Source organism: Cnephaeus nilssonii (genome assembly GCF_951640355.1).
Source record: "Cnephaeus nilssonii genome assembly, chromosome: X".
Lineage (NCBI taxonomy): Eukaryota > Metazoa > Chordata > Mammalia > Chiroptera > Vespertilionidae > Cnephaeus > Cnephaeus nilssonii.
In genome coordinates this window covers 39780477-40068834 of record NC_137071.1, presented here as the reverse complement: position 1 = coordinate 40068834, position 288358 = coordinate 39780477, and the positions used below count along the sequence as shown (strand labels likewise).

At 41.2% G+C, this 288358-nt stretch overlaps 1 protein-coding gene and 2 pseudogenes across 7 annotated transcripts; 1 reads left to right on the top strand and 2 right to left on the bottom strand.

Annotated features, from left to right (window-relative positions):
- Positions 1-54811: 54811 nt before the first annotated feature.
- LOC307096175 (small ribosomal subunit protein eS12-like) lies at positions 54812-55397 on the bottom strand (annotated as a pseudogene). The gene is made up of 2 exons: positions 55169-55397; positions 54812-54952 (listed from the first exon to the last, which is right to left on the bottom strand). The product of its transcript is annotated as a small ribosomal subunit protein eS12-like (transcript).
- A 7698-nt stretch (positions 55398-63095) lies between these two features.
- On the bottom strand, positions 63096-206005 carry HEPH (hephaestin). Of its 5 annotated transcripts, none has more exons than XM_079765744.1 (21): positions 205935-206005; positions 199294-199499; positions 197216-197460; positions 195726-195938; positions 194961-195143; positions 192633-192887; positions 190088-190256; positions 188776-188912; positions 158510-158641; positions 154297-154508; positions 153242-153392; positions 150484-150696; positions 139454-139664; positions 137772-137911; positions 136867-136998; positions 73772-73878; positions 72456-72681; positions 69864-70003; positions 68876-69038; positions 66267-66311; positions 63096-63992 (listed from the first exon to the last, which is right to left on the bottom strand). In XM_079765744.1, exons 2-21 carry the CDS (start codon positions 199467-199469, stop codon positions 63760-63762), a joined length of 3483 nt encoding a protein of 1160 aa, XP_079621870.1. In that variant the 5' UTR covers positions 199470-199499; positions 205935-206005; the 3' UTR covers positions 63096-63759. The 5 variants fall into 5 exon arrangements, with proteins under 5 accessions (XP_079621870.1, XP_079621871.1, XP_079621868.1 ...); XM_079765745.1 differs by having other exon boundaries at positions 199294-199496; positions 205935-205978; XM_079765742.1 differs by lacking the exon at positions 205935-206005 and adding an exon at positions 201194-201244 and having other exon boundaries at positions 63096-63989; positions 199294-199496.
- Positions 90705-91315, top strand: LOC307096189 (mitotic spindle assembly checkpoint protein MAD2A-like; annotated as a pseudogene). Its single transcript has one exon. The product of its transcript is annotated as a mitotic spindle assembly checkpoint protein MAD2A-like (transcript).
- Positions 206006-288358: the final 82353 nt, after the last annotated feature.

The window sequence follows — 288358 nt, the reverse complement described above, 5'->3', positions numbered from 1 at the left end:
TGGGTCCCGGGTCCGGGTAAGGCCGCACGCCCCTGGGTCCGGGTGAGGCTGGGTCCTGCGTCCAGGTGGGGCCGCCCCCTTGGGTCCGGGTGAGGCTATGTGCCCCTAGGTCCGGCTGAAGCTGGATCCCGGGTCCGGGTGAGGCCGTGTGCCCCTTGATCCAGGTGAGGCTGGGTTCCGGGTCCGGGTGAGGCTGTGTGTCCCTGGATCAGGGTGAGGCCACGCGACCCTGGGTCTGGGAGAGGCCACGTGCCCCTGGGTCCGGGTGAGGCCACGCGCCCCTGGGTCCAGGTGAAGCTAGATCCCGGGTCCGGGTGAGGCCATGTGCCCCTGGATCCGGGTGAGGCCATGCGACCCTGGGTCTAGGAGAGTCCACGCGCCCCTAGGTCTGGAAGAGGCCACGCGGCCCTGGGTCCGGGTGAGGCCATGCGCCACTGGGTCCCGGTGAGGCTGGGTCCCGGACCCGGGTGAGGCCACGCGCCCCTGGGTCTGGGAGAGGCCACACGCCCCTGGGTTTGGGTGAGGCCACACGCCCCTGGGTCCGTGGGAAGCTAGATCCCGGGTCCGGGTGAGGCCATGTGCCCCTGGATCCGGGTGAGGCTAGGTCCCGGGCCCGGGTGAGGCCACGCGCACTTGGGTCCGGGTGATGCTGGATCCCGGGTCCGGGTGAGGCCGTGTTCCCCTGGATTCAGGTGAGGCTGGGTCCCGGGCCCGGGAGAGGCCACGTGCCCCTGGGTCTGGGTGAGGCTATGCGCCCCTGGGTCTGGGTGAAGCTGAATCCTGGGTCTGGGCGAGGCTGTGTGGCCCTGGATCCGGGTGAGGCTGGGTCCTGGGTCCGGGTGAGGCCATGGGCCCCTGGATCTGGGTGAGGCCATGCGCCCCGGGGTCTGGGAGAGGCCACGCGCCCCTGGGTCTGGGAGAGGCCACGCGCCCCTGGGTCCGGGTGAAGCTAGATCCCGGGTCCAGGTGAGGCCGTGTGCCCCTGGATCCGGGTGAGGCTAGGTCCCGGACCCAGGTGAGGCAACACGCCCCTGGGTCTGGGTAAGGCCACGCGCCCCTGGGTCCGGGTGAAGCTGGATCCCGGGTCCGGGTGAGGCCGTGTGCCCTGGGATCCGGGTGAGGCAGGGTCCCGGGTCCGGGTGAGGCCGCGCACACCTAGGTCCGGGTGAGGCCACGCGCCCCTGGGTCTGGGAGAGGCCACGCGCCCCTGGGTCCGGGTGAGGCCACGCGCCCCTGCGTCCGGGTGAAGCTAGATCCCGGGTCCGGGTGAGGCCATGCGCCACTGGGTCCCGGAGAGGCTGGGTCCCGGACCCGGGTGAGGCCACGCGCCCCTGGGTCTGGGAGAGGTCACGCTCCCCTGGGTTCGGGTGAGGCCACGCGCCCCTGGGTCCGGGTGAGGCCGCGCGCCCCTGGGTCCGGGTGAGGCCACCTGCCCCTGAGTTCGGGTGAGGCCACGCGCCCCTGGGTCCGGGTGAGGCCGCGCGCCCCTGGGTCTGGGTGAGGCCACCTGCCCCTGGGTCCGTGGGAAGCTAGATCCCGGGTCCAGGTGAGGCCATGTGCCCCTGGATCCGGGTGAGGCTGGGTCCCGGTCCCGGGTGAGGCCACATGCCCCTGGGTCTGGGTAAGGCCACGCACCCCTGGGTCCGGGTGAGGCCGTGTGCCCCGGGATCCAGGTAAGGCAGGGTCCCGTTCTGGGTGAGGCCGCGCACCCTTAGGTCCAGGTGATGCCACGTGCCCCTGGTTCTGGGAGAGGCCACGCTCCCCTGGGTCTGGGTGAGGACACGTGCCCCTGGGTCCGGGTGAAGCTAGATCCCGGGTCCGGGTGAGGCCGTGTGCCCCTGGATCCGGGTGAGGCTGGGTCCCAGGCCCAGGTGAGGCCACACGCCCCTGGGTCTGGGAGAGGCCATGCACCCCTGGGTCCGGGTGAGGCTGTGTGCCCCGGGATCCAGGTGAGGCAGGGTCCCGTTCTGGGTGAGGCTGCGCACACCTAGGTCCAGGTGAGGCCACGCTCCCCTGGGTCTGGGAAAGGCCACGTTCCCCTGGGTCCGGGTGAGGCCACGCGCCCCTGGGTCCGGGTGAAGCTAGATCCCGGGTCTGGGTGAGGCCGTGTGCCCCTGGATCCAGGTGAGGCTGGGTCCCGGGCCCAGGTGAGGCCACACGCCCCTGGGTCTGGGTAAGGCCACGCGCCCCTGGGTCCGGGTGAAGCTGGATCCCGGGTCCGGGTGAGGCCGTGTGCCCCGGGATCCGGGTGAGGCAGGGTCCCGGGTCCGGGTGAGGCCGTGCACACCTAGGTCCGGGTGAGGCCATGCGCCCCTGGGTCTGGGAGAGGCCACGCACCCCTGGGTCCGGGTGAGGCCACGCGCCCCTGGGTCCGGGTGAAGCTAGATCCCGGGTCCGGGTGAGGCCATGCGCCACTGGGTCCGGGTGAGGACGCGCGCCCCTGGGTCCGGGTGAGGCCATGCGCCCCTGGGTCCCGGTGAGGCTGGGTCCCAGACCCGAGTGAGGCCACGTGCCCCTGGGTCTGGGAGAGGCCACGCGCCCCTGGGTTCGGGTGAGGCCACGCGCCGCTGGGTCTGGGTGAGGCCACACGCCCCTGGGTCTGGTTGAGGCCACCTGCCCCTGGGTCCGTGGGAAGCTAGATCCCGGGTCCAGGTGAGGCCATGTGCCCCTGGATCCGGGTGAGGCTGGGTCCCGGGCCCGGGTGAGGCCACGCGCTCCTGGGTCCGGGTGATGCTGGATCCCGGGTCTGGGTGAGGCCGTGTGCCCCTGGATCCGGGTGAGGCTGGGTCCCGCATCCGGGTGAGGCCGTGGGCCCCTGGATCTGGGTGAGGCCACGCGCCCCTGGGTCTGGGAGAGGCCACGCGCCCCTAGGTCCGGGTGAGGCCACGTGCCCCTGGGTCCGGGGGAATCTAGATCCCGGATCCGGGTGAGGCCGTCTGCCCCTGGGTCCGGGTGAGGCTGGGTCCCGGGCCCGGGCGAGGCCACGCGCCCCTGGGTCCGGGTAAGGCCACTCACCCCTGGGTCTGGGTGAAGCTGGATCCCGGGTCTGGGTGAGGCCGTGTGCCACTGGATCATGGTGAGGATGGGTCCCGGGTCTGGGTGAGGCCGCGCACACCTAGGTCCGGGTGAGGCCATGCGCCCCTGGGTCTTGGAGAGGCCACGCGCCCCTGGGTCCGGGTGAGGCCACACGCCCCTTGGTCCGGGTGAAGCTAGATCCCGGGTCCGGGTGAGGCCGTGTGCCCCTGGATCTGGGTGAGGCCACGCGCCCCTGGGTCTGGGAGAGGCCACGCGCCCCTGGGTCCGGATGAGGCCGCGCGCCCCTGGGTCCGGGTGAGGCCATGCGCCCCTCGGTCCCGGTGAGGCTGGGTCCCGGGCCTGGGTGCGGCCACGTGCCACTGTGTCTGGGAGAGGCCACGCACCCCTGGGTCCGGGTGAGGCCACGCGCCCCTGGGTCCGGGTTAGGCCACGCGCTCCTGGGTCCGGGGGAAGCTAGATCCCGGGTCCGGGTGAGGCCGTGTGCCCCTGGATCCGGGTGAGGCTGGGTCCCGGGTCCGGGTGAGGCCACGCGCCCCTGGGTGCGGGTGAAGCTGGATCCCGGGTCCGGCTGAGGCCGTGTGCCTCTGGATCCGGGTGAGGCTGGGTCCTGGGTCCGGGTGAAGCCGCGCGCACCTGGGTCCAGGTGAGGCCACGCACCCCCTGGGTCCGGGTGAGGCCACGTGCCCCTGGGTCTGGGTGAAGCCGTGCCCCTGGGTCCGGCCGAGACCAAATCAGAGGGAGTCGGACCTGCATTACCACCATTTGTCCACCATCCAGAGCTGAGGGGTCAGTCCCGACATGTACACATAAGGAACTGGTGGACATTGATATTGGGTCTCAAAAGAACTGTTGGTCCAGAAAGAAACTCACTACAGACTGATTCATTTGCCTGTCAGCATAACTATTATTGCTCGTCTCACATTCAGTTCTTATAAGTATATCTCTAGTGACACATGATCTCGCTCATCTAGGGGAAATGATGAACAACATAGACTGATGAACAAGAACAGAACCAGAAACAAGGAGGCATCGATCGGACTATCGGGCCTCAGAGGGAGGATAGGGGAGAGTTGGGGGAGGGGGGAGAGATCAACCAAAGGACTTGTGTGCATGCATATGAGCCTAACCAATGGTTAAGTTCAACAGGGGGTTGGGGCATCCGTGGGGAGGGGTGTGGAATGGGAATGGGGGGATGAGGACACATATGTGACACCTTAATCAATAAAGAAATTTTTTAAAAAAATAATAAAATAGAAAAAACTACAAAAAAAAAGTCTCTTCTTTATCCACCTACTGATGGACACTTGGGCTATTTCCAGATCTTAGCTATTATAAATAATGTTGCTATGAACATAGGGGCGCATACATTCTTTCTGATTGGTGTTTTGGGTTTCTTAGAATATATTCCTAGAAGTGGGATCACTGGGTCAAATGGAAGTTCCATTTCTAATTTTATGAGGAAACTCCACAATGTTTTCCATAGTGGCTGCACCAGTCTGCATTCACAGCAGCAGTGTACTAGGGTTTACTTTTCTCAACATCTTCACCAGCACTGTCGTCATTTGTTGATTTATTGATGTTAGCCATTCTGGCTGGTGTGAGGTGATACTTCATTGTTGTTTTAATTTGAATCTCTCTAATGATTAGTGACCTTCACCATTTTTTCATATGTCTCTTGGCCCTTGGTATGTACTCTTTGGAGAAGTGTCTATTTAGGTCATTTGCCCATTTTTAAAATTGGATTGCTTGTCTTCCTTTTGTTGTGTTGTATAAGTTTTTTATACATTTTGGAAATTAACCCCTTATTTGATGTATCACTGGAAAATATGTTCTCTCAGGCATTGAATTCCCATTTCATTTTGTTGATGGTTTCTTTTACTGTGCAAAAACTTTTAGTTTGATGTAGTCTTATTTGTTTATTTTTTCCTTTGTTTCTCTTGCCCAAGGTGATGTATCAGTAAAAATTCTGTTCCTTGAGATAACATAAATTTTGCTGGCTATGATTTCTTCTAGGATTTTTGTGGTTCCACGAATTACCTTTAAGTCTTTTATCCATTTTGAGTTCATTCTTATGTATGGTGTAAGTTGGTAGTCTAATTTCATTTTTTGTGTACCTGTCCAATTTTCCCAACACTGTTTTTTGAAGACACACTTTTAAAAAAAGTATATATATATATATATTGATTTAAGAAAGGAAGGGACAGGGAGAGAGAGCTAGAAACATCAATGATGAGAGAGAATCACTGATTGGCTGCCTCCTGCACGCTTCCCACTGAGGACTGACCCTGCAACCCAGGCATGTGCCCTTGGCAAACCCGGGACCCTTTAGTCCACAGGCTGAAGCTCTATCCACTGAGCAAAACCAGCTAGAGATGGAAGAGACTCCTTACTCCATTGTATGCTCTTGCTTCCTTTGTCAAATATTAATAGAGCACAATGGCTTGGGTCTATTTCTGGGCACTTTGTTCTATTGCATTGATCTATGTGCCTATTATAGTGACAAAACCAGGCTGTTTTGAATACAATGGTTTGTAATGTAGCTTGATAGCTAATATTGTGATCTGTTCAACTTTGTTCTTCTTTCTCAAGATTTCTGTGGCTATTTGGGGTGTTTTCTGGTTGCATATATATTTTGGGAATATTTGTTCTAGATATGTGAAACATATATTTGGTATTTTAATGGGATTGCATTGAATCTGTAGATTGCTTTGGGTAGTATGGGCATTTTAATGATGTTCATCTTCTAATCCGTGAATACAACATATGCTTCCACTTATTTGTATCTTCCTCTATTTCCTTTGTCAAAATCCTATAGTTTTCCAAGTACAGGTCTTTTACATCTTTGTTTAAGTTTATTCCCAGATATTTTTTTTGTTGTTGTGATGGTAAATGGGATTGTGTTTTTAGTTTCTCGGAGAGTTCTTTTTTTGTGTATAAAAATATCTTTGATTTCTAAATGTTAATTTTGTATCCTGCTACATTGCCAAATTCATTTCTTAAATCTAGCAGCTTCTTGGTGGAGTCTTTAGGGTTTCCTATGTACAAGATCATGTCATTTGTGAGCAAGGTCAGTTTTATGTCACTGCAGCATTACTTACAATAACTAATACATGGAAACAACCTAAGTGTTTATTGAGATGGAACAGTTCTTTATGGGAAGATGAAGCCTTTCCCTTCATTTACCTCTCTTCAAGAAGACTCAGATCCATATTTGCCTTTTTAATTTAATAGCATATTGGTCTAAAATCATTTTTATTTGTTTTTTTAATCTATTAGTTTATTCTGCCAAAAGTTATTGAGCAGCTGTGCTCATAGTTTCTTTCTTCTAAGGGTTCTCAGTCTTGTTAAGAAACCAGACAATCATATGAACATCCCAATTACCATGCTTCCAAGTAATTGTTATAATCAATACATAAGTGGAGCTTGAAGACAAACAATTTCAGCCTGGAAAGTTTCAGAAGATTTCATAGCGAAGAAATGATGGGGTTGAGTGTTGAGGAATGAATAGGAGTTTTTCATTATTAAATGGGATATAAGCATATTTCAGACAGAGGAAAAAAGCATGTGCAAAAGTATGGAGATAGAAAAGGAGTTCCTGTGAGATATCACAAAATGATGGGCTCTGGAATCTGACAAACCAAAATCTGGTTTATATATTCACTCTATTTCTCATCTATATAATCAAGGTTATAAATAGTACCTTCTTCATAAATTGTTCTGAAGGTTAAATAAAATAATGCAGGGCAAGTACTTAGCACAATATTGAGTGCATAGTGAATGCTCAGAATGTTAGCCTGTATTATAATAGTGTATCCATGGAACACCAAGAAGTTTTTTATGTAGAAGATCAAAGTCTCTGTGGGGAGAGAAGTAGAAGATGTAGATGTAGAAGCATGTTGGGACTTTCCTCTTGAGAGCATTCAAAAGCCCAGAACTAAGCATTCCCCTTTGTATTGAAGGGATTTTTACATTATGCACTGCCTGATGTCTTCAAACCTTTTGCTCAATGGAAATATCTGGCAAAGGAAGCTATAGGCCCCAGTTTGCTCTCAGAACAGCTTAATGAATTATGCAGATGATGGTTTGATTTTACATAAAACAAAATTAATTTATTCCATGAAAATAATTTTGTTTTCCTCTCATAGAGAGCCTCTGTCTATGCCATTATAGAACATCACTAAGGAAAACAGGAATGTAAATAATTTCTCAAGCTAGAAAGTGTCACTCAATACTGATGTTTCCTGAATTCAAAAAGAAAGTTTAAAGATTTGCCTCCAGGATAATTGGATATTTTATGAGTAACCTTTCATCTTTTAGGTGTGGAGGTGAGGATGGGATAAGATGGTTGTGGTATTATAGCTCCAAGATTGAGTTTGTACTAACTACTTTCTGCACAATACTAAGAACATGGCACTATTTTTATGGCAAGAAAGATCTGAGTTGCAGAGACTCTTTCTAATCTTATAGTTTATTTGAAAAGAATAGAGATCAAAAAAGCAGTAATACAGGCTTAGTCCTGGAAGCTAAAGGATGGAACGAAGAAGGAATAAAGGAAAGAAGGAAGGAAAGAAGGAAGGAAGGAAGGAAGGAAGGAAGGAAGGAAGATAAGAAGGACACATAAGAAAAGCTACCTAAGGAGGAAGACAAAATGGCGGCAGAATATATGGACGTGTCCCGAGCCTTATCCCAGAGCAGATAGAATGAGCAGCTCAAACGAAAAACACCCACCCCGAATTGGTGAAGGAGACTCAGCTGGGAAGGGCAGAGGACCCCTGGAGAAAGGTAAAATCAAGGATCTGGGCAGGAGAGTCTGCCAGACCTCTGAGCCCAGAGGGTCAGAGGGAAACCACATGGCACCAAGCTGCGTCCCTTGGGACAGGCACAGTGTCTGACTGTGGAAAGGAAGTCTGCAGGACTGCTGGTGGCAGGGGATTCTAGATCTGGGTCCACAGTCACGAAAGACTGAGCTTTCTTCACTGAGCTTAGTTCATAGGACCTTTCAGATACAGACACTCACCCATAGCTGAGGTGCAGGAGAAGGTGCAGACTTGTGGAGTTTGGGGAGAGGCTGGGGAGAGGAGATAATCCAGAAGTGGCAGCGAGTCTGGCTCTGAGTCATACTTGAGCCTGGGACCTGGGCAGCCATTTTCTCCTGAAGAGATAGCCCCTCCCTCCAGTCCAGGCAACCAATAGAGCCACACCCAGATTCCAACCTGAATGGTACAAAGGATTAAAAAAAATCTGAATAGTCCCTGATAGTTATCAGTGACTGGCCTAAAGAGAGGCCTTCAGTCCCAGCAACAGGAAACTGAGAAACAGTACAGTACAGAAGACTGGGATCTTAAGCCAGCCAAAGGAATGACACTTCACTTTTTCATTTTTATTTTTTTATTATTATTTTATTATCTCTTTCTTTTTTCCCTTTTTTCTTTTTTTTGTTTGTTGCTTTACTTTCTATTTCTTTTCACATTATTTCACCATCATTCTATTTTATTTTATTTTTATTTGCTATTTTTATACCATTTTAAAATCAATTTTTTGTAAATTTATTATTATTATTATTTTTCTCATTCTCTTTGTTCTTATCCACTCACCCCCTTTCTACTTCTTCTATACTGAATTGAGGTCCTCCCCGTTATTCATCCAATTCTTAACCTTATTTTCTGTATATAAGCTCAGCCTCTACAGATTCTGCCCCCACACTCTTTGCTGGGTGTTTGGTGTTTGTATTTTTTTGGTTTATCTGTTTGTTCCGTGGTGTTTCTCTCTCTCTCTCTCTCTCTCTCTCTCTCTCTCTATATATATATATATATATATATATATATATATATATTCTCCTTTTTCTTCATTTTTCTTTTCTCTCTTATCTTTTTTCTCTCTTCGTTATCATTTGTGCTCTCTTTTCTCTCCCTTAATTCTCTTTTTTCAGGTGGTCACTTATATTGGGGTTATCGGTGTTGTGAGTACATTCGTGTTTTGTTCCCTTTGTGTCATGTCTTGTCGAGGTGAATTTTATTCTGTCCCGCCAATGTGCTAGAGAGCGAGCCACATTACCAGACACCTGGAGAGAAAATTCCATCCATTATTGGGTCAATATCACCCCAGACCCAATGACAGAGGCAGGAAGAGGGATAGAGCATGAATGAGGGAGCAAAAGAGGAGTGTGTGGTTGTGTGGTGTGTGTGTGTGTGTGTGTGTGTGTGTGTGTGTGTGTGTGGCACAGTTAGATCCCACAGGACCTTCAGGGTTAGGCTAACCAGGCTCGCCTAACTAGGCAGCCTCTGCTACTGTTACAAACAGTACCGGGAGGCTGGCTCTTCCTCTGAGACCTCACATTTTTGAAGAGGAGAGCTGCTATAACTGGGAGCCCAACCTCACCTCCACCCAGGGTGCCCTCAGATAACACCTGAGACTCTACAGCCACCCCTGCCAGGGACCTTCTACTTCAGCTGTGGTCCCACAGTCAACGATTCTCCAGCCATCCTGGGCACAGGCTCTGGTGAGTTCCAAAGCACACTCTCCTCTGACTGGCCCAATGCTTTAGCCCAGGGCACTGTGACCAAGTGAGCAGCAGACACATGAGCAGCCCGCCCCTGTCCCCTGTCCAAAAAGCAGCAGCCCTGTGAGCAGCCCACCCCAGGCCTAAGAGCAGCAGCATCACGTGGCCTGCCCCTGTCCAAGGAGCAGCAGCTGAGTGAGTGGCCCACTCCCCCGTCCAAGGAGCAACAACCATGTGAACAGCTCACCCATGTCTGAGGAGCAACAGCCGCACAAACAGCCCTCCCACGGCTGAGGAGTGGAAGCCTTGCGCAGCCCACCCCTGTACAAGGAGCAGCAGCTGTGCACTGGCTGCACCCTGCACCTATTTGAAGAGCAGCAGTTGTGCGAGCAACCTGCCCTTATCTGAGGAGCAGCAGCTGCACAAGCAGATCCCCCATGTCTGAGGAGCAGCAACCACACGCAGCCCGCATCTGTCTGATGAGCAGCAGCTGGGTGAGCAACCTGCACTCATTCTAGGAGCAGCAGCTTTGCAAGCAGCCTGTCCCCCATCCGAGGAGCAGCAGCTGTGCGAGCAACCTGCCCCTGTCCAAGGAGCAGCAGCCTCACGAGAAGCCTGCCTCATCTGGGGAACAGCAGCAGCATGCAGCCAGGCCCCATCCAAGGAGCAGCAGCCACTTGAGCAGTCCGCCCCCATCCAAGGAGCAGCAGCCACGCGAGCAGCCTGCCCCCTGATCGAGGAGTAGCAGCCGCGCGCAGTCCTCCCCCATCCGAGGAGCACCACCCCTGACAGAGGAACAGCAGCTGTGTGAGCAGCCTACCCCCACCAGCCAGAGGAGCCACCGCTGCTGCAAACAGCACCCATCAGAGGAGCCGTTGCCATCTGAGGAGCAGCTGCTATGGCAACTGCCCGCAGAGCAACCACAGCTCGAGGAGCCACTGCTACCCAAGAAGCATTCCCTGCATGACTTGACATCTAGATAAGATGGTGAGATAAAAAATGATAGACAAAGAAACTCCCACAGGAAAGAAAAGGAGGAATTGGCAGAAAAGCAGCTGAGTGAAACAGATGCATGCAATATGTCAGAAAAAGAATTCAGAATAAGGGTCATACAGTTCATGAACCAGATGGATGAAAAAAATCAACACTTATGTAAGAATCAAGAAGAAATGAAGAATAATATAGCTGCAATAAAAGACACCATGGAAAGTTTCAACATTAGACTAGGAGAAGTGGAGGAACAAATTAGCGAATTAGAAGACAGGGAAGCAAACACACCCACACTGAACTGCAATTGGAGAGAAAAAAATTAAAAGACATGAGAACAGCCTAAGAAACCTATGGGTCAACATGAAAAAAAGCAACATAAAAATAATAGGGGTTCCAGAACAACAGGAAGAGGAACAAGGGTTAGAAAACCTATTTGAATAAATAATGTCAGAAACCTTCCCTGATGTGGGGAAGAAAAAGTCACATAAGCACAGAGAGTCCCAAACAAGATGAACCCGAAAAGACCCATACCAAGATACATAATAATTGCAATAGCAAATGTTGAGGACAAAGAGAGAATCTTAAAGGCTGCAAGAGAGAAATAGAAAGTTACATACAAGGGATCTCCCATTAGATTATCAAATGATTTCTCAACAGAAACACATCAGGCCAGAAAATAATGGAAGGAAATTTACAAAGTAATGTAAAGCCAAGGACTGAATCCAAGAATACTCTATTCAGCAAGGCTACCATTAAAAATTGAAGGGGAAATAAGGAGCTTCACAGACAAAAAAAAAAGAAAAAAAAGGCTAAGGGAGTTTATCACTACCAAGCCAGCAATGCAAGAACTGTTAAAGAGACTGGTGCAAAAGAAGAAATAGAAAGTTAAGAAGGAACACAGGCACAAAAAATAAAAATGGTTTCAAACAAGTACCTTTCAATAATAACATTAAGAATAAACAGACTAAATGCTCCAAGAAAAGACATTGAGTGAGTGAACGGCTAAAAATATATGACCCATATATATGCTGTCTATAAGAGACCCACCTCAGAACAAGGGACTCACACAGACTGAAAGTGAAGGGATGGAAAAAATATCTTTCAGCCAAATGGAAATGAAAAAAAAAAAAGCTGGGGTAGCAATACTTATATCTGACAAAAAAGAACTCAAAGTGAAGGCCATAACAAGAGATAAGGAAGGCCACTTCATAATACTAAAGGGATCGATACAACAAGAGGATATAACCTTGATAAACATATATGCACCCAATGAAGGAGCACCAAAATACATATATCAAGGGAGAGAGTGACAACAATAAAATCATAGTAGGGGACTTTAATACATCACTGACATCACTGGATAAATCCTCTAGACAAATATCAGTAAAGAAACAGAAATCCTAAATGACTCACTGGATCAGATGGACTTAATTGACATCTTCAGAACATTTCACCCCAAAGCCACAGAATATACAAAAGATCCCACAGAAATACAAAGGATTGTTAAAAAATCTATGAACAACTCCATTCCAACAAACTAAACAACCTGGAGAAAATGGACATATTCCTAGAAAAATAGAACATTCCATAACTCAATCAGGAACAATCTAAAATCTCAATAGGCTGATAACTATGGAAGAAATTGAAGCAGTCATAAAAAATCTTCCATCAAACAAAAGCCTGGGGCTAGATGGCTTCACAGGGGATTTTTACCAAACATTTAAGGAAGAACTAAAACCTAGCCTCCTCAGACTACTCCAAAAAAAAAAAAAAATCCAAGAGGAAGGAACACTTCCAAGCTCATTCTATGAAGCCAGCTTTACCTTAATACCAAAACCAGATAAAGACAACACAATGAAAGACAATTACAGGCAAATATCCCTCATGAACATAGATGACAAAACTCTCAACAAAATTTTAGCAAATCAGATCCAGCAGTTCATCAGAAAGATCATACACCATGACTAAGTAGGATTTATCCCGGGGATGCAAGGATGGTACAATATGCGCAAATCAATAAATGTGATACATCACATGAACAAATTGAGAGATAAAAACCACATAGTCATATCAATTGATGCAGAAATAGCATTTGACAAAATCCAACACCCATTTTTGATAAAAACTCTCAGCTAGGTGGGAATAGAAAGATCATACCTCAACATAATAAAAGCCATAAATGACAAACCCACAGCCAACATCATACTCAATGGGCAGAAACTAAAACCATTTCCCCTAAGAACAGGAACAAGACAGGGATGCCCGTTTTCACCACTCCTCTTCAACATAGTACTGGAATTGCTAGTCACAGTAATCAGACAAGAAGAAGAAATAAAGGACATCCAAATTGGAAAGGAAGAAGTAGAATTGTCATTACTCACAGAGGACATGATACCGTACATAGAAAACCCTAAAGACTCCATCAAAAAACTATTAGACTTAATAAAAGAATACGGCAATGTAGCAGGATACAAAATTAATGCCAAGAAATCTATGGCATTTCTATACACCAATAGTGAACTTACAGAAAGAGAGACTCAAAAAGCAATCCCATTTACCATCGCACCAAAAAAAAAAAGATACCTAGGAATAAGTTAAAAAACTTATATGAGGAAAACTATAGGACACTGAAAAAAAGAGATAGAGGAAGACATAAACAGATGGAAGAACATACCATGTTCATGGATTGGTAGAATCAACATCATTAAAATGTCCATTCTACCCAAAGCAATCTATAGATTCAATGCACTCCCCATTAAAATACCAATGGCATATTTCACAGACGTAGAAAAACTCTCCAAAAATTCATCTGGAATAAAAAAAGACCCCGAATAGCCACAGCAATCCTGAGAAAGAAGAACAAAGTAGGTGGGATCTCAATATCAGATTTCAAGCTGTATTAGAAAGCCACTGTTCTCAAAACAGCCTGGTACTGGCACAAGAACAGACATATAGACCAATGGAATAGAATAGAGAACCCAGATATCGACCCAAAACAATATGCTCAATTAATATTTGACAAAGGAGGCAAGAGCATACAATGGAGTCAAGACAGTCTCTTCAATAAGCAGTGTTGGGAAAATTGGACAGATACATGCAAAAAAATGAAACTAGACCACCAAATTACACCATACACTAAAATAAACTCAGAATGGATAAAGGACTTAAACGTAAGATGGGAAACCATAAAAATCCCACGAGACTCCATAGGCAGCAAAATAGCAGACATATGCCTAAGCAATGTCATCACTGATACAGCTCCTAGGGGAATGGAACCTAAAGAGAAAATAGACAAATGGGACTACATCAAAATAAAAAGCTTCTGCACAGCAAAAGCAACCAACAAAACAACAAGAAAGCCCACTGCATGGGGGAACATATTTGCCAATGTTATCTCTGATAAGGTTTTAACTCCAACAGTTATAGGGAATTCATACAACTTAACAAAAAGGAAATAAACAACCCAATAAAAAAAATGGGCAACAGACCTAAATATATACTTTTTGAAAGAGGACATAAGGAAGGCCAAGAGGCATATGAAAACATGCTCAAAGTCACTAATCACCAAGTGATGCAAATCAACATGACAATGAGGTACCATCTCACACCTGTCAGAATGGTTACCATGAACAAATCAACAAATGACAAGTGTTGGTGAGGATGCAGAGAAAAAGGTACCTTCGTGCACTGCTGGTGGGAATGCAGACTGGTGCAGCCACTGTATAGAACAGTATGGAATTTCCTCTAAAAACTAAAAATGGAACTACCATTTGATCTAGTGATCCCACTTCTAGGCTTATATCCCAAGAAACCAGAAACACCAATCAGAAAGGATATATGCACCCTTATGTTCATATCATCACAATTTACTATATCTAAGATTTGGAAACTGCCTAAGTGACTATAAGCAGATGAGTGGATTAAAAAACTGTGGTACATCTACACAATGGAATACTATGCTGCTGTAAATACAGAAAAACTTCCACTTTCCATCCTCTGTCATCAGGGTTCTCTCCAGCAAGTTTTCTGTTCACTATTCAGGAAGTTTTTCTGTATTTTAGTTGTAATTTCAGTTTTGTTCTGGGAGCATGTCTATGCAGCATCCACTTACCCTGCCACCATTTTTAATCTCCAGGGTCTGTGCTCTCTCCTAATTTTATTTATTTCAGCACTGCATCTACATATTTTGTCCCCACTTTTCTTGTGTTTTGTTTGTGCTTTTTTTTGTTGGTTTGTTTTCTTTTCCCCTAGTATTTTTCCTTTTTTTATTACTGTAGTTCTTGCTCTCTTTTCTATTTCCTCATTCACTCTTGTCTGGTGATTGCTTTTTTGTGTGTTGTATGGGTCTTCTGTAGATTTTTGTTTTGTTTCATTTGTTTCATGTTTTGTTTTGTTGTATTTTGTTCTGTTTGGTCAGCAGCTCTACAACAACTTACATGACATTGTTGGAGGTGAGCCACATAGTCAGCCAGCCTGAGAGGAGACTATCTATGAATAGGACAATAACATTAAAGAACCATCTACAACAGGAAAACCCAAATTACGCAAGTAAGGGGCTTTCCTAGAGCACCCACCCCAGGGTATATAAGAGACTGCACCACTGGGTGCCACAAAATACCTACTACATAAGACCACTAGGAGGAATAGCAGTTTAAAGTAATACATACACACAAATACAAAGGGACACAAAAAATGAGGAGACACAGAAAAAAAACCAAATGAAAGAAAATTAGGAATCTTCAGAAAAAGAACTAAATGAAATGGAGACAATCAATTTGCTAGGTAAAGATATCAGAGTAATAGTAATAAGGTTGCTCAAATAATTCAGCGAGAAATACAAGCAACTTAATGATATATCAAGGAAATTAATGAGAATGAGAATATTAAGGGACTTAATGAGAGCTACATCAATATGAAAAGAGAGCTTGAAACGATAAATAGGAATCAATTGGGAGGAACCAAGATGGTGGCATAGATAAATGCCTGTACTTGCTGCCTTCCACAACCACATAAAAATTACAACTAAAATACAGAACAACTGTCATCCAGAACTGCAGGAAAGCTGACTGAGTGGAAGTATTACAACTAGAGAGGTAAAAAAGAAAGCACATTGAGACTGGTAGGAGATGCAGAGGCACAGAACCAGCTGGTCTGGCACCTGAGTAGGCTGCTTTTTTCATCAGGAGGGAGATCGCCTCTGCAGAAGCTGCCTGGAGTAGTGAGGGGTCCCAGTCCCACACCAGACTCCCTTCCCAGGGTTCCAGAGCTGGGGAAACAAGTCCTTACGGGCTGTAAGAACTATAGACTGTAAAAAACAGTGCAGATTGGGGCTGAGTGACACATAGGCTGCTGGAAATCCAGCTGCTCCTCTTAAAAGCTGGCACTGCAAACTGAATTTACAAGCTCCTACTTCCTCTGAGCTCCAATGCTGGGCGAAGCTCTGGGGGACCCAGACACATATGGGGACAAACTGGATTGTCTGGCATCGGGGTAGGAACACAGGGGTGGCTTTATTCCAGACAAAGGTCCTCGCAGTGGTCATTGTTCCTCCACTGGAACCTCCCTGGTGCAGGGCTGACTGGAAGCCATTTTTGTTTGTTCCACCCTGGTGATTCCCTGAGACCCCACCCCACCCAATTTACAACTCCACTCATGCTGTGTACAGCAGTGTTTGCATATGAATGGTCTGTCTTTTCTCAGCCTAAAACCTGTCAAACAAGCTGAAGCTGGGTCACAGAACCCCAAAGCTATCAATATAAGGTCCAAGGCTGGCACCAGCACCAGCCTGTCTTGCTTCACAGCTGGGCCTTGCATGGACACCTCCAAACCTGATACAAAGAAGAGGAATCTGCAGATCTCTCTGTAGCTCCTGCTGGGTTGCCCCAGGCAGTGACTGACTTTGCACCTCCATGGAGACCCAAGAGCCAGTGTACCCAGTGGTCAGTGTGAGACCATACCAGATTACAACTCTACACATCCATAAGTGACACACTCAAGGGGCAGACTCAGTGAGCACCAAAGCGCCACTGAAGCAAGTCTTGCTCCATAAGAATGTCTCTTGCACAGCAGCTCTCACACTGTAGTCATAGCTGGTCCCCACAGCCAATTGGCCTGGAGGTCAATTCCTCCCAGTGACACCAACAGCAATTAAGGCTCAACTACAACAAGACTCTGCACACAGCCCACAAAGGGGTACACCAAGTGTGTCAACCTCAGATGATTGGGGAGGCTGAGCCACTGGGCCCTATAGGACACCTACTACACAAGACCACTCTATCAACTCAAGGAGACTTAGCAGCTACCCAATACATAGAAACAAACACAAGAAGCAGCCAAAATGTGGGGACAAGAAAACATGTCAGAAATGAAAGAAATGGAAGAAAGCAAAGAGAATACAGAGTTCAAAACCACAGTTATAAGGTTACTCAAGAATCTCCTAGAAACCTCCAAGGAACTTAGTAAGACCTTGAAGGATCTTATTGAGAATGCCAAAAAAGTGGAAAAGGACAAGTCAGAAATTAAGCATACACTGACTGAAATAAAGAATAATATACAGGGATTCAACAGTAGACTAGAGGATCCAAAGAATTAAGTCAAAGATTTGAAATATGAGGAAGCAAAAAACACCCAACCAGAAGAGCAAAAATAAAAAAAATAATCCAAAAATATGAAGATAGTGTAAGGAGCCTCTGGGACAACTTCAAGCATACCAACATCCAAATTAAGGGAGTGCCAGAAGAAGTGAGAGAGCAAGATATTGAAAATCTATTTGAAGAAATAATGACAGAAAACTTTCCCTACCTGGTGAAAGAAATAGACTTACAAGTCCAGGAAGCACAGAGATTCTCCAAATAAGAAGGAATCCAAAGAGGACCACACCAAAACTCATCATAATTAAAATGCCAAAGGCTACATAGTGAGCAGAAGAAAGGAAATAATAAAGATCAGAGTGGAAATAAATGACATAGAGACCAAAAGAAACAATACAAAACATCAATGAAACAAAGAGCTGGTTCTTTGAAAGGATAAACAAGATTGATAAACATCTAGCCAGGCTCACTAAGAAGCAGAGAGGACACAAATAAACAAAATCAGAAACAAAAGAGGTGAAATAACAACAGACCCCACAAAAATATGAAGAATAGTAAAAAAAAAAAAAATACTATGAGGAACTGTACTCCAACAAACTGGTCAACCTAGAAAAAATGGACATATTCCTAAAAAAAATATACAACTTCCAAAACTCAACCAGGAGGAATAAAAAAATCTGAATAGGCTGATAACTAAGGAGGAAATCGAAGGAGTAATCAAAACACTTCCAACAAACAAAAGCCCTGGACCAGACGGTTTCACAGGGGAGTTTTATAAAACATTCAAAGAAGAAATAAAACCTATCTTCCTCGACTCTTCAAAAAAAGTTCAAGAGGAAGGAGTACTTCCAAGTTCTTTCTATGAAGCCAGCATTACCCTAATCCAAAAACTAGATAAAGACAATAGAAAGAAAGAGACTTACAGGCCAATATCCCTCATGAACATAGATGCCAAAATCCCCACCAAAATTCTAGCAAATCGAATCCAGCATTACATTAGGAAGATCATACACCATAACCAAGTGAGATTTATTCTGGTGATGCAAGGATGGTACAATATCCACAAATCAATAAATGTGATACACCATATAAACAAACTATGAGATAAAAACCATATAATCATATCCATTGATGCAGAAAAAGCATTGGACAAAATCCATCACCCTTTCTTGATAAAAACCCTCAGCAAGGTGGGAATAGAAGGATCATACCTCAACATAATAAAAGCCATATATGACAAACCCACAGTCAACATTATACTCAACTAGAGGCCCAGTGCATGAAATTCGTGCATGGGGAGGGGATGTCCCTCAGCCCAGCCTGCACCCTCTCTATTCTGGGACCCCTCGAGGGATGTCCAACTGCCCATTTAGGCCTGATCCCAGTAGCAGGCCTAAACGGGCAGTCGGACATCTGTTTCACAATCCAGGACTGCTGGCTCCAAACTGCTCGCCTGTCTGCCTTCCTGATTTCCCCTAACTGCTTCTGCCTGCCAGCCTAATCACCTGCTAACCACTCCCCTGCCAGCCTGATTGATGCCTAACTGCTCCCCTATCAGTGTGTTTACCCCTAACTGCCTTCCCCTGCAGGCCTGATCCCCCCCAACTGCCCTTCCCTGAAGGCCCAGTCACCCCCAACTTCCCTCCTCTGCTGGCCTGGTCACCCCTAACTGCCCTCCCCTGCAGGCTTGATCACCTCCACACTGCCCTCCCTTGCAGGACTGGTCCCTCCCAACTGTCCTCCCCTGCTGCTCTGATTGCCCACAACTGCCTTCCCTTGCAGGCCTGGTCCCTCCCAACTGCCCTCCCCTACTGGCCATCTTGTGGTGGCCATCTTGTTTCCACATGGGGGCAAGATCTTTGACCACATAGGGGCAGCCATCTTGTGTGTTGGAGTATCAATCAATTTGCATACTACTCTTTTATTAGATAGGTTAGAGGCTTGGTGTATGGGTGGGGGCCAGCTGGTTTGCCCTAAAGGGTGCCCTGGATCAGGGTGGGGGTTCCCTTGGGGTGTGGGGTGGCCTGGGAGAGGGGCCTGTGTTGGTTTGCAAGCCGGCCATGCCCCCCAGAGACCCATGCAGCGGCCCTGGTATCTGGGGTTTATTTATCTTCTGAAATTGAAACTTTGTAGCCTTGAGCTGAGCCAAGCCTCCTGCTAGCTCCATGGCTGCCGTCATTTTTGTTAGGATTTATTTATCTTCTATAATTGAAACTTTGTAGCCTTGAGTGGAGGCCTGAGACTGCCAGGGTGTGTGGAAAGCTTGGCGTCCTCCATTGCCGGAGAAACCCAAGCCTCCTGCTCGCTCCGTGGCCACAGCCATCTTGGTTGGTGTTAATTTGCATACTCACTCCTGATTGGCCAGTGAGCGTGGCTTGTGGGTATAGCGGAGTGATGGTTAATTTGCATATTACTCTTTTATTAGATAGGATGAGCAAAAACTAAAACCATTTCCAATAAGAACAGGAAAAAAACAGGGATGCCCATTCTCACCACTCCTGTTCGACATATTACTAGAAGTACTAGCCATTGCAATCAGACAAGAAGAAGAAATAAAAGGCATCCAAATAGGAAAAGAAGAAGTAAAACTGTCACTATTTGCAGATGACATGATATTGTATGTAGAATACCCCAAAGAATGCATCAAAAAACTACTAGACTTAATAAATGAATTCGGCAATGTAGCAGGATACAAAATTAACACCCAAAAGTCTATGGCTTTTTCTATACACAAATAATGAACCCACAGAAAGAGAAATTAAAAAAGCAATCCCATTTACAATTGCAACAAAAAAATTAAGATACCTAGGAATAAACTTAACCAAGAAGATAAAGGACCTGTACTCATAAAATTTCTGAATGCTAAAAAAAGAGATAGAGAAAGACGTGAACAAATGGAAGAATATACCATGTTCATGGATTGGTAGAATCAACATTATTAAATGTCCATACTACACAAAGTAATCTATAAATTCAATGCAATCCCCATTAAAATAACAACAGCATACTTCAAAGACCTAGAACAAACTCTCCAAAAATTCATCTGGAATAAAAAAAGACCCGGAATAGTGGTAGACATCTTGAGAAAGAAGAACAATGTTGTAGGGATCACAATACCAGATAGTAATCTATACTACAAAGCAATTGTTCTCAAAACTGCCTTGTACTGACAAAAGAACAGACATGTAGACCAGTGGAACAGAACAGAGAACCCAGAAATCAACACAAGCCAGTATTCTCAATTAATATTTGACAAAGGAGGCAAGACCATACAATCGAGTCAAGACAGTCTCTTCAATAAATGGTGTTGGGAAAACTGGACAGATACTTGCAAAAAAAAAAATGAAACTAGACCACCAACTTACACCATACACAATAATAAACTTAAGAGTACAGAGACTGAGAGAAAGATGGCGACCGGCAGGTAGGTAGGGAGGGTGAGCGTGTGATCGAGTGAAGGAGTGACAGAGGTGTGTGTGGACCTGTGTGGGTGTGTGTGTGAATGAAATAGGGACAGTTAGACCCTGCAGTTCTTCCAGGGGGCATCCAATCCAGGCAGTCTTGGTTGGCAAAACCCCGCGGCCGTTGCAAACACTCCAGGGAGGACACCAGTGGCACAGAGACCCTGCCATCTTTAAGAATGGAACTGTTAGAGACTAGAATCCTAACCTTACCACCACCTAGTCTGGTCTCGGAAGCAAACCTGGTCACTACAGCCACTCTGGTAGAAGACCTGCCACCCCAGCTGCAGAAGCTCGAACCCTGAGACCTCCATCTCCAAAAGTGCGCCGCTGAAAGCAGTAAGTACAACCTCCCCCTCCCCAGCGCTGGAACTCAGGACTCGTGGCGTCCCCAGCCCATAGGCACCCGGGCACTCCACTACCCAGGCAGTGCTTGGGAACCACTGAGAGCCCCTGAGGGGGTTATTCTGCACAGTCAAGGGTGCACGGCCCTACAGTAGAATCTCTGAACTGCCTCTTCCTAAATAACTGCCCAGGGACACCCCTGCGGTGCAACTTCAGTGCCAGGGGGCTTCAGAGCTTTGCGCCGGCGGGCGCGCCACCATTTCGTGCACACTCAAGGGCTGGCAAACTCACGGCCACAGCAAGGGAAGGCACCCTGAGCCCATATATCCACAGGGTTCTCTGGAAAGCTGCACTGAGCCCCTGCTGGGTGTGATTCTGTACGGGCAAGGGCGCGCTGCCCCACAGCAGAAAATCTTAACTCCTTTCTCCCGAATACCTTCCCACATACACCCTAGCTGTTTAACTTCAGTGCCAGAGTCTCTCAAATTGCGTCAGAGGTGTGCGCCGGCGGGTGCGCCACCAGTTCGCGCACACTCCAGAGCTGGCAAACTCACAGCCACAGCAAGGGAAGGCGGCCCAAGCCCATATATCCACAGTGTTCTCTGGGGAGCTGCTGTGAGCCTCTGCTGGGAGTGATTCTGTACAGCCAAGGACTCGCTGCCCCACAGCAAAAACTCTGAACTCCTTTCTCCTGAATAACTTCCCACATACACCCTAGCTGTTTAACTTCAGTGCCAGAGTCTCTCAAATTGCCTCGGAGGTGTGCGCCGGCGGGTGCGCCACCAGTTCGCGCACACTCCAGAGCTGGAAAACTCACAGCCACAGCAAGGAAAGGTGGCCCAAGCCCTTACATCCACAGTGTTCTCTGGGGAGCTGCTGTGAGCCTCTGTTGGGAGTTATTCTGTACAGCCAAGGACTCGCTGCCCCACAGCAAAAACTCTGAACTCCTTTCTCCTGAATACCTTCCCACATACACCCTAGCTGTTTAATTTCAGTGCCAGAGTCTCTCAAATTGCGTCAGAGGTGTACGCCGGCGGGTGCGCCACCAGTTCGCGCACACTCCAGAGCTGGCAAACTCACAGCCACAGCAAGGGAAGGCGCCCTGAGCCCATATATCCACAGGATTCTCTGGGGAGCTGCTTTGAGCCCCTGCTGGAAGTGATTCTGTACAGCCAAGGACGTGCTACCCCACAGCAAAAACTCTGAACTCCTTTCTCCTGAATAACTTCCCACATACACCCTAGCTGTTTAACTTCAGTGCCAGAGTCCCTCAAAGTGCATCAGAGCTGTGCACCTGCAAACACACCTTCACAGAAGGGAATTTACAACAGGCAGGCACCCTGAGCCCATTTACACACAGGGTGCTAGTGGGAGCCACTGGGAGCTCTCCCAACAGACGGTTCCTGGGTGCCACTGTGAGTTCCCACTGGACACGCGCAATTTCAACTAAGGGTGCAAGACAGCAAAAACTGGGACACCCCACTCCATAGCTGCTGACTTTTAGACACCATAGTTGTGCCTCTCAAGCTTCCAGGCCTACATCAAGAGAACCCAAGTAGCTCAAGTAGGGAGCTACACTAGATTGACAAGCCCAGGAGAACTGAGAGATTATACCAGTAGCACCATCACCAAAAGATCCTGGGTAGCAAAGCAATTGGAACTACAATTAGAACATTACAGGAAAACATGGGAAGACAGAAAGGAAATTCTCAAAGGAAGGAACAGAAAGAATCACCAGAAAGGGAGTTAAATGAACTTGAGGCTAGCAGCTTAACAGAGAAAGAATTCAGAGTATTCGTTATAAGGATGTTCAAACGGATGGATGAGAAATACACACAACTCAATGAGAGCTATAAGGAGCTGAATGAAAATGTCACCAACATGAAAAGAAACCAAGAGGAGATGAAGAACGACATAGCTGAAATAAAGAACACAATGGAAGGCTTAAAGAGTAGAGTAGAAGAGGCTGAGGACCGCATCAGCGAATTAGAAGACAAGGTAGGAAAAAACATACAAACACAGCAGCAACTGGAAAGAAGACTTAAAAAGCAAGAGGAGAGCCTAAGGGAGCTTTGGGACAACGCAAAACGAAACAACCTTCGAATAATAGGGATAAAAGAAGGAGAGGAAGAGAAGCAAGGAATAGAAAACCTGTTAGAAGAAATAATGACAGAAAACTTCCCTGATATTGGCAAGAAAAAAACTATCCAAGTCCAAGAAGTACACAGAGTCCCAAACAAGTTGAACCCCAAAAGACCGACACCAAGACACATCATAATTAAACTGACGAACACCAACGACAAAGCAAGAATCTTAAAGGCTGCCATAGAGAAACAGAAAGTTACCTACAAGTGATCTCCTATCAGAATATCAACTGATTTCTCAACAGAAACACACCAGGCCAGAAGGGAATGGAATGAAATATACAAAGTGATGCAAAACAAGGGACTGAATCCAAGAATACTATACCCAGCAAGGCTATCATTCAAAATTGAAGGTGGAATCAGAAGCTTCACAGACCAAAAAGGGCTAAGAGAGTTCATCACTACCAAGCCAGCAATGCAAGAAATGCTAAAGGGGCTGCTGTAAAAAGAAGAAAGAGAAAGGCAAGAAGAAACACAAACACTAAGGAAAAATATGTCAACAAACAGATACTTATCAATAATAATAGTAAACGTAAATGGATTAAATGCACCAATCAAAAGACATAGGATAGCTGAATGGATAAGAAAAGATGACCCATATATTTGCTGTCTACAAGAGACCCACCTTAGAGCAAAAGACTCACACAGACTGAGAGTGAAGGGATGGAAAAACATTTTTCAGGCAAATGGAAATGAGAAAAAAGCTGGGGTTGCAATACTTATATCAGATAAAATAGACCTCAAAGTAAAGGCTTTAATAAGAGATAAGGAAGGCCACTACATAATACTAAAGGGAGCAATCCAGCAAGAAGATATAACTCTGGTAAACGTATATGCACCCAACGCAGGAGCGCCCAAATATATAAAAAATCTGCTGGAAGATATTAAGGGAGAGATCGACATCAATACAATCATAGTAGGGGACTTTAATACACCACTGACATCAATGGATAAATCCTCTGGACAAAAAATCAGCAAAGAAACAGCAATTCTAAATGACACACTAGATCAGATGGACCTAATTGACATCTTCAGAGTATTTCACCCCAAAGCCATGGAATATACTTTCTTCTCAAGTGCACATGGGACATTCTCAAAAATAGACCACGTATTGGGTAACAAGCAAAATCTCCCCAAATTCAAAAAGATTGAAATCATATCAAGCATTTTCTCAGACCACAATGGCATAATATTAGAAATAAACTACAATAAAAACATTCCAAAAAACTCAAACACTTGGAAACTGAATAGCATGCTACTAAACAATGATTGGGTTATCAATGAGATCAAAGAAGAAATTAAAAACATCCTGGAGACCAATGAAATAAAAACACAACATTTCAAATTCTATGGGACACAATGAAAGCAGTCCTGAGAGGCAAATGTATAGCTCTACAGGCCTACCTCAAAAAAACAAGAAAAAATGGTAATAGATCATCTATCTCAACAACTCAAAGAATTAGAAAGGGAGCAACAAGAAAAGCCCACAGTGAGCAGAAGAAAGGAAATAATAAAGATCAGAGCAGAAATAAATGACATAGAGACCACAAAAACAATACACAAGATCAACAAAACGAAGAGCTGGTTCTTTGAAAGGATAAACAAGATGGATGAACCTCTAGCCAGGCTCACCAAGAAACAAAGAGAGAGGACCCAAATAAACAAAATCAGATATGAAAGAGGTGAAATAACAACAGACCCCACAGAAATACAAAGGATTGTCAAAAAATACTATGCACAACTCTACTCCAACAAACTAGACAACCTGGAGGAAATGGACTCATTCCTAGAAAAACACAACCTTCCAAAACTTACTCAAAAGAGACTAAAAATCTCAATAGGCTGATAACTATGGAAGAAATTAAAGAAGTTATCAAAAAGCTTCCAGCAAACAAAAGCCCGGGGCCAGACGGCTTCACAGGGGAGTTTTATAAAACATTGAAGGAAGAGCTAAAACCTATCCTCCTCAGACTATTCCAGAAAATTAAAGAAGAAGGAACACTTCCAAGCTCCTTCTATGAAGCCAGCATCACCCTAATACCAAAAGAAGGTAAAGATAACACAATGAAGGAGAATTACAGGCCAATATCCCTCATGAACATAGATGTCAAAATCCTCAACAAAATTCTAGCAAATCGAATCCAGCAATACATTAGAAAGATCATACACCACGACCAAGTAGGATTTATCCCTGGGATGCAAGGATGGTACAATATTCGGAAATCAATAAACGTGATACATCACATAAACAAATTGAGAGGTAAAAACCATATAGTCATATCAATTGATGCAGAAAAAGCATTTGACAAAATCCAACACCCTTTCTTGATAAAAACTCTCAGCAAGCTGGGAATAGAAGGATCATACCTCAACATAATAAAAGCCATATATGACAAACCCACAGCCAACATCAAACTCAATGGGCAAATCTAAAACCATTTCCCCTAAGAACAGCAACAAGACAGGGATGCCCACTCTCACCACTCCTGTTCAATATAGTGTTGGAAATACTAGCCATTGAAATCAGACAAGAAGAAGAAATAAAAGGCATCCAAATTGGAAAAGAAGAAGTAAAACTGTCCTTATTTGCAGATGACATGATACTGTACATAGAAAACCGTAAAGACTCCATCAAAAAACTACTAGACTTAATAAATGAATTTGGCAGAGTAGCAGGATACAAAATAAATGCTAAGAAATCTATGGCATTTCTATACACCAATAATGAACTTACAGAAAGAGAGATTAAAAACCAATCCCATTTACCATCGCACCAAAAAAATTAAGATACCTAGGAATAAACTTAACTAAGGAGGTAAAAGACCTATATGCGGAAAACTACACAACACTGAAAAAAGAGATAGAGGAAGACATAAACAGATGGAAGAACATACCATGTTCATGGATTGGTAGAATCAACATAATCAAAATGTCCATCTTACCCAAAGCAATCTATAATTTCAATGCACTTCCCATTAAAATACCAACGGCATACTTCACAGACCTAGAACGAACTTTCCAAAAATTCATCTGGAATAAAAAAAGACCCCGAATAGCCACAGAAATCCTGAGAAAGAAGAACAAAGTAGGTGGGATCTCCATACCAGATTTCAAGCTGTATTACAAAGCCACTGTTCTCAAAACTGCCTGGTATTGGCACAAGAACAGACATATAGATCAATGGAATAGAATAGAGAACCCAGAAATCGATCCAAATCACTATGCTCAATTAATATTTGACAAAGGAGGCATGAACATACAATGGAGTCAAGACAGTCTCTTCAACAAATGGTGTTGGGAAAATTGGACAGATACATGCAAAAAAATGAAACTAGACCACCATCTTACACCATACACAAAAATAAACTCAAAATGGATCAAGGACTTAAACATAAGACAGGAAACCATAAAAATACTAGAGGAATCTACAGGCAAAAAAATCTCTGACATATGCCAAAAGAACTTCTTTGCTGATACTGCTCCTAGGGCAATGGAAGCTAAAGAGAAAATAAACAAATGGGACTACATCAAAATAAAAAGCTTTTGCACAGCAAAGGAAACCATCAATAAAACAACAAGAAAGCCCACTACATGGGAGAACATATTTGCCAATGATATCAACGATAAGGGTTTAATCTCCAACATTTACAGGGAACTCATGAAGCTTAACAAAAAGAAGATAAACAACCCAATCAAAAAATGGGCAATTGATCTAAATAGACACTTTTCGAAAGAAGACAGAAGGAAGGCCAAGAGACATATGAAAACCTGCTCTAAATCACTAATCATTAGAGAGATGCAAATCAAAACAACAATTGGGTACCATCTCACACCTGTCAGAATGGCCATTATCAACAAATCAACAAATGACAAGTGCTGGAGAGGATGTGGAGAAAAAAGAACCCTCGTGCAGTGCTGGTGGGAATGCAGACTGGTGATGCCACTGTGGAGAACAGTATGGAGTTTCCTTAAAAAACTAAAAATAGAACTCACATTTGACCCAGTGATCCCACTTCTAGGAATATATCCCAAGAAACTGGAAACATCAATCAGAAAGGATATATGCACCCCTATGTTCATAGCAGCACAATTCACCATAGCTAAGATTTGGAAACAGCCTAAGTGCCCAGCAGCGGATGAGTGGATTAAAAAACTGTGGTACATCTACACAATGGAATACTACGCTGCGGTAAAAAAGAAGGAGCTCTTACCATTTGCAACAATATGGATGGAGATGGAGAACATTATGCTTAGTGAAATAAGCCAGGCAGAGAAAGATAAATATCACATGATCTCACTCATTTGTGGAATATAATGAACAACATAAACTGATGGGGGGAAAAATAGATCCAGAAACAGAGAAACATCAATCAGAACGTCAAACCGCAGGGAAGAAATTGTGAGGTAACCAGAAACCCAAGAATGCCTGAGAATGCCTTTCTAGCCACGCTAGCAATCATCAGATGTAAGGTAATTTTACCGGGGACAAGAGGGTAAGTATTTTGATCTTATGCTCCTGACCCTTCATGGGTAAGACCCATTACGTGGGTTGATCCTCTGAATAATGTAGTTACCAATAATACCAAACACCCTGGACATCTAGGAGGTCCATTGGTGGGGCAAGAAAGTATAAATACATAGGGGTCTTCACCCAGCTTCCCTTTTGTATGATACGTAATCAAAACAATGCCTCTTTGTGTGTACAATTAAAGAGAGGTTTCTGGCTTGTGTGGACACCAAAGAAAGGGTGTCACTACTATCACTACGTGCCCCCAGTAGAGGTGTAGAAAATGTAACTAAGACCTTGTCTACATAAAAAGAAATGGACAGCCAGTCTGAAAGGGAATTCCCATGGACTAGAACAAAGAATATCCTTACATGATATTATCCTACACTGTCATTAAAAATTATTCCCAGATTTGGATCACCCCCAGTACTTATAATAGTTCATCGCACCCTTGGGGATAAAAAATAAATAAAATAAAAAAAGTCATCTGTTTGGTGCTTGGAGACAAACTTAACACATCTCTTGATACTTTAGAATTACTACAGCATAATATACAATTATCCCAAGGAAACATACAAACTAATTCTTTGAATGTATGGCAGCAATTTAAAAAGGACATGTAAGGATTTAACCCTTTTCATTGAGTAGAGGGCCTCCTGGGAGGGCACCTGAGCATTCTACATGGGTCCCTCTTACCCTTTAGGCCAAGAGAGACCCTCTTCTCACAATTCAATTGCTCACAGCTGTTGCATGAGCTCTCTGTTCATGTCGAGGTTGAAGTCTCGTGATGACTGGTGCCATGGATCTGTCTCTCACCCAGTAGGGCGAACTGAGCCCTCCCTGGAGAAGAAACCTGGGTTCCAAAGGATATGTGATCAGTGCTGGGGCCCCGCCAGCAGGCGAGGGGATCCCAAGGCAGGTGGTGGGCATGGAGGCCACGGGGGCATAGGCTACCAAGGAGACAAAACTGAACCTCACGTCACCCTGCTGGGCCCCGGAGGATGGCTGGTTAGCCAGAGATGGGTAAGATTCCTCAAGGAAGGAACAACCTAAGACAGGCACAGTCGCAGAGGGGCCATCAGGAGAGAATTTGGGGATCAACAGAGGTGGGGCACAGAACCTCACCCCCCCAACATTGCAGGGGCCTGAATCCTAGCCCCTTCTGAGTGAGGTCTCCTGCCACCATGGCTGCTTTGTGCTTCCCATGCTCAGCTCAGATCAGGACCCAGGTGTCTGACAGAGACTTGGCCGACAGCAGCTGCCCTCTCACTCCAACAAGAATTGTTTGAGTTGCCTTGTACCCATGGTGTGGGGAAGGGGGTTTACGATATCTAAATCCAGCCTACCACCAGGAATGCTCAGGACCTACTCAAGAAGGCAAATAATCCCTTCCACCAATATTTACAGGGTAAAACAAGATTATTGTTAGAGTAATAAATTTGACAGTAAAATAGTAGTCAAGTTTTCAGGCAAATTTAAATTGGCTAGTTGAAACAAGTGAATATTCTAGAAAAATTAATTGTACCAGACAAAAAGGTGTTCCTAAAGAGTCAACTAAAATTTTTATTGGTACTTCATCTCATGATAAAAGTGTGCACCATATAATGAACCTAAAACAGTAATATTATAGTGCAAAAAATTAAAATTTAAAAGCCATCAAGAATACATTATAAAATTTTCAAAAGCCTCCTAACATTTAAATCAAAAAAGGAGGGGATAGTAGAGGAATATCATGTAAGGAAAAATATCCTGAAAGTAAATTACATCTAGAAAATTAATACTTTAGAAAATTAATTGTAAGGCTAAAAGCAAGACACCCATGAAAAACACACAAGGTGACAAAACAAGCCAGAAGAAAATCATTTGGGCAAAAATTGAAAAAGGATCCCCAGTCAAATTTATAGAAAATATTCCTTTATTAACCTTTGGTCGAGAATAGGTTTGTATATTTTCAGAAAACAACTCCGAGACCATGTGGATTCCAGCAAGAGAGGAATCGACAGGACTACTACAGCCATGAAGACAGAAGAGAAGCTGTGCAGAGACGGAAGACGCTGATGTGGCCTTCCCATACTAGCAGTTAGCAGCTATGCATCACTGCAGATTGCCCAGGACCAAACCGGACAGAGTCGGACCTGCATTACCACCATTTGTCCACCATCCAGAACTGAAATGTCACTGCTGACATGTACACATAAGGAACTGTTGGACATTGAAATTGGGTCTCAAAAGAACTGTTGGCCCAGAAAGAAACTCACTACACACTGATTCATTTGCCTGTCACCATAACCATTATTGCTTGTCTCATTTTCGGTTCTTATAAGTGTATTTCTAATAGCACATGATCTCACTCATCTAGGGGAAATAATGAACAACATAGACTGATGAACAAGAACCGACCCAGAAACAAGGAGGCATGGATCAGACTGTCGGGCCTCAGGGGGAGGGTAGGGAAGGATGGGGGTAAAGGAAGAGATCAACCAAAGGACTTGCATGCAGGCATATGAGCCTAACCAGCGGTTAAGGACAACAGGGGGGTGGGGGCATGTGTGTGGAGGGGTGTGGGATGGGAATGGGGGGACGAGGACAAATATGTGATACCTTAAACAATAAAGAAATTTAAAAAAATAATAATAATTAACTTAAAATGGATAAAGGACTTAAACATAAGATGGGAAACAATAAAAATCTTAGAAGAAGTCATAGGCAGCAAATAGCAGACATTTGTCGTAGCTATATATTTAATAATACAGCTCCTAGGGCAATGGACAATAAGGAGAAAATAAACAAATGGGACTACATCAAAATACAAAGCTTCTGCACAACAAAAGAATCCATCAGCAAAACACTGCATGGGAGAATATATTTGCCAATGTTACCTCCTATAAGGGTTTAATCTCTAACATTTACAGGGAACTCATACAACTTAACAAAAAAAAGATAAACAATCCAATCAAAAAATGGTCGAAGGACCTAAATAGACACTTTTCTAAAGAGGACATACAGAATGCCAAGAGACATATGAAAACATGCTGAAAGTCACTAATTATCCAAGAGATGCAAATCAAAACAACAATGAGGTACCATCTCACACCTGTCAGAATGGCTATCATCAACAAATCAACAAACAACAAGTGCTGGAGAGGATGCGGAGAAAAAGGAACCCTTGTGCACTGCTGGTGGGAATGCAGACTGGTGCAGCCACTGTGGAAAACAGTATTGAGTGTCCTCAAAAAATTAAAAATGGAACTCCCATTTGACCCAGTAATACCACTTCTAGGAAGATATCCCAAGAAAACAGAAACACCAATAAGAGAGGATATATGCACCCTTATGTTCATAGCAGCACAATTGACAATAGCTAAGATTTGGAAATAGCCTAAGTGCCCATCAGCAGATGAGTGGATTAGAAAACTGTGGTACAGCTACACAATGGAATACTATGCTGCTATAAAAAAGCAGGAATTCTTACCATTTGCAACAGCATGGATGGAACTGGAGAGCATTATATTAAGTGAAACAACTCAGTGAAAGAAAAATATCACATGATATCACTCATTTATGGATAAGAAAAAACATTATAAACTGATGAACAAAAATAGTTACAGAGGCAGAAAAACATTGATCAGCAGCAAGGCTGGGGAAGGTTGGGGAGGCAGGTAAGCGATCAACCGAAAGACTTGTATGCATGCATATAAGCATAACCAATGGACGCAAGACACTGGGAGGGGGTGAGGGCATGTTCCAGGGGGTAGGGAAGGCTGGGTAAGGTCAATTGGAAAAAAAGGAGACATATGTACTACTATTTGTAATACTTTAAACAATAAAAAAAAATGCCAAGGGCTAAAGACAAAGAAAGAGTCTTAAAAGCAGCAAGAGAAAAACAGTTAGTTACCTACAATGGAATGCTCATATTACTGTCAGGTTTTTTCTCAACAGAAACTCTGCAGGCCAGAAGGGAATGACAAGAAATATTCAAAGTGATGAATAGCAAGAACCTACAACCAAGATTACTCTACCCAGCAAAGGTATAATTTAGAATTGAAGGTCAGATAAAGAGCTTCACAGACAAGAAAATGCTAAAGAAATTTATCACCACCAAACCAGTATTTTATGAAATGCTGAAGGGTATTCTTTAAGAAGAGGAGGAAGTAGAAAAAGGTAAAGATAAAAAAATTATGAACAACAAAGTGACAACAAATACATATCTATCAACAAGTGAATCTAAAAATCAAATGAATAAAAAATCTTATGAACTGTTGAATGGAATAGAATCAGGTGCATGGAAATGGAACTGACTGACAATTCTCAGAGGGAAGAGGGTGGGGATTGCAGAAAGAGATTAGACAAAGATCTTGTATACATGTATGCATTACCTATGGACACAGACAATAGGGTGGTGAGGGCCTGGGGTGGGGTTGGAACCAGGTGGAGGTGAGCTATGGAGGGAAAAAAGAGGGACATCAGTAATAATCTCAACAATAAAGATTAAAAAAAACAACCAAAAATTATTCAAGTTGAGCAAAGTAATAATAATAATAATAATAATAATAATAATAATAAATTGAAAATGAGAAACAGCATTGCTCAAATAAAGAACACCATGGAAGGATTCAGCACCAGACTAGAAGAACCTGAGGATCGAATCAGTGAATTAGATGACAAGGTAGAAAAGAAAAATCCATTCAGAGCCGAAAATTGAAAAATAAAAATTAAAAAGCAGGAGAAGTGTTGAAGGGATCTTTGGGACAACATGAAATATAACAACATTCACATCATAGAAATGCCAGAAGGAGAACAATCAAATCAAGGAAATGACAACCTAGTCTGGAGAAATAATGGCAGAAAATTTATCTAACTGGTGAAGGAAAAAGTCACTGAAGTTCAGGAAACATAAAGAGTCCCAGCTATGACAAACTACAAAAGAGCCACACCTAGACACATAATTACAATGGCAAATATTAAAAACAAAGAAAGAATCTTAAAGGCTGCAAAAGAGAGACAGAAATTTACCTACTAAGGAGCTCCCATTAGACTGTCATCTGATTTCTCAATAGAAACACTCTAGGCCAGAAGGAAATAGCATGAATTATACAAAGTAATAAAAACCAAGAGACTGATCCCAAGACTACTCTACCCAGCAAAGCTCCCATTCAAAATTAAAAGAGAAATAAAAAGCTTCAAAGACAAAAAAGGCTGAAAGAATTTATTATGAACAAACCACAACTTCAAGAAATGCTACAGGACTGTTGTAAGAAGAAGTGAAAGATCTATATGTCTGTTCTTGTGCCAGTACCAGGCTGTTTTGAGAACAGTGGCTTTGTAATACAGCTTGAAATCTGGTATTGAGATCCCTCCTACTTTATTCTTCTTTCTCAGGATTGCTGTGGCTATTCGGGGTCTTTTTTTACTCCAGATGAATTTTTGGAGAGTTCTTTCAGGTCTGTGAAATATGCCGTTGGTATTTTAATGGGGAGTGCATTGAATCTATAGATTGCTTTGGGTAGTATGGACATTTTAATGATGTTGATTCTCCCAATCCATGAACATGGTATGTTCTTCCATCTGTTTACGTCTTCCTCTATCTCTTTTTTCAGTGTCCTGTAGTTTTCCGTGTATAGGTCTTTTACCTCCTTAGTATAGATCAATGGAACAGAATAGAGAATCCAGATATTGACCCAAACCACTATGCTCAATTAATATTTGACAAAGGAGGCATGAACATACAATGGAATAAAGACAGTCTCTTCAATAAATGGTGTTGGGAAAATTGGACAGATACATCCAAAAAAATGAAGCTTGATCACCAACTTACGCCATACACAAAAATAAACTCAAAATGGATACAGGACTTAAACATAAGATGGGAAACCATAAAAATACTAGAGCAATCCACAGGCAGCAAAATCTCAGACATATGCCAAAAGAAATTCTTCACTGACACTGCTCCTAGGGCAGTGGAAGCTAAAGAGAAAATTAACAAATGGGAGTACATAAAAATAAAAAGCTTTTTCACAGCAAAAGAAACCATCAACAAAACAACAAGAAGGCCCACTGCATGGGAGAACATATTTGCAAATGGCATCACTGATAAAGGTTTAATCTCCAACATCTACAGGCAGCTTATGCAACTTAATAAAAGGAAGATAAATGATCCAATAAAAAAATGGGCAACAGACCTAAATAGAATCTTTTCAAAAGAAGACAGAAGGAAGGCCAAGAGACACATGAAAACATGCTCAACGTCACTAATTATCCGAGAGATGCAAATCAAAACAACAATGCGGTACCATCTTACACCTGTCAGAATGGCTATCATCAACAAATCAACAAACGACAAGTGTTGGCGAGGATGCGGAGAAAAAGGAACCCTCGTGCACTGCTGGTGGGAATGCAGATTGGTGCAGCCACTGTGGAGAACAGTATGGAGTTTCCTCAAAAAACTGAAAATGGAACTCCCATTTGACCCAGTAATCCCACTCCTGGGAATATATCCGAAGAAACTAGAAACACCAATCAGAAAGGATATATGCACCCCTATGTTCATAGCAGCACAATTCACCATAGCTAAGATTTGGAAACAGCCTAGGTGCCCGTCAGCAGATGACTGGATCAGAAAACTGTGGTACATCTACACAATGGAATACTATGCTGCCATAAAAAAGAAGGAATTCTCATCATTTGCAGCAACCTGGATGGAATTGGAGAACATTATGTTAAGTGAAATAAGTCAGTCAATGAAAGAAAAATACCACATGATCTCACTCATTTATGGATAATAAAGAACATTATAAAATTGAACAAAAAGATAGATACAGAGACAGTAAAGCATCAAACAGACTGTCAAATTACAGGGGGAAGGTTAGGGAGAGATGGGGGAGATAAGAGATCAATCAAAGGACTTGTATGCATGCATATAAGCATAACCAATGGACGCAAAACTCTGGGGTGTGAGGGCATATATGGGAGTGGGGTGGGGGGGCAATGGTAAGATATGTACACATATAATACCTTAATTAAAAAAATTGGAAAGAAAAAAAAATAAAAAATAAAAAGGGAAAAAAAAAGAAGTGAAAGAGAAAAAGAGAACACGTATAAAAAATAAGAAGGGCAATAAATAAGTACCTATCAATAATAACCTTAAACGTAAATGGCTTAAATGCTCCAATAGAAAGATATCGGTTAACATAATGGATAAGAAATCACACACACACACACATACACACACACATGTATGTGTGTGTGTATGTGTGTATGTGTGTGTGTGTGTATGTATGTGTGCTTTCTACAAGAGACCAACCTCAGAACAAAGGAATCACACACACTGAAAGTGAAGGGATGGGAAAAAAGTATTCCAGGCTAATGGACATGAAGAAAAAAATAAGCTAAGATAGCAATACTCATATCTGACAAAATAGACATCAAAATAAAGACCATAAAGATCACCCCAATAATATGAAAGGGGTTGATCTAACAAGATGATATAACCTCGGTAAACATATATGCAACCCATATAAGTGCACTTAAATATATATTAAAAAAATTGTAGAGGACTTTAAGGGAAAGATTGACTTCAATACATCCATAGTAAGGGATTTTTACACCCCACTGATTTCACTGGATAGATCTTCCGGAAAAAAAAATAAACAAGGAAACAGCAATTCTAAACAACACAGTAGATCAGATGGACTTAATTGACATTTTCAGAACACTTCACATCAATGCTATGGAATAGACATTCTTCTCAATTGCACATGGGACATTTTTATTTTTTTTATCTTTTTTATTTTTATTTTTTTATTGTTTAAAGTATTACATATATTAGTACATATATCTCCTTTTTTCCCCATTGACCTTCCCCCAGCCTCCCCTACCCCTGTCGTATGTCCTCATCCCCCCCGCCCCCCGCCAGTGTCTTGTGTCCATTGGTGTGCTTATATGCATGCATACAAGTCCTTTGGTTGATCTATTTCCCTCCCTCCCCAACACTCCCCAGCCTTCCCGCTGTAATTTGACAGTCTGTTAGGTGCTTTACTGTTTCTGTATCGATCTCTTTATTCATCAGGTTATAATGTTCTTTATTTTCCATGAAAGAGTGAGATCATGTGGTATTTTTCTTTCATTGCTTGGCTTATTTTACTTAACATAATGCTCTCCAGGTCCATCTATGCTGCTGAAAATGGTAAGAATTCCTTCTTTTTTACAGCAGCGTAGTATTCCATTGTGTAGATGTACCATAGTTTTCTAATCCAGTCATCTGCTGTTGGGCATTTAGGCTGTTTCCAAACTTTAGCTATGATGAATTGTGCTGCTATGAACATAGGGGTGCATATATCCTTTCTGATTGGTGTTTCTAGTTTCTTCGGATATATTCCTAGAAGTGGGATTACTGGGTCAAATGGGAGTTCCATTTTTAGTTTTTTGAGGAAACTCCATACTGTTCTCCACAGTGGCTGCACCAGTCTGCATTCCCACCAGCAGTGCACGAGGGTTTCTTTTTCTCCACATCCTGGCCAGCACTTGTCGTTTGTTGATGATAGCCATTCTGACAGGTGTGAGATGGCATCTCGTTGTTTTGATTTGCATCTCGTGGATGATTAGTGACTGCGCATGTTTTCATATGCCTTCTGTATGCCTCTTTTGAAAAAGAGTCTATTTAAGTCCTTTGCCCATTTTTTGATTGGATTGTTTACCTTCCTTTTGTTTAGTTGTATGAGTTCTCTGTAAATTTGGGAGATTAAACCCTTATCTGAAATAGCATTGGCAACAAATATGTTTTCCCATGCAGTGGGCTTTCTTCTTGTTTTGTTGATGGTTTCTTTTGCTGTGCAGAAGCTTTTTATTTTGATGTAGTCCCATTTGTTTATTTTCTCCTTAGTCTCCATTGCCCTGGGAGCTGTGTCGGTTAACATATTGCTACGACATATGTCTGATATTTTGCTGCCTATGGAGTCTTGTTGGATTTTTATGGGTTCCCATTTTACATTTAAGTCCATTTGCCATTTTGAGTTTATTTTTGTGTACAGTGTAAGTTGCTGATCTAGTTTCATTTTTTTGCATGTATATGACCAAATTTCCCAGCACCACTTATTGAAGAGACTGTCTTGACTCCATTGTATGCTCTTGCCTCCTTTGCCAAATATTAATTGAGCATAATGGTTTGGGTCAATTTCTGGGTTCTCCGTTCTGTTTCATTGGTCTATATGTCTGTTCTTGTGCCAATACCAGGTAGTTTTGATAACTGTGGCTTGGTTATATAGCTTGATATCTGGTATTGTGATTCCTCCAACTTTGTTCTTCTTTCTCAGGATTGCTGTGGCTACTCGGGGTCTTTTTTTTTTATTCCAGATGAATTTTTGTAGAGATTGTTCTAGATCTTTGAAATATGCCATTGGTATTTTAATGGGGATTGCATTGCATCTATAGATTGCTTTGGGTAGTATGGATATTTTAATGATGTTGATTCTACCAGTCCATGAACATGATATGTTCTTCCATTTGTTTATGTCTTTCTCTATCTCTTTATACAATTATCTGTAGTTTTCTGAGTACAGGTCTTTTATGTCCTTAGTTAAGTTTATTCCTAGGTATCTTAAATTTTTTTTGGTGTAATGGTAAATGGGATTGTTTTTTCAGTTTCACTTTCTGTGAATTCATTATTGGTGTATAAAAAGGCCATAGATTTCTGGGTGTTAATTTTGTATCCTGCTACATTACTGAATTCATTTTTTTTGATGGAGTCTTTGCGGTTTTTTATGCACAATATCATGTCATCTGCAAATAAGGTCAGTTGTACTTCTTTTCCAATTTGGATGCCAATTATTTCTTCTTTTTGTCTGATCACTATGGCTAGCACTTCCAGTACAATATGGAGCAGGAGTGGTGAAAGTGGTCATCCCTGCCTTGTTTCCATTCTTAGAGGAAATGAGTTTAGATTTTGCCCATTTCATATGACGTTGGCTGTAGGTTTGTCATATAAGGTTTTTATTATGTTGAGGTATGATCCCTCTATTTCCACTTTGCTGAAAGTTTTTATCAAGAAAGGGGGTTGGATTTTGCCAATTGCTTTTTCTGCATTGATTGATATTATTTTTGTCTCTCAATTTGTTTATGTGATGTATCACATTTATTGACTTGCAGATATTGGACAATCCTTGCATCCCCAGAATAAATCCCACTTGGTCATGGTGTATGATATTTCTAATGTAATGCTGGATCAGATTTGCAAGAATTTTAGCATCTACTAGTATGTTCATCAAGTATAATGGCATGCAGTTCTCTTTTTTTTGTGGTGTCTGTATCTGGTTTTGGAATTAGGGTAATGCTGGCTTCATAGAAAGAGCTTGTAAGTGTGCCTTCCTCTTGAATTTTTTGGAATAGTCTGAGGAGGATAGGTTTTAGCTCTTCTTTGAATTTTTGGTAGAACTCCCCTGTAAAGCCGTCTGGACCAGGGCTTTTGTTTGCTGGAAGATTTTTTTTTATGTTTGCATTTTCTTTTTTTCATTTCAATAAATCTTTATTGTTCAGATTATTACAATTGTTCCTCTTTTTCCCCCATAGCTCCCCTCCACCTGATTCCTACCCCTCCCTCTGCCCTTACCTCCCGGACTGTCTTCATCCATAGGTGTACAATTTTTGTCCAGTCATTCCTGCACCCTTCACACCCCTTTCCCCTTGAGAATTGTCAGTCCACTGTTTTTTTTTAAATTTCTTTATTGATTAAGGTATTACATATGTGTCCTCATCGCTCCATTACCCCCTAAACCCCCACTCATGCACTCTCCCCCACCCTGGTGTTCGTGTCCATTGGTTATTCATGCATACAAGTCCTTTGGTTGATCTCTCCTCCTTTCCCCCACCCTCCCCTATCTTCCCTCTGAGGTTTGGCAGTCTGATTGATGCTTCTCTGTCTCTGGATCTGTCCCTGTTGATCAGTTTATGTTGTTCATTATATACCACAAATGAGTGAGATCATGTGGTATTTATCTTTCTCTGACTGGCTTATTTTACTTAGCATAATGCTCTCCAGTTCCATCCATGCTGTTGCAAATGGTAAGAACTCCTTCTTTTTTACTGCATTGTGTATTCCATTGTATAGATGTACCATAGTTTTCTAATCCACTCATCAGCTGATGGGGACTTAGGCTGTTTCCAAATCTTAGCTATTGTAAATTGTGCTGCTATGAACATAGGGGTGCATATATCCTTTCTGATTGGTTTCTCTGGTTTCTTGGGATATATTCCTATAAGTGGGATCACTGGGTCAAATGGGAGTTCCAATTTAGTTTTTTGAGGAAACTCCATACTGTTCTCCACAGTGGCTGCACCAGTCTGCATTCCCACCAGCAGTGCAAAAGAGTTCGTTTTTCTCCGCATTCTCGTCAACACTTGTCGTTTGTTGATTTGTTGATGCTAGCCATTCTGACAGGTGTGAGATGATACCGCATTTTTGTCTTGATTTGCATCTTTCATATAATTAGTGACTTTGAGCATGTTTTCATCTGTCTCTTGGCCTTCCTTCTGTCCCCCTTCGAAAAGTGTCTATTTAGGTCCTTTTCCCATTTTTTGATTGGATTGTTTATCTTCCTTTTGTTAAGTTGTATGAGTTCCCTGTAAATGTTGGAGATTGAACCCTTATCTGAAATGACATTGGCAAATATGTTCTCCCATGCAGTGGACTTTCTTGTTTTGTTGATTATTTTTTCTGTGAAAAAGCTTTTTATTTTGATGTATTCCCATTTGTTTATTTTCTCTTTAGTTTCCATTGCTCTAGGAGCAGTATCGGTGAAGAAGTTCCTTTGGCATATGTCTGAGATTTTGCTGCCTGTGGATTTCTCTAGTATTTTTATGGTTTCCCGTCTTATGTTTAAGTCTTTTATCCATTTTGAATTTATTTTTGTGTATGGTGTAAGTTGGGGGTCTAGTTTCATTTTTTTTGCATGTATCTGTCCAATTTTCCCAACACCATTCATTGAAGAGACTGTCTTGACTCCATTGTATGTTCATGCCTCCTTTGTCAAGTATTAATTGGGCATAGTGATTTGGGTCAATTTCTGGGTTTTCTGTTCTATTCCATTGATCTGTATGTCTGTTCTTGTGCCAGTACCAGGCTGTTTTAAGAACAGTGGCTTTGTAATACAGCTTGATATCTGGTATTGAGATCCCACCTACTTTGTTCTTCTTTCTCAGGATTGCTGCAGCTATTCGGGTTCTTTTTTTATTCCAGACGAATTTTTGGAAAGTTCGTTGTAGGTTTGTGAAATATGCCATTGGTATTTTAATGGGGATGGCTTTGAATCTGTAGATTTCTTTGGGTAGTATGGATATTTTGATGATGTTGATTCTACCAATCCATGAACACCGTGTGCTCTTCCATCTGTTTATGTCTTCCTCTATCTCTTTTTTCAGTGTCCTATAGTTTTTCGCATATAGGTCTTTTACCTCCTTATATAAGTTTATTACTAGGTATCTAAATTTTTATGGTGTGATGGTAAGTGGATTGCTTTTTTACTCTCTCTTTCTATAAATTCACTATTGATGTAAAGAAATGCCATAGATTTCTTGGCATTAATTTTGTATCCTGTTACATTGCCAAATTCATTTATTAAGTCTAATAATTTTTTGATGGAGTCTTTAGGGTTTTCTAATTACAATAGCATGTCATCTGCAAATAAGGACAGTTTTATTTCTTTCTTCTTTTCCTATTTTGATGCTTTTTATTTCTTCTTCTTTTCTGATCGCAATGGCTAGTACTTCCAGTACTATGTTGAACAGGAGTGGTGAGAGTGGACATCCCTGTCTTGTTCCTGCTCTTAGGGGAAATGGTTTTCATTTTTGTCCATTGAGTATGATGTTGGCTGTGGGTTTGTCATATATGGCTTTTAATATGTTGAGGTATGATCTATCTAGTCCCACCTTGCTGAGAGTTTTTATCAAGAAGGGGTGTTGGATTTTGTCAAATGCTTTTTCTGTGTCAATTGAAATGATTATGTGATTTTTATCTCTCAATTTGTTTATGTAATGTATCACGTTTATTGATTTGCGGATATTGTACCATCCTTTCATCCCTGGGATAAATCCTAATTGGTCATGGTTTATGATCTTTCTGATGTATTGCTGGATCCAATTTGCTATAATTTTGTTGAGGATTTTGGCATCTATGTTCATGAGGGATATTGGTCTGTAATTCTCTTTCATTGTGTTGTCTTTATCTGGTTTTGGTATTAGGGTGATGCTGGCCTCATAGAATGAGCTTGGAAGTGTTCCTTCCTCTTGAATTTTTTGGAATAATCTCAGGAGGACAGGTTTTAATTCTTCCTTGAATGTTTGGTATAACTCCCCTGTGAAGCCATCTGGCCCAGGCTTTTGTTTGCTGGAAGCTTTTTGATGACTGCTTCAATTTTATCCATAGTTATTGGCCTATTGAGATTTTTAGAATCTTCCTGGTTGAGTTTTGGAAGGTTGTATTTTTCTAGGAATATGTCCATTTCCTCCAGGTTGTCTAGTTTGTTGGCGTAGGGTTGTTCATAGTATTTTTTGACAATCCTTTGTATTTCTGTGGGGTCTGTTGTTATTTCACCTCTTTCATTTCTGAGTTTGTTTATTTGGGTCCTCTCTCTTTGCTTCTTGGTGAGCCTGGCTAAAGGTTCATCAATCTTGTTTATCCTTTCAAAGGTCCAGCTCTTGGTTTCATTGATATTTTATATATTTTTTGATCTCTATGTCATTTATTTCTGCTCTGATCTTTATTATCTCCTTCCTTCTGCTCACCCTGGGCTTTTCTTGTTGCTCTCTTTCTAATTCTTTGAGTTGTAGAGTTAGATGATTTATTACCATTTTTTCTTGCTTTTTGAGGTAGGCCTGTAGAGCTATGAACTTCCCTCTCAGGACTGCTTTCATTGTGTCCCATAGATTTTGGATTGTTGTGTTTTTGTTGTCATTAGTTTCCAGGATGCTTTTAATTTCTTCTTTGATCTCATTGGTAACCCAGTCATTATTTAATAGCATGCTATTCAGCTTCCAAGTGTTTGAGATTTTTGGATTGTTTTTATTGTAGGTTATTTCTACTTTTATGGCATTGTGGTCTGAGAAGATGCTTGGTATGATTTCAATCTTCTTGAATTTGGGGAGACTTTGCTTGTGACCCAATATGTGGTCTATTTTTGAAAATGTCCCATTTGCATTTGAGAAGATCGTATATTCCGTGGCTCTGGGATGCAATGTGCTGAAGATGTCAGTTAAGTCCCTCTGATCTAGTGAGTCATTCAGGATTGCTGTGTCTTTGCTGATTTTTTGTATAGAGGATTTATCCAGTGATGTTAGTGGTGTATTAATGTCCCCTACTATGATTGTATTTTTGTCGATCTCTTCCATATATCTTCAAGGAGTTTTGTTATATATTTGGGTGCTCCTGCATTGGGTGCATATATGTTTATCAGGGTTATATCCTGTTGTTGTATCGATCCCTTTAGTATTATGAAGTGGCCTTTTTTATCACTTGTTATGGCCTTCACTTTGAGGTCTATTTTGTCAGATATATGTATTGCTACCCCAGTTTTTTTTTTTTCATTTCCATTTGCCTGAAAGATATTTTTCCATCCCTTCACTTTCAATCTATGTGAGTCCCTTGTTCTGAGGTGGGTCTCTTGTAGACAGCATATATATGGGTCGTGTTTTTTTTATCCATTCGGCCACTCGATGTCTTTTGATTGGAGCATTTATTCCATTTACATTTAAAGTTATTACTGAAACGTTCTTGCTTGTAGTCATATCTATTTTTGTGTCTGTGTTCCTTCTTATCTTTTTATTTCTTCTTTTTACAGTATTCCCTTTAGAATTGCTTGCATTGCTGGTTTGGTGGTGATAAACTCCCTGAGCCTTTTTTTTGTCTGTGAAGCTGCTGATTTCCCCTTCAATTTTGATTGATAGTCTTGATGGATAGAGTATTCTTGGATTCAGTCCTTTGCTTTGCAACACTTTGTATACCTCCTTCCATTCCCTACTAGCTTGATGTGTTTATGTTGAGAAATCATTTGGTAATCTGATGGGGGATCCTTTGTAGGTAACTTTCTGTCTCTCTCTTGCCGCCTTTATGATTCTTTCTTTGTCGCTAATATTTACCATTGAAATTATGACGTGTCTCGGTGTGGGTCTTTTGAGATTGATCCTGCTTGGGACTCTGTACTTGTGTAACTTTTTTCTTCCCCATATCCGGGAAGTTTTTTGTCCTTATTTCTTCAAATAGATTTTCTAATCCCTGCTGCTCTTCTTGTCCTTCTGGCAGCCCTATTATATGTATGTTACTTCATTTCATGTTGTCCCAAAGCTCCCTTAGGCTTTCCTCCTGCTTTTTAATTTTTTTCTCCAGTTGCTATTCAGATTGGGCTTGTTTCTGTACCTTATCTTCTAACTCACCAATTTGGTCCTCTGCTTCTTCTAGTCTACTGTTCATACTTTCCATGGTGTTTTGATTGTAGCTATATGACTTTTCATTTCTTCCTGATTCTTGCATAGGTTGTTGATTTTCTCATCTATCTGATGTATGAATTCCACGACCATTACTCTGAATTCTTTTTCTGTCATGTTGCATGCTTCAGTTTCACTAATTTCCTTTCTTGGCAACTCCTCATTTTCTTTCCTCTGGGTATTATGTCGTCTCCCCATTCTGACTATTATCAGAAGGTTCAAACTTCGAGTTGTGTGGACCTGGGCTGTGTGCCGTGGGAGCTTCTCACCCCCTGAGTGTCACTGAAGTGCTCCGACACTAGGACCTGTGGCTGCTGTGGGTTGGTAGGAACCAGGATTGGCCAGGGTCAGTGTTACCAGCGTTCAGTGTGGTCTCATGTGTGCACCTAGAATCATGGACCCTGCCTGCACTGCGCTGTTGGCGTGTGCTGAAAATGAGTCCCCAAGCACGTTCCAGGAGTCAGAGTTTTCCTGTGTCTGCACCAAGAATCGAGTATCAGATTCTCTGTTGCCTGGTGTGGCTTCTCGCTGAGAATCAGGGTCCCCGGGTGCACATGCACCAAGAATTGGAGTCACTGGCTCTTAGTGTGAATGCGCTGTGAGTCAGGGATCCCAAGTGCACACAGAAAGAAACAGAGTCAAGTCAGTGGTGCTCAGTGCTGCCTCTTTCCGGGAGAATCTGGGTCCTGATCACCATGGGGGACTGGGTTGCACAGTAGCACTGTGGCGTGCCTGCACTGTGGAAAACAGACTTCTGTGTGTGCTGCAGAAAATAGACTTCCGTGTGCGCTGTGGAAGACAGACTTCCATGTGCACTGTGGTAAACAGACTTCCATGTGTGCTTGAACAGAATCAAAGTTAGGTGGCACTGCTGCTGTGCGTGGGCTTCGGGTTTGGTTGACCGATTGCATTGCGGGGAGCAGATTCCAGTCTCTGTGCGTGCGCAGGCAAAAATTCCCATAGCAGTGCTGCGGTCTGTGCGCGTGCTCCCAAGCTCAAATTCCTGTAAGTGTGCTGCAGCCCGAGAGAGGGGCGGGTCCATCAGTTACTATGGTGCTATCCGCGATCCTGCGAGGAGGAGGATAGGCTCTTTGACTCACAGAAATCTGCGGCAGAGAAGTCTGGATTCTTGTTGTCTGTTGGTCTGAAGCTGTGGTCACAGTTCTCTGTCCACAGCGGCTGCAGGGTCCTGGTTTGCGTCTGAGATGTGGCTGGGTGGTGCTGAGGCCAGGATCCTAGTCTCAAGCAGTTCTGTTTCTCAAGATGGCATGGTCTCTGTGCCCACACTGGCCACCCAGAAGTGTCTGCTTTGTGCGCAGGGCTCTGCTGTCTAAGACTGCCTGGTTTGGCAGCCCCTTGCATGACGTGCAGAATCTAACTATCCCTAGCTCATACACACACACACCACACACGTCTACACTCTCCTCTATGGTTCCCTCACTCTCTCACACTCTCTCCCTCCCTACCTTCCTGCTGTCGCCATCTTCCCTTCCACTCTCTTTCTATGCCCCTGATTCTATTATATTCACCAGTTTATTCTGTTCACCAGATTTTTTATTCACTTGATTTTTAGATTCACTTGTTGATAGATATGTATTCGTTGTTCATAATTTTTATCTTTACCTTTTTCTTCTTCTTCCTCTTCTTAAAGAATACCTTTCAGCATTTCATATAATACTGGTTTGGCGGTGATGAACTCCTTTAGCTTTTTCTTATCTGTGAAGCTCTTTATCAGACCTTCAATTCTGAATGATAGCTTTGCTGGGTAGAGTAATCTTGGTTGTAGGTTCTTGCTATTCATCACTTTAAATATTTCTTGCCACTCTCGTCTGGCCTACATAGTTTCTGTTGAGAAATCAGCTTACAATTGTATGGGTGTTCCCTTGTAGGTAACTAACTGCTTTTCTCTTGCTGCTTTTAATATTGTCTCTTTGTCTTTTGCTCTTGGCATTTTAATTATGATGTGTATTGGTGTGGTCCTCTTTGGATTCCTTTTGTTTGGGGTTCTCTGTGCTTCCTGGTCTTGTCAGTCTATTTCTTTCACCAGGTGGGGGAATTTTTCTGTCATTATTTCTTCAAATAGGTTTTCAGTATCTTGCTCTATCTCTTCTTGTGGCACCCCCATAATTCAGATGTTTGTATGCTTGAAGTTGTCTCAGAGGCTCCTTACGCTATCTTCATATTTTTGGATGCTTTTTTCTTTATGCTTTTCCGGTTGGGTGTTTTTTGCTTCTTTGTATTTCAAATCTTTGACTTGTTTCTTGTGATCCTCTAGTCTGCTGTTGGATCTCTGTATATTATTTTTTTATTTCAGTCAGTGTATGCTTAATTTCTAGTTGGTCGTTTTTCACATCCTCGAGGGTCTTACTAAATTTATTGGCCTTTTCTAGGAAATTCTTGAAAAACCTTATAACCATGGTTTTGAACTCTATACCCAGTCATTTGCTTTCCTCCATTTCTTTCATTTGTGACCTGTTTCTTTGTCTCCACATTTTCACTGCTTCCCTGAGTTGGCAGAGTGGCTTTGTGTGCTAGGTGTCTTATAGGGCCCAGTGGCTCAGCCTCCAGAGTTACTTGTGGTGGACACCCTTGGTGCACCCCTTTGTGCTCTCTGTGCACAGTCTTGTTGTAGTTAAGTCTTGATTGTTGTTGGTATCACTGGGAGGAATTTACCTCCAGGCTGTGTCTATGATAGGAGAACTTCTGTCCTGGAGAAACCCTTATGAGGCAAGACTTGCTTCAGTGGGGCTTTGGTGCTCACTGAGTCTGCCCCCCGAGTGTGTCCCTTATGGATCGGAGGAGTTGTAATCTGGATGGTCCTCCTCTGACCCCTGGGTACACTGGCTCTTGGATCTCCAAAGAAGTGCTAATTTAGCCTCTGCCTGAGGTCACCCAGCAGGAGCTATGGAGAGATCTGCAGATTCCTCTTCTTTGTTTGGGTTTTGGTGGTGCCTATATGAGGCCCAGCTATGAAGCAATGCAAGCTGCTGCAGGGCCTTGGGCCTTCTTTTCGATGTTCTTGGTCTCACTCACTCAGCTGCAGTTTGTTAGGTAATTTTGTTTTCAAAGGACCAGGACATTCATATGCAAAAGCCTCTGCACACAGCTGGGGGTGGGGCAGAGTCTCAGGGTGGAGCAAACAGCTTCCTATCAGCCCTGCCCTAAGAGGCCCCCTGGGTCTCAGTGGCCTGCAGTAATCGCTTGCAAGCACCTCTGAGAGAAAGCCGCCCTCGAGTTCTGCCCGCTGCCAGACAGTCCAGTTTCTCCCCATATGAGACTGGGTCCCCAGAGTCTTGCCCAGAACTGGAGTTCAGAGCAGTCAGGAGCTTTTGTCCCCTCCCACTTGACAAAGCCAGTTGCGTACTCAGTTGCCAACCCTCTCCATGCACAAGCGTGCCTCTGTACCTCTGCTTTTACTTTCGCAGCTCCTCTGAGTCTCAATGTGCTTTTCTCTTTCCTTCTAGTTGTAGAATTTCCACTCAGCCAGCCTTCCTGTGGTTCTGGATGATGTCTGTTTTGTCTTTTAGTTGTAGTTTTGAAGTTGTGCAAGGCAGCAGTTCAGGTGTTTACCTATGCCGCCATCTTGGTTTCCTAGCTGCTGGAAGATTTTTGATCGCTGCTTCTATTTCTTCAGTAATTACGGCCTATTAATTTTTTTATTCTTCTTGATTGAGTTTTGGGAACTTGTATTTTTCTAAGAATATGTCCATTTCATCTAGATTGTCCATTTTGTTGGAACAGAGTTGTTCATAGTATTTTTTATAATCTTTTATATTTCTGTGGGATCAGTTGTTACTTCATCTCTTTCATTTCTGGTTTTGTTTATTTGGGTCCTCTCTCTTTGCTTCTTGGTGAGCCTACCTAGAGATTCATCAATCTTGTTTATCGTTTCAAAGAACCAGCTCTTGGTTTTGTTGAACCTTTGTATTGTTTTTTGTTTTGTTTTGTTTTTGGTCTCTATGTTGTTTATTTCTGCTCTGATTTTATTATTTCCTTCCTTCTGCTTATGCTGGGCTTATCTTGTTGGTCTCTTTTCAACTCTTTGAGTTGAAGGGTTTGATAATTTATTATAATTTTTTCTTGTTTTTTTGAGATAGGGATGTAGAGCTATGAACTTCCCTCACAAGACTGCTTTCACTGTGTCCCATAGATTTTGGATTGTTGTGTTTTCATTGTCATTTGTTGCCATGATGCTTTTTATTTCTTCTTTGATCTCTTTGGTAACCCAGTCATTGTTTAATATGATGCTATTTTAGCCTCCAGGTTTTTTATTTTTTTAAATTGTTTTTATTGTAATTGATTTCTAATTTTATGCCATTTTGATCTGTGAAGATGCTGGGTATGATTTCTATCTTCTTGAATTTGAAAAGACTTTGCCTGTGTTCCAATATGTTGTCTATCTTTGAAACTGACCCATGGGAACTTTAGAAGAATGTATATTCTGGGGTGAAATGTTTGAAATGTTACATTTGGGGTGAAATGTTCTGAAGATGTCAATTAATTCCATATGATCCAGTGCGTCATTTAGGATTGATATTCCTCCTGTTCTTTTCTTTATTTTTTTTCCAGGTGTTGCTCTGCTTGGGTATTTTTTTCTACCTTGACTTCTATCTCACTGATGAGGCCCTCCACCACTTCTAGTCTACTGTTGATGCTTTCTATTGTGTTATTTATTGCAGCAATGTCATTCTTCATTTCTTCTTGGTTCTTCTTCATTTTCTCTTGGTTCTTACACATATTGCTGAATTTGTCTTCCATCCTTTTCAGTGTCTTTATGAACATTGCTCTTAATTTTTTTCTCTGACAAATTGCTTGCCTCCATTCCATTTACTTCCTTTTCTGGTGATTCCTACTTTTCTCTCACATGGGGATTATTTCTTTGTCTCCCCATGTTTGCTCCTCTCAGGGTGTCTGGTTATATAGCTCTCTCTTTCCTGCGTTGACTTAAAGGTACAAAATACAGCATGAAAAAACACAATACACAAGGCACCAAACACAAATGTATTCACAATACCAATAACCCAAAATAAAAGTGACCACCAGAGAAAAGAGTATTAGGAGAGAGAAAAGAGTGCAAAAATGTTATTGAAAGAAGGAAAAAAATGCAAGAGAGAAAAGAAAAAGAAGGGGGGAAATATATGTATATGGGGTAAAAACTCCAAAAAAAACCAAAAATCAGATATGAATGCAAACCAAAAACAACTAATCCAAAAAATGCAAACAACAAACACCCAGATGAATCTGAGCTTATTTCCAGAAGGTAAGGTCAATGAATTGAATGAATGGGGAAATGGCTACAATTCAATATAGAGGAGGTAGAAAGAGAATGAGTGTATAAGAAGAAAACTAAAAACCAAAATAAAAAAGAGAAAAAAATATATATATATTATGAACAATTTATATAGAGTAGATAGGCCTGAGTTGGTGATTGAAACTGATAAAGATATTAGTAGAAGAAGAGAACAAGTGAAGAGAGGAAAAACAGAAGCAAAAAAAAATCAGAAAACAAACTAACAAACAATCAAATTAACAACTACAACAAGACAGAAAGAAAGAAAAAGGAAGGAAAAAATGAAAAGAAAAAAAATTGGCTAGTGAAGAAAGAGAAGAGAGAAGTTTACATGGACTTGGAGCAGGGAAGAGGAAATTTGATATATGAGTAAGATCAATTTTTAACAGGTAGTAAAAGGAAAGGATAGAGAAAAACTAAAGCAGGAACAGGGTAAGAGAAACAGGACAAAAATGGGGAAAAGTGAGGAAGAGAGTGTTGGCATGAAGGAAAAATTGAAATAGAGTAAAATAATGCTAAAAGAAAAAAGGAAATAGAATATAGAACACTAGTCCAAAAATAAAATAAAATAAAGAAAAAATAAAATAAAAAGTAAAATATTAGTAATAATAATTAAAAATAAAATATAATAATAAATAAAGTAAAATCAAGTGAGAAAACAATTAGTTTCTTAAGTAAATGATAAAAAATAAAAAAGTGAAGTAGTGAAGGTCGTTCACTACAGCGGAATTTCAATGATCTATGGGGCTGGTTTAAGACCCCTCTCTACTGTTCTGCCTGGCACATCTGTTTCCTGTCAGGTAGTCTGCACAGTGTTGAAGTTCCCTGCGATCTACCGCTCCTCTGTGTCATAAGCCACAACCTTGTTTACAAGCAGGTGGGATCTCTCTGCTCACTTTGTTTCTCTGCCTGCCTTCAGTTGTATTTACACAAGAGTCAATTTCTGACACAACCCCTGGGTGGCAGTGTTTTTGTATTAGTTTCTGGAATCAAATGGCCCCTCAACCCAGTGTTTAGATTCTTCTTTCCCTGCCGCACTTAATACTGGGTTGGAGGGATGGACTGACCCAGAGCTGGTTTCCTGATCATCTCTCCTTATTCTGTTCCCCAGTTTCCACAAAAAACAACTTTCTCCTGCAGTCTCCGTGAGTGTTTTTTAATTAAAAGATCCTATGCACTGGGTTTTGCAAGCAAAAGAAAGGAAGTTATAAAGACAATTCAACTGTTCCACCTTGCGACCTTTCTCTCCTCGCCCCCCCCCCCTCCGTCGCCCCCTGGCACTGCACAGCCGGCATAGAACTTAAGGCTGCCTTTATGGGCACAGTTTCCCATGGCAGTGGGCTTAGATATAGAGTCCCCCTCTGCCATCAGCCCTGTGAACTCCCTTCTGCACTCTAGGGCTACACTGACCCCAAGGGCTGTGGATTTGGTGGGGCACAGTCTCCCTCTGAGACTCTAGTCCCCACTGTAGATGTTTCTCCCTCCAGCCTGGATCCCTGTATCTTACCTCTCTCTAGGCCAATGATTCTCAACCTTTCTAATATTGTGTTTCCCGATGGTCTTAGGCTCAGAGAACCGCTGCTGTAGAGCCTAAGACCACCGGGAAACACAGGTATTTACATTACGATTCATTAACAGTAGCAAAATTATAGTTATGGAGAAGCAACGAAAATAATTTTGTGGTTGGGGGTCACCACAACATGAGGAACTGTATTAAAGGGTCACAGCATTGGAAAGGTTGAGAACATTGCTCTAGGCAATCTGTGATCTTTCCATCCACAGATTGCCTCACCAGCTATGTTTAATTTGCCAATTCTGGGTGGATGTTATTTGATTCAGATGTTCTTTCTATCTTCTCTGTGAGAAGGCTCAGGACCCTTCCATGTATTCGGCTACCACCTTTCCCCCCCTGGAAAAACTTTTTAGGTGCCCATGCTGGTGAGGCTAGAGTCTTAGTGTTCGTGAGTTTGCAGCTGAGGCAGCTGTTCCCTGGGCATTGTGGTTGTAGGGTCCCGGGAGGTATCCGAGGTCTCCCTGGTTGAAGGTAAGGCTGGGCTTCCAATCATAGCTGCTCTCCCCTTCAAGATGGTGCGGTCTCTGTGGCAGAGCTGGCTTCTCCAGGAGAGATTTCAGCAGTAGCAGAGGCTGCCCGGCCAGGGGGGCCTGTCCTCCAGTCCCCAACAGTCTTATGGGTGGAATTAAATAGCTCCATTCAGAAGTGTTGGTGTTCTGGAACTACACGCCAGGAATAAGGCACATGGAATTGAGCTAAATGAGCAGGACACATAATTATTTGAATTGGCAAAGAGAACAATGAAGGCATGCAAAGTATCTGCTCCATCTGATTCTTGAAATTTGCAGAATCTCCAGGATTATTTCTTTCATTATGTACTTTATATTTTATCAGCTTTATTTGAGCCATGCTGTATGGTTGGGACTGTGAGTAACAAATTCTCTTAGTTTACTTAGTCTGAGAATGTCTTTATTTTCCCTTCATTATTGAATAACAGCTTCACTGGATGTAGAATTTGAGATTGACAGTCCTTTTCTTTCAGATATTGAAAAATGTCATGCTACTATTTTCTAACCTCCAGAACTTTAGATAGAAACCTAGTCATTTACATTGATGTTTCCCTATAATAATAACATGTTGTTTATCTTTGGATGATTTTAATTCTTTTTGTCTTTAGTATTTAGAAGTTAAATATACTATGTCTTGGTAAAGTTGTTTGTTTGTTTTTCTTTTCTTTTCCTATTTTGGATTTAGCCATCATTTGCATCTGCAGACATCTTTTGCCAAATTTGGAAAGTTGTAAACAATTATTTCTTTGAATATTTTTCCACTCCCATGTTCTCTTCTATGAATCTTATGATATAAACTAGTGGCCCAGTGCACAAAATTTGTGCATGGAGGGGGAGGTTCCCTCAGCCCAGCCTGCACCCTCTCCAATTGGACATCCTTCTCGCAATCTGGGACCGCTGGCTCCTAACTACTCACCTGCCTGCCTGATTGCCCCTAACTGCCTCTGCCTGCCTGATCACCCATAACTGCCCTCCCTTGCCAGCCTGATCTCGCCCCCAACTGCCCTATCCTGCCAGCCTGGTTGCCCCCAACTGCCCTCTCCTGCCAGCCTGATCTTGCCCCCAACTGCCCTCCCCTGCCAGCCTGGTTGCCCCCAACTTTCCTCCCCTGCCAGCCTGATCTCGCCCCCAAAGGCCCTTCCCTGCTGGCCTGATCTTGCCCCCAAAGGCCCTCTCCTGTTGGTCTGATCTCGCCCCCAACTGCTCTTCCCTTGCAGACCTGGTTGCCCCCAACTGCCCTCCTCTGCTGGCCAATTTGGTTCTAATTGGTCAGTTTCTATGCCAGTCAGTGTCAAAAGCTCTGTCTCCTAGGCAGCCACTGTCTCCTCACAGTTGACCCAGATTTGGTTCTGATTGGCCAGTTTCTGTGCCAGTCAGCGTCTCTGGGCCTATCAACAGGGCCTGATCAGAAAGGCAGGGCTAATCAGCAGCCCCAGTGGAGGCTTGAAGAGAAATGGAGGCAGGGCTGCTGGCCAGGCTTGGAGTGAAAGAGAGAGGCAAGTGCTGGTAAAAAGCTGTCACAGATGCTACAGATCAGCCCCTGCTTCTCCTGATTCGCAGCCCCCTCAGCAGTCACTGCTGAGTCACCCCGCCTGCAGCCACATTAGTCAGCACTGGGTCCCCATGGCAACCCAGAGCTGCGTCTCTGGCCTATTTCTATGCCAGTCAGCATCTCTGGGTCCTGATCAGAAAGGCGGGGCTGATCAGCAGCCGGGTGGAGGACTGGAGAGAAATGTTGGCAGGGCTGCTGGCCAGGCTCAGAGGGAAAGAGAGAGGCAAGTTCTAGTCAAAAGCTGCCTCAGATGCTACAGATCAGATCAGCCCCTGCTTCTCTCTTCAGGTCTCTTTCCCGGCCTGATTGAAAGCCTCCCCAGAAGTCACTGCTGGGTCACCAGGCCTGCAGCCACAGTAGTCAGCGCTGGGTCGCCATGGCAACCCAGCGCTGACTTCCAGATGGTCAGCCTTTGTTCATGATCAGTCGTTACACCCTAAACTCCTGGTCCATTTTCTCTTTTTGCATTGAATAAATTATATATAATTATATCCTTTGCAACTCAACTGTTAAGCTCAACCACCGAGGTTTTTCTTATTCTCTTTTTCTATTCTACACTTTCAATTTATTTCCTTTTTATAACTTTTATTGCATTGGAAAAATTTCTATTTTTATTTGACTCAATAATGAAATCCTGGACCATATTCAAAAGTTGCCCAAGCAAAGTTTCTTTCCATCTACATTTCCCCCACTTTTGCCCACCTCCACCTAGCTGTTGCCTTGTTTGCTTTGTGCATGCATGTGTGTGTGTGTGTGTGTGTGTGTATGTGTGTGTGTGTGTGTGTGTGTGGTCTGGAAAGTATATCCATTGATGACAATGTGGTGTTAAAATCCACTTCTATGCTTGTTTAGCTGTTGATCCCTCCATTAATGTCTTCCAAAGTTTTTCTTTATATGTTTAGATGCTCTTAAGTATCTAAAGGCTGTCAGTTGGGTGCATATATGTTTACAAGGATTATATCCTTTTGTTGGATTTATCTCTTTATTATGTAGCAACTTTCCTTTTCTCTTGATATGGCTTTGTGTCATCTATTTTGTCATATGTAAGTATTGCTGCCGGAAACCAAACATTGAGACATTGGAAGTTAAATGTGAAAAGGGAATCCAGAATGCTTTGGTCAACCTTAATCGCTCTGAATGGTCAGAGCTAGTCACTCGTTGTTTATTTGAGACATTGGTAGTTAAAGCAACTCTCACCTGTTAGTCATATGTAAATTTTTGCTGATTGTCTATTATTGGAATTTCGTGCCTAAAGGATATGGGTGTATCTCAGAACCCCAATAAAAGGGATGGCAAAGGCCAGGCAGTGGCAGTCCTCCCCCTAGAGGTGGACTCCCGCCTGGCCCCCCATTTACCCAAATTAACTCTTTTCCAGTCTCTTTTCATTTTGATTGCTGCCTTCTCTAGAAACTGGACCTGAACGGGATCTCTGAAACATGTGGGACGTGACAAGGGATTCCACATATTGCTATCCCACTTTTTTATGCATTTCCATTTGCATAGAATATTTTCCTTTCTTTCACTTTCAGCCTGTGTATATCTTTTGTTCTGATGTGGCTCTGTCATAGACAGCATATATATGGGTCATGTTTTCTTATCCATTCATCTACCCTCATCAATGATTGGAACATTTAATTAATTTATATTTAAGGTTATTATTGATAGGTACTAATTTATTATATACTAGAGGCCCGGTGCACGAAATTCATGCACGGGAGTGTGTGTGTGTGTCCCTCAGCCCAGCCTGCATCCTCTCCAATCTGGGACCCCTTGAGAGATGTCTGACCACACACTGGGATCGGACCTAAATGGGCAGTTGGACATCCCTCTCACAATCCAGGACTGCTGGTTCACAACCACTTGCCTGCCTCTGCCTGATTGCCCCTAACCACTTCTGCCTGCCAGCCTGATCACCCCCTAACCATTCCCCTGCTAGCCTGATCAATGCCTAACTGCTCCCCGGCCAGCCCAATTGCCCCTAGCAGCCCTCCCCTGCCATCCTGGTCACCCCTAACTGCCCTCCCCTACCAGTCTGGTTGCCCCTAACTGTCCTCCCCTGCAGGCCTGGTCGCCCCCAACTCCCCTCCCCTGCTGGCCTGGTCACCCCTAACTGCCCTCCCTGTAGACCTGGCCACCCCCAACTGCCCTCCCCTGCTGGCCTGGTCACCCCTAACTGCCCTCCCTGCAGACCTGGCCACCCCCAACTGCGCTCCACTGCTGGCCTGGTCCTCCACAACTGCCCTCCCCTGCTGGCCTGGTCCCCCCCAACTGCCCTCCCCCGCAGGCCTGGTCCCCCCCAACTGCCCTCCCCTGCAAGCCTGGGTCCCCCCGCAACTGTCCTCCACTGCAGGCCTAGTCCCCCCCAACTGCCCTCCTCTGTCAGCCCGGTCACTCTTAACTGCCCTCCCTGCTTGCCTGATCGCCTACAACTGCCCTCCCCTGCAGGCCTGGGTCCCCCTCAACTACCCTCCTTTGCTGGCCTGGTCTCCCCCAACTTCCCTCCTCTGCTGGCCTGGTCACCCCCAACTGCCCCCCTCTGCTGGCCTGGTCACCCCTAACTGCTCACAACTGCCCTCCCCCGCAGGCCATCTTGTGGCGGCCATCTTGTGTCCACATGGGGGCAGCCATCTTTGACCACATGGGGGTGGCCATCTTGTGTCTTGGAGTGATGGTCAATTTGCATATTACTCTTTTATTAGATAGGATTTTTTATACCTGTGTCTTTCTCTTCTCTATCTATTTCTTCTTAAAGCAGTCCCTTTAACATTTCTTCTAATACTGGTTTGGGGATAATGAAATCCTTTAGCCTTTTTTTTTTTTTTTAAATAAACAAGAGCCAAGTTTATTTGTTTATTTCTTGCATCTGAAGTACTCCTCAGTGACATCCTTTGCCTAAGACTCTTTGCCATAGTCCTTTACCACACACAACTGCAACCAACCACTTTATGGGGTTTTCCCTCTCTGTCAATTTTACAGAGGTCTACCATTCCCCTAGTTCAGTGGTCAGCAAACCGTGGCTCGTGAGCCACACATGGCTCTTTGGCCCCTTGAGTGTGGCTCTTCCACAAAATACCACGTGTGGGCGCGCACGTACAGTGCTATTGAAGCTTTGTGGCCCATGCACAGAAGTCGGTTTTCGGCTCTCAAAAGAAATTTCAATTGTTGTACTGTTGATATTTGGCTCTGTTTACTAATGAGTTTGCCTACCACTGCCCTAGTTTCTTGTTGTCATCAACCTTAATTAGGTTGATTTGGTGTTCAGCACAAAGAGCCTACCCCAACTTGATGTAATAGGCGCATCACAGTTGGATGCAAGTACACAAAGGTGGGCTTGGCACTTGTCTAAGGCTTTGACAGCTTCACAAATTCCACCCACTAGGTCATCATGGATGAGGGAGGTCTTCAGCACCTCCTGTAAAGCAGTATTAACATTCATTACTCCTCTGACAGCAATGCATACCTTGACCATGGCAGTGGGTTATGGGTAGAGCCAAATCTTGAATGCACCCATGCCTCCCCCTCTGTGCAACTCCGTGGCAGCAGGGAACGAGCTGCCTTTTTTTTTTTTTGTCTGGGAAAGTCTTTATTTGACCTTCAATTTTAAATGATATCCTTGCTGGATAGAATGGTTTTGGTTGCAGGACCTTGCTCTTCATCACTTTGAATACTTCATGCCAATTTCTTCTGGCCTGAATTGTTTCTGTTGAGAACAAAGATGACAGCCTTATGGGAACTCTCTTTCAGGTAACTCTCTCTCTAGTTCACTGTCTTTAAGGTTCTCTCTTTGTCTTGCATCTTTGCAATTTTAACTATGATGTGTCTTTGTGTGGGTCTCTTTGGGTTCATCTTGATTGGGACTCTCTGTGCTTCCAAAACATGTGTGACTTTTTCCTTCACCCCTCTCAGGTTAGGGAAGTTTTCACCCATTATTTCTTCAAGCAGGTTCTCAATCCCTTGCTCACTCTCTTTTCCTTCTGGTAATTCTATGATGTTATGCTTGATGTTACCTCAGAGGTCCCTTAGACATTCCTCATTTTTAAAATTATCTTTTATTTTTCATGGTCTGCTTGGGTGCTTACTGTTATCTTGTCTTCTGAATTGTTGATTCAATTCTCTGAATCATCTAAGTTGCTGTTGATTCCTTCTAGTATATTTTTCATTTCAGGTATTGTATTTTTAAAAAAGTTTTCACTGGTTATTTTTCATATTTTCCATGAACTTTTTTATTGCTTACTATCTTTTTTTTTTAAATACTCACTGAGATCATCCATTTTTCTTCTATGTTCCTTGAGTATTATTGTAACCATTGTTTTAAACTTGATATCTGGTATTTTGGTTGCTTCCATTTCATTTAATTCTTTTACTGGGGTCTCTTGTTCTTTTATTTAGGGCATATTTCTTTGTCACCCCATTTTGCCTCTGTGTATAAGGTACATCTGCTATGACTCTGAAGTTTGTTACAATGGTTTTATGATGAAGGTGTCTTGTTGGGCTCAGTGGCACAAACTTCTAGATCACCTGAGCTCAGTGCTCCAGAAATATTTCTTGTGGGTTATGTATACACTTCTGTTGTAGTTGAGTCTTGAATGCTGCTGGCCCTTTTGTGGTTGGAGCTAACCATTTAGGTTGTCTGACTGACTATATGGGTAAACTTCAATGACCATATATGAGATGCTGTACATGGTCTGCCCTTGATTTGGAGTTTTTGCCAGTATGGTCTGGTGCCTGCCAGAATTTCTATTTTGGGTCTGCCTTATGTGTGGCTAGATACATTGAGCTCTAGTGTCATGTGAAGCCCACCACTGGTTTTGTTGGTTCTAGGTCCACTTAGGCCAGGTTCAGGTACAGATTGATTTCAGACATTGTGTGTTACCAGCTATGGGCTACCTCTCTGGAGCTATCATGCTGTTCACTGTTTGTGGCTGTACCTACTGTGCTTGGAAGTGCTTGGGAGTGGCCAATCTATGTATAAGGGTCAGCTTTCTTCAGCTTAGAGGGCATATCTATAAAAGGACTGAGGCTCCCTAAGGTCTGCCTCCACTTGTCAGCTACTCCTCTTCCCCATGAGGTTGCCTCGTCTTCTTCCAGACCTTTCCAACGAAAGACTGTAGAGGTCCCAGGTTGGCCACAAACCACAACCCCTTCCACAGGTTGTGAGCTCAGTATAGTAGAACAACTGAAATAAGGAGGACATGTCTTGTGGGTCCCCTATTTTGGGTCTACCTTGTTGGTCACTCAATGAGTGGAAAGTGGTCCCTACTCCAGAGCCAAACTACTCAGCCTATGCCAGTTTCCAGGTTCCTCTGGGAGCCTTGCTGCAGGTTCAGGTTCAAAAAGGCCATCAGTCACCTCTGCAGGAGAAAGCTCAATAGGGCAAAGCCACCAGAGTTCAGGAGGACAGATCAAAAGAGTCTTCCATTGGGGGTGATGTCAGTCTAGTCTGCAGGAGGGAAAAAGAACTTCATCCCAGTTCCAGACAATAGCCTCTGAGGGACTCAAACTTTTATTTTAATTTAATAAATCTTTATTGTTCAGATTATTACAATTGTTCCACTTTTTCCCCCCATAGCTCCCTTCCACCCGGTTCCCACCCCACCCTCTGCCCTTACCTCCCCACTGTCCTCATCCATAGGTGTACGATTTTTGTCCAGTCTCTTCCCACACCCCCACACCCTTTTCCCCCTGAGAATTTTCAGTCCACTCCCTTTCTATGCCCCTGATTCTATTATATTCACCAGCTTATTCTGTTTATCAGATTTTTAATTCACTTGATTTTTAGATTCACTTGTTGATAGCCATGTTTTTGTTGTTCATAATTTTTATCTTTACCTTTTTCTTCTTCTTCCTCTTCTTAAAGAATACCTTTCAGCATTTCATATAATACTGGTTTGGTGGTGATGATCTCCTTTAGCCTTTTCTTATCTGTGAAGCTTTTTATCTGACCTTCAATTCTGAATGAGGTAGAGTAATCTTGGTTGTAGGTTCTTGATTTGCTGGGTAGAGTAATCTTGGTTGTAGTTTCTTGCTATTCATCACTTTGAATATTTCTTGCCACTCCTGTATGGCCTGCATAGTTTCTGTTGAGAAATCAGCTGACAATCATATGGGTGCTCCTCTGTAGGTAATTAACTGTTTTTCTCTTGCTGCTTTTAATATTCTCTCTTTGTCTTTTGCTCTTGGCATTTTAATTATGAAGTGTCTTGGTGTGGTCCTCTTTGGATTCATCTTGTTTGGGGTTCTGTGCACTTCCTGGGCTTGTCAGTCTATTTCTTTCACCAGGTGGGGGAAGTTTTCAGTCATTATTTCTTCAAATAGGTTTTCAGTATCTTGCTCTCTCTCTTCTTCTGGTACCCCCATTATTCTGATGTTGGTACGCTTGAAGTTGTCCCAGAGGCTTCTTACACTATCTTCAAATTTTTTGGATTCTTTTTTCTTTTTGCTTTTATGGTTGAGTGTTTTTTGCTTCTTTGTATTTCAAATCTTTGACTTGATTCTTGCATTCCTCTAGTCTGCTGTTGGGTCTCTGTGTATTTTTTATTTCAGTCAGTGTATGTTTAATTTCTAGTTTGTCCTTTTTCACATCCTCGAGGGTCTTGCTAAATTTATCGCCCTTTTCTAGGAAATTTTTGAAAAACCTTATAACTGTGGTTTTGAACTCTATATCCACTTGTTTGTTTTCCTCCATTTCTTTCGTTTGTGATTTGTTTCTTTGTCTCCACATTTTCACTGCTTCCCTGAGTTGGTAGGGTAGCTTTGTGTGCTAGGTGTCCTATATGGCCCAGGGGCTCAGCCTCCCCAGTTACCTGAAGTGGACACTCTTGGTGCACCCCTTTGTGGCCTGTGTGTACAGCCTTGTTGTAGTTAAGTTTTTTATTGTTGTTGGTATCACTGGGAGGAATTTACCTCCAGGCCAATTGGCTGTGAGGATCAGCTGTGTCTACGCCAGGAGAACTTCTGTGCTGGAGACAGCCTTATGAAACAAGACTTGCAAAATTGCAAAAGCCTCTGTGCTCAGCTTGGATGGGGTGGAGTCTCAGGGCTGAGCAGTCTTGGCTTCCCATCAGCCCTGCCCTATGAGGCCCCTGGGTCTCAATGTCCCTCAGTAATTGCTGCAAGCACCTCTAAGAGTAAGCCGCCCTCTAGTTTCGCCCGCTGCCAGACAGTCCAGTTTCTCCCCCAATGAATCTGGGTTCCCAGATTCTCACCAGGAACTGGAGTTCAGCGCCGTGGGGAGCTTCCGTTTCCCTCCTGCTAGAGAAAGCCAGTGGCGCACTCAGCAGTCAGTCCTCTCTTTGCGCACTTGTGCGCACCTCCAGACCTCTGCCTTTCACAGCTCCCCTGAGTTTCCACCTGACAGTCCAGATTTCCCCCATATGAGCCTGGGTCCCCAGGGTCTCGCCCGGAACTGGGGTTCAGTGCAGTCGGAACTGGGGTTCAGAGCAGTTGGGAGCTTTTGTCTCCTTCCCACTAGAGAAAGCCAGCCAGGCACTCAGCCGCCCACACACGTGTTTCTGTACCTCAGCCTTTTGCAGCTCCTCTGATTCTCCGTGTGCTTTTCTCTTTCCTTCTAGTTGTAGAATTTCCACTCAGCCAGCTTTCCTGTGGTTTTGGATGATGTCCGTTTTGTCTTTTAGTTGTAGTTTTGAAATTGTTGTGCGAGGCAGCAGTTTAGGTGTTTACCTCTGCCGCCATCTTGGTTTCTCTCTCCCTTCATTCCCTGGGACTCACACTTTGAATGTTTCAGCTTTGACCCACTCTTGCTTTCCCTTGTGGAACTGAGCCCAGCTTAGTGGGTTATCTGAGACTTGGCAGGGCTGATCCAAAAAGTCTCCCATTTGGGGCAGTGTCTTCAAACCTGTAGGGAGGGGGACAGGAATTTCTACCGCTTCCCAGAGTAGTGAGGGATAAGCTCTCAGGGGTGCCACCGATCCCCTGCTGTATAGCCACACACTCCAGCACCTGCCTGTCTTATTCTTGGACAAAGGCTTACCCAAGAGACATGCTCTGAAAATCTCAGTTCTGCACAACACTCATCCCCCTTTGCAGCTTAATTCAGTAGGATGATGCCAGCCAAGTGATTCAGCAGGTGGGGGGATGGATAATCCCACAACCACTGGTGGGCTTCAGAGGACACCAGAGCTCAGATATGATGATTGAGGTTTACCTGTAAAATCAGTCAGACAGCCTAAAATGTTAACTCCAACCACAAAAGGTCCAGCAGCATTCAAGACTCAACTACAACAGTTGAGTGCTTAGCCCCCTCCTGTGTGCTTGATGTGAGGGAGACCAGCCCTCTTTCCAAAGACAAACAGTTTAGTCACTGTCTGAATCTCTGCTAAGAGCCTCTCCCAAAAAAAGAGGGCCCCAAAAGTCACTGCTGGGTGCAGCCTGAAGACCCCTTCACAGGACCCAAGTATGGCAGAGTGGTCTCACCAACAGGTGAGGATACAGCAGTGCAAACCCCAGTCTGGTGCTGTAACAATAATAGTGCATGTCCCTGGGAAAGGTGCATCTGGGTCTCCTAGGCAGTCTGAATCACTACTAATTTTCACCACCATATGCAATATGGGATCCTCTTCCCATCTCTCTTCGTCTGCATTGGGGATCCCTGTGTGGGGTTGAGACCCCATGCTCCTAGGGGGAGGGAATTTTGCAGCTGCCTTTGGCTTCTCAGCCACCACATCTAGGTTTGATGGCTAGCCCTTTCTGTATCTCTGCTCTTCTTACCACTCTCTATGTGGCTTCTTCTTTAAATCTTTGATTTCAGTTCAGCTAGCCTTAAGTTGGTTATTCAGGTTAATTGCTCTATAATTTAGTTGTATATCCAGTTTGGGATTGAGAGCAGGTGAATGTAGCTTCCAATTATTCTATAGCCATCTTGGAATCTCCAAAACAATCTATTTTAGGAGGAAGTCACCTTAAGTTTAGCACACAGATTTTGGCATAATTTTGCATGATAATGTAATTGTCAGTGATTTTATTGTACTTTTTTTGTTTTGCTTGGTATCTCTGGTGTCATTGGGACTCCTGTTGATCCCTGCCAGAGCCACTTATTTCTGGGTAGGAAAAATATATTATAGCTTGCAGGCCTGAAAAATGTGTTCTGGGTTGAGCAGCTTACTACGTTGAAATTTCCCCTGAGGTAGAGGAATCTGTAGCCTGTAGAGATAAAGAGCACCTTTTCTGGCCACTTGGTGTCAGAAGAGTTCCTCCTCAATCTCTGTTTCCATTGTCTCCAGACCACCCTGGGGTTATCTAGGACTTCTGTTTGACCTTTGGTTGCATTCTGCTTGGTTCATTGTTGGAAAGATACCCAATTGCTCTGTTTCTCCAGGATGCCTACCTCTTTTTATCTTTTTGAGTCCTTATGTTGTTTCCTCTTTCATTATTTCATTGTTTCATCTGGAGTGTCTTTATCTTCAGGGAGAGATGAGTCTATGGAATCTTATCTGAATTGGGAGCCTAATTTATATTTTAAAAACATCACTTGTCTTCATGGAGAATCCATGGTATGGGGCTAGAGTGAATGTGAGGAAAGTAAGCAGGAGGCTATAACACTACTCCAGGTAACAGATGGCTGTGTTTTAGACTGGGGTTGTAGCAATGAAGATAGAAACAAATGAATCAGTTAAATATATTTTTAGGTAAAACAAATAAGAATCACTAAAGTGTTGACTTTGCGGGTTTCTGGCTTTAGCAATTAAATGGATAGAAGTGTCACTTAATTGTCAAAAATGTCTCCTATATCCTCATTGGAAGCAAACCCTCCACACAAAAAAATACATCTCTTTCTGAAATGCATGCAGGGGCTTGAGCCTACATTCCCCAATCTGGAGCAGTATTACATACTCAGAAGAAGTGTATCCCTAGCCTACTTGCCTGTCCTTATCTCAGATTCATTATCAAGCTAACAACCTTCCAGATGAATGAAAATTATAATTATCATTGACTGGAATCCTCAGAGTGTACTGGATTTTCAAAAATATCCCTATTAATAGTGAGTCTAAAGAGTTCTGGTGTTAAGTGCATTGATTATGCAATGGCTTAAAAAGTTTAACAATTGATTTCATAATTAGCAATCCAACCCTTCCCTCACCTCCACTTCCTGCTATGTTCCTGATTTCCAAGAAAGCTCCCCAGGAAGCCACGGACCACTATAAATCAAGATAAGCTCTGTTCTGCATTTTTCTCTTAAAACTTCAACATTATATAGCAACTGAACACCAGCCTTGTGGGTTTCTACATTTGATATGCAAGGGGGTTGGCTCTGAATATAGGAAAATTGGAGTCAATGTGGGCACAAAGGATAAGATAGAAGAGGTTTTCATGATATGAGAGGATGGAACAGGTATTTGGAGTCCAATAGATGAAGGCTTGTATCCCTGCTCAACTTCTAGCTGAATGTCCTTAGGTAAAGTTACTTATTCTCTCTAATCCTTAGTTTACTCAAATGTAAAACATAACAGCACTCTTATAAAACTCAAGGAAGTCAAATGCAATCAGGTATTAGATGCTTTGTAAAGTATAAAGCACCGTGTATTTCATGTATCGTATTCACTGTCCCTGATGCCTCCTCTGTTCTCTACTTGCCATGTAAAATGTTAATATGGATAGTGTAGTGAGGGTGGGCCATCCTAAACCATCCCTACTCTCTTGTCTGTGGTCTCTTACCAAAGTTTTGAATAGGCTTGAACTTGCAGGTGACAAAAGAATATTGTTTTAAGGTGACAAAAGGAAGGACTTTGTGTTTCAAAGAGGCCCCCAGAATTTCAAGTAGACCTCCTATATCCTCAACTACCAAAAGAGCCCATGGGATCTATGTCCTCCTTTCCTTGCCAAGTGGACAGGTTTCATCCTGACTGCAGTGCTCTATTTTCCTTTGGAAACTTTTCTTGGCATTAAGATTACTTTTGGCACCTATAGGGAAAAAGATGTTAGCCACCATTCTGATTTTCAGGCTTCCTCTGGGACAGCGTTTTCATGTCCAAAAAACAAGCTTGCAGGCATTCTATACCCACTCCTCCCCACACCATAGAGTGTTTCAATCACAGTCACAGCTTTCCAGAGGCAAGAGGAAACATCAAAATCATCAAGTTCACTCTTACAGTGTTTTAACAAGTACTTTAATGTATAGGAATTTATGTCTAAAATATGGACAAGACACTTAACATTCCCTTCAGTATGATTGTACTAGTAAATTGGAGGACTGGCTTTCTGCGGAGCTTCTGGGTTCAGAAGTTAAAGGTACTCATGGCAACCACTATCTACCCACTTTTCCGAAATAGTTTCCTTCATATAATTAAAACACAATTTGGATCTCCAAATCTAACCCCACTAATCCCCCCATCATGCCTATTTGCTTAGTCCTTAGTTTAGATGTAGATTATATTCACAACTATTTTGTCTTGGTTGAAATTGAATTAGGCTAGGTCTTGGAAAAAAGTAAAAACCTATTCAATGTGTTTTATTCTTGGTACGTACTTTGTGAGAAGGATCAGGTTTTAGAAATTTCCAGATCTTCCAAGTGTCAGTGAGTGATAGAATCTAGCCATTGAAATTTGTGATATATAATTTTAGAGGACTCACCTAGCCCCATTCCCAAGTGGAGCAAAAAAACTTAAAGAAAAAAAAAAGGAATATAGCATTTCTATGTAAATAAATAAGTGGAAAAAACCCCAGATAAGTTTTATTCCCTCCTATGCCTGACTACCACCCATGCTCCTTTTACAGTGGGGTCATCTTCTAGTACATGGCCTGCTGAGGGAGCATTCCAGATGTGCAGTGCCAATATTCAGCTGTTAGTTCTTGAGGGACAGAAGCTTAAAATTATCATCTAGGATCGACCTCCTGTTGCGCCGTAATTTTTTTTGACGATGTTGGTGCCAGACCACACCACCAAGAGCCAGGGCAATGAGCAGAAGAGTGACACCCGTGGCAATTATGACAGAAACAAGCATCTCGATATCCTTTACAGGGATCTGCATGCCCAGCATCCTCACATTGTCTTCTCTAAAGTCTTTGGAGATTGCTGCTGAAATGGAACAAGAGGAAAATGGGAACCCTGGGCTGGAGCATACATTAAAGGTCACTTGCAATCTACCACTAAAAGAGAAAAAACAATTCTATCCAAATAAAACAGAGGAACTGTCCCCATCCCTAAAAATACCAGCTGGTGAAAACAGACTCAGAGGTTACAGTGACTTCTTATAACAACATGTTATAGCTAAGAAAGTCCTTAGGAATCATTGAGGCCCTAATCCGCCTATGGAAAGAGCTAAGACTCAAAGTAGGAAGAGCCTTGATAGAAATATATCAAGGCTTATGATGTAAAAACAATTGGATTTGGTTTGTATGGTTCTAAAAGGAAGAATTAAAAACAGTAAGTAGAAACTCTAGGGAAGAAGTTTGACTCAATGATCTAACTGATAAGACCATTGGACCTGCCACCGTGCTGTCACCTCTTTGAGTCATGATAACACTGATGTCACATTGATCTTTTTAGGTGAAATATTTGATTGTCTGAGTTCCTGGAATGCAAACTTTTAATGATCTCCAATTAACCTATGGAGTAAAGCTCATATTCAAGTCAGTCAGGTATTCACACTTTCACAATCAAACTCTAACCTACTTTCCTAGCCTTATCTACTACTCTTCAGCTACAGCAACTCAATTGTTCCCCAGAATAAGTGATCCTCTTTTAGACCTCCAAGACACTCTTATACTCCTCCTTTTGCTTGAACACCCTTTCTTCCTCCTCACCTTTCTATCCCCAATTTAAATGTTACAGGTCTTTGTAAAGCTTTAATTCAGCTGGACAGTTAAAGCTCCTTTTTTGTGTGTTTTCAAAGTATCTGTACTGTTTAAACTCTCACAATTTACTTGCTTGGGATAAGTTATCTAATCCTCCCTCATTTCTGCACTTCAGTCACCTATTTTTTTAGGGGATAACAACTGTACTTAACTCAGAGGTTTATTGTGAAGTTTAAGTGAGTTAGTATGCACAATAATTGATAGATGTTATTACTGTTTGCCTTTTTAAAACAACACATAGCATCTAACATTGCAATTATTATTTTTCTGTCTCATTCCATTTTTTAGACACCAACCTCTTGAAATATAGTATCTATGTTTTATTTGATGTCCCTGACACTCAGAATCTGTTCAATGAATATTTAACTGGATGAACGTATGTTCTTAAAGAAGTGAAACAAGATGAAATACATGCATATGTATGTATGGTGATCCACTCTGAACCTCATCTTGCCTCTTCACAACCCCTCCAGGATACATCCTAGTTCCATGGTTGCCAGTTTATAAGATACATAGGCAGATCATTAGAAAATTTCCAAACACAGCTGAAAAAATTTCCAACTAAACTGATAATCTCTAATATTCTTTCTATCTCTCATAACTTTTGTTTTTTTTGTTTTTTTTTCAATTTTTTTATTAAGGTATTATATGTGTACATATCTTACCATTGCCCCCCCACCCCACTCCCATATATGCCCTCACCCCCCAGAGTTTTGCGTCCATTGGTTATGCTTATATGCATGCATACAAGTCCTTTGATTGATCTCTTATCTCCCCCACCTCTCCCTAACCTTCCCCCTGTAATTTGACAGTCTGTTTGATGCTTTACTGTCTCTGTATCTATCTTTTTGTTCAATTTTATAATGTTCTCATCATTTGCAGCAACCTGGATGGAATTGGAGAACATTATGTTAAGTGAAATAAGTCAGTCAATGAAAGAAAAATACCACATGATCTCACTCATTTATGGATAATAAAGAACATCTCATAACTTTTGAATCTTTCTGAATCTTAGTTCAAGTACAAATGGGGTGGGAAATGAAATCACTATTTGCACCTATGCTAGATAGAACAAGAACCTGTATTTTCTTATAGGAAAGAAATGACTGGTTCTAAAGAGTAAACTGTTTGGTATTCCATAGATGCAAGAATAAAAATACCTGGTACAGACTCTATGGTATTTGTTCTAGTTTCACACTCTCTATGGACAATTCATGACTGTGCTACAGTATATTCATACCCAACCCAGTAAGACCTCAAACTTTCTTCAGCCTTCAACTCAGGAGGTTGGGGTAGAGGCCAGAGAGAATAAACCTACTGAGGGAAGCTGAAACTGAAATTCCTGGCTTCTGAAGTTTTGCAGAAATATTAGAATGCTTTCTCCTAGTACTTCTATCCATCTTTCAGTCATGTGAATCCCATATATTAGAGACACACACCTTTCCACAAATGTACATTGGATATAACTACCCAGTCTGTGAATCACTCTTCTTACCTTTTCCAATGTCATTAGTAATGGTGGTGATAATGCTTAAGTGTTCTAGAGAGAAAAAAAAAGACAAGAAGTTAGTCGTGTTATTCTTCCTATCAATCTATAGGATCACTGTGGGAGGTTGGCACTGGTTGGGGAAATCTCTGGGGTAAGATAACAAAAAATGAAGGTACCTGGGCTTACCTAACTTATGGTCAAAGTCAATATTGGTATGTAAATTTGATTTTGAGTAGTGACACAAAATTTGAGCAAGTGCATAAACTTAGGAGAAAGGTAAGCCATCCCTATGCATTATTTACATATTTATTGGCACTTCCTCTATTACCATTATTACTCTTTTTGTCACCCTTTCCACCCTCCCTTCAGGAATCCCCTACATATTCAACTTTTCATCCTCTTCTTGCTTTAATGAGGCTGAGTTCTTCTCTAAGGACTATGCTTCCTTTACATACTCTCAGTGCTTTGAGATTATTGCTCCTCTCCTTTTTGTAAAGACCTATCTCTTTTGAAGCTCATATTATTTAGCTAGAATAACCATACCACTTCTTGTCAATGTTCTTAGCAGTTCTTTTCATTCATGGAAATCTTTAATACCTGGCTCAGTCTTCCTCTCCTCAGTTCTCACTATGGGTATTGATCCATCATCCAACACTCAAGCCTCACCATTTCTGAACTTCTTAACCCCAATAACTTTTCCACAACTACTACCATGATCACATTGGACTTTTATGCAACACTGCTCCATATCAAAAATCTAGCAACAGCGTTCTATCCTTTTTGTACTCTAACACTATTTATTTCATTTCACCTGTTATTTCCCTCTCATGAAGACCTCTAGCTCCTGCACCCTTCACTTTTTTTCCTAACATGCCAGCTTTATCCTGTCTTTACTTTCCTTCTTGGTCAGGTTAGACTCCATGTTCTGTCAACTCAACTACAAACTTACAAGGAGTGTTATAATAATCTACAAAAAATGCAGTAATTATAATTTCCCTGTATTTTGTCTGGTATACTAAATGCTGGTGGAGAAAAATCACACAAGTACAATATAAAGATCATTATTCTTTGTGCCCAACTTTAAATAAGCCCTCAAAGCTTCCAGGCAATAATTTATTTCCCAGTACTAAGAGTAAACTTCCCAGAGTGCTTATTTCAAACATTTGGCCACTCTCCTCAAGCCCCTTACCTGATCACCTATCCTTCACTCTCAGCATTTTGATGACACATCAATTCATCACTTGACTTTGGTTCTAAGGGCTGACAGCACAACAAAGATTTGTGTGCTTATCTGGGTGGTAGGAAATAGTACTAGAGTAGTATGTGGAAGCCACATTCTAGCAGTATGGTTTACCAGAGGACAATACTTTTTAAACACACGGGAAATCATAGCGTACAACTATTTGTCTACCACCACAGGATAAACAGCAGAATTATAATCCCTACCCTGGTTTGCTAGTCTTTTTGAATGCCTGAAGGCTTTCTTCCACTTTCTATTTTTGACAGAGTGCCAATTGTTGGCAATCCTAGAATATCTACCTTAATACCACTATTTTTCAAAACCATATGGCACTTTAAAACAAAGCACAGGAGCCCTAACTGGTTTGGCTCAGTGGGTAGAGCGTTGGCCTGTGGACTGAAGGGTCCCAGGTTTGATTCCGGTCAAGGGCATGTACCTTCGTTGCGGGCACATCCACAGTGGGGGGTGTGCAGGAGGCAGCTGAATCGATGTTTCTCTCTCATCGATGTTTCTAACTTTCTATCCCTCTCCCTCTCCCTTCCTCTCTGTAAAAAAATCAATAAAATATATTTTAAAAATAAAACAAAGCACATGAGGAAAATTTTCCTGGATTCATGTGGGCCCCAGGAGATTTTATATGGCCTTTTGTAAGGGGCATAATGCTAAGAACTGAACTCAGGTAGAAAGGCTTAAGAAGTGAGAGACTTAACCCTTTAATGACCCAAAGGCATATAATCCAACACAGCCTACCCTTCTACATTCTTGGCGACTAACAAAGATTTATTGGTAAAGAAACTACCCCACTTATTCTCTTTCCATATTAAACAATCATAAGAAAAAATTTTTTTTCTCTTGGTAGCAATTCTGTCTGAGATAAGCTGTAATCAAAGGCTATTATTTCTTTCCAGCCTTAGACAGAGTTGTTCTAGGACAGAAAGAACTGCCTTTCATAATCTACACAAGAAAAATCAAGTAAAGAATGATTATTAGAATTATTTTTCTTATTTTTATAAACTGGATTCATTAACAAAATTTCTTGAAATAGTGACTTTAATTAATTCTAAGTAATAAATTTATATACAAAATAAATATATTTCAAAGTAAGAAAGTCTGCATTAAGCATAAATGACTAAAACCCAAGTAGTTTCAGGCAGTTTCAATTGATTTGAGCTCAATGGGTATAAAAGAAATTAGAAGGAGGCAAGAGCAAGGGGGTAATGGAGAATAAGAAATATTGGATGAGAGAACACCTATGCTGTCTTAAATTCTGGTTCTCCTGGGATTAGAAGAACAGGTGAGACTTTTTAGGATTATCTGTTTTCAACAGGCTAGACAAGTGCCAGAAGATGGCACAACTTGGGTAGTTAGTTCTTACCTCTTTGGGATAAAACAGTAAAGAGAGTTTCCATGCCAGCATGGACATGGTCAGTAACATGGCAGTGAATAAGCCATGTCCCAGGGTTGCTGGCCACCATCTCCACAACCTCAAAGGTCCCTGGGAATAAATCCACCACATCTGCCCTGTAGGTCTTTCCATTCTGCAAGAGATATTGGGGGTGAAGAGGAAGTGGATAGTATAGAGATCACCTCACAGTTTATAAAAATCAGTAGTCTTGGAAGTACATATTAGGTACATGGGACTCCAATTTATAGACCAGAGAGTAGCTTAAATAGTTCACCTTATTTATCTTCCCAATGAACCTGCCCACACAAACTAAATCAATAGAGGGTACTTTTTCTCCTCCTACTTATTCTTCAAGTATTCCAAAATAAAAGATAGTGAAGCTACCTCTAAGCAACTAAACTGGGAATTAAATCTGGGGAACTGGGCTTAAGCCTTGAACTCTGGGAAGGAGTCACATATTTTCTTTAGCGATGAAAATCAAAATAGTTTATTCTTCATATCACCACTTTTCTCAGCACTTCTAGATCTTTACATTTATATCAATGCCCCCAACTCTGTCCCTTTTCTTAAGACTAAATCTTCTTCAAAACCTACATGTTTTGTTATAAACTCCTCAATTGAAGTTCTTATTATAATATATGAAGTATTTTCAGATTCTGAGACAACACTGAAATTCATAGATCTTGCAATAACAGCTCATTGTGTCTCGAGTCCTTGACTGAGAACCAATTACATTTATTCCTTCAATACCCCTACTCCATAAATGAGCAACTTGTTTCAGATAGAAGTGATGCTGGGATATTCGAGTCAAAGTAGAATTTCCAGCCCAATGTTCCATGTACAAGACTTCTCCTCTTTTAACTAATTATTTTGTTCTTTGCTATTCCCTTCTTCCTCAGTGGCTCTTAAGGCACTCCACTAATCACCCTTGAGGGACTCAGCCCTCTTTCTAGCTCACCCGATAGAGGAAGCTCTCTGCATGGAAGTGGACAGTGTGCAGGTCAATATCTTGGCCCATGGCTAGCATGTACCAGGCCACTCGTTCTCCTTTGTACATGGTAAGACCCTTGAGGTTGGCATAGAGCTTTCCATTAATGGCTGTAAAAGAATACAAAGTCTTATATCTCTCATTTTGACTTTCCATTGCCACTGCCCTAGGGCTAGTCCCTATTATCTCTGATGATAGCATTAGCCTCCTAACTGCTCTCATCTTTATTCCATTTGTTCCCCTCTAGTTTATCTTCCACATTGGTGTTATAAGAGTGGGCTTCTAAATAACTAATATTACCATGCTATTCTGTTGTTTAAAATACTTTAATACCTCCCTCCTTCCCAAAAGATCAAGCCCATGACTTCTTAACTCAGCCAACATGGTCATTTAAAATATGGCCTCAAAACATTTTTCCAGACTCATCTCCCATTATCCAACAAACTTATTTCAAGTAGGGTAATTTATTCACCATCCCCCATATGTCTCAATATGCATATTCTTTGTGTCCCTTCTCATGTTTTGGAACTTCCCTCCCCAAAACTCTGCCTCCTTCTATCCATCTGTTCAAAGCCCAATCAAACATTCACCTTCTCCACAACACTTCTTTGATTAGCTCCTTTCGGTACCTCTCACTTTCTGCACCCCTTCAACCTCTGAACTTCTCCAGTACTGTCTGTTTTGCTTTTTGGAACTCACCAGAAATTGCATCTTATTTACTTATCTTTAATTTGTGGAAGATTGTATCCCCAACTAGACTCTAGGTTCCTAGTAAGCAGGAAATGATAATAACATAGTACTATTGTTCCTTTATACTCCCCAGAACACCCAGCAGACACATTAGCTTTCAATAAATATTTTAAAAAGATGTCACATTTTTTAAAATTAATAATGATATCAATGCATGGGCTTCATTATCTGCTTCTTCCTAAGCTACATCCTATACTCTAAAGACAATAAACTACTCATTGTCATGTTAATGAACATTGCCAAGATTAGGCCCAAGACATTCCTCAACTTCTCATGTTCTCAGAGAAGGAAGGTAATTTCCATTCTATACCTCAAGATGGAAAAGAATGAAAGGGATGTTTATAGCCACCTCTGGTTTTACCCCCACCAAACTGAATTTGAGAAAAAACAACACTAAACATACTCAATTAAGCCTTTTCTGAATCTTCTCTCTCTTGAATCTATCTGACCATACAAAGGGGTGCAAACAGATTTACTATTCCATTGTGGAAAAGATTCTGTCCTTGAAAAGAAAGATGGCTAATATTGGCCATATATGTTAATGACAGGATAGAAAACCTATATATTACAAAAGGAGTATTAGGAAGCCCACTTAATTGAATAACCAAATTCGGTTTTCCAATTAACCTTTTCAGTAAGTTCACATTTGACCACAAACATCTCTTTCTCTTTCTGAATTGGTTCATGAATCTGAAAGGGAAGGGAATAATATTATCTATTTCCCTTCAGACCTCTACATTATTTAACTTTATCTCCAATACCAGCACTCAAAAAGTTCTCAACCAATACCTGATGGACAGATAGGTAGATTGATTAATATATGAAGACTTTGGATGAATGAGCATTTAAACAAGCAGATGGAAATGGGCATTAGCCTAATTCCTGCACTAATATGATCTAACTGTTCTTACTCCCTTTTTGTCCTGGGCAATTTATTTCTTTGATTTGACAGGAGATAAAGTTCACTTTATAGTTTGTGAAAAATCTGTTCCAATGTGAATTGTTCATATATCCACAAAGGAGAAATAAGTAGAATTCATGTGATAATGAAATAATACTTTTGAATTTCATTAGAGTCACTAACAAAGCTAAACATTATGCTCAGGTCAAAGGAATATTACATTAGAAGGGATAGTGAGAAATAACTTAATACATTTCATTGCACTTAAATTCTCCCTCTTGTTTGAGATTTCCTATTGTTTTTGAAGAGATACACATATTTCTAGAACAATGGAAGGCTTGAATGCACAATGTCCCTAAAAATTCACTCAAGCATAAAAAACTCCCACCTCTTTCTTGTATATAATATAAACCAAGTATGTTACTATCTTAGGCTCTCTCCACCAATTCTTCAATCTGCAAATTGAAGTTTGTTTTTAAAAATAGACTAAAAGATAAGCTGTCCATCTGTGTATATTGTAAAAGCATATATCAGATCCAGAGTAGTAAAGAAATAAGATTATATTGAGAAACTAAATTCAGGATTTTGAAGTAGAGAAACCCTCAGCAGCCAGCTCACCAAATACATTGAAGGTCATAAATGTCCATTTTGCCTCTGTAATATGTTCAAATATGCTGATGTCACCACAGAAACATTAAAGAGTCAGCACTCCTGCTTTCTTGGCACCTGATCTAATATAGACTACATATCTGCTTTGTGTATATAAATAAAATAGTAGGAGACATTTCTTCCATTTGTCTCTATTACTTACACCTTCCTACCTTCCCATTTTTTTTTCAGGAATTATGCACCCTTGGATAGTAATGGGTCTATAAGATACTCCTATATAATCAGTGGGGGCTTCTACAAACCATGCATTTTATTACTCTCCAAGAAAATTTTATCTTGTAGGTTAATACGGTCTGGCTCCTGGGCCCCATGGGTTGCCACGTTCTCATCCAGATACCAAGACTGGTTCTCATCAAAAATCAAGAATAATAAGGCAAATTCTCGGTCCATGTCATTTCTTAATCCATGGGGTTCCAGGATGCCCTTTCTGCAGATGACCAAGGGCCCCACCAAGCCACTGTACATGTCCTGAAAATGGGAGGAAGAAAGAGTAGGAAATATGAGGTTGTTCCTGAGTGGCAGTGCTGTACAGAAAGCCAAGCTGACATTCAAGCCCACTCTTCCCTCAGAACTTCATCATAATGTCTTATATTTATAATCATCTTTAGTATGTTATCTGAATTTAGCCTCATAAATATCTTAGGACACAGGTAAGGTGTGCTACATAAGCTTTGTTTTAGCTAAGCTAGACTACTCAATGATCTGCAAACCCACCAGAACTTTCAAAACCCAGTGCTTTTTCTCATACTGTCTCTTCTTTCTGAAATGTCCTCACCTCTGCCATATCACTTATCATATGGCATATTATTATGTATCTTTCAAGACTCAAAGTACATGCAACTTCCATTAATTGTGAAGCCTTCTCCAGCTTTCCTCTCATTCATCCCCACCTCCAAGCAGAAGTAATCACTGTCTGGTGAACTCACATATAACTGTTATATGGTTTTAAAGAGCGGCTTATATGTATATATATATATATATATATATATATATATATATATATATATAGCTAGCATTATAGTTTATATTCATCCGTCTCCCAAAATAGATAATACTCTGAATATGGGAACTCTATCTTACATTTATATCATTTAAAGCACCAAGTAAAATGTTAAAAATGTAGTAGTCTCTCAATAAATAATTGCTGAGATCTGGTTGTAGATTGGTGGCTAGATTCATTAACCCATTTTCCAGATGAGGACACAAAAGCAGAATGACTTATCTAAAGTCACTCCAAAGGAAGGATTAAACAAAATTTGAGGCTATAGCCCCACTTTTTTTGACAAGCAATCCTAGGCTTTTTAAATGAGAGCTTATAAAACCCAAGAAAAAGAATCAAGAAAGAAAATGTTCACGGCAAACATGTGATATTATCTATTTCCTTAATTCCTTCCCCTGTCTATTAAAATAAGCCAAAGATTTAAGGAACTTTCCCCAAAACCCCAGACCTTAGTATTTCAGTGATGGGCTTTTTTATTATACCCATTAATAACTTCTTTTTGTCAGTCAGTTTGCTCATTTGTGAGACTCACCTTCAGGAAGCCAACATTGTATTTACCTTGATGGGATCTACTGCAGAATAATAAATCCAGGAAACACAAGCAGAATCATTGGGTCCTGGGCCTGATCTTTCTGGTATGTTCCATTTGTAAGTGAGAACCTCACCTAGGAAAGGTAATATGGACCTTTAGTTGGACCATGTCAGAAATTTCTCACAACTCCTTAGTCTTCCTAAGTGGCTAAGGTGGGTAAGTCCCAAAACCTTTAAGATTATTCTCTGTCATTTTTATACCAGCCTCCATTTTATTTTGTGTGACTTTGGTCTTCTCCTTCATGGAACAACCTCAGCATCTCTTCTACTAATCCTGTCCTTAAGGGCCTAGGTCCAATCATCTAGTAAAGCAGCTCTGCTACTGTTCTCTCTGCTTATAATGTCCTCCCTTCTTTGGCTCTGTTTTGTTCTTTTCTTGCTGCTGCCTCCTATAGGGAGCTGTCTACCCAAGGCTCTGTCTCCAGTCCTCTTCTACTTTTTCATAGTCTCTCCATGGAAATTCTTATCTGCCTTTCTGATGTCAATTATTATCTATGTATTCATAATTCTTAAATACTTAGACTTCTCTTGCCATTAAGCTTCAATCTGACATTTTCAATTAGATTCCTGGGCATCTTTTGAAGATTATCCTGACAGTACATGAAAAACTAAAATTGTTATGAACTCATCTCCTTCTTTTGAAAAAATGCTGTTAGTCATTCTGTGCTCCCAGTGTCTAGAAAAGATACCAAAACCATCCTAGCTACCCAGATTCAAAACTTCAGTCTTCTTTGTATCCCTATCTTCATGCACAAATCATCCAACCAAATGGTAAATCCTATCAATTGTACCTCTACAATATATTTTATAGCCATAACCTTCTCTTTCTAATTCTTAATATCCATACTCTAATGTAGGCCCTTGTTTTTCTCAACTGGACTATTAGAAAACCTCCCAATATGTTTCTCTGTGTCCAAGTCTTCCCCTCTGACTGATGGAATATTACTTTTTTAAAACAGATTTATCAAGATACTAGAGGCCTGGCGCACAAAATTTGTGAATGGGGTGTGTGTGGGGGGGGGGTCCCCTCAGCCCAGCCTGCACTCTCTTCAATCTGGGATCCCTCAGAGGATGTCTGACTGATGGTTTAGGCCCAATCCCCGATCCCAGGAAAAGGGTCTAAACCGACAGTCAGACATCCTTCTCACAATCCGGGACCACTGGCTCCTAACTGTTCACCTGCCTGCCTGCCTGATCGCCCCTAACTGCCCACCCCCTGCCAGCCTGATCACCCATAACCACCTCTGCCTGCCAGCCTGGTTGCCTCCAACTGCCCCTCCCGCTGGCCTGGTCACCCCTAACTGCCTCCCACCAGCCTGGTTGCCCCTAACTGCCCCCCACCAGCCTGGTCACCACTCAGTGTCCCCTCTGCTAGCCTGGTCACTCCCAACTGCCCCCCTGCTAGCCTGGTCACCCCCAACTGCCTCTCCTGACAGACTGGTTACCCCCAACTGCCCCCGTACCAGCCTGGTCCCCCCCACCTGCTCCCCATGCCGGTCTGGTCACCCCACACAGCCTGTTGTTCAGTCATTTGGTCATCCCTCACTAACCCCCCTGCCGGCCTGGTTGCCCCATGCAGCCTGCTGTTCAGTCGTTTGGTCGTCCCTCACTAACCCCCTGCTGACCTGGTCGCCCCACGCAGCCTGCTGTTCGGTTGTCCGTCTGGTTGTTTTGGTTATGATAGCCCCTGGCTTTTTATATATTAGGATAATTTGCATGCCATGAAATTCAACCATTAAAGTACACAATTCACTGGTCTTTATATTCACAGAATTTTGTAACCCTTGCCACAATAAATGTTAAAAAATTAATGGTCACAAAAAATAACCTAATATTCCTTAGCTATCATTCCTTAATCCACCTCCTCCCCAAATCCTGAGCAACTACTAATCTAACTTATGTTTCTATAGATTTTCCCATTCTGATATTTTGATACAAATGGAAAACTACTGGAGTGACATCAGCAAGATGGAAAACTATTAGGTTCTAATGCTCATCTCCCCTACTCCCAAATAGCAACAAAACAGGAAATAAACTATATACACACAAAAATAGCTCTGAGAGTGTTCTGGAATACAATAAAGAACTTGTAACAACTCAGTGAAGAAAAAATAAAAATTGACATAGAGTAAAATCTAGGAAGTATCCTATCTAATAAAGAGGGAATATGCTAATTGACCATCACTCTGTCACAAAGATGGCTGCACCCACAGCTGAAGCCAAGTTCCCATAAGGAGACTTAATGAGCAATCAGCAGGGACCAGAGGCTACGCCCTCCTCCACCCCTGTGGGGCTTGACAGGGGACCTCAGGCCACGCCCCCTGCCCTGGCATCACCCTGGGGGACCTCAGGCCACACCCCCACCCAGTGCCAGGCCAGGGGAACTGAAGCCATGCCCCCCACCTGGGCTTGACGGGGGACCTCAAGGTGTGCTTCCCGTCCTGGTGCTGGGCTAGGGGACCTCAGGCTGCTCCCCCCGCCCCAGCGCCAGGCCGGGGGACCTCAGGCCATGCCCCCCACCAGGTGGGGCTTGACAGGGAACTTCAGGCTGCACCCCCCCACCCCAGCACCAGGCCGGGGCACCTCAGACCGCACCCCCTGCCTGGTGGGGCTTCACAGGGGAACTCATGCCACACCGCCTGCCCAAGCACCGGGCCAGGGGACCTGAGGCTGCACCCCCCTGCCTGGCTGAGCTTGACAGGGTACCTCAGGCCATGCTCCCCACCCAGTGGGGCTTGACAGGGGATCTCAGACAGTGTCCCCCACCTGACAGGGCTTGATGGAGGACCTCAAGGCATGCCCCCTGCCCGGGTCTGGGCTGGGGATCCTCAGTCCATGCCCCCCGTCCTGGCACTGAGCCAGGGTACCTGAGGCTATGCCCTCTGCCCAGCAAGGGCTTGACAAAGGTGGGACTGGCTGGGTCTGGATATAGCCCAATGGGGGGGGGGGCAGTAGGGTCTGGGTCTCACACTATTTTGAGGTGCATGTGGGTGGGCAGGGACTTGATTCTGGGTCCCATGGTGTGCCCCAGACTCTGACAGGAAGAAGGTTTTCATATACATTTTACTAATTTTCTTTCATCTCTGACACTTCTATTATAGAGAAAGGGAAAATAGCAATATTAAATTATTTCCTCTAATTAATCCCCTTTTAATGTGCATGAATTTCGTGCACTGGGTCACTAGTATTATATATAACTCTACTCTGGCATAGCTAGGTACCAAATGGGAACCTATTGTGGCAAAGGACAGTAGGAAGACTCTAGCAGCCCTTACCATCAGGAAGTCTTTTTTTGATACTGACCCTAGCTGACTGAACTGCCAGGATTCTATTCCCCTCTGCCATCACTATAAGTAAAAGCCACCATCACTCTGCCCAACCCAAGAAAAAGTTGTTGTTGCTGTACCCTCCCCAAAAGGAGCCTCCATCACCTTGACCAACAAAAAGGATTCTCCTCTGCCCTGCCCCCCTCCAAGGAGCTACTGTCAATTCTCCTTCCACCCAAGGAGCCATAGGTGCTCTGCCTTCAAATCCATAAGGAGCCACTGATGTTATGTTCTTCAGAGAAGTTATCACTGTTCTAAAACCTCGGAGAGAACCGTCACCACTGAATCCCCCTGAGAAGGAGCCAGTTCCAGTCCTTGCCTCCCTTACCCAAAAATAATTGTTGCACTTCCACACCCTCCCCATAAAAAGGAGCCATCAATGCCAACTTTCCCAGGAGAAGGAACCACTGATAATCTGCCCTTCTCCAGAAGGAAGTGCTACTATTCCATGCATACCAAATAAGCTGGTTTCACTCCCCAACCAAAGAGCCACTGATACTCTGTTCCCCATAAAGCTGCCAAAATCTCAATTCCCCAAGAAGGAGCCACTGATGCCACCTCCATCCACAAGGAGTCACAACACTTGTGTTCTCCCAGAAAAGGAGCCACTGTTTTATTCCCCCCGCAACACACACACAAGAAGCTGGTGTTACTTAGCTGCCCAGAAGGAGCCATGTCTACTCTAACTAACCTGTACAGAAGGAGCAACTGCTGCTCCAGTCCCACCAGAATTAGCTGCAATTTGGCACTTCTTACCCAACAAGTATTGTCCCTCCCTCAAGACAACAGCACCACTGCAGCAGTGAAGAGGTCTACATCACAGAATTCTGGAACATACTACTTTATGTGCATCTCAGAGATAGCAGCCAGAGCTACTGTATGTGACATCCACATGTTAGACATGGTGCGAAATGGATGCCCTCAGCCATGACTCTGCCTCATGGGGGAAAATGTGAACAGGAGGATCCAAGTAGCCTTCATCATTGAGGACTCCAATACCCCTTTTTACCACTGGGGTTAACTTCCGACTTGGACATTAAGGAGTACTGCAGTATTCACTGACACCGACTTCAGCATATGGAGCTGCATAGAGACTATACTACTGTGCACTCCCCAGAGCCAGAACCAGTGCTAAACACCCACAAAGGCAAAGCGGCTGTAATGCCACTGACCTGGCACCCTTGCACTCAATCGTAAGTGAAGTAAAGGTGACGGATTCCTCAAAAGTGGAGATATCCATGCAAGGCTACAAGAAACATGAATAATTAAGGAAATAAGATATCACCAAGGGAACACAGTAATTTTTTAATACCAACTCCAAAGCAACAGAAATCTACAAACTGCTTGACATAGAATTCAAAATAGTTCTTTTAAAGGAGTTCATTGAGCTATACGAGAAAACAAACTCAATAAAAAATAGCCCTAACTGGGAGGGTGAGGGTAAGGGGGAGAGAACAACAAAAGGACTTGTATGCATGCATATAAGCATAACTAATGGACATAGACACCAGGAGGGTGAGGGCCTGAACGAGAGTGGGGTGGGGGGCAATGAGGGGATAAAGACACATATGTAATACCTTAATCAATAAAGAAAAATAAAATAAAATAAAAATAAAAATAGCCCTAACTTTGGCTCAGTGGATAGAGCGTCAGCCTGCAGACTGAAGGGTCCCAGGTTCGATTCCAGTCAAGGACACATGCCCGGGTTGTGGGCTTAATCCCCAGTGGGAGGCGTGCAGGAGCCAGCCAATCAATGATTCTCTCTCATCATTGATGTTTCTATCTCTCTCTCCCTCTCCCTTCCTCTTTGAAATCAATAAAAATATATAAAAATAAAAAATACATGATCAAAATGAAAAGTTCAACAAAAAGAAAGAGAGAACCAATAGAAAATCTGGAGCTAAAAATATGTAATGAATGAGGAGATCCAAGATGCCAGTGGAGTAGATGGAAGTTACACTCACCTCCTCCCAGGACCAAACTGGAATAAAAACTAAATTATAGAACAAATCAAACTGAATAACTAACTAAAGACTAGCTGAAGAGAAGTCTTATAACCACGGATTTACAGAAGAGGCCACATTGAGACTGGTAGAAAGGGCAGAGACATGAAAAAGGCTGGCCCTTTACCCACATGTGCCAGTTGAGAATCAGGAGGGATATCTTAGCTGCAGAAGTTCCCCTGAGGAGTGAGGAATCTCAACCCCACCATAGGTTCTCCAGCCCGGAGAACCAGAAACAGGAAGAAGAGCCCACATTATATCTCACTGTGAAAATCAGAGGAAATTCCATCTGTCAGGGGGAGACAAGAGTCTGCTAAGAACCCAGGCAAACTCATAAAGGGCCAGCACACAAAATTTCATTTGCAAGTCTGCACCTTGGACACCAAGGGGTGGTAGCTCAGAGTGGACTGGAGTCATACAGGGAGAGAATGTGTTGTGTGTCTTCAAGGAGAGGACTATGGGGACAGCCGTCATTGTCTTTGTGCTTACCTCTCCCACACCTCACACAGATGCTATCTGGGTTGAGCACTCCTCTCCATGCCATGACAGCCTAGGGTGAATGCACTAGCCCAGTGGTCGGCAAACTCATTAGTCAACAGAGCCAAATATCAACAGTACAATGATTGAAATTTTTTTTGAGAGCCAAATTCTTTAAACTTAAACTTCTTCTAATGCCACTTCTTCAAAATAGACTCGCCCAGGCCGTGATATTTTGTGGAAGAGCCACACACAAGGGGCCAAAGAGCCGCATGTGTCTCGCGAGCCGCAGTTTGCCGACCACGGCACTAGCTCCATCCTCCCAACTGCCTATTGCCCCACCTTGCCAAGTTCATGCCATGAGGAGTCTGCTGTCTATCACCAGCCAGGACCCATGGTTCAAACTTTCTTGGAAGTCTCTTCAGAATGTCTATTTTTCTCCCACATGCCCCAACCAGTGCCACTAATCCTATGCAGATTCATCCCTCCACAGGGCCAAATCTTAATCTGTTTTAGCCCAATGAAACTACTGACTTCACTCTGATGACTCCCTGAGATACTGCCATAAAATAAAGTTCCACAGACTACACAAGAGTGATGACTGACCTTGGTATACCCTGAGACATTTTCTGGGTGGCCTCAAACGCAGCATTGGTACCAAGTTTGAATATGTATTAATCTAGTAAATACCAGAGGATCTTTCAGTGACTGAGCCTAACAGCCAGCCAGCTAACAGAGATAAATCGCAGGGTGCCTTGGGCCTTTTGCTGACCTCCCCCGAAGCTTGGTGCTGGTGGAAGCAGGTTTTGGTACATAACACAGCTTTTCCCATGTGTACTCAGGCCCAGCAGAAAAAAACACCACACATTGTGGATCACTTTGTAGCTCTTAACATGGCTTGTCATAGGAGCAGTCTGATATTGAACTATACCAGAGTCACACCCAAAAGGCCCCAGAACCAAAATACCAAGTGGCCACATTGAGAACACATCAGAGAACGACTCAATTAGCTGCACAAGTGGAATACTTAAAGGAAGATCTCAACAGGGAACAAAAACTGCTATGGTTGGGGTTAATCCTTATAATCAACCAGCCTGAGGTTCAACCTGACCCATGGATGGGTCAAGAGCAATCAAGACTAAACTATAACAAGAGGTCTTACATGAATATCACAAGGGACTTTCCTGGAGCATCTAACTCAGATAATCAGGGAGACTGTGCCATTGAGCCAGCAGGACATCTACTATATCAGGCCACCCTACCAAGACCAGGAGATAGCAGATATACCCATTATACAGAAACAAATAGAGACACCAAAAATTGGGAGACAAAGAAACATGAGCAAAATGAAAGAATAATAGAAATCCCCAGAAAAATAAGTAAATAAAATAAAATGGGGGCAAACAATCTACCAAATACAGAGTTAAAAACAATGGTTATAAGAATGCTCCAAAAACTCAGGGAAAGAATGAACATAGTCCTCCCATTACCACCTCCCCCGCCCCGAGAAATTAAAAGAATGAACATAGTGATAAATAAGGTGATAGTAAGAATAAAAATGGAACAAGAAGACATAAAAAAGAACCATTCAGGTCCAGCTGGTATAGCTCAGTGGTTGAGCATTGACCCATGAACCAGGATGTCATGGTTTGATTTCCTGTCAAGGCATATGCCCGGTTTGCAGACTTGGTCCACAAGAGCTACAAAGTGATCCACAATATGTGGTGTTTTTTTCTTCTGGGCCTGAGTACACATGGGAAAGGCTGCTATGTACCAAAACCTGCTTCCACCAGCACCAAGCTTCGGGGGAGGTCAGCAAAAGGCCCAAGGCACCTTGCGATTTATCCTACTGGTGAATCACTGGGAAACTCATCCCTACTGGTGAATCACTGGGAAACTACCCCAGGTATCTCGAATACTGACAGTATCTCTCTTTCCCTTCCTTTCTCTGAAATCAATTTTATATATATATATATTAAAAAAGAACCAGTCAGAAATGAAGAATACAGGGAAAGAATCCAAGATGGCAATGGAGTAGGTGGATGTTACACTCCCCTTTTTCCAGGACCAAACTTAAATCACAAGTAAAATATAAAACAATGAACCTGAATAACCAACTGAAAACTAACTGAACAGAAGTCTTATAAGCAAGGATTTATAGAATAAGCCTCATAGAGACTGGTAAGAAGGATAGAGAAGCAAAAATGACTGGTGCTGTTGGCAGAGGTGGCAGCTTGGATTCCAGAGGGATATCTCAGCTGCAAAGGTTATCCCTGAGGAAAGTGAGGTCTCAGCCCCATGCCAGAATTTCCAGGAAAAAAAAGCTGGGAAGAGGCACCTCCATAACCTCTGGCTATAAAAATCAGCAGGGATTCTTTCCACCAAGGAGAGGTGGGAGTCTGCTAGAGACCCAGGAGCCCTCTTACAGGGAAGAATCAAGGAACGACACAAAATATCAATATCGTTCACACTCACCTAGGGTTCTGGAGGAGGGAGTGTGGAGCAGAATAGAGTTTTCTGAGGAGATACTGTGGTTTGAAGTTCCAGGAAGAGAGCTGAAGGGACAGCCATCAGGATCCCTGTGCTGAATATCTCTCCCACACTACAGATGCCATATTTCCTGAGTGGGGCACTCCCCTCCTTACTGTATCAACCTGGGGGAATGCAATAGCCCCACACTCCAGAATCCTCATCGCATCACCCTGCAGAGCTCATGACCTATGGAGGAATAAGCTACCTGGACCTGGTGTATAGAGGTCCATGCATACTCAGAGGTTCGTATAACTGAGTTGTGTGGCTCTGGAGTGGAGGTTATTTCCCCCACCATCCCATGAGCCTGAGTAGTGCCTGCCTCTCAGGGGAGATCCACTAGCCCCACCATCCCGATTCCTGCCAGCACTGAACTGCTGAGCTAGAGCTTTCTGGGAGGTACAGTTATAATCAGGGACAGACTAAGTTGTATGACTCAGGATGGGAGCCATATTTCCCTCACACACTGAACAGTCCAGTGCCTTCTCTTCACACAGCCAAATCTTGGCTGGTTTGGGCTAAAAAAAACTCTGCTGGACTCACCCTGATGACTCCCTGAAACCTAGCCCCACCACAAGATCTTCAGGCACCAAGAGGGTGGCAGATAACCTTGATTTATCCTGGGACTTTTGCTGAGTGACCTCAGACCCAGAACGGGCACTGAGTTTAAACCTGTATTAATCTGGTGAATACCACTCATCCCTACTGGTGAATCACTGGGAAACTACCCCAGGTATCTCGAATACTGACAGTGGCACTTTCAGTGACTGAGTATAATAGGCAGCCAATAGGTAGAGTTAGGCAAAACCAGATCTTGGGGTGCTTTTGGCCTTTTGCTAACCTGCCCCCTGGGCTTGATGCTGGTGTTTGCCAGTATTGGTGCAGAGCTTAATCCTTCCCATGCACACACAGGCCCAGCAGAGGAACTCACAAACTGTGGGTCATTTTGTAGCTCCAAACAAGATGCTCAGGACCAATCACAGACAGCTTTTGACATTGACCTGCACCAGAGTCCCTCCCAAAAAGCCCCAGAAACAACATACCCAGTGGTGAGCATCAGACAACATCAAACCAGGACCCAATTAGCTTCAAAAGTAGCATATGCAGAGAGATGTCAGCTGGCATCAGAAACTATTGAGGCAAATTACACTTTTTGTGGTCAGTACCTGCACAGCAGCATGTACACTGTGGTTGGAGTCTATCCTCACACTCAGGAAACCTGAGGGTTGATCCCACACTGAAACAAGCTAAAAAATAATCAAGACAATTACAAAAGAAGGGCTCACATAACCTGCATAAGGGAAATTCCTGGAGGACTAAGCTAAGATGATCAACTAGAGTACACCACTGGGTCCCATAAGACACCTACTATATAGGGCCACCTTACCAATGCTGGGAAACATAGCAGATATACCTAATACAAGCATATCAAACTCATGGCCGGCCGTGAGTTTGACATGCTTGACCTATATTTAGAAACAAATACAAAAAGAGAGCCAAAGGCTATAATAAGAAACAAAGAATGATATTACATAATGATAAGGGGATCAAGCCAACAACAGGATATAACTCTTGTAAATGTTTATGCTCACAACATGGGAGCAACTAAATATATGAAGCAAATATTGAAGGACAAAAGGAAGAGATCCAAAGTAGTACACTATTGGTTGGGGACTTTAACACCCCATTGACATAAATGGATAAATCTTCCAGTCAGAAAATCAACAAGGAACTAGCAGTCTTACACACTAGACCAGATATATTTATGTTTTCAGAGCAATTCACCCCAAAGCAGTAGATACATTCTTTTTAAATGCACATGGGGAACATTTTCTAGGACAGACCACATGTAAGGACACAAACAAATCTCAATAAATTTAAGAAGACTGAAATCATATCAAGCATCTTCTCTAACCACAATGGTATGAAATTAGACATAAAAAAAAAAACCCTGGGAAAAGATGGCGACCGGCAGGAAGGTAGGGAGAGAGAGAGTGTGAGTGAGGAACCCATAGAGGAGAGTGTAGATGTGTGTGGTGTGTGTGTGTGTATGAGATAGGGTCAGTTAGATTCTGCAGGTCTTCCAAGGGGCTCCCTAACAGGGCAGCCCTAGACGGCGGAGCCCCGCACACAAAGCGGACACTTCTCGCGGCTGGTGCAAACGCGGAGACCACGCCATCTTGAGAAACAGAGCTGCCTGAGACTCGGATCCTGGCTTCTGACACAAACCAGGACCCTGCAGCTACTGGGGACAGAGAACTGCTATCACAGCTTCAGACCAACAAACAACAAGAATCCAGACTTCCCCGCAGATTTCCTTGAGTCAAAGAGCCTATCCCCCTCCTCGCAGGTGCGCTGATAGAGCCATAGTAACTGATAGACCCGCCCCTCGCCCAAGCTGCCTAGCTTTGCGCCGGGACTCGCTCCCCCTTAGGGAATTTCGCGCGGGACAGAAGCAGCTCCCCATCGGGGAAATCTGTCAGTGCGCACAGAGGGCTCCCCTTCAGGGAATTTGGGGGAATTTGGCTCAAGGGTCACAGCTCCCCCTTCAGGGATTCTTAGAGCGTGCACAGAGGGGCTTCCCTTTGGGGAGTCTGGGAAAGTGCACTGAGCCAGCTCACCTTCAGGATTTTAAGATTGTGTGCTCTAGCCGGTTTGGCTCAGTAGAGAGAGCACACACAGGACGCAGCTCCACTTCAGGGAATTTGGCACGCCGGACACAGCTGCCTGGGATCCCTGACTCACAGCGCATTCACACTAAGAGCCAGCGACCCCAATTGTTGGTGCGTGCACACACAGGGACCCTGATTCTCAACGAGAAACCGCACAAGGCAACAGAGACTTTGACACTCGAGTCTTGGTGCAGACACAGGGAAACTCTGACTCCTGGCACATGCTAAGGATCTCATTTTCGGCACATACCAACAGTGTGGTGACGACAGGGCCCCTGATTCTAAATGTGCACAAGAGACACACGGAACACTGGGGACACTGATCCTGGGCAAGTCTGGTTCCCGCCAACCAAAGGCAGCCACACGTCCTAGTGTCAGAGCACTTCAGTGAAACTAGGGTGGAGCGAAGTCCCCACAGCACACGGCCCAGGACCACGCAAACGGAAGCTTGAGCTTTCTGGTAATAGCCAGAATGGGGAAACAAAATAACTCACAGAGGAAAGAAAATGTGGAGTCGCCAAGAAAGGAAATTAGTGAAACTGAAGCTTGCAACATGACCGAAAAGGAGTTCAGCGTAATGGTCATGGAATTTATACATCGGATGGATGAGAAAATCAACAACTTATGCAAGAATCAGGAAGAAATGAAAAGTGATATAGCTACAATCAAAAACACCATGGAAAGTTTCAACAGTAGACTACAAGAAACAGAGGACCAAATTAGTGAGTTAGAAGATCAGGTACAGAAACAAGCTCAATCTGAACAGCAATTGGAGAAAAAAATTAAAAAGCAGGAGGAAAGCCTAAGGGAGCTTCGGGCAACATGAAACGCAGTAACATGCATATAATAGGGCTGCCAGAAGGACAAGAAGAGCAGCAGGGATTAGAAAATCTATTCGAAGAAATAATGACAGTAAACTTCCCGGATATGGGAAAGATAAAAGTTACGCAAGTACAGAGAGTCCCAAGCAGGATCAACCCCAAAAGACCCACACCAAGACATGTCATAATTTCAATGGCAAATATAAATGATAAAGAGAGAATCCTAAAGGCGGCAAGAGAGAGACAGAGAGTTACCTACAAAGGAACACCCATCAGATTGTCAAATGATTACTCAACAGAAACACAACAAGCTAGAAGTGAATGGAAGGAGGTATACAAAGTGTTGCAAAGCAAAGGACTGATTCCAAGAATACTATATCCAGCAAGACTATCAATCAAAATTGAAGGGGAAATCAGGAGCTTTGCAGACAAAAAAAGCCTCAGGGAGTTCATCACCACCAAACCAGCAATGCAAGAATTGCTAAAGGGAATACTGTAAAAAGAAGAAATAAACAGGTAAGAAGGAATACAGACACAAAAATAGTTATGACTACAAACAAATACCTTTCAGTAATAACTTTAAATGTAAACGGACTAAATGCTCCAATCAAAAGACATCGAGTAGCTGAATGGATAAAAAAACACGACCCATATATATGCTGTCTACAAGAGACCCACCTCAGAACAAAAGACTCACACAGATTGAAAGTGAAGGGATGGAAAAATATCTTTCAGGCAAATGGAAATGAAAAAAAAAAAGCTGGGGTAGCAATACTTATATCTGACAAAATAGACCTCAAAGTAAATGCCATAACAAGAGATAAGGAAGGCCACTTCATAATACTAAAGGGAGAAATCCAACAAGAAGAAATAATTCTGGTAAACATATACGCTCCCAATATAGGAGCACCCAAATACATAAAAAAACTCCTGGAGGATATCAAGGGAGAGATTAATATCAATACAATCATAGTAGGAGACTTTAATACCCCACTATCACCACTGGACAAATCCTCTAAACAAAAAATCAGCAAAGAAACAGCAATCCTAAATGACTCACTAGACCAGATGGAATTAATTGACATCTTCAGAACATTTCACCCCAAAGCCACAGAATATACATTCTTCTCAAGTGCACATGGGTCATTTTCAAAGATAGACCATATGCTGGGTCACAGGCAAAGTCTCTTCAAATTCAAGAAGATAGAAATTATATCAAGCATCTTCTCAGATCACAGTGGCATAAAACTGGAAATCAACTACAATAAATACAATCCAAAGAAATCAAACACATGGAGACTAAACAGCATGCTATTAAACAAGGACTGGGTCAGCAGAGAGATCAAGGAAGTAATAAAAAAACATCATGGCAACAAATGACAATGAAAACACAACAATCCAAAATCTATGGGACACAGCGAAAGCAGTCTTGAGAGGGAAGTTCATAGCTCTACAAGCCTATTGCAAAAAACAAGAAACAATGGTTATAAATTACTTAACCCTACAACTCAAAGAGCTAGAAAAAGAGCAGCAAGAAAAGCCCAGTGTAACCAGAAGGAAGGAAATAACAAAGATCAGAGCGGAGATAAATGACATAGAGACCAAAGAAACAATACATAAGATCAACAAAACCAAGAGCTGGTTCTTTGAAAGGATAAACAAGATTGATGGACCTCTAGCCAGGCTCACCAAGAAGCAAAGAGAGAGGACCCAAATAAACAAAATCAGAAATGAAAGAGGTGAAATAACAACAGACCCCGCTGAGATACAAAGGATTGTTACAAAATACTACGAACAACTCTATTCCAAGAAACTGGACAACCTGGAGGAAATGGACCTATTCCTAGAAAAATATAACCTTCCAAAAATCAATCAAGAAGAATCTAAACAGCTCAATAGGCCAATAACTATGGACGAAATTGAAGCAGTCATCAAAAAGCTCCCGGCAAACAAAAGCCCGGGGCCTGATGGCTTCACAGGAGAGTTTTACCAAACATTCAAGGAAGAACTAAAACCTATCCTCCTCAGACTATTCCAAAAAATTCAAGTGGAAGGAACACTTCCAAGCTCCTTCTATGAAGCCAGCATCACCCTAACACCAAAACCAGATAAAGACAACACAATGAAAGAGAATTACAGACCAATATCCCTCATGAACATAGATGCCAAAATCCTCAACAAAATTCTAGCAAATCGGCTCCAGCAGTACATCAGAATGATCATACACCATGACCAAGTAGGATTTATCCCAGGAATGCAAGGATGGTACAATATCCGCAAATCAATAAACGTGATACATCACATAAACAAATTGAAAGATGAAAATCACATAGTCATATCAATTGATGCAGAAAAAGCATTAGACAAAATCCAACACCCTTTCTTGATAAAAACTCTCAACAAGGTGGGAATAGATGGCTCATACCTCAACATAATAAAAGCTATATATGATAAACCCACAGCAAACATCATACTCAATGGACAAAAAACTAAAAACATTTCCCCTAAGAAAAGGAACAAGACAGGGATGCCCACTCTCGCCACTCCTGTTTGACATAGTACTGGAAGTATTAGCCATTGCAATTAGACAAGAAGAAGAAATAAAAGGCATCCAAATTGGAAAAGAACAAGTAAAGCTGTCTTTATTTGCAGACGACATGATATTGTACATAAAAAATCCGAAAGTCTCCGTCAAAAAACTAATAGACTTAATAAATGAATTCGGCAATGTAGCAGGATACAAAATTAACGCCAAGAAATCTATGGCCTTTCTATACACCAATAGTGAACTTACAGACAGAGAGACTAAAAAGGCAATCCCATTTACCATCGCACCAAAAAAATTAAGATACCTAGGAATAAACTTAACTAAGGGGGTAAAAGACCTATACACGGAAAACTACAGGACACTGAAAAAAGAGATAGAGGAAGACGTAAACAGATGGAAGAACATACCATGTTCATGGATTGGTAGAATCAACATCATTAAAATGTCCATACTACCCAAAGCAATCTATAGATTCAATGCACTCCCCATTAAAATACCAACGGCATATTTCACAGACCTTGAAAGAACTCTCCAAAAATTCATCTGGAATAAAAAAAGACCCCGAATAGCCACAGCAATCCTGAGAAAGAAGAATAAAGTAGGAGGGATCTCAATACCAGATTTCAAGCTGTATTACAAAGCCACTGTTCTCAAAACAGCCTGGTACTGGCACAAGAACAGACATATAGATCAATGGAACAGAATAGAGAATCCAGATATTGTCCCAAACCACTATGCGCAATTAATATTTGACAAAGGAGGCATGAACATACAATGGAATAAAGACAGTATCTTCAATAAATGGTGTTGGGAAAATTGGGCAGATACATGCAAAAAAATGAAGCTTGATCACCAACTTATGCCATACACAAAAATAAACTCAAAATGGATACAGGACTTAAACATAAGACGGGAAACCATAAAAATACTAGAGCAATCCACAGGCAGCAAAATGTCAGACATATGCCAAAAGAAATTCTTCACTGACACTGCCCCTAGGGCAATGGAAGCTAAAGAGAAAATTAACAAATGAGACTACATAAAAATAAAAAGCTTTTTCACAGCAAAAGAAACCATCAACAAAACAACAAGAAGGCCCACTGCATGGGAGAACATATTTGCAAATGGCATCACTGATAAAGGTTTAATCTCCAACATCTACAGGCAGCTTATACAACTTAATAAAAGGAAGATAAATGATCCAATAAAAAAATGGGCAACAGACCTAAATAGAATCTTTTCAAAAGAAGACAGAAGGAAGGCCAAGAGACACATGAAAACATGCTCAACGTCACTAATTATCCGAGAGATGCAAATCAAAACAACAATGCGGTACCATCTCACACCTGTCAGAATGGCTATCATCAACAAATCAACAAACGACAAGTGTTGGTGAGGATGCGGAGAAAAAGGAACCCTCGTGCTCTGCTGGTGGGATTGCAGACTGGTGCAGCCACTGTGGAGAACAGTATGGAGTTTCCTCAAAAAACTGAAAATGGAACTCCCATTTGACCCAGTAATCCCACTCCTGGGAATATATCCGAAGAAACTAGAAACACCATTTAGAAAGGATATATGCACCCCTATGTTCATAGCAGCACAATTCACCATAGCTAAGATTTGGAAACAGCCTAGGTGCCCGTCAGCAGATGACTGGATCAGAAAACTGTGGTACATCTACACAATGGAATACTATGCTGCCATAAAAAAGAAGGAATTCTCATCATTTGCAGCAACCTGGGAGGAATTGGAGAACATTATGTTAAGTGAAATAAGTCAGTCAATGAAAGAAAAACACCACATGATCTCACTCATTTATGGATAATAAAGAACATTATAAACTTGAACAAAAAGATAGATACAGAGACAGTAAAGCATCAAACAGACTGTCAAATTACAAGGGGAAGGTTAGGGAGAGGTGGGGGAGATAAGAGATCAATCAAAGGACTTGTATGCATGCATATAAGCATAACCAATGGATGCAAAACTCTGGGGGGTGGGGGCATATATGGAAGTGGGGTGTGTGGGGGGGGCAATGGTAAGATATGTACACATATAATACATTAATAAAAAAATTTGAAAAAAATAATAATAAAATAAAAAAAAAACCCTGAAAACCACACAAACACATGGAGGCTAAATAACATGTTACATAACAATGAATGGGTTAACAATTAGATAAAGGAGGAAATCAACACATCTTGACACAAATTAAAGAGACAACAACCCAAAATCTATGGGACACAGAAAACAGTTCTAAAAGGGAAATTCACAGCAATACCTCAATAAACAAGAATAATCTCAAAAACAATCTAACCTTTCATACAAAGGAACTAGAAAAAGAATAACAAACAAAGCCCAGGTGACTAGAAGAAAGGGAATAATAAATATTAGAGCAATAATAAGTGAAATAGAGTATAAAAAGACAAAAGATCAGAACCGAGTGGCAGGAGACGGCTATGAGCCCGTGGGTGCCAGGTGTGGTCTCCCATGCAGTGGGTGCGTGCTAGCTGTGGGCCTGGCCATGGCACAGCAGTTGTCCAGGGAGCAGGCATCACCCTGCGCAGGAGCACAGACATCATGGCCAAATTCTTCTCATTTGGCATCAATAGCATATTGTATCAGCATGGCATTTATCCGTCTGAAAACCTTTACTTGAGTGTAGAAATATGGACATACATTGCTTGTAACCACTGATCACGAGATCATGAAATACTTAAACAATATGGTGGAACAACTGAAAGATTGGTTGTACAAGTGCTCAGTGCAGAAGCTGGTGGTGGTCATCTTGAATATTGAAAACGAGGAGGTCCTTGAAAGGTGGCAATTTGACACTGAGTGTGACAAGATGGCCAGAGATGACAGTGCACCCAGAGAAAAGTCTTAGAAAGCCATCCAAGACAAGATCCACTTGGCCATCAGACATCATAGCTATGGTGACATTCCTGCCCCTGCTGGAAGTTTTCTGTTCATTTGATCTGCTGATCTATACAAAAATTTGGTTGTACCTGAAAACTGGGAAGAGTCCATCCACAGTTCATTGCCAATTTTGAGCAAGTCTGCCTGCATTCCTTCATGACTACAATTCACAAAGTAAACAGCATGGTGGCCTACAAAATCCTTGTGAGTGACTGAAGTTGCTTCACAAATAATAATGGAATCCCACATGTGTGTTTCCTGAGACCAAGTCAACTGTAGTTCATATTTTGTTTCATTTATTAATTTTTCTGTGGGGAAAACGCAACATTGCACTTTACTGAACTGTGCATATTGTTCCATTTATTGGTGCCTGTTTGACTTTCCATAGGGTTGCCATAATTTTTTGCACACTGTTCAAAGGGAACCAGCAGATTATATCAGCACTGTAATGTGAACTCCTTTGAAGGTGGTAAATGGAGATGGAAACCTTTGCTATAAAGCTAAATGCTTTCCTAAATCAGAACTTTTGGTCAAGTAGCTTGACTCAGAGTATAGGTAAATATGAAACAGCAAAAGGAATCTGAATATTCAGCATCTTTGTTTAGTCCTAAAGTAACTGATAGCCCACAGTATTCCTGGAATGTCCTTTTGCCATTTATTTCATTGTATAATTTCCATATTGAAAAAAACACACTATTATTTGACTTTAATGTATATAATTTACACTTACAAAGCTGTCACTATTTCTCCTATTTAAATTCTGCTGATACAGAACTCTTAATGTCTTATTATGTTTTATAAAATCAAGCTTTAAATGACAATGATAAATAAAGTTAAATGTGTATGTTTTTTAAAAATAAATAAATAAAATAAAAAGACAAAACATCAATTAAACCAAGAGCTGGTCCTTTGACAAGATAAACAGGATTATTAAACCTTTAACAAGAATCACCAAGAATAAAAAAGATAGTACCCAAATGAATAAAATCAGAAATGAAAGAGAAGTAACAACTGAACCAAGAGAAATATAAAAAAAATATTAATAGTATTATGAACAACTATATGCCAACAAATAGGACATTCTGGAAGAAATTGATATAGTTCCAGAAACATACAAACTTCAAAATTAAATTAAATCATGTAGAGAGAGAAAATCTGAACAGTCCTTTAAAAATGAACAGAATTGAAGCAGAGATTAAACAAAAAACAATAAAAAAGTCCTGGACTGGATAGCTTCACAGATGAGTTTTATCAACAATCAAAGAAGAGCTAACACATATTTTTCTCAAACTACTCCAAAAAATTCAAGAGGAGTGGAGACGCCCAAGCTCCTTTTATGAGGCCAGTACTATCCTAATCCCAGAACCAGATAAAGACATTAGAAAGAGAGAAAAGTATTGGCCAATATCCCTGATGAACATAGATGCTAAAATCCTCAACAAAATATTAGCAAACTGGATCTAGCAATACATTAAAAAAATCATATGCCATGATCAAGTGGGTTTTATTTTGGGTATGCAATGTTTATTAAATATCTATAAATCAATTAACATGATAACCCAAATAAACAAAATAAAGGATTAAAGTCATATGATTATATCAATACATGCAGCAAAGTAGGAATAGAAGAAACATACCTCAACATAATCAAGGCCATATATGACAAACCCACAGCTAAATCAGACTCAACAGGGAAAAGCTAAAAGCATTTCCTTAAGGATCAGGAATTAGACAGAGATGTCCACTCTTACCACTCTTATTCAACGAAGTACAGGAAGTCCTAGCTATAGAAATCAGACAAGAAGAATCCTATATAATAAAAGCCTAGGTGGGATTGCATGACATCGTCACAAGATGGACACTCTGATGTTGTCACAAGATGGCTGCCATGAGATGGCTGCCCCCACATCATCCCAATATGGCTGCCACAAGATGGCCACCACAAGATGGCCACCACAAGATGGCCACCACAAGATGGTCACCACAAGTTGGCCAGCAGGGGAGGGCAGTTGGGGGTGATCACGCCTGCAAGGGGAGGGCATTTGGGGGCAACCAGGCCGGCAGGGGAGGGCAGTTAATGGCAACCAGGCCTGCAGGGCAGGGCAGTTGAGGCGATCAAGCCAGCAGGGAGGGCAGCTGGGGGCAATCAGGCTAGCAGGGGAGGGTAGTTGGGGATGACCATGCCTACAGGGGGAAGGCAGTTGCGGGGGGGGGGGGGACCAGGCCTGTCAGGGAGGGCAGTTGGGGGCAATTGGGTCAGCAGGGGAACAGTTAGGCATCAATCAGGCCAGCAGGGGAGTGGTTAGGGAGTGATCAGGCAGGCAGGCAGGTGAGCGGTTAGGAGCCAGCAGTCCCGGATTGTGAGAGGGAATGGGCCTAAACTGGCAGTCAGACATCCCCCAAAGGGTCCCAGATTGGAGAGGGTGCAGGCCATCCTGAGGGACACCCCCCCTCCCCATGCACAAATTTTATGCACTGGGCCTCTAGTAATAAATAAAAGGCATTGAAGTTAGAAACAAAGTAAAAACTCTCATTATTTGCAGATGACATGATAATGTACATAGAGAACCCTAAAGATTACACCAAACACCCACTAGAACTGATAAATGAATTCAGGAAAGTAGCAGGATACAAAATAAATATTCAAAAACTAGTTGAACTTTTATGCACCAATAATAAACTATCAGAAAGGGAAACTAAGAAAATAATCCCATTTACATTTATCTAAAAAAAAACACCTAGGGATAAATTTAACCAATGACATAAAAGATCTGTATTCAAGAAGTTATAAGATACTGAAGAAAGAAGTTCAGAAATATTCAATAAATGTAAGCTTTTACTGTACTCATGTAAAGAAGAATTACCATAATTAAAATGGTCATTGTAGGAAAAAACCAAGATGGCAGCATAAGGTAAACACCTAACTGTTGCCTACCACAACAATTTTGAAACTACAACTGGAAAACAGAGCGCACACCGTCCAGAACCACCGGAAATCTGGCAGAGTGGAAAACCTACAACTAGAGAAAAACAGAGAGGGGGACGCTGAGCCTCAGGAGCTGTGGAGGTGCGGAGATCCGTGAGCGTGGGAAGGGCGGGCAGCTGAATACGTGGCAGGCTTGCTCGCAGCGCGCGGAGAGGGAGGGCAGCAGACGCTGCGTGGCTAGCTTTCTCATTTGGGAGAAAAACAAAACCTCCCGACTGCACTGAAATCCAGCTGCGGTCGGGGAGAAACTGGTCTGTTTGGCAGCGGACGAGGCTCCAAAGCTGTCTTCTCTCAGAGGCGCGCAGCCATTGATTAGGGCACGGAGAAACCAGCCCTCTTAGGGCGGCGCAGACGGAAACCAAGTTTGTCTGCGCCATTCCGAGACTCCGCCCCATCCAAGCTGAGCACAGCCCTCCCAGTGACTGGATTTCTCGTTCGGGAGAAAAACAAAACCTCCGGTCTGCACTGAAATCCAGCCCCAGCTAGGGAGAAACTGGTCTGTTAGGCAGTGGGAGAGGCTCGAAAGCTGCCTTCTCTCAGAGGCACGCAGCCATTAATTTGGACACGGAGAACCCGCCCCTCTTAGGGTGGAGCAGACGGGAAACCAAAGCTTGTCTGCGCCACCCTGAGACTCCGCTCCATCCAAGCTGAGCACAGAAGCTCTCCCAGCGGAGACACTGCTGATCCTCACAGCCAACTGGCTTGGAGATCAATTCCCGCCAGTGATACCAACAATCCCAACCACTCTGAACTCCAGTTTCTGGGGACACGCGGGGGATCCAGACGCCTACGGGACTCTCGGCCATCGGTCGGAGAGTGAGAGTGACTTTTCTGTTGGTGTGAATGACACCAGATTTCAACCACTCTCATAAGGGACACATTCAAGAGGCAGACTCAGTGAGCACCAAAGCCCTACTGTGTCTCTAGCACAGCAATTCTTCCATTATAGACACAGCAGGCCCTCACAACCAATTGGACCGGAGGTCAATTCCTCCCAGTGTACCAATAGCAATCAGGGCTTTTAACTGCACCAAGACTTTCCACTCAGCCCACAAAGGGGAGTACCAAGAGCGACCACCTAGGGTGATTGAGGAAGCTGAGCTACCGGCCCCTATAGGTCACCGACCACACAAAGCCACTCCATCAACACAGGGAGGAAGCCAAAATGTGGAGACATCTAAGTATGTCACAAGTAGGAGAGATAGATGAAAGCAAACTAATGGATGACACAGTGTTCAGAACCATATTTATAAGGTTACTCAAGAATCTTCTAAAAACTGCTGAGAAACTTGAAGAGACCTTCAAGGACCTTAATGAGAATACCAAAAAAATGGAAAAGGACCAGTCAGAAATTATGCATACACTGTCTGAAATAAAGAATATACAGAGTAGACCACCGCACCCGAAGAGTCAAACCAAAGATCTGGAATATGAGGAAGAAAAAAACACCCAACCAGAGAGGCGGAAAGAAAGAAGAATCCAAAAGTGTGAGGATAGCATAAGAAGCCTCTGGGATGGCTTTAAGCGTATCAATATCCGAATTTTTGGGGTGCCAGAAGAGAGAGAGCAAGATACTGAAAACCTATTTGAAGAAATAATGACAGAAAACTTCCCCCACCTGGTGAAAGAAATAGACTTACAAGTTCAGGAAGCGCACAGAACCCCAAACAAGAGGAATCCAAAGAGGACCACACCAAGACACATCATAATTAAAATGCCAAGGGCAAAAGACAAAGAGAATCTTACAAGCAGCAAGAGAAAAACAGTTAGTTACCTACAAGGGAGCACCCATATGACTGTCAGCTGATTTCTCAATGGAAACTATGCAGGCCAGATGGGAATGGCAAGAAATATTCAAAGTGATGAATAGCAAGAACCTACAACCAAGACTACTCTACCCAGCAAAGTTATCATTCAGAATTGAAGGGCAGATAAAGAGCTTCACAGATAAGAAAAAGCTAAAGGAGTTCATCACCACCAAACCAGTATTATATGAAATGCTGAAAGGTATTCTTTAAAAAGAGGAAAAAGAAGAAAAAAGTAAAAATAAAAATTATGAACAAATATCTATCAACAAGTGATTCTAAAAATCAAGTGAATTCAAAATCTTAGGAACAGAATAAACTGGTGAACATAATAGAATCAGAGGCATAGAATGGGAGTGGATTGATAATTCTCAGGGGGAAAGGGGTGTCTGTGCGGGGGGTATGGGAAGAGACTGGACAAAAATCGTACACCTATGGATAAGGACAACGGGGGGGAGGGAACCAGGTGATGGGGAGATATGGGGGAAAAAAAGGAGAAACTATTGTAATAATCTGAACAATAAAGATTTATTTTAAAAAAATGGTCATTGTATCCAAAGCAAACTATTGATTCAATATAATATCTATAAAAATACCACTGGCATTTTTCACAAAACCAGAACAAGTGATCCAAAAATTTATATGGATCCACAAAAGACCTAGAGGAGGTAGAGCTATATTAAGAAAGAAAACAAAGTTGGAGGTATCACACTGCCTCATATCAAACTATACTACAAGGCAATGATAATCAGAACAGCATGGTACTGGCATAAAATAGACACATAGATCAAGGGAAGAAAATAAAGACCCCAGAAACAAACCCACACCTATATAGTCACTTAATATATAACAAAGAAAGGAAGAACAAATAATGGGGTAAAACAGTTTATTCAATAAAAGGTGTTGGCAAAATTGGACATATATGCAAAAATAAAACTAGATTGTCTTTTTACAGAGACCGTATACAAGAATAAAATTAAAAGAGATGCAAAACTTAAATGTAAGTCTTGACATAATAAAACTTCTAGAAGAAAATGTAAGAAATAAAAATCTGACATTATTCTTAGCAATGTTTTTTTCTGACATGTCTCCTAAGGCAAGAGAAACAAAAATACAAAATAAATGTATGGGAAGGAATACATAAAACTAAATGCCCCATGTGTGCTTGAGAAGAATGCATATTCTGTAGCTTTGGGGTGGCATGTTCTGAAGGTGTCAATTAAGTCCATCTGATCCAGTGAGTCATTTAGGATTTCTGTTTCTTTGCTGATTTTTTGTCTAGAGCCGTGGTCGGCAAACTGCGGCTCGCGAGCCACATGCAGCTCTTTGGCCCCTTGAGTGTGGCTCTTCCACAAAATACCACGGCCTGGGCGAGTCTATTTTGAAGAAGTGGTGTTAGAAGAAGTTTAAGTTTAAAAAATTTGGCTCTCAAAAAAAATTTCATTCGTACTGTTGATATTTGGCTCTGTTGACTAATGAATTTGCCAATCACTGGTCTAGAGGATTTACCTAGTGATCTTAATGGGGGTATTAACATCTTCTACTATTATTGTATTGCTGTAAATCTCTCCCCTGACATAATTTTTTTTTGTATTTGGGTGCTCCTGCATTGGGTTCATATATGTTCACTATAGTTATATCCTCTTGTTGTATTTATCCCTTTAGAATTATGAAGTGGTCTTTCTTATCTCTTGTTATGGCCTTCATTTTTAGGTCTGCTTTGTTGGATATAAGTATTGCTACCCCAGCTTTTTTTTCATTTCCATTTGCCTGAAAGATGTTTTTCCATCCTTTCACTTTCAGTCCGTGTGAGTCCCCTGATCTGAGGTGGGTCTCTTGTAGACAGCATATATATGGGTCATGTTTTCTTATCCACTCAGCCACTCTATGTCTTTTCATTGGAATATTTAATCCATTTACATTTAATGTTATTATTGATAGGTATTTGTTTGTAGCCATTTCTATTCTTTATGCCTGTGTTATTTCTTCCCTTCTTATTTCTTCTTTTTTTACAGCATTCCCTTTAGCATTTTTTGCATTGCTGGCTTGGTAGTGATAAACTCCCTTAGCCTTTTTTTTTTGTCTGCAAAGTTCCTGATTTCTCCTTCAATTTTGATTGATAACCTTGCTGGATAGGTTATTCTTAGATTCAGTCCTTTGCTTTGGATCACTTTGTATACTTCATTCCATTCCCTTCTGACTTGATGTGTTTCTGTTGAGAAATCATTTGATAATCTGATGGGGGATCCTTTGTAGTTAATTCTCTCTCTCTTGCAGCTTTTAAGATTCTCTCTTTGTCATTAACATTTGCCATTGTAATTATGATGTGTCTTGGTGTGGGTCTTTTGGGGTTCATCTTGCTTGGGACTCTCTATACTTGTGACTTTTTCTTCTCCACAACAGGGAAGATTTTTGTCATTATTTATTCAAATAAATTCTCTAAATCTTGATGTTCTTCTTATCCTTCTGGCACCCCTATTATATGTATATTACTTTATTTCATGTTGTCCCAAACTCCTTTAGGCTCTCCTGCTTTTTAATTTTTTCTTCAGTTGCTGTTCATATTGGGCTTATTTCTCTAACTTGTCTTCTAACTCACTAATTTAGTATTCTGCTTCTTCTAGTCTACTGTTGAAATCTTCCATCATGTTTTTGATTATAGCTATAACACTTTTTATTTCTTCCTGATTTTTGCATAGGTTGTTGATTTTATCGTCCATCCAGTTTATGAACTGTATAACCATTACTCTGAATTCTTTTTCTGTCATATTGCATGCCTCCATTTTACTTATTTCCTTTCTTGGTGATTCCTCTTTTTCTTTCCTTTGAGGATTGTTTTGTTGTCTCCCCATTCTAGCTATCACCAGAAGGTCCAAGCACCAAGTTGCGGGGGCCTGAGCCATGTGTGGCAGGAGCATCGTGCCACCTGAGTGTCACTGAAGAGCTCAGACACCAAGATGTGTGACTGCTGTGGTTGGTGAGAGCAACACGTGTCGACAATCAGAATCCCCGCGTGCCTTTGCCGAGAATTGGAGTCATTGGTGCTCGGTGTCTCTTCGCGTGAGCACCTAGAATCAGAGTCCCTGCACATGTGCACTGAGAAACAGAGTCCCTGCATGTGTGAGCTGAGAATCAGAGTCCCCAAGCGCACACCAGGAATGAAAGTCCCCATGTGCGTGCGCCTAGAATTGAGAATCAGAGTCTCAGGCTCTTGGCACAGCCCCAAGTATGCTCCAAGAATCAGGGTCCCCATGCACACACAATGAGAAACAGAGTCCTCATGTTTGCATGCCGAAAATCAAAGTCACTGGCACTCAGTGTGACCTTGCACGCACCCTGAAAATCAGCCCACATGCACCAATAGTCAGAATCCCTGTGTTGTGTGCATGTGTGCAGCAAGAAACAGAGTCCCTGTGTGTGCACACTGAGAATCAAAGTCAGTGGTGCTCAGTGTGGCCTCACACGGTGCCAAGAATCAGTCCATGCGTGCTGATAACCTGTGCACCCATGTGAGGAGAAACAGAGTCCTTGCTTGTACTTGCCAAGAAACAAAGTCACTGGTGCTCAGTGCAGTCTTCAGCGAGTGCACTGATAATCAAAGTCCCTGGCCTGCTAGGGGGGCAGGGTTGCCCAGTCGCCCAGTATAGGCAGGAGGTCCACTCCCATGCCACTGATCACGCAGGCCCTATGCTGCTGCTGTGGGCCAGCAGGGAGGGGGATGCACTGTGACTAACAGAAATCTGTAGCGAGGATATCTGGAGTCTTGGTGTTCCTGGGTCTGTAGCTGTGGTAGCAGGTAATTTTCCAGAGTGGCTCTAGGTTCCTGGTTTGCATCTGAGGCAAGTCTGGGTAGTGGTGAGGCTAGAATTCTAGTCACAGAAGCTCTGCCCTTCAAGATGACATGGTTTCTGTGCCAGCACTGCCTGTCTGGGAGTGTTTGCAGCAGCAGTGGGGTCTCACAGTCTAAGACTCCCTGGTCCACCAGCCCCTGAAAGTCTTGCAGGATCTAACTGTCCCTAGCTCACACACACACTCTCCAGACAACTCTACACACTCCCCATTTTCTCCCTCACTCTCTTACATTCTCTCCCTGCTGTCTTGTTGGTCACCATCTTCCTTTGGACAAGAGTATTTTTTTTAATAAACAACATTGACAAACCCTTAGTGAGACTAAATAAGAAAAAAGACATAAGAGTATTTTCTGAAATAAAATCTGAATGAAAAAGACATTTCAAAGAATGCCCTAGAAATGAAAAGGATCATAAGGAACTATTATGAACAATTATATGACAAACAACTGGATAGCCAAGAAAAATGGGTAAATTTCTACCCAAACTAAAGAAGAAATAGTAAACCTAAAAAGACAATATCAAATGATGAGATTGAATCAATAATACTGAATTAGTATTCTGAAATTTCCCAACATATAAAAACCCAGAGCCAGATGGCTTCATGGGTGAATTCCAGCAAATATTCAAAGAAGATTTAATACTACCACTTATTAAATTGTTTCAAAAAATAAAAGAAGGGGGAACAGATCTGACCAAGTAGCTTAATTGGTTCTCTCTCTCTCTCTCTCTCTCTCTCTCTCTCTCTCTCTCTCTCTCTGTCTAAAATCAATAAATTAAAAAGAGAGAGAGAGAGAGCACTTACTAACACATTAGCTTAATAAAACCCTTGGAAATGAAAGAATAAAAAACTATAGGCCAATACCCATGATGAACAGATACAAAATCTTCAATAAAATACTAGCAAACTAAATTAAATAGCATATTTAAAGGACCATACTCTATAATAATAGGCAAATCAATCAATGAGACACATCACATTTTAATGAGAAAAATCACATTATCATCTCATTGTGAACAGAAAACACTAAAACATAATATCCACTCATGAGCAAAAGTCTCAAAGAATAAGTATAGAAAAAATTTACCCGAAGACATTAACAGCCATATCTGAAGAGCCCAGGTATATTCAAAATCAATAGGGGAAAATTGAAAATATTCCTGTAAGATACAGTACAAGGCAAGGCTGTTCACGCTTGCCAATTCTATTCAACATAGTACTGGATGTCCTAGCTAGAGGCATTAGAAAAAAAAAAAACATTAAAAGCATCCAAATTAAGAGAGGAAGAAGTAAAATTATGTCTGTTTGCAAATGAAATGAAATAATCTTATATGTAGAAAACCCTAAAGATTCAACAAAAATTTATTATAATTAATAAACAAGTTCATTAAAGATGCCAGGGCAAAGTCAACATACAAAAATCGGTCCTGTTTCTATATACAAACAACAAACTGAACAAATAAATTAAACAATCCCATTCACAATAGCAACAAAAACATTTTTAGAAATAAACTTAACCAAAGAAATAGAACAATGTACACCAAAAAGTATAAAATTTTGATGAAGTAAACTGAAGAAGACATAAATAATTGAAAAGATGTCATGTGTTTATGGATTGGAAGAATTAATATAGTGAAAATGACCATATTACTTAAAGTTATCTACAAATTCAATGCAATACAATCCCTACCAAAATCACATGACATTTTTTACAGAAACAACAACAACAACAAAACCATTCTAAAATGCATATGGAACCACACAAAATACTGAATTAATAAAGCAATTTTGATTAAGAAGAATAAATGAATGGGACTATATAAAACTAAAAAGCTTCTGCAATGCAAAAGAGACTGACAATAAAACAAAGAGGCAGACAACCAGATAGGAGATGGTATTTGCAAACAGTAGCTCCAACAAAGTTTAGTTTCCAAAATATATAAAGAACTCATAAAAATCAACAACAAACTAACAACCCAATCAAAATATGGGCAAAGCACCGGAAAATACACCTCTCCCAAGAAGACATATGAATAGCCAATAAATATACGAAAAGATGTTCAACCTCACTGACAGTTAGGGAAATGCAAATCAAAACTTCAATAAGATCCTACCTCACACCTGTTAGAGTGGGAGCAGAGGTGGGAGCAGGGCTACCAGCAGACAGGAGACCTGGGGCCAAAGTTGGGAGGGATCAGGCGGGATTGTGGAAGATGAGCCAAGACCCGCCCCTGTGCCCACCACAGCCTCGAGGCCCACAGTTCTTTTCAAGGTGCACTGGGCCTCTGGTATACATATAAGCACTCTCATTTCCACTTGGGTGTCTTACAGGTACCTTATACTCAAGATGTTAAGAAATAACACAGGATGGAGAAACCAAGATGGCGGCATAGGTAAACACCTAAACTGCAGCCTCGCAAAACAATTTCAAAAATACAACTAAAAGTCAAAAAGGACATCATCCAGAACCACAGGAAAGCTGGCTGACTGAAACGCCCACAACTAGAAGGAAAGAGAAAACCACAAGGAAAATCAAAGGAGCCATAAAAGCCTGAGGTATGGAGACATGGGCAGAGAGACGGGCACACGCGCATGCAGGGAGGATGGAGCCAGAAAGGACCGGGCAGCTGAGTGCCTGGCCGGCGTTCTCTAGTGGGAAGGAGATAAAAGCTCCAGATTGCGCTGAACCCCAGCTCCACTGCACTGAACTCCAGTTCCGGGCGAGACCCTGGGGAGCTAGGCTCATACTGGGAGAATCTGGGCTGTAAGGTGGAAACTCAGGGGAGTGGTGAAAGGCAGAGCTCCGGAGGTGCGCACGTGAATGCACGCAGAGGACGGACTGTTGACTGTGCCGCTGAATTGCCCAAGTGGGAAGGAGACAAAAGCTCCGGACTGCGCTGAGCCCCAGTTCTGACTGCACTGAAACCCAGTTCCAGGTGAGAATCTGGGAATCCAGATTCATTGGGGGAGAGACTAGACTGTTTGGCAGCGGGCGAAACTCCAGGGTGCCTTTCTCTCAGATGTGCTTGCAGGGAGTACAGAGGGACACTGAGGGACACTGAGACCCAGGAACCTCATAGGGCGGGGCTGACAGGAAGCCAAAGCTGTAGGCTCCACCCTGAAACTCTGCCCCATCCAAGCTGAGCACAAAGGCTTTTACAATTTTGCAAGTCTAGTTGAATAAGGCTGTCTCCCGGCGTAGACACAGCTGATCCTCACAGCCAATTCGCCTGGAGGTCAAATCCTCCCAGTGTACCAACAGCAATCAAGGCTTAACAACACCAAGACTTTTCACTCAGCCTGCAAAGGGGGATACCAAGAGCGAATACCTAGGGAGATTGGGGAAGCTGAGCTACTGGCCCCTATAGGTCACTGACCACACAAAGCCACTCCATCAACACAGGGAGGCAGCCAAAATGTGGAGACACCGAAGCAGGTCACGAATAGAAGAGATGGAGGAAAGTAAACTAATGGATGACACAGTGTTCAGAACCACATTTATAAGGTTACTCAAGAATCTTCTAAAAACCGCTGAGAAACTTGAAGAGACCTTCAAGGACCTAAATGAGAATACCAAAAAAATGGAAAAGGATCAGTCAGAAATTATGCATACACTGTCTGAAATAAACAATATAAAGAAACTCAACTGTAGATCACCGTACCCCAAGAGTCAAACCAAGGATCTGGAACATGAGGAAGCAAAAAACACCCAACCAGAGAGGTGGAAAGTAAGAAGAATCCAAAAGTGTGAGGATAGTGTAAGGAGCCTCTGGGACGGCTTTAAGCATACCAATATCCGAATTTTTGGGGTGCCAGAAGAAGAGAGAGAGCAAGATACTGAAAACCTATTTGAAGAAATAATGACAGAAAACTTCCCCCACCTGGTGAAAGAAATAGACTTACAAGTCCAGGAAGAGCACGGAACCCCAAACAAGATGAATCCAAAGAGGACCACACCAAGACATATAATTAAAATGCCAAGGGCAAAAGACAAAGAGAGAATCTTGAAAGCAGCAAGAAAAAAACAGTTAGTTACCTACAAGGGAGTACCCATACGACTGTCAGCTAATTTCTCAACAGAAACTATGCAGGCCAGACGGGAGTGGCAAGAAATATTCAAAGTGATGAACAGCAAGAACCTACAAACAAGATTACTCTACCCAGCAAAGCTATCATTCAGAATTGAAGGTCAGACGAAGAGCTTCACAGACAAGAAAAAGCTAAAGGAGTTCATCACCACCAAACTAGGATTACATGAAATGCTGAAGGGTATTCTTTAAGAAGAGGAAGAAGAAAAAAAAAAAGGTAAAGGTAAAAATTATGAACAACAAAAAGACATCAAATACATACCTACCAAGAAGTAAATCTAAAAATCAAGTGAATAAAAAAATCTGAAGAACAGAATGGACTGATGAATATAATAGAATCAGGGACATAGAAAGGGAGGCGACAGACAATTCTCAGGGGGAAGGGTGTCTGAGGGGTGCAGGAAGAGATTGGACAAAAATCTTACACCTATGGATGAAGACAGTGGCGGGGGGTGAGGGTATGGAGTGGGGGGTGGGGAATCAGGTGGAGGGGAGCTATAAGGGGAGGGAAAAAAAGAGGAACACCTGTAATAATCTGAACAATAAATATTTATTATATAAAAAAAAGAAATAACACAGACACACTCTTAGGACCAAACTGGAATCACAACTAAAATACAAGAAAAAAAAAAATCATCCTGAATAATCAAGTGATGAATAGCTGGAGAGAACTCTGATAACTAAGGACACAAAATGGAGACTGCATAAAGACTGGTAGGAAGGGCAGAGGTACAAAAGGAGTGGCTGGGATCCCAAAGACAGCAGCTGAAGTTCCAGAGAGATATCTCAGCTGTGGGGGGTTGCCAATGAGAACTCTGGGGTCTAAACCACAAGCTGTACCCCCCAGCAGAGAACACTGGAATTGAGAAAGGTGCTCACATAACATCTGGCTGTGAAAAGCAGCAAGGTTGCTGTCTGCCATGGAGAGATGGCTGGAACCCTCTTAAAGGAATATGCACAAAATTTTGTGTGTAGCCACTCACCTTGTGCTCCAGCAGAGGGAGGGCAGTGTGGACTGGAGCTGTGTGAGCAGAAGTCAGGGTTGGAAGCTCTAGGGTTAGAGCTCAGAAGGCAGACATACCAGTTTCTTGTGCTGAGTCATTGCCTCACAATGCAGAGGACATCTTCCTTAGTCAGACCTTTGCTATACAGGCAGTTTTTGCTGGTGGGAGTACAGTGGCCCCACCCTAAAAACCAGTCGCCCTACCCAGTGGAGTTTCTCAGGTCCATTAAGAGTCTGAGAATAACAATCAGCCTGCAGGCAGAAGCAATTGCCCCACGCTGTTAGAAAACATCTTGCCCAATCTGTGGATGATTGCCTGAGGTTACTCAATACTGAATCCAATCAGTCTGCAGACCTCTGGAGCAGTGGTCACCAACTAGTGGTCCGTGGACCACTGGTGGTCTGTGGGTCTGAAAGGTTGGTGACCACTGATTTAAGGAAACCTTTGGAGCAGTGGTTGCCAAACAGTGGTCCACAGACCACTGGTGGTCCATGAGGTCTAAAAGATTGGTGACCACTGCTCTGGAGGCTTTGAGACTTGACCTGATCTAATTAGTCAGAAACAGTGTTTGTCATTGTCCTGCACTAGTGATTGGGAGGCAGAGCAGATCTACCTAATACATTGTTACAAACACAAGCAGGTAGCCAAAACGAGGGGAGAAAAAACAATCCCCAAATGAAGGAACAAGATAATTCTCCAGAATAAGATATAAATGAAATGGAGATAAGAAATTTACCAGACACAGAGTTCAGAATAATGATGGCAAAGATGCTCAACAGCATGAGAAAAGATATAATAACTATGAAAAAAATGACATAACATGAATAGAGTGGAAAGAATACACAGCAGATTAGGGGAAGCTGAGGATTGGATCAGTGAATTAGAATATAGGGTAGAAAAAAATCACTCCATCAGAGAACCAAAAAAAAAAAAATCAATTAAAAACAGGAAGGATTCAATATGGCAGCCGACAGGACAGCATGCTGCAAGATGGTGTGTGAGTGAGAGAGCGAAAGGAGAGTGTGTGGACATGCGGGTGTGTCTGTATTTGTGAGTGAGGGACAGCTATATTCCACAGGATTGTTGGGGGCTGGCAGACCAGGCTCCCCTGGCTGGGCAGCCTCTACTACTGCTGAAATTTCTCCTGGAGCAGCTGGCACTGCTGCAGAGACTGTGCCATCTTGAAAGGGAGAGCAGCTGTGATCAGAAGCCCAGACCTACCTTCACCTGGGGAATCTTCAGATACCTCCTAGGACCCTACAACCACAACACCCAGGGACCAGCTGCCTCAGCTGTGAACCTGCGAACACGGAGAATACAGCCTCCCCAGCCGTGGGTGCCTAAAAAGTTTGTCCAGAGGGAGACAAGGTGGAGCCAAATACGTGGATGGGTCCTGTGCCTTCTCACAGAACAGATAGAAGGAACAACTGAATTGAATAACATCCACCCGGAATTGGCAAATTAAACACAGCTGGTGAGGGAATCCATGGATATAAAGGTCAGAGATTGCCTAGAGAGAGGTGAGATCTGGGATACAGGCTTGAGGGAGAAATGTGTGTAGTGGGGACTAGAGTCTCAGAAGCAGACTGGACTTCAACAAACCCGCAGCCCTTGGGGTCAGTGTAGCCCTCAAAAGTGGAAGGAGGGTCCACAGGGCTGCTGGCAGAAAAAATCCCACAGCCATGGGAAACTGTGCCCAGAAAGGCAGCCTGAAGTTCTATACGGGCTGCACAAAGCCAGGGGGAAAAGACAAGAGTTGGCGTAGTTCCTTTGTCTTGTTTTTTTCCTCCTTGCTTTTGCTTGCTAAGTCCAATACATAGGATCTTCCAATTAAAAACACTCACTGAGACTACTGGAGAAAATTGTTTTTGTGGAAAGTGGGGAACAGAATAAGGAGAGACGAGCAAGAAACCAGCTCTGGGTCAGTCTATACCTCCAACCCAGTATTATGTGCAGCAGGGAAAGAAGAATCTAAACACTGGGTTGAGGGGCCATTAAGCACAAGAAATTAATACAGAAACACTGCTACCCAGGGGTTGTGTCAGAAATTGACTCTTGTGTAAATACAACCGAAGGCAGGCAGAGAAACAAAGTGAGCAGAGATATCCTGCCTGCTTGAAAACAACATTGTGGCTTATGACACAGAGGAGTGCTGGGTTGCAGGGAACTTGAACACTGTGCTGACTACCTGACAAGAAACAGATCTGCCAGGAAGAACAGTAGAGGAAGTGGGGCTCGGAAGATGGCAGCTGGCGGGACGGAGTGGAGAGAGAGGAAGTGAGTGAGGGTATAAAAGGAGAGTGTGTGGTTGTGCGTGGGGTGTGTGTGAGTGAGGGAAAGTTACATCTCGCAGGAGCAGTAGGGGCTGGCAGAAAGCCTATCCTTGACAAGGAGAGACTACCACTGCTGCGGGCACACCCAGGACGGCAGGACCCCAGCACAGAGGGAGCCCACGCCATCTTGAGTGGAGAACGGCCTTACGTAGAAACTCATCAACACCACCAACAAGACAGGCCTTGGAACTGCCCAACGACCCAGCACCCACTCCAGCCAATATCCTGCTACCCCATCTGCAGACTTGGGGAACCTGGGACCTCCACCTCCAAAGACACAGCTTTCCGCAGCTGTAAGTGCAACTCCCCCTCCCCGACAGCAGAACCCCTGGTTCCTGCCCGCGCGTGCACGAACATGCACCCGTGTGGTCTCATCCCCAGGACACTTCACTCTGGGTTTGCACCCGAGGGTGAGATTCTTTGCAGACGGGGCCCCCGGCCTCACAGTGGAAATTCCTTCTTCCTTCTTCCTGGAGGGTTGCTGACATTAACCCCAGCTGCGCACGCACTTGCGTGTTCTCAGCCCCAGGTCACTTTACTTCCGGTTTGCACCCGAGGGTGTGAGTCTGCGCAGACAGGGGCGCGCTCAGTGGAAATTCCAAACTCCCCGTCCCGGAGGGCTGCCCACATTAACCCCAGTTGCCCCCAGCTGCATACGCACTCAAGCGCTCTCATTCCCAGGACACTCCACTCCGGGTTTGCACCCCAGGGAGAGATTCTGTGCAGACAAGAGCCTGCAGCCCCGCAGTGGAAATTCCTTCTTCCTTCGTCCTGGAGGGTTGCCGACATTAACCCCAGCTGTGCACGCACTTGAGCGTTCTCAGCCCCAGGTCACTTTGCTCAGGGTTTGCACCCAAGGGTGTGCTTCTGCGCAGACGGGGCGCGCGGCCCCTTAGTGGAAATTCTGAATTCCCTCTTCCTGGAGGGTTGCCCACATTAACCCCAGCTACTCAACCGAAGTGCCAGGACCCCTCGGAGTGCATCAGAGATCTGCGCCCAGAAAGCGCACCTCCACAGATATTAACACACTGAGCCCAACCAACCACAGGGCGCTAATGGGAGCCATTGTGAGCACTCCTTGGGTGTGATTTTGGAAAAGCAGGGGGTGCATGCCCCTCCAGCAGTAGGAGCTTTGAATTCACTTACCGTGGATACCGGCCCACAGGCACACCAATTACCCGGCTACACTGCCAGGGCCCTTCAGAGCCCTTCAGTGTGCCTCACTGGCAAAAGTACCGAGGGTGCTCCTGTAAAACAACGCTGGGAGTAAGCACCTATCCACCACAGGTGCAACATAAAAAGCTGGGTCTGCTCAACCCATGACTGCAGATCTCAGGGCACTACAGACACGCCTTTCAAAGACCAGGTCCCCTGAGCCTCAACACCCCAAAAGACGGTACCTGGGGGCCACTGTGAGTCCCTACTGGGCATGTGTGATTACAATTAAGGGTGCAAGACAGCAAAAATTAAGACACTCCCACCCACAGCTGCTGACTTCTAGACGACGCATTTGTGCCTCTAAAGCTCGCAGGCCTACATCAAGAGAACACAAATAGCTCAAATGGGAGCTACACTAGATTAACAAACCCAGGAAAACTGAGATTAATTCAGTAGCACCATCCACAAAAGAACCTGGGCAGCAAAGCAACTGGATCTGCAATTAAAACATTACAGGAAAACATGGGGAGACAAAAAGGAAATCCCCAAAGGAAAGAAAAAGAGGAATCCCCAGAAAGGGAGTTAAATGAACTTGAGGCTAGCAGCCTAACAGAGAAAGAATTCAGAGTATTCTTTATAAGGATGTTTAAGCGGATGGATGACAAATACACACAACTCAATGAGAACTATAAGGAGCTGAATAAAAATGTCACCAAGATGAAAAGAAACCAAGAGGAGATGAAGAATGACATAGCATCAATAAAGAACACAATGGAAGGCCTAAAGAGTAGAGTAAAAGAGGCTGAGGACCACATCAGCAAATCAGAAGACAAGTTAGGAAAAAACACACAAACACAGCAGCAACGGGAAAGAAGACTTAAAAAGCAAGAGGAGAGCCTAAGGGAGCTATGTGACAACACAATATGAAACAACATTTGAATAATAGGGATAAAAGAAGGAGAGGAAGAGAAGCAAGGAATAGAAAACCTGTTAGAAGAAATAATGACAGAAAACTTCCCTGATATTGGCAAGAAAAAACTATCCAAGTCCAAGAAGTACACAGAGTCCCAAATAAGTTGAACCCCAAAAGAACGACACCAAGACACATCATAATTAAATTGAGGAATACAAACAACAAAGCAAGAATCTTAAAGGCTGCAAGAGAGAGACAGAAAGCTACATACAATGGATATCCTATTAGAATATAAACTGATTTCTCAACAGAAACACACCAGGCCAGAAGGGAATGGAATGAGAGAGTTCATCACTACCAAGCCAGCAATGCAAGCAATGCTAAAGGGACTTCTGTAAAAAGAAGAAAGAGAAAGGCAAGAAGAAAAACAAACACTAAGAAAAAATATGACAACAAACAGGTACTTATCAATAATAACATTAAACATAAATGGATTAAATGCACCAATCAAAAGACATAGGGTAGCTGAATGAATAAGAAAACATGACCCATATATTTGCTGTCTACAAAACACCCACCTTAGAGCAAAGGATTCACAAAGACATTGAGTGAAGGGATGGAAAAACATTTTTCAGGAAAATGGAAATGAGAAAAAAGCTGGGGTTGAGATACTTATATCAGATAAAATAGACCTCAAAGTAAAGGCCATAATAAGAGTTAAGAAAGGCCACTACATAATACTAAAGCGATCAATTCAACAAGAAGATATAACTCTGGTAAACATATATGCACGCAATGCAGGAGCGCCCAAATACGTAAAAAATCTCCTGGAAGATATCAAGGGAGAGATCGACATCAATACAATCATAGTAAGGGACTTTAATACACCACTGACATCAATGGATAAATCCTCTGGACAAAAAAATCAGCAAAGAAACAGCAATTCTAAATGACACACTAGGTCAGATGGACTTAATTGACATCTTCAGAGTATTTCACCCCAAAGCCAAGGAATATCCGTTCTTCTCAGGTGCACATGGGACATTCTTAAAAATAGACCAAATATTGGATAACAAGCAAAATCTCTCCAAATTCAAAATGATTGAAATCATATCAATCAGTTTCTCAGACCACAATGGCATAATACTAGAAATAAACTACAATAAAAGCATTCCAAAAAATTCAAACACTTGGAAGCTGAATAGCATGCTATTAAACAATGATTAGGTTAACAATGAGATCAAAGAAGAAATTAAAAACATCCTGGAGAATAATGACAATCAAAACAAAACAATGCAAAACCTATGGGACACAATGAAAGCAGTCATGAGAGGAAAATTTATAGCTTTACAGGCCTACCTCAAAAAACAAGAAAAAATGGTAATAAATCATCTAACTCAACAACTCAAAGAATTAGAAAGGGAGCAACAAGGAAAGCCCACAGTGAGCAGAAGGAAGGAAATAATAAAGATCAGAGCAGAAATAAATGACATAGAGACCAAAAAAAACAACACAAAAGATCAACAAAACCAAGAGCTGGTTCTTTGAAAGGATAAACAAGATTGATGAACCTCTATCCAGGCTCACCAAGAAGCAAAGAGAGAGGACCCAAATAAACAAAATCAGAAATGAAAGAGGTGAAATAACAACAGACCCCACAGTAATATTCACCATAGCTAAGATTTGGAAACAGCCTAAATACCCATCGGCAGATGAGTGGATTAAAAAACTGTGGTACATCTACACAATGGAATACTACGCTGTGGTAAAATAGAAGGTGTTCCTTCCATTTGCAACAATATGGATGGAGATGGAGAGCATTATGCTAAGTGAAATAAGCCAGGCAGAGAAAGATAAACACCACATGATCTCACTCATTTTTGGAATATAATGAACGGCATAGACTGATAAACAAGAACAGACCCAGAGACTGAGTAACATCAATCAGAACCTCAAACCTCAGGGAAGGAGGTGGTTGGTGTGTGTAAGGGGGAGAGATCAACCAAGGACTTGTGTGCATACATACGAGCCTAATGAACGGACACAGATAACAGGGGGCTGGGATATGGATGGAGGCTAGGGGGTAATGGGGGGATAAGGACACATATGTAAAATAATAATAATAATACTAATACTAATACTACTAATAATAAAATAAAATAATAAAATAAAATAAAAAGAAAGTGTGAGATAACCGGAACCACGAAAACACCTGAGAACGTATTTCCTGCCATGCTAGCCGTCATCAGCAAGATGGTAAGACTAACTGGGGCTAATGGGGAAGTATTTTGGACTTAATTTCCTAACCCTTTATGGGTGGGAACCCTTACGTGGGTTGATCCCCCCACCTAACGCAGTCACCGATGATACCAAACACCTTGGTCATCCAGGAGGACAATGGGTGGTGCAAGGAAGTATAATTACACAGAGGTCACCACCCAGCTTCCCTTCAGTATATCGCAAAATCAAACTACTACTCCTTTGTGTATAAAATTAATGACAGGTTTCTGGCTTGCGTGGACATCAAAGAAAGGAACTATCACTACTTGCTCCTGGGAGTGGTGCAGAAAATGTAACTAAGACCTTGTCTAGACAAAAAGAAATTGACAGCCAGTTTGAAATGGAATTGCCATGGCTTAGAGCAAAGAATATCCTTACATGATATTATTCTACAATGTCATTATAATTTTCCCAAGATTTGCGTTACCCCCATGATGTATAATAGTACCTCGCACCCCTGGGAATAAATAAAAAATCATCTCTTTGGTGCTTGGAGATAAAGGTAACACATCTCTTGATATTTTAGAATTACAACAGCATAATGTACAAATATCCCAAACAAACTTACAAACCAATTCTTTGAATGTCTGGTGGCAATTTAAAAACCACATGAAAGGATTGAATCCCTTCCACTGTGTAGAAGGCCCCCTGGGAAGGCACCTGAGCAGGCTACAATGTCCCCTCTGGCCCTTTTGTCCAAGAGGGACTCTATTCTCACGGTCCAGTTGCCCACAGCTGTTGCCTGAGTTTTCAGTTCATACTGAGGTTAAAGCATCATAGTTGTTGGTACCATAGATATATCACTCGCCCAGTAAGGTGAGCTGGGCCATCCCTGGAGAAGAAACCTGGGTTCCCTAAGATATGTGATCAGTGCCCGGGCCTCGCCAGCAGGCAAGAGGATCCCAAGGCAGGTCCTGGGCATGGAGGCCTCGGGGGCATAGACTATCAAGGAGACAGAACTGAACCTCACATCACCCTGCTTGGCCCCGGAGGATGGCTGGTTAGCCAGAGATGGGTAAGATTCCTCAGGGAAGGAACAACCTAAGACAGGCACAGTCACAGAGGTGCCATCAGGAGAAAACTCGGGGGTCAACAGAGGTGGGGCACAGACACTTACCCTCCCCAACTTTGCAGGGGCCTGAACCTTCACCCCTTCTGAGGGAGGTCTCCTGCCCCCATGGCTGCTTCGCTTTCCATGCACAGCTAAAATAGGGACCCAGGTAACAGACAGAGTCTTGGCCAACAGCAGCTGTCCTATCACTGCAACAAGACTTTTTGGAGATGCCTTGTACCCATAGTGAGGGGAAGTGGGTTTTTGATATACAAATCCAGCCTAGTACCAGGAATGCTCAGGGCCTACTCAAGATGGCAAACAATCCTTTCCACTAATATATACAGGGTACAATATGATTGTTGGTAGAGTGTTGAGTTTGACAGTAGAATAGTAGTCGAGTTTTCAGAGTAATTTAAATTGGCTAATTGAAATAAGCAAATATTCTAGAAAAATTGAATGCAATGTACAAAAAGCTGTTACTAAAATATTAACAAAAATCTTTATTGGCAGTTCATCTCATAGTAAAATTACATAACATGTAATGAACCTAAAGCAGTAATATTTTAGCACAAAAAATTAAAATGTAAAAGCTATCAAGACTACATTATAAATTTCCAAAAGCCTCCTAATATTTAAATAAAAAAAGGGTTGGGTGATAGTAGAAGAATATCGTGTAAGGAAAAATATCCTGTAAGTAAATTACATCTAGAAAATTTGTACTTTAGAAAATTAACTTTCATTTGTAATGCTAATAGCAATACACCCATGAAAAACACACATGGTGTCAAAACAAGCCAGAGGAAAATCATTTGGGCAAAAAATGAAAAAGGATCCCAAGTCAAGGTTATGGAAAATATTCCTTTATAAACTTGTGGTTGAGAATATGTTTGTATATTTTCAGAGACCAACTCCAGGACCATGTGGATTCCTGCAACAGAGAGGAATTGACAGGACTGCTCCAGCCATGAAGACAGAGGAGAGACAGTCCAGAGATGGAAGATGCTGATGACGCCTTGCCATGCTAGCAGACAGCAGCTGTGCATCGCTGAAGGATGCCCAGGACCAAACCAGAGATGGTCAGACCTGCATCACCACCATTTGTCCACCATCCAGAACTGAAATATCAATGCTGGCATCTACACATAAGGAACTGTTTGACACTGAAATAAGGACTCAAGGGAACTGTTGGCCCAGAGGGAAACTCACTACAGACTGATTCATTTCCTTCTCAGCATAACCATTATGGCTGGTCTCATTTTTGGTTCTTACAAGTGTATTTTTGTATCGCATGATCTCACGCATCTAGGGGAAATAATGAGCAATATAAACAGATGAACAATAACAGACCCGGAGACAGGGAAGAATCGATCAGACTCTTAAACCTCAGAGGGAAGGTAGGGGAGGGTGGGGGAAAGGGGGAGAGATCAACCCAAGGACTTGTATGCATGCATACGAGCCTAACCAGGGGTCACGGACACCAGGGGGGTGTGGGCATACATGGGGAGGGGTTTGGGGTGGGAATGGGGGATGAGGACAATTATGTGATACCATAATAAAAATAAAATAAAAATTATTAAAAAAAACAGTAGAGGAAGTGAATGACCTTTACTACTTCATTTTTAAAATTTTTTATCTTTTACTTAAGAAACTAAATTTTTTGCTTGATTTTACATTTTTATGATTATACTTTTCTTTTTAATTATTATTATTACTACTATTACTTTACCTTATTTTAAAAGTTTTATTTTATTTTATTTTTCTTTATTTTGGGATTAGTGTTCTATATTCTATTTTTCTTTTTCTTTTAGCATTATTTTACTCTATCTCAATTTTTCCTTTATACCAACACTCTCTTCCTCTCTTTTCCCATTTTTCAGCCTGTTTCTCTTACACTGTTCCTGCTTTTGTTTTTCTCTATCCTTTCTTTTTACTACCTGTTAAAAATTGATCTTACTCATATATCTAATTTTCTCTCCCCTGCTCCAAATCAATGCAGACTTCTCTCTTCTCTTTCTTCACTAGGCAATTTTTTTCCTTTTTATTTCTTTCTGTCTTGTTGATGTTGCTTGTTTGATTGTTTGTTAGGTTTCTTTTTTTTGCTGCTGTTTTCTTATCCTCTCTTGTTCTCTTCTTCTACTAATAGCTTAATTAATTCCAATCACCATCTCAGGCCTATCTACTCTCTATTCTTTTCCAATAATAGATGAATACATAGATAGATAGATGAAATTTTCATATATATAAATAAATAAGAGAAACAATAAATAAGAGAAACAAATATATATCTTACATATATATATATGTAAGATATATATATATATATATATATATATATATATATATATATACACTAGTGTTCCCGTTGCAGGAAAAATCCTGCAATAGGGTTTCCTGCTGCACTCTACCCTGCCCCGCCTCTGCTCCTCCCTTGTCCCCCAGCCCGCCTTCTCCGCCAGCCCGCCCCGCTCTCCTTCCTTCTCCCCCGGCCCTGCCTCCCCTCCTCCCTTCTCCTCCCCCCAGCTTGCTTGCTTCTCTGCAGCTTTGCTCCCTTCAGCATCTCTTGGCTTCTTTCTATGCTGTCTTGATATGCAAATTAGCCGCCATCTTTGTTGGGGTAATTTGCATACTCGTCCTGATTGGCTGGTGGGCGTGGCATGACTTGGGAGTAGTGAAGGTACGGTCAATTTGCATATTTGTCTATTATTAGGTAGGATATATATATATATATATATATATATATATATATATATCTTATCGTTTCTCTTTTTTATTTTTTTGTATTTTGCTTTTTACTTTTCTTCTTATACACTCATTCTGTTTCTACCTCATCTATACTGAATAGTGGCTATTTTACCATTCATTCAATTGCTTGACCTTACCTTCTGGAAATAAGCTCTGCCTACTCAGATTCATCTGGGTGTTTCATATATATATATATATATATATATATATATATATATATATATATATTGAATTCAGAGAGGAATGGACAGAGAGACAGAGATAGAAACATCATTGATAAGAGAGAATCATTGATCATCTGCCTTCTGTACGCCCCCTACTGAGGATCGATCCCGCAATCCAGGCATGTGCCCTTGGCCGAATAGAACCTGGGACACTTTAGTCCACAGGCCAAAGCTCTATGCACTGATCCAAACCAGCTAGGGCTTGTTTGTTTTTTTTGTTGTTTGCATTTTTTGGATTAGTTGTTGTTTGTTGTTTACATTCATCTCTGGTTGTTTGTTGTTTGCATTTTTTTGGATTAGTTGTTGTTGTTTACTTGTGTTTTCTCCCAATATACATATATTTCCTTCCCTTCTTCTTTCTTCTCTTTCTTTACTCTCTTACATTTTTTCCTTTTCTCAATATCATTTTTACACTCTTTTCTCTCCCCTAATTTTCTTTTCTCTAGTGGTCACCTTTATTTGGGATTATTAGTATCGTGAATACATTTGTGTTTGGTGCCCTATGCATTGTGTCTTGTCATGTTGTATTTTGTGCCTTTAAGTCAATGCAGGAGAGAGAGAGCTACATAACCAGACACCCTGAGAGGAGTGATCATGGGGAGACAAAGAAACAGACCCCATATGAAAGAAAAGGAGGAATCACTGGAAAAGAAATTAAACAAAATGGAGGCAAGCAATATGTCAGAGAAAGAATTCAGAGCAATGGTCATAGGGAAGCTGAAAAAGCTGGAAGACAAATTCAACAACATGTGCAAGAACTGAGAGGAAATGAAGAACCAAGAAGAAATGAAAAATGACATCACTGCAATGAAGAACAAAATGGAAAGCATCAACAGTAGACTAGAAGAACTGGAGGACTGCATCAGTGAGCTGGAAGACAAGGTAGAAAAAAATACCCAAGCAGAGCAGCAACTAGAAAAAGAAAAACTTATAAAACAGGAAGAGAGCCTAAGGGAACTTTGGGAAAACATGATAGGGGGTCACAGAGGGAGAGGAAACTGAGCAAGGAAGAGAAAACTTGGTTTGAAGAAATAATAGCAGAAAATTTCCCTGATATTTGGAAGAAGAAAATACATAAGTCCAAGAAGCTCACAGAGGCCCAAACAAGATGAACCCCAAAAGAACGATACCAGGACACATTATAATTAAATTGGGAAACACCATTGACAAAGTAAGACAGTTAAAGGCTGCCAGAGAGAGAAAGAAAGTTACTTACAAGGGATCTCCCATCAGCCCATTGACTGATTTCTCAACAGAAACACATCAGTCCAGAAGGGTTGGAATAAAATATACAAAGTAATGCAAATCAAGGGTCTGAATCCAAGAATACAATACTCAGCAAGGCTATCAATCAAAGTTGAGAATGAAATCAGGAGCTTCACAGACAAAAAAGGACTAAGGGAGTTTATTACCACCAAACAAGCAATGCAAGAAATGCTAAAGGATCTGCTGTAAGAAGAAAAAATAAGAAGGGAAGAAGGAAGACAAGCATAAAGAATATAAATGGCAACAAACAAGTACCTGTCAATAGTAACTTTAAATGTGAATGGATTAAATGCCCCAATCAAAAGAATGGATAAGAAACATGAGCCATATAGCTGCTTTCTACAGGAGACCTACCTCAGAAAAAAGGACTCACACAGACTGATGGTGAAGGGACAGAAAAAGCTTTTTCAGGCAAATGGAAATGAACAAAAACCTGGGGAAGCAATACTAAATTAGACTTCAAAGTAAAGACAATAACAAGAGATAAGGAAGGTGACTTCATAATACTAAAGGGAACAATTCAACAAGAAGGTATAAATCTGGTAAACATATATGCACCCAACACACGAGCACCAAAATACATTTAAAAAAACTTGTGGAAGATATCAAGGGAGATATTGACAGCAATAGAGTCATAGTAGGGGACTTCAATACCCTACTGACACCACTGGACAAATCCTTTAAACAAAAAATCAGCAAATAAACATCAATCCTAAATGGCTCACTAGATCAAAGGGAATTAATTGACATCTTCAGAACATTTCACACCAAAGCCACAGAATGTACATTCTTCTCTAGTGCACATGGGTCATTTTCAAAGATAGACCACATATTGGGACACAGGCAAATTCTCTTCCAATTCAAGAAGATAGAAATCATATCAAGCATCTTCTCAGATCACAATGGCATAAAATTAGATATCAACTACAATAAAAACAATGAAAAAAATCAAACAGCTGGAGGCTAAATAGCATGCTATTAAACAATGATTGAGCTACCAAGGAGATCAAAGAAGAAATAAAAAGAATCATGGCCAAAAAAAAAAAATGACAATGAAAACACAACAAACCAAAATCTATGGGACATAGTGAAAGTAATCGTGAGAGGGAAGTTCATAGCTCTACATGCCATCTCAAAAACACAAGAAAAATGGTAATAAATTATCTAACCATACAATTCAAAGAGTAGAAAGAGAGTAATAAGAAGAACCCAGCATAAGCAGAAGGAAGGAAATAATAAAAATCAGAGGGAAATAAATGACATAGACACCAAAAGAACAATACAAAAGATCAACAAAAGCAAGAGCTGGTTCTTTGAAAGCATAAACAAGATTGCTGAACCTCTAGCAAGGCTTAACGAGAAGCAAAGAGGGAGGACCCAAATAAACAAAATCAGAAATGAAAGAGGTGAAGTAACAATTGATCCCACAGAAATACAAAGGATTATGAAAAAATACTATGAACAACTCGATTCCAACAAAATCAACAACCTAGACAAAATGGACATATTCTTAGAAAAATACAAACTCACAAAACTCAATCAGGAAGAATTGAAAACCCTGAAAAGACCAATAACTAGTGAAGAAATTGAAGCAGTGTTCAAAAGCATTGCAGCAAACAAAAGCCCTGGTTCTGATGGCTTTACAGGGGAGTTCTGCCAAGTATTCCAAAAAGAACTAAAACCTATCCTCCTCAGACTATTCCATAAAATTCAAGAAGGCACACCTCCAAGTTCTTTCCATGTTGCCAGCATTACCTTAATTCCAAAACCAGATAAAGACACCACAAAAAAAGAGAGAACTACAGGCCAATATCCTTGATGAACATAGATGCTAAAATACTCAACAGAATTCTAGCAAATTGGATTCAGCTTTACATTAGAAAGTTCATACACCATGACCAAGAAAGATTTATTTCAGGGATGCAAGGATAGTACAATATCCACAAATCAATAAATGTGATACATCACAAAAACAAATAGAGAGACAAAAATCACACAATCATATCAATCAATTCAGAGAAAGCATTCAACAAAATCAAACACCCTTTCTTGATAAAAACTCTAAGCAAAGTGGGAATTGAGGGATCATACCTCAACATAATAAAAGCCATATATGACAAACCCACAGCCAACATCATACTCAATGGGCAAAAACTAAAAACATTTCCCCTAATAACAGGAACAAGACAAGGATGCCCACTCTCACCACTCCTGTTCAACATAGCACTGGAAGTGCTAGCCCTGGCAATCAGACAAGAATGAGAAATAAATGCATCCAAATTGGAAAAGAAGAAGTAAACTGTCTTTATTCACAGATAACATGATATTATACATAGAAAACCCTAAAGACTCCATCAAAAATCTACTAGACCTAATAAATGAATTTGGCAATATAGCAGGATACAAAATAAACACCCATAAATCTATGTCCTTTATATACACCAATAATGATCTCACAGAAAGAGAAACAACAAAAACAATCCCATTCACCATTGTACAAAAAAAAAAATTAAGATACCTAAGAATAAACTTAACTAAGGAGGTAAAAGACCTGTACTCAGAAAACTACAGGACATTGGAAAAAGAGATAGAGGAAGACATAAACAAATGAAAGAACATACCATGTTCATGGATTGGTAGAATCATCAGCATTAGAATGTCCATACTACCCAAAGCAATCTACAGATTCAACCCAATCTCCATTAAAATACCAATGGCATATTACAAAGATCTAGAACAAACTCTCCAAAAATTCATCAGGAATAAAAATAGACCTCGAATAACCACAGCAATCCTGAGAAAGAAGAACAAGTTAGATGGATCACAATACCAGATATCAAGTTATATTACCAAGACACGGTTCTCAAAACTGCCTGGTACTGGCACAAGAACAGACTTATAGACCAATGGAACAGAACAGAGAATCCAGATATCAACCCAAGTCATTGTGCTCAATTAATATTGACAAAGGAGGCAAGAGTATACAATGGAGTCAAGATAGTCTCTTCAATAAATGGTGCGGAAAAATTTGGTCAGAATCATGCAAAAATGTGAAATTAGATCACCAACTTACACAGTACACAAAAACAAACTCTAAATGGCTATAGGACTTGAATGTAAGATGGGAAACAATAAAAAAATCCTACAAGACTCCATAGGCAGCAAAATAGCAGACATGTGTCATAGAAATATCTTTACTGACACAGCTCGTAGGGCAATGGAGAGTAAGAAGAAAATAAACAAATGGGACTACATTAAAATAAAAAGCTTCTGCACAGCAAAAGAAACCATCAACAAAACAAGAAGAAAGCCCACTGCATGGGAGAACATATTTGACAATGATATTTCAGACTAGAGGACGGTGCATGAAATTCTATTAATCTATTACATCTATTAATCTGTCAACATACAGATTTATATTACTAGAGGCTCGGTGCATGAAATTCGTGCACGGGGGGGGGTGTGTCCCTCAGCCCAGCCTGCACCCTCTCCAATCTGGGACCCCTTGGTTTAGGCCCAACATCCCTCTCACAATCTGGGACTGGTAGCTCCCAACCACTCGCCTGCCTGCCTCCCTGATTGCCCCTAACTGCTTCTGCCTGCCAGCCTGATCACCCCCTAACCACTACACTGCCAGCCTGATCGATGCCCAATTGCCCCCCTGCCAGCCCGGTCTCCCCAACTGCCCACCCCTGCCAGCCTGTTTGCCCCTAACTGCCCTCCCCTCCAGGCCTGGTCAACCCCAACTGCCCTCCCCTGCTGGCCTGGTTGCCCCCATCAGACCTCCCTTGCTGGACCAGTTGCCCCTAATGGTCCTCCCCTGCTGGCCCAGTCACCCCCAACTGCTCTCTCTTGCTGGCCTAGTTGCCCCTAACTGCCTTCCCCTGCAGGCCTGGTCACCCCCAATGGCCCTCCCCTGCCTGCCCAGTTGCCCTTAACTGTCCTCCCCTGCTGGCCCGGTTGCCCTCAACTGCCCTTCCCCGCAGGCCTTGTCCCCCCAACTGCCCTCCCCTGAAGGCCTGGTCCCCCCAACTGCCCTCCCTTGCCAACCTTGTTGCCCCAACTGCCCTCTTCTGCAGGCACCATCCCCCCCAACTGCCCTTTCTCCCCTGTTGGCCTGGTCGCCCCCAACTGCTCTCCCCTGCTGGCCTGGTTGCCCCCAACTGCCCTCCTCTGCTAGCCTGGTCACCCACAACTGCCTTCCCTTGCTGGCTATCTTGTGTCAGCAATCTTGTGAACACATGGGGCGGCCATCTTGTGCGAGGGCATGGTGGTCAATTTGCATATTACCTCATTATTATATAGGACAAGGGTTTAATCTCCAAAATTTACAGAGAACTCATACAACTTAAGACAATGAAGATAAACGATCCAATCAAAAAATGGGCAAAGGACCTAAATAGACACTTTTCGAAAGAGGACATACAGAAGGCCGAGAGACATATGAAAACATGCTCAAAGTCACTAATCATGGGAGAGATGCAAATCAAAACAACAATGAGATACCATCTCACACCTGTCAAAATGGCTATCATCAACAAATCAACAAATGACAAGTGCTGGTGAGGATGTGGAGAAAAATGAACCCTCATGCACTGCTGGTGGGAATGCAGACTGGTGCAGCCACTGTGAAAGACAGTATGGAGTGTCCTCAAAAAGTAAAAAATGGAACTCCCATTTGACCCAGTAATCTCACTTCTAGGACTATATCCCAAGAAACCAGAAACACCATCAGAAAGAATATATGCACCCCTATGTTCATAGCAGCACAATTACAATAGCTAAGATTTGGAGACAACCTAAGTGCCCATCAGAAGATGAGTGGGTAAAAAAAACTGTGGTACATATGCACAATGGAATACTACTCCATTATAAAAAAAGAAGGAACTTTTACTATTTGCAACAGCATGGATGGAACTGGAGAGCATTATGGTAAGCGAAATAAGCCAGTTGGAGAAAGATAAATGTCACATGATCTCACTCCTATCTTATCTAATAAAAGGGTAATATGCAAATTAACCATCACTCTGTCACAAAGATGGTGGTGCCCATAGGCACAAGATGGCAGCACCCAGTCCTCTCAGAACCGCTATAGTCCCCTCGTCCCGGGGGGTGAGGGCGGCCACTGAGAGAGGGGAGTGTGATCGGCCTGGCGGAATGCTTGCTTCCTAAGCATTCTGCGCCCTGCCATACATGGGCCTCTGGCCAGGCCTGGGCATGGAACACTTGCGTCATTGCCCCAGCGACGAGGCAAGCGTTCCACGCCCAGCCACGGATGGGCCTCTGGGCCACAGAGAGCCTCTGGGCAGTGGGCACAGAGTGGCCTGCCCCTGCAGAAAGGTACTGGAGCACAGATTCATGCACAGGGCTACTAGTGTGGGATATAATGATGAACATGATTTCATGAACAAGAATAGATCCAGAGGATGAGGACAAATATGTGATACCTTAGTCAATAAAGAAATTAAAAAATAATAATAAAAAAATAGAAAAAAAGAATAGATCCAGAGACAAATGGCAGGGGAGGTGAGGGTGTTAGAGAGCAACCAAAGGACTTGTATGCATCCATATTAGCATAACCAATGGACACAGACACCACGGCAGTGGGCACTTGCTCGATGTGTAAATGTCTGGGTGGAGTCAATTGGGAAAAAAAGGAGACATGTGTAAAACTTTAGACAATATATAAATTAAAAAATAAGAACAGAAAGAAAGTTTAAGGGAGCTGTGTGAAAATATGAAACATAACAACATTTGCATCAAGGAATGCCAGAAGGAGAATGTGAGCAAGGTATAGAGAACATGTTTGAAGAAATAATGGCAGAAAACTTCTCTAACCTGCTGAAGGAAATGTCACATAAATGCAGGAGGCACAGAGAGTCCCAACCAACAAGAACCTAAACAGGCCCATGTTTAGACACATCATAATTAAAATGGCAAAAATTAAAGACAAAGAGAGAATCTTAAAGGAAGCAAGAGGAAAGCAATGTGTTGCCTACAAAGGCGTGCCCATAAAGCTGTCAGCTGATTTCTCATCAGAAACTCTACAGGCCAGAAGGGAATGGAATGAAATACTCAAGGTAATAAAAAGCAAGGATGTAAACCAAGATTACTATATCCAGCAAGGTTATCATTCAAAATAGATGGTGAAATAAAGAGCTTCACAGACAAAAACATGCTAAACAAAGTGATCACCACGGAACCAGTACTACAAGAAATGCTAAAGGGACTGCTGTAATGAAAAGATATAGAGAGAAACATTGGCATACAGAATTAAAATGGCAATAAAGAAATAGCTATTAATACTAACTTTAAATGTAACTGGATTAAATGCCTCAATAAAAAAGGCATAGAGTAGCTTAATGGCTACAAAAAACATGGCTCAACTATATGCCATCCACAAGAGACCTACCTCAGAACAAAAGACTCACAAAGGAAGAGAGTAAAGGGATGGAAAAAAATTTTCCCTGGAAATGGGGAAAAAAAGCTGGGGTAGCAATACCCATATCTGACAAAATAGAATTCAATATGATGGCCATCACAAGAGACAACAAAAGTCACTACATAATACTAAGGGGATCATTCCAACAAGAGGATATAACCTTCATAAACATGTCCTCAATAGAGGAGCACCTACACTTGTAAAAAACAAACAAACAAATAAACAGAAAAAATCAAAACTTCAAGAGGACGTTAAGGAAGAAATTGCCAAAATACAGTCATAGCAGGGGACTTTAACACCAGGCAACTTCACTGGATAAATCTTCTGGACAAAAAATTAACAATAGTGACTCTAAATGACACAGTAGATTAGATGGATTTAATTGACATTTATTGAATATTTCATCCAAAAGCTGCAGAATATATATTCTTCTCAAGTGCACATGGGACTCTCTGAAAGATAGACCACATGTTAGGATCTAAAAAAGTCTCTACAAGTTCAAGAAGACTGAAATCATATCAAGCATCTTCACAGACCACAATAGAATAAAATTAGAAATCAACCACTAAAAAAACTCAAAAACATTCAAACACATAGGGGCTAAATAGCATGAAATTACTAGTAAACAATGAATGGGTTATCAATGAGATCAAGAAAGAAATAAAAAAACTTCCTGGAAACAAATGTAAATAAACATACAACCACCCCAAGTCTCCAGGACACAGAAAAAGCAGTCCTGAGTGAGAAGTTTATAGCACTACAGGCCTACCTCATAAAACAAGAAAAATTAACAATAAACTATTTAACCCTACAATGTCAAGAATTAAAAAAACAAGAAAAGCCCAGAGTAAGTAGAAGGAATGAAATAACAAAGATTAGAGCAGAAATAAATGACATAGAGACAAAAAAAAAAACAACAAAACACAAAACAACAACAACAATAAAAAAATCAATCAAACCAAGAGCCAGTTCTTTGAAAAGATTAACAAGATTGATGAACCTTTAGCAAATTTCATCAAGAAACAATGAGTAAGGATACAAATAAATAAAATCAGAATCAAAATTGGTGAAGTAACAACTGACACAACAGTAGTACAAAGGATTTTAAGAAAATACTATGAATAGCTGTATGCCAACAAGTTGGAAAATGTGGGTGAAATGGACAAATTTCTAGAAGAATACAATGTTCCAAAACTGAATCAGGAAGAATAAGAAAACCTGAATAGACCAATAACAACTGATGAAATAGAAGTATTAATTAAAAAAAACACACACAAAAAAAACTCCCAACAAACAAAGCCTGGGTCCTGATGGCTTCACAAGGTAGTTTTACCAAACATTCAAAGAAGAACTAATACCTGTCCTTTTCAAACTATTCCAAAAAACCAAGAGAATGGTAGACTTCAAAGCTCTTTCTATGATGCCAGCATCATCCTAAATCCAAAACCAAATAAAGAAACTACAGAGAAAGAGAATTATAGGTCAATACCCTGATGAAGACCCATGCTCAAATCCTCAACAAAATATTAGCTAATCAAATGCAGCCATATAATTAAAAAAATCATACACCATGACCAAGTGGGATTTATTTAAGGGATGCAAGGCTGCTACCATATCTTCAAATCAATAGATCACATAAACAAATTGAAAGGCAAAAATCACATGATCATATGACTAGATGCAGAAAAAACATTTTCAACAAAATTCAACACCCATTTTGATAAAAACTCTCAGCAAAGTGGGAATTGAGGGAGCATATCTCAATATATTAAAGGCCATATATGACAAACCTACAGCAAATATCATACTCAATGGGCAAAAACTAAACCATTTCCCTTAAGAACAGGAATCAGACAGGGATATCCGCTTTCAACACTAGTGGCCTGGTGCATGAATTTGTGCACATTGAAAGGAAATTAATTAGAAGAAATGTTTTAATATCGCTATTTGCCCTTTCTCTATAATAGAAGTGTCAACCAAATTCATGATCGACAATGACAGATCGAAACACACACGTGTAATTGGCGCCAGTGAGAGCTTTATATGTATCATGCATGCACAAGTCAACTTAGCCTTTTATAGATATAGAAGGCTATATCTATATTTATTAAGATATAAACTTGCTTAATTAGATTTGTTTCTGATTTAGCTAAACCTTTTTCAGAACAATGAAACATCCCAACTTCTCTTTCAGGTAATTGTAAACAACACAGCAGTAAATATCAACAAGAAGCAGATTATTATTGTAGATCATGTGGAAAACAAAGGGTAAAATATTTAACTGTAGCAGTGTTTGACTATATTCTGTGCAGTGAGAAAACCTGAAGTCATTTTTCAAGGTCCACCATTTCTTACTTCTTTTCAGTCAGGTCAAGTTTCTAAGCTTTCTAAATCTCCATTTTCTGACTAATGAAAATGGGATCCCACCAAGTCTCCTATCTACCTACTCTAGGACTTCTGTGATGATCAAATGAGACGAGGCACGGGAAAACGCTTCACAGACATTTGTTTAAAGTGTAAATTGTTTGCACCTGGCTATAAAGCAAGTCGTGTTCCTGGGCTGAAGAAACTCCAAGGAGGCTAGTATCTAGGGAGAGGAAGCTGGGTGTTGCTATGTGACATCATTACCCAGAGCCCACAGCCACCATTTCTGGGCTTGGCTTGGCTGTGGGCCACATTTTGCACCATGGGGTCTCAGCAGCATCAGCTGTGATTTGGTGGGCTGTTGCTCTGGGGTGGTGGTGGGGCCTGTATCCCACATAGGGGAAACCAAGTGTTGCTTTGTGGGCACCAGGTCTGTGGTGCCGTTTCTCTGTAAATGGCCAGTGTGCATCAAAGCAGCCCCTGCGTTGAGTCTCTGAACCCTGTGGTCAGCACATGTCATAGCTACTGATCAGATGGACACTTCGCATATTAGCCTTTTATATATAGAGATAGTACTGGAAGTCCTGTCCACAGTGATCAGACAAGAAGAAAAAAATAAAAGGCATCTAAATTGGAAATGAGGAAGTAAAACTCTCATTATTCACAGATGACATTATACTGTACATAGAAAACCCTAAAGACTCCACCAAAAAAACTACTAGATTTAATAAATGAATTCAGCAATGTAGCAGAACCCAAAATCAACACTGGAAATATCAATGGCTTTTTTTATACACCAATAATGAACTCTCAGAAAGATAAACTAAACAATCAATCCCATTTACCATTGCAACAAAAAATTTAAGATACTTAGGAATAAGCTTAACCAAGGAGGTAAAAGACTTGTACTCAGAAAATTACAGGACATTGAAAAAAGAGATAGAGGAAGATATAAACAAGTAGAAGAATATTACCATGTTCATGGATTGGTATAATTAACATCATTAAAATGTCCATACTTCCCAAGGAAATCTACAGATTCAATGCAATCCCTATTAAAATACCAATGGCATATTTCACAGACCTAGAACAAACACTCCAAAAATGTATATGGAACTAAAAAAGATGGTGAATAGTTGCAGCAATCTTGAGAAAGAAGAACAAAGCTGGAGGAATTACAATACCAAATATCAAGTTATACTACAAAGCCATTGGAATAAAAACAAGAATAGGCATATAGATCAATGGAACAGAACAGAGAACCCAGAAATTGACCCATGCCATTATGCTCAATTAATATTTGACAAAGGAAGCAGGAACATACATTGGAGCAGAGAGAGTCTCTTTAATAAATGGTTTTGGGAAAATTGGATAGGTACACACACAAAAAAATACAACTACACCACCAACTTACACAATACACAAGAATAAATTAAAAATGAATAAAAATTTAAAGGTATGTTGGGAAATCATAAAATTCCTAGAGGAAACCATAGGCAGCAAAATCTCAGACATCTCTCATAGCAATATGTTTATGGATACATCTCCTAGGGCCGTGGTCAGAAAACTGTGGTTCGCGAGCCACATGCAGCTCTTTGGCCCCTTGAGTGTGGCTTTTCCACAAAATACCACAGCCGGGGTGAGTCTATTTTGAAGAAGTGGTGTTAGAAGAAGTTTAAGTTTAAAAAATTTGGCTCTCAAAAGAAATTTCAATCGTTGTACTGTTGATATTTGGCTCTGTTGACTAATGAGTTTGCCGACCACTGTCCTAGGGCAAAGGAAACTAAGGAGAAAATAAAGAAATGGGACTCCATCAAAATAAAACTCTTCTGCACAGCAAAAGAAACCATCAGCAAAACAAAAAGGGAGCCCACTATATGGGAGAACATATTTGGCAATGGTACATCTGATAAAGGGTTAACATCCAAAATATATTAGGATCTCAAACAACTTAACAAAAGGAAGACAAATGATCCAATTAAAAAATGGGCAAAGGACCTAAATAGACACTTCTCCAAAGCAGACATCCAGATGGCCAAGAAATATATGAAAAAAATGCTAAAATCTCTGATCATCATGCAAATTAAAGGAACAATGAGTTATCACCTTACACCTGTAAGAATGGTTACCATCAACAAATCAACAAATGACAAGTGCTGGTGAGGATGTGGAGAAAAGGGAGCCCTAGTACACTGCTGTTGGGAATACAGACTGGTACAGCCATTATGGAAAACAGTATGGAGTTTCCTCAAAAAATTAAATATGTAACTGCCATTTGACCCAGTGATCCCACTTGTAAGAATATATCCTAAGAAACCTGAAACACCAATCAGAAAGAATATATCCACCTCTATGTTTATAGCAGCACAATTTACAATAGCTAAGAACTTGAATTAGCCCAAGTACCCATCAGTAGATGTGTGGATAAAAAAGCTGTGGTACATTTAAAAATTACATATTTAATTTTTTGAGGAAACTCCATACTCTTTTCCATAATGGCTGTACCAGTCTGTATTCCCAACAGCAGTATACTAGGGCTCCCTTTTCTCCACATAAAAAAAGAAGGACCTCCACATAAACAAAAGAAGGACCTCTTACCCTTTGAGACAGAATGGAGGGACCTAAAGAGTATTATGGAAAGTAAAATAAGCCAGTCAGAGAAAGACAAGTATCACATGATCTCACTCATATGTCACATCTAATGAACAAAATAAAGTGATGAACAAAATAGATCCAGAGGCATAGAAGTATAGAACAGACTGTGGAATTTCAGAGGGAAGGAGAGGCAGGATGATTGGGTGGGAAGTGACCAACCAAAGAACGTGTAAGCATATATACATAACCCTTGGACACAGACAATAGGGTGGTGAAGGCCTGCGGCAGGTTGCAGGGGCAGGCCAAAAAGGGTCAATGGGGGTAAAAAGAATACTTTCAACAATAAAGATTAAATAAAGTTTTTTTTTAACAATAAGCAATATATTTCTCTTATAAACAAACACAAACATTCCCTGCTTCCTCCATTTCTTTTCTGCTTTGTTAGTGGTACCAGTATCTAGGAGCTTAATCCAAAAATTTATTATCCTTAACTCCACCATCTTCTTTATCCCCTAAACATTTGTTCAATTATTATATTCTATGGATTATCTCTTAATACCTCTTGGACATATCTAATTCTACCCATCCTCATGTCCTAGCACCTGTGTTAAAATTATTATCACCACTTGTATGGATTACTACAACCTTCCAACTGGTTTCCCTGCCTCCAAAATATCCTTTGTCTCCTTTTAGAAATTTATTTATATTTTAGTACCTGGATCACTATCTTCCTTTCCATTCCAATCTCCTTGTTTCTTCTGAGTAACTTCAAAGTTTATATGGATGATTCATCATCACTATACTTTAGCCTTTTGTCAATCTCCAGATCTTCTTATAACCTGAAATTGTTCTCTCCACATCTTAAAATTAAGCCATACTCACTGTTTCCACTCCCACATCTCCCAATTACTCTTTAAAATGTTACCTTTTTAAATTTTAAAAAATTACAGTTGATATTCAATATTATATTATATTAGTTTCAGGTGTACAGCATAGTGGTTAGACATTTATCTAATTTATGAAGTGATTAATCTAATACCCACCTGGCACCATATATAGCTATTACAATATTATTTACTATATTCTCTATGCTGTAGTTTACATTCCTGTGACTATTTTGTAACTACCAATTTTTAATTCTTAATTCCTTCACCTTTTTATCCTAGACCCCCCAACCACCCTCCAATCAGGCAACCATCAATTTGTTCTCTGTATCTATGAGTCTGTTTCTGATTTGTTTATTTTGTTCTTTAGATTCTACATGTAAGTGAAATTAGATGTCATTTGTCTTCCTCTGTCTAATTTATTTCACTTAGCACAATACACTCTAGGTCCATCCATGTTGTCACAAATGGTAAGGTTTCATTCTTCTGGGTATTTATTTGAAGAAACACACAACACTAATTTGAAAAGATATACACATCCGTATGTTCATTGCAACATTATTTACAGTGACCAAGAAATGGCAGCAACATAAGTGCCCATCCTATATAATAAAAGCCTAGGTGGCGTGACACCCTCATGTGACGCCCTCACGTCATCATAAGATGGCCACCCCCACATCATCACAAGATGGTTGCCACAAGATGGCCAGCAGGGGAGGGCAGTTAGGGACAATCAGGCCGGCAGGGGAGGGCAGTAGGGGGTGATTGGGCTGGCAGAGGAGCAGTTAGGCATCAATCAGGCCATCAGGGGAGTGGTCAGGGGGCGATCAGGCTGGCAGGCAGAAGCAGTTAGGGACAATCAGGCAGGCAGGTGAGTGGTTAGGAGCCAGCAGTCCCAGATTGTGAGAGAGATGTTGGGTCTAAACTGAGGGGTCCCAGATTGGAAAGGGTCCAGGCTGGGCTGAGGGACACCCCTCCAGTGCATGAATTTTATGCACTGGGCCTCTAGTCCTAATAATAAAAGGCCAAGAGGTGTCACGACCAAAACGACCAAACGACCGGTCACCAGGAGGTGCATGGAGCACCTCTCAGCCATAATAACCTAACAACTGGTTGCTGTGATGCCCACTGTGGCTGGCAAACTGGCCTGATCAGGGGTTGGGGCCGGCAGCCAACCTTGCAGCCCCTCCCCGCTGCTGGCCTGTACCTGATCAGACTCTCCCACCCTGATCAAGAGCCAGGCCTGGCGGCCAAATGCCCCCTCCCTTCTCCCCTTACTGCCCCTGCCAGCCATGCCCCCATCAGCCTGCCCCACCATGATAGGACTGCCCCTGATCGCACCCCCCAACCCCAATAGGGGGCGGGGCTGTGTGGTCAACCTCCTGCAGCCCCTCCCCCTGGCCAACCCTGCCCCTGATCGCCACCCCACCTCAATAGGGGTTGGAGCTGGCCAGCCAACCTCCTGCAGCCCATTCCCCAGGTTGGCCATGCCCCTGATGGTCCCCCACCACCATAATAGGCCCACAGCCCCTCCTGCTGGCCAGCCCCACCCCTGATGACCACCTTACCTCAATAGGGGGTGGGGCTGACCAACCAATCTCCTACACTTTCTCCCGCTGCCCAGCCCCACCCCAGATTGGCCCCCCACCCCGATCATGGGCGGGGAGAGCCGGCCAGCCACCCATGGCCCCTCCCTCAGGCCACTGGCCCCCAATTGGAACCCCCCACTCACCTCATTCGGGGGCGGGGCCAGCTGGCCCACCACCCACAGCCTCTCCCAATGGCTGGCCCTGCCCCAAATCAGCTGCCAACACCAATTGGGGGCAGGGCCTGCTGCCCAATCACCCACAGACCCTTCCCACAGCTGGCCTGGCCCTGATCAGGGGCCCTGATCAGGCCCTGATCCAGGCAGGCCGGCCAGCCAACCTCCTACCATCTCCTCCTCCTGACAGGCCCAGCCCCGATCTGCCCTGATTGGGGCCAGGCTGACTGGACCCCACCAGTGCATGAATTAGTGCACTTGGCCTCTAGTTAATAAATAATTGGAATATTACTCAGCCATAAAAAAGAATGAAATCTTACCCAATTACTCTTTAGTCCATCCTAATCTGGCTTCTATTCACTCCAATTTGTTAAAAACTTCTGCCACAACTCTGTTGCTACATCCAATGGAAAATTTCCATTCTGATCTTATTTAACTTCTCTTAAGCAGCTGAAACTATTGACCTATTCATTCTTAAAATGATCTGCTTATTAACATTTGGAAGAATCAACATAGTTAAAATGTCCATATTACCCAAAGAAATATACAGTTTAATGCAATTTCCATCAAAATCCCCATAATATCTTTAAAAAGAAATATTAAAAAATAATCAGTTTGGCCCTGGCTGGGTGGCTCAGTTGGAGTGTTGTCCTGTACACCAAAAAGTTGCAGGTTCAATTCCTGGTCAGGGAGCATATAGGAGGGAACCAATCAATCAATGTTTCTCTCTCAAATTGATGACTCTCTCTCTCTCTCCTGTCTTTCTTCCTCTCTCTAAAGTCAATAAAAATAACAACAACATATCCTTCGGTAAGGATTAAAAGAAATCACCAGTTTGTATGGAAGCACAAAAGACCTCAAATAGCCAAAGCAATCTTGAGAAAAAAGAACAAAGCCAGAGGTATCATGCTCCCTGACTTCAAATTATACTACAAAGTGACAATAATAAAAACAACATGATATTGGCAGAAAAAAAGACTTAAACACCAATGTAACAGAATTGAGAGCCCATGTATATGGGCAAATACTTTTCAACAAAAGAGTAAAAAAGTTACAAAGGAGAAAAAAAACACTCTTCAGTAAATGGTGTTGGGAAAATTGGAAAGCCACCTGAAAAGAATGAAACTAGACTACACTTTGTCCCCATATACAAAACTTAACTAAAATATGGACCAAATAAATAAATATAAGACCTGAAACAAAAAACTACATAGAAAAATACATAGGTACTAAATTTATGGACCTTGGTCTTATAGTGGATTTTATTAATTTGACCACAAAGGCAAGGGAAATAAATGCAGAAATAAATGAATGAGACTATATCAAACTATAAAGATTTTGAACAGCAAAGGAAACTGTCAACAAAACAAAAAGGCAACTAATCAAATGGGAGGAGATATATGCAAACAATAGCTCTCACAAGGAGTTTAAATCCAAAATATATAAAGAACACATACCACTCAACACCAAACAAACCAATAAACAACCCAATTAAAAACTGGGCAGAGTACCTGAAAAGTCACTTCTCCCAAGAAGACATACAAATGGCCAACAGATATATGAAATTATACTCAACTTCATTAGCTATTAGGAAAATGCAAATCAAAACTACAATGAGATACCACCTCACACCTGTTAGAATGGCTACTATCAACAAAACAATAACAAGTGTTGGAGAGGTTGTGGAATGAAAGGAACACTCATTTACTGCTGGTGGGAATGCAAACTGGTATAGCCACTATGGAAAACAGTATTTAGGTTCCCCAAAAAATTTAGAATAGAGGCACCACATGACAAAGCCACCCATCTTCTGGGTATCTACCTGAAAAATTTGAAAACATTTATTTGCAAAATATATGCACTCCTATGTTCATTGTAGCATTATTCACAGTGGCCAAAACATGGAAACGACTTAAGTATCCTTCCATAGATGATTGGATAAAGAAGATGTGGTAATTATATAAAATGGAATACAGCTCAGCCATAAGAAAAGTTTAAATATTGTCATTTGCAACAACATGGATGAATCTTGAAAATATTATACTAAGCAAAATAAGTCAGACAGAAAAAATTCAGAACCATGTGATTGTGCTCATATGTGAGATATAAAACTGAAAGCAACACATGAACAAACAAGAAAAAAAAAACTCGTACAGGTCTTTTACCTCCTTGGTTAAGTTTATTCCTAAGAATCTTAATTTTTTTGTTGCAATGGTAAATGGGATTTTGTTGTTGTTGTTTGGTTTGTTTTTTTTAGTTTCTCTTTTTGAAAGTTCATTATTGGTGTATAAAAATGCCATCGATTTCTGGGTGTTAATTTTGTATCTTGCTATGCTGCCGAATTCATTTATTAAATCTAGTAGTTTTTTTGGTGAACTCTTCAGGGTTTTCTATGTACAATACCATCTTATCTGTGAATAATTATGCCTTTTATGTTTTCTTTTTGTCTGATTGCTGTGGCTAGAACTTCCAGTACTATGTTGAATAAGAGTGGTGAAAGCAGACATTCTTGTCTTCTTCCTGTGCTTAGGAGAAAAGGTTTTACTTTTTGCCCATTTAGTATGATGTTGGCTATTGGTTTGTCATATTTGGCCTTTATTATGTTGATGTATGATTCTCTATTCCCACTTTTTTGAGAGCTTTTATCTAAAAAGAGTGTTGGATTTTATTGAATGCTTTTTTCTGTGTCAATTGATATGATCATGTGATTTTGTCTTCCAATTTGTTTACGTTATGTATCACATTTATTGATTTGTAAATATTGTACCAGCTTTGCATCCTTGGAATGAATCCCACTTGGTTGTGGTGTATGATCTTTTTAATATATTGCTGGATTCAACTTGCTAATATTTTGTTGAGGATTTTAGCATCTATCTTAATCAGGGACATTGGCTTGTAATTCTCTTTCTTTTTAGTGTCTTTACCCAGTTTTGGAATACCCATTTGACCCAGTGATCACACTTCTAGGAATAAATATTAAGAACATTGAAACACCAATAAAAAAGAATATATTCACCCCTATGTTCATAGAGTGCAATTTACAATAGCTAAGATTTGTAACCAGCCCAAGTTCCCATCAACAGATAAGTGAATAAAAAAGCTGTGGTATATTTACACAATGGAATACTATGTGGCTATAAAAAGAGGGAACTCTTACCATTTGCAGTAGCATGGATGGACCTGGAGAGCATTATGCTAAGTGAAATAATCCAGTCAGAGAAAGATAAGTATCACATGATCTCACTCATATGTGGAATCTAATGTACAAAAAAGCCTGGTGAACAAAATAGAGCCAGAGACATAGAAGCATGGAACAGACTGACAAATTTCAGAGGGAAGGCAAGGTTTAAGTGGGTGGGAAGAGATTAACCAGGGAACTTGTATGCATGTACTAGTATGCATAGCCCATGGCCACAGACAATAATAGTGTATAAAGGCCTGGAAGGGGGCGGATGCAAGGTGGAGGGGATAAATGAGGGGGGGGGGACAAAGGGGACATCTGTAATAATTTCAACAATAAATATAATTTAAAAAAACTCATAGACACAGACAACAGTATGGTGGTTACCCAGAGTTAAGGGGGAGTAAGAAAGTAGTAAAGGATATGAAATATATGGTGATGGAAAAAGACTTGACATTGGGTGATGGGTACACAATGCAATATATAGATGATGTATCATTGAATTGTACACCTGAAACCTATTAATTTATTAAACAATGTCAGTCCAATAAAGTTAATTCATAAGTAAATATATAAATACATAAATCATGATTTTCCTACTGAACTGAAATTTTCCTCTTTTATATAACAAGCAAACATTTACTTAAAAAATAAAACATTTTGATACCATATTCTCCTGTTTTTATTTTTAACATCTTGCTTACTTTCTCTCAGGCTTACGTTTTTGTTGTTGTTTTTAATCCTCACCTGAGGATATTTTTTCCATTTATTTTTAGAGAGAGTGGAAGAGGGGGAAGGGCAGAGAGAGAAACATCAATTGGTTGTCTTCCAGCAGGATTGAACCTGCAACCCAGATATGGGCCCTTGACCAGGAATTAAACTGAAACCCTTTGGTGCGTGGGCCAACTGAGCAACTGGTCAGGGCTCAGGCTTACCTATTTATTTATTTGCTTGTTTGTTTTAAATCTTTATTGTTGAAACCATTGCAAATGTCTCCCTTTCCCCTCCCCCTCATTAACCTCTTCTAGCCCACCCACTCACCCCCAGCCCAGGCCTTCACCACCCTATTGTTTGTGTCCAAGGGTTATGCATATATATGCATACAAGTTTTTTGATTGATCTCTTCCTATCCCTCACCCCACCCCAGGCCTTTCCTCTGAGATTCTGTTCCATGCTTCTATGTCTCTGGATCTATTTTCTTCATCAGTTTGTTTTGTTCATATTCCACATATGAGTGAGATCATGTATTCTTTTTTAAATGAGTACATTAAATATTAGTCTTCCTCAGCGTGTTACTCTAAGATTCTTAATATACTCTTCCAGGATGACTGTGTTCATTTCCTTGCCTTCGTTTACTACTTAAATATTGATGCCTGTCACCTCATCACTTCAGATCATACCTTTTTCTTGAGCTCCTGACCTTTATGTCTTTTAGATATCTATATCGGTTGCTTTGCAGACATCTCAAATTCAACAAATGCCAAAGTAAACTCATGATCATCCAATCTCCTCCATCTTCACTCATATTCTCTACCTACTCCCATGTACTCTATCTTGGTGAATGTTATCAATATTTACCTGGTTGCCAAGCCAAAAACCTGGGTACCACTTCAGAATTTTCCTCCAAAGCCATGGATTTTATTCAAGAATCCTCTTTCTCACCTTCAATATCCAATTAATCACCAAATCTTGCTTATTTTACATCATTGATCTTTTTAGAATCTATCCCCTTTCCTCAACTCAAACTTTCATCTTTGTTACTACTGGCTATTCCCTACATCTGAAACTTATTACAATTTTCCCTGCTTTTCTTCCACACTATTCCTTGAATTGTATGCTTCTTACTTAACTTTTCAATCAGTGGTTCTCAAAGTGTAAGTTCCTAATTCAGATACTTCAAAATCACTTTGAAATTTGAAATAGCAAATTCTTGAGCCCCATCCCACACCTATTGAATAAGAGCCTCTGGGGGTTGATCCCAGAAATCTATTGTTTAACAAGCCTTCCAGGTGATTCTGATGCATGGTAAAATTTGAGAACTAATAATTTAAATCTCAGCTGAGATATCACCTATTTGGGAAGCCATCTTTGACCATCCAAGCATTATATCAGGTCAACTATTTTACACTTCCCTACCACACTTATAAAAATCCTTACTTAACACTTAAAACACTGAATTATAATTGCTTTACTTACAAATTATAATAGTTTACTTACCTATCTGTGATAATAGCCCAAGTTTTTTAAGAGTAAGAACAAGTACTATTTCCCACTGCAGTCACCCCTTCTAGAATTCTTCCTGCGCCCAGTAGCCCAGTAGGCTTCCAATAAGTATTTATTCAATGAATGAATGAAAGGAAGAAAATGTGGTCAAGATTATGGTTTCCCTACATTTAATATCAGGAGATTAGTATGTGACTGGGGTTAAGATTCAGTCTTCATTAAGGGGACAAGAACTTTATCTTATGGCTTGGGTTAAGGATCAACTTGAGGTCTGAGACAGGTAACCCTCTACCCATGATTAGAAGCCCATACTATATCCAAGGTTAAGTTCAGATTCAGAGAGGATTAGAAGCTCCATCTGCATTCATAGTTAAGGCTAGTATAAAGTTCCATCTGTAACCAATGTTGAGGGTAACTTTGATGAGACAAAAAACCAAAGTAGCCTGTTCTAAGACTGAGAGAATGAGTATTTTAAAGAGACAACCTCAGGGTATGGTTTAGTCCTGGCTAATACTTCTGTTTCAGTTCTCTAGAAGCGTAATTTAAAGGAGCAAGACAGAGGGCTGAAGAAGTGCTGCACATTCTCTTTTCCTTCACTAAATGTTCCCACTCACCAGGCTCAGCAGCCAGGGGCCAGTCAGTACTAGATTCTAGCACTCCATGGGCATGTACAGAGTAGGGGCGGCTGGCATTATTCTTGAAAACCACAGTTAGGATATCACCAATCTCTCCTCTGAGAAGTGGACCTATTATATGTAAAAGAAGGAAGTCTCATTAGTGGAGTAGTGGAACAGGGACATTAAAGGCATTTAAAGAAAGGGACATATAGTAAATAGGAGCTCCCCAGAATTAAGGGTTTGCCCTAAAAAAGGGTCTTTCTGAGATTGAAAGTAATGAATAGCTTCATTTTTAAATTCAAAAGCCCTTAAACTGATACTGCTACCCATAGGATGAAAGTACTTCATCAACAGGGCTGTGCCTCCAATTACCCCCACTTTTCCCTTCCCAGCTCTCTCTAAATAATATTCCAAGTTTCTAGAGAATCAGGGCTCTGGATAATTGTTAATTAGGAGTGAGAGTTTGATGGGCTGTCTTAACGAGCCAGTGGATCCCTTCTGTGCAAGGACAAGAATGAGGAAACTCATTGGCCCCCACAAAAGTGAAGAAACTGTGGCAAAAATTAAACTGGGGAACAAGGCTAATACTGGTTTCCTGCACCATTTTTTCTACTATTTGATGTCCTACATTCCTCCTCCTTTAGCATGGAAAAAAATCTATCACTTTCAAAGATCTCTAGATTAGATATCTGAGAAAACCTGGTTCATGTTGCAGCAGAAATTCATGAATTCCCCCCTTTGATTGCCTATTTTCATGGTTGATTTATAAAATATGACTATAGTTCTAGAACATCATAAAGAAAAACTGATAATGGGGAATGGGAGTCCTTCCCAATGTGACTTAACCCCTCTAGGAATAGCACAGTATTGTAGACACTAGGAGGAAAGTGGAATTCCCTTACCTAAGATTCCCAGGTGCTCCTCCGGTCCAGTCCTTGGCCGAGGGATCCTGAATGTACCATCAGTATATTCCCTGAATACAGCTTTCTTGTATCTGGAACCCAGGAGCCCATCCTTATTGCTCAGAAAGATGTGACCATAACTAGAAGATTCCAAAGAATAGTATAAGCACCTGGTTCTCAGTCCCTCAAGACCATAGGGGAGTGAGGTCAGATCCAAGTTCATGTCACAGATAGTAGAAGGAGGGGGCCTATTTCTTCTAATATCAGATTCCCACCACATTGGCTGCATACATGCAATTATAGATGGTAGATTTCAATATATATTTATGTTCTCTTGTTTGCCATCATCCAGATATGAATATGTAGTAAAATGCATATGACAAGAACACTGGGATAACAATCAGAAGCCTTGGTCTCCAGCTCTAGCCTTGATGATGTCTGAGATGAAATTGATTTAACAAAAGGACAAGGTACATGGGGTAGGAAAGTACTAACTGCTTCTGCTGCTAGAGGGATAGGAAGAAGTAGGAATCTGACAGATTTCTCCTTATAGAATGCTTTCCTATTTACAAAGATATTTATTATTATTTTATCATTTGGCATTACCAATAGGCTGGTGAGGTAGGTATGTTCCAGAGGTGGATTCCGTGATCCAGAGGTGACAGAATGTATCTTAATTGATACTGTCAGCCAGAAAGGGAGCCAGAACTTGGATTCAAGTCTGCTGCTCCTTCCCTACCTCTTTCCAGTCAAGTTATTTCAAGTATACCACATCACTTTAAAGATAAGTAAACCAAGGCTCAGAAAATGAAGTCACTTTTTCTAGGCTGCAGAACAAGGTAGCAAATAAACTTCAACCTTTAATAATCAACATACAGAGCAAGACTTGACAAAGGGTAGTGAGAGTACCAAAAATAAACTGTATTGGAAATTGTTAAACTGTACCTCAGTTTCTATTCTCCACCTAGGTTTTAGCTGAGCACATGGCTGTCAAACCAGAGATCACATTTCCCCAACTTTCTTGCAGCTGGGTATGGCCATATAAATAAGTTTAGGATAATGGGGTATGAGAGAAAGTGATGTACACAACTTCCAGGTCATCACCTTACAGACAATACTGCTTTCCTTGGACTTCTATCCCCTTACTTGATATATGGGAATTATTATAATGGGAAGAGGCATCTTAATTCCAGAGATGAAAGCAAGTTTTATATGTGACTAATTCATCTATAGGCCCTGAACTGCTCATGATTATACTATTATGTGAGCAAGAAATAAAATTCTAACTTATTTAAGCCACTCTATTTTTTCCTGCTAGACAGCTGAGCCTGTACCATAATGACATTTTGTTAAGGAACAGCTGACCTTGAGGTATTCAGTTCCTTGAGTAAATTTTCTATAAAATTTAAGTCCCAGTAGGGGTGCTTCTGGCTAATAAGAGGAAAGGAGGCGAAGGTTAAGAACACGAGGCTGTGGGTAAGATTTTTTACTTCAGCCCTGAAGTATAGCGATATAGAAGAAGCAATGAGTTCTACTTTACCTGCATTTTAGTCCCTGCACCAGATTTGCTGGTATCTTATTAGGTGGCTTTAGGTAAGTTTCCTTCTTTCAGAATTTCAGTATCCTCCTTCTCTGTAAAATTGTCTAGAATCTCTAAAGTGACTTATTTTCTGAAGACTTACCTGTCCTTCTCAGTCTGGTTGTGCCATTCCAGTTCCCAGCTCCTGTCAGGGCAGTAGTCCCACTCCACCTCTTCTGCCATAATGTAGTAGATTCTTGCAGCTTCGTAGTGTTGGCGAGAGGTGGCTTGGCCAGGACACTGGGAGACATTATAGATTGCCCTCATCCCTGCTTCTCTATGGCTGCCTGCTTGGCAGTAAATCTCAAATATCCCTGAGAAAGGAAGAAAGAGCAAATCCTGAATCAGAATACCCTTGTGAAGGGCCGGGGATTTCCTGCCTCTCTCTAGGCATACTGCAGAGAATGAGTAGATTCAGATAAGATTAATCTATGCATTACATAAAAAAATATTACAAGTGTATTGAGAGCAATGAGCACAGAGATTAAGAGTTCTAGGTCCAAATCTACACTGTCTGGGTATAAAGCCCTGGTTGGTGTTACTCAGTGGTTAGAGTGTTGGCCTACACACTGGAGGGTTGTGGGTTTGATTCAGGTCAAGGGCACATACCTGGGTTGCAGGTTTGATCCCTGCACTCAGACTGGGTGAGTGTGGGAGGCAACCAATCATTGTGTCTCTTTCTGCCCTCTTTCTCTCCCTTCTCCCTTCTCCCCTCTCTCCCACTCTCTAAAAATCAATGGGAAAATATCCTCATTCCTCCGTTGAGGATAAAAACAGCAACAACAACAACAACAAAACTTAACTCTGCCACAAGGATAACCAGCTCCTCCCCATTTATTCAGGCTTTCTGAGTTTTAGCTCTAAAAGTCTCATATCCCTGGAAACTCCTCAGTTCTTAGCAAACTAGGATGTTTTGTCACTTTATCTGACACATTAACTATATAACCTTGAAGCAATTTTTAAGCTTCTGTAAGTATGTTTCAGTTCCCTTATGGTAAAATGGGTATAATTTTAGTGTCTTCATTGGGTTGTTATAGAATTAAACACAATAGTATGTATACATTGCTTAGCACAGTATATAGTAAACATTCAATAAGTGAAGCTGTAAATAAGTAAATAAAGCTGTAATAATTATTATTCCAAGGAAGGCATTGACCAACTACTTGTATACCTTTTCTACTAAGTAGCAAAGAAATAAAGATGGGCTTGAATAGATATATAAAAATGAATTTTTTGCTTAGTGAAATAAATCAGATGGAAGGGACAAGAACCATACAATTTTATTGTTATGTTAGATATAAAACAAAAAGCAACAAACAAACTCATAGGCACAGACAACATTATGGTGGTTATTAGAGGGGAAGGGAGATAGACAGAAGATGAAGAGGATAAAGGGGATCAAATATATGGTGACAGAGGGAGACTAGACTATGGGTGGTGAGCACACAATGGAGTATGCAGATGTATTATAAGGTAATACACCTGAAACTTATGTAATGTAATTAACCATGTTACTTACACCCATAAATATAATTAAAATAAAAGAAACTTCTTAATCACAAGGATATTTACACCAGAGATTTGAAATGGCCTTCCCTAGGTATTTACAATGAAATATTTGATGTAAGTCTTATGTGTCTAAGTTGTGGAGGTGCCTGAACCTGATTTCAAGTTCCAGGTTTCTATGTCAAAGACACTAAAGCTAACAGAATATTAAACAGAAGAAGCTAACTTTCTTAGAATGCTTTTCATTATTTCCTTGTTGCCTGTTGCCTAACTTATCACTACAAATTCTTCTTCCTGACTTATAAAGGCCTCTATGAGCTGGATTCAAGCTATAAACACAATCCCACTTCCCATTCTATTCCAAATTCAACCAGGGCTCCAACTAAATCTGCCCTGACTTCCCCTCTCACATATTTTGTTCCTTTGTTGGAATTTTCACTTATGTTGTTACTCCCTTTCTAGAATGTATCTACATAAACTACTAATAAATATCTCTGAGAGCTCACTCATTCTCTAAGACTAAATTCATCGTTCATCTCTTCCAAGGAAGCCCTCCATGGCTATTCTGGCCCACACTGACCTCTGTATCACTGGCCCACACTGACCTCTGTATCACTTTCTACTCCTGACATTTTTTCCATCTAAACCACGTGATTGAGCACTGAGTGTTCCTCTCTATTTTTTCTTTCAGTGTAGTTGATATATAATATATTAATTATATTAGTTTTAGGTGTACAACAGAGTGATTTGCCATTTTTTACCTTACAATTCTATTAATCTATTACATCTATTAATCTGTCACTATACAGATTTATAATATTACTAGAGGCTCGGTGCACAAAATTCATGCATGGGGGGGTGTCCCTCAGCCCAGCCTGCACCCTCTCCAATCTGGGATCCCTCTCACAATCCAGGAATGCTGGCTCCCAACTGCTTGCCTGCCTGCCTTCCTGATTGCCCCTAACCGATTCTTCCTGCCAGCCTGATCACCCCCTAACCACTCCCCTGCCAGCCTGATTGATGCCTAACTGCTCCCCTGCCAGCTTGCTCAACCCTAACTGCCCTCTCCTGCAGGCCTGGTCCCCCCCAACTGCTCTCTCCTGCAGGCCTGGGTTTCCCCCAACCGCCCTTCCCTGCAGGCCCAGTCGCCCCCAACTTCTCTCCTCTGTTGGCCTGGTCACCCCTAACTGTCCTCCCCTGCAGGCTTGATCGCCCCCAACTGCCCTCCCTTGCAGGCCTGGTCCTTCCCAACTGCCCTTCCCTGCTGGCCTGATCGCCCACAACTGCCTTCCCTTGCAGACCTGGTCCCTCCCAACTGCCCCCCACACTGCTGGCCATCTTGTGGCAGCCATCTTGTGTCCACATGGAGCCAGCCATCTTGTGTGTTGGAGGTATGGTCAATTTGCATATTACTCTTTTATTATATAGGATAGAGGCCTGGTGCATGGGTGGGGGCCAGCTGGTTTGCCCTGAAGGGTGTCCTGGATCAGGGTAGGGGTTCCCTTGGGGTGCTTGCTCAGTGGCCGCAGCCATTTTTGTTGGGATTTATTTATCTTCTACTAGAGGCCCAGTGCATGATTGAATCATGCACATGTAGGGTCCCCTACACACTTTTGCTTTCGATCACGGAGGCTTCCTGAAAGGCCTGGTGCCAGAGAAGACAGGCACCCAGCTCCCACGCTTTCACTTTTGATTGCGGGGGAGCTGGGTGCCTGTCCGCTGGTGCACCAGGCCTTTCGGAAGCCTCTGCACGGCGGAGGCTTCTGAAAGGCCTGGTGCCGGTGCAGACAAGCACCCAGCTCCCCTGCTTTTGATTGTCTGCAGCGGGACATGAGCTCGCTGCCCCAGAGGCCCCTTCTGTTCCACAGCACAGCCATGGTGCAGACACTGAGCTCGCGCTGCCGCTGGCAACGCGAGCTCAGCGTCCCGCTGGCCCAATCGGCTACCCCGGCCACCCCGAGTCCCACCCCTTGCGCCTCCCGCTGTCCCAATCGTGGGAGTAGCGGAGTGATGGTAATTTACATATTACCATTTTATTAGGTAGGATAATTGAAACATTGTAGCCTTGAGTGGAGTCCAGGGCTGGCCAGGGTGTGTGGGAAGCCTGACTTCTTTCATTGCTGGGGAAACCCAAGCCTCCTGCTCGCTCCATGGCCGTAGCAAGCTTGGTTGGGTTAATTTGAATACTCGCTCCTGATTGGCTGGTGGGCGTGGCTTGTGGGTGTAGCAGAGGTATGGTCAATTTGCATATTACTCTTTTATTAGATAGGACTAGAGGCCCAGTGCACAGATTCATGCACATTGAAAGGTAATTAATTAGAAGGTTGCAGGTGGGGCAGGACTGGAAGAGACGGGACGGACACACCCTGGAGCCAACCTCCCTGGCCAGCCACATCTGGGGTGGTGCTCAGGCTCAAAGGGTGTCTGTGTAGTGAACGGGGTCCCTCCGGCAGGTGGGGTCCCTCGGCCTGGCCTGCGGGGATCGGGCCAATGTCGGCAGTCCAACATCCCCCAAGGGATGTAGTAGTGCATGAAGCAGCAGGCAGCCGGGAAGGAGCCTGGGCCAGGCACTGCCCCTGCTCATTCTGGCCCTGCTGCGCCTGCCACCACCACCACTCGGTAGTGTGCTGCTGTGGAGGTGGGAGAGGTTCACTCTGCCGCAGCTGCTCTCGCCAGCATCTGGCGCCTATCAGTCAGTTGAGCAGTGATCCCACTGTGGGAATGCGCTGACCACCAGGGGGCAGCTCCTGTGTTGACCATCTGCCCCTTGGTGGTCAGTGCACGTCATAGCAATCGGTCAAACGATCATTCAGCCGGTCAGTCACTTAGGCTTTTATATATATAGAGACTAGAGTAGTGATGGGCAACCTTTTGAGCTTGGTGTGTCAAACTTCGCCAAAAAACTGAGCATAACTCGGGTAGTGTGTCACTTTGAGGAAAAAACTAACTCCAAGACTCTAGTCGCAAATGTTTCATCCTCAGGAGCAGAAATGTTTCATCCTCGGCATGTGGCCGACACGCGTGTCATAGGTTTGCCATCACTGGACTAGAGGCTCAATGCACGAAATTCATGCAAGGGGCTTGGCCCTCACAGCCCCAGCTGCCTCAGCGGGCCCTTGAAGTCCCTCACAGCCTCAGCCAGCCCTCACAACCACGGCTTCATCCAGAAGGTAGTCCAGAAGGTCGTTCGGCTGTTCAATCTAATTAGCATATTAGTTCTTTATTATATAGGATTGAGTATATTTCCTTTCACCTTTTTCACCCATCCTCTGCCATCAGGCATCCATACCTTTGGTTTCTGTTTCTGCAAGTCCGTTTTGTCGTTATTGTTTTAGATTCGACATAAACAGTCATTTCCACTAGTTTATTTAAAATATTCTTTTTCTTTCCATATATACTCCCAACTCTTCTATTTCCCTTACTTCCACATCTACATATCTAGTCAATCAGTAAATCTTATCAGCTCTTCACAATTATCTTTTCATGTTCACTCTCACTTCCCTAATCAAAGCCACCATCACCTCTCACCTGGAACATGGATAGTCTCCCAATTGTCTGCTCTGCTTCTTTTCTTTCCCTCTTCAATAATTCTCCACATAGGATTCAGTATCATCTTTAACAAATGTAATCCAGAGCACATTGCTCCCTTGCTTTAAATGCTCCATTCATACTCAGAATATAATCCAAACTCCTTAAAATGGTCTACAAGGCCCTACAACCCTTTGTAAAAGCTCTTGCCAACCTCTATGACCTCATGTCATAACAGTCTTCTCCTAGCTCACTACATTCCAAACATACTGGCCTTCTTTCTGACCCTTAAACAAGCCATGCTTTTTCCCACCTTTGGACATTTGTACTTGCTGATCTCTCTGGAATGTTCTGCTCAGATATCTTCATATAGCTCCATTTTCCTCATAATTTAGGTCTCAGGGTAAGTGTTACATTCTCAAAGAGGTCTTCCCTGGATATACTCTCTAAGGTAATCATATTATCATATTATTGTATTTTATTTCCTTCATGACATAGATCATGATCTGAAATTATTTTATTATTTTATGCATGCATTTTATGTGTTTATTTCAGATAACTTCTCATAGTAAAGATTATGTCTATCTTTTCACACTTCTGCCCTATACTTAGCACATGAATGGTGTGCAATAAATGTGCTGAGTGAATAAATATTTTTGCAAAAGAATGTCTGTATACAGTGTCCAAAAGTCATACCTCAAGGGTTGGTGTGGAGAAGAAACTCTGATTATCACTGGAGGGGATGGGAGCAAATAGAAGACATTTTTGGGAAAGACACATGTGACCTTGGACTAACACATCATCTGAGGTTTTTTTTTCATATGAACATTGTTGTCCAAGCCACTTATTTTTTTAACACTCTTCTGCCTTGGTGTCTGAGTCTCCTACCTTTTTGACTTATTATTTTATGTCTCCTTACCCTGGCTTCTCTTTTCCCTCCTACATCTTAAATGTGTATTTTTGTCTTAAGTTTTCATTCCTATGACTTTAAATGTGTGTGTACTTGAACTATGAGAATACCTACATTGCTCTTTGTAGCCTGGACTTGTCCTCCACGCTTTACATTTCTACTCACAACTACCTACTGTGAAACCTACACCACCTGAATTTCACCAGAAACTTAAAACTCAGCATACCCCAAGTGAGTATTTTCCACCAAAATCTTACTACCCTGCTCACACTTTTCTGTATTTGTTCACTTGGTTAATGACATTACATCTAGTGCACAAGCTAACAGTGATGGGCAACCTTTTGAGCTTGGTGTGTCAAACTTCGCCAAAAAACTGAGCATAACTCGGGTAGTGTGTCACTTTGAGGAAAAAAGATTATTTCGCAAATGTTTCATGCTCAGGAGCAGCAAATGTGGGGTCCCTTCAGCGGCCGCGAGTCATCAGAAATGGCTACGCGTGTCAGTGCTGACACGCGTGTCATAGGTTCGCCATCACTGACTAGAAACCTCAGACATCCTTTCTGTGCAGCGCCTCAGCAAATCCTGTCATCTCTCTCAAACATCCCTTAACGCAGTGTCTGCTTATCATCCCTATTGCTTCCACCCATCAGCAGGGTTCTCATTTCCTCTTGCAAGAACTTCCTGTTCTGCCTCCCTTTAAACCTTACTTCTTGGTGTTCCTCAGCAGAGCAGCTATTACAATTTTGCATGAGATTATTTTTCATTGCTTAAAACTATCTTATCTCTGACTCCCGCCCTCTAAACGACATATAACCATCTCCATATTCCCATTTATGTAACAATGGAAAGTACCTCCACACATTTCCAAACAACTTTTAGCATACTGACTTGAGTTGAGAGACATTGAATCAGCCCTAACCAGTTTGCCTCAGTGGATAGAGCGCTGGCCTGCAGACTGAAGGGTCCCAGTTTCGATTCTGGTCAAGGGCATGTACCTTGGTTGCAGGCACATCCCCCGTAGGGAGTGTGCAGGAGGCAGCTGATCGATGTTTCTTTCTCATAAATGTTTCTAACGCTCTATCCCTATCCCTTCCTCTCTGTAAAAAAATCAATAAAATATATCTTTTTTAAAAAGAGAGAGAGACATTGAATCAAACTAGTCTATACAATATTCTCCAGGTAGATGCTGTTTCTAAGCCACTGCCTGTATGATTCATACTGCCTATAATGACCATCCCCTTTATTTGCCTGGTGACAGTTTACTCATCTTCAAAAGGTCAGTTTGAATGTCTGCTTTCCCAGGAAAGCTTCATTTCAAAAGTCATGCAGAATTTGTTATAGCTTCCTGTGTGTTACCATAGCTCTTGACAGATACCATAATCATAGCCTTATGAATATTGCTTACACACCTATCTCCCTTTCACACTAACTGTTAGCTGCCTTATTCATTCTCACATCCCTAGCATCCAGACCAAGAGATGTTTTGGGGAAATGCAATTGTAATAAAAAAGAAAATTTAAATAAGTTAGGCAGAAAAATGAAAAGACAAGGAGAGAGAAAAGACAGATTGAAGAAAAAGGAAAAAAAAGGAAACAGGAGGAAGGGAAAGAGAAAAAAAAGAGAAAGAAATAAAGATAAAAATAAATATTGGCTGGTGTTGCTCAGTGGTTGAGCATCAACCCATGACAGAGGTCACATGCCTAGTCAAGGCATATACCCGGGTTGTGGTTTCAATCCCTAGTAGGGGATGTGCATGAGGCAGCTGATCAATGATTCTCTCTCATCATTGATGTTTCTATCCCTCTGTCCCTCTCCCTTCCTTTCTCTCTGAAATAAATGAAAATATATTTAAATTTTTTTAAAAAATAAAGGAAGGAAATTAAAAAAGAAGAAAATACAAACGTCAAGATGCGATAAAATGGATGAAAGAAAAAGAAGGGGGGAAAGCATAGATGAGTAAAAAGAACAAAGGCATAAAAAAAGAAGGGATAAAAGAGGAAAAAGAAAAATGAGAGACAAGAGGAAAAAGGAGAAAACACATTACTCTACCCTTTTCATCTGCCACATTTCCTGGATATTAAAGCTCTAGTATCAGTAGTTTATTGGAAGAGTTGCTAAATATTATGTAGTATGATATTTTTAAATACAACATGTCATTTCTATTAAATGAAATATTGGCTTATTAAAATTTAAAGCACAGCAAGATGAGTATACAAAACTACCAACAGACCCATACAACTGAAACACTTTTTTTAGAACATTATGCTAAGCAAAATAAGCCAATCAGCGAAAGACAAGTACCATATGATTTCACTCATATTTGGAAATTAATGAAACACTTTTTAACATTTTGCTGATTTTTTTCTGGATATTTGTTTCTCTATTTTGTTAAATATAATTGTGAACCTCCTTTGTGATGTTTTTAGACTTAAAACATCTGCAAAACTGCTCAATTACATATGTATATTTACCAATCTCCATCACTACTCCATTCTCTAGAATCCCCATGCCAGATTCTGGTCCTGGCTTTTCCATTAACTTGATGCTTTTGCCCTGTCTGTGGAGAGCTACTGACGATGGTCTCTCTCAGTTTTAATCAGAGATAAAGCCCCTAGGGGGCAGAATAAAGTAGACTTCAGGTTCAATATGTCATCTAGGAGGAAGAATTAATAGGAGTTGATGGAAAATAGACAAGAGGAAAAAGAAGAAAAATAGAACCAACATGTCTAACCTGAACAAAGCATTTTCCTCTTTCAGGTGTCTGTCTCTTCCTCCTATTAGTAAGATAAGTGAATTGAGGTTATCTCAAAGGAGCTCTATGATTTCCAACATTCCATGATTTGAGAACTCTTCAGACAGAATAAAAAGTTTAGCCCTAACTGGTTTGGCTCAGTGGATAGAGCGTCGGCCTGCGGACTAGGTCCCAGGTTCGATTTCAGTCAAGGGCATGTACCTTGGTGAAGGAACATCCCAAGTAGGAGGTGTGCAGGAGGCAGCTGATCAATGTTTTTATCTCATCAATGTTTATAACTCTATCCATCTCCCTTCCTCTCTGTAAAAAATCAATAAAAATATATTTAAAAAAAGAATAAAAAGTTTGAAAGGTCTGGAAAATGCAAAGATAAGATGAATTTTGGCTTTTGCTGGTAAGAAAACTCAGGAATCTTGAAAAAGAGTAACCTTTAAAGCCTTTACTCTTATAAATCCATTCACATCTTCTCCACCCCATAATAGATCAGAATGTTTTTGAGCCATCTAATTCCATCATCCTTGGGCCTCAGTGTGGCACAAAAATAATTTAATTCGTCCAAGGTAAGCATAAGCCCTGGGGTGGCACATAGACATGACTAGAGAGCCTGACTAATTTTGCAGGAAGAAGATTAAGTCTAGGATCTGGCTTTGGAACCAAGGATAGAGAGAAAGGTGTTCCTTATTCAGAAGTTCCCCACTTTAGTCCTCACTAAAAGCACTTGTTTCTGTTGTACCTATCAGTTCTATTAACTATTGTTTCTAATTTGCTAACAGCTCTCCCAGACCAAAAAAGTATCTCAGATAGATGGACAAAAATGAGGATCCAGACTTCTTGGAGACCAGCTTTATATCAAATGCTTGTTAAATCCAGTGCCAGGATGAAATTACTAAATTGTCAATGATACTTGTTTTGCTTACAGATTTATTTTCCAAATATGAATGGAATTCACAGAACTAAATTAAAGTTTAATGGTAAATGAATGGAATTGACAGATTTTCCTTACAAACACTATTGCCATCTACTGCCTAAAAAAAGTATGCACCCTGGGAACTGCACAGAGAAATTGCTGCTGTATATGAACTGCTAGACATAGATGGAACCAGAAGAAACATTCTAGTCAAATCCTATATAATAATGCAATATGCAAATTGACCCTCATGCCCTTGCATCACAAGATGGCTGCCCCCATGTCATCACAAGATGGCCACCCCACATCATCACAAGATGGCCACCCCACGTCAGCACAATATGGCTGCCACCAGGTTGTCACAAGATGGCCACCACAAGATGGCCACCCTATGTCATCACAAGATGGCCACTGCCACATTGTCACAAGATGGCTGGCAGGGGATGGCAGATGGGGGCGACCAGGCCTGAAGGGGAGGGCAGTTGGGGGTGACCAGGCCTGCAGGGGAGAGTAGTTGGGGGTGATTGGACCAGCAGGGGAGCAGTTAGGTGTCAATCATGCCAGCATGGGAGCAGTTAGGGGGCAATCAGGCTGGCAGGCAGAGTGGTTAGGGGATATCAGGCAGGCAGGCAGGTGAGTGGTTAGGAGCCAGTAGTCCCAGATTGTGAGAGGAATTGGGCCTAAACCAGCAGTCAGACATCCCCCAGGGGTCCCAGATTGAAGAGGGTGAAGGCTGGGCTGAGGGACACCCTTCCCCCAATGCATGCATTTTGTGCACCAGGCCTCTAGTTTCTTAATGAAAGAAAGACAGAGAGAAGGAGAGGGAGAGGCAGAGGGAGATGAAGAAAAAGAAGTCAGAGAAGGAGAAAAGGGGGAAAGAAAAGGGAAGGAGGGAGGGAGAGGGACAGATAGAGAATGAAAATAAGGAATCCAGTTTCAGAGAGAGAGAGTGATTAGACCAAATTTAAACAGCAAGTTTCTAAAAGAACCTGGACTAGAAGTTCCTGTGTTCCAATTCTTGGGCTAAAACTGTTACAGCACACCTGCCTCCCCCCCCCCCCCCACACACACACATACCTCACTACCACTGGAGTTTGCAGGAATCCTCACAGATTATCAGAGGTGGAAGTGCTTATTCATACATCTCATGGACCTCTCACCTGCCCCACCCCCAAAGCAAGGACCATATCTATAGAATCTCTAAGTGTCCAAGGGGCTACATGGCCAAATCCACCCTCTGCTGATATAAAAATTGCCCTGAACCTGGGCAGCGTCTTTACTTCTCTCCTGTTATTTCATAAATAACTTCCTCAGCTTTTTGCTCTAATTTGCCTATAGCTGAGACAAAAATCCAAATAACCACAACATGGAATGCACATCGAAGGAGAAGACAAAGGTGTTTTGAAAATTTCCCAAGTACCCTCCACATGACTCTTTTTCTCTTCATCAGCGCCCCCCAACCCCACCCCCACCCCCAGCATCTTGCCCAACAAAGCCTCTGAACCTAGGGCTAGCTGCTAAGGCACTTACCAGGGTTGTCAGGCTGCATGATGGCCATGGCAAAGGTGTGAGGAAAGAGCATGGCTGCACTCTTTCTCATGCCCTGAAGCTCCACAGTGTTGCCCTGGAACATGACCCCATGCACATCAGTCTCTGTGCCCAGGCCAAGCAGGTGCCAGGCCACTGTGTCACCCTTGCACATGTCCAGTCTGGGCAGGTTAGAGAATAGAAACCCATTAATGGCTGGAAAACAAAAACACAAGACAGGATGGGGAGATGAAACCAGACTGCTCAAGCACTGGCCAGCAGCATGGCATCAGCTCTGTACTATGGTCTCCCATAACTTAAAATTTCTGAGTCATCCTCAACTCCTCTGCCTTCTTTCTTAAGCCACTTTAATTCTACTTATGAAGATCTGCCCCTTTAAGATGAGGACCCAACCAGCCTTTCTAGCCTCACCTACTGCCCCTCCTCCACCATGTTTCACATCCTTGCAAAACACCTTTTCACATATACACAAAAGTAGCAACCTCTCCTACTCTCACACTCCTGAAACTCTTCTCCCTTGCCTTCAGTAGCACCACATTCTCTTACAACCTCTTTGATTGTTCCTCCTCCATCTTTTCCTCATTCTCCATTCCTCTGTAAAGTTGTGCAGTTCCATACTCAGTTTTCAAACTGTCTCATCCTCTTCATCTTCACTGCCACTTCTGGCCTGAACTCCTGCAAGAGCCTCATTCCTGGTATCCCTACCTGCAGTCTATCCCCCAATTATTCTGTGAGGTCCATTTGCCTCTTCATGCCCAAAGCATTAAACATGGTAGGTGCTTATAATACACTTGTTGAACTTATATGCTGTTACCTCTGCCTGTAATATACTTTCCCTCTGTTCTCTCTCTACAGCAAACTGCTACTCATCCATCCATCATGCTCCATCTCAAATGTCACCTTCCCAGTGAAGCAGAATTATTACTCTATCTCTGGTTTCCATGAAACTTTATCCCCACAAAATTCTGCCATATCACTTACCACAGAATCCAGGTATTTACTTATAGATCTATCTCCCACACTAGAGTGAGCTAAGAGGAAACACATTATTTTTTTTCTGCATCTGTGTGGCTGCCTAAGCACCTGATCACTCTAATACTAATCAGGTGCTCCATAAGTTCAAACTAAAATGAACTTGGTTTTCAGGACTGTCTTACTTTTTCCAGCTGATATAACTGACCAGTAATGAGAACCAAGAGATGGAGCCAAAAGACAATACACTTGTTCTTGACTCCCTTGCACCCTCTACACTCCCCTGAAAAAATACACAAGGAAGCTTACTTGAAGCCAACCCCTTTCCAATGCCCCCACATCCACTGGAACTAGCTCAAGCACTCCCTTCTTCCAGAAATATTTTAATTGGATTGTTCCTCACTAATATTCTCCCCCTTTGAACTCTATGTCACTTAAAATCTGTTCCACACAATTTAGCATTTGATTATAGTATGTCTTGGATTGTTCTATAATTGTTTAATGGGTGTTATTAGTCTTATCTCATTGCAAAATGCTGGGAGCTTCTTATAAACTGGGACCATGTCTTTCCGTTCATTCACCCACCTGCCCACCTACTCATTAATTGATAATTCACTGGTTCATAAACATTTACTGTGTATTAGTGTAGAGGATACAGAGATAAGCAACAAATAAATACTCACCATTTTGGGACAGCATGAATTGACCTGGAGATTATTATGCTAAGTGAAATAAGCCAGTTCAAGAAATACAAATACCATATGATCTCACTATTATGTGAAATCTAATGAACAAAATAAACTGATGAAGAAAATAGAAACAGACATGGAACAGACTGACAAATGTCAGTGGGAAAGGGTGTGGGGGAACTGGTAAGGAAAGTTGATGGGATTCATTAAAGACACAGACAATAATGTGGTGAGGGCTAAGAGAGTGGGGATGGGAGCTGGGTGGAGATGGGCGAAGTGGGGGAATGGGGGACATCTGCAATAGTGTCAACAATAAAAAAAATCAATTACACAAGCATATGTAGCCATCATATAATAAATACTTAATGAAATCTATTTAATTACAAAAATACTCACAGTTAAGGAGATTACACTTTAGCAGAAGTCAAAAGCAATGTAACAATTAAAATATCGGGGAGTGTATGAAACTTCTTATTAAAATAGTCTAATAAAAATGCACTAGTAGTTCAGAAGAGGATGTTATCATCTTGGGCTTGGGTGATAAAAAATGTTATATGGAGGCATTAAATTTTGAGTAGGGCCTTAGAGAATGGGAAAAAAATTCCCCAGGAGAAAGACAAAGATGGAAGGAGAGAGATTTCAAGTGTATGGCAAAGCATTGCAAAAACATGAAGTTAGAAAATCACAAGGTTATGTCCATATAGAGAAAAATTGCCCTGTTGGGCTGAAGTATGGATTTGTGGAACAAGGGCAGTGGGTGATAACCAAGAAGAAATAAGCCTGGAAAGGTGACATCCCAGCTTACTCTTCTAAGCCTATAGTGGATTCCTTGTGTGCAATCCTCATTTCACCGTACCTTTATCCAGTGCCCCTGATACTGTTTAACGTAGGAAACAGCACAAGAAGGTGTTCAGTAGAAGATCTGTTGTCAAGTTTAGTCCTTCAATGTGGCTCATCTCTTGGGCATAGCTGACTAGTGGAATCAGTATTTTCAGGGAGGTGTCATAATTAAGTTAAAGATAGATTTTACTTATAACCTTTCAGTTGTAGCTCAGGATAAAAGCACTCACTCCCCATACCATGCATCCGATTGGAGTCTTGGAAACCCATGACATCCTGTGAGAGAAGTCTGGAATCCAACATAGCAGCTGCTTGATTGGCATTGCTGTACCAGCTCTTGTTCTCATCCAAAACAGTAAAAAGGAGAAAGAATTCTTTATCCACTCCTTTCTGTAGGCCCAGTGGGAGAGAAGAGAAGGAGAAATGACAACAGTTTCAGCAGCTATAGACTCTGATGCTCCAGACCCAATAATCCCTGATTCTTTCCCATTTCCTTTTCCAGATACACAGCCAAGATCATATTGTCTGCCTAGAACTACAGTTGTTGTTAGGCCATTTTTCTCAGGTAACTTCAAATCACAGGTAGGTGAAGGAGGTCAGAATAAAGTGACAAAACTGAAGGAAAGGATTGTAGGAAAGGGAGCAGGAAAGAGCACAAGATATAGATTATGGATAAAAGATACAAAGTATGATAGAAGAGAGTCTAGAGTCACCTGGGGAGGAATGGGAAAAGGTGGCTAGGAGATCAGGGGAGGAATCTGGCAGGGGGGGAGGTAGAAAATAATAAAAATAATTGTAATAATTATTAATATGCCATCAATTATTATTATTACTGCTAACATTTACTAAGGGTTTATTATGTACTAGACACTGTGTTAAGTACTTTATATTAATTATTTTAATTAATTCTTACAGAAACCCAAGCTAACTTCTTTCATTGCTAACGCTTTATTATAGATGAGGAAACTGAAGCAAAGAAAGGTTAAGTAACTTGTCCAAGGTTACATAGCTAGAAATGGTGGGCTGGATATGAAAGAAGACAAGTAAAGGTTAGGGGCTACTGAGGCTAAAAAATAAATTAAGGTCAAAAACTAAGGATGATGTGTGTTTGTGAGTGAAAAATTAACATGAAAGAGAGCATGAAGTCACCAAATATTAATGTCTGATTCAATAGCTTGGTTATTTTTTTTCTATTTTCTCTCCTCTAGAACCCAGTTCCATATTTAATTCCCATTTATCCACCCAGCCTCATCCTCCTGCCAGCAGATTTTCAGATCAGAAACACTGGCAATACCTGTTTGCTATCTGCACCCAAGGCACCAGCCTTGCATACCAGCAGGGGGCCCACCAGACCAGAATTTGTATCTCTTATAGGATCCACAGCAGAAAAGTACATCCAAGTGAGACAGGCAGGATCCTGAGCAGTGGGGCCTGCGTGGGGGGGTACTGTCCAGCGATATGTTACTTTCTCAAAGGGCTTGGCCACCAAGCCAGGGTGGGATGAGCCTGTAGGGAAAACATGAGACTCATTAGTCACATTGGGTAGAGTAAAGATGATCAGCTCCAAACAGTGGGGTAAAGATCATGAACTACAAAAGCATTTTGGAGTAGCAACAGGAACAACAGGAACATGGAATTTTGAATATTTAAAAGAATCCTGGGTAGGAGTCAAGACAGTAGAGTTTGGTTCCTAGTTCTGCCACACTTTGTTGTATGAACAGGAGAGATTTAAACTTCCCTAATCTTTCCCAAACTCATAAGACCTAAGGAATAAAAGGACATTTAAAACTTATTTGGAATACCCCTCACCTAAAAACATATATTTATCTGCTCTGATATTCCTATCTCTGCTTAAAAATATCCAGAGTTGGGGGATTCACTACTTGCCATCATAGCCTGTTTCATCTTTGAACGGTTCTGATTGTTTAACACTTTTTCCTTTCTATATGTATATATCAAAATGTGGGTGAATATATGTTATGTATGTCTACACACACACACACACACACACACACACACACAGTATAGAAATTCCTCATGAAATCAAAATTAGAACTACCTTATGACCTAGCAATTCCACTTTTAGACATTTATACAAGAAATCTGAAATGATAATTTGAAAAGATATATGAACCACTATGTTCATTGCAGCATTATTTACAATAAGCAAGCTATGGAAGCAACCTAGGTGCTCATCAATAAACGATTAAATAAAGAGGATGTGGTACATATATACAATGGAATATTACTTAACCATAAAAAATTAAATCTTACCATTTGTGACAACATGGATGGACCTATGCTAAGTGAAATAAGTCAGACAGAGAAAGACAAATACCATATGATTTCACTTATATGAAGAATGTGAAGAAAAAAATAAAACTGAAACATACTCATAGATACAGAGAACAGAATATTGGTTGCAAGATGGGAAGGGGTTGGGGGACTGGGTGAAAAAAGTGAAGGGATTAAGAAGTACAAATTGGTAGTTACAAAATAGTCATGAGAATGGTAAATACAGCATAGGGAATATAACCAATAATTCTATCTAATTGACTGTCATGCCCTCAAAGATGGCGGTGCCCACAGCCAATAAGGAGGGAATATGCTAATTGACTGCCACGTCCTCAAAAATGGTGGTGCCCACAGCCACAAGATGGTGGTACCCAGTCTCCTCAGCCCCACCAGGGTGGCAGGCGTCTGCCTCTGGAGTCCCCCAGTCCCCTCAGCCCCTCAGCTGCCCAGGGCCGCCTGAGGCTCAGGTAACCAGGGCCGTCTTCCCCTAATTGCCGGGTTGCCTCCCGCCCCTGAGGGCTCCCGGACTGTGAGAGGGGGCAGGCTGGGCTGAGGAATCCCCCCTCCAGTGCATGAATTTTCATGCACTGGGCTTCTAGTATTTAATAACTATGTATAGTGCCTGGTGGGTACTTGACGTATTGGGGGATTACATAAAAAATTATCAAAATGTCTAATCATTATGCTGTACACCTGAAACTAATATAAAATAGTACTGAAGGTTAACTGTAATTGAAAAGATACACTAAGACTGTAATTTCTTATATGGACATATGTCATGACCACGCAATGAGCAGAAATTTTATTTTAAAAATTTGAATCTATTAGTAATCAAAGAAGTACAAAAAATAGCTAAATTTTTGCCTGTCACATTAGCAAGGTTTTTACAAATTAAGATAATCAGTTCAGCCCTGGTCATATGGCTTAGGTGGTTGGCACGTCATCCCATGCACCAAAAGGTTGCTGGTTCAATTCCCGGTCAGGGCACATACCTAGGTTGTGGGTTTGATTCCCTTTTGGGGTGTGTAGGAAGGCAACTGAATAATGTTTCTCTCTCACACTGATGCTTCTCTCTCTCTTCCTCTCTCTCTATGTCTCTGTCTCTCCCTTCTTCTATCTGAAATCAATGAAAACATATCCTTGGGTGAGGAATAATAATAATAATAATAATAATAATAATAATAATAATAAAGTTCAGATAGCTCTTACCTCTCTCTCTCACCTATAAAAAGGGTAAATGATAATTGCCTTTTTGGGGATAAAAGTTAGTAAAACTTATCAAAAGCCTTAAAAAAGATTCATGGCCACAAGAACAGTAAGATATGCAATAAATACTAAAATGAATGTTCAATTTAATGCAAATTGTAACAACCATGAGTTTTGTTGTTTGCCTACAAGACTGACATTTTGACAAAGGTTAAAATGGATCCTCTGTGCTGGTAAGGATGTAAGAAAATGGGTTCTCTCTGTCAGTTACTGTTATGGGATTCAAAATTGACTGAAAAAATTTTCAGAAAGCAATTTGGATATAGGTATCAAAAATTTTAATGTGTGCATCATCAGACACAGGAATACCACATCATATAAATATACTAGTATCTTGAAAAAATAACAATATGAGTGTGCAAAGAAACATACACAACGATATTTGTAGTATAACCCATAACAAGGTGGTATAATTTAGGATGATATTAAATTATCTTTTCTTATTCACTCACTGTTCCCAACACTTTAAATTTTCAAATGTATAGAAAAATGTAAAGGTTAGTACAATAATCACCCTACCACCTGGAGTTGATTGTTGCTAACATTTTACATTCTTTAATCCATCTACATTTATGTGTATATATATATCTACACAGAGAGACATATATGCACACAGTTTTTGTTTGCTTTTATTAAATTATTTGGAAATAAAATGCAAACAACATGACTTTTTATTTCTAAATAATCAGTAAAAATATCCTGTGTTACCACAATAACATTACCACATCTAAAAAAATACCATAATATCACTAATATCATCTAATATCCAATCTATAACAAAAATTTTATAATTGTCTCCAAAATGTCCCTTAGGATACTTTTTTATAAACAGGATCAGACAAGTTGCATGGTGCCCTTGGTGTTGTCTCTCTAATTTTTTTCCCTATGGAATTGACTTCCTAAAAGGACTAGACCAGTTGCCCTGTAGGATGTTAAAATAGTCTAGATTTGTCTGCAACTTTGCCCTGTATGATTTACTAGAGGCCCGATGCATGAAGGTTCATGCAAGAATGGGCCTTCCTTCCCCTGGCTGCCAGCACTGCCTTCACTCTGGCCGAAGTAGCCTTTCCACTCCGGGCTGGAGCCACCTTTTCACCTTCCCACGCTGCCCAGAGGCCCGGAGCGGCTGGGGTGGTGCGGAACATCTGCGTCGTCACCATGGCACCTGTGTATGCAAATTAACTCACCATCTTTGTTGGGTTAATTTGTATACTCACTCCTGATTGGCTGGTGGTTGTTGCAAAGGTATGGTCAATTAGCATGTTACTCTTTTATTAGTGTAGATTAGTTTTGGCCTGGAATTAGCATGTGTTAATATTATTTTCAGAGAAAAAAAATTAATTAACAAATAATCTCACTTGGATTCCCTCCTGAAATAGTAATCCAAACCATATATATGTATTCATTTAATGCATTAAATGATTTACAATATTCTAAAATAATAAAAAATTACATGTACAAACAATAATGTAATAGAGGCAAATCCATGTGATAATTATATAGCTATTAAGATATAACATTATTATGGAATGAGTAGATGGACAAAATATAATGGGCAGTGAAAATAATATGATACAAAACTGTTCAAACCATATGATCACAAATAAATAAATATATATGTATTTTATAAGCACAAAAGTATATTTAAAGGTATATCAAAATGCAATGGCAATTTATCTATGAATGATTTGATTTATTTTATAATTTTTTACATTTTTCAAAATTCTATACTACATATGCTACTTTTGTAATCAGAAAAAATTGAAAACATGTCTCCTATTAATTCCAGCTCTGCTTTGCTATATTATGATTCATTCGTTCAACAATATCCACACATGGCTATTAATGTTGCCTAGTTCTTCCTCCTTCAATTCCCATTTATTTTCCTTACAGAGCTACCTGTTATTACCTGCAGCCCACATTAGTTGGAGAACCTGCCAGCTCACCATCATTGTACACAGTTCCCTCGTAGTCTTTCTCATAAAAGACCCCATGAGGCTGTATGCTGAATGGCTGCGAGGCACGGTTGTAGAAGATCACCTGGATGGTGTCACCCACCTCAGCCCGGATCACTGGCCCTGTTAAATGGGAAGGAGAGACAATGGAAATGAAAACAGGCATGACAAGGGAGGATGGAAACAAACAAAAAAAATGGGAGGTAAAGAAAAAGAATATGAAAAATATAGAGAACTCCTTTCTGCAATAATAAGAATAAATGCTTCTAAATATATTGACATTTATACCTACAAAAAGCACATCAATTTTGACTTATTGATTTCTTAATATCAGTCATATCAGGTTTATCAGACATGGTTGCAGAGGAAGCTGAGCAAGGTGTGCAAATGAGAGGAGTCCAATCTAGTCAGTGATAACCGTCAAAATGAAGAAGACAGAAACACAAGAGAAAAATCCACTACCTTCAAAAGAAATGATTGAACTGGAGAAGCAAGCAGGTGAATCATAATGAGACATGCACCACAAATACGCACTGTAAATTCCACAAGCATTGCCTTCTTATTTTATTTCTTTTAGCTGTTTAACTTTGTAAGATGCAAAGAGCTTAGATCAGTTTAATTAACTGTGCTGCCGTTTTTCACATCAGAGAACTACTGGCAAGGAAGGCCACACCTGCCTCTCCCATCTACCTGCCTGGCTGGCAGGGAAGGGAATGAACTGCATGTCAGTGAAGGAATAAGCTGGGTGGGACAATAGTAAAATCTAGAGTAAAAGCAAAGGCTGTAAAATACAGTTTAATCAGAATGCCATTTTTTGTTAAAATTATTTTAATTATTAGAATGTACAATTTTTAATATGCAAGTAAAAAGTTTTAAAACCTGAAATAAAAAGCACATTAATATCCATTATCTCAATTTTATCTTCAAATATCATTCTAAGTTATATAGGGCAGGGGATATCTTCATTTTACAGATGAGGAAACTGCAGCTCAAATTGACCTCAAATTTAAATGACTGATTAGGAATAGAGACTATACCTAAAGTTAGGGATTTATGAGATTAAAAATGGTGGCAGAGTAAGTGGATGCTGCATGGACATGCTCCCAGGACAAAACTGGAACTACAATTAAAATACAGAAAAACTTCCCAAATAATCAATGGAAGACTCACTGGAGAGAACCCTGATACCTGAGGATGGAAAATGGAAACTACATAGAGACTGGTAGGAGGGGTGGAGGCACAAAAGGGCTGGACAGGCTTCCACAGGCAGAAACTGAAGTTCCAGAGAGATATCTCAGCTGTGGGGGGTTGCCAATGAGAACTCTGGGGTCTAATACCCAAGCAGGGACCCCCAGAAGAGAGCACCAGAACTGAGAAGGGTACACACATAACATCTGGTTGTGAAAAGCAGTGGGGTTACTGTCTGCCAGGGAGACAAGGCTGGAAATTCAGGCACCCTCTTAAAGGGCCAACACATAAAATTCTCTGTGGAGCCACTCACCTTGTGCTCCATCAGACACCCCGGTTTCCTGTTCTGAGTCATTCCCTCATGCTGTGGAAGTCATCTTCCTCATGCAGACAATTGCTATACAGTTGGCTTTGCTTTGGGGAAGACAGCTGACCCACCCTACTAGAAAATACCTCGCCCCATGTTGCAGAGTTTCTGAGATCCATTAAGAGACTGAGACTAACAATTAGCCACTAGGCAGAAGCAATTGCCTCACCCTGTTAGAAAAAAAAAACAAAAAATGCTTCCTACACTGTGGACATTTGCCTGAGGACAATTCAAGATAGAATACTATCAATCTGTAGGCAGAGGTGGTCTCTGGAGGATTTGAGTTTCTGCCTGATCTAATTAGTCAGAAATAGTGTTTGACTCTGTCCTGCACCAGAGATTGAGAGGCAGAGCAGATTTACCTAATACATCATCACATATATAAACAGGCAACCAAAATGAGGAGACAAGGAAAAAACCCCACAAATGAAAGAACAAGAGATTTCTCCAGAAGAACAGATAAATAAAATGGAGATAGAAATTTATCTGATATAGAGTTCAGAATAATGATGGTAAAGATGCTCAACATCATGAGAAAAGATATAGTAACTATGAAAACAGAAATAAAGAATGACATAGCACAAATAAAGAGCACATTGGAAGGAATACACAATAGATTAGGGGAAGCTGAGGATCGAATCAGTGAATTAGAAGACAGGATTGAAAAAAAATCGCTAATCAGAGAACCAAAAAGAAAAAAAAGGAGGACAGCTTAAAGGAGCTGTGGGACAATGTGAAAAGTAACAATATTTGAATAGCAGGTGTGCCAGAAGAGGCAGAAAGGGAGAATGGGATAGGGAATGTGTTTGAAGAAATAATGGCAGAAAAATTCCCTAAACTGGTAAAGGAAAAAGTCACATAATTCAAGAGGCACAGAGAACCCCAAGCAATATGAAACCAAACAGCTCCACTCCCAGACACATCATAATTAAAATGCCAAAAATTAAAGACAAAGAGAGAATCTTAAAGGCAGGGAGAGAAAAGCATACTGTTACTGCAAAGGAGCTCCTGTAAGGCTGACAACTGATTTCTCATCAGAATCTCTACAGGCCAGAAGTACTCAAGATAATGGGAAGTAAGGATCTGAAACCAAGATTATTATATCCAGCAAGGCTATCATTCAAAATAGACAGTGAAATAGCTTCCTGGACCAAAACAAACAAACAAAAAACAAACAAAGGCTAAGGGAGTACATTACCTCCAAGTTCCATTACAAGAAATGCTAAAGGGGATGCTGTAATGAGAAGAAAGAGAATGAGAAACCTAGGCATACAGAGTTAAAAAGGTAATAAATAAGTACTGGAAGATGGTGGCTGGCAGGATTGAGGTGAGGGAGAGGGTGTGAGTGTGTGAGGGTGTGAAAGGAGAGTGTATGGATGTGTGTGGCATGTATATGAGTGAGTGAGGGACAGTTAAATCTGGTAGGAATAGCAGGGCCTGGCAGACCAGGCTCTCCTGGACAGGGAGCACCTAGCACCACTGCGGACACTCCCCAGGCTGTGGGGCTCGGGCAAGGAGCCCAAGAAATCTTGAAGGAGAGAGCGACCTTTTCTAGGAACTCATCAGCACAACCAACCAGACTGGCCTTGGACACTGACCATGACCCTTCAGCCACTCCAGCCAAAATCCTGCTGCCCCACCCACAGACCTGCAGACCCTAGGACCTCCACCTCCAAAGGTGCATGCTCCCGCAGCAGTAATTATGATCACCCCCATCCCCAGCTGCCTACCTCTGGACACCTCAGTTGCACCACCTGAGCCCACCACCCCACAGGCCTCTCTTGGGGGCCACTGTGAGCCCCCACTGGGTGCGCTCTTATCCAAACAAGGACACATAGCCCCGGCAGTAGAAATTCTGAATTCCCTCTTCCCGGCTGCCTGTCCACAGACACCTCGGTTGTGCAGCTTCAGCGCCAGGGCCCCTCTGAGTATGTGAGTGCACCGCCCTGGCAAATGGACCCCGGGTGCTTCTGTGAGCCACCACTAGGTGGGCACAAATCCAACCAAGGGCGAAAGGCCCCAGCAGTAGAAATTCTGAATTCCCCCATTCCCAGATGCCTGCCCACAGACACCTGGGTCACATGGTTTCAGCACAAGTGTCTCTCTGTGTGCACCACCCTGGCAAACAGCACCCAGTAGCCTCTGTGAGCCACCACTGGGTGAGCACAAATCCAACCAAGGGTGCAACACCTGGCAGCAAAAACTGAGTCTTCCCACTCCACAGCTGGCAACCTCTGGAACCACAGTTTTGTTTTTATAGCACGCAGGCCTCCTGAGCACACCACCCCAAAGGCAGCTCTTGGGTGCCACTGTGAACTACCGCTGGGTGTGTGTGAATCCAACCAAGGGTGCAAGGCCCCAGAAGCAAAAACTGAGTCTTCCTCTTCCAGAGCTGCCAAATGCCAGACACTGCAGTTGCACCTTTCCAGGATGCAGGCCTACTGAGCCCACTGTCCCTATAGGCAGCTCTCAGGTGTCTCCTTGAGCCCCCAACGGGTGCACTCATATCCAAACAAGGGCGCACGGCCCCGGCAATAGAAATTGGGACTTCCCCCTTCCTGACGGCCTACCCACAGACACTGTGATTGCGTGGTTTCAGCCTGCAGGCCCCCTGAGGCCACTGCCCCAGCAGATGACTCCCAGGTGACTCTGTGAGCTGCCATTAGGTGCACTCATATCCAACCAAGGGTGCAAGGCCCCGGCAGCAGAAAGTCAGAATTCCCCTTCCTCAGATGCTGATCTCCAGTCACTGCAGTTGCACCAATCCAGCGTGCAAGCCCCTTGAGCTCACTGTCCCAGCAGGAGGCCCATGGGTGCTTCTCTGAGCCACCACAAGGCACAATTTCGCTGCTGGCATCCAGTCCCCGCAGTAGCACCACTCCAGCAAACGGGCCCTCTGAGCCCACTGCCCCAGCAGACAGCTCCTAGGCTCTTCTGTAAGAAGTCAATGAATGTGTGTATCCAAACAAGGTCACACATTCCCTGAAGCAGACACTGGGACGTCTCCCTCCATGGGGCCAGTGGCACACCACAATCACTCTGATCCAGCCTGTGGGACCCATGAGCACACACTCCTTGCAGAGGGCTCCTGGGCCCCTCTGTGAGCTTCCACTTGACATGTGCCTCTCCAACCAAGGGTGCACAGCTCCCTCATCAGGATCCACAACATCCCCCTCCCTACTACCTACCTCTGGACAGCTTGGTGAGTTGCTGAGGGCTTGCCTCTATGGACAAGGTCACATTGTTTCAGCCACAGACTCTGAGATTCCCATATCCCCAGTTGCTGGATTCTGAACCCCCTTGTGATTCAGAGAGGGAAATCACTTTGGCCAGAGTCCCTCTGCCTCAACCATAGACTATGAGACACTGGCCCCCCACTATCACAAGCTCTAGGCCCCTCGTAGTGAGGTACAGAGTGATGCTAATCCAGCAAGAGTCACACCACACTGGCCAAAGTCACAGTACCTGAGCCTCAGGCCCCGAGACTCCTTCCTCCCAGGCCGTGGACTCTGGGAACCCACAGTGAGCACATACCAATGATATCTCAGACAACATTTTCCACAAGAGCCGGAACCACGATCACATCCAAAACAGCTTGCACAACGAAGCCAAGGGTGAGTCACATTGCCAATCCATGATGAGACTTCATCCACGAATAATAAACTAACATTCAAGATCCAGCTACATCAAGAGAACCTAAATAGCTCAAGTAGGAAGTGCCACTAGATCAACATGCCCAGGAGACCTGAGAGATCACACCACTAGCACCTCCCCCAAAAGAACCTGGGTAGCAAAGTAGTTGGAACTAAGTCACAGAAACAATTAAAATGTTACAGGAAAAATGGGGAGACAAAAAACAATCTGCAAAGGAAAGAAAAAGAGGAATCACCAGAAAGGGAATTAAATAAAATGGAGGCAAGTAACATGTCAGAGAAAGAATTCAGAGTAATGGTTATAAGGATGCTCAAATGGCTGGATGAAAAATAAACACAACTCAATGAGAATTATAAGGAGCTGAACGAGAATGTCACCAATATGAAAAGGAACCAAGAGGAAATGAAGAATGACTGAGCTGCAATAAATAACACACAATGGAACACTTAAACAGTAGACTAGAAGAGGCTGAGGACCACATCAGCAAATTAGAAGACAAGGTAGGAAAAAACACACAAATATAGCAGCATCAGGAAAGAAAACTGAAAAAGAAAGAGGAGAGCCTAAGGGAGCTTTGGAACAACACAAAATGAAAAAAAACAAAACATCTGCATAATAAGGGTACCAGGAGGAGAGGAAGCAGAGCAAGGAATAGAAAATCAGTTTGAAGAAATAATGACAGAAAACTTCCCTGATGCTGATAAGAAAAATAGCACACAGGTTCAAGAGAGTCCCAAACAAGATGAACCCTAAAAGACCAACACCAAGACACATCATAAATTGGCAAACCTCAACGACAAAGTAAGAATCTTAAAGGCTGCCAGAGAGAGACAGAAAGTTATGTACAAGGGATCTCCCATTAGAATATCAACTGATTTCTCAACAGAAACACATCAGGCCAGAAGGGAATGGAATAAAATATACAAAGAGATGCAAAGCAAGGGACTGAATCCAAGAATACTATACACAGGAAGGCTATCATTCAAAATTGAAGGTGGAATTAGGAACTTCACAGACAAAAAAGGGCTAAGGGAGTTTATTACCACCAAGTCAGCAATGCAAGAAATGCTAAAGGGAATATTGTAAAAAGAAGAAATAGAAATGAAATAAGGAAAACAAACATAAAGAATAAAAATGGTGACAAGTACTTATCAATAATAACATTAAATGCAAATGGATTAAATGCTCCAATCAAAAGACATAAAGGTAGCTGAATGGATAAGAAAACATAACCCATATATTCGCTGTCTGCCTGAGACCCAGCTCAGAACAAAAGATTCACACAGAGTGATAGTATAGGGATGGAAAAAAATTTTCACACAAATGGAAATGAGAAAAAAGCTAGGGTTGCAATACTTACATCTGACAAAATAGACCTAAAGGTAAAAGCCATAACAAGAGATGAAGAGGGCCACTTCATAATACTGAAGAGAACAATTCAACATGAGGTTATGATTCTGGTAAACATATATGCACCCAATACAGGAGCACCCAAATACATAAAACAACTTCTAGAAGATATCAAGGGAAAGATTGACAGCAATACAATCATAGTAGGGGACTTTAATACCCCACTGACACCACTGGATAAATCCTCTAAACAAAAAATCAGGAAAGAAACAGCAATCCTAAATGACTCACTAGATCAGATGGATTTAATTGATATCTTCAGAACATTTCACCCAAAAGATACAGAATATACATTCTTCTCAAGTACTCATGAGACATTTTCAAAGATAGACCACATATTAGGACACAGGAAAAGTCACTTCAAATTCAAGAAGATAGAAATCATATCAAGCATCTTCTCAGGCTACCATCTCATAAAATTAGAAATCAACTATAATAAAAATAATGAAAAAAATCAAACACTTGGAGGATAAATCATATGCTATTAAACAATGATTGGGTTACAAAAGAGATCAAAGAAGAAATAAAAAGCATCCTGGAAACAAATGACAGTGAAAACACAACAATTAAATATCTATGGGACACAATGAAAGCAGTCTGAAAAGGGATGTTCATAGCTCTACAGGCCTACCTAAGAAAGAGAGAGAGAAAGAAAGAAAGAAAGAAAGAAAGAAAGAAAGAAAGAAAGAAAGAAAGAAAGAGAAAGAAAGAAAGAAAGGAAGGAAGGAAGGAAGGAAGATGGTAATAAATAATAAATTAGCTAACATAGCAACTTAAAGAATTAGAAAGGGAGAAACAAGAAAAGCCCACAGTCACCAGAAGGAAGTAAATAATAAAGATCAGAGCAGAAATGAAAGACATAGAGACCAAAAAACAAAAATTACAAAAGATCAATGAAACCAAGAGCTGGTTCTTTGAAAGGATAAAGAATATTGATAAACCTCTAGCCAGGCTCACCAAGAAACAAAGATAGAGGACCCAAATAAACAAAATCAGAAATGAAAGAGGTGAAGTAACAACTGACCCCACAGATATACAAAGGATTGTAAAAAAAAAAAAAACAAAAAACTACTACAAACAATTCTACTCTAACAAACTAGACAACCTTGAGGAAATGGACAGATTCCTAGAAAAATACAAGCTTCCAAAACTCAATCAGGAAGAATTAAAAAACCTGAATACGCCAATAATTACTGATGAAATTGAAACAGTAATAAAAACTTCCAGCAAACTAAAGCCCTGGAACGAATGGCATTACAGGGGAGTTTTACCGAACATTCAAAGAAGAACTAAAACCAATCCTTCTCAGACTATTTCAAAAATTCAAGAGGAAAGCACACTTCCTAGCTCCTTCTGTGAAACCAGCATTAGTTTAATCCCAAAACCAGATAAAAACACCACAAAAAAAGAGAATTACAGGCCAATATCCTTTATGAACATAGGTGCCAAAATCCTCAACAAAATTCTAGCAAATCAGATCCAGCTGTACATCAGAAAGATCATACACCATGACCAAGTGGGATTTATTCCAGTGATGCAAGGCTGGTACAATATCGGTAAATCCATAAATGTGATACATCACATAAAAAATTGAGAGACAAAAATCACATAATCATATCAATTGATGCAGAAAAGGCATTTGAGAAACTCCAACACCCTTTCTGATAGAAATGCTCAGCAAAGTGGGAATAGAGGGATCATACCTCAACATAATAAAAGCCTTATATGACAAACCTACAGCCAACATCATACTCAATGGTCAAAAACTAAAACCATTTCCCTGGAGAACAGCAACAACACAGGGATGCCCACTTTTACCACTCCTGTTCGACATAGTACTGGAAGTGCTAGCCAAGGCGATCAGACAAGAAGAGGAAATGAAAGGCATCCAAATTGGAAAAGAAGAAGTAAAAGTGTCATTATTCACAGATGACTTGATATTGTACATAGAAAACCCTAAAGACTCCATCAAAAAATTATTAGACTTAATAAATGTATTTGTCAATGTAGCGGGATATAAAATTAACACCAAGAAATCTATGGCATTTTTATACACCAAGAGTGAACTGACAGAAAGAGAGATTAAAAGAACAATCCCAATTACCACTGCACACACAAAAAAATTAAGCTACCTAGGAATAAACATAACTTAGGAGGTAAAACCTATACTCAAAAAAATATAGGTTGATGAAAAAAGAGATAGAAGAAGACATAAACAGATGGAAGAATATACCTTGTTCATGGATTGGTATAATCAACATCATTAATATGTACATAATATCCAAAGCATTCTATAGATTCAATGCAATCCCCATTAAAATACCAAGGGCATATTTCACAGACCTAGAACAAACTCTCCAAAAATTCATCTGGAATTTAAAAAAAAACCCAGAGTAGCTGCAGCAATCCTGAGAAAGAAGAACAAAGTAGGTGGGATCTCAATATCAGATAACAAGCTATATTACAAAGCCACTGTTCTCAAAACTGCCTGCTACTGGCACAAGAACAGACATATAGACCAATGGAATAGAACAGAGAACCCAGAAATCGACCCAAACCACTATGTTCAATTAATATTTGACAAAGGAGACAAAAGCATACAATGGAGTCAAGATAGTCTCCTGAATAAATGGTGTTGGGAAAATTGGACAGATACATGCAAAAAAAATGAAACTAGACCACCAACTTACACCATACACAAAAATAAACTGAAAATGGATAAAGGACTTAAACATAAGACGGGAAATCATAAAAATCGAAGAGGAATCCACAGGCAGCAAAATCTCAGACATATGCTTAAGCAATATCTTCACTGATACAGCAATGAAAACAAAAAAGAAAATAAACAATTAGGACTACATCAAAATAAAAAGCTTCCACACAGCAAATGAAACTGTCAGCAAAACAACAAGAAAGCCCACTGCATGAGAGAACATATTTGCCGATGTTATCTCCGATATGGTTTTAATCTCCAGCATTTACAGGGAACTCAAACAACTTAACAAAAGGAAGATAAACAACCCAATCAAAAAATGAGCAATGGACCTAAATAGATGCTTTTTGAAAGAAGACAGAAGGAAGGCCAAGAGACATATGAAAACATGACAAAGTCACTAGTCATCTGAGAGATGCAAATCAAAACAACAATGAGGTACCATTTTTCACCTGTCAGAATGGCTATCATCAACAAATCAACAAATGACAAGTGCTGGAGAGGATTTGGAGAAAAGGAAACACTTGTGCACTGCTGGTGGGAATGAAGACTGGTGCAGCCACAATATGGAGTTTCCTCAAAAAACTAAAAATGGAACTCCCATTTGACCCAGTGATCCCACTTCTGAGAATATATCCTAAGAAACTAGAAACACCAATCATAAAGGATATATTCACTCCTATGTTCATAGCATCACAATTTACAATAGCTAAGATTTGTAAAGAGCCTAAGTGCCCAACAGCAGATGAGTGAATTATAGAACTGTGGTACATCTACACAATGGAATACTATGCTGCTGTAAAAAGGAAGGAACTCTTACCATTTGCAACAGCATGGATGGAACTGGAGAGCATTATGCTAAGGGAAATAAATCAGTCAGAGAAAGGTAAATGTCATATGATCTCACTCATTTATAAATTATAATGAACAACTTAAACTGATGAACAAAAACAGATCCAGAGACAGAGAAGCATCAATAAGATGCTCAAACCTCAGAGGGAATGTAGGGGAGGGTTGGGGTAAGGAGGAGAGATCAACCAAAGGACTTATATGCATTCATGTAAGCATAACCAATGGACACAGACACTAGGGAGGTGAGGGCATGAATGGGTGGTGGGGAGAAATGGGGGGTAAGGACAAATATGGAATACCTTAATCAATAAAAAGAGTTTTTAAATAAAAAAATAAATAAATAAATAAATAAATAAATACCCATAAATAATAACCTTAAATGTCAATGTATTAAATGCTCCCATCAAAAGACAAAGGGTAGATGAATGGATAAGAAAGCATGACCCAACTATATGCTGTCTACAAGAGACCCACCTCAGAACAAAAGACACAGGCTGAAAGTGAAGGGATGGAAAAAAAAATATTTTCCCTGCAAATGGGAAAGAAAAAGAAGCTGGAATAGCAATACTAATATCCAACAAAATAGAGTTCAAAATGAAGGCCATCACAAGAGATAACAAATCACATGACACTAAAGGGATCGATCCCAATAAGAGGATATAACCCTGGTAGACATATATGCACTCAATATAGGAGCATATATATATATATATATTTCTAGAGGACTTTAACAGAGATATCAATCACAATACAGTCATAGTAGGGGACATCCATACCCCACTGATTTCATTAGATAGATCTTCCAGACAAAAAGGAAAAAGTGACTCTAAAGGACACATTGAATCAGATTTAAATGACATTTATAGAATATTTTACCCCAAAGCCAAAGAGTATACATTCTTCTCCAGTGCACATGGATCATTCACAAAGATTAGCCCACATGTTAGGACATAAAACAATTCTCTACAAGTTTAAGAAGATTTAAATCATATCAAGCATCTTCTCAGATCACAGTAGAATGAAATTACAAATCATCCACAGTAAAACCACCCAAAATATTAAAACACATGTAGGCTAAATAGTATGTTACTAAACAATGAATGGGTTACGAATGAGATCAAGAAAAAAAAAAACTTCCTGGAAACAAATGAAAATGAACACACAACAACCCAAAATTTCTGGGGACACAGCAAAAGCAGTCCTGAGAGGGAAGTTCATAGTACAACAGGCCTTTCTTAAAAACAAAACAACAACAACAAAAAAAAAAACACAAGAAAAATTAACAAACTATTTAACCATGCAACTTAAAGAACTAGAAAGAGAACAATAATCAAATCCCAGAGTAAGGAGAAGGAAGGGAATAATAAAGATTAGAGTAGAAATAAATGACATAGAGACTAAAAAAAAATAATAATACAAAAAATCAATGAAACCAAGCACTGGTTTTTGAAAGGATAAACAAGATTGCTGAACCATTAGCCAAACTTATCAAGAAACAAAGAGAGAGAACCCAAATTAATAAAATCAGAAATGAAAATAGAAAAGTAACCACTGACACCACAGTAATACAAACCATTGTAAAAAAATATATACTATGAATAGCTATATGCCAACAAGTTGGACAATGTGGATGAAATGGACAAATTCCTAGAAAAATATAATCTCCCAAAACTGAATCAGGAAGAATCAAAAATCCTGAATAAACAAATAACAACTGATGAAATAGAAAGAATAAAACAAAACAAAACAAACAAACAAACAAAAAAACTCACAGCAAACAAAACCCCGGGTCCAGATGGCTTCACAAGGGGAGTTTTACCAAACATTCAAAGAAGAATTATCACCTATACTCCTCAAACTATTCCAAATATCCAAGAGGAAACAACACTTCCTTCCTCTTTTTATGAGACTTATAATTTTTTTTATTAAGAGTTATCCTAATTCCAAAACCAGATAAAGAAACTACAAAGAAAGAGAATTACATTCTAATATCTCTGATGAATATGAATGCTAAAATTCTCAAAAAAGTATTAGTAAATAGGATCTAGCAATATATTAAAATTTCATACACCATGATCAAGTAGGATTTATTCCTGGGATGCAAGGCTGGTACAATATTTGCAAATCAATAACTGTGATACATAACATAAATTAATTGAAATACAAAAATCAAACAATTATATCAATAGATACAGAAAAAGCACTTGACAAAATCCAACACCCATTTTTGATAAAAACTCTCAGCAAAGTGTGAATAGAGAGAGCAAATATCAACATGATGAAGGCCATATATGACAATCCTACAGCGAATATCATACTCAATGGGCAAAAACTAAACCATTTCTCTAAGAACAGGAACAAGACAGGGATGTCTGCTTTCACCACACTTATTCAACATAGTATTGGAAGTCCTAGCCACAGTAATCAGACAAGAGGAAGAAATAAAAGGCATCCAAATTGGAAAGGAGGAAGTAAAACTCTCATTATTTGCAAATGACATGATATTGTACATAGAAAACCCTAAAGACTCCACCAAAAACTACTAGATTTAATAGATTAATTTGACAATGTAGCAGGATGCAAAATCAACACCCAAAAATCGATGCATTTTTTATATACCAATAATGAATTCCCAAAAAGAGAAACTGAACTAACAATCACATTTACCATTGCAACCAATTAATTAAGATACTTAGGAATAAACTTAACCAATGAGGCAAAAGAAAACTACAGGATGTTGAAAAAAGAGATAGAAGAAGATATAAACAAGTGGAAGAATATACCCTGTTCATGAATTGGTAGAAACAACATCATTAAAATGTCCATACTACTCAAGGTAATCTACAGATTCAATGCAACCCATATTAAGATACCAATGGAATATTTCACAGATCTAGAAAAAATATTACAAAAATTTAAATGGGCTAAAAAAAAAGACCCTGAATAGCTGCAGCAATATTGAGAAAGAAAAACAAATAGAAGGAATCACAATACCAGATTTCAAGTTATACTACAAAGCCACTGTAATCAAAACAGCCTGGTACTGGCAGAAGAACAGGCATAAAGATCAATAGAATACAACAGAGACCCAAGAAATTGACAATTTGAAAGGATAAACAAGATTGGATAAAACACATGTAGGCTAAATAGGATGTTACTAAACAATGAATGGGTTACCATTAATTACACTCAATTAATATTTTACAAATGAGGCAAGAGCATACAATGGAGTCAAGACAGTCTCTTCATTAAATGGTATTGGGAAAATTGGAAAGATACATTCAAAAAAATGAAACTAGACCACCAAATTACACCATACACAAGAATAAACTCAAAATGGATAAAATATTTAAATGTAAGTCGGGAAACCATAACAATCCTAGAAGAAACCATAGGCAGCAATATCTCAGACATCTCTCATAGCAATATATTTATGGATACATCTCCTAGAGCAAAGGAAATCAAGGAAATAATTTAAAAAATGGGACTACATAAAAATAAAATGCTTCTGCAGAGCAAAAGAAACCATCAACAAAATAACGAGAGCTCACTGCATGGGAGAACATATTTGGCAATGATACATCTGATAAAGGGTTAATATCTAAAATATATGAAGAACTCATACAACTTAACAAAAGGAAGCAAAAAAATATCCAATTTAAAAATGGGCAAAGGACCTAAGTAAACAATTCTCCAAAGTGGACATACAGATGGCTAAGAGACACTTGAAAAAATGCTCTAAGTCACTGATCGTTAGAGAGATGCAAATTAAAATGACAATGAGATATACCCTCACACCTGTCAGAATGGCTGCCATCAAGAATTCAACAAATGACAAGTACTGGCAAGGATGTGGAGAAAAGGGAACCCTAGTACACTGTTGGTGGGAATGCAGATAGGTGCAGCCATTATGGACAATAGTATTGAGTTTCCTCAAAAAATTAAATATGGAACTACCATTTGACCCAGTGATCCCACTTCTAGGACTATATCCTAGGAAACTCGAAAAACCAATCAGAAAGAAAGTATGCACCCCTATGTTCATAGTAGCACAATTTACAATAGCTAAGAATTAGACACAGCCCAAGTACCCATCAGTAGATGAGTGGATAAAAAAAGTTGTGGTACATTCATACCCTGGAATACCTTGCAGCAGTAAAAAAGAAGAATCTCTTACCCTTTGAGGAAGCATGGAGGCACCTGCAGAGTATCATGCTAAGTGAAATAATTTAGTCAGAGAAAGACAAGTATCATATGGTCTCATGTAATGTGGAATCTAAGTAAAAAAAAAATGATGAATGTAGTGGATTCAGAGACATGGAGTCATGGACCAGAGTGCGGAATCTCAGTGGGAAGGCGGGGGAGGGTGGGACAGTGGGAGGTAATCAACCAAGGACCTTGTATGCATATCTGCATAACCCATGGACACAGACAATAGGGTGGTGAAGGCTTGGGGCCAGAAGGGGCTGGTGGGGGTTAATGTGTAAAAAGGGGGAACATATGTAATACTTTTAACAATAAAGAATTATTTTAAAAAATAAATAAAGTAAAATATAAATAAATAAAGTTAGGGCTTTCTCATCTCCAGCTGGAGTGACTCACTGGTTGAGTGTCGACCTATGAACCAGGAGGTCATGGTTCAGTTCCGGGTCAGGGCACATGCCCAGGTGTGGGGCGTGCAGGAGCTATCCAATAAGTGATTCTCTCTCATCATTGAAGTTTTTATCTCTCTCTTCTATCTTTCTCTCCTTTTCCCTTCCTCTCTTAAATCATTAAAAAATATATTTAAAAAATAATAATAAAGTAAGGCTTTCTCCTATCCCACTGTCAAGACCAATTCCATTTCCCCAGCCTTTATTGCCCCAGTTCTTACAGTTGCATTTCCTTGTAGGACTCATCTAAATATCTGAGCTTGCTTCAATTGTAAATAAATTTTGAGCATATAAAATTATTATATCTTCTATCAAGGCCCCGGAATAACTAGTCTAGTCATGACTACTGAACTTTTCTTTGCTCCACTATTCACCATCTCTGACCTAGCCTAGGCCACCTTTGAAGCTAACCAGGATTACCAAGACAACCTGATAATTTATGCTGACTCTAACCCTAATTCAGAGTTTCTGGTATAGATTCTACTCAATGTCCACACTTAATGCTTCACCTCTAATCAAGTCTGGTGACAAATATCCCACTCATAATAATGGATAAAACACCCAGACAGGATATGAGTAAATAAATAGGAGACTTAAATAACAATAATAAGCCAACTAGATCTAACGTATAACAACAATCTACCAAAAACAATAGAATACATATTCATCTCAAGTGCACATGGGACATTTTTCAAAATAGAGCATATGATAGGCCACAAATTAAGCCTCAGTAGATTTTGAAACATACAAATTATCTTCTATAACCACAATGGAATGAAGTTACAAATCAATAAAAGAAGAAAAATGGATAATTTACAAATTTGTGAAAATTAAACAACACACTTTTAAAACACCAATGGATCAAAGAAAAAAAATCACAAAAAATTGACAAAATACTTAGAAGCAGATGAAAAAGCAAAACAAAACACAACATACCAAAATATGATGTGCAGTGAAAGTGTTGCTAAGGGGAAATTTATAGCTATAAACAATTAAATTTAAAAAAAATCTTAAATCAACAATCTAACTTCACAAGTTAAGAAAACAGGAAAAGAAAAACAAACTAAAACAAAAGCTACTAGAAAGAAGAAAATATGTTAATGATAGTGAAATAGAGAATAATAAAATAATAAAGAAAATCAATAAAACCAAAAGTTGGTTCTTCAAAACAATCAACAATATAGACAAGTCTTTAGCTAGATGGACTAAGAAAAAAAAAAGAGAAGACTCAAATTACTAAAATCAGAAATGATAGTGGGGACATTACCACTGATCCTACAGAAATAAAAGATTATAAATGAGTATTATGAGCAATTGTACACCAACAAATTGAATAACCTAGATGAAACAGGCAAATCTTAAAAACATAAAACCAACCAAGCCTAAATCATAAAGAAACAGAAAATCTGAATAGACCTGCAGCTAGCAAGCCCATTGAATCAGTAATAAAAAGTTTTCGAAAATAGAAAATCCCGGGATCTGATGGCTTCACTTGTGATTTCTACTAAATATTTAAAGAACTAATACCAATCTTTCTCAAAATCTTCCAAACTATTGAAAAGGAGGGAATACTTTTCAACTCATTCTATCAAGTGAACACTACCAAGTTATCAAATCCAGACAAAAACATTACAAGAATAAAACACTATATGCATCAATATCCCTTATAAACATTGATGCAAAAATCATTAAAAGGATTACACACCATGACCAGGTGGAATTTATTCCTGAAATGCAAGGATGGTTCGACATACAAAAATTGATCAATGTAATACATGATATTAACAGAATAAAAGAAAAAAACATGGTAATAATAATTGACGCAGAAAACGCATCTAATAAAATTTGGCACCTTTCATGATAAAAATATTTTTTAAAAAAACTAGAAATAGAAGGGAACTTATCAACATAATAAAATCCATGTATGAAAAAACCCATAGCAAACACCATACTCAGTGGTGAAAGACTGAAAGGTTTTCCTCTGAGATTAGGAATAAGGTAAGGTTGCCTGCTTTCACCACTTCTCTTCTACATGTTACTGGTAATTCTAGCCAGAGTGATTATTTAAGAAATAAGGTATAAAAACATGTCTAAATTATAAAGAAAAAAGTAAAATGATCTCTATTGCAGATTTTATGATCTTATATGTAGACAACCTAAAGAGTACACAAAAACAAACACTGTTAGAACTAATATATGGATTTAGCAAAGTAGCAGGATACAAAGTCAATACATGAAAGTCAGTTGCATTTTTATATACTAACAATGAACAATCTAAACAAAAAATTACAAAAATAATTCCATATATATTTCATCAAAAAGAATAAAATACTTGGGAATTATCTTAACTAAAGATGTGAAAGACTTGTACAATAAAGACTATAAAACATTGTTGAAATGAATTAAATATGATATAAATAAATGTAAACATATCACATATTTATAGGTTTGAAGAGTTAATGTGTTTAAATGTCAATACCACCTAAAGAAATCTATAGACTCATTTAAATCCCTATTAAATCCCCAATGATGATTTTGCAGAAATAGAAAAACCATTCCTAAAATTTATATGGAATCTCAAGGGATCCAGAATAGCCAAAAAATAGTCTTGAAAACAAAGAACAAAACTGGGAGACTCACATTTCCTCATATTAAAACTTACCAAAAAGCTTACTGTAATCAAAACAGTGTGGTACTAGCATAAGGATAGATATATGGACCAATAGAATATGGACTAATGGAATATACTAGAGAACCCAGAACTAAACAGTCACATATATAGGGACAGTCTTTTAAACAAATGGTGAGGGGAAAACTGGATTTCACACTAGCCAGTTTGGCTCAGTGCATAGAGCATCAGCCTGGGAACTGAAGCGTTCTGGGTTCAATTCTGGTCAAGGGCATATACCTCAGTAGCAGGCTCAATGACCGGCTCTGGTCCTGGAAATGTGGGGGAGGCAACCAATCAATGTGTTTCTCTTTCATTAATGTTTCTTTCTCTCTGTCTCTTCCCCCTCTCTTCCACTCTCTTTAAAAATCAGTGGGAGGAACTTTTGGGAAAAAGATGGCGACCGACAGGAAGGTAGGGAGAGAGAGAGTGTGAGTGAGGAACCCATAGAGGAGAGTGTAGATGTGTGTGGTGTGTGTGTGTGTATGAGATAGGGTCAGTTAGATTCTGCAGGTCTTCCAAGGGGCTCCCGAACAGGGCAGCCCTAGACGGTGGAGCCCCGCGCACAAAGCGGACACTTCTCGGAGGCTGGTGCGGACGCAGAGACCACGCCATCTTGGGAAACAGAGCTGCCCGAGACTCGGATCCTGGCTTCTGACACAAACCAGGACCCTGCAGCCACTGGGGACAGAGAACTGCTATCACAGCTTCAGACAAACAAACAAGAATCCAGACTTCCCGGCAGATTTCCGTGAGTCAAAGAGCCTATCCCCCTCCTCGCAGGCGCTGATAGCGCCATAGTAACTGATAGACGCGCCCCTCCCCCAAGCTGCTGAGCGCCCACAGGCGTGCGGAAAGCCCCATAGTAACTGATAGACGCGCCCCTCGCCCAAGCTGCTCACAGGCGCGCGCACAGACAGCGCCATAGTAACTGATAGACCCGCCCCTGGCCCAAGCTGCCGAGCTTTGCGCAGGGACTCGCTCCCTCTTAGGGAATTTGGCGCGCGCTCGCGCACGGGACAGAAGCAGCTCCCCGTCGGGGAAATCTGTCAGTGCGCACAGAGGGCTCCCCTTCGGGGAATTTGGGGGAATTTGGCTCGCGGGGCACAGCTCCCCCTTCGGAGATTCTTAAAAGCGTGCACAGAGGGGCTTCCCTTTGGGGAATTTGGCGCGCAGGACGGACTCCGCCCCCCTTCTGGGACTTTGGGAGAGTGCACTGAGCCGGCTCACCTTCAGGTTTTTAAGAATGTGCCCTCTAGCCGGTTTGGCTCAGTAGACAGAGCACACACAGGACGCAGCCCCACTTCAGGGAATTTGGCACGCCGGACACAGCTGCCTGGGATCCCTGACTCACAGCGCATTCACACTAAGAGCCAGCGACCCCAATTGTTGGTGCGTGCACACACAGGGACCCTGATTCTCAACGAGAAACCGCACAAGGCAACAGAGACTTTGACACTCGAGTCTTGGTGCAGACACAGGGAAACTCTGACTCCTGGCACATGCTAAGGATCTCATTCTCGGCACATACCAACAGTGTGGTGCAGACAGGGCCCCTGATTCTAAATGTGCACACGAGACCACACGGAACACTGGGGACACTGATCCTGGGCAAGTTTGGTTCCCACCAACCAAAGACAGTCACACGTCCTAGTGTCAGAGCACTTCAGTGAAACTAGGGTGGAGCGAAGTCCCCACAGCACACGGCCCAGGTCCACGCAAACAGAAGCTTGAGCTTTCTGGTAATAGCCAGAATGGGGAAACGAAATAACTCACAGAGGAAAGAAAATGTGGAGTCGCCAAGAAAGGAAATTAGTGAAAATGAAGCTTGCAACATGACCGAAAAGGAGTTCAGAGTAATGGTCATGGAATTTATACATCGGATGGATGAGAAAATCAACAACTTATGCAAGAATCAGGAAGAAATGAAAAGTGATATAGCTACAATCAAAAACACCATGGAAAGTTTCAACAGTAGATTACAAGAAGCAGAGGACCGAATTAGTGAGTTAGAAGATCAGGTACAGAAACAAGCTCAAGCTGAACAGCAATTGGAGAAAAAAATTAAAAAGCAGGAGGAAAGCCTAAGGGAGCTTCGGGACAACATGAAACGAAGTAACATGCGTATAATAGGGCTGCCAGAAGGACAAGAAGAGCAGCAGGGATTAGAAAATCTATTTGAAGAAATAATGACAGAAAACTTCCCGGATATGGGAAAGATAAAAGTTACGCAAGTAAAGAGAGTCCCAAGCAGGATCAACCCCAAAAGACCCACACCAAGACATGTCATAATTTCAATGGCAAATATAAATGATAAAGAGAGAATCCTAAAGGCGGCAAGAGAGAGACAGAGAGTTACCTACAAAGGAACACCCATCAGATTGTCAAATGATTACTCATCAGAAACACAACAAGCTAGAAGTGAATGGAAGGAGGTATACAAAGTGTTGCAAAGCAAAGGACTGAATCCAAGAATACTATATCCAGCAAGACTATCAATCAAAATTGAAGGGGAAATCAGGAGCTTTGCAGACAAAAAAAGCCTCAGGGAGTTTATCACCACCAAACCAGCAATGCAAGAATTGCTAAAGGGAATACTGTAAAAAGAAGAAATAAACAGGTAAGAAGGAATACAGACACAAAAATAGATATGACTGCAAACAAATACCTTTCAGTAATAACTTTAAATGTAAACGGACTAAATGCTCCAATCAAAAGACATCGAGTAGCTGAATGGATAAAAAAACACGACCCATATATATGCTGTCTACAAGAGACCCACCTCAGAACAAGAGACTCACACAGATTGAAAATGAAGGGATGGAAAAATATCTTTCAGGCAAATGGAAATGAAAAAAAAGCTGGGGTAGCAATACTTATATCTGACAAAATAGACCTCAAAGTAAATGCCATAACAAGAGATAAGGAAGGCCACTTCATAATACTAAAGGGAGAAATCCAACAAGAAGAAATAATTCTGGTAAACATATACGCTCCCAATATAGGAGCACCCAAATACATAAAAAAACTCCTGGAGGATATCAAGGGAGAGATTAATAGCAACACAATCATAGTAGGAGACTTTAATACCCCACTATCACCACTGGACAAATCCTCTAAACAAAAAATCAGCAAAGAAACAGCAATCCTAAATGACTCACTAGACCAGATGGAATTAATTGACATCTTCAGAACATTTCACCCCAAAGCCACAGAATATACATTCTTCTCAAGTGCACATGGGTCATTTTCAAAGATAGACCATATTCTGGGTCACAGGCAAAGTCTCTTCAAATTCAAGAAGATAGAAATTATATCAAGCATCTTCTCAGATCACAGTGGCATAAAACTGGAAATCAACTACAATAAAAACAATCCAAAGAAATCAAACACATGGAGACTAAACAGCATGCTATTAAACAAGGACTGGGACACCAGAGAGATCAAGGAAGAAATAAAAAACATCATGGCAACAAATGACAATGAAAACACAACAATCCAAAATCTATGGGACACAGCGAAAGCAGTCTTGAGAGGGAAGTTCATAGCTCTACAGGCCTATTGCAAAAAACAAGAAACAATGGTAATAAATTACTTAACCCTACAACTCAAAGAGCTAGAAAAAGAGCAGCAAGAAAAGCCCAGTGTAACCAGAAGGAAGGAAATAACAAAGATCAGAGCGGAGATAAATGACATAGAGACCAAAGAAACAATACATAAGATCAACAAAACCAAGAGCTGGTTCTTTGAAAGGATAAACAAGATTGATGGACCTCTAGCCAGGCTCACCAAGAAGCAAAGAGAGAGGACCCAAATAAACAAAATCAGAAATGAAAGAGGTGAAATAACAACAGACCCCGCTGAGATACAAAGGATTGTTACAAAATACTACGAACAACTCTATTCCAACAAACTGGACAATCTGGAGGAAATGGACATATTCCTAGAAAAATATAACCTTCCAAAAATCAATCAAGAAGAATCTAAACAGCTCAATAGGCCAATAACTATGGACGAAATTGAAGCAGTCATCAAAAAGCTTCCGGCAAACAAAAGCCCGGGGCCAGATGGCTTCACAGGAGAGTTTTACCAAACATTCAAGGAAGAACTAAAACCTATCCTCCTCAGACTATTCCAAAAAATTCAAGTGGAAGGAACACTTCCAAGCTCCTTCTATGAAGCCAGCATCACCCTAATACCAAAACCAGATAAAGACAACACAATGAAAGAGAATTACAGACCAATATCCCTCATGAACATAGATGCCAAAATCCTCAACAAAATTCTAGCAAATCGGCTCCAGCAGTACATCAGAAAGATCATACACCATGACCAAGTAGGATTTATCCCAGGAATGCAAGGATGGTACAATATCCGCAAATCAATAAACGTGATACATCACATAAACAAATTGAAAGATAAAAATCACATAGTCATATCAATTGATGCAGAAAAAGCATTTGACAAAATCCAACACCCTTTCTTGATAAAAGCTCTCAACAAGGTGGGAATAGATGGCTCATACCTCAACATAATAAAAGCTATATATGATAAACCCACAGCAAATATCATACTCAATGGACAAAAACTAAAGACATTTCCCCTAAGAACAGGAACAAGACAGGGATGCCCACTCTCACCACTCCTGTTTGACATAGTACTGGAAGTATTAGCCATTGCAATTAGACAAGAAGAAGAAATAAAAGGCATCCAGATTGGAAAAGAACAAGTAAAGCTGTCTTTATTTGCAGACGACATGATATTGTACATAAAAAATCCGAAAGACTCCGTCAAAAAACTAATAGACTTAATAAATGAATTCGGCAATGTAGCAGGATACAAAATTAACGCCAAGAAATCTATGGCCTTTCTATACACCAATAGTGAACTTACAGACAGAGAGACTAAAAAGGCAATCCCATTTACCATTGCACCAAAAAAATTAAGATACCTAGGAATAAACTTAACTAAGGAGGTAAAAGACCTATACACGGAAAACTACAGGACACTGAAAAAAGGGATAGAGGAAGACGTAAACAGATGGAAGAACATACCATGTTCATGGATTGGGAGAATCAACATCATTAAAATGTCCATACTACCCAAAGCAATCTATAGATTCAATGCACTCCCCATTAAAATACCAACGGCATATTTCACAGACCTTGAAAGAACTCTCCAAAAATTCATCTGGAATAAAAAAAGACCCCGAATAGCCACAGCAATCCTGAGAAAGAAGAATAAAGTAGGAGGGATCTCAATACCAGATTTCAAGCTGTATTACAAAGCCACTGTTCTCAAAACAGCCTGGTACTGGCACAAGAACAGACATATAGATCAATGGAACAGAATAGAGAATCCAGATATTGACTCAAACCACTATGCTCAATTAATATTTGACAAAGGAGGCATGAACATACAATGGAATAAAAACAGTCTCTTCAATAAATGGTGTTGGGAAAATTGGACAGATACATGCAAAAAAATGAAGCTTGATCACCAACTTACGCCATACACAAAAATAAACTCAAAATGGATACAGGACTTAAACATAAGACGGGAAACCATAAAAATACTAGAGCAATCCACAGGCAGCAAAATGTCAGACATATGCCAAAAGAAATTCTTCACTGACACTGCCCCTAGGGCAATGGAAGCTAAAGAGAAAATTAACAAATGGGACTACATCAAAATAAAAAGCTTTTTCACAACAAAAGAAACCATCAACAAAACAACAAGAAGGCCCACTGCATGGGAGAACATATTTGCAAATGGCATCACTGATAAAGGTTTAATCTCCAACATCTACAGGCAGCTTATACAACTTAATAAAAGGAAGATAAATGATCCAATAAAACAATGGGCAACAGACCTAAATAGAATCTTTTCAAAAGAAGACAGAAGGAAGGCCAAGAGACACATGAAAACATGCTCAACGTCACTAATTATCCGAGAGATGCAAATCAAAACAACAATGCGGTACCATCTCACACCTGTCAGAATGGCTATCATCAACAAATCAACAAACGACAAGTGTTGGCGAGGATGCGGAGAAAAAGGAACCCTCGTGCACTGCTGGTGGGATTGCAGACTGGTGCAGCCACTGTGGAGAACAGTATGGAGTTTCCTCAAAAAACTGAAAATGGAACTCCCATTTGACCCAGTAATCCCACTCCTGGGAATATATCCGAAGAAACTAGAAACACCAATTAGAAAGGATATATGCACCCCTATGTTCATAGCAGCGCAATTCACCATAGCTAAGATTTGGAAACAGCCTAGGTGCCCGTCAGCAGATGACTGGATCAGAAAACTGTGGTACATCTACACAATGGAATACTATGCTGCCATAAAAAAGAAGGAATTCTCATCATTTGCAGCAACCTGGGAGGAATTGGAGAACATTATGTTAAGTGAAATAAGTCAGTCAATGAAAGAAAAATACCACATGATCTCACTCATTTATGGATAATAAAGAACATTATAAACTTGAACAAAAAGATAGATACAGAGACAGTAAAGCATCAAACAGACTGTCAAATTACAAGGGGAAGGTTAGGGAGAGGTGGGGGAGATAAGAGATCAATCAAAGGACTTGTATGCATGCATATAAGCATAACCAATGGATGCAAAACTCTGTGGGTTGGGGGCATATATGGGAGTGGGGTGTGGGGAAGGCAATGGTAAGATATGTACACATATAATACCTTAATAAAAAAATTGGAAAAAAAAAAAGAAAAAAAAATCAGTGGGAAAATATCCTTAGGTGAGGATTAACAACAACAAAAAAGGAAACTGGATTTCCATCTATACTAATGAAAGGGTAATATGCTAATTAGACTGGGTAAACTGGACATCTTCTGGTCGTCTGGTCCTCCTTCTGGACAAAGCCATGGTGACAGGGGCTGAGGCAGAGGCGGTTAGGATTGATCAGGCAGGCAGGCAGAGTGGTTAGGGTCGATCAGGCAGGCAGGCAGATGAGTGGTTAAGAGCCAGCGGTCCCGGATTGTGAAAGGGATGTCCGACTGCCGGACATCCCCCAAGGAGTCACAGATTGGAGAGTGCAGGCTGGGCTGAGGGACCCCCCGAACAGCCCCCATGCATGAATTTCATGCACTGGGCCACAAGTAGCAAAATAATACAGGTGAACACTTACCTAATATCATATAAAAATTAATTAAAAAAAAAACACCTCAATATAACACCTAAACCAATACAACTCAAAAGAAAACATACTACAAAGCCACTGTTCTCAAAACTGCCTGGTATTTTCACAAGAACAGACGTAGACCAATGGAATAGAACAGAGAACCCAGAAATTGATGCAACTCATTATGTTCAATTAATATTTGACAAAGGAGGCATGAACTTACAATGGAGTCAAGACAGTCTCTTCAATAAATGGTGTTGGTAAAATTGGACAGATACATGCAAAAAAATGAAACTAGACCACCAACTTACACCATAAACAAAAATAAACTCAAAATGGATAAAGGACTTAAACGTAAGATTGGAAACCATAAAAATCTTAGAAGAAGGAACAGGCAGAAAAATAGACGTTTGTTGTGGCAATATCTTTACTGATACAGCTTCTAGGGCAATAGAAACTAAGGAGGAAATAAACAAATGGGACTACATCAAAATAAAAAGCTTCTGCACAGCAAAAGAAACCATCAACAAAACAACAAGGAAGCCCAGTGCATGGGAGAACATATTTGCCAATGATATTTCCAATAAGGGTTTAATCTCCAAAATTTATAAAGAACTCATACAACTTAAGAAAAGAAAGATAAACAATCCAATAAAAAAAATGAGCAAAGGACCTAAATAGACACTTTTCGAAAAAGGACCTACAGAAGGCCAGGAGACATATGAAAACATGCTCAAAGTCACTAATCATCTAAGAGATGCAAATCAAAACAACAATGAGGTACCATCTCACACCTGTCAGAATGGCTATCATCAACAAATCAACAAATGACAAGTGTTGGCGGAGATGGGGAGAAAAAGGAGGCCTCGTGCACTGCTGGTGGGAATGCAGACTGGTGCAGCCACTGTGGAGAACAGTATGGAGTTTCCTCAAAAAATTAAAAATGGAACTTCCATATGACCCAGTAATCCCACTTCTAGGAATATATCCCAAGAAAGCAGAAACACCAATCAGAAAGAATATATGCACCCATATGTTAATAGCAGCACAATTTACAATAGCTAAGATTTGGAAACAGCCTAAATGCCCATCAGCAGATGAGTGTATTACAAAACTGTGGTACATCTACACAATGGAATACTATGCTGCTGTAAAAAAGAAGGAATTCTTACCATGAATGGACCTGGATAGCATTATGCTAAGTGAAATAAGCCAGTCAGAGAAAGATTAGTATTAAATGATATCACTCATTTGTTAAATATAATGAACAACATAAATTGATGAACAAAAATAGAACCAGAGTCATAGAAGCATTGAACAGACTGTCCAACCTATGAGGGAAGTCAGGGGGTGAGGAGGTAAGAGATCAACCAATGGACTTGTATGCATGCATATGAGCATAACCAATGGATACAGACAGTGTGTGGGGGGGTGATGGCATGTGCTGGGGGGTGAGGGTAGCCAGGGAGAGGTCAGGAGGGGGGGGGAAAGGACACTTATGTAATACTTTAAACAATAAAGAATTTAAATTCCAAAAAAAGAAACCATAAGGAAAAACCTTCATGACATTAGATTTGACAATGATTTTTTTGGATACAAAAGTACAGGTAACAAAAAACCCCAGGCTTATTGGAATTTATAAACATTTTTAAAGTCTATATACCAAAGAGACACTATCAACAGAGTAAAAAGTCAACCTACAGAAGGGGAAAATATTTGCAAATTTTATATCTGACTAGGGGCCCGGTGCACGAAATTCATGTACAAGGGGTGGGGGGTGTCCCTCAGCCCAGCCTGCACCCTCTCCAATCTGGGACCCCTCGCGGGATGTATGACTGCCCGTTTAGGCCCGATCCCAGGAGGATCGGGCCTAAACGGGCAGTTGGACATTCCTCTCACAATCCAGGACTGCTGGCTCCCAACTGTTTGCCTGCCTGCCTTCCTGATTGCCCCTAACTGCTTCTGCCTACCAGCCTGATCACCCCCTAACCACTCCCCTGCCAGCCTGATTGATGCCTAACTGCTCCCCTGCCAGCCTGTTTGCCCCCCAACTGCCCTTCCCTGCAGGCCCAGTCGCCCACAACTTCCCTCCTCTGCCGGCCTGGTCACCCCTAACTGCCCTCCCCTGCAGGCTTGATCACCTCCACACTGCCCTCCCTTTCAGGCCTGGTCCTTTCCAACTGCCCTCCTCTGCTGGCCTGATCGCCCACAACTGCCTTCCCTTGCAGGCCTGATCCGTCCCAACTACCCTCCCTTGCTGGCCATCTTATGGTGGACATATTGTGTCCACATGGGGGCAGCGATCTTTGACCACATGGGGGCAGCCATCTTGTGTGTTGGAGTGATGGTCAATTTGCATATTATTATTTTATTAGATAGAATTAGATAGGATAGAGGCCTGGTGCCTGGGTGGGGACCAGCTGGTTTGCCCTGAAGGGTGTCCTGGATCAGGGTGGGGGTTCCCTTGGGTCATGGGGTGGCCTGGGCGAGGAGCCTGTGGTGGTTTGCAGGCCGGCCACACCCCCTGGCAACCCAAGCAGAGGCCCTGGTATCTGTAATTTATTTATCTTCTATAATTGAAACTTTGTAGCCTGGAGTGGAGGCCAAGGCAGGCCAGGGCAGACGGAAAGCTTGGCTTCCTCCATCTCCAGGGGCAACTCAAGCCTCCTGCTCTCTCCAGCTCTATGGCTCCTCCCATTTTTGTTGGGATTTATTTATCTTCTATAATTGAAACTTTGTAGCATTGAGTGGTGGCCTGGGCTGGCAAGGGCAGGTGGAAAGGTTGGCTTCCTCCATTGCCAGGGAAACCCAAGCCTCTCTCCTGCTCTCCATGGCCACAGCCATCTTGGTTGGGTTTATTTGCATATTTGCTCCTGATTGGCTGGTGGGCATGGCTTGTGGGCATGGCTTGTGGGTGTAGCAGAGGTATGGTTAATTTGCATATTACTCTTTTATTAGATAGGATAAGTAATTAAGATAACTCCTAAAACTTAATAGCAAAAATAAATAAATAAATAAACAACCTAATTAAAGATGGGAAGAGGACTTGAGAAAATATTTAAGCAAAGAATATATATAAATAGCCAATAGGCACATGGAAAGATTCTAAACATTACTGATCATTAGGGAAATGCAAATCAAAACAACAGTGAGATACCTCTTCACACCCACTCATATGGCTACTATAACACACACACACACACACACACACACACACACACACAGAGAGAGAGAGAGAGAAAATAAAGTTTGGAAAGGATATGGAACAATTAGAGCACATGTGCACTGTTGTTGGTAATTTAGAATGGTACAGCTACTGTGAAAAACAACATGGTGGTCCCTCAAAAATTTAAAAATAGAATTAACATATCATTCAGTAATTCCATTCTGTGTATACCCAAAATAATTGAAATCATGCCTCAAAGTCATATTTGCACACTGGGTAGAGGGTAAGATGGGTAGTTATTTAATGGGTATTGAATTTCAGTTTTACAAGATAAAAAGAATTGATATAGATGGTAGTGATGGTTGCAAAACATTATGAATGCATTTAATACCACTGAACTGTACTCTTAAAATAGTTACTATGGTAAAATTTATTTTGTGCATATTTTACCACAATAAAAAAGTGAAGAAAAAGACTGGAGACCCATATTGAACACAAGCTAATGAGAGCTTAATCCTCACTGTCCATCCTCTTTTCCAAGGTAAGTTTTTTTCTCCATATATATCCCTATTTATTTGATGTAAGCTCTACTGTGCTTGCTCAGATCTCTTAGAATTAACTGGCACACATCTAACCTCAGAATACTGTTCATTACATTAATTTCCATAGTTCCATAGTTTTCTCCCATCTAATCTATTTTATTTCCTGGCTTCGTTAAGTGACTAAAGCACCCAACATTGTTATACTGTTTCAATGCTGTACTTTAGGCCTTCTGGATACTTTCTCCAAGTCAGTTTCTAACCTTTGTTTTGCATCCCTCACTATAGCAAGCATATCTGCATGTCATGTCAAGTTGTCCCTGTCCAAATATTGCCAGGAATCTGGGCAGTCTTACTGCTTTATATAGAGCCCTTCAGAAATGCACCTAGGGAAATATTTTAAAGTGTGATCTTAACAACAGTACTTCCAGAAGATATTCACTGAAAAAAAAATAATGTCTATAGTAAAGTATAAGAAATGCCACATACTCTATTCCTATCTTTGAGATTCATGATAAACAAAAATAAATCCAAAGTTCTGAGAAGCCCTGCAGCAAAGAACACTGTTTGACTATTTTTATGTGACTACTAGTGGCCCGGTGCATGAAATTCGTGCACATCAAAAGGGAAGTAATTAGAGGAAATATTTTAATATTGCTATTGCCCTTTCTCTATAATAGAAGTGTCAGAGATGAAAGAAAATTAATAAAATGTATATAAAAAATCTCCCTCCTGTCAGAGTCTGGGGTATGCTGTGGGACCTAGAGTCAAGTCCCCGCCCACCACACACACGCGCTTTGAAAATGCAGGAGACCCAGACCCGGCCGGCCCCACCCCCATTGGGTGAGACCCAGACCCAGCCAGCCCCACCCCCGTCAAGCCCCTCCAGGTGGGGGGCGGCACGGCTTGAGGTCCCCTGTCAAGCCCGCCAGATGGTGGGGCATGGCCCGAGGTCCCCCAGGCCAGCCCTGTCGGGTGGTGGTGCAGCGTAAGGTCCCCGTCAAGCCCCGCCAGGTAGGGGGTTGCTGTCTGAGGTCCCCATCAAGCCCCGCTGGGTCAGGGTGCAGCCTGAGGTCCCCTAGACTGGTGCTGGGGGGGCATGGCATGAGGTCTCCTGGCCCAGCACCAGGGTGAGGGGCACATCCTGAGGTCCCCCGTCAAGCCCATCGGGCAGGGACTATAGCCTGAGGTCTCCTGTCAAGCCCCACCTGGTGAGAGGTGTGGCCTGAGGTTCTTGTCAAGCCCTACTGGGCAGGGGGTACAGCCTGAGGTCCCCTGGCCTGGCACTAGGGTGGGGGGCACCTCCTGAGGTCCCTCGTCAAACCCTGCCAGGTGGGGGGCATGGCCTGAGGTTCCCTGTCAAGCCCCAAAGGGTGGGAGTGCAGCCTGAGGTCTCCTGGCCTTGCGCCAGGGTGGGGGGGCACAGCCTGAGGTCCCCCATCAAGCCCTGCGAAGCAGGGGATGCAACCTGAGGTCTTCCAGCCCGGCGCCGGGGTGGAGGGCATGGCCTGCGGTCTCCAGGCCTGGCACTGGGGCAGGGGCATGGCCTGAGGTCCCCTGTCAAGCCCCATGGGGTGGGGGACATGGCCTGAGGTCCCTCGCCCTGGCCAGGTACCATGCAGCCTCAGGTTCCTGCTGTTCAGTTGTGATGTTATGGTGTCCTGGCTAATTTGCATATTCCTCTATTATATAGATAGATTATATAGATAGATGTTTAACTTAGTATTTTGCAAGCACAGTCACAAAACACTCTTGCACAAAACACTCATCTGTTGGTACTCACTTTGGGAAATGCTGTTCTAGAGATGTCTCTGAGTTGCCCCCCAGGCTCCAGTTTCTAAGTCCTCCCCAGTCTCATGGATCTAGTCAATTAATTTCATAAGTTAAGGATTACTCACCCAGGATTCCAAGATGCTCATCTTCCTCCAGCTGTACCTTTTTCTGGAACGTTTCATCTTGAAAGGCTTCATATCGGACTTTCCAGTAAGTGCCCCCAATTCTGCTGGAGCCCTTCTGGAAGAATATATCTGAGCCACTGGCATATAAAAAGACAAATGTCACATGATTAAATTATGTATCAAATAGACTCCCATATCACCCTTGGTCTCATCAAGTTATGGATCTTTATAATTAGAAAGACCTCAGAGATCATCCATGTTAGCTTCTACCCAGTGAAGATGAAACCACTAACAAATAATATGCAGCTTCTGCTTCAGTCTTTCCAAGGTTAGGGAATTCATTTTCAGAGAAAACAATCCTTCTTACTTTTGGATAGCTTTAATGATTACAGTTATTTTTATAATAGTCTGAAATCTTCTTGCTTGTAAGTTTCAGACACTAGTACTAGTCCTGCGTTCATGAATACCATAGACTTACATCTATCCTTAATTATCTTTAGGTATTCAAGATTGTTTCTCTCCTTAATAAAGAATATCCTTAATTCCAAAATGAAAACCCACTAACTCAGCAAATCCAGTTAGAGATTCCAGAAGTCATGCTGAGACCCAAGTGCCTACTTTCCTATGTTTTCTGCACATTCATTCCATTAGGTTTTCTGCTGAAAAAATATTTATTTTTGCTGGGAAAATAAACATTTTTCCAGCAAAAAAATTAGGCCTCAAGATATTCCCCCAAACCCTCCAAGTCATCTACCAAGTGGCTCTTCTGTGAAAGACCTGGAATCACTGATAGGCCAGTGAATATGCATAATTTAAGGCCTAACAACTGAATAGGGAACCAACCTCCTCTATCTTGCCCAATCTGAGTCATGGATGAAACAAAAGAATTTGAATAAATTCCTCCAAAATGATGGTTATGGAATGGCTATAAGGTAGGTTGCTTCCCCTTCTTCCTACATTTCTGAGTGCTTTTTACACATCTGTTTAAATGCCTCCTTCAGACTATGAAAAATAAAAGGAGGTAAATAATGGATAAAATAAAGAAGAGCTGGAGAAATGACATTTCAACTGATCTGGTCCCACTGGGCCTCCTTTTCTGAATGTGGCTTGGTATTAGAGCAGGAACAATCTCAAACACTGCTAGTTCCCCAAGAGCAAGCTCTCCAGGGGTCAAAAGAATTTGGTTAACAGTTGTGTCATTAACTCCAGTCAGACAATGATTATGACCCCCAAGTGAAAGATAAATTTCTGACAGGAAGTAGTATTGTTTGGGGCTAAAACCAGGAGTAGGGAGAAGCCCACTACCTCTTACCTGCCTGGCTCCCTCAAATTCTTCCCAGTACTCCCATCATAACCCGTTGGGCCATAGTCCCATAGAATCTCATGAGCCTCAATGAAGTACTGCCGGACATTTCCTGTTAGTAGGTTCACAGGAGGGGCCATGGAGCAAGACTTGACATTGTAGAGTGCTTGCATGCCATCTGGAAGAAGAGGAAGAACATCATGTCTGGTCCCATTTCAACTAACAAGTCTTCTACCCAGACAATCCAACTTTCTCCTTCTCCTAAGGTCTCCCCTCCCACCTTCCAATAGGCTCTTTACCCCTACCTCCATATAAGCCATTTTCTATCACTCCTTAAGAGCCTGGCTGGAAGAGAGTGAGCCCAAATAGGAATTCAAGTATCTCTACCTGCTCACCACCACTACCTCATTTACCAGATGTTCATTCTTTGCAAAAGGTTTACATTGTCCAAATACCTGAGAATGAGTCCAAGCCTTATTATTCTCTGTAGGACTTAGGCAAGTTAATTCCTAGATTGAAAATTAAATCCTGTTTTGTAAATGGGAAGAATAGGAAATCTGCCACACTGGGCTGGTGAGAGCATAAAAAAAAGAGGAGTAAGTAATTTGTAAAGAGGGGATCTCCCAAAACAATGGGACATCTACACATGGAGATTAAGCTTCAGATTTAGGACTCATGAAAATGTAGATTCTAAGTAGTGTCTCAAAGCGTGAAAAATGTTACATTGAGGTATAGTGGTAATTGATGATATTGCCTTGTATTTGCTTGGCATCTTATAGAGGTCATTCAGATCATTATCTCATTTGAGTGTCATAACATCCCAAGGATATCTGAAATTATAAATTAGAAATCTGAGATATAAAAAAGGATGTAGAAAATATATTCATTTTCTAAATTTTTCTTTATTGATTAAGGTCTTACATGTGTGTCCAGTACATAGGCCAGGACCTGTGCTAGATTTTTTACATATGTTATTTCCTTCAATCCTCATAACCATCCTGTGAAACAGACTTTTTAAAATATGTTTTTAAAATTGATTTCAGAGGGAGGATTGGAGAGAGAGAGAGAGAGAGAGAGAGAGAGAGAGAGAGGTCAATGATGAGAGAGCATCATTGATCGGCTGCCTCCTGCATGTCCCCTATTGGGGATGGAGCCCACAACCCAGGCATGTGTCCTGACCGGTAATAGAACCATGACCTCCAGGTTCATGGGTTGACGGTCAACCACTGAGCAACACTGGCCGGGCTAAACAAACTTTTTATATCCCCTTTTGCACTTGAAAAAAATCTAAGGATCAGACAGGTTAAATAACTTGCCCAAGATAATACAGCTAGTCAGTGATAGAGCTGAGACTTAAGCTCTTATCTTTTAACTGCAAATTTAAGTGCTCATTTTTTTTTCTTATATCCACTAGCTTGGTCTCAACATTCTCCTAGTCTTTAAGATTCAAAATTACATTATCTCTCTAATATCCCATTACAATTTCATAAGGTAGAAATAATTACTGCAATAATCAGATAAGGGAACAGAGGCTCAGAGAAGTGACATTACTTACCAAAGCTAACTAAGCAACTGGTGGAACAGGTTTTGAATCCAGGCCTGTCTGGATCTAAGGCCCCTGCTTGTTCTACTATTGTGCTACATTTCTAACTTCAATCTGGATTCATACTCATTTACTCAGGCACTTTTGGAACCAAGCCAAACCCTGGATGACAGAGCATGGGTAACTGGCCCCTATTAGGAAAAAAAAATACCACCCCAGACTCATTATCTTACCAGTCTATAACTCCTCCCTTATTCAAATCCATTTTCACATACTCACATATCACTTACCTGACATCCATCTAATTTACCATATATCAAATAATTCTAGAAAGTGAGAACTGAAGAGGCACTTAGAGACTATTTAGACCAAATCTCCCATTTTATAAATGTCACAAATGAAGCCTAGAAATGGAAAGGGACTTTTCCAAAGTTATTACAGTGAGTTTTTCATAGAGCTGAGACAACCACTTAAATCATCTAATCACTTATCTACTGCTCTTTCCATTGCCTCATATGTTCCTCCTCTCTGATGGTCCTCAATGCACTGTGCCATTACTTCAACCATTCTCCCTCTGAAAACCAAACCTTCTACCCCTATTTCTGTTGGGTCCCAACTAGGGTGTCATCACCTGCCCACAATACTCCATGGTTTCCTGCAGAAACCTTATACTTTTTAAGTGAATCTTTCCTTTACTCTCTGTTCAATCATCTGCAAGACCTCCAGGTACTAATTCCTTAGGACTTTGAGGGGGAAAAATGACCCTTAAGAATCCCTTAACAGATTAAAAAAATGAAACCCAGAAAGATGTGCCTGAGGTCACCCTGCAAGTTAATTTCTGAGCCAGGAAAGAATGTGGGTCCCAGAATTCTAGTCTAATGTTTCATCCTTTTTCCTGACTGTCTCACCTTAAAAATATCTCTTATGGCTCCAGACCAGAAGCCCAGGCTCTTGATGACCATACTGCCCCATTCATCCCATACTTCAAGGGTCAGAGATGCTGGATCTCACCTTGCAAGTGACTATTTACTTGACAGCTAATTAACCAGATGCCAAGTTTCTGAGGCACCATCTCAGCAGTCACAAAAGTGGCTGGAAAGATGTGAGCCACATCAGTGCGGTGGCCCCGGATGGTTAGCATCTGTCCATGGAAGTAAGCTGTGTGGACATCTACTTCATTGCCCATGCCAAACAAGTGCCAAGCCACACGCTTCTGTACACACATGTTCATCTCGGGTAAGTTCCCAAATACAAAGCCATTGATTGCTGAAAAAGAAAATCCAAAGAAAAATATCAGAGTTAGGAAAGAACAGCCCAATAGGAAAAGCCTTACCATCTGACAATAATATAAAGCAACATTTAGATGAGGTTTTATTTTTTTAATTAAATTTATTAGGGTGACATTGGTTTCATATAAGTTTCAAGTGTACATTTCTAGGATACATGATCTGCATATTGCATTGTGTGCCCACTACCCAAAGTCAAATCATCTTCTGTCACCATATATTTGGTCCCCTTTACCCTTTACTATTCCTCAACTCTCTTCCCTATGGTAACTACCATAGTGTTGTCTGTCCGGGTATCTTAGTTTCAATTTTATATTCCACACTAGAGGCCTGGTGCATGAAAATTCATGCACTGGAGTGGGGGTCACTCAGCCAAGCCTACCCCCTCTCACATTCCAGGAGCCCTCAGAGGCTTGAGGTGACTCGGCGATCAGGGGAAAGCAACGCCCCATCACACCTCTGCTGCTGCCACTGCTGGCAGCACAAGTCTCGGCCGGCCCTGGTTACCTGAGCCTCGGGCAGCCCTGGGCGGCTGAGCAGCCACCATCCAAGGCTTGCCTGAGCCTCGGGCTGGCCCTAGGTGGCTGGGCAGCCACCATCAGAGGCTTGCCTGTGCCTCAGGCCAGCCTTAGGTGGCTGGGGGGTTGGAGGGGACTGGGGGACTCTGGAGGCAGATGTACAAAGTGGCCAGACCTGCCTGGGGGCGGGCCCAGCCTTGCCACGCACCTGCTGCCCCGGCGGGGCTGAGGGGACTGGGCGCTGCCATCTTGTGGCTGTGGGCATCGCCATCTTTGAGAATGTGGCAGTCAATTAGCATATTCCCTACTTATTGGCTGTGGGCACCACCATCTTTGAGGGCGGGGCAGTCAATTAGCATATTCCCTCCTTATTGGCTGTGGGTGCCGCCATCTTTGCAACAGCGTGATGGTCAATTAGCATATTCCCTCTTTATTATATAGGATAATGAATTAAATTATATGGTTCTTAGCTTTTTATGATTGACTTATTTTTCTTAGTGTAATATTCTCAAGGTCCATCCATGTTGTCACAAATGGCAGTATTTCATCTCTTCTTATGGCTGAGTAGTATTTCATAGTGTATATGGTACATATAGATGAGGTTTTAAAGAGTAAACTGTGTTGACAATATGCATTATATCATTTAAATCTTACAAACAATCCTAGGAAATAGGCAGTTATCCATGGTCTCATGAAAAAAAAAAATGAGAAAAACCAAGGCTCAGAGAGGTAAAGTTGCTCTCTCCCAAGGCAAGTGGTAGAGCCAAGGTTCCAACCCAGCAACTCAAGGAAAGTGGTTTATTTTGTATGCTATTCTTTCCTTCTAGGCCAATTTTCTTCTAAAAATTCCATAGGACAATTGTTAAGCTAGCTAACTAATTACCATGGTTATTATAAGCAATTGGTACAAAACCAAGAGAAATTTGAGCTGTCTAAGCCATCTCTTACATCTTTCATCTGAGTTTTCACTTCCCCTTGGGACAGCCTGGCTTTGGTAAGTAAGCCAAAGGTAAGTAAGCCACTCCCTTAATTAACAAAAAGCATAAGTAACTTGTTTCTCTTCATAAAAATAATTTATATGCCTGTACCTTAGGGCTTTTGTGTCTTTAGTTAATTTTATATTTAATTAAGATGATAGGTTCCCCATAGGCAACCATTTTTCTTCACAAAGTTGTTAATTATTATAGCTTGCATCCTTTTTAGAACAAAGAAATGTTAAATAATTATATCAGTAAACAACCCTCATCAAAGTGACTGAATATATAGCATATGAGTTTGGAATCGACACCATGGGCTATTCCACATTGAGGAGGCAATGTACGTAATGGTAAGAGCACATTATGCAGTCAGACAGATTAGGGTTGGAATTTTAGCTGTGCCATTTAGCTGTGTAATCCTCAGTTTTCTCATAGGCAAAAAGAAGGTAAAGCTACCTACTGCTCCTGGTCCTTCTAATGCTTAAAAATGATCAGATATTTGAAATGACCTTTCATCACCGTCTACTGTCACAGTGTGGCCACTGCTTCCCAGCTCACCATGCATCCTATTACTTTCTTGAAAGGCCTCATCTTCTTTGTCCACTGAGACAGGGTCTGAGCAGTAAGTGGCAATGTTCTCATTGATATGCCAGCTAAGATTCTCATCTACCACACTGAAGAGCAGGAAGAAAGAATTGTCCACGTCTTGCCGCCGAGGAGGGGAGTTCCTATCCAGGGTTCCTAGTACAAGTAAGAAAGGTGTCATTGAGAACCTCCTATCCTTAGCAACAGTAAACTGCAAGGAGTACTTGTAAGAAAGAAATAAGAATAGAGGACGTCTTAAGAGTCTGTCAGCGACAGAAAAGCAGATGGAGACTTCTTCAACCAGGGCCTTAAAATGACCACATTCTTGCAACACCTAAGTCTTCAGGCCTGACTATACCTTAAACATACCCTGTTTCCAACCACTTTCACAATCCTTCCCAAATCTTGATAGATACACTTCCAATCCTATCCAAACTTAAACTCTTACCACATATGTTTATATGAGGAGTCCTATAGTTACTAATTCAAGTTTTTTAAGTGATTAGAAAAAAAAATTTAAAGTACAAAGGTTGTTTTTTTTGTTGTTAGAAAAAGAGGGTAATAAAATAGAAAAAAAATAGTGAAAGGGGAGTTTGCCATTGTTTATTCCTGCCGATAAACTTTGGTTCTGAATTATCACTCCTCAGGCTGTTGCTTAACATATAGGTAGTTCAACAATATCACTGTTTTCTATAGATATCCCAAATTGCATCTCAAGCTCACTCTTGGGGCCTGTACCTCTTTTACAGGTGATAAGGGGTCCAATGAGGCCAGTTGCAATATCTCGTGGAGCATCTACATGAGAATGGTAAATCCAGGTGAGGCATGCTGGGTCAGCATCAGTGGGTGCATGGCTTTCTGGAATGGTCCAGTTGTAGATATGGTTGCCTCCCGGGGGAACAGAGTCATCAGCTTTCAACTGACCAGAGGAGCCATCTGGGTATAGGGAGCCTAGAAAATGAAATTGTACATCTCAGTCCCAGGTTGAGTGAGACAGAGCCTGGAAGATTTATAAGTGAAGAGAAGGTTGACATATGAGACATCTAGGTCCAGTCTTATGGAAAAGGTAAAGTTCTAAGGTCCAGCACAGTGTTCCTCAAAACCTGAGGAGGGCACAGATTCAAGTGATACCTAGCCAAAGAACCCCAAGTCTCACATCAACAAAAGGTGGAGATGTGGCAGCCTCTGAGGAAGGGGTTATGGCCACAAAAACTGCTCCACAGCCTGGTCTAGTAGTGCCCTAGTGCAAAACCAGGGGTATGGAGGCACAGGAGGAGACATAATTCCCTCCCTTCAAGCACTCACTTTGAAAAACAATCACAGAATTTCATTTTAAAGACAACTTAATCATCAGTTGGCCCACTTCCCCATTTTATGGAAGAGAAAACCGAGGAAAAGTAACTTGCCAATGGTCATACAGAGAGAATTAGTGACTGCTTACCTGCCTGCCTGCCTGATCGCCCCTAAATGCACCCCCTGCTGGCCTGGTCACCCCCAACTTCCCCCCCTGCCGGCCTAGTCACCCCATGCAGCCTGTTGTTTGGTCATTCGGTCACCCCTCACTGCCCCCCCCTGCCGGCCTGGTTGCCCTATGCAGCCCTCTGTTCAGTCGTTTGGTCGTCCCTCAATAACCCCCCTACTAGCCTGGTTGCCCCACACAGCCCGCTGCTCAGTCATGTGGTCGTCCTTCACTAACCCACCTGCTGGCATGATCGCCCCACGCAGCCTGTTTGGTCATCTGTTCAGTTGTTTTTGTTGCGACAGTCACTTAGGCTTTTATATATATAGATTATTGACTATATTCCCTATACTGTACTTTACATCCTTGGGACTATTTTGTAATTTCAAATTTGTACTTCTTAATCCCTTCAATCTTTTCACCCAGTTCCTGCAAACACCCTCCCATCTGGCAACTATCAGTTTGTTCTCTGTATCTATCAAAAAAAGAAAAAGAAAAAAACTCATTGATAAAAGGCAGATAGAATTTCCACATTTCTAATGAAGAATCCAAGGCCAAGAGAGGGAAAATGACTTGCCCAAAGTCACACACATGAATAGCAGAACTGATAACAGTACCTACTCATGCTTACTCTGAGAAGAGTCCCTGCTTCCTCAGATCAATAAGGGAGAAAAGACTGTCCTTGTTTCCAACTCCTCTCTTTCATATGGCAGAGAAAGAAAAGTGATAGTTGCTATGGGCAGGAGAAAGGAAGGGTGGGCTGGTTTACCTTCTGAGTCCTTCTCATAGAAAACACCATGGGGGTGGATGGTATAGGGACGAGTGGCAAAATTCTTCAGGTGGATAAGGATGACATCTCCCACCTCAGCCTGCAGCACTGGCCCCAGGAAACCCATCCAGGTAGGCTGGGCCATTTCATGCATGTATGAGCTGTCACTGTATCCTTTGTAGATGGTCTTCTTGTAGCTGCTCCCTATCCGGTTCTTGTCAGACTTTAGGAAGCTGGAAGCTATTCTGGGGGGAAAAAAGTCACAATTTTGCCACAATTTTCAAACCTCTGGAGGGTTATTTTCCAGATGAGCTGACAAAAAAGTGTCCATCTTTGTTTAGGGCAAAACAAGAGAAAATGGGAAGTACTAATCAAAACATGAAAGCTTTAAGTTAGTTTAATTGTTTGACAATGGGAAGTATTAAGTGAAAGCATATGAAATTCCTGATATTTTAACACTTTTAACATGCCAAAAAAGGCAATTTCACATGTTTCAATCTAATATACTATATAATAAAAGGCTAATATGCAAATTGTTCCCTCGATCAGGAGTTCGACCAGGGGCAGGGCTGGTGGTCAACCACCCGTGGCCTCTCCCCCAAGCCAGTCCTGCCCTTGATCGCCCCCCCCCCTCCACCCTGATTAGGGGCAGGGCTGGCTGGCCAACTGCCCATAGACCCTCCCCCTGGCTGACCCGGCCCCATCAGCCCCAGGCCTCTAGTATAATAATAAGGAAGCAATCAAGGACTGGTTATTTTAAAGTAATCAACTCCCTACCTCTGTTGTCTAATTTAGCATTGACCTGCTATGTATGAGAGGATTTATAAAGTAGTGGTCAAGTGCTTAAACTCTGGAGCTGGGATGGTTCAATTAAATGCCAATATTGCCACTTCCAAATCTGTGGACTTTGGCCAAGTTACTTAACTTCTTTGTGTACAATTTTCCCATTTGTAAAATGGAGATAATCACAGTACCAATCTTGGGCAGGTATTGTTGGTGACTAAAATAAATAAAATACATAAAAGAGCTTAGGACAGTGCTTGAAAAATAGTAAAAGCTTAATAGATATTAACTATTACTTCAAACTATTGGAGATGGGCAATAACAAAGTTATCCCTCAAGGATAATTTTAAAACAAAGACTCTGTGACTTCAAAACTAGATTGATAGAAAAATGGTTTGTCATAAAAGACAGCTGTTTTTCTTACTCTAATTCTTTCCAGAGAGCTCTGAGGTGTTACAGCTAACTTTGGAAAACTCTGAGGCTTTGGGGAGACAAAATGATTTATTATCAGAAAAGATTCTTTGATACACTCATTCATTTTTAAAAATATATATTTGTGAAGCATCTGCAAGGCTCTAAAATGAAGAAAGGTTAATCTTGTGCTAACTTTGAGAGGCAAAATGGTGAGAAGACTATCATTTTTTTCCACCCACATTACCCAGGTTAAAATCCTAGCTCTTCCATTTACTATCTGTGGGACTTGAGCAACTTACTTGATATCCCTGACCCTCAGCTTTCTTTTCTAAAAGATGAGGATATTCAGACTCACCTCCTAGAGCTTTTGTAAGAATTAGGTGAGACTAAGTATGTAAATTTCTAGTATGATCTTATGTAAGTGATAGCTATTACTGTTCTGTCTTTGATTCTGATACCTTATTTTTGTCATTTTTACATATCTGAAATTAATACAGTTCTATTGAAATATGGAAGATTAGTTCCACATACAAATCTTACAAACACTGTGTATATTTCATGTTTCTTTCTTTTTTTAAAGCTAAACAACTGTTAATAAAACAGCATTGTGGTTATCATCTTAACTAACATCAAGGGAATATGGAATTACCATCAGGACCTAAAAATGCTGAGGTACCTCAGTGTGAAAAAGCATACTCCATATAGAATGCTGGCTCTTGAGTCAACTAGCCTATTCTCAGCAAACATGCCACTAGGTGTATGGTTCAAAGATACCAGGAACTGCTGCTACCACACCTGGGAAAGGTCCTCAAGAGGTTACCTTCTGATCTCAAGGGTGCTCTCCCCACTCCAGCTCTAATTTCACAAGATATTAAACCTACGTGTCACTGTCCAGAGGCTGGTTCATGATGACATTCCTTCCCTTGGGAGCATAGTTCCACTGCACGTCCTGGATGCCCAGGTAGTAGACTCGAGTAGCCCCATCAGTCAGTTGGGGCCACAAGGGTTGGATGAACAGCAGAGCCCAGAGGAGATGGCCTGGCTCCATGGCCCACATTACTCTGGGAAACAGGCAAGTGAATAGCTGCTGGTATGAAAGAAAGAGAACAAAGGGGCTTTGCATGTGTCTGGAAAACTAAAGAGGCAAGAGTCAGATGGAGCAACTGAGAAAGCAAGAATGAATTCCCCAGAATCTATACCTTATCTGATTACTTTCAGTTCAACAAGTGTTCAATGATCTCTACACATTGAACTTTGGAGGGCAAAGTTAAACAGTCACTTATATGGATAATTATGCATCACTTCCTTCAGAAGAGAAATCTGGATCTAGTTCTTTCAGCCATGCAGAAGTAAGAATTATTCTGGCACAAAAATCAGGAAACAGGCACCAAAAACCTGATTGTGCCACTGACTCACTCAGTACCTGAATCAAGTCACTAATTCTCCCTATGTCTTTGTTTTCATTGCTGCCACCTTCCATCCCCTATGAATTGTATTTAAAAACAAATGAGAATTCATCAAAAGACAGTTACTAGAAAATTAATAGACCCAAGATAGAAACAACCAAAATGTATATGAACATTAGAATGAATGAGTAAATTGCATTTTATTTATACAATGGAATTTTACCTAACAATGATAATGAACAAACTACAATTACACTTGAAAATGTAGATGCCTCTCATGAGCATAATGTTGCAGAAATAAATCAGACAAAGAATACTTTATTATTTCATTTATATAAAGTACAAAATCAAGCAAAACTAATGTATGCTGCTAGAAACCAACATAGCGTTTGCCCTTGAGGTAGGGATCAGTGACTGGGAAGATGAGGAATGCTTTTAAGCAATGTTCTATTTCTTGATCTACATACTGGTTACATGAGTGTGTTCAACTTGTGAAAATATATAGAGCTATAAACTTAGAATTCACATGCTTTACTGCATGTGAATGACAAAAAGTAAAAAATAAAACAAATGAGAATATGTAAGGGAAATATTAATTTATCAAGATGTTCTCCACTGGTTCTCTGCTATGCATAAACTCATATCATGGGTGTAATAATGAATCAGAGTCAGAATTAAGCCTCCAGCTTCTCATTCCAGTACACCAGCCAGGAGGTTAGACTTCTTGGGGCTACAGTCAAACTTAGAAACACAGACAACATAACATAAATACACATATACATATACTTGCATACACATAGGCACATTCAACCTTATCTAAAAGCAGAGCTGTACACACTTGCATCCACATATAGAAATACACTGTCACAAAGGCCTTTGTCATTTTCAGAATAATAACAATAATAATAAATAAATACTTATTGTACATGCATAGCATGCCAGAAGCTTTTATAAATATTTTACATAGATTAAATAATTTAATCTTCACAACCTCACTATGAAAAAGATGTAATTATAATCCACATATTGCAGAAGGAAAAACTGCAGAACAGAAGTGTAAAGTAATTTTCCCAAGGTCACCTAGTTATCAGTAGATTTGGGTTGTGAGTCCAGGAAGTATGGCTCTAGTGTCTATGTTCTTAATCACCATACCATACTACCTTCCACAAAACATACTTGTAAAATCACATGAATATACACAGAGAACATGTATTTGTCCATAACTATAAAGATATCAGGGAAAACCCCATATGCCCTAAAACATGCAATCACATGTAATTGTGATCATTTCTAGAAACAGACACATACTCATATAGGCAAATATATATATTTAATCAATATCATTCACAATGATGATAATAATGATGGTAGTTACCATTCATTGGGTTCAATGGAAGATTTAACACTTGCAACATGGACCTCCTTCAAACTTCTTTCTCAGGGACGTGTCAGTAAGGCTGTTGTACCTTAAACTTGCTTACCTAAGTAGAACACTATCCCAGGTAAGAATTTCACAATTGGAGATACACATGGTAAACTTGGAAATATTCCCAGAAGAGACTGGTACATTATCTTCAGCATACAATGAATAAGCATTCAAAGGTGGTGACTAATGACCAAAAGAGCTAGACAATAGAATCTGGAAAAAAAGTGCTACCTAGCATTTGTCTACTGCACTCCACTTTACAGTATGCTTTTCATATCTGCCATCTTATTTAATTCCCAAACTTTTGAGAGATAAGGATTGTCTTCCCCATTTGGCATCCAGGGTACAGGCTTTGGGATCAGACAATTTAAACAAATCCTGACTGCACTTTTCCTAGCTGTGTGACTTGATAAACTGATTCACTTCTCTAGCTATTTTAATTTTTGAAATGGAATTAATACTAGTAGTTACACCTCAAGTAGTGTGATGATTAAATGTATTAAGACCTGTAGGTACATAGAACATAAATATATAGTCAAGTGTACAAGTAATTGATCAAAAAGTATTAGTGGTTATTATTATTACAGATGAGGAAATAGGTTTAGAAATGAAATTTACCAGCATGCCAAAGCTTTAACATTTTATGGATAGCCACAACACATACACACTCAAAAGTTCTCAGACACATTAATACATACTAAGCATACAGGCACATGTATATGGCTGAGATCAGTCCCTTTGGAAGAAATATTATCTAATGAAAGGAAATAGAACTTTTGAGTAATATTAACTTAATTTGGAGTACTGTTTTCAGTTGTGTTTGAAAGGGAGACTTAATAGGCACCTGATAAATATGAGTAGACACCGGGTAAATATTAGCTTTCTTTCTTTCTAGTCACTGGCTTTTTTATTCCCATACTGTATTTGTTGTTGCTATTTTTAAATTTTGATTTTATCATATATTATTAAAACAGAAGAAAGAAAAAAACCATAAAATCATTTTGTAATCATTTATATATTTCATGATAAAATTGAAAGATTTCAGATCCTAGGAAAATATACTCTACTTCTGGATGCATCATTTATTAGTTGTATGGCATTAAGCAAGTCACCTAATTTTCTGAGTTTTATTTTCCTCATTTAATTAATAAAGATAATCTCTGCTTTGATCTCCTCATTAGTTTATTATGAACATCAAATGAAATGAAGGATGAGAAAGTCTTATGTAAATTTTTCACTTGGACAGGCTACTTTCTCTCAGCTGAGCCCACAAGAGGAAGTATTAGAGAAAGGCCAGACTGAGGGGAAAAAATAAAAAGAAAAGGTAAAAGGACAAATGAAATAAGTAAAATGAGTGATAATCCTGTGACAAAGTAAAAACAGAGAAGGCAGAAGAAAGAGGGAGAGGGAGGGAGGAAGGGAGGGAGGTAAGGAGACAGAGAGAGAAAGAGAGGAGAGAGGGAGAGAGGGAGAGAGAAAGAGAGAGAGAAAGAGAAAGAGAAAGAGAGAGAATATGAATGAAGTTCTGCTTTACTTGGAATTAGACATAGTATAGTTAATATACACTGAGATTAGGAGATTAGCCCTGGAGAAGGTAAACTAACAACAATTCAAGCCTCCCTTACCTTTACCTTACCTTCCTGTCATCCAAACATTACCTGGGCCTGGTCAGCATCATCCATGACAATTTGCATCACTGTTTTCCCTATAATTTGTTATCCCTGTAGTGTGATAATGCTCTTTTCTCTCCTTTCATCTCCCTTTCTGAGTTTGATTAGACTGAGATGGACAGGCTCATACTAAACAAAGAATCACTCAACTGAACACTGGAATGCTGAACTATCTTTTGGGTCCTGTCTCTAATATCCATCCATTTTGGTCCTCTGCTTTCTTAGTGCTTTTTGGCTCTTTCTTCACCTTGTGACTCAAAATACATTCCAAGTGGGGAGTTTCTCACCTTTGTTGGTTATAGGCCTTTCTTTACTAGGAGGGAAATTAGAGTGTTAAAAGCCCCACATGGTTCCAGATAATACAAGTAAAATGTATGTTATTCTTTAATCAGTATCACTGCAACCTAGTATGTAAGAGGTGATGAAATTGAGACCTAGAGAGGAAGGGACTCACCTGAAATCCTGGAAGCTAGTGCTGGAACCTAACACTTCTGACCCTCCATCCTAGGAATCATGTTCAGTATATTATAACCATATCATTCCTGGGACAATATGATTTCACCACTATTTTCCACTTGTATTAATGAGACTGCTTTATTTCTATAGACTTTGGTTGTGGTATCATAAAAAGCATACTAATTTGAAATCAGAAGACCTGAATTCAAATTCTATCTCTTGCCTGTAATGGTGACCTCTGAAGAAGTCATTTTCATCTATTTGAGTCTCACTTTTTTTAAAAATCAAAAATAGGATGATATTTATCTCACAATATTTTTTGAGGCTCAAAAATTAGATATTTGAAACCCAAGCAAGGAGTTGAATGCAATAGATGTTCAGTAAAAAATTGAAAGTATCATAGATTCATATATCCATAAAGACCTTTAGAAACTATATTTTTTCAACCCTTTGATGTGACATACAGAAAAAAACTGTGGCCAGGGTGGTAAAAGGGTTTACTCAAAGTCAAGCAGCCAGTTACTGACAAAGCCAGAATTTGAACCCATGTTTTCAAAAATATTTCTGCTAATTAGACCCTAAGTGTGCGAAACAATTCAGATTTTAAGCTAACAGCTTAGTTCACCTATCATTTATTTGCTTACTCTATGTGAATTTGGATCTAAAAATATGAAACCAAATTGATGTTTTTAAGTGTTTGAACCTCTTATTTATGTAGTCCTCAGATACATTACTTCAACAAACCCCCCAGCCTGTAAAATGGGAGATCAGCACATTATTTCAACAGAAAAATTACTAGTAACTGCTTTCTACAACTCCAGGATTGTCTCTGAATCAGTAAAGCCAGTGTGGTCCTGTATGTACATTTTGGAGGGAGGAACAAAAGAAGCCTATTGTTCACTTTAACTTCCGTGCACACTCAGCCAAGCTTTCTCTAACTTTTCAGCAACTGAATTTCTCTCCCAGTGGCCCAGGACTCCCCTAAACTCAGACGAATAAATGTTTTAACAAAGAAAGAAAGGTGAGATAGGGCTTGAAGAGAGGAAAGAAAGCTTACCTTTGTTAGAGAAAACCCTTCTGTATTCATGTCAGCAGCCTAGTGATGCTGCACTGCAGACCCCAGCGTGAATCTGCCAGCTCTGCTCAGTCAGTATCCTGGGTTACAGGGCCTTTCTCATAAATTAAGTCCAGGGCTCCAATCTGGCTAGCGTTACTGGGGTGGGGTGAATAGAGGCGGGGGTAGAGCTGAGTACTGTCCTTTCCAGAAACTAAACTACTGGAATGTCTTGTACCAATCTGGTTTGGTACAAAACCCAGGATGGTTCTTTAACCATATCTGGGTGTTTTTCAAATCCTGGTGAGGATCTCAGGAGGAATTACAAAGGGGTGGGCTGCATTTCTGCTATCATGGATTGCTAGTTGGCCTTTGCTGTGAGGGGAAGGAGCATGCACTGCCTGTGTAGCCAAAACTCACAGATTCCAACAACTCCATTTATTAAACGGGGTCCTTTGTAACTGTTATTGGTTTAGAAAGAGCCCTCTTCCACCACCAATTGTTTTCTTCTTGCTATGAAGCAGTTATTAGCCCTGCCTGTTACCCTGAGGACATGGTTGCTTAGTAAGAAAGAAATATAAAACTGGCAATAAAAAAAGAACTTTCTACATACTGGGCCCTATGTTAACCACTTTACATGCATCTTCTAATTTAAATATCCTGATACCCTGTGAAATGGACACTAATTCTATTTACTTTACAACTAAAAAATATAGGCTCTAAGAGAGAAGGTAACTTGTTCAAAGTCACACAATTAGGAAGTAAAAGAGGGAATTTTACTGGGTCTGTCTAGATTCTAAGCCACCACACTACCACACTGCTGCTTGGGGCGGGGGGGGGGGGGCGGAAACAGAAAGCCTTTTTGAGATGAAGGAAGTGACTTCACAATTATTGAGTTCCTGCCACTGCTATATATTTTTATGAGTATTATCTCTGCTTCTGCCATTTCTAGCAGCTCCTAGAGTGAAACCCCAGGACTGTATTAAAAATAGGTTCCATAGAGGAGACTGGATACAACTAGAAGATAGCCTGGATTAATATATGTCAGCATCCTAAAAACAAAGAAGATCCAGAAGAATTGGAAATATTAAATTAAAAAAATAAACTAAAATAAATAGCAAAATGGGCCCTAAAATTTCCTTGTTTCTGATATCAAGTGACTTAGGTTCAAGCACCGCTTGCTCTGGCAGTAATCAGCTATGTTGGTTTGACCCAGATTCTTCTCTGGGCCTCAGTCATTCAATTTGTATGAGGGCCTTGAGCTAGCTACAGACCCTCACAGCTCTATAAATTTATATATCCAGCATTCCATCAAGAAGGCACATTCTTGATATTAAAAGTGGAAAAGAAAGAGGTTTTAAAGTTACAAAGTATAAGGAAATAATGAGTACAAAGTAAACAAAGAAAATATGAACTACATGCCCCTTTTGCAAGAGCTGCATCTACCCACCAGACCCACATATAGAAAGGAGATAGGTATAATGGCGGTTCTATCGCCTAGTATCCTTACTTTATGATGAGGAGATCTTGGCTCAGAGCAGATACTGTCCTCTAGGCAGGCTCAACACATTTTGTTTTCTGGATTTAAAATGTCAAGGGCAGGGTCCAGGGAGGAGGACTTTCAAAGAATGAGCTGGTGGGGCAAAGTCTGAGTCATAAACCATTGGAGGTGTTTAAAGGTTCTTAGACACTTAGGAGCTGCCCCACATACTGCAGGCCAGGCTAAACCAAGTAGAAGCATTGATAGAGAGAAGGGAGTAGCCACCAGCCTCAGATCTCTCAGAAATGTTCAATGATCGAGGGAAGGTGGATCAGGACACAGCAGTTGCTGGGGTTATCTGCCTCTTTCCCCACTTGGCACAGATGTGGACCTTGAAGCTAGAAGGGGTAGGAGGGGACCAAACCCATTAAGTTGGGATCCAAGTCCAGGCTCTAAGGCATTTATGATAGGGAGGGGAAATGATAAGGTCTCTGCTCTGACTCATGAAAGACAACAAGAAGCAGGTCATATAGACACACTTGAGTCAACACAGTAAAAACTGCAGGAAGCCAGCTTGACCAGGTCTCAGAGTTTGTATTATTCATTTAGCAATTCACTGAGTGGGCACACAGTGCCTTCCTCTTTTGCAAATCCTGGATATATTTCTGGTGCCTTTCATCAAGTGTCACCTAAAAAGGATTTAATTTGATACCTATAGATCAAGGATTGGTAAACTATTTCAGTAAAGGGCCAATTAGTAAATATTTTATTTGCAGAAGAGTCTATGCCATAACTACTAAAATAGGCCAGTGTAGCATGTTGGACATATCTCTGTACCAATAAGAGTTAATTTACAAAAACAAGCAGCAGATCAGATTTAATCCATAAGCTGTAATTTGAAAACCACCATTATAGACTGTTTTGCAATATAGACATTTATAATATGAAATATTATTAAGAGCATGAAAACTACAATCAGACATCATAGATTGAAATACCAACTCTGTCATTTTCTGTTTCTGTGACCTTGGAAAATTCATTCAATCCTTCTAAACCTCAGTTTTGCCTCTGTGAAATGGGGATAACAATAGTACCTATTTCATAGGGCAGTTATGAGGAATGAAATAAAAGTATTCATATGAACTATTTATTACAGTGACTGGCACATAGTAAGTGCCCTAAAATGAGTTATAATTTTTAAATTTTTCAATAGAAAAAAGAAATATAAGTTCTTCTTTCCTCATGGTTAGAAAATAAGTTATACTAATTCATGATGAAACAGAAGAATGTTTGTAGAATCCTGGCTTTAAGTTGTAATTATGCTACTAAAGAAAACAGACTGCCCTAGCTGGTGTTGCTCAGTTGGTTGAGCATTGTTCCATGCACTGAGAGGTCACTGGTTTGATTACTGGTAAGAGCACGGGCCTGGATTGTGGACTCAATCCCCAGTAGGGGGCGTGAAGGAGGCAGCCAATGTATGGTTCTTTCATTGATGTTTCCCTCTCTCTCCCTCTCCTTTACCACCCTCTCTAAAAATCAATTAAAAAACATTTTTAAAAAAATCAGAGTAATCCTGGACAAGTAAGTTTGTCTTTATGGGACTTTATTCTCTCCCCATAAAATGGAGAAAATGTTTTAGATCTCTCTCTCTCTCTCTCTCTCTCTCTCTCTCTCTCTCTCTCTCTCTCTCTTTCTCCCTCTCTCTCTCTCTCTCTCTCTCTCTCTCTCTCTCTCTCTCCCTCTCTCTTCCCCAAAATTTTGGCAGAAAAACTACTTTCCCAAGTAAAATCTTACAGTACACACACACTATGTTTGGAAAATGAAAGTGGAGCTTTTCTGATAAGGCTAAGAGAGAAAGGAAATGGGCAGGGCTTAGGGGATCCAGGGATCTGTTCAACTGTATGCCTACCCACCAAAACAATGTGGTTAACTCTGGTGCACCAGTAAGAAACTTCAATGGCCCTGAAAGCACATTCATTTGAGAAGCACAAGAATAGAATGGGCTTAAGAGTCAAGATCAATTCTGTCACTAACCCATCTCTTTACTTATTCATTTACTCAATATTTTTAAGTTTAACTGTGTATGGACAATCACAAGGACATGGCTTTAGAATGGCTACAAAGATGAGAAAACTACTGGGATCTTCATATTAGGGGGCAAAACTATTTAGTATGAGAAGTGTGGGGTGTGGACTCAGAAAGACCAGGTTTGGGTCCTGGCTGGCTCCTTCTCAACTGTATGACCTTGGGCAATTCACCTAAGCTTTCTGAACCTCTGGTTTCTCATCTTTAAAATTGCAGCAATATTAATTTCATAAGTGCAATAATTGTGAGAATTAAATAAGCTGCCACTTCCATGAACACTTAACACAGTGCACAATACCTAGGGCACCTTCTATTAACATTTCTTTCCTTCTCATCTTTCTCACAGTGAAATTTAGTGACAGTGTCAGGTACCTGGTGAAAATAAAAATCTGCAGCAGGGCCCTAGCATAACTAGTTTACTTGCTTTACCTCAAGACCCTCTGATGAGCTTGCCTTAGCCATTCTTAAAAAGAAGGCTTCTGGGAAATGGTTCAGGGGTGCAGGGAACGAGAGATTGTCGCCTATCGACCACACCTCTGAAGCTACTGACCTCCCTTTTCATTCCCCACCACCTCTGACCAACAGGCTTCAGAAGGCTTTGAAAAGATTGATATACACTGCTGTGATATGTGATTGTCCTGGGCTTGAACTCTGGTTCTTTATTCTACTTGCTGCTTTCTTTAGTCCTCCAAGGCAGTAGGTTTCATAACTTATGCATGCACCAGAATCCCTTGGAGGGTTTGTTAAGGCATAGAGTTTCTGCTTCAGTAAATCTGGGGTGAGGCCTTGTAATTCACATTTATAACAAGTTCCCAGGTGATACTGATGGCACTGGTCTGAGGGTCACACTTTGAAAACCACCGCTCAAGCCTAACGAACTCACTAGTTTCTTCAGACTGGTCCTTGAGCTCTCACTATCCCTGGTCTTCAAGTATCCAGTCTTTGGCCCCAGGTCAAAAGTATATTTATTTATTTAAGTCTCCTGGTACATCATTCATGTGGCGTCTCCCTGAGTATCTTCCCAACACCTACTTGCCCACTCCTTTGGCCCCAGACCCTTCCTGCCTTCCTGTATGAACCCCCCCTTTCCCTTTCATGCTCAGTTAACATGTCTTGTTTTCTGGTGCCCTTCCTTGAACAACTCTATGAATGGCATCAGCTCCTCCTGCTATCTCTCCTCTATATTCTCATGTAGCTTCCTGATTGTGGGCTCTGGGCACATACAATTCTGGTTTGAATCTTGGGAAAGTCACTTGAGTTCTCCAAGACTCAGTTTTTCATCTGTAAAAATCAGGCTGTGAAAATAAAATGGAAGATGCTTGTGCAGTACCTATTACATGGTAAGTGATCAGTAAATGCTAGTTTGTTTTACCTTACTTCCTCTACTTTCTTCACACCTACTTACCTTCACATTTACTACTAAGGAGCTGACAGCAAATAAGAATGATATCACAATGCAGAAATAAAGTTTTGCTCTACTATAAAGGGCATGGTAAGTGAGAGAAAGTGATATAACATTTAAGAGAAAGGAGAGCCACAAACTTTAATGTCCTCCAAGATCCCTGCCTTCTCTCTCACTCCCAAATTATGTCATATTTATATTCTATAAATCTTTTTAATCCACCCACTTTTCTCCATCTTCACTGACATAGCCTTGGTCTCTTAACTGTATCAGTGTAATAACCTCCTCACTGTTCTTTTGCCCTTATTCTTGACCCCAAAATCTGCTCTTCAAATAACAGCCAAAGATATTTTTTCCAAATCACAAAGGTGATTATATCTCCCCCTTACTTAAAACCCTCCAGCTGTGGAGTTTTATTGACTGAAATTGGAGTAATACAGAGATTAGCAGGGCCCCTGTGGAGGAATGACATTCAAACTGGTGAAATGTTCCTTATGTTTTGTGTTTGTGTGTGCAAATGCACATATAGAAATATCTCCAAGATATATCATCATGTTAAAGGCAAAGTACAGAATAATGAGCATTTTGTATTTGCTACACACACGCACACACACTTCAATGTATACACTTATATGAGAGAATAATTTTTTTTCTTCTGGAAAAAAAAAACCCAACAGAAATATTTTTAACAGTGGTTTCCTTTAGAGAGAGTACCTAGTGGGAGGAAGGTGACTTTCATTTTTCATTTTGAAGTGTTTTAATTTTCAAACCTCACAAGTTTGTTTTTTTTTAAGGTTATCTGGGAAGTGTATATATGAATTCCAGTTTGTTTATTTCTTTGTATTTCTACCTACGCTAATAAAAGAGAAATATGTAAATAGACCATCACTTCACAAAGCCCACCAACCAATCAGGAGTGAGTATGCAAATTAGCGGGACAAAGATGGCAGTGACCACAGAGCCAGCCAGAGTGGGCAGGAGGCTTGAGTCACTCCCAGCGACAGAGGAAGCCAAGTTTCTCACCCGCCTGGGCCAGCTGCCGAAGGAGGGGCCTATGGGCAGCGGCCACGGAGCAGGCCTGAGAGCGTGTGAGGCTTAGGTCAGGAGGCTTGGGTCGCCCAGGCCGGCCGCTGAGGGAGGGGTCTGCAAACGGCCCTCAGCCCCTTACCCAGGCTGGCCACAACCCCATGGGGTGAAGGTCCCCGCTGGGGGGCATGGCCAGCCTGTAAACAGCCATCAGTCCCTCACCCAGGCTGGCCAGGCACACCATCAGGGACCCCCACCCTGAAGGGGGTGTGGCCAGCCTGAAAACGGCCCTCAGCCCCTTTCCCAGGCTGGCCAGGCACCCCAGCGGAGACCCCCACCCTGAAGGGGGTGTGGCCAGCCTGAAAACAGCCCTCAGTCCTTCACCCAGGCTGGTTACACACCCCCAGCGGGGTCCCTCACTCCAATGGGGGTGTGGCCAGCCTGAAAACCACCACAGGCCCCTTGCCCAGGCCACCCCACCCCCCAAGGGAACCCCCAAACTGATCTGGGACACCCTTCAGGGCAAACCGGCCAACCGCCACCAGTGCACCAGGCCTCTGTCTATATTAATAAAAGGGTAATATGCCAATTAGACTGGGAGACCTTTCAGGAGACCTTCCGGACATTCTCTGGACAAAGTCATGGTGGTGGGGCCGAGGTAGAGGTGGTTAGGGGCCAAGAGGGGACGGCAGTTGTGGTTGATCAGGCCAGTGGGGGGGTGTTGAGGGTGATCAGGCTGGCAGGGGGGCAGTTGGGGGTGAGCATGACAGTAGGAGGAGCCAGTTGGGGATGAGCAGGCCATCAGAGGGGGTCAGTTGGGGGCAATCAGGCCAGTGGGGGGGCAGTTGGGGGTGAGCAGGCTGGCAGGGGGTCAGTTGGGGGTAAGCAGGCCAGCGGGGAGGGCAGGTGGGGGCAAGCAGGCCAGAAAGGGGGCAGTTGGGGGCTAGCAGGCTGGCAGGCAAAGTGGTTAGGGGCAATCAGGCAGACAGGCAGGTGAGCGGTTAGGAGCCAGCAGTCCTGGATTGTGAGAGGGATGTCCGACTGCCTGTGGGATCAGGCCTAAACTGGCAGTCGGACATCCCCCAAGGGGTCCCATATTGGAGAGGGTGCAGAGGCCAGGCTTAGGGACACCCCCTCCCCCATGCACTAATTTCGTGCACCAGGCCACTAGTATATGATATAAAAGCATATAAATGTTACATTAAAAAGTTAGTGAAGTCTCATTGTCACTAGAATAAAGGTCAAACTTTTTAACAAGGCCTATATGACCCTTTGTGGCCTGCCCCCTCCTAATATTTCTAGCTCATAGCTTGCCCTTCTTCACCTCAAACTCTGTGCTCCACCCATACCATAGTTCAGTATGTTAGTTTTCCAGGGTACTATGTGCTTTTTCTTACCTCCAGCCCTTATATGTTGTTCATCTAGCTCAAACACTTTTATCCCTATTTTTCCTTCCATTCATCATTGGGTATCAGCTTCAAGAAATCTTCTTTGACTTCCTGTGTTTCTGAGTTATGTGCTCCTTCCAGGTGTTCCCGTGCATACTTAATAACAGCTTACTGAAGCTTCTTGTCTAACTTCCTGTCTTCATAGATTATAACAGAAGCTCTGAGGTCAAGGATCACTTCTTTCTTGTTTCCCATTATAGCCTCAGAACCTAGCATAGCACTTAATATAGACTTGGTGTTCAATAAATACTTATTAGATGAATGAATGCATGCATGATAAACAAAAGAAAGAATAAGAAAACCTTTGAGCTAGGCCTCATGGTCAGCAAAATTCCACTAGAAAACAGCTGCATTTCTAATCTTCATGTTCAGGAAGATTACTTTGGTGAGGCTTTTCTGGAATCAGGGAAGGTTTTTAAGATTGACTTAGTTATACCTGATAATTTCACTGTTTAACCAATAAGCGTGCTCCAAAAGGCCTGTGTATATGTAACTTCCAACCCTCTGCTATTCTAATTTACCCATTATAACTGGCCCAGCCCTTTTACTCTAAGCATCTGACCTTCAAATCTTCAGAAGGCATGGAACATGTTTGCTTCCAGATTAAGTTGCCTCACAGGGCTCTAAAGAGTTGCATTTAGCTGCTTTATATTCTGGGTTAAGCAACCATGTATACTTCCATTAGAAGAAAAAGTTCTTGGCAAAATAAAAGTGAAAACTCCCAATACAGATTTCTTTACTAATGACTATACAAACTATGCTTGGATGCCTCCAATAACTGAGAGCTCACAATCTCCCAAGGCAACTTTGGGTGACACTGTTTTATATTAAACAACCAAACACCAGCTTTCTCCTATCTTATGTTCAGTGATTCCTTCTGCTACTGAATTCAGGACTCCTGAGCAAAAATTTTAGTCAATGCTATCTCACCCATTTTAACAGGAAAAGAACCAACTCTTTTGTACAGAGTGTTTGCTCCTCCTAGGCTTGTTCCCAAGATCTATCTATCTATTATCTATCTATCTATCTATCATCTATCTATCTATCTCCTATCATATATCTATCATATGTATCTATCTATCCAGCTATCTCTATATCTATCAATAGGTAGATATAGAGATAGATATAGATATACAGATCTTTTTGTTCTTATACCAATACTTTTTTTTCATTCTCAAGGAACTGTGGTAGAAAATGCTACAGTGGTTGCTGGCTTAATCACTAACTGGAAGAAGTAGTCATCTACATGATATGATTTAAGTGATTAAAATAAAAACCTTCCCTGATTCCAGAAATGACAGCTTACTTTGGTGAAATTAGACCCAGTAGTGAGTACTACACTACAATTCTTCCCATATGTGACCTGGAATGGGCTATTTTACTTCTTTGGCCTCAGTCGTCTCACTTGTGAAATGAGAGCTTTGTATTAACAGGTCTTTGATGTCCTTTCCAACTCTCACATTCCATATTTCTGTGATTCAGGCTTTTGGATTAGATCACATCAGCATCCAGAAAATATGTACAGATGTCTTTATATAACTACTCTGTGTTTGAATGAATGACTTTTTTTTTTTTAAATTCTTTATTGATTAAGGTATCACATATTTGTATGGCAAGTTCACCATTTGGGAAAATGGGTTGTGTGCAGTTTCAAACCCTGGATCTCTATTAACATGCAGAAAACATAGGCATTTTTACAATACAATGACTCTTCCAGTAAATGAGAATATAATTAGAGCTCAGGGTATAACCCAAGCTGTAGTAGATAGGTCTCTTATCAGCCTTATTTTCTAAACTAGTTGATCTATTTCTTTGGCTACTTGTTATTCTGTTACAGTGGAAAGACAGTAGATTGGGAGGGGGGGTGAGGTCGGCAGAATAATGCTTCCCCCGAAGATGTTCATGTTTTATTTCTCATAACCTGTTAAGATGTTACATTACATGACAAAAAAGAATTAAGATTATAGATAAAATCAAAGTTGCTAATCAGCTGATTTTAAAATGATATTATTCTGAATCATTCAGTGGGCCCAATGTTATCATAATAATCCTTTCAGTTGGAGGACTTTGAAAGTAGAAAAGGTCAAAGTGATGAAGTATGAGAAGAGGGCTGCTAGTTTTAAAGATGAAGGAAGGGAGCCAATGAGCCATGGAATTCAAGACTCTAGAAATTGACCAAGACAAGTAAATGGATTGTCTTATACAGCCTCCAGAAGAAATGTAGCCCTGTTGACACCTTGATTTTATCCCAGTGAAACCCATTTTAGATTTATAACCTATTAGAATTGTAAGATAATAAATATGTATAATTGTAAGCAACCATGTTTTTGCTAATTTGTTGCAACAGCAATAGGAAACTAATACAGTGGACGATAGACTTAACTCTGAGTCCTGCTATTGTTACATACTAGCTATGTGATATTGAGCAGAGTTCTTTAACTCTCTAAGAATTAGAGTCCACATCTGTAAAATGAGGAAAGCCACCTTGCTTGATAACATCACAAGTAGCCCTGAAGATTAAATGTAAGGTAAAATAGTTCTGTTCAACAAAAACATCATAAAAAAAGTGGAAAGAGCCCTAACCGGTTGGGCTCAGTGGATAGAGTGTCAGCCTGCAGACTCAAGGGTCCCAGGTTCGATTCCGGTCAAGCGCATGTACCTTGGTTGCGGGCACATCCCCAGTAGGGGTTGTGCAGGAGGTAGCTGATTGATGTTTCTCTCTCATTGATGTTTCTAACTCTCTCTCCTCCCTTCCTCTCTGTAAAAAATCAATAAAAGTTAAAAAAAAGAAAAGTGGAAAGATGAGCAATAGAACAATAGCTGCCACATGTGTGATATAATGAATTATTACTCAGAATATACACTGAGTGGCCAGATTATTATGACTACCCCATCAGTACTTCATTGGGCCACCTTTTGCCTTCAATACTGCTGCGATTCTTCTTGGCATTGACTCCACAAGATGTTGAAAGCTGATGCAAGGAATCTGACACCATGCCTGATGAATAGCACTGTCCAGTTCTGTGAGATTTGATGGTTGTGGAACCAGCTGGCTGATGGTTCTTTTAACTTCTTCCCACAAATGTTCAATTGGATTGATATCTGGTGATTGTGGGGGCCACCTAAGCAAGGTAAAGTCTTCCTCGTGTTCTTGAAACCATTCCTGCACAATACGAGCACCGTGGTATTTGTAGAAGCCATCTCCATTGGGATATGCCATCAACATGATAGGATGAACTTGATCAGCAACGATACTTAGGTATGTTGTGCTATTCAGACGTTGTTCCACATGAATTAAAGGGCCCAAATCATGCCAGGAAAACATGCCCCAAACCATAACACTGCCCCCACCAGCTTGAAGGGTTGTATTCATGCATGTGGGGTGCATGCTTTCTTGCCGTTTCCACCAAATTCTCACTCTGCCATCTGCATGATGCAACTGGAAACATGATTCATCGGACCACATGACTTTTTCCCAATGCTCGACTGTCCAATCCTTGTGTTCCTGTGTGAATTGGAGACATTTTATCTTGGTAACTGCAGACAGCAAAGGTGTTCGAACAGGCCTTCAGCTTCCATATCCCATATGATACAGTGTATGGCTAATTTTCCTACAAACGTCAGGTGGTCATAATAATCTGGCCACTCAATATATATATATATATATATATATATATATATATATATATATATATATATATGTATATATATATATATATATATTCCTATATGTAAAATATATTCGAAGTATATATGCATAAAAAGGAATCCTAGATGTAAAATAATCACAAGAAGAGATGCTCAAACTCACCAGTAATCACAGAAATGCAAATTGAAAATCAAAGCAACAAATGATACCATTTTCATCAGCTGTATGTACATTGGTTCACATTCTTAAAATATTTCAAAAATTGGTAAAAGTGCATGCAAATGTGTGAGGAAACAAGCATTTTAATTATTGGTGGAACCACCATGGAGAATAATTTGATATCTACTAATATTTCAAAACCTTATGCCACAGCAATTCTTGCTCTTCAGCATTCACCAAAATTAACACAGATGGACAAGGGTGTTCATTGCAGCATCATCTATTACAGCAATTACCTTATACCAGTGGTTGGCAAACCACGGCTCGCAAGCCACATGCGGCTCTTTGGCCCCTTGAGTGTGGCTCGGCGTTAGAACCACTTCTTCAAAATAGACTCGCCCAGGCCGAAAACCAACTTCTGCGCATGGGCCACGAAGTTTCAATCGCACTGTACATGAGCGCCCGCACGTGGTATTTTGTGAAAGAGCCACACTCAAGGGGCCAAAGAACCACATGTGGCTCGCAAGCCACGGTTTGCCGACCACTGCCTTAGACAAATAACTATATTATCACTATAGATTATTATGCAGCGGTTTAAAATGAAGTAAAAATTAAGACAATTTCATTGAAGGATAGAAAAAGATAGACATGTAATGAAGCAAGCATAGTAAAATGTTAATGGTAGAATCTAATTTGTGAGTATATGGATATTATCTGTAAAATTCATTCAAGTTTGCTGTATGTTTTATTTGTTCATAATAAAATAGTGGGGAAAACATGCTGATTAGATGAATAAAACACCAATAACAAAAAGTAATGAGTCACATTTGTGTTAGAAACATAAATGTATATTTACAACAGATTAGAGGAGATGTAGAATAATATAATACCACTTCTGTTAAAAATATACTAATTTAACTATATGCATTTTCTTTAGGTAAAACATGTATGTATTTGTACAGCTATAAAACATTATATACAACTGTATAAATGACATATACTGTCATATAAGATATTCCATTTATGTAAAACACACACACACACATACACACACACAAATAAAATCTAGCAATAACCTCGGCAGTGATGGCGAACCTATGACATGCTTGTCAGCACTGAAAGGTCCCAGGTTCAATTCTGAGGCGGCTGCATGCCGAGGATGAAACATTTGCTGCTCCTGAGGATGAAACATTTGCGAAATAATGTTTTTTCCTCAAAGTGACACACTACCCGAGGTATGCTCAGTTTTTTGGCTAAGTTTGACACACTAAGCTCAAAAGGTTGCCCATCACTGTCCTAGAGGGTAGAAAACAGTGTATGTATACAGAATTGAGGTGATGGTCACGGAGATATTTGCTTAATCTGTAATGCTTTAATATTTTGCAAAATTTACGTTATCAAAAGTAACTTTTAAAACTAAAAACAACATACAAAAGATGGCGACCGGCAGGAAGGTAGGGAGAGAGAGAGTGTGAGTGAGGAACCCATAGAGGAGAGTGTAGATGTGTGTGGTGTGTGTGTGTGTGTATGAGATAGGGTCAGTTAGATTCTGCAGGTCTTCCAAGGGGCTCCCGAACAGGGCAGCCCTAGACGGCGGAGCCCCGCGCACAAAGCGGACACTTCTCGGCGGCTGGTGCGGACGCAGAGACCACGCCATCTTGGGAAACAGAGCTGCCTGAGACTTGGATCCTGGCTTCTGACACAAACCAGGACCCTGCAGCCACTGGGGACAGAGAACTGCTATCACAGCTTCAGACAAACAAGCAAGAATCCAGACTTCCCGGCAGATTTCCGTGAGTCAAAGAGCCTATCCCCCTCCTCGCAGGCGCTGATAGCGCCATAGTAACTGATAGACCCGCCCCTCCCCCAAGCTGCTGAGCTCCCACAGGCTTGCGGAAAGCGCCATAGTAACTGATAGGCGCGCCCCTCGCCCAAGCTGCTCACAGGCGCGCGCACAGACAGCGCCATAGTAACTGATAGACCCGCCCCTGGCCCAAGCTGCCGAGCTTTGCGCAGGGACTCGCTCCCTCTTAGGGAATTTGGCGCGCGCTCGCGCACGGGACAGAAGCAGCTCCCCGTCGGGGAAATCTGTCAGTGCGCACAGAGGGCTCCCCTTCGGGGAATTTGGGGGAATTTGGCTCCCGGGTCACAGCTCCCCCTTCGGAGATTCTTAAAAGCGTGCACAGAGGGGCTTCCCTTTGGGGAATTTGGCGCGCAGGACGGACTCCGCCCCCTTCTGGGACTTTGGGAGAGTGCACTGAGCCGGCTCACCTTCAGGTTTTTAAGAATGTGCCCTCTAGCCGGTTTGGCTCAGTAGACAGAGCACACACAGGACGCAGCCCCACTTCAGGGAATTTGGCACGCCGGACACAGCTGCCTGGGATCCCTGACTCACAGCGCATTCACACTAAGAGCCAGCGACCCCAATTGTTGGTGCGTGCACACACAGGGACCCTGATTCTCAACGAGAAACCGCACAAGGCAACAGAGACTTTGACACTCGAGTCTTGGTGCAGACACAGGGAAACTCTGACTCCTGGCACATGCTAAGGATCTCATTCTCGGCACATACCAACAGTGTGGTGCAGACAGGGCCCCTGATTCTAAATGTGCACACGAGACCACACGGAACACTGGGGACACTGATCCTGGGCAAGTTTGGTTCCCACCAACCAAAGACAGTCACACGTCCTAGTGTCAGAGCACTTCAGTGAAACTAGGGTGGAGCGAAGTCCCCACAGCACACGGCCCAGGTCCACGCAAACAGAAGCTTGAGCTTTCTGGTAATAGCCAGAATGGGGAAATGAAATAACTCACAGAGGAAAGAAAATGTGGAGTCGCCAAGAAAGGAAATTAGTGAAAATGAAGCTTGCAACATGACCGAAAAGGAATTCAGAGTAATGGTCATGGAATTTATACATCGGATGGATGAGAAAATCAACAACTTATGCAAGAATCAGGAAGAAATGAAAAGTGATATAGCTACAATCAAAAACACCATGGAAAGTTTCAACAGTAGATTACAAGAAGCAGAGGACCGAATTAGTGAGTTAGAAGATCAGGTACAGAAACAAGCTCAAGCTGAACAACAATTGGAGAAAAAAATTAAAAAGCAGGAGGAAAGCTTAAGGGAGCTTCGGGACAACATGAAACGAAGTAACATGCGTATAATAGGGCTGCCAGAAGGACAAGAAGAGCAGCAGGGATTAGAAAATCTATTTGAAGAAATAATGACAGAAAACTTCCCGGATATGGGAAAGATAAAAGTTACACAAGTAAAGAGAGTCCCAAGCAGGATCAACCCCAAAAGACCCACACCAAGACATGTCATAATTTCAATGGCAAATATAAATGATAAAGAGAGAATCCTAAAGGCAGCAAGAGAGAGACAGAGAGTTACCTACAAAGGAACACCCATCAGATTATCAAATGATTACTCATCAGAAACACAACAAGCTAGAAGTGAATGGAAGGAGGTATACAAAGTGTTGCAAAGCAAAGGACTGAATCCAAGAATACTATATCCAGCAAGACTATCAATCAAAATTGAAGGGGAAATCAGGAGCTTTGCAGACAAAAAAAGCCTCAGGGAGTTTATCACCACCAAACCAGCAATGCAAGAATTGCTAAAGGGAATACTGTAAAAAGAAGAAATAAACAGGTAAGAAGGAATACAGACACAAAAATAGATATGACTGCAAACAAATACCTTTCAGTAATAACTTTAAATGTAAACGGACTAAATGCTCCAATCAAAAGACATCGAGTAGCTGAATGGATAAAAAAACACGACCCATATATATGCTGTCTACAAGAGACCCACCTCAGAACAAGAGACTCACACAGATTGAAAGTGAAGGGATGGAAAAATATCTTTCAGGCAAATGGAAATGAAAAAAAAGCTGGGGTAGCAATACTTATATCTGACAAAATAGACCTCAAAGTAAATGCCATAACAAGAGATAAGGAAGGCCACTTCATAATACTAAAGGGAGAAATCCAAGAAGAAGAAATAATTCTGGTAAACATATACGCTCCCAATATAGGAGCACCCAAATACATAAAAAAACTCCTGGAGGATATCAAGGGAGAGATTAATAGCAACACAATCATAGTAGGAGACTTTAATACCCCACTATCACCACTGGACAAATCCTCTAAACAAAAAATCAGCAAAGAAACAGCAATCCTAAATGACTCACTAGACCAGATGGAATTAATTGACATCTTCAGAACATTTCACCCCAAAGCCACAGAATATACATTCTTCTCAAGTGCACATGGGTCATTTTCAAAGATAGACCATATTCTGGGTCACAGGCAAAGTCTCTTCAAATTCAAGAAGATAGAAATTATATCAAGCATCTTCTCAGATCACAGTGGCATAAAACTGGAAATCAACTACAATAAAAACAATCCAAAGAAATCAAACACATGGAGACTAAACAGCATGCTATTAAACAAGGACTGGGACACCAGAGAGATCAAGGAAGAAATAAAAAACATCATGGCAACAAATGACAATGAAAACACAACAATCCAAAATCTATGGGACACAGCGAAAGCAGTCTTGAGAGGGAAGTTCATAGCTCTACAGGCCTATTGCAAAAAACAAGAAACAATGGTAATAAATTACTTAACCCTACAACTCAAAGAGCTAGAAAAAGAGCAGCAAGAAAAGCCCAGTGTAACCAGAAGGAAGGAAATAACAAAGATCAGAGCGGAGATAAATGACATAGAGACCAAAGAAACAATACATAAGATCAACAAAACCAAGAGCTGGTTCTTTGAAAGGATAAACAAGATTGATGGACCTCTAGCCAGGCTCACCAAGAAGCAAAGAGAGAGGACCCAAATAAACAAAATCAGAAATGAAAGAGGTGAAATAACAACAGACCCCGCTGAGATACAAAGGATTGTTACAAAATACTACGAACAACTCTATTCCAACAAACTGGACAATCTGGAGGAAATGGACATATTCCTAGAAAAATATAACCTTCCAAAAATCAATCAAGAAGAATCTAAACAGCTCAATAGGCCAATAACTATGGACGAAATTGAAGCAGTCATCAAAAAGCTTCCGGCAAACAAAAGCCCGGGGCCTGATGGCTTCACAGGAGAGTTTTACCAAACATTCAAGGAAGAACTAAAACCTATCCTCCTCAGACTATTCCAAAAAATTCAAGTGGAAGGAACACTTCCAAGCTCCTTCTATGAAGCCAGCATCACCCTAATACCAAAACCAGATAAAGACAACACAATGAAAGAGAATTACAGACCAATATCCCTCATGAACATAGATGCCAAAATCCTCAACAAAATTCTAGCAAATCGGCTCCAGCAGTACATCAGAAAGATCATACACCATGACCAAGTAGGATTTATCCCAGGAATGCAAGGATGGTACAATATCCGCAAATCAATAAACGTGATACATCACATAAACAAATTGAAAGATAAAAATCACATAGTCATATCAATTGATGCAGAAAAAGCATTTGACAAAATCCAACACCCTTTCTTGATAAAAGCTCTCAACAAGGTGGGAATAGATGGCTCATACCTCAACATAATAAAAGCTATATATGATAAACCCACAGCAAACATCATACTCAATGGACAAAAACTAAAGACATTTCCCCTAAGAACAGGAACAAGACAGGGATGCCCACTCTCACCACTCCTGTTTGACATAGTACTGGAAGTATTAGCCATTGCAATTAGACAAGAAGAAGAAATAAAAGGCATCCAGATTGGAAAAGAACAAGTAAAGCTGTCTTTATTTGCAGACGACATGATATTGTACATAAAAAATCCGAAAGACTCCGTCAAAAAACTAATAGACTTAATAAATGAATTCGGCAATGTAGCAGGATACAAAATTAACGCCAAGAAATCTATGGCCTTTCTATACACCAATAGTGAACTTACAGACAGAGAGACTAAAAAGGCAATCCCATTTACCATTGCACCAAAAAAATTAAGATACCTAGGAATAAACTTAACTAAGGAGGTAAAAGACCTATACACGGAAAACTACAGGACACTGAAAAAAGAGATAGAGGAAGACGTAAACAGATGGAAGAACATACCATGTTCATGGATTGGTAGAATCAACATCATTAAAATGTCCATACTACCCAAAGCAATCTATAGATTCAATGCACTCCCCATTAAAATACCAACGGCATATTTCACAGACCTTGAAAGAACTCTCCAAAAATTCATCTGGAATAAAAAAAGACCCCGAATAGCCACAGCAATCCTGAGAAAGAAGAATAAAGTAGGAGGGATCTCAATACCAGATTTCAAGCTGTATTACAAAGCCACTGTTCTCAAAACAGCCTGGTACTGGCACAAGAACAGACATATAGATCAATGGAACAGAATAGAGAATCCAGATATTGACCCAAACCACTATGCTCAATTAATATTTGACAAAGGAGGCATGAACATACAATGGAATAAAGACAGTCTCTTCAATAAATGGTGTTGGGAAAATTGGACAGATACATGCAAAAAAATGAAGCTTGATCACCAACTTACGCCATACACAAAAATAAACTCAAAATGGATACAGGACTTAAACATAAGACGGGAAACCATAAAAATACTAGAGCAATCCACAGGCAGCAAAATTTCAGACATATGCCAAAAGAAATTCTTCACTGACACTGCCCCTAGGGCAATGGAAGCTAAAGAGAAAATTAACAAATGGGACTACATCAAAATAAAAAGCTTTTTCACAGCAAAAGAAACCATCAACAAAACAACAAGAAGGCCCACTGCATGGGAGAACATATTTGCAAATGGCATCACTGATAAAGGTTTAATCTCCAACATCTACAGGCAGCTTATACAACTTAATAAAAGGAAGATAAATGATCCAATAAAAAAATGGGCAACAGACCTAAATAGAATCTTTTCAAAAGAAGACAGAAGGAAGGCCAAGAGACACATGAAAACATGCTCAACGTCACTAATTATCCGAGAGATGCAAATCAAAACAACAATGCGGTACCATCTCACACCTGTCAGAATGGCTATCATCAACAAATCAACAAACGACAAGTGTTGGCGAGGATGCGGAGAAAAAGGAACCCTCGTGCACTGCTGGTGGGATTGCAGACTGGTGCAGCCACTGTGGAGAACAGTATGGAGTTTCCTCAAAAAACTGAAAATGGAACTCCCATTTGACCCAGTAATCCCACTCCTGGGAATATATCCGAAGAAACTAGAAACACCAATTAGAAAGGATATATGCACCCCCATGTTCATAGCAGCACAATTCACCATAGCTAAGATTTGGAAACAGCCTAGGTGCCCGTCAGCAGATGACTGGATCAGAAAACTGTGGTACATCTACACAATGGAATACTATGCTGCCATAAAAAAGAAGGAATTCTCATCATTTGCAGCAACCTGGGAGGAATTGGAGAACATTATGTTAAGTGAAATAAGTCAGTCAATGAAAGAAAAATACCACATGATCTCACTCATTTATGGATAATAAAGAACATTATAAACTTGAACAAAAAGATAGATACAGAGACAGTAAAGCATCAAACAGACTGTCAAATTACAAGGGGAAGGTTAGGGAGAGGTGGGGGAGATAAGAGATCAATCAAAGGACTTGTATGCATGCATATAAGCATAACCAATGGATGCAAAACTCTGGGAGGTGGGGGCATATATGGGAGTGGGGTGTGGGGAGGGCAATGGTAAGATATGTACACATATAATACCTTAATAAAAAAATTGAAAAAAAAATAAAACTAAAAACAATATTTTAATATAAATATATTTTATATATTCTCATTTCCCCCATTTAAGGCATAAGTTATCTGTGGCAGGCATAAACTTTACTTATTGCTTTTTACCACAGAGCCTTCCCCAAAGAATCCCCTCTCTTCTTGGGGTTTAACACTTTGTCTCTAACCCTCAGAAAACTAAAGACCTCTCTTCATTTAACCCTTGCCAAACCTATGAAGTGATTAAGTGTGAAGACTTGGGAGAGAGCCAAACTGGGATTGAATCTTTCAATTCCACTTCAATTCTCTGCCACTTTTTAGGTGTGGACTTTAGGTAGATTAGTTAAAACTCACTATGCTTCAGTTCTATCATGTATACTAGTAAAATGGAGATAACAATACATCACAGGAATGTTGTGAGGATTACATAAATAAAAAACGTAGTAATTATGCAGAATAGCTCCTAGCACATAAAATTAGATTCTCAGTAAAATTTTACTAGTATTACCTGTGAAATCTGCATAATTTGACTAATAATCCTGATTGTTATATTTTAGTCAAAGGAAGTCACCATTCCTGCTCCTCTGAGTCATCTGAATTTTATAAGAAATTTAAAAAGACCTTTATTCCTCAGGCAATGACTACATATAAAAGTAGTATAGGCTAACAATGTTATAGATGGCAAAAGGCAATGTCAGTTTATAACTAGAGCCTAGTTTAGGAGTATAAATATTTTTTACCCCTCACACCTCACCTGAAATGCTCTTTCTCTCACTACTGATTCAAATCGTTCCTATCCTTCAACAAGTTGAAATCCCACTTGCCCAAAAAGCCTTCTCTGTCTGTATCTTTCATGAATTTCTTCCTCCTCCAAATTCCTACAGCACTTTTAAGTTGGTACCAAGCAGCATAGCTTTTAGTCCAATAATGTTTTGTATCACTCTCTAATAATTTAGTACGGAAGTTTTGTCTTAGGTGTGAGAGTAAGATATGTATCACCTCCCTAATAATGCAGTGGGCATTGCAGACACATAGTGGTCAGATTGCCAAGCCATATGTAAATGAAACTGTGGGAGTTCTGTTTAAAATAAGATTTCTAGAGTTGTTACTGGGATCTCTTAAAGTCTGCCTTAATTTTCTGCACATAAGAAATATCTGTTGAATGGCTGCATCATGGAACAATAATGATGGCACACACTACAAAAAGTATAAAGTGGAGACACTGTAATATGTTAATCTAATGAATACTGAGATTAGAATGGCTATCCTGGCAAAAGGCATAGTTTAAAGGGGAATGCTTCAATTTTTTTAAAACAAAAATTTCTACTGGAAATATTTTGATAAAGAGAGATTTTTTTGGTAGAATTCACTACCAAAAGTGAATTCACTACCAAAAAGAAGCTACCTTGTCCTGGGCTTCTCTTTGGGGATTTTGGGATACAGATTCAATCACCTTGCTTGTTATTGATTGAGTCACATTTTCAATATTTCATAATTCATTTTATTCTGGTACAAATTTATCCATTTCTCTAAATTATTTAATTTTTTGCATATAATTGCTCACAGTAGTAGTCTTATAATTAATTCTTTGTATTTCTGTGGTATTAGTTGTAATGTCTCCTTTTTCATTTATAATTTTATTAATTTAAGTCATTTCTTTTATATCCTTAGTATAGCTGTTTGCCAATTTTGTATATCTTTTCACAAAACAAACTCTTAAATTTGTCTTTCTAGTCTCTAATTCATTTATTTCTGCTCTAATCTTTTTAATTTCTTTCCTTCCACTAAGTGAAAAAGCCATACAGAGAAATAAAAAAATGATATGATATCAGTTATATGTAGATTTTTTAAAGCTGATTTTGTAGAAACAGTGAATAGATGGTGGTTGCCAGGGCCTGCAGGAAGAAATCTATTGTACAGCATGGTGACTATAGTTAATATATGGTATTGTATACTTGAAAATTGCTGAGGATAGATCTTAAGCATTCTTACTACCAAAAAAAAAAAAAGATTTAACTATGTTAATTACACAAGGTAATGGATGGATGGTTCAATTATCTTGATATTGGTAATGTCAAAATTCTGCAATGTATATCAAATCATCACCTTATAAACTTTAAATATGCATAATTATATTTGTCTATTATTTATAAAAAATGTTTATCTTTTTTAATATGTTTTTATTGATTTTAGAGAGAGAGGAAGTGACATGGAGAGAGAAAAATTAAAGAGATAGAACCATCAATCATCTGCTTCCTGCATGCCACCTACTGGGGATTGAGCCCCCAACCAGGTCATGTGCCCTGACAGGGAATCAACCAGTGACCTCTCCATGCATGAGTCAATGCTCAACCAACTTAGCCACACCGGCCACAACATATTAATAAAAATGTTATAAAGACCGTCTGTAAAACAAAAGAAAATAATTTTTATATCAATAGGGGGATATTTCTGGAAATAAAGCTAAGCCCTTGTTATGTGATAATTTGATCTACAGAGGAAATTTTCTGGAAAGAAGAGAACTGTTCTGTGGTCTACAATAAGAAGAGTCACTGGGTCAAACGGGAGTTCCATTTTTAATTTTTTTTAAATTTTTTATTGTATAAAATATTACATAGGTCTCTTTATTGCCCAATTGACCCCCCCACTCCTGCCCCCCAAGACAAGCCCCCACCGCCCCAGTGTCCGTATCCATTGGTTATGTTAACATGCATGTATATAAGACCTTTGGTTGATCTCTTACCCCACCCTCCCCTGCCTTCTCTCTGAGGTTGGACTGTCTGTTCAGTGTTTCTTTGTCTCTGGATCTATTTTTGTTCATCAGTTTATGTTTTTCATTATATCCTACAAATGATTGAGATCATGTGATATTTATCTTTCTCTGACTGGCTTATTTCACTTAGCATAATGCTCTCCAGGTCCATCCATGCTGTTGCAAATGGTAGAAGTTGCTTCTTTTTCATAGCAGCATAGAATTCCATTGTGTAGATATACCACTGTTTTGTAATCCACTCATCTACTGATTGGCACTTAGGCTCTTTCCAAATCTTAGCTATTGTAAATTGTGCTACTATGAACATAGGGGTGCATATGTCCTTTCTGATTGGTGTTTCTAGCTTCTTGGGATATATTCCAAGAAGTGGGATTACTTAGTCTAATGGGAGTTCTATTTTTAATTTTTTGAGGAATCTCCATACTGTCTTCCACAGTGGCTGCACCAGTCTGCATTCCCACCAGCAGTGAAGAAGGGTTCCTTTTTCTCCACATCCTCTCCAGCACTTTTCGTTTGTTTATATGTTGATGATAGCCATTCTGACAGGTGTGAGATGGTACCTCATTGTTGTTTTGATTTGCATCTCTCAGATGATTAGTGACTTTGAGCATGTTTTCATGTCTTTTGGCCTTCTGTATGTCCTCTTTCAAAAAGTGTCTATTTAGGCCCTTTACCCATTTTTTTATTGGATTGTTCATATTCATTTTGTTAGGTTGTATGAGTTCCCTGTAAATTTTGGAGATTAAATCCTTATCTCAAACAGCATTGGGAAATATGAACTCCCATGCAGTGACCTTTATTGTTGTTTTATTGATGGTTTCTTTTGTATATGGAAAAGCCTAAAGACTCCATCAAAAAACTACTAGACTTAAATAAATTAATTCGGCAAGGTAGCATGATACAAAATTAATACCCAGAAATCTATGGCTTTTTTATACACCAATAATGAACTCACAGAAAGAGAAACAAAAACAAACAAACAATCCCATTTAGCATTGCACCAAAAAAAAATAAGATACCTAGGAATAAATTTAACTAAAGAGGTAAAAGACCTATACTCAGAAAACTACAGGACATTGAAAAAAGAGATAGAGGAAGACATAAACAAATGGAAGAACATACCACGTTCAAAGATTGTTAGAATCAACATCATAAAAATGTCCATACCCAAAGAAATTTATAGATTCAATGTAATCTCCATTAAAATATCAATGGCATATTTCACAGACCTAGAACAAACTCTCCAAAATTCTTCAGGAATAAAAAAAGACCCTGAATAGCCACAGCAAGCCTGAGGAAGAACAAAATTCTAGGGACCACAGTATGAGATATCAAGCTAAATTACAAAGCCAATGTTCTCAAAACTGCCTGGTATTGGCACAAGAACAGACATATAAAGCAATGGAACAGAACAGAGAACCCTGAAATCGACCCAAGCCATTATGCTCAATTAATATTTGTCAAAGAAGGCAAGAGCACACAGTGGAGTCAAGACAGTGTCTTCAATAAATGGTGCTTGTAAAATTGGACAGATACATGCAAAAAATGAAAATAGACCACCAACTTACACCATACACAAAAATAAACTCAAAATGGATAAAAGACTTAAATGTAAGACGGGAAACCATAAAAATCTTGGAATACTCCATAGGTAGCAAAATATCAGACATATATCCTGACAATATCTTTACTGATACAGCTCCTAGGACAAAGAAAGCTAAGGAGAAAATAAACAAATGGGTCATCAAAATAAAGTTATTATTGATAGGTAATTGTTTGTAGTCATTTTAATTTTTTTGTGCCTGTCTTCCTTCTTCTTTTTTTCCCCCTTCTTTTTACAACAGACCCTTTAGCATTTCGTGCATTGCTGGCTTGGTAGTGATAAACTACCTTAGTTTTTTGTTTGTTTGTTTGTTCATTTTTGTTTTTGTTTTTGTCTGTAAAGCTCCTAATTTCCCCTTCAATTTTTAATGACAGCCTTGCTGGATAAAATATTCTTGGGTTCAGTAACTCACTTTGCATTACTTTGTATACTTCATTCCATTCCCTTCTGGCCATGATGTGTTTCTTTTTTTATTTTTTAAAAATTTTCTTCCATTTTTTTATTAAGGTATTACATGTGTACATATCTTCCCATTGCCCCCCCAAACCCACTTCCATACATGCCCTCACCCCCCAGAGTCTTCTGTCCATTGGTTATGCTTTTATGCATGCATAGAAGTTCTTCGGTTGATCTCTTATCTCCCCCACCTCTCCCTAAACTTCCAGCTGTAATTCGACAGTCTGTTTGATGCTTTACTGCCTCTGTATCTATCTTTTTGTTCATCAGTTTATAATGTTCTTTATTAACCAAAAATTAGTGAGATCATGTGGTATTTTTCTTTCATTGACAGGCTTATTTCACTTAGCATAATGTTCTCCAGTTCCATCCAAGTTGCTGCAAATGGTAAGAATTCCTTCTTTTTATGGCAGCATAGTATTCCGTTGTATAGATGTACCAGAGTTTTCTGATCCAGTCATCTGCTGATGATCACCTAGGCTGTTTCCAAATCTTAACTATTGTAAATTATGCTGCTATGAACATAGGGGTGCATATATCCTTTCTGATTGGTGTTTCTAGTTTCTTAGGATATATTCATAGGAGTGGGATTACTGGGTCAAATGGGAGTTCCATTTTTAGTTTTTTGAGGAAACTCCATACTGTTCTCCACAGTGGCTGCACCAGTCTGCATTCCCACCAGCAGAGCACGAGGGTTCCATTTTCTCCGCATCCTTGCCAGCACTTGTCGTTTGTTGATTTGTTGATGATAGCCATTCTGACAGGGTGAGGTGGTACCTCATTGTTGTTTTGATTTGCATCTCTCGGATAATTAGTGACTTTGAGCATGTTTTCATATGTCTCTTGGCCTTCCTTCTGTCTTCTTTCTAAAAGATTCTATTTAGGTCCCATGCCCATTTTTTTATTGGATTATTTATTTTCCTTTTATTAAGTTGTATATGTTCCCTGTAGATGTTGGAGATTAAACCTCTACCCGTGATAACATTTGCAAATATGCTCTCCCATACAGTGGGCTTTCTTGTTGTTTTGTTGATGGTTTCTTTTGCTGTGCAAAAGCTTTTTATTTTGATGTAGTCCCATTTGTTTATTTTCTCTTTAGTTTCCAGTGCCCTAGGAGTGGTATTAGTGAAGAAATTGCTTCGGCATGTGTCTGAGATTTCTCTGCCTGTGGATTCTTGTAGTATTTTTATGGTTTCCCATCTTATGATTAAGTCCTTTATCCATTTTGAGTTTATTTTTGTGTATGGTGTAAGTTGGTGGTCTAGTTTCATTTTTTGCATGTATCTGTCCAATTTTCCCAACTCCATTTATTGAAGAGACTATTTTGACTCCATTGTATGTACATGCCTCCTTTGTCAAATATTAATTGAGCATAATTAATTGAGTATACATATAAATTGAGTGGTTTGGGTTGATATCTGGGTTCTCTATTCTATTCCATTTGTCTATATGTCTGTTCCTGTGCCAGTACCAGGTTGTTTTGAGAACAGTGGCTTTGTAATAGAGCTTGAAATCTGGTATTGAGATCCCTCCTACTTTGTTATTCTTTCTCAGGATTGCTGTGACTATTTGGTGTCTTTTTTTTTATTCCACATGAAATTTTGGAGAGTTCTTTCTAGGTCTGTGAAATATGCCGTTGGTATTTTAATGGCGAGTGCATTGAGTCTATAGATTGCTTTGGGTAGTATGGCCATTTTAATGATGTTGATTCTACCAATCCATGAACACGGTATGTTCTTCCATCTATTTATGTCTTCCTCTATCTCTTTTTTCAATGTCTTGTAGTTTTCTTAGTAGAGGTCTTTTGCCTCCTTATTTAAGTTTATTCCTAGGTATCTTATTTTTTTTGTGCGAAGGTAAATGGGATTGTTTTCTTAGTTTCTCTTTCTGTAAGTTCACTGTTGGTGTACAGAAATGCCATAGATTTCTTGGTGTTAATTTTGTATCCTGGTACATTGCTGAATTCATTTATTAAGTCTAATAATCTTTCGATGGAGTCTTTGGGGTTTCCTATGTACAGTATCATGTCATCTGTGAATAAGGAGAGTTTTCCTTCTTCTTTTCCAATTTGGATGCCTTTATTTCTTCTTGTTGTCTAATCACAATGGCTAGTACTTCCAGTGCTATGTTGAACAGAAGTGGTGAGAGTGGGCATCCTTGTCTTGTTCCTGTTCTTAGGGGAAATGGTTTTAGTTTTTGTCCATTGAGTATGATGTTGCCTGTGGGTTTGTCATATATGGCTTTTATTATGTTGAGGTATGATCCTTCTATTCCCACCTTGCTGAGAGTTTTTATCAAATATGGGTGTTGCATTTTGTCAAATACTTTTTCTGCATCAATTGATATGACTATGTGGTTTTTATCTCTCTATTTGTTTATGAGATGTATCACATTTATTGATTTGTGGATATTGTACCATCCTTGCATCCCTGGGATAAATCCTACTTGGTCCTGGTGTATGATCTTTCTGATGTACTGCTGGATCCGATTTGCTAGAATTTTGTTGAGGATTTTCGCATCTATGTTCATGAGGGATATTGGCCTGTAATTCTCTTTCATTGTCTTGTCTTTATCTGGTTTTGGTATTAGGGTGATACTGGCTTCATAGAATGAGCTTGGAAGTGTTCCTTCCTCTTGAATTTTTTTAAATAGTCTGAGGAGGATAGGTTTTAGTTCTTCCTTGAATGATTGGTAAAACTCCTGTGTGTAGCCATCTGGCTCCGGGATTTTATTTGCTGGAAGCTTTTTAATGACTTCTTCAATTTCTTCCATAGTTATTGGCTTATTGTGCTGTTTAGATTCTTCCTGATTGAGTTTTGTAAGGTTGTATTTTTCTAGGAATGTGTCCCTTTCCTCCAGGTTGTCTAGTTTGTCGGAATAGAGTTGTTCATAATATTTTTGAACAATCCTATGTATTTCGGTGGGGTCTGTTGTTATTTTGCCTCTTTCATTTCTGATTTTGTTTATTTGGGTCCTCTCTTTTGCTTCTTGGTGAGCCTAGCTAGAGGTTCATCAATCTTGTTTATCCTTTCAAAGAACCAACTCTTGGTTTTGTTGATCTGTTGTATTGTTTCTTGGGTCTCTATGTCGTTGATCTCCGTTCCGATCTTTATTATTTCCTTCCTTCTGCTTACACTGGTCTTTTCTTGTTGCTCTCATTCGAACTCTTTGAGTTGTAGGTTTAAATAATTTATTACCATTCTTTCTTGTTTTTTACAGTAGGCTTGAAGAGCTATGAACTTCCCTCTCAAGACTGCTTTCGCTGTGTCCCATAGATTTTGGATTGTTGTGTTTTCATTGTCATTTGTTGCCATGATGATTTTTATTTCTTCTTTGATCTCTCTGGTAACCCAGTCATTGTTTAATAGCATACTATTTAGTCTGCAAGTGTTTGATTTTTTTTGGATTGTTTTTATTGTAGTTGATTTTCAATTTTATGCCATTGTGATCTGAGAAGATGCTTGATATGATTTCTATCTTCTTGAATTTGAAGAGACTTTGCATGTGTCCTAATATGTGGTCTATCCTTGAAAATGCTCCAGGTGCACTGGAGAAGAATGTGTATTCTGTATCTTTGGGGTGGAATGTTCTAAAGATGTCAATTAAGCCTTCTATCTAGTGTGTCATTTAGGATTGCTGTTTCTTTGCTGATTTTTTGTTTTGTTGATTTATCCAGTGGTGTCAGTGGGGTATTAACGTTCCCTACTCTGACTGTATTGCTATCAATCTCTCCCTTGATATCTTCCAGAAGTTGTTTTATGTATTTGGGTGCTCCCGTATTGGGTGCATATATGGTTACCAGAGTTATATCTTCTTCTTGAATTGCTCCCTTTAGTATTGTGCAGTGGCCTTCCTTATCTCTTTTTATGGACTTTACTTTGAGGTCTATTTTATCAGATGTAAATATCACAACCCCAGCTTTTTTCTCATTTCTATTTGCCTGAAAAATGTTTTTCCATCCCTTCACTATCAGTCTGTGTGAATCCTTTGTTCTGAGGTCGGTCTCTTGCAGAAAGCAAATATATGGGTCATATTTTCTTATCCATTCAGCTACTCTATGTCTTTTAATTGGTGCATTTAATCCATTTATGTTTAATGTTATTATTGACAAGTACATGTTTGTTGTCATATTTTTCCTTAATGTTTGTGTTTCTTCTTGCCTTTCACTTTCTTCTTTATACAGCTGTCCCTTCAGCATTTCTTGCATTGCTGGCTTGGAAGTGATAAACTTTCTTAGTACTTTTTTGTCTGTGAAGCTCCTGATTCCACCTTCAGTTTTGAATGATAACCTTGCTGGGTATAATATTCTTGGGTTCAGTCCCTTGCTTTGCAACATTTTTTTCGTTTTTTTATTAAGGTATTATATGTGTACATATATTACCATTGCCCCCCACCCCAATCCCATCCATGCCCTCACCACCACCCCCCAGTATTTTGCGTCCATTGGTTGTGCTTATATGCATGCATACAAGTCCATCGGTTGATCCCTTATCTCCCTCACCTCTTCCTAACCTTCCCACTGTAATTTGAGAGTCTGTTTGATGCTTTACTGCCTCAATATATATCTTTTTGTTCATCAGTTTATACTGTTCTTTTATTATCCATAAATGAGTGAGATCATGTGGTATTTTTCTTTCATTGACTGGCTTATTTCACTTAGCGTAATGTTCTCCAGTTCCATTCAGGTTGCTGAAAAGGGTAAGAATTCCTCCTTTTTATTGCAGCATAGTATTCCATTGTGTAGATGTACTATAGTTTTCTTATCCAGTCATCTGCTGACAGGAATTTAGGCTGTTTCCAAATCTTAGCTATGGTGAATTGTACTGCTATGAACATCGGGATGCATATATCCTTTCTGATTGGTGTTTCCAGTTTCCTGGAATATATTCCTAGGAATGGGATTACTGGGTCAAATGATAGTTCCATTTTTAGTTTTTTTGTGGAAACACCATACTGTTCTCCACAGTGGCTGCACCAGTCTGCATTCCCACCAGCAGTGCACGAGGGTTTTGTTTTTCTCTGCATCCTCACCAACACTTTTCGTTTGTTGATTTGTTGATAATAGCCATTCTGACAGGTGTGAGATGGTACCAGATTGTCGTTTTGATTTGTATCTCTCGAATAATTAGTGACTTTTAGCGTGTTTTCATGTGTCTCTTGGCCTTCCTTCTGTCTTCTTTCAAAAAGATTCTATTTAGGACTGTTGCCCAAGTTTTTATTGGATCATTTATCTTCCTTTTATTAAATTGTATAAGTGGCCTGTAGATGTTGGAGATTAAACCTTTATCAGTGATAACATTTGCAAATATGTTCTCCCATACTGTGGAGTTTCTTGTTGTTTTCTTGATTATTCCTTTTTCTGTGCAAAAGCTTTTTATTTTGATGTAGTCCCATTTGTTTATTTTCTCTTTAGCTTCCATTGCCCTAGGAGCAGTATCAGTGAAGAAGTTCTTTCGGCATATGTCTGAGATATTGCTGCCTTTGGATTCCTCTAGTATTTTTATGTTTCCCATCTTATGTTGAAGTCCTGTATCCATTTTGAGTTTATTTTTGTGTATGGTGTAAGTTGGTGATCTAGTTTCATTTTTTTGCATGTATCTGTCCAATTTTCCCAACACCATTTATTGAAGAGACTGTCTTGACACCATTGTATGTTCATGCCTCCTTTGTCAAATATTATTTGAGCATAGTGGTTTGGGTCAATATCTGGATTCTCAATTATATTCCATTGGTCTATATGTGTGTTCTTGTGCCAGTACGAGGATATTTTGAGAACAGTGGTTTTGTAATACAGCTTGAAATCTGGTATTGAGATCCCTCCTACTTTATTCTTCTTTCTCAGGATTGCTGTGACTATTTGGGGTCTTTTTTTATTCCAGATGAATTTTTGGAGAGTTCTTTCTAGGTTTGTGAAATATGCCATTGGTATTTTAATGGGGAGTGCTTTGAATGTATAGATTGCTTGCAGTAGTATGGACATTTTAATGATGTTGATTCTACCAATCCATGAACATGGTATGTTCTTCCATCTATTTACATCTTCCTCTATCTCTTTTTTTCAGTGTCCTGTAGCTTTCCGCATATAGGTCTTTTACCTCCTTGGTTAAGTTTATTCCTATGTATATTAATTTTTTTTTGGTGCGATGGTAAATGGGATTGTTTTTTAATCTCTCTTTCTGTAAGTTCACTATTGGTGTATAGAAATGCCATAGATTTCTTGGCATTAACTTTTAATACTGCTACATTGACGAATTCATTTATTAAGTCTGTTAGTTTTTTGATGAACTTTTTAGGGTTTCCTATGTACAGTATCATGTCATCTGCGAATAAGGAGAGTTTTACTTCTTTTTTTCCAAATTGGATGCCTTTTATTTCTTCTTCTTGTTTGATGGCAATGGCTAATACTTCCAGTATTATGTCAAACAGGAGTGATGAGAGTGGGCATCCCTGTCTTATTCCTGTTCTTAGGGGAAATGGTTTTAGTTTTTGCCCATTGTGTATGATGTTATCTGTGGGTTTATCATATATAGCTTTTATTATGTTGAGGTATGATCCTTCTATTTCCACCTTGTTGAGAGTTTTTATCAAGAAAGGGTGTTGGATTTTGTCTAATGCTTTTTCTGCATCAGTTGATATGACTATGTGATTTTTATCTCTCAATTTGTTTATGTGATGTATCATGTTTATTGATTTGCAGATATTGTACCATCCTTGCATTCCTGGGATAAATCCTACTTGGTCACGGTGTATGATATTTCTGATGTACTGCTGGATCCAGTTTGCTAGAATTCTGTTGAGGATTTTGGCATCTATGTTCATGAAGGATATTGGCATGTAATTCTCTTTCATTGTGTTGTCTTTATCTGGTTTTGGTATTAGGGTGATACTGGCTTCATAGAATGAGCTTGGAAGTGTTCCTTCCTCTTGCATTTTTTGGAATAGTCTGAGGAGGATAGGTTTTAGTTCTTCCTTGAATGTTTGGTAAAACTCCCCTGTGAAGCCATCTGGCCTCAGGCTTTTGTTTGCCATAAGCTTTTTAATAACTGCTTCAATTTCTTCCATAGTTATTGGCTTATTGAGCTGTTTAGATTCTTCCTGATTGAGTTTTGGAAGATTATATTTTTCCAGTAATATGTCCATTTCCTCCAAGTTTTCCAGTTTGTTTGGATAAAGTTGTTCATAGTATTTTTTAACAATCCTTTGTATTTCTCTGGAGTCTGTTGTTATTTCACCTCTTTCATTTCTGATTTTGTTTATTTGGGTCCTCTCTCTTTGCTTCTTGAAATTTGATATTGAGCCTGGATAGAGGTTCATCAATCTTGTTTATCCTTTCAATGAACCAGCTCTTGATTTTGTTGACTTTTTGTAGTGTTTCTTTGGTCTCTATGTCGTTTATCTCCGCTCTCACCTTTATTATTTCCTTCCTTCTGCTTACACTGGTCTTTTCTTGTTGCTCTCTTTCTAACTATTTGAGTGGTAGGCTTTGGTAGTTTATTACCATTGGTTTTTTTTTTTTTTTTTTTTGCAGTAGGCTTGAAGAGCTATGAACTTCCCTCTTGAGACTGCTTTTGCTGTGTCCCATAGATTTTGGATTGTTTTGTTTTAATTGTCATTTGTTTCCATGATTTTTTTATTCCTTCCTTGATCTCTCTGGTAACCCAGTCATTGTTTAATAGCATGCTGTTTAGTCTCCATTTGTTTGATTTCCTTGGATTGTTTTTATTGTAGTTGATTGTCAGTTTTATGCCACTGTGATCTGAAAAGATAGTTGGTATGATTTCTATCTTCTTGAATTTGAAGTGACTTTGCATATGTCCCAGCATATGGTCTATCTTTCAAAATGACCCATGTGCACCTGAGAAGAATGTATATTCTGTGGTTTTGGGGCGAACTGTTCTGAAGATGTCAATTAATTCCATCTGGTCTAATGAGTCATTTAGGATTGATGTTTCTTTGCTGATTTTTTGTTTGGAAGATTTGTCCAATGATGATTGTGGGGTATTAAAGTCTCCTACTATGAGTGTATTGCTGTAAACCTCTCCCTTGATATCCTCCAGGAGTTTTTGTATGTATTTGGGTGCTCCTGTATTGGGTGCGTATATGTTTTCCAGAGTTATTTCTTCTTGTTGGATTGCTCCCTTTAGTATTATGAAGTGGCCTTCCTTATCTCTTGTTATATCCTTCACTTTAAGATCTAATTTGTCAGATATAAGTATTGCTAACCCATCCTTTTTTTTCATTTCCATTTGCCTGGAAAACCTTTTTCCATCCCTTCACCCTCAGTCTGTGTGTGTCTTTTTTTTCTGAGGTGGGTTTCTTGTAGACAGCAGATATATGGGTCTTATTTTCTTATCCAATCCATTACCCTGTGTCTTTTGATTGGGGCATTTAATCCATTTACATTTAAAGTTATTATTGATAGGTACTTATTTGTTGCCATTTTTATTCTTTACCCTGTGTTCCTTCTTCGCTTCCTATATATATATTTTTTACAGCAGACCCTTTAGCATTTCTTGCATTGCTGCTTTGGTGGTGATAAACTCCCTTAGCCCTTTTTTGTCTGTGAAGCTCCTGATTTCACCTTCAATTTTGATTGCTAGCCTTGCTGAGTACAGTATTCTTGGATTCAGACCCTTCCTTTGCATGACTTTGTATATTTCATTCCATTCCCTTCTGGCCTGATGAGTTTCTGTTGAGAAATCTGTTGTTAGTCTGATGGGGGTTACTTTGTATGTACCTTTCTGTCTCTCTTTGGCTGCTTTTAAGATTCTTACTTTGTTTTTGGTGTTTGCAAATTTAATTATAATGTGCCTTGGTGTCGGTCCTTTGGGGTTCATTTTGCTTGGGACTCTGTGAGCTTCTTGGATTTGTATGGGTTTTTTATTCCCTATATCAGGGAAGTTTTCTGTCATTATTTCTTCAAACAGGTTTTCTTTTCCTTGCTCAGTTTCCTCTCCTTCTGGAACCCCATTATGCAGATGTTGTTTTATGTTCTGTTGTCCCAAAGTTCCCTTAGGCTCTCCTCCTGCTTTTTAATTTATTTTTTTTTCTAGAAACTGCTGTATTTGGGTATTTTTTCCCACCTTGTCTTCTAGTTCACTTATGCGGTCCTCTGCTTCTTCTATTCTACTCTTGATGCTTTCTATTGACTTCTTTACAGTAGTGATGTCATTTTTCATTTCTTCTTGGTTCTTCTTCATTTCCTCTTGGTTCTTACTCATATTATCGAATTTGTCTTCCATTCTTTTCAGCCACCTTATGACCCTTTCTCTGAATTCTTTCTCTGACATGTTGCTTGCCTCTATTTCGTTTACTTCCTTTTCTGGTGATGCCTGCTTTTCTTTCATATGCGGGCTGTTTCTTTGTCTCCTCATGGTCTCTCTTCTCCAAGTGTCTGGTTATGTAGTTCTCGCTCTACTTATCCCAGGTGAAATTTGACCTTTCCATGTTGGAGTGTAGAGCTCCTCTGAATCCGTGTGTTTGTGCCAAGTGGGGACTGGTGTTCTGGGGCTCGCAGCTGTTTAGTGGTTGCCTCAGTTGTATCTTTTCAAGTTTCTGATAAGATCCACTTTCCCCTTCAAGATGGCGTGGTCTGCGAGTCCCAGCTGGTTGCTCTGAGAAGGAACCCAACAGCAGTGGGGGCTGCCCGGTCAGCAGAACCCCTTCCAGCAGTCCCCCACCTTCTCCTGGAGTTTAGCTGTCCCTTAACTCGCCAACAAATACTCCTCGTGCAACCCTCAGTTATTCTTTCTTTCTTCTCAGGGACAAGGCTTGGGACCCATCTGTCTATTCTCCGCCATTTTTCTATCCTGCTTTGCATCATTCTGTAAAATTCATTTCATTCCCTTCTGGCCTGGTGTGTTTCTATTGAGAAATCCATTGGTATTCTAATAGGAGAACCCTTGTAGGTAACTTTCTGTCTCTCTCTGGCAACCATGAAGATTTTTACTTTATCATTTGTGTTTGCCAATTTAGTTATGATGTGTCTTGGTGTCCGTCTTTTAGGGTTCATCTTGTTTGGGACGCTATGTGCTTCTTGGACTAACATGGTTTTTTTCTTGCCAGTATCCGGGAAGTTTTCTGTCATTATTTTTTCAAACAGGTTTTCTATTCCTTGCTTCTCTTCCTCTCCTTCTGGTATCCCAATTATTTGAATATTGTTTCATTTTGTGTTGTCCCAAAGCCCCTTAGGCTCTCCTCTTGCTTTTTAAGTCTTCTTTCCAGTTGCTGCTGTGTTTGTGTGTGTTTTTCCTACCTTGTCTTCTAATTCACTGATGTGGTCCTCAGCCTTTTCTAGTCTACTGTTTAAGCCTTCCATTGTGCTCTTTGTTGCGTCTATGTCGTTCTTCGTCTCCTCTTGGTTCTTTTTCATGTTGGCGACATTCTCATTAAGCTCCTTATAATTCTCATTGAGTTGTGTGTATTTGTCATCTAGCCATTTAAACATCCTTATAACCATTACTTTGAATTCTGTCTCTGATAAGCTGCTAGCCTCGAATTCATTTAACTCCCTTTCTGGTGATTCCTCTTTTCCTTTCCTTTGGGGATTGCTTTTTTGTCTTCCCATGTCTTCCTGTCATGTTTTAATTGTAGATCCAATTTCTTTGCTACCCAGATTCTTTTGGGGATGGTGCTACTGGTGTAATCTCTCAGTTCTCCTGGGCTTGTTAATTTATTGTGCTATTTGGGTTCTCTTGATGTAGGCCTGCAAGCTTGAGAGGCACATCTGCGGTGTTTAGATATCAGCCGCTGTGGAGGGTAGTGTCCCAATTTTTGCTTTCTTGCACCCTTAATTGTAATCAAGCGTGCCCAGCAGGGACTCACAGTGGCCCCCAGGAACCATCAGTTGGGGTGTTAGGGTTCAGGGTACCTGCTTTTTAGAAAGGCATGACTGTGTTGCCCAGAGTTCTGCAGTTGTGCGGTGGGCAGACCCAGCTTTTGCTGTTTCACCTGTGGTGGATAGGCGCTTACTCCCAGCGGTGGTTCACAGGAGCACCCTCAGTACGTTTGCCAGTGAGGTACACTGAAGGACTCTGAAGGGCCGTGGCAGTGTAGCTGCGCAATTGAGGTGCCTGTGGGTCGGTATCCAGGCTAAGTGACTTCTAAGCCTCTACTGCTGAAGGGGAGTGTGCCCCCTGCTTGTTCAAAATCACACCAAAGGGGAGCTCACAGTGGCTCCCACTAGCGCCCTGTGGTTAGTTGTGCTTGGTGTGCCAGGCTGCCAGGACAGCGAGCTCTGAGGACGCAGAACTCCGATATACTCCGAGGGGCCCTGGCACCGCAGTTGAGGAGCTAGGGTGAACCCTCCAGGGAGAGGGAATTCAGAATTTCCACTGCGGGGCTGCGCGCCCCCATCTGCACAGAAACACACCCTCGGGTGCTTTCAGTGTCTCCCTCGTGCCACCCAAGTAGACTCCCGCAAGCAGGAGTAAAGTGTTCAGACCTTTCTATGGGATGGGGAACACGCACACCCCAACCAGCACAGAAACACACCCTCTGTTGCTCACGGTGTCTCCCTCGCGCCTTCCAAGGAGACGCCGGCAAGCAGGAGTAAGTGTTCAGGCCCGTCTATGGGATGGGGAAAGCGCGTGCCTCAGCCCCCACAGAAACACACCCTCCGGTGCTCACAGTATCTCCCCCACACCTCCCAAGGAGAGACACGCAAGCCAGAGTAAAATCTTCAGGCTTGCTTATGGGATGGGGAATTTGTGTGCAAGTGCACGCGGCTTGTGCAAATCTGGGGTTCTGCTGTTGGGGAGGGGAAGTTCCACTTACAGCTGTGGAAAGGTGTGCCTTTGGAGGTGGAGATCCCAGGGTCTGCAGGTCTGCACCTGGGTTAGCAGGATATTGGTTGTAGTGTGTGCTGGGTCGCGGGGAAGTTCCAAGGCCTGTCTTGTTGGTGGTGTTGATGAGTTTCTAAAAACAGCCATTCAAGATGGGCAACATCCTGGGAGTGCCCGCAGTGGTGGTAGTCTCTCCTTGTCAAGGAGAGGCTCTCTGCCAGCCCCTGCTGCTCCTGCAAGATTTAATTTTCGCTCACTCACTCACACACACCCCATGCACATCCACACCTTCTCCTTTCATACCCTCACTGACTCACTTCCTCTCTCTCTGCTCCATCTTGCCAGCCGCCATCTTTTTTTTCCTTTGGTTACTCTTGATTCTTACATAAGTTGGTGATTTTCTTATCCATCTCGTGTATGAATTTTATGACCAGTGATGGCGTACCTATGACACACATGTCAGCACTGACACGCGTAGCCATTTCTGATGACACGTGACCGCTGAGGTGGCCGCATGCCGAGGATAAAACATTTGCTGCTCCTGAGGATTAAACATTTGCGAAATAATGTTTTTTCCTCAAAGTGACACACTACCTGAGTTATGCTCAGTTTTTGGCAAAGTTTGACACACCAAGCTCAAAAGGTTGCCCATCACTGTTTGACCCTTAGTCTGAATTCTCTTTCTGACATATGGCTTGCCCCTGTTTCATCTAGTTCCTTTTCTCTCAATTCCATCTTTTCTTTCCTTGGGGTAGTTTCTTTATCTCCCCATTTTACTGTCTCTTTCTGGCCCTGGGCACCCTCTTTGGGAATTGAGAGGATGAAGACCCTATCAGGGCAATTGTCCAGAAATCATTAGCCCAGAGGCTGTGTCTGCCTTGAGTCTCACACTTTTATTGTCTCTGCTCTGAGTTGTATCCCCTTGTCCCATGAATCTGATCCCTCAATTGTCTACTTCAGATGCTCAGGGTGGTGGGAGAGCATGAACAGTTCCTCTGGTGTGGGACTCCCTGTGAGGACCTAGAGTCCTCTGCCATGCAATTTGCTGTGCAGTTCCAGCACCCATAGCAGGGTGGTACCCTAGGTGCGTCTGGCAGAGCACTTGCAATATGGTCCTGTGGCCCCTGACTGGGCACACTGGTTTGCTCCGGGTCACCTCGATTGAATTCTGCTGTTGCCCAGAGTGGGGCATGTGCTGGGTTACTCCAGGTAGCCTCTGAAGGTCTGTCCCAGGGGCCAGGATGAAGCAGGTGAGGGTTGCTCTGGTTTGCACAGTCAGAGCTTGCCTGTGTCCTGAGTGGGGTGTGCACTGGGTTACTCCAGGGTGCCCTGGCAGCATGACTGTGATCTCAGTTGGAGTGGGCACAAGTTGGTCTGGGTTGCATAATTCTCACTTTCTTATACCCCAGTTTGGGTTGCGTACTGAGTTACTCAGTGTGGAGCAAGAGCGGGTAGCCCTGGGTCACTCAGTCCAAGCTCTCTTGTAGCCCTGAGTGAGGTGCATGTTGGTTTTCTCTGGATGGCCCCATCAGGACTGTCCCAGGGACTGGGGTGGAGTGGCTTGGGTTGCTCTGGGTCACACAGTCAGAGCTCCCCTGTGGACCAGAGTGGGGGCATGCTCTGGGTTGCTCTGAGTCACCTCAGCAGCATTCCTGGGGCTCAGGGTGGAGAAGGTGCCAGGTGGCTCCAGGTCAGGCTAATAGCATGGTTCTGGTGTCTGGAGTGGGTGGGGCACAGGGTTCCCCCTGAATTTCATTCACTGAAAGGTCTTGGAGCCAGATTCTATGATGTTGAGTCCCAGTGGGCTGGTGAGGAGGCCTTCTGTGGGAGCTCACTCTGGTGGCTCGCACTCCCTGCAGATGTCTGGGAGCCTGCCAGGAGGTATTGTGCCACTCACTGCCAGGGCACAGTGGTAGTCCTATGTGGGTTATGGCTGGCAAGCAGTTTTCTCTAGGCATCCTCTGCCCTTCCTTATTGAAAATTGTCTCCTCAGCTGTGTGTAATTTGTTAATTCAGGGTGGATGTTCTCCAATTTAGTTGCTTTTCTGGCCTGGCCCTAGGAGGAGATGCATGACACTGCTGACTATTTGGCCACCATTTTCTATATCTCTCCCTTTGCCCATGTTTTAATTGGATTATTTGTCTTCTGGTATTGAGTTTTATAAGTTTTTTTATATATATTTTAGAAATTAAGCCCTCATCAGATGTATCTTTGGAAAATATGTTCTCCCATACATTAGTTTCCTTTTCATTTTGTTGTTTTCTTTTATTTTATTTATGAAATTTTTTTATTTTTTATTTTTTTATTTTTATTTTTTAATTTCTTTATTGATTAAGGTGTCACATATTTGTCCTCATCCCCCCATTCCCATCCCACACCCCTCCCCACAGATGCCCCAACCCCCTGTTGAACTTAACCATTGGTTAGGCTCATATGCATGCACACAAGTCCTTTGGTTGATCTCTCCCCCCTCCCCCCACCCTCCCCTATCCTCCCTCTGAGGCCCGATAGTCCGATCGATGCCTCCTTGTTTCTGGTTCTGTTGTTGTTCATCAGTCTATGTTGTTCATCATTTCCCCTAGATGAGCGAGATCATGTGTCACTAGAGATATACTTATATGAACTGAATGTGAGATGAGCAATAATAGTTATGCTGACAGGCAAATGAATCAGTCTGTAGTGAGTTTCTTTCTGGACCAACAGTTCTTTTGAGACCCAATATCAATGTCCACCAGTTCCTTATGTGTACATGTCAGCATTGACCCCTCTGCTCTGGATGGTGAACAAATGGTGGTAATGCAGGTTCGATTCCCTCTGGTTGGGTCTCGGCTGGACCCAAGGGCATGGCTTCATCCGGACCCAGGGGCACGTGGCCTCACCCGGACCCAGGGGGTGCGTGGCCTCACCTGGACCCAGGTGCGCGCGGCTTCCCCCGGACCCGGGACCCAGCGTCACCCGGATCCAGGGGCACATGGCCTCACCTGGACCCGGGATCCAGCTTCACCTGGACCCAGGGGCGCATGGCCTCACCCGGACCCAGGGGCATGTGGCCTCACCCGGACCCAGGGGCGCGTGGCCTCTCCCAGACCCAGGGGCGCGTGGCCTCACCCGGATCCAGGGGCCCGTGGCCTCACCCGGACCCGGGATCTAGCTTCCCCCGGACCCAGGGGCGCGTGGCCTCACCCGGACCCAGGGGCGTGTGGCCTCTCCCAGACCCAGGGGTGCGTGGCCTCACCTGGACCTAGGTGTGTGCAGCCTCACCTGGACCCGGGACCCAGCCTCACCCGGATCCAGGGGCATATGGCCTCACCCAGACCCAGGATCCTGCTTCACCCGGACCCAGGGGCGCGTGGCCTTACCCGAACCCGGGGACGCGTGGCCTCACCCGGGCCCGGGACCCAGCCTCACCCGGATCCAGGGGCACATGGCCTCACCCGGACCCGGGATCTAGCTTCCCCCGGACCCAGGGGCACACGGCCTCGCCCAGACCCAGGATTCAGCTTCCCCCGGACCCAGGGGTACGTGGCCTCACCTGGACCCAGGGGCGCGTGGCCTCTCCCAGACCCAGGGTCGCGTGACCTCACCCGGATCCAGGGACGCACGGCCTCACCCGGACCCGGGACCCAGCCTCACCCGGATCCAGGGGCACACGGCCTTGCCCAGACCCAGGATTCAGCTTCCCCCGGACCCAGGGGCACGTGGCCTCACCTGGACCCAGGGGCGCGTGGCCTCACCCGGATCCAGGGACGCACAGCCTCACCCGGACCCGGGACCCAGCCTCACCCGGATCCAGGGGCACAAGGCATCACCCGGACCAGGGATCTAGCTTCCCCCGGACCCAGGACCACGTGGCCTCACCCTGACCCAGGGTCGCATGGCTTCACCCGTATCTGTTGTTTTCTTTTTATGTGGAGAAGCTTTTTAGTTTGATGGAGTGCCATTTGTTTATTTTTCCTTTTTTTCTCTTGCCTTCAGATATATATCTGCAAAAATATTGCTATGAGAACCCTGGCCAGGTTGCTCAGTTGATTGGAACATCGTTTCCCACACCAGAAGGCTGCAGGTTCTATTCTTGTTCAGGGCATTTACCTAAGTTGCAGTTTCAACCCACAGACAATACAGGTATGGGGGCAACCAATCGATGTTTCTCTTTCTATCCCTTCCTCCCTCCTTAAAAATAAATTTTAAAAAATGTATTTTCATGTGGTGATTTAAAAAAAATACAGGTCCTATACTCTTTATCAAGTCTTATGTTTCTTAAGAAGTCTTCTTTCATTACACCTTTCTGTGCTTGTTTCTTGTTATGTCCAGGATTTTTAAGTTGTAATCAGGAGCATCTTTGTGAGGCAGGAAGTTGTATGCACTATTTTCTATGAACAGTCATTCCATTACAGCTTAACTATTGATAAGCATCAGGTCATAAAAGAAAAATAAAACCAGTTTAACTAATATGTTTCATCTGATTATTAACAAATAGAACTCCAGGACTAAAACTTTCCTTAAATAACCTAGTGTGACTCCCTCATTTTGCAGTGTAAATACTGAGGCTCACACATCAAATTAGGAATTATATCAGAACTAGAAATTAGGCATATAAACTCAAGCTATTTTTACTAAGCCACACTATGCTCATCTGTATGTCTTATTATTTTTGAATGTCAATGAAACCCTTATTCGTGCAGTTTCTCTCATGTTGTAAATGACAGCAGGTCACTTTTTCATTTGTATCCAGTAGTTTCACTTTGTACCAGAAAGCAGAAGGGGGATCATTATTGCTATATTGATGGAAATGATAGAGACACACATTTGGGTAAAATAAAAAAAAATGAGCAAATGTTTATTTCTTTTCTGACATCAGTTTAAGGAAACCATTGCTACTAATCATCAGGCAATTAATCAAATTCATCAGGTAGAATTTCGGCATCCCAGTACTAGGTGTGGATTCAGGCTTGAAAATATATTTTGCTTAGAGTTTACTCCCAGAAGCCAAGATCAACAGTAATAAATATGAATGCAAAAAGTCCGGTCAGAAGGCTGAATGGGGCTTTTAATATTCAGAAGGCTGAAAGTCTGCATTGTTATTACCTGCTGCTGACTCAATAGCCAAAGGCAACCCCCCAAACCTGGTGATCTCTTTACTGTTTACTAAACATCACGTTTGGTATGTCTGTTTGCATTCCTAAAAGGCAATTGTGTATTCTAGCAAATAAAAGGCAGATGGGAACAGAGACTCAGTGGAACTTGGTCCCTTGTACCAAGCTCACAACTGGCTTCTCCCATAATTTCCAAATTTATATTTCTTGTCTTGTGTATTAATTTGAACATCAGGCCTTTCTCCAGGTCTTTGAACCCAGGCCATGCTAGCAGTGGCCTCACATCTGGCACCTTGAACTGGGACTGGGAGAAAAAGAATTTGCCGGAGCAAAAAACGATCACCAGATCAGTGGTGGGAGATTAACTGCGTGTAAAGCTTGTGTTAGCTTTCAGAAGCCCACAGATCCATAAGTGTGCGAGTAATTTCTTTTCATTTCAGCCATATCATAATGGGGCAGAATTTGGCAAAAGAGGAAAGACTTTCTTGTAAGCTTTTGGCTTGCATGCTCAAAGATAAGGGAATTGCAATGTCAGAAGATCTTCTTATATAGTTTCTACAGATTATTATAGAATATAAACCATGGTTTTCTGATGAGGGTACATTGGATGTTGAATGTTGGGAAAGAATGGGTCAGAACTTGAAAGAAGCTCAGCAGCAGGGGAAAAGCTTGCTTCCAAATTGTTTCTCCTTGTGGAAAACGGTATTGCATTTGCTAGAGCATTTTAGAGAAGAAAGACCTCCTCCCTTTGTACCCTCTGCTCCTAAAGAGGAGCAGAAAGATAAATTGGAGGAGTGACCTTCATGTCCTGATCCTGAAACATTTAAATCGCCACTAATAGAATCACCTATGCAAAGAGCTATCTGAGAAGGATTAAAGGACATGACCGTAGAGGATAGACTTGCTTTTCTTATTATACAGGTAGCTAACGCACAATTCCCAAATCAAATAATAATCCAGCATTAAAGATTTGACTTTAAAATGATAAAGGCCTTGTGTGACTGCATAATACAGAATGGCCCTAAAGCTCCATTTACTGGAGAAATTATAACTAACATTTCTGATGCATTCCTGGCTCCTTATGATTGGTATTCTCTGGCCCGAGTAACCCTGGATGGAGGAGACTGTTTGCTATGGGAGGGAGAATTTTTAGAGAAATGTCAAGAACAAGCTTATTCAAATCTCAGACAGAATGTTCAAATAACTTTTAAGATGCTTACGGTGAAAGGTTTGCGACACAGGGAACAAGACACAGAGTCCAGGCCATGGAAAGGGGGGGGGGCGAGGTTTTAATCTTGCGCTCCCGGGTGAAACTCACCACTGGTCCGAGAGTGGGCCAGGGGAGTTCGCGCCAAAACGGGGGCTTAGGTACTTCCTTTATACAGCTGTTTAGTGAGGGGAGGGTGGAGGGCATGAGAGGTGTGGAATTCCTGCCTCAGGCAGGGGTCTGGGAAGGCTGGCAAGGGTCTGGGAAGGCGCCAGTTATCTTTGTCACCATCTACCTTGCGGATGCTTGCATGGCTGTGGTCTTTCCCCCCTGCCTTGACCTAACATACGGGACAGGGGCAATTTAGTGATGTGCATAATCAGCTCCAATAGGTCCAGTAGGCTTATGAGCAAATTAGACTTTGTGGAAGAAAAACCTGGTGGACTTTTCCAGCAAAAGGGGAACCTTTAGTAAGTGTATGCAGGGACCCACTGAATCATTTTCTGATTTTGTAGCTTGCCTCACTGGAGCAGTGAGATAGCAGATTCAACATGAGACAGCAAGAGACATTTTGACTCAGCAATTAGCTTATTAAAATGCCAATGCTGATTCTAAGAAATGTCTGGCGCTTCTAAGAAAAAATAGTACCATTTCAAAATGATTTGAGAATGTCAGAATGTGGGATCAGGCATTTTTCAAGCAAGCTTACTAGCTGCCGCAATTACAACGAGAAATAAATCATGTTTCAATTGTGGGCAGCAAGGACATTTTAAAAAGGAATGTAGGCAACCAAAAAGGACACAAGGTGGTGCTCAGGGAAAAGGCATGAGCATCCTGCCTCCCAATTCAGGTAATGCAGATTTATGTCCCAGATATCAAAAGGGAAATCATTGGGCCAGTCAATGTAAATCTAAATTTCATAAAGATGGCCAGCCATAAAATCAAGACATAGGGAATTGCCAGCCACAGGGAAATGGCCTGAGGGGCTGCCCCGGCCCCATTGTTAATAAAAAAGGGGAATTCCCACCCTGCCAGGCCCAAAGTAGATTCCCTCATTCAACTCACTTCAGGACAGTGATGGGCAACCTTTTGAGCTTGGTGTGTCAATCTTTGCCAAAAAACTGAGCATAACTCGGGTAGTGTGTCACTTTGAGGAAAAAACATTATTTCGCAAATGTTTCATCCTCAGCATGCGGCCACCTCAGCGGCCGCGTGTCATCAGAAATGGCTACGCGTGTCAGTGCTGACACGCGTGTCATAGGTTCGCCATCACTGCTCCAGGAAGTGCAGGCTTAGATCTCAATAGTACAATAACAATCACACTGATCCCCAATATGGCTAGACAAGTAGTTCCTATAGGAATTTGGGTACCTGTGCCACCAGGAACGTCAGGTTTCATCTTAGGAAAAAGTGAAAATACTCTGAAAGGACTAACTGTTTTGCCTGGAGTCATAGATTCAAACTATGAGGGAGAAATCAGGGTAATATTAGAATGCAAATATATTATGCTAATTACTCCAGGACAAAGAATTGCTCAGCTCCTGCTTTACCTTATATTCAGCAAGGTGAAGTTATAACTAGGAAAAGAAGAACACAAGGATTTGGAAGCTCAGATATATATTGAATACAAGAAATTAGCAAGACCCATCCTATGATTAATCTAAGAATAGAAAGAAAACTATTTAAAGGTTTAGTAGACACTGGAGCAGATGTTAGTGTTATCAGTCAAGAATTCTGGCCTCCAAGTTGGTCCATGGTAGAAGCTATAGGTTCTATTATGGGAGTTGGAGTCCCTGATAACATGCAATGCAGTGCTGCAGTGTTAAAGTGACAAGATGAGGAAGGACAAACAGGATTGTTTCAGCCCTATGTAGTCTCTGGAATTGCAGTCAACTTATGGGGCTGGGATGTTTTAAAAGGTTTACAAGCTTGTATTATTACCAGCAAGGAACAACAGTTAATAACTCAGATGGGATATGAAGCTGGTCAAGGTTTAGGAAAAGATAATCAGGGGATTAAAGAACCCATTCAAGCCAAAGGAAACACAGGAAAATAAGGATTAGAATATCAGCCTTTTTAGGAGTGGTCACTGCTCAATCTCCTCACCCCCATGCTGAGCCTATACAATGGAAAGATGATAGACCTATATGGGTGGATCAGTGGCCATTAATCAAGGAGAAATTAGGTCATATTCATGAATTAATACAGGAACAAGTAGAGGCTGGCCATATAGAGCCTTCCAATAGTCCTTGGAATACTCCTATATTTATAATACCTAAGAAGGCGGCAGGAAAATGGCGATTGTTACATGGTCTTAGAGCAGTTAACACTACTGTGCATACCATTGGAGCTTTACAGCCTGGACTCCCAGCGCCTTCACAAATCCCTCTAGATTGGTCTCTTATAGTAGTAGATCTTAAGGATTGTTTCTTCACCATCCCCTTGGCACCGCAAGATAAACAAAGATTTGCCTTTTCAGTGCCATCTATTAATAATATAGAGCCTATGAAAATATATCAATGTAAAGTTTTGCCTCAAGGAATGGCCAATAGCCCTACCTTATATGGTTCAAGCTATTCAGCCTTTAAGAGACAAATATAACCAGTTTTATATTGTCCATTACATGGATGACTTGCTCCTAGCGAGTCCACAGGAAGAACAGACTTTAGCAATGTTTTCTTAATTAGAAAAGGAACTTCCTAAATGGGGCTTAAAAATTGCTCCAGAAAAGGTACAGAAAGAAATGTCTTTCAATTATCTAGGAACCATAATTGAAAACCAATGTATTAGGCCTCAAAAGATGGAAATATGAAAAGATTGACTTAAAACCTTAAATTACTTTCAAAAATTATTAAGGGACATTAATTGGTTAAGACCTTATCTAAAAATCTCTAAGGAGAAATTACAAATTTATTTAATATACTTAGAGGTGACTCTAATCTTTCCTCACCCTGAGTATTGACAGATGAAGCTAGAAAGGAGTTACAAAGAATTGAGCAGGCAATCTCCTTAGCCCAATTAGCATGAGTACTGCCTGAATTGCTTTTATTGGGAAAGATTAATCCTACTGCAAATAGTCCCACTGGAGTCATCTTCCAAAATAAAAACTCTCTTCCTATTATATTGAATGGGTCCACCTAGGACATCAATCCTCTAAAACTGTGGTTACATATATAGAACTTATGGTTCAATTGATATATCAACTTATAAAGTACTGCAGACAGATTAGAGGAGAAGAACCTCAATGCATTTACCTTCCCCTCACTGGGAAGGAATTAGAAATTATTTAAATTGGCAAATTGGACTAAGTGAATATTCAGGGGAACTTAATTGTCACCTATATAAAAACAAATTATTGCAATTTCTATGTCACACCCCTATTATTATACCAAAAAATACTAGGCAGGAACCTATTCCTAGAACATTAACTGTTTTTACTGATGGGCCGTCTAATGGCAAAGCTGCTTATCATTCAATAAATTTAGAACGAGTCATCCAAACTAGTCATACTTCTGTACAAAGAATTGGATTAGAAGCTATTAAGGCTGCATTACAGGATTTCCAAGGGCCTCTTAACATTATTTCTGACTCTTCTTATGCTGCAGGTCTAGTTAATAGAATTGAAACTGCTCGATTGAAATGGCTCAGTGACTAAAGTTTATTTATACTATTTAAACAAGTTCAGCAGATTGTACAACAGAGACAATATCCCTTTTATATTACCCACATCAGGGCTCACAGTTTATTACCTGGCCCGTTAACAAAGGGAAATACCCATGCTGATCAATTGGTTGCTTTATTAGAACAGGTCACAGAATATCATCAGCTTTTACATCAACCTGTAAAAACGTTGTCTAGACAATTCTCAATCACTTGACAGCAGTCAAAACAGATTATCAGAGAATGTCCCACTTGCATGTTACATCTACCTCAAGGGCCTAACACAGGAGTCAAGCCTAGAGGGTTGCTAAGGGACCATATCTGGAGAATGGGTGTAACACATTATACTCCTTTTGTATGCCATGGGGCATTGCATATCTCTGTAGACACCTTTTCAAAAGTCCTATGGACTACTGCATCTACAGCGGAAATGGAAAAACAGGTTATTAATCATTGCCTAGTTGCTTTTTCCATAATGGGAATTCCAAAAATTATTAAAACTGATAATGGGCCTGCTTACACAAGCTGTCATTCCCAGCAATCTTGTAAAAAGTGGAAAATTCAGCATATTACAGGAATACCATATAATTCCCAAGGACAGGCCATTATTGAACGCCAACATCAGTGGCTAAAATCCCAACTTGAAAAACTAAAAGCGGGGATTATTATGGAGAAATAACCTGTGGGTAGGCTGCAGCAAGCCTTAATTACTTTAAATTTTTTCACTTGTGATACTGATGGCAAGACACTCATGGAGTTACACTGGTGTCAGAATAAGACAAAGGAAAATGATCTAGTTAAATGGAAAGATCCCGAGTCTGGTTTATGGAAGGGATCTGATCCCTTGCTAACACGTGGGTGAGGATATGCTTGTATATTTCCAGAAAATTTCTCTAAGCCTGTGTGGATTTGTGCAAGAAATATTAAACTGCAATATGGATCTGAGAGAGGAACTAACCAGATTAATGAGGACCTTGTGCCTGGAGCCACACCTTGCAGTTGTAGACAATCAGCTATCCCAGCCACAGACAGCAGCAGCCTCAGGCAACACACTGAAGATATGGAGTGGGATACAAACATGTCGGATGATAAACAGCCCAGAGATGACTTGGGGAGTGATAAAGAAGACAATTCAGGAAACTAAATGAATTTGTGAAGAGACAAGAACCCCAAGAACACCTGAGAATATCTTTCTTGCCATGCTGGCAATCACCAGCTGTGCAGTGATATAACCAGGGGAAAATGGGGAAGTCCTCCATGGGTAAGACCCCTTATGTGGGCTGATTCCCTGCCTAGTATAGTAAGTATATGGGGAAAGTGTAATTATACGGGTGTCCCCACCCAGCTTCCCTTTTTATATGACACAGAATCAAACTACTACTCCTTTGTGTATAGAATTAAAAAGAGGTTTTTCTGGCTAGCATGGACACCAAAGGAGGGGGAAGCAAAAACCTAAATACATTTACTGTCAATGCTTGCTCCTGGGAGAGGCAAAGAGAATTTAATATTACTAAGACATCTCCCCACTAAGCCATTATGTAAAAAGTCTTATGAATGGCACCCACAGCAGCAAACTTAAGAACAGTTTTTTTCTTTTGTGGATTGGCACCCCTATGGGTCTGCATTTAGTTGTATAGTAATAATCACACCCTGAAATGCAAGGGGATCACACCCTATCTATATTTTAAAGCTACTAACACCATCTTAAGGTATGGAGGAGGATTTGTTGAAGCTCAATTACAACATGATAATTGGCCTCTGCAAAATACTCAATGGAAATCAGCTGCTGCACTTGCACCAATAAAATTATATGGTTTTGGAGAAACCAAGATGGCGGCATAGGTAAACACTTGAAATTGCTGCTTCGCACAACCACTTCAAAACTACAACTAAAAGACAAAACGGACATCATCCAGAACCACATAAAGGCTGGCTGAGTGGAAATTCTACAACTAGAAGGAAAAAGAAAAGCACACTGAGACTCAAAGGAGGTGCGGAAGTAAAAATGCAGAGGTACCGAGGCATGCGCCGAAAGGGCTGGCAACTAAGGACAAGGTTGTATTTTTCAATCTGGGGGGAGACACAAGCTCCCGACTGCTCTGAACTCCAGTTCCAGAGTCTGGGGACCCAGACTCATAAGGGGAGAAACTGGAGTGTCTGGCTTCAGGCAAAACTCGAGGGTGGCTTTCTCTCAGAGGTACTTGCAGCGATTACTGAGGGACACTGAGACCTGGGGACCTCTTAAGACATGGCTGAGGATCAGCCATAGCTGTTTGCTCTGACCTGTTAATTCCTTGAGATCCCGCCCCACCCAAGCTGTGTGCAGAGGCTTTCGCATATGAATGGCCTGGCCCTTTGGAATCTAACATTACCTAACAAACTGCAGATGGGTCAGAGAGACCTAGAACATCCAAAAGCAGGTCCAAGGCCCCACAGCAGCTTGCATTGCTTCACAGCTGGACCTCATTTGGGCACCACCAAAACCCAAACAAAGAAGAGGAATCTGCAGATCTCTCTGTAGCTCCTGCTGGGTGGCCTCAAGCAGAGGCTAAATTAGCACCTCCTTAGAGATCCAAGAGTCAGTGTATCAAGTGGTCAGAGTGGGACCATCCAGATTACAACTCCTCGGATCCATAAGGGACACACTCAGGGGGCAGACTCAGTGAGCACCAAAGCCGCATTGAAGCAAGTCTTGCCCCATATGGGTGTCTCCAGCACAGAAGTTCTCCCATCGTAGACACAGCTGATTCTCACAGCCAGTTGGCCTGGAGGTCAATTCCTCCCAGTGATACCAACAACAATTCCTCCCAGTGATAACTACAACAAGACTGTGCATACAGACCACAAATGGGTGCACCAAGAGTGTCCACCTCAGGTAACTGGGGAGGCTGAGCCACTGAGCCCTATAGGACACCTAGCATACAAAGCCACTCTATCAACACAGGGAAGCAGCCAAAATGTGGAGACAAAGAAACAGGTCACAATTGACAGAAGTGGAGGAAAGCAAACTACTGGATATAGAGTTCAAAACCACAGTTATAAGGTTACTCAAGAATCTTCTAGAAACCGCCAAAAAATTTAGTGAGACCCTTGAAGTTATGAAAAAGGACCAACTAGAAATTAAGCATACACTGACTGAAATAAAAAATATTATACAGAGATCCAACAGCACACTAGAGGATCGAAGAATCAAGTCAAATATTTGAAATATGAAGAAACACAAAAACACCCAACCAGAAAAGCAAAAAGAAAAAAGAATCCAAAAATATGAAAATAGTGTAAGGAGCCTCTGGGACAACTTCAAGCGTACCAACATCTGAATTATGGGGGTGCCAGAAGAGAGAGAGCAAGATATTGAAAACCTATTTGAAGAAATAATGACAGAAAACTTCCCCGACCTGGTGAAAGAAATAGACTTATGAGTCCAGGAAGCGCAGAGAACCCCAAACAAAAGGAATCCAAAGAGGACCACACCAAGACATATCATAATTAAAATGCCAAGAGCAAAAGACAAAGAGAGAATATTAAAAGCAGCAAGAGAAAAACAGTTAATTACCTACAAAGGAGTGCCCATACAATTGTTAGCTGATTTCTCAACAGAAACCATGCAAGCCAAAAGGGAGTGGCAAGAAATATTCAAAGTGATGAATAGCAAGAATCTACAACCAAGATTACTTTACCTAGAAAAGCTATCATTCAGAATTGAAGGTCAGATAAAGAGCTTCACAGATAACAAAAAGCTAAAGGAGTTCATCACCACCAAACCAGTATTATATGAAATGCTGGAAAGTATTCTTTAAGAAGAGGATGAAGAAGAAAAAGGTAAAGATAAAAATTATGAACAACAAATACATATCTATCATCAAGTGAATCTAAAAATAAAATGAATAAAAATCTGATGAACAGAATAAACTGGTGAATATAATAGAATCAGGGGCATAGAAAGGGAGTGGACTGACAATTCTCGGGAGGAATGGGGGTGGGGGTGCTGGAAGAGACTGCACAAAAATCGTACACTTATGGGTGAGGACAGTAGAGGGGGGTAAGGGCAGAGGGTGGGGTGGGAACCGGGTGGAGGGGAGCTATGGGGGGAAAAAGGAGGAACAACTGTAATAATCTGAACAATAAAGATTTATTTTAAAAAATTATATGATTTTAACTATAACTTAAATAATTCCATTCATACCTTATAGGGAACCCCCAACAGGACAGTATTTACCACTGCTTGTGTCAAAAACAATCACCTTCTTGAGGCTTAGGGTAAAGATAACACCACCCTTAATATTTTGGAATTACAGCATCATATTGTATAATTATCCCAGGCAAACTTACAAACTAATTCCTTAGATGCCTGGCAACAATTTAAAGAAAGATTTTACTGCTTTTCACTGGATCTCCTTACTTTTGCCTTTTGGCATAAACACTATTGCCTGTCTGATCCTTGTTCTTATATGTTTAATTTTAGTCTGCAGATGTGGAATAAAAGTCTTAAAAGAACCCGAGCTCTGCAAGCACCATATCAACATCTATTAAGAAATCAAAGAACTGGGAATTTCCAGAAGCCAAGATCAATAGTAATTAATACAAATGCAAGAAGTCCAGTCAGAAGGCTGAATGGGGCTTTTGATATTCAGAAGGCTGAATGTCTGCATTATTACCTGCTGTTGACTCAATAGCCAAAGGCAACACCCCAAACCTGGTGATCTCTTTACTGTTTATTATACATCACCTTTGATATGTCTGTTTGCATTCCTCAAAGGCAATTGTGTATTCTAGTAAATAAAAGGCAGATGGGAATGAAGACTCAGTGGAACTTGGTCCCTTGTACCAAGCTCACAACTGGCTTCCCCCATAATTTCCAAATTTATATTTCTTGTCTTGTCTATTAATTTGCGCATAAGCCCTTTCTCCAGGTCTTTGAACCCAGGCCACGTTTCTTGGTGAGCCTGGCAAGAGGGTCACCAAGAAGCGAGTTTATGAAGAGAAGAAAAAGTTATTGCCAAAGCTGAGACTAAATTCAGACCACCTGATTTTTCATTAGTTTAATGTCATAGAATAGAGAAAATAAATCAGAAAATAAATAGAATCTGTATAATTTAGGGTTCACTCAATCTTCTGAATAAGTCTTCCTGAATGGCTTCGTTCATCCTAGGCCAACAGTTTTTACCTTGCTTTTGTGACAACTAGAATAATTTTTATTTCAAGTGTCATCAACTTTGCACAAAACAGTTATTTTTTTTAAACAGAGTGATCATGAAACACTCCGAGGAGGACACCGCTGGCACAGAGACTGCGCCATCTTGAAGAACAGAACTGCTTGAGACTAAGATCCTAGCCTCACCACTACCCAATCTGGTCTCAGTCACAAACCGGGACACTACAGCCAATCAGGTAAAAGACCTGCAACCACAGCTGCAGACCCAAAGACACCAAGATCCCAGGCATGCTGGCTGCAGATTTTTGAGTCACAGAGCCAATCCCCCTCCCCACTGGCCCCGTGGCAGTGGCATAGGAACTGCCAGACCCTCTCTGCACAAACAGGCCTCCTGCCCACACACAGCAGCGGTGGATCTACCTGAATTTGAGCCTTGGTGTGTGGACACAGGAAGTTTGATTCCCATGACCAGACTCTGCACCCAGACATGGAGGTTGTGCTGAATTTGAGCCTCGGTGTGCGATCTTGGGGAGTTTGTTTTCCACGACCAGATCCTGTGCCCACACAGGGAGACAAAACTGAATTTGAGCCTGGGGGAGCGAACTCGGGGAGTTTGTTTCCCATGACCAGACCCTGCACCCAAGCAGGGAGGCTGCGCTGAATTTGAACCTGGATGCGTGAACTCTTGGAAGTTTGTTTCCCAAGACCAGACCTCGCCACTAAGCAGGGAGGTTGAGCTGAATTTGAGCCTAGGTGAGCGATCTTGGGGAGTTTGTTTTCCGCCACCAGACCCTGTGCCCACTCAGGGAGGCAGAGCTGAATTTAAGCCTGGGGACGCGAACTCCATGAGATTGTTTCCCACGACCAGACCCCGCACCCAAACAGGGAGGCTGCGCTGAATTTGAACCTGGATGCACGAACTCAGAGAGTTTGTTTCCCGTGACCAGACACCATGCCCAAGCAGGGAGGCTGTGCTGAATTTGAGCCTGGGCACACAAACTGGGGGAGTTTGTTTCCTGCAAACAGACCCCATGCCCACACAGGGGAGCAGCGCTGAATTTGAGCCTGGGTGCACGAACGCAGGGAGTTTGTCTCCCACAGTGCACACCCATGTGACCAGACCCCACACCCACACTGGGTGGCAGTGCCACCTGACTTCGATTTGGGGCAAGTGCACAAGGAAGGTTCTCTTCCGCAGGGCATGAGTGGACCTCCTGCTGACACAGTACGACTGTGCAACCCAGTCCCCCAAGCAGACCGGTGACCCTGATTCTTCACGCAAGGGGCAGCACTGAGCACCAGTGACTTGACTCTCTTTCTCATTGTGCGCACCTGCGATCCCTGATTCCCAGTGAATTTACACTAAGAGCCAGTGATTCCAATTCTTGGTGAATGCTCACAAAGGGACCCTGATTCTTGCCATGAGACTGTACCAAGCAACAGAGACTCTGATACTCTACCCCAGGCATGGACACAGGGGTCTCTGACTCCTGACATGTGTCAGGGGACTCTGATTTTTGGCACATGCCAGTGGGGTCTCTGTTACAGCGTGGAGCAAGCAGGGTCCCTGATTCTAGGTGCGCACACAAGGCCACATTAAGCATCTGTGACTCTCATTTTGGGCAAGCGTAGCTGCCACAAACCCATGGCAGCCACACGTCTTGGTGTCAGAGCTATTCAGTGACACTCAGGGAGTGCGAAGCTCCCACTGCACATGGCCAAGTCTCCCACAACTTGATATTTGAACCTTCTGGTGATAGCCAGAATGGGGAGACAATGTAACAATCCCCATAAAAAAGAAAAGGAGGAATCACCAAGAAAGGAAATAAGTGAAACAGAAGCATGCAACATGACAGAAAAAGAATTCAGAGTAATGGTCTTACAGTTCAAACACTGGATGGACAAGAAAATCAACAACCTATGCAAAAATGAAGAAGAAATAAAAAGTAATATAGCTACAATCACAAACAACGTGGAAGGTTTAAATAGTACACTAGAAGACGCAGAGGACCGAATTAGTGAGTTAGAAGATAAAGTACAGACACAAGCCCAATGTGAACAGCAACTGGAGAAAAAAATTAAAAAGCAGGAGGAGAGCCTAAGGGAATTTTGGGACAACATGAAATGAAGTAACATGCGTATAATACGGCTGCCAGAAGGACAAGAAGAACAGCAAGGATGTGAAAATCTATTTGAAGAAATAATGACAGAAACCTTCCCAGATATGGGGAAGAAAAAATTACACAAGTACAGAGAGTCCCAAGCAAGAGCAATCTCAAAAGACCCACACCAAGACACATCATAATTTCAATGGCAAATATTAATGACAAAGAGAGAATCTTAAAGGCTGCAAGAGAGAGACAGAGAGTTAACTACAAAGGATCCCCCATCAGATTATCAAATGATTTCTCACCAGAAACACATCAAGCTAGAAGGGAATTGAAGGAGGTATACAAAGTGTTGCAAAGCAAAGGACTGAATTCAAGAATACTATACCCAGCAAGACTATCAATCAAAATTGAAGGGGAAATCAGGAGCTTCGTAGACAAAAAAAAAAGGCTAAGGGAATTTATCACCACCAAACCAGCAATGTGAGAAATGCTAAAGGGAATATTGTAAAAAGAATAAAAAGGTAAGAAGGAACACAGGCACAAAAATAGAAATGACTACAAACAAGTACCTTTCAGTAATAAGTTTAAATGTAAACGGACTAAATGCTCTAATCAAAAGACATCGAGTGGCTCAATGGATAAAAAAACACGACCCATATATATGCTGTCTACAAGAGAACCACAAACACGACCCATATATATGCTGTCTACAAGAGACCCACCTCAGAACAAGAGACTCACACAGACTGAAAGTGAAGGGATGGAAAAATATCTTTCAGGCAAATGGAAATGAAAAAAAAGCTGGGGTAGCAATACTTATATCTGACAAAATAGACCTCAAAGTGAAGGCCATAACAAGACATAAGGAAGGACACTTCATAATACTAACGGGATCGATACAACAAGAGGATGTAACTGTGATAAACATATATGCACCCAATGCAAGAGCACCCAAATACATTAAAAAAAACTCCGGGAAGGTGTCAAGGGAGAGATCGACAACAATACAATCATAGTAGGGGACTTTAATACCCCACTGACATCACTGGATAAATCCTCTAGACGAAAAATCAGCAAAGATACAGCAATCCTAAATGACTCACTAGATCAGATGAACTTAACTGACATCTTCAGAACTTTTCACCCCAAAGCCACGGAATATAAGTTCTTCTCAAGTGCACATGGGTCATTTTAAAAGATAGAACATATATTGGGTCATAGGCAAAGTCTCTTCAAATTCAAGAAGATAGAAATCATATCAAGCATCTTCTCAGATCACAATGGCATAAAACAGAAAATCAACTATAATAAAAACAATCCAAAAAAATCAAACACATGGAGACTAAATAGCATGCTATTAAACAATGACTGGGTTACCAGAGATATCAAAGAAGAAATAAAAAAACATCATGGCAACAAATGACAATGAAAACACAACAATCCAAAATCTATGGGACACAGCGAAAGCAGTCTTGAGAGGGAAGTTCATAGCTCTACAAGCCTACTGCAAAAAACAAGAAACAATGGTAAAAAATTACCTAACCCTACAACTCAAAGAGTTAGAAAGAGAGCAATAAGAAAAGCCAAGTGTAAGCAGAAGGAAGGAATTAATAAAGATCAGATTGAAGATAAACGACGTAGAGAACAAAAACAAAAACAAAAAACAACAAAACAAAACAAAACAAAAAACAATACAAAAGGTCAACAAAACCAAGAGCTGGTTCTTTGAAAGGATATACATGATTGATGAACCTCTAGCCAGGCTCACCAAGAAGCAAAGAGAGAGGACCCAAATAAACAAAATCAGAAATGAAAGGGGAGAAATAACAACAGACCCCATAGAAATACAAAGGATTGTTAAAAAATACTATGAACAACTCTATTCCAACAAACTGGAAAATCTAGAGTAAATGGACATATTCATAGAAAAGTACAACATTCCAAAACTCAATTAAGAAGAATCTAAAAATCTCAATAGGCCAATAACTATGGAAGAAATTAAAGCACTAATCAAAAAGCTTCCACCAAACAAAAGCGAGGGCCAGACGGCTTCAAAGGTGAGTTTTACCAAACATTCAAGGAAGAACTAAAACCTGTCCTCCTCAGATTGTTCCAAAATATTCAAGAGGAAGGAACACTTCCAAGCTCATTCTATGAGGTGAGCATCACCCTAACACCAAAAACAAATAAAAACAAAATCATGAAAGAGAATTACAGGCCAATATCTCTCATTATCATAGATGACAAAATCCTCAACAAAATTCTAGGAAATCGGATCCAGCAGTACATCAGAAAGATCATACACCATGACTAAGTAGGATTTATCCCAGGGATACAAGGATGGTACAATATCCACAAATCAATAAACATGATTCATCACATAAACAAATTCAGAGATAAAAACCAAATAGTCATATCAATTGATGCAGAAAAAGCATTTGACAAAGTCCAACATCCATTTTTGATAAAAACTCCAGCAAGGTAGGAATAGAAGGATCATACCTCTTCATAATAAAAGCCATATATGACAAACCCATAGCCAACATCATACTCAATGGGCAAAAACTAAAACCATTTCCCCTAAGAATAGGAACAAGACAGGGATGTCCACTCTCACCACTCCTGTTCGACATAATACTGGAAGTACTAGCCATTGTGATTAGACAAGAAGAAGAAATAAAAGCCATCCAAATTGGAAAAGAAGAAGGAAAACTGTCCTTATTCGCAGTTGACATGATATTGTACATAAAATACTGTAAAGACTACATCAAAACACTATTAGATTTAATAAATGAATTGGGCAATGTAAGAAGATACAAAATTAACACCAAGAAGTCTATGGTATTTCTATACACCAATAGTGAACTTACAGAAAGTGAGAATGAAAAAACAATCCATTTACTATCGCACCAAAAAAATTAAGATACCTAGGAATAAACTTAACTAAGGAGGTAAAAGTCCTATATGCCGAAAACTAAAGGACACTGAAAAAAAGAGATAGAGGAAGACATAAACAGATGGGAGAACATACCATGTTCATGGATTGGTAGAATCACCATCATTCAAATGTCCATACTACCCAAAGCAATCTATAGATTCAATGCACTCCCCATTAAAATACCAAAAGCATATTTCACAGAACTAGAATGAATTTTCCAAAAATTCATCTGGAATAAAAAAAGACATCGAATAGTCACTGCAATCCTGAGAAAGAATAACAAAGTAGGGATCTCAATACCAGATTTCAAGCTGTATTACAAAGCCACTGTTCTCAAAACAGCCTGGTACTGGCACAAGAACAGACATACAGACCAATGGAATAGAATAGATTACCCAGATATCAACCCAAACCACTATGCTCAATTAATATTTGACAAAGGAGGCATGAACATACAATGGAGTGAAGACAGTCTCTTCAATAAATGATGTTGGGAAAATTGGACAGATACATGCAAAAAAATGAAACTAGACCACCAACTTACACCATACACAGAAATAAACTCAACATGGATAAAAGACTTAAACATAAGACAGGAAACCATAAAAATACTAGAGGAATCCACAGGCAGCAAAATCTCAGACATATGCCGAAAGAACTTTTTCACTGATACTGCTCCTAGGGCAATAAAAGCTAAAGAGAAAATAAACAAATGGGACTACATCAAAATTAAAAGCTTTTGCACAGCAAAAGAAACCATCAACAAAACAACAAGAAAGCCCACTGCATGGGAGAACATATTTGCAAATGTTATCACTGATAAAGTTTTAATCTCCAACATCTACAGGAAACTCAGACAACTTAACAAAAGGAAGATAAATGATTCGATAAAAAAGTAGGCAACGGACCTAAATACAAACTTTTTGAAAGAAGACAGAAGGAAGGCCAAGAGACACATGAAAACATGCTCAAAGTCATTAATTATCCAAGAGATGCAAATCAAAATGACAATGTGGTATCATCTCACACCTGTCAGAATGGCAATCATCAAAAAATTAACAAATGACAAGTGCTGGCGAGGATTCAGAGAAAAAGGAACCCTCCTGCACTGCTGGTGGGAATGCAGACTGGTGCAGCCACTGTGGAGAACAGTATGGAGTTTCCTCAAAAAACTAAAAATGGAACTCCCATTTGACCCAGTAATACTACTTCTAGGAATATATCCCAAGAAACTAGAAACACCAAATAGAAAGGATATATGCACCCCTATGTTTATAGCAGCACAATTTACAATAGCTAAGATTTGGAAACAGCCTAATGCCCATCAGCATATGAGTGTATTAGAAAACTATGGTACATCTACACAATGGAAAATACACTGCTATAAAAAGGAGGAATTTTTACCATTTGCAGCAGCATGGATGGAACTGGAGAGCATTGTGCTAAGTGAAATAAGCCAGTCAGAGAAAGATAAATATCACATGATCTCACTCATTTGTGGAATATAATGAACAACATAAACTGATGAACCAAAACAGATCTGGAGACAGAGAAGCAGTGATCAGACTGTCATAGCTCAGAGGCAAGGTAAGAGAGGGTGGTGGTAAAGGGGAGAGATCAACCAAAGTACTTGTATGCATGCATATAAGCCTAACCAATGGACACAGACAACAGGGGGTGAGGGCATGAGTGTGAGGTTTTGGGGGGGTAATGTGGTGATGAGGACACATACGTAATACCTTAATTAATAAAGAAATTTAAACATATAATAATAATAATAATAATAATAATAATAAACAGAGTGATCATCATAGAACACTGCCAACTGATGAAAAGTTTTATTTTTAAAAGTTTATATTAATGTTTCTAATGAGTATTCTAGCATTTGAGAGATTTGAGCTCAATTGGGGTTTGTTAAAAAAAGAGTCAGCAAAATATAAGAAGAGTCAGAGACTGGTAAACCAACAGAAATACAGAGAACCAAAGCAGAGACACACATAGAAGCTAAGGACAGAAAAAAAAAAAAGAAAAGTTGTGAGAGATGTCAGAGAAGGGAGTAATTTATTTATTTATTTTATTTTTATCTTTACTGTTGAAAGTATTACAAATGTCGCCTTTTTCCCAAATTGCCCTCTCCCACCCTCTGCCCGCAGCAGGCCTTTACCACCCTATTATCTGTGTCTGTGGGCTATGCATATAAGCATAAGAGTTTATTGAATGAACTATTCTGCTACCCCCTACCCTCATCCCTTCATTTTCAATATGTGTCAGTCCTTTGTTCTAGGGCGGGTGTCTTGTAGACAGCATATATATGGGTCATGTTTTCTTATCCATTCGGCTACCCTATGTCTTTTGATTGGAGCATTTAATCCATTTACATTTAAGGTTATTATTTATAGGTACCTGTTTGTTGCCATTTTTATTCTTTATGCCTGTCTTCCTTCATCCCTTTCAATTACGTCTTTTTACAACAGTCCCTTTAGTTTTTCTTGCATTACTGGCTTAGTGGTAATAAACTCCATTAGCCTTTTATTTGTCTTCAAAGCTTCTGATTTCAACTTCAATTTTGAATCATAGCCTTGCTGTTTACAGTATTCTTGTAGTCATTCCCTTGCTTTGCATCACTTTGTTTAATTCATTCCATTCACTTCTGGCCTGCTGTGTTTCTGTTGAGAAATCATATGATAGTGTAATGGGAAATCCCTTGTAGGTAACTTCCTGTCTCTCTATTGAAGTCTTTAAGATTCTTTCTCTGTCTTTTCATTTGCCTAATTAATCATGTTGTGTCTTGTTCTGGTTCTTTTTGGGTTTTTCTTGCTTGGGACTCTCTGTTCTTCTTGGATTTGTGTGCCTTTTTTCTTCCTCAAGTCTGGGAAGTTTTCTGTCATTATTTCTGCAAACAGGTTTTCTATTCCTTGATCAGATTCCTCTCCTTCCAGCACCCCAATTATGTGGACGTTGTTTTATTTCAAGTTTTTTCAAACTCCCTTAGACTCCCCTCCTTTTTTTAAAAAAATAAATTTTGATTTGTAGTTGCTGTTCTGCTTGGGTGCCTTTTTCTACCTTGTCTTCTAACTCACTGTTTGGTCCTGAGCTTCTTCTAGTCTACTGTTGAAACCTTCCATTTTCATTATTGCAGCTTTGTCATTCTTCATTTCCCCTTGGTTTTTATTCATGTTGGTGAAATTCTCATTCAGCTCCTTATAATTCTCATTGAGTTGTATGCTATTGTCATCCAGATGTTTGTTCATTCTTATAACCATTACTCTGAATTCTCTCCGACAAATTGCTTTCCTCTACTTCATTTAGTTTTTTTCTGGCTATTCTTCCTTTTCTTTTTTGGGGGGATTGTTTCTTTGCCTCCCCCTTTTTGCTGTCTGGTTGTAATTTTTTTAACCTTTTGCACTCGGATGTCGAGTGTGATTCGACACGGTTAGCATTAGAATAAAGGAATCGAGAAAAAAGCAAGCAAGTGCAAAGGGTTAATATCTTAGATCCAACTGCTATGCCACCCAGACTTTTTGTGGTGTGTTCTTATGTAGTAGGTGATTGTGGGACCCAGTGGTGCTGTCTCTCAGATAACCTGAGCTGGGTCTTGTAGGAGAGCCCCCCCCTACTTGATTTATTTGGGTTCTCCTGATGTAGTTGGATGTTGAATGTTATTTTCCCGTTCCTGGATGGAGTCTCCTCACAGGTTGTCTGACAATGTGACTCTCCCCCATCCTCATCATGCAAGCTGTTGTGGATGTCCTTGTGGTCCCAGTTTTTGTTGCCAGGGTCACCTGAGGCCTCACTGGCCTGCAACTCACTGGACGGTTACAGAGCCCACTGCAGTGTGGCATGCACTCTGTAGCTCCCTGTGAAGTCTCAGGGTCCACTGCCTGAGTGGTGGCAGTCCCGGAGCCCACAGCTGGTATAGCCTGACTCTGGCCAGTGTGGCTTGACTCTGGCTGGTGTGGCGCCACTCTGCAGATCACTGTGAGGGTCTGGGGGCTCATGGCCAGGGAGTTGGAGGTCCCAGAGTCTGTGGCTGAGTTAGCACAACTCTGGCCAGGTTTGTGTGACTCTAGGAACCACTGTGGGGTCTAGGAGCCAGTGGCCAGGGATGTAGGAGTCCTGGGGTCTGCAGATGAGGTAGTTCCACTTTGGCCAGAACCAGAGAGATGCGCTCTCAGAAAGTCACCAAGGGGGTTCAGGAGCCAGCTGCTTGTGATGTGGGAGTCCTGGAGTCAGTGGCTGACACAGTGCAACCTTGGCTGGGGAAACATACACTCAGCAACTCACCAAAGGGTTCCTGGAGCTATTGGCCAAGGAGGCAGGAGTTCCAGGGTCTGCAGGTGAGGCAGTGCAACTTTGGCCACAATGGCTGTGCAGTCCAGGGCAGTGTCCAAGTCCAGTCTTGGCGGTGTTGAGGCTGAGCTTCTAGTCACGGCCGCTCTTCCCTTCATGATGGTATGGTTTCTGTGCCAGAGCCACACTACCTTGGGAGTGCCAGCAGCAGTAGCAGGGGCTTCCTTTCCAAAAGAGACTGGTCTTCCAGCTCCTGGCACTCTTGCAAGATCTAACTGTCCCTCACTCACACACATGCACATCACGCACGTCCACACACTCCCTTCTCACTCCCTTACTCACACAGTCTTCCTTATTGCTGTCCTGTGGGCTGCCATCTTCCCAATCTCAAGAAGAGGGTAATTTAGACAGCAAACATGGTTAAAGAATAGAGAGAAAAAGGAAATGAGGAGTGAAGGAGAAGAAAAACAAAATGGAGAGAAAAGAAAAAGTTGGTAGAAAGGCTTTCAAGGAAATAAAATTATTGTGATGTGTCACATGATGATGTTTCTGTCAACAACAGACTACACATATGAGGGTGGTTCCTTAAGATTATAATGAAGCTGAAAAAAATCCTATTGTCTAGTGACATCATCATCATCATAGCATTGTAGCAGAATACATTACTCATGTGTTTTTGGTGATGCTGCTATAAACAGATTTACTGTACTGCCAGTCATATAAAAGTATATCACATACAAGTATGCACAATCACATATTTGACAATTATAATAAATGACTGTTACTGGTTTGTGTATTTAATGTACTATAATTGTTATTATTACTTTCACCTTTAGAAAATAAGTTTTGTGTAAAATAGTATGCTATGTTATGCTGACGGCAGCTCGTACATCTCATGTTTATCATACCTCTAGATTGCATTATTTTTTCTGGTGCTTGATTTAATACTAGGTTTCTTTGTACATCTTGGTATCTAAGTATGTGCTGTCAGTAAGAAGTCACATTTAGTAATTGACCTGAAAATAAAACTAAAAGAGGTTAAGGACTGTAAAGGTGGAAAATCAGTGATGTTTATTGCACATCACTCAGTCATGATCCATTCCACCATAGCTATGATCTTGAAGAACACAAACAGTGACAGAATCTGTTAACAGATTTGCTTCATTGAAGGCAATGAGACTAATCATTTTTTTTATCTTACAGCCTTTTTATTTACCTTTATTTTTTAAAGTAATACAGATGTACCTCCCCCCCCCACCCACTGACCTCTTCCAGCCTGTCCCTCCAGGCTATTGTCTGTGTACACGTGTTATGTCTATATGTATATAAATTCTTTGGTTAATCTCTTCCCACCCACCCCCACCTTCCCTCTGAGATTGATCACTCTGTTCTATGTTTCTATGTCTTTGGATCTATTTTGTTCATCAGTTTATTTTGTTCTTTATATTCCACAAGTTATTAAGATCATGTGATGCTTGTTTTTCTCTCACTGGTTTATTTCACTTAATACTCTCCCAGTCAAGAAATTTCTAAAGACCTATAATGAAGTCCAGGCACAAAAGTGTATTTCTCTTAGCATCATAAGGATAACAGCCAAAGCAAAATTTTTGTTTGCAATGTGAAAATACAGTATGTACAGACTCAACTATGTTGGTAAATTTACTGCTAGTTATGGGTGGTTTAAATAACTCAAGTATTATTATTAATTAGATAATGTGAAAGTAAGTGGTTAGTTTGTAAGTGCTGATGTGAAGGCAGCTAAATTTTGGAAACTCAGATTAGTTGATTGTGGAAGAAAATTACTTGCCAGAGGAAATATTCAATATAGATGTAACTTCTCTATTTTGGAGACATAAGCCTGAAAGAAGTTTCATTCACAGGAGGCCAAGTCAATACCAGGTTTTAAGGCTTTTAAGGACAGGGTAACTATATTGCTTGGGGAAAATGCTGCATGCTACAATTTGAAAACCCTTTGTGATCTGGCACAAGAACTCCAGAGCATTCAAGCATATCAATAAACTCAAACTTTCAGTGTACTGTAGGAGCAATGAGTTATAGTTGATTCAGCTCCTCTTCCTAGTGCCCTCTTAAATTGCTGTGATAGTGAAACAGAGATGTACTAATAGGAGGATAACATACCATTCAAGATTTTACTTATCATATCTAATAAAAGAGTAATATGCAAATTGACCGTGCCTCCTCTATATCCACAAGCCACGCCTACCAGCCAACAGGAGAGAATATGCAAATAAACCTAACCAAGATGGCTGCGGCCATGGAGAGCAGGAGGGAGGCTTGGGTTTCCCTGGCAATGGAGGAAGCCAAGCTTTCTGCACACCCTGGCAGGCCCAGGCCTTCAATCAAGGCTACAAAGTTTCAATTACAGAAGATAAATAAATCCCAACAAAAATGGCGGCAGCCATGGAGCTGGAGAGAGCAGGAGGCTTGAGTTGCCCCTGGAGATGGAGGAAGCCAAGCTTTCCGCCTGCCCTGACCTGCCTTGGCCTCCACTCCAGGCTACAAAGTTTCAATTATAGAAGATAAATAAATCCCAGATACCAGGGTCTCCTCTTGGGTCGCCGGGGTGTGTGGCTGGCCTGCAAACCACCACAGGCTCCTCACCCAGGCCACCCCATAACCCAAGGGAACCCCCACCCTGATCCAGGACACCATTCAGGGCAAACCAGCTGGCTCCCACCCATGCACCAGGACTCTATCCTATCTAATCCAATAATAATATGCAAATTGACCATCACTCCAACACACAAGATGGCTGCCCCCATGTGGACACAAGATGGCCACCACAAGATGGCCAGCAGGGGAGGGCAGTTGGGGGGGACCAGGCCTGCAGGAGAGGGCAGTTGGGGGTAACAAGGCCTGCAGGGGAGGGCAGTTAGGGGCAAACAGGCCTGCAGGGGAGCAGTTAGGCATCAATCAGGCTGGCAGGGGAGTGGTTAGGGGGTGATCAGGTTGTCAGGCAGAAGCGATTAGGGGCACTCAAGAAGGCAGGCAGGTGAGCAGTTGGGAGCCAACAGTCCTGGATTGTGAGAGGGATGTCCGACTGCCCGTTTAGGCCCGATCCTACCGGGATCAGGCCTAAACGGGCAGTCGTACATCCCTCGAGGGGGTCCCAGATTGGAGAGGGTGCAGGCTGGGCTGAGGGACACCCCCCCACCACACCACCCCCTGTGCACGAATTTCGTGCACTGGGCCTCTAATTGTTAATAATGTTCTGGTACATTTCCTTTATTGATGATTATAATCCAAATATGAAAGTGGTGTGTTTTTTTTCTTTCAAACACTACTGCTTGGACCCAATTAATGATTCAAGGAGTTTTAGCAGCTTTTAAAGCCTAATTCCATAGGGTGACCTTTTCCCAGGCTATTGCTGTGACTGAGAAAGACACTAAGAAGACACAGATGCAATTCAGGAAGGTTTACAACATCTATGACTGAATCAGTAACCTTGCTTGGGCTTGGAGTGATGTCACCAATGAATGTATAAATGGCACCTGAAAAAAGACATTCAAGAGGTTAGCCTATGACTTCAATGCATTTTCTGATAATAGGATGTTGCATAAATGGACAGGGTTACAGTTGAGGTGGCAAACAACTTTAACCTGGGTGTGGATGAGAATTAATGAGGAGCTCTTAGAAGTGGTTCATGAAAAATTCACTGATGAATTGTTGGAATTGAAACAGGAATTTATAACTGAAGAAGCAAGAGAAAAGAAAACTGCAAGAGAATAAAAACAACAACTCCCAAGAAAATTAACAGTGAAAGGTTTATCAACAATCTTTGCAGACTTCAATAAGCTTCTTAAAGTGTTTGAAAACAAGGACCATACACCAAAAGGTTTTCATTAATAGAGAGGAATGTTCATGGTTCATTATCTGCTTATAAGAAAATATATGATAAATACAAACAAACAGACAGACAGACCAACACACAAACCACCAAGGACAGATTTCTAAAAAGAGTTATGGCTCATCTAGTAGGGGCTTAAGGCAGGTCCTTCAGGAGATATACTGAAGAAGGTATTTTGATCATAGGATATGACAGCTCCAAGTATATATTTCCCTTGAAGACTTCAAGGGGTACAAGATATGGAAGCAGAAGACAGTGATATTGATGATACTGACCCTGTGTAGGCCTAAGTTAATGTGCATATTTATGTCCTAGTTTTTAACAAAAAATATTTAAGAGTAAAATATATTAAAAGCTTATAGAATAAGGATATAAAAATACTTTTGTAGAGCTGTACAATGTGTTTGTGTTTTAGGATAAGTACTATAAAAAGGAGTAAAAAATAAAAAAATAGAATGTTTAGTATAACTTGATACTGGTACTGTGGTTCCTCCAACTTTGTTCTTCTTTCTCAAGATTGCTGCAGCTATTCGGGGTCTTTTTTGTTACCATATACATGTTGAGAGTGTTTGTTCTGTGAAATATGCCATTGGTATTTTAATTGGGATTACATTGAACCTGTAGGTTGTTTGGGGTAGTATGAACATTTTAATGATGCTGATTCTACCAATCCATGAACATGGTATATTTTTCCACTTATTTATATCTTCTTCTATCTCTTTTTTTTCAAAGTCCTGTAGTTTTCAGAGTACAGGTATTTTACCTCCTTGGTAAAGTTTATTTTCAAGTATTCTAATTTTTTTTGTTGCAATGGAAATTGGGGTTGTTTGTTTAGTTTCTCTTTCTGTGAGTTCATTATTGGTATATAAAAATGCTATGGCTTTTTGGGTGTTAATTTTGTTTCCTGCCATGTGTCTGAATTCATTTATTAAATCTAATAGTTTTTTATGGGGTCTTTAGGGTTTCCTATGTACAGTATCATGCTGACTGCTAATAATGAGAATTTTATTTCCTCCTTTCCAATTTACATGCTTTTTATTTCTTATTCTTGTATGATCACTATAGCTAGGACTTGGAGTACTATGTTGAACAAGAGTGGGGAAAGAGGGCATCAGTGTCTTGTTCCTCTTCTTAGGAAAAATGGTTTTAGTTTTTGCCCATTGAGTATTGTTTTCTGTAGGTTTGTCATATATGGCTTCTATTATTTTGAGGTATTATCCCTCTATTCCCACTTTGCTGAGTGTTTTTATTTTTAAAAAGGCTGTTGGATTTTGTTGAATGTTTTTTTCTGCATCAATTGATATTATCATGTGATTTTGTCTCAATCTGTTTATGTGCTGTATCACATTTATTGATTTGTGACTATTGCATCAGCTTTGCATCCCCAGAATAAATCTCACTTGGTCATGTTGTATGATCTTTATAATGTATTTCTGGATCTGCTTTGCTAAAATTTTATTCAGGATTTTAGTGTCTATGTTCATAAGGGATATTGGACAGGTACATGCAAGAAAAATGAAGCTAGACCACCAACTTCTACCATACACAAAATAAACTCAAAATGGATAAAAGACTTAAATGTAAGACGTGAAACCATAAAAGTCCTAGAAGAAACCATAGGTAGCAAATCTCAGACACCTCTCCTAGCAATATATTTACCGATACATCTCCTAGGACAATGGAAATTAAGGAGAAAGTAAACAAATGGGACTACATGAAAATAAAAAGTTTCTGCACTGCAAAAGAAATTATTAACAAAATAACAAGAAAGCCCACTCCATGAGAGAATATATTTGCCAATGATACATCTGATAAGGGCTTAATCTCCAAAATTTATAGGGAACTCATACAACTTAAAAAAAGAAAGAAAAACAATCCAATTTGAAAATGGTCAAAGGACCTATATAGACACTTTTCAAAAATGGGCATACATAAGGCCAAGAGACATATGAAAACATGCTCAAAGTCACTAATCATCTGAGAGATACAAATCAAAATAACAATGAGATACCACCTTACACCTGTCAGAATGAATGGATATCATCAACAAATCAACAAATAGCAAGTGTTGGTGAGGTTGTGGAGAAAAGGGAACCCTAGTACCCTGATGGTGGGAATGCAGACTGGTGCAGCCACTCTGGAAGACATGGAGATTCCTCAACAAATTACAAATGGAACTTCCATTTGATCCCATGATCCCACTCTAGGAATATACCCTAAGAAACCCAAAACACTCATCAGAAAGAATATATGCACCCCTGTGTTAAAAGCAGTGCCATTTGTAATAGTTAAGATTTGGAAACAGCCCAAGTGTCCATCAGTAGAAAAGTGGATTAAAAACAAAACAAAACAGTGGTACAGTTACACAATGAAATACTATGCAGCAATAAAAAAGAACACTTACCATTTGAGACAGCATGGAGGGACCTGAAGAGTATTATTACTTTTTTATTTTTATGGTCTAAAGTTTTACATATGTATCATTTTTCCCTGATTGACGCCCCCCACACACACACCCAGCCACTCCCACCACGGGCAAGCCCCCACTGCCCCAGTGTCTGTGTCCACTGGTTATGCTAATATGCATGCATACAAGTCCTATGGTTGATCTCTAACCGTGCCCCCCACCTCCCCTGCCATATGTCTGCTGATGGGTACTTAGGCTGTTTCCAAATCTTAGCTATTGTAAATTGTGCTGCCATGAACATAGGGGTGCATATATTCTTTCTGATTGGTGTTTCTGGTTTCTTGGGATATATTCCTAGAAGTGAGATTACTGGGTCAAATGGGAGTTCCACTTTTAACTTTTTGAGGAAACTCCATACTGTCTTCCACGGTGGCGGCACCAGTCTGCATTCCCCCCAGCAGTGCACAAGGGCTCCTTTTTCTCCACATCCTCACTAGCACTTGTCATTTGTTGATTTGTTGATTAGTGACTTTAAGCATGTTTTCATATATCTCTCAGCCTTCTGTATGGCCTCTTTCGAAAAGTGTCTATTTAGGTCCTTTGCCCATTTTTTGATTGGGTTGTTTATCTTTCTTTGGTTATATTATATGAGTTTTCTGTAAATTTTGGAGATTAAACCCTTATCTGAAATAGAATTGGCAAATATGTTCTACCATGCAGTGGACTTTCTTGTTGTTTTGTTGATGGTTTCTTTTGCTGTGCAGAAGCTTTTTATTTTGATGTAGTCCAATTTGTTTATTTTCTCCTTAGTCTCCATTGCCCTAGGAGCTGTGTTGGAAAATATATTGATACAACATATGTCTGATATTTTGCTGCCTATGGAGTCTTTTAGGATTTTTATAGTTTACCATCTTACATTTAAGTCATTCAGCCATTATGAGTTTGTTTTTGTGTATGGTGAAAGTTGGTGATCTAGTTTCATTTTTTTTTTTGCATGTATTTGCTCAATTTTCTCAGCACCGTTTATTGAAGAGACTGTCTTGACTCCATTGTATGCACTTGCCTCCTCTGTCAAATATTAATTAAGGATAATGGCTTAGGTGGATTTCTGGGTTCTCTGTTCTGTTCCACAGGTCTATATGTCTGTTCTGGTGCCAGTATCAGGCAGTTTTGAGAACAGTGGCTTTGTAATATAGCTTGATATCAGGTATTGTGATCCCTCCAACTTTGCTCTTTTTCTCAAGATTGCTGTGGCTATTCTGGGTCTTTTTTATTCCAGATAAATTTTTGGAGAGGTTGTTCTAGGTCTTTGAAGTATGGGTATTGCATTGAATTTGTAGATTGCTTTGGGAAGTATGGACATTTTATTTTTTAAATTTTATTTTTTAAGATATTACAAATAGTAGTACATATGTCTCTCTTTTTTTCACCAATGACCTCCCCCCAGCCTCCCCTATCCCCTGGCACTTGACCTCATCCCCCCGCCCCCAGTGTCTTGAGTCTGTTGGTTGTGCTTATATGCATGCATATACGTCCTTCTGTTGATCTCTTACCGCCGCCTCAACCTCCCCCTACCTTCCCACTATAGTTTGACAGTCTGTTTGATGCTTCTTTGCATCTGTCTATTTTTGTTCCACAGTTTGTAATGTCCTTTATTATTCATAAATGAGTGAGATAATGTGGTATTTATCTTTCACTGACTGGCTTATTTCACTTAGCATAATGATCTCCAGATCCACCCATGCTTTTGCAAATGGTAAATATTCCTTCTTTTTTCCAGCAGCATAGTATTCCATTGTGTAAATATACCACAGTTTTCTAATCCATTCATCTGCTGATGGGCATTTAGGTTGTTTCCAAATCTTAGCTATTGTAAATTGCGCTGCTATCAACATAGGGGTGCCTATATCCTTTCTGATTGGTGTTTCAGTTTTCTTCGGATATATTCCTAGAAGTGGGATTACTGGGTCAAATGGCAGTTCCATTTTTAATTTTTTGAGGAAACGCTATACTGTTTTCCACAGTGGCTGCACCAGTCTGCATTCCCACCAGCAGTGAAGAAGAGTTCCTTTTTCTCCACAACGTGTCCAGCACTTGTCATTTGTTGATTTGTTGATGATAGCCATTCTGACAGGTGTGAGATGGTACGTCATTGTTATTTTGATTTGTATCTCTTGGATGATTAGTGACTTTGAGCATGTTTTCATATGACTCTTGGCTTTCTGAATGTCCTCTTTCAAAAAGTGTCTATTTTGGTCCTTTGCCCATTTTTGATTGGATTGTTTATCTTCCTTTTGTTAAGTTGGTTGAGTTCCTTGTAAATGTTGAAGATTAAACACTAATCGAAGATAACACTAGCAAATATGTTCTCCCATGCAGTGGGCTTTCTTGTTGTTTTGTTGATGGTTTCTTTTGCTGTGCAGAAGCTTTTTATTTTGATGAAGTCCCATTTGTTTATTTTCTCTTTAGTTTCCAGTGCCCTAGGAGCTGTATCGGTAAAGATATTGCTAGGACAAATATCTGATATTTGTTGCCTATGGCTTCTTCAAGATTTTTATGGTTTCCTGTCTTACATTTAAGTCCTTTATCCATTTTGAGTTTATTTTTGTGTATGATGTAAGTTGGTGGTCTAATTTCATTTCTTTTTGCAAGTATCTCTCCAGTTTTCCCAACATTTATTGAAGTGACTGTCTTGACTCCATTGTATGGTCTTGCCTCCTTTGTCAAATATTAATTGAGCATGCTGGCTTGTTTCAATCTCTGGGTTCTCTGTTCTGTTCCGCTGATTTATATGTCTGTTCTTGTGCCAGTACCAGGCAGTTTTGAGAACAGTGGCTTTGTAGTATAGCTTGATATCTGGAATTGTGATTCCTCCAACATTGTTCTTCTTTCTCAAGATTGCTGCTGCTATTCGGGGTGTTTTTTTTTTTATTACAGATGAATTTTTGGAGAATTTTTTCTATGTCTTTGAAGTATGCCATTGGTATTTTAATGGGGATTGTGTTGAATTTATATAATGCTATGGGTAGTATGGATATTTTAATGATGTTGATTCTACCAATCCATGAATATGGTATATTCTTCCATTTGTTCATGTCTTCCTCTATCTCTTTTTTTAGCATCCTGAAATCATCTGAGTATAGGTCCTTTGTCTCCTTGCTTAAGCTTATTCCTAGGTATCTTAATTTTTTTGTTGCAATGGTAAATGGGATAGCTTTAATTAATTTCTCTTTCTTTGAGTTCATTATTGGTATATAGAAAAGCCAGAGACTTCTGGATGTTAATTTTGTATCCTGCTACATTGCCAAATTCATTTATTAAGTCTAGTAGTTTTTTTATGGAGTCTTTGGGGTTTTCTATGTACAATATCATGTCATCTGCAATTAAGGACATTTTACTTCTTTTCCAATTTGGATGCCTTTTATTTCTTCTTATTGAATGATCGCTATGGCTAGTACTTCCAGTATTATGTCGAACAGGAGTGGTGAGAGTGGACATCCTTGTCTTGTTCCTGTTCTTAGGGGAAATGATTTTAGTTTTTGCTCATTGAGTATGATGTTGGCTGTGGGTTTGTCATATATGGCTTTTATTATGTTGAGGTATGATCCTTCCATTCACACCTTGCTGAGAGTTTTTATCAAGAAAGGGTGTTGGATTTTGTCAAATGCATTTTCTCCATCAATGGATATGATCATATGGTTTTTATCTCTCAGTTTGTTTATATGGTGTATCACATTTATTGATTTGCGGATTTTGTACCATCTTTGCATCCCTGGGATAAATCCCACTTGGTCATGGTGTATGATCTTTCTAATGTAATGCTAGAATTTTGTTGAGGATTTTGGGGTCTATGTTCATGAGGGATATTGACCTGTAATTCTCTTTCTTTGAGGTGTCTTTATCTGGTTTTGGTATTAGGGTAATGCTGGCTTTATAGAAAAAGCTTGGAAGTGCTCCTTCCTCTTGAATTTTTTTGAATAGTCTCAGGAGGATAGGTTTTATTTCTTCTTTGAATGTTTGATACGACTCCCCTGTGAAGCCATCTGGTTCAGGGCTTTTTTTTGTTGGAAGTTTTTTGATTACTGCTTCAATTTTCTCCATAGTTATCAGCCTATTCAGATTTTTTTATTCCTCCTTCTGAGTTTTGGAAGGTCGTATTTTTTGAGGAATATGTCCATTTCTTCTTGGTTGACCAGTTTGTTGGAGTAGAGTTTCTCATAGTATTTTTTAAAGATTCTTTGTATTTCTGTGGTGTCTGTTTTATTTCACCTTTTTTGTTCCTGATTTGGTTTATTTGGGTCCTCTTTGCTTCTTGGTGAGTCTGGCTAGAGGTTCATCAATCTTGTTTATCCTTTCAAAGAACCAGCTCTTGGTTTCATTGATCTTTGTGTGTGTGTGTGTGTGTGTGTGTGTGTGTGTGTGTGTGTGTGTGCGTGTGTATGTGTGTCTGTCTTTATTTCCCCTCTGATCTTTAGTATCTCCTTTTTTCTGATCACAGTGGACTTTTCTTTTTGCTCTCTAATTCTTCAAGTTGCAGAGTTAGATGGTTTAATACCAGTTTTTCTTTCCTTTTTTTTTTTTTTTTGAGGTAGGCCTGTAATGCTATAAACTTCCCTCTCAGAACTGCTTTCACTGTGTCCCAAACATTTAGATTGTTTTGTTTTCATTGCCATTTGTTTCCAGGATGTGTTTTATTTCTTCTTTGATCTCTTTGATAACCTACTCATTGTTTAACAGTATGCTATTCAGCCTCCAAGTGTTTGCATTTTTGTGATAGTTTTTCTGTAATTGATTTCTAATTTTATGCCATTATGATCTGAGTAGATGCTTGACATGATTTCCTTCATCTTAAATTTGGAGAGATTTTTCCTGTGTCCCAATAGTGGTCCACCTTTGAAAATGTCCCATTTGTGCTTTAGAAGAATGTATACTTTGTAGTTTTTGGGTCGAATGTTCTAAAGTTGTCGATTAAGTCCATCTGATCTAGTGAGTCGTTTAAGATTGATGTTTCTTTGCTAATATTTTTGTCTAGAGGATTTATCCAGTGATGTTAATGGGGTATTAAAGTATTCTACTATGATTGTGTTGCTGTCAATCTCTCCCCTGATATCTTCCAGAAGGTTTTTTATGTATTTCAGTGATCCTGCATTGGGTGCATAAATGTTTACCAGAGCTATATCCTCTTGTTGTATTGATCCCTTTAGAATTATGAATTGGCCTTTATTGTCTCTTCCTATGGTCTTCACTTTGAGCTCTATTTTGTGAGATATAAATATTGCTACTCCACCTTTTTTTTTATTTCCATTTGCCTTATAGATATTTTTCTATCCCTTCACTTTCAGTCTGTGTGAGTTCCTTGTTCTGAGGTAGTTCTCCTGTAGACAGCATATATATGGGCCATGTTTTCTTATCCATTCACTCACTCATTGTCTTTAGATTGGAGCATTCAATCCATTTACATTTAATGTTATCATTGATAGGTACTTGTTTGTAGCCATTTCTATAATTTATGCCTGTGTTCCTTCCTCCCTTTCTATTTCTTCTTTTTACAGCATTCCCTTTAGCATTTCTTACATTGCTGGTTTGGTAGTGATAAACTCCCTTAGCCTTTTTTTGTCTGCAAAGCTCCTGATTTACCTTTTAATTATAACTGATAGTCTTGCTGGATAGAGTATTCTTGGATTCAGTCCTTTGCTTTGCATCACTTTGTATAACTCCTTCCATTCCTTTCTAGCTTGATGTGTTTCTGGTGAGAAATCATTTGATAATCTGATGGGGGATCCTTTGTAGTTAACTCTTTGTCTCTCTCTTGTAGTATTTAAGATTCTCTCTTTGTCGTTAACATTTGCCATTGTAATTATGACGTGTCTTGGTTATGGTCTTTTGGCATTCATCTTGCTTGGGACTCTCTGTACTTGTGTAATTTTTTTCTTCCCCATATCTGGGAAGTTTTCTGTCATTATTTCTTCAAATAGATTTTCTAATCCTTGCTGCTCTTCTTGTCCTTCTGGCAGCCCTATAATACATATACATTTCATGTTGTCCCAAAGCTCCCTTAGGCTCTCCTACTGCTTTTAATTTTTTTCTCCAGTTGCTGTTCAGATTGAGCTTGTTTCTCTACCTTATCTTCTAACTCACTAATTCAGTCCTTTGCTTCTTCTAGTCTACTGTTGAAACTTTCCATGGTGTTTTTTATTGTGACTATATCATTTTTCATTTATTCCTGATTTTTGCATAGGTTGTTGATTTTCTTATCCATCAGTGTATGAACTGTATGACCATTACTCTGAATTATTTTTCTGTCATGTTGCATGCTTCTGTTTCACTAATTTCCTTTCTTGGTGACTCCTCCTTTTCTTTCCTCTGGGGATTGTGTCATCTCTCCATTCTGACTATAATCAGAAGGTTCAAACATCAAGTTGCATGGGCCTGGGCCATGTGCAGTGGGAGCTTCATACCCCCTATGTGTCACTGAAGAGCTCCGACACCAAGATGTGGATTGGTGGGAGCCATGCTCGCCCAGGGTCAGAATCACCGGTGCTCAGTGTAGCCTCATGCACATACCCAGAATCAGGGACCCCGCCTTTACTGTGCTGAAGCAGAGACCCCGCTGGTATGAGCTGAAAATCAGAGTTCCTTAGCATGTACCAGGAGTCAGAGTTCCCCTGTGCCCACACCAAGAATTGAGTATCAGATTCTCTGTTGCTTGGTTTGGCCTTGCGCCGAGAATCAGGGTCCCTCTGTGTGCATGTGCTAAGAATTGGAGTCACTGGCTCTTAGTGTAAATGCACTGTGAATCAGGGATCCCAGGCACACACAATGAGAAACAGAGTCAAGTCAGTGGTGCTCAGTGCTGTCTCTCGCCCAGAGAATCAGGGTCCAGGTCAGCTTGGGGGACCGGGTTGCACTCCTACACTGCAGAAAACAGATTTCTGTGTGCGCTTACCCAGAATCGAAGTCACTGCCAACCTGCGTGGGCGTAGGGTATGGTCACCCGTTTGTGTTGCGGGGAACAGATTCCCAGTGTCTGTGTGCTCCCAGTCTCAAATTCCTGTAGCCAAGCTGCAGCCCTGTGTGAGGGGTGGGTCTAGCAGTTCCTATGGAGCTGCCAAGAGCCTGCAGGGAGGGGGATGGGCTCTGTGACTCACAGAAATCTGCAGCCAGGGTGTCTGGATTCTTGCTGTCTGGGTCTGCAGTTGTGGTCGCAGTTCTCTGTCCCCAGGGTCCCGGTTTGCATCTGAGACCAGACTGGGTGTTGCTAAGGCCAGGATCCTAGTCTCATGCAGCTCTGTTTTGCAAGATGATGTGGTCTCTGTGCCCGCACTGGCCAACCCCGCAGTGTCTCCGGTGGCAGCGGGGCTCTGCCATCTAAGACTGCCCAGTTTGGCAGCCCCTTGGAAGACCTGCAGGATCTAACTGTCCCTAGCTCATACACACACACACCACACATGTCCACACACTTCTCTATCACTCCCTCACTCTCTCACACTCTCTCCCTACCTTCCTGCCGGTTGCCATCTTCAGAAACTCTGGACATTTTAATGATGTTTATTCTACCAATCTATTGGAGAATATTATTGATGGGGAGACCTATAATCTGATAGATAGAGCACCTGATTTAATCTGAAAAATAATCATATTATTTTAAATCTTAGAACCCATATACTTATGTGAATAGGGAGTTAAGTTTTTTTTTAAGTTTCCTTTTCAAGGCTTGTGCAAAACAATTGAAGAGGTGACTCAGCAGTGAATCCAGCAAGCAGAAACTATAAGCATGGTCAGGCCGACCCACCAGGAGTCAAAACATCATCTCATCAATATCATCTCATCAATATCATCTCATTGCCTGATGACAATAACTGACGTCTGTTCCCCAGCCCCACTCCCCTTTATAATCCTGTCCCCTGCACCTTGCTGGAAGATAGGATTTGAATGCTAGTAAGTGCACTGTATTCTTGGTTGGCTAGCCTTCTCAATAAATGCCTAATATGATTCAACCTTGCCTTTGTTATTGGACACAGTGACAGGCTGCCCAAGCTCAACCATGGGTTTTCCAGTAACATTATGCTAAGCTAAATAAGTCAGAGAATGATAAGTATCATTATATTACTCATATGTGGAATCTAATGAACCAAATAAACTGATAAACAAAAATAGACCCAGAGACATAGAAGCATGAACAGACTGTTGAACCTCAAAGGGAAGGCAGGGGAGGGTGGGTGGAAAGAGATCAACCATTGTACTTGTATGCATATATGCATAACCTGTGGACCAGACAATGGAGTGTTGAGGACCTGGTGGGGGGACCAGAATGGGCTGGAAGAGCTTAATGGGGGGAAAGGAGGACCTATGTAATACTTTTAACAATAAAGATTTTAAAAAGTAGAATATTTATAAAGTAAAAATGTTATAATAAGCTAAGGTTGATTTATTTATTTATTTTTTAATTTCTTTATTGATTAAGGTGTCACATATTTGTCCTCATCCCCCCATTCCCATCCCACACCCCTCCCCACAGATGCCCCAACCCCCTGTTGAACTTAACCATTGGTTAGGCTCATATGCATGCACACAAGACCTTTGGTTGATCTCTCCCCCCTCCCCCCACCTTCCCCTATCCTCCCTCTGAGGCCGATAGTCCGATCGATGCCTCCTTGTTTCTGGTTCTGTTGTTCATCGTCTATGTTGTTCATCATTTCCCTTAGATGAGCGAAATCATGTGTCACTAGAGATATACTTATAAGAACTGAATGTGAGACGAGCAATAATAGTTATGCTGACAGGCAAATGAATCAGTCTGTAGTGAGTTTCTTTCTGGACCAACAGTTCTTTTGAGACCCAATATCAATGTCCACCGGTTCCTCATGTGTACATGTCGGCACTGACCCCTCAGCTCTGGATGGTGGACAAATGGTGGTAATGCAGGTCCGACTCCCTCTGGTTTGGTCTCAGCCGGACCCAGGGGCACGTGGCCTCACCCGGACCCAGGGGGTGCGTGGCCTCACCTGGACCCAGGTGCGCGTGGCTTCACCCGGACCCGGGACCCAGCCTCACCTGGATCCAGGGGCACACGGCCTCACCCGGACCCAGGATCCAGCTTCACACGGACCCAGGGGCTCATGGCCTCTCCCAGACCCAGGGTCGCGTGGCCTCACCCGGACCCGGGACCCAGCCTCACCCGGATCCAGGGGCACACGGCCTCACCCGGACCCGGCATCCAGCTTCACCCGGACCCAGGGGCGCGTGGCCTCTCCCTAAGGTTGATTTATTATTAAAAATAAGTTTTATAAATTTACTATAGCCTAAGTTTGCAATGTTTATAAAGTTTACGGTAGTGTAGGGTAATGCCCAAGACCTTCAAATGCACTTGCTACTCACCCACTAACTCACTAAGAGCAACTTTGAGTTGTGCAAGCTCCATTCATCCTAAGTGCTTTATATTAGTGTACCTCCTTTATTTTTTATACTATATTTTTATTGTACCTTTACTATGTGTAGATACACATGCATTTACCATTTTGTACATAGGCACCCCTATGCTCATAGCAGCCCTACTTATAATACCCAAGATCTGGAAACAGCCCAAGTGCCCATCAATATATGAATGGATATAAAAGCTGTGGTACATTTACACAAGATAATACTATGCAGCCATAAAAAAGAAAGAAATCTTACATTTTGTGACAACATGGATGCACCTGGAGTGTATTATGCTAAGTGAAATAAAACAATCCGAGAAAGGCAAATATCATATGTTCTCACTTATATGTGGAATTTAATGAACAAATAAATTGAATAAACCGATGCAAGGATACATCAAACTCACAGCTATCTCAAGGTAGGGGCAGGGAGGACTGGATAAAAGAAGGTGAAGGGAATAGCCAAAGAACATACAGTATATCCATAACCCATAGACACATACAATAGTGTGGTGATGGCCAGAGGGAAAGGGGGGATAAGGCTGAATGGAGGTGAACAAAGCAGGGCAGGGGGGGGGAGGGGGAGAAATGGGGACATCTGTAATAGTGTAACAATAAAAATAAAGTTAAAAATACATGTATACCTGAAATCTATATAATCGTATTAACCAATGTCACCCCAATACATTTAATTTAAAAATCACAATTGCCTATAGGATTCAATATAATGACATACTATACAGGTTTGTAGCCTAGTAGTAATACAACATATTATATAGCCTAGGTTTGGGTTGTTTGTTTGTTTTATTTTTTTATTGATTTCATAGAGGAAGTGAGAAGGAGAGAGAGAGAGATTAAAAAAAAATCAATGATGAGAGAGAAAGATTGAGCGGCTGCCTCCCGCATGCCCAGCACTGGGGATCAAGCCTACAACCTAGGCATGTGCCCTGACCAGGAATAGAAACATGATCTCCTGGTTCATAGATCAACACTGGCTGGCTGGGCATAGCTTAGTTTTGCTGTGTTATAACATCTAGGTTTGAGTAAGTGCACTTTATAATATTCACACAATGATGAAATCATTTAGATGCATTTTTCAAAACTTATATGCATTGTGGTACTTTTGTTTGTTTGCTTGTTAATCATCAGCAGAGGACATTTTTTTCTATTAACTTTTAGAGGGTATAGAAGGGAGAGGTAGAGACAGAGAGAAACATCTATGTGAGAGAGACACATCAATTGGTTGCCTCCAGCATGTGCCCCAAAATTGAGGTATGTGCCCTTGACCAGAATCAAACCCGTGACTCTTCAGTCTGTGGACTCTAACCACTAGCAACCCAGCTAGGGCATAGATGCATTGTTAAGCAATATATGCCTGTAGTGGAGGAGAGGAATGAGTGAGATACAAGCGAGGAGACCTATGGAAAAAGAAGATAAAATATTTTTTAAAAGTAAGAGAGCTATAAGACTAAAAAGAAGTCATCCACCCTGGCTGGCATGGCTCAGTGGTTAAAGTATTGGCCCTTGCACTGAAGTGTTGCAGGTTTGATTCCTGGTCAAGGGCACATATCTAGGTTGCAGGTTCGATCCCTTTCCCTGGTCATGGCACATGTGGGGGGTAATTGATCTGTCTCTCTCACATTGATGTTTCCCTCACTCTTACTCTACCTTCCCTTCCCTCCCTCCCTCCCACTCTCTCTCTAAAAAGCAATGAAAAAAATATCCTCAGATGAGGATTAACTAACTAACTAACTAACTAACTAACTAACTACATAGATAAATAAAAAGAGGTCATCTAGGTTCATTTTATTTTTACTTTTAAAATGCATTTTTGACATACAGATGTGCAATTTGACACTTAATTGTGATCAGAACCACAGTTACAAAATGGCATAGAAGTGACTGGGAATCATGAGCAGTGTATGAATAATAACAAAAGCCCCTTGTGTTTATATATCCATTTAAAATTTACAGGCTTAAGAAGTAGAGGCAACATTTCAGCCGGAGTGACCATTCCACATAGTAGCCAAGCTCAGTGACAGGGGCAAAAATATGGGGCAGAGGTGTGACATCTGCCATTATTAGGTAAAAAACAAAGGTGCAGATGCATGAACCTGACTTCTCTAACCCTCTTGTTGGCTGTTCAGGTCCATCTGATGCAGAAGCAATGGACGTACTGGAATGCAGTCCTCACTTGGCAGCCCAGAGCGGGTCAGAGGGGGCAGAATCAACATTCTGGTTTGAGTGGCTAGTATACATTGTTGGTTAAACCCTGTGAAAAGGACAGAGATATGATACAGAAGTGTGGTAGCCATGGTATAGCAGCTCCCAATACCAGTGAAATAACAAAGTCATAGATGTGCAACCTCCCACACACCCCCACCCATCATCACCTATTGTAAAAGATCCTAGTGAAGTAGATAGGAAGCCTCAGATAGGATAAAACAGTTGGCTACTTATGGTTACAATGAGACAGTGCCAGGAACTTACAGGTCTGGAGCACCATTGCCCGCCCCATCCTACCATGGGGTTGGTACCCAAAGACAAAAGAGACCTAGTAACAGAGGGGATACCCACCTCCTTGGGAAATATGAGACATTTTCCACTGCTGATGTGGCACAGCCCCACCCAGATCCCAGAAGTGACTGCAGTGCAGGTAAGAGAAAACAAAAACTTGTGCTACAGTACCCTCTTATGGAAATAAAAAGAAAGGCATTTACTTATCAACCTGCTGAATTGTTTTTTTTTCTTTATTGATTAAGGTATTACAGATGTGTCCTTATCCTCCCATTCCTCACCATCCCCCACTCATACCCTTACCCCCCTGGTGTCTGTGTCCATTGGTTAGGCTTATATGCATGCATACAAGTCCTTTGGTTGATCTCTCCCCCTTACCCCCAACCTCTCCTACCTTTCCTCTGAGGTTTGACAGTCTGATCGATGCTTCTCTGTCTGGATCTGTTTTTGTTAATCAGTTTATGTTGTTCATTATATTCCACAAATGAGTAAGGTCATGTGATATTTATATTTCTCTGACTGGCTTAGTTCGCTTAGCGTAATGCAGCAAAACAGTACTTAAAAGAAGAGTCCAATACCTCAAATGTCCAGGCAAAGAAATATTCCATCAAGCTCCATGAATAATCAAGGTAACAAGGTAGCTCAGAAAGAAAATGGTAAGTCTCCAGAAAACAAACTCAAAGACAGGGAAGACTGTTATTTAAATGACAGATAATTCAAGATTGCAGTTTTGAAAAAAAGTCAGTGAGATACAAGACAACTGAGAAAGGCAGTTCAATGAGATCAAGAATAAGATCAATGAACAAAAGAAGTACATTACAAAAGAATTTGAAACTACATAAAAAAAGAAAATCTGAAGCTGGACAACTCAATAAATAAGAAAAAATAAATTAGGTAACACAAGAAATAGACCAGACCAGATGGAAAAGAGATTAGTGATCCTGAAGATAGAATTTTAGAAATGACTAAGGTAGAAGTAAAGAGAGAATTGAGAGTTAAAATAATGCAAGTACTCTACGAAAACTGACTTCATTAGAATGACTACTGTAAGACTAATGGGTATACTTGAAGGAGAGGAGAGAGAGAAGAGAATATAGAACCTATTCAAACCAATAAAACTGGACCCTAGGATCCAAGAAGCTAACAGAACACTTGATTATCTCAATAAAAAAACAAACAAACAAACAAACAAAAAAACACCTCTTCCAAGACACATTATATTGAAACTGTAAAAAGTTAATGTAAAAGAATTCTAAAGGCAGCCAGGGGAAGAACGACTGGAAATTATAAAGAAAACCTTATTAAGCTGTCATGGTATTTTTCAGCAGAAAACTTACAAGTTAAATGAGTGAAATAAAATATTCAAAATATTGGAAAGGACTTATTTACCAATCAAGATTAATATATACAACATTATACTTTTGATATGAAAGATAAATAAAGGTTTTTTCTGACAAACAAAAGCTGAGGGAATTTACCATGAAACGATATGCCTTATAAGAAATGATGAAAAGAGTGCTTCTACCTAAAACCAAAGGTAAAAAGACACAAATCCGTGATTAAGATGACAAACAGAAGCAGGAAGTTGTAATTCTATTTTAGAACTAGAGGCCTGGTGTACGAATTTGTGCACCAGAGGGGTCCCTTGGCCTGGCCTGTGGGATCGGGCCAAAACCAGCTCTCCAACATCCCCCGAGGGGTCCCAGATTGTGAAAGGGTGAAGGCCAGGCCTAGGGACGCCACCAATGCATGATCAGGGCCAGGGAGGGACACAGGAGGTTGCCTAGCTGAGGAGGGACTGTGGGAGGGCTCCAGGGCATGTTCAGCCCATCTTGCGCAGTCCCAATCTGCCAGACCCCAGCAGCAAGCTAACCTACCAGTCAGATCATCTGCCCCCTGGTGATCAGTGCATGTCATAGCAAGCAGTTTTTTGGTGTTAAGCTTTATAAGTTCTTTTTTTTTTTTTCCAATTTTTTTATTAAGGTATTATATGTGTACATATCTTACCATTGCCCTCCCCACACCCCACTCCCATATATGCCCCCACCCCCCAGAGTTTTGCATCCATTGGTTATGCTTATATGCATGCATACAAGTCCTTTGATTGATCTCTTATCTCCCCCACCTCTCCCTAACCTTCCCCTTGTAATTTGACAGTCTGTTTGATGCTTTACTGTCTCTGTATCTATCTTTTTGTTCAAGTTTATAATGTTCTTTATTATCCATAAATGAGTGAGATCATGTGGTATTTTTCTTTCATTGACTGACTTATTTCACTTAACATAATGTTCTCCAATTCCTCCCAGGTTGCTGCAAATGATGAGAATTCCTTCTTTTTTATGGCAGTATAGTATTCCATTGTGTAGATGTACCACAGTTTTCTGATCCAGTCATCTGCTGACGGGCACCTAGGCTGTTTCCAAATCTTAGCTATGGTGAATTGCGCTGCTATGAACATAGGGGTGCATATATCCTTTCTAATTGGTGTTTCTAGTTTCTTCGGATATATTCCCAGGAGTGGGATTACTGGGTCAAATGGGAGTTCCATTTTCAGTTTTTTGAGGAAACTCCATACTGTTCTCCACAGTGGCTGCACCAGTCTGCAATCCCACCAGCAGTGCACGAGGGTTCCTTTTTCTCCGCATCCTCGCCAACACTTGTCGTTTGTTGATTTGTTGATGATAGCCATTCTGACAGGTGTGAGATAGTACCGCATTGTTGTTTTGATTTGCATCTCTCGGATAATTAGTGACGTTGAGCATGTTTTCATGTGTCTCTTGGCCTTCCTTCTGTCTTCTTTTGAAAAGATTCTATTTAGGTCTGTTGCCCATTTTTTTATTGGATCATTTATCTTCCTTTTATTAAGTTGTATAAGCTGCCTGTAGATGTTGGAGATTAAACCTTTATCAGTGATGCCATTTGCAAATATGTTCTCCCATGCAGTGGGCCTTCTTGTTGTTTTGTTGATGGTTTCTTTTGCTGTGAAAAAGCTTTTTATTTTGATGTAGTCCCATTTGTTAATTTTCTCTTTAGCTTCCATTGCCCTAGGGGCAGTGTCAGTGAAGAATTTCTTTTGGCATATGTCTGACATTTTGCTGCCTGTGGATTGCTCTAGTATTTTTATGGTTTCCCGTCTTATGTTTAAGTCCTGTATCCATTTTGAGTTTATTTTTGTGTATGGCGTAAGTTGGTGATCAAGCTTCATTTTTTTGCATGTATCTGTCCAATTTTCCCAACACCATTTATTGAAGAGACTGTCTTTATTCCATTGTATGTTCATGCCTCCTTTGTCAAATATTAATTGAGCATAGTGGTTTGGGTCAATATCTGGATTCTCTATTCTGTTCCATTGATCTATATGTCTGTTCTTGTGCCAGTACCAGGCTGTTTTGAGAACAGTGGCTTTGTAATACAGCTTGAAATCTGGTATTGAGATCCCTCCTACTTTATTCTTCTTTCTCAGGATTGCTGTGGCTATTCGGGGTCTTTTTTTATTCCAGATGAATTTTTGGAGAGTTCTTTCAAGGTCTGTGAAATATGCCGTTGGTATTTTAATGGGGAGTGCATTGAATCTATAGATTGCTTTGGGTAGTATGGACATTTTAATGATGTTGATTCTACCAATCCATGAACATGGTATGTTCTTCCATCTGTTTACGTCTTCCTCTATCTCTTTTTTCAGTGTCCTGTAGTTTTCCGTGTATAGGTCTTTTACCTCCTTAGTTAAGTTTATTCCTAGGTATCTTAATTTTTTTGGTGCGATGGTAAATGGGATTGCCTTTTTAGTCTCTCTGTCTGTAAGTTCACTATTGGTGTATAGAAAGGCCATAGATTTCTTGGCGTTAATTTTGTATCCTGCTACATTGCCGAATTCATTTATTAAGTCTATGAGTTTTTTGACGGAGTCTTTCGGATTTTTTATGTACAATATCATGTCGTCTGCAAATAAAGACAGCTTTACTTGTTCTTTTCCAATCTGGATGCCTTTTATTTCTTCTTCTTGTCTAATTGCAATGGCTAATACTTCCAGTACTATGTCAAACAGGAGTGGTGAGAGTGGGCATCCCTGTCTTGTTCCTGTTCTTAGGGGAAATGTAATTTTGGATATTCACTCCTTATCAGATGTATTATTAGGGAATATGTTCTCCCATTCAGTGGGTTGTTATTTCATTTGTGTTTATGGTTTTCTTTGCTGTTAAAAAAACTCTTCAGTTTGATGTAGTTCCACTTGTTTCTTGTTTCTTTTGTTTTCCTTGCCCAAAGAGATATATCAGAAAAAAATATTGCTATGAGAAATGTTTGAGATTTTACTGCCTATATTTTCTTCCAGTATTTTTATGGTTTCAAGTCTAACATTTAAGTATTTAGTCCATTTTGAGTGTATTCTTGTGTGTGGTGTAAGAACTTGGTCTAGTTTTATTTTTTTATGCATCTTTCCAATTTTCCAAATACAATTTATTGAATAGACTATCTTTGTATAGTCCATTGTATGTTTGTGCTTCCTTTGTCAAATATTGATTGACTATAAAGGCATGGTTTTACTTCTTGGCTCTCTGTTATGTTCCATTGATCTATATGTCTGTTTTTATTCCAGTACCACACTATTTTTATAACTATGCCTTTGTAATATAGTTTGATATCAGGCAGGATGACTCCTCCAATTCTGTCCTTTTTTCTCAAGATCGCTGGTGCTATTCAGGGTATTTTGTGGTTCATAAAGGTATTTGAAACATTTGTTCTACTTCTGTGAAATACTGCATTGGTATCTTGATAGGAATTGTGTTAAATATGTAGATTGCTTTGGCTAATATGGACATTTTAATTATGTTAACTCTTCCTATCCATGAGCACAGTTTATGCTTCTACTTATTTGTACCTTCTTCAATTTATCAATGTTGATTTTCTTAGCACTTTCGGTTTTTATTAGATTTAATTAAATATTCCACAATGTAATTGACATATACCCAATTAATAGGAATTCCCAATAGACAAAGTTAATTGATTTCATGTTTTATAATAATACTAGAGGCCCAGTGCATGAAAATTCATGCACTGGAGTTGGGGGGGTCCCTCAGCCCGGCCTGCCCTTTCTCACAGTCCAGGAGCCCTCAGGGGTGGGAATCAACCCTGTGATCAGGGGAAGGCAACGCCCCATCACACCTCTGCTGCTGCCACTGCCAGCAGCACAAGCCTCAGCCAGCCCTGGTTACCTGAGCCTCAGGCGGCCCTGGGTGGCTGGGACATGAGGGGACTGGGGGACTCTGGAAGCAGGCGCACGGAGCGGCCAGTCCCACCTGGGGGAGGGCCTGGCCTTTCCGTGCACCTGCTGCCCCGGCGGGGCTGAGGGGACTGGGTGCTGCCATCTTGTGGCTGTGGGCACCGCCATTTTGAGGGCGGGACAGTCAATTAACATATTCCCTCCTTATTGGCTGTGGACACCACCATCTTTGTGATGGTGTGAGGGTCAATTAGCATATTCCCTCTTTATTAGATAGGATTTTTAAACTAATATTTTAAAACTTAGTGTTTATTGTTATAGCATATAGGGAGGAAAAACACTACTTACTATTGTAAAAATGAGAAATTACAGTAAATTAGACTAGTTTCACTATAGGGAAATGCAGCATGAGTAATAGGATAGGCACTAAGA

What these genes read in the sequence shown, in the direction of transcription:
- HEPH (XM_079765741.1), bottom strand. An exon ending in AGAAAGTAATAGGATGCATG is followed by an intron (nt 192,888 to 194,960) that starts GTGAGCTGGGAA and finishes TTTCTTTTTCAG; the next exon opens with CAATCAATGGCTTTGTATTT. An exon ending in CATGCAGCCTGACAACCCTG is followed by an intron (nt 139,665 to 150,483) that starts GTAAGTGCCTTA and finishes TTCCTTTCTCAG; the next exon opens with GGATATTTGAGATTTACTGC.